The 208,376-nt window shown below is 64.4% G+C and overlaps 17 protein-coding genes across 23 annotated transcripts; 7 read left to right on the top strand and 10 right to left on the bottom strand.

Moving 5' to 3' along the window:
- Window positions 1-8,559: 8,559 nt before the first annotated feature.
- TRPM4 (transient receptor potential cation channel subfamily M member 4) lies at window positions 8,560-34,099 on the bottom strand. Of its 2 annotated transcripts, XM_054015049.1 has the most exons (25): window positions 33,945-34,099; window positions 33,490-33,557; window positions 32,913-33,090; window positions 32,608-32,788; window positions 31,801-31,967; window positions 31,401-31,578; window positions 25,154-25,218; window positions 24,793-24,975; window positions 24,359-24,458; window positions 23,823-23,938; window positions 23,261-23,590; window positions 22,233-22,361; window positions 21,964-22,093; window positions 21,355-21,500; window positions 21,125-21,237; window positions 16,678-16,776; window positions 13,216-13,575; window positions 12,464-12,596; window positions 12,092-12,266; window positions 11,680-11,848; window positions 10,919-11,097; window positions 10,117-10,249; window positions 9,815-9,887; window positions 9,473-9,569; window positions 8,560-9,047 (listed from the first exon to the last, which is right to left on the bottom strand). In XM_054015049.1, exons 1-25 carry the CDS (start codon window positions 33,969-33,971, stop codon window positions 9,043-9,045), a joined length of 3,534 nt encoding a protein of 1,177 aa, XP_053871024.1. In that variant the 5' UTR covers window positions 33,972-34,099; the 3' UTR covers window positions 8,560-9,042. The 2 variants fall into 2 exon arrangements, with proteins under 2 accessions (XP_053871024.1, XP_053871025.1); XM_054015050.1 differs by lacking the exons at window positions 31,401-31,578; window positions 31,801-31,967; window positions 32,608-32,788; ... (1 more) ...; window positions 33,490-33,557; window positions 33,945-34,099 and adding an exon at window positions 27,242-28,229.
- Window positions 34,100-35,365: 1,266 nt separating this feature from the next.
- HRC (histidine rich calcium binding protein) lies at window positions 35,366-42,369 on the top strand. Its single transcript, XM_054015036.1, has 6 exons — window positions 35,366-36,463; window positions 36,826-36,908; window positions 40,660-40,728; window positions 41,215-41,269; window positions 41,367-41,403; window positions 41,862-42,369. The coding sequence occupies exons 1-6, from the start codon at window positions 35,695-35,697 to the stop codon at window positions 41,896-41,898; spliced, it is 1,050 nt and encodes a 349-aa protein (XP_053871011.1). The 5' UTR covers window positions 35,366-35,694; the 3' UTR covers window positions 41,899-42,369.
- Window positions 42,370-43,586: 1,217 nt separating this feature from the next.
- PPFIA3 (PTPRF interacting protein alpha 3) lies at window positions 43,587-74,853 on the bottom strand. 3 transcript variants are annotated; one of them, XM_054015046.1, is made up of 30 exons: window positions 74,760-74,853; window positions 63,085-63,388; window positions 60,250-60,351; window positions 59,059-59,223; window positions 58,648-58,722; window positions 58,429-58,509; window positions 57,946-58,167; window positions 57,599-57,745; window positions 56,192-56,326; window positions 55,756-55,839; window positions 55,224-55,355; window positions 54,808-54,870; window positions 54,581-54,660; window positions 52,171-52,297; window positions 51,662-51,861; window positions 51,136-51,358; window positions 50,534-50,697; window positions 50,135-50,280; window positions 49,840-49,933; window positions 49,663-49,744; window positions 49,143-49,343; window positions 48,568-48,630; window positions 48,390-48,416; window positions 46,310-46,485; window positions 45,684-45,781; window positions 45,273-45,448; window positions 44,748-44,816; window positions 44,294-44,456; window positions 43,858-43,922; window positions 43,587-43,773 (listed from the first exon to the last, which is right to left on the bottom strand). In XM_054015046.1, exons 2-29 carry the CDS (start codon window positions 63,316-63,318, stop codon window positions 43,864-43,866), a joined length of 3,588 nt encoding a protein of 1,195 aa, XP_053871021.1. In that variant the 5' UTR covers window positions 63,319-63,388; window positions 74,760-74,853; the 3' UTR covers window positions 43,587-43,773; window positions 43,858-43,863. The 3 variants fall into 3 exon arrangements, with proteins under 3 accessions (XP_053871021.1, XP_053871022.1, XP_053871023.1); XM_054015047.1 differs by having other exon boundaries at window positions 51,662-51,852; XM_054015048.1 differs by lacking the exon at window positions 48,390-48,416.
- Window positions 74,854-77,293: 2,440 nt separating this feature from the next.
- On the bottom strand, window positions 77,294-89,198 carry LIN7B (lin-7 homolog B, crumbs cell polarity complex component). The gene is made up of 6 exons (XM_054015051.1): window positions 89,120-89,198; window positions 87,997-88,115; window positions 87,067-87,138; window positions 86,433-86,642; window positions 85,819-85,982; window positions 77,294-78,572 (listed from the first exon to the last, which is right to left on the bottom strand). Exons 1-6 carry the CDS (start codon window positions 89,157-89,159, stop codon window positions 78,551-78,553), a joined length of 627 nt encoding a protein of 208 aa, XP_053871026.1. The 5' UTR covers window positions 89,160-89,198; the 3' UTR covers window positions 77,294-78,550.
- Window positions 89,199-90,220: 1,022 nt separating this feature from the next.
- SNRNP70 (small nuclear ribonucleoprotein U1 subunit 70) lies at window positions 90,221-99,380 on the bottom strand. Its single transcript, XM_054015034.1, is given in 11 exon segments — window positions 90,221-91,058; window positions 91,443-91,530; window positions 93,111-93,212; window positions 96,685-96,726; window positions 96,729-96,765; window positions 97,297-97,378; window positions 97,478-97,529; window positions 97,680-97,734; window positions 98,238-98,300; window positions 98,481-98,637; window positions 99,300-99,380. Coding segments are annotated over 10 exon segments (1,314 nt in total). The 5' UTR covers window positions 98,628-98,637; window positions 99,300-99,380; the 3' UTR covers window positions 90,221-90,412.
- LOC128829569 (uncharacterized) lies at window positions 98,937-100,859 on the bottom strand. Its single transcript, XM_054015029.1, has 3 exons — window positions 100,049-100,859; window positions 99,300-99,981; window positions 98,937-98,968 (listed from the first exon to the last, which is right to left on the bottom strand). Exons 1-3 carry the CDS (start codon window positions 100,277-100,279, stop codon window positions 98,937-98,939), a joined length of 945 nt encoding a protein of 314 aa, XP_053871004.1. The 5' UTR covers window positions 100,280-100,859.
- Window positions 100,860-101,585: 726 nt separating this feature from the next.
- KCNA7 (potassium voltage-gated channel subfamily A member 7) lies at window positions 101,586-106,001 on the top strand. 2 transcript variants are annotated; one of them, XM_054015044.1, is made up of 2 exons: window positions 101,586-102,957; window positions 104,214-106,001. In XM_054015044.1, exons 1-2 carry the CDS (start codon window positions 102,382-102,384, stop codon window positions 105,102-105,104), a joined length of 1,467 nt encoding a protein of 488 aa, XP_053871019.1. In that variant the 5' UTR covers window positions 101,586-102,381; the 3' UTR covers window positions 105,105-106,001. The 2 variants fall into 2 exon arrangements, with proteins under 2 accessions (XP_053871019.1, XP_053871020.1); XM_054015045.1 differs by having other exon boundaries at window positions 101,586-103,006; window positions 104,230-106,001.
- A 10,171-nt stretch (window positions 106,002-116,172) lies between these two features.
- Window positions 116,173-121,130, top strand: NTF4 (neurotrophin 4). Of its 2 annotated transcripts, none has more exons than XM_054015040.1 (3): window positions 116,173-116,346; window positions 119,019-119,370; window positions 119,996-121,130. In XM_054015040.1, exon 3 carries the CDS (start codon window positions 120,008-120,010, stop codon window positions 120,629-120,631), a length of 624 nt encoding a protein of 207 aa, XP_053871015.1. In that variant the 5' UTR covers window positions 116,173-116,346; window positions 119,019-119,370; window positions 119,996-120,007; the 3' UTR covers window positions 120,632-121,130. The 2 variants fall into 2 exon arrangements, with proteins under 2 accessions (XP_053871015.1, XP_053871018.1); XM_054015043.1 differs by lacking the exon at window positions 116,173-116,346 and adding an exon at window positions 117,629-117,677.
- A 3,788-nt stretch (window positions 121,131-124,918) lies between these two features.
- LOC128829576 (uncharacterized) lies at window positions 124,919-128,455 on the top strand. The gene is made up of 5 exons (XM_054015037.1): window positions 124,919-125,074; window positions 125,595-125,783; window positions 126,148-126,309; window positions 126,497-126,624; window positions 127,011-128,455. Exons 1-5 carry the CDS (start codon window positions 124,919-124,921, stop codon window positions 127,408-127,410), a joined length of 1,035 nt encoding a protein of 344 aa, XP_053871012.1. The 3' UTR covers window positions 127,411-128,455.
- LOC128829579 (lutropin subunit beta-like) lies at window positions 128,236-129,003 on the top strand. Its single transcript, XM_054015039.1, has 3 exons — window positions 128,236-128,250; window positions 128,365-128,592; window positions 128,742-129,003. The coding sequence occupies exons 1-3, from the start codon at window positions 128,236-128,238 to the stop codon at window positions 128,970-128,972; spliced, it is 474 nt and encodes a 157-aa protein (XP_053871014.1). The 3' UTR covers window positions 128,973-129,003.
- Window positions 129,004-129,610: 607 nt separating this feature from the next.
- On the bottom strand, window positions 129,611-139,254 carry RUVBL2 (RuvB like AAA ATPase 2). The gene is made up of 15 exons (XM_054015035.1): window positions 139,148-139,254; window positions 138,960-139,008; window positions 138,124-138,179; window positions 137,585-137,726; window positions 137,116-137,245; window positions 136,725-136,791; window positions 136,287-136,393; window positions 135,162-135,255; window positions 134,623-134,746; window positions 132,510-132,604; window positions 131,828-131,946; window positions 130,880-130,999; window positions 130,170-130,299; window positions 129,872-129,986; window positions 129,611-129,683 (listed from the first exon to the last, which is right to left on the bottom strand). Exons 1-15 carry the CDS (start codon window positions 139,157-139,159, stop codon window positions 129,658-129,660), a joined length of 1,386 nt encoding a protein of 461 aa, XP_053871010.1. The 5' UTR covers window positions 139,160-139,254; the 3' UTR covers window positions 129,611-129,657.
- A 1,063-nt stretch (window positions 139,255-140,317) lies between these two features.
- GYS1 (glycogen synthase 1) lies at window positions 140,318-160,506 on the top strand. Its single transcript, XM_054015027.1, is given in 21 exon segments — window positions 140,318-140,404; window positions 141,434-141,605; window positions 142,609-142,790; window positions 143,963-144,154; window positions 144,565-144,750; window positions 145,125-145,269; window positions 145,484-145,601; window positions 146,535-146,586; window positions 146,588-146,656; window positions 147,001-147,090; window positions 147,092-147,108; window positions 147,455-147,514; window positions 147,742-147,820; window positions 148,206-148,319; window positions 148,404-148,434; window positions 148,437-148,487; window positions 148,490-148,528; window positions 148,968-149,063; window positions 153,349-153,512; window positions 153,808-153,888; window positions 158,135-160,506. Coding segments are annotated over 20 exon segments (2,202 nt in total). The 5' UTR covers window positions 140,318-140,404; window positions 141,434-141,487; the 3' UTR covers window positions 158,453-160,506.
- Window positions 160,507-161,278: 772 nt separating this feature from the next.
- FTL (ferritin light chain) lies at window positions 161,279-163,363 on the bottom strand. Its single transcript, XM_054015028.1, has 4 exons — window positions 163,112-163,363; window positions 162,288-162,434; window positions 162,030-162,155; window positions 161,279-161,567 (listed from the first exon to the last, which is right to left on the bottom strand). Exons 1-4 carry the CDS (start codon window positions 163,211-163,213, stop codon window positions 161,412-161,414), a joined length of 531 nt encoding a protein of 176 aa, XP_053871003.1. The 5' UTR covers window positions 163,214-163,363; the 3' UTR covers window positions 161,279-161,411.
- A 5,836-nt stretch (window positions 163,364-169,199) lies between these two features.
- Window positions 169,200-173,290, bottom strand: LOC128829572 (apoptosis regulator BAX-like). Of its 2 annotated transcripts, XM_054015032.1 has the most exons (6): window positions 173,081-173,268; window positions 172,798-172,849; window positions 171,347-171,517; window positions 171,117-171,249; window positions 170,818-170,916; window positions 169,200-170,565 (listed from the first exon to the last, which is right to left on the bottom strand). In XM_054015032.1, exons 1-6 carry the CDS (start codon window positions 173,136-173,138, stop codon window positions 170,530-170,532), a joined length of 549 nt encoding a protein of 182 aa, XP_053871007.1. In that variant the 5' UTR covers window positions 173,139-173,268; the 3' UTR covers window positions 169,200-170,529. The 2 variants fall into 2 exon arrangements, with proteins under 2 accessions (XP_053871007.1, XP_053871008.1); XM_054015033.1 differs by lacking the exon at window positions 172,798-172,849 and having other exon boundaries at window positions 173,081-173,290.
- A 2,275-nt stretch (window positions 173,291-175,565) lies between these two features.
- On the bottom strand, window positions 175,566-179,905 carry LOC128829571 (apoptosis regulator BAX-like). Its single transcript, XM_054015031.1, has 6 exons — window positions 179,822-179,905; window positions 179,492-179,540; window positions 178,970-179,137; window positions 178,401-178,536; window positions 178,065-178,169; window positions 175,566-176,986 (listed from the first exon to the last, which is right to left on the bottom strand). The coding sequence occupies exons 1-6, from the start codon at window positions 179,868-179,870 to the stop codon at window positions 176,885-176,887; spliced, it is 609 nt and encodes a 202-aa protein (XP_053871006.1). The 5' UTR covers window positions 179,871-179,905; the 3' UTR covers window positions 175,566-176,884.
- A 1,974-nt stretch (window positions 179,906-181,879) lies between these two features.
- SLC6A16 (solute carrier family 6 member 16) lies at window positions 181,880-198,399 on the bottom strand. The gene is made up of 12 exons (XM_054015030.1): window positions 198,315-198,399; window positions 195,029-195,457; window positions 194,193-194,350; window positions 193,659-193,785; window positions 193,197-193,372; window positions 192,188-192,298; window positions 191,434-191,675; window positions 191,163-191,352; window positions 187,856-188,057; window positions 185,482-185,641; window positions 184,899-185,082; window positions 181,880-183,981 (listed from the first exon to the last, which is right to left on the bottom strand). Exons 2-12 carry the CDS (start codon window positions 195,213-195,215, stop codon window positions 183,691-183,693), a joined length of 2,028 nt encoding a protein of 675 aa, XP_053871005.1. The 5' UTR covers window positions 195,216-195,457; window positions 198,315-198,399; the 3' UTR covers window positions 181,880-183,690.
- A 2,767-nt stretch (window positions 198,400-201,166) lies between these two features.
- Window positions 201,167-208,370, top strand: LOC128829578 (CD82 antigen-like). Its single transcript, XM_054015038.1, has 6 exons — window positions 201,167-201,254; window positions 203,116-203,189; window positions 203,478-203,552; window positions 205,169-205,291; window positions 205,939-206,013; window positions 206,146-208,370. The coding sequence occupies exons 2-6, from the start codon at window positions 203,124-203,126 to the stop codon at window positions 206,338-206,340; spliced, it is 534 nt and encodes a 177-aa protein (XP_053871013.1). The 5' UTR covers window positions 201,167-201,254; window positions 203,116-203,123; the 3' UTR covers window positions 206,341-208,370.
- Window positions 208,371-208,376: the final 6 nt, after the last annotated feature.

The raw sequence follows: 208,376 nt of genomic DNA, 5'->3' as shown, positions 1-208,376 counted from the left end.
TGCTCCGGCGCGGGGAGTGGGGGGGCCGGCAGGAAGCGCAGGGTGTAGGGGTAGCGCCCGTTCACCAGCCACAGCGTCTGCCCCTCCTGCAGCGTGCTGCTGTCGCCCGGCTGCAGCTGTAGCTCCTCCACCGACGTGGGGTTCACGCCCCGCTGCAAAACAGGGGGGCTGAGCACAGGAGAGGGGTCTCCCAAGAGCCACCCCGGCGCCCCACCCCAGGGGGCTGCATCTCCGCGCCGGGCGAAGGCTCCCCAGATACCCAGGCCCCGCACCCCACCCCAGGGGGGTGCATCTCCACACCAGGTTTGGGGCCCCCGTGTACCCAGCCCCCCACCCCAGAGGAGCCAGCATCTCCGCGCTGGGCGAGGGGTCCCCGGGTACCCAGCCCCAGCACAGCTTCCCGCTCACCTGCGTGACTCTCACCGCTCGGTGTTTGTAGTCAGCCAGTAACTCCACTGCAAGAAGGAGGGGGGAGAGGGGGAGATGAGTGAAGGGGAAACTGGAGCCCCCCCTTTGCCCCCCCCTCCACCCTCCCCTCCCCGAGCCCAGTGCCTGTCCTGGCAGCGCCCGTGGGGGTGGCCGGTCGGGGGAGCTGGTTTGGGGGGCACCGGTTCCCACCTTGCGTCCGGGAGCACCTCTTATCCGCCACGCGGGTGCGGGGGCCCCTGCCCAGCACCACGGGGACCCCGTCGGGCAGCGCCACGGGCTCGTGCCGCCCGTCCCCGCTCACCAGCGAGCACTGCATGGCGCCGGCACCTGGGCACGGGACAAGGGGGGAGGGAGTCAGGGTCGGCTGCCCCCCCCCGGCCCCGGGCTGCGCCCCCCCGCCCCCCATCGCCCCCCCCGGCCCCGGCCTGCGCCCCCCGCCCCCCATCGCCCCCCCGCGCTGCGCCCCCCGCCCCCCATCGCCCCCCGGGCTGCGCCCCCCGCCCCCCATCGCCCCCCCCCGGCCCCGGCCTGCGCCCCCCGCCCCCCATCGCCCCCCGGGCTGCGCCCCCCGCCCCCCATCGCCCCCCCCGGCCCCGGCCTGCGCCCCCCCCGGCCCCGGGCTGCGCCCCCCGCCCCCCATCGCCCCCCCCCGGCCCCGGCCTGCGCCCCCCCGCCCCCCATCGCCCCCCCCAGCCCCGCGCTGCGCCCCCCGCCCCCCATCGCCCCCCGGGCTGCGCCCCCCGCCCCCCATCGCCCCCCCCCGGCCCCGGCCTGCGCCCCCCGCCCCCCATCGCCCCCCGGGCTGCGCCCCCCGCCCCCCATCGCCCCCCCCGGCCCCGGCCTGCGCCCCCCCCGGCCCCGGGCTGCGCCCCCCAGCATCGCCCCCCCCGGAGGCCCCCCGGAAATGGCCCCGATCCGCACCCAGGGAGGGGGGCGGCCCCTGTTTCCAGGACAACCGCGGGGTGGGGGGGAGGGGCCAGCCCGGATCCCCGGCCCGGGACCGTCTCAAAAACCTCGGGAACTTCCGGCGCAAGCGGCACTTCCGGCGGGGGCAACCGCCACTGCCGCCCGGCGCCGCGCGAGGGGCCTCGCGCCGCGGGTTCCGGGGAACTTTGGTTCCTAGGCCGGGGAGGGGGCGGGGCTCCTCAGACGGGGGCGGGGCCTCCCCATCCAGCCTACGTGACCCGCCCCCAAAAGGGGTCCAGGCCCCAGGGAGTCCCGGGGGCAGGTTTTAGTGGGGTGGGGCGGTAGAGTTGCAGGGTTCAGGGGTGCACATTTTGGGGTGCAGGGTGGGGGATGCAGTTTGAAGGGGGTTCGGATCTGGGGGTGCAACTTCTGGTTACAGGTTGGGGGGGGCTGCCGTTCAGGGGGCTCTGATTGGGTGAGCAGGTTTTTTTGGGGGGGTGCAGCTTGAAGTGCCAGGTTATGGGGAGCAGTATGGGGGGGTCCCACATGCCCCCCCCCAGCTTATTGCCACCCGTAAGATCCCTTTGGGCAGCCGGACCCAGGCAGCAAGGGCAGGAGGCTGTCGAGTTTGGGGGGGGACAAGGGGTAAAGCCAGCAGGGTGCAGAGGGGGGACACCTAGAGCCCCCGCTGGCATCTGGCCACCCCAGCTGCAGAGTCACCCCTCTCCATGTCTCCCCCATTCCCCCATGCCGGGTTCCCCGATTCTCCCTCCCCACATCCGGGCCTCTCTGTGCCCCCCATTACCCCATGCCAGGTCCCCCCATTCTTTCCCCATGGGGTGATGGGCAGAGCTGAGGTGCTGTCACGGACTCACAGATCGGGCCCACTCTTGGCCCTGTGCGGTCCGTGGGGGGTGCCCCTTTCAGTGCGACACACCTCCAGGTCGGGGTCTCGGGTCACTGGTCGCTGGGGTATCCACCCTCCGAAAACAAGAAAAAAACAAGAAATTCCCCCACTTAGTCACAGGTGCTCAGCGGGGTGGGGGTTTAATGGTCTCACTCAGGTTCTTTGCTCTACAGACAATCTCAGAGGGGGGTGACACTGTGGCTGGGGTGGTGTGATGAAGTGGGGGATTTTCTTGTTTTCGGTGGAGTTTCAATGGTTTGCATGTGGAGGGGGTGGGACTCAGTTTCCCTGGGTGTTACTGGTTTAACGAGGTGAGGGGAGAGGGAGTGTGTTTTGCAGAGGACCGGAGAGAGGACTTGGGGACCCAGCCGATGGCCTTGAGGATGGATACCCCAGCGACCGGTGACCTGGCAACCTAGTGACCCGGAGGCCCAGCTGAGGAGATGCAGACGGTTCCAGCCAGAGGACAGAAGTGAGGAGAGGAGGCCCTGGTTTACAACCCTGTTTCCCTGGAGAGAAGACAATGGACAGAGGAGGGTTTGGGGCCGGGGGTCTCAGATGCCCAGCTGGGAGCAGGGGGGCTCGGGGCTGGAGAGGGGGAGCAGGCAGAGCCCACCTGGATGCAGGGAGACTGAGATGTGCTGGGCTGAGGGAGGCCAGGCCTGAGGCCGGAGACTTTCCTGTGCTGGGTTCAACGCTCAATAAACTCTCCTGTGTTACGCTGGCTGAGAGTCACTCCGGGCTAGAGAACAGGGTTGCATCAACCCCTTCGGGGGTGGAGGCCCCGGGGGTCCAGAGCGAGTGGACTCCCTGAGGGGGCCCGCAGCAGAGACAGACGTGCTAAGGCTCAGAGAGGTGCGGCTCCAGGAGGTGGAGGGGCCGGACCCCGAGACAGAGTGGACCCCCGAGAAGGGCTGTCTCACTGAAAGGGGCACCTCCCACGGACCGCATGGGGCCAAGAGTGGGCACAATCTGTGAGTCCGTGACAGGTGGCCAGATGCCTGGGCGGACTCCAGGTGTCCCCCCTCTGCCCCCTGTTGGTTTTACCCCTTGTCCCGCCCTCGCTGCCTGGGTCCGTTCCCTGGATGCGGCGGCCCAAAGCTGTCTCCTTACGGGCAGCAAAATGGTGAGGGGGGGGGGGCATGTGGGACCCCCCCCCCATACTGCACCCCATAACCCGCCACTCCAAGCTGGGATTAAGTGGGTTTTTTCCCTTTGTTCTATTATCCATGAGCCTCACTGTTTTGCATGAATACGCTGTGTGCCTCAGTTTCCCCGTGTATCGCACCAGTGCCTAGGCGGTGGGAGAAGGGTGTGGGACATTGGCTGAGACCCTGGGGGCAGGTGGGGCACCTCCATCTGCCTGCCCAGTAGGCGATGGCCCACCCCCTTCATAACCTGAGACCCAGGAGGGGGATGCGACCAGGAAGCGAGACGCAATCTCCTGTTTGGGACTCAGAGGGGGGGAGCACCAGGCCTGGGGTCCCCCCAAGATGGACTTTGCTGAATGATCCTGATCTCGGTGCTCACCAGCTCTGCCCTACGCTGCGTTCCTGTCGGCGAATAACCTTGCTGTGTTACCCGCTGGCTGGGAGTCCCGGCTGGCTGCAGAGTGGGGGGGGTAGGGCCCCTCTGGCTTCCCCAGGGGTCCCATCCAGGCAGCGCACAGTGAGGACAGGGGGGGCTGAATGCTCCCAGGTTAGACCCAGGAAGGCCCCAGCCGAGGAGGCTCCTTGCCCTGGACAGCGAGCCCTGAGGGGAGTCACGCTACCCCAGAGTCCTGGCTGGCTTCATACAGAGCAACTCCAGAGCACCGGCTGGGTGACCCCGTGACAGCTGGTGGGAGCGGTGGGATCCGCACCCTGTGGACGGTTAGTTGCTGAGGGCGTCGGGCAGGGCCGATGCTACCATTTAGGCAAACTAGGCGATTGCCTAGGGCGCGGAGATTTGGGGGCGCCAAAAAGCGGTGCCCCCAATTCTTTTTTACATCGTTCCTATGCCCCCTCCCCGAGCGCGCAGTCACCGCTCCACTTCTCCCGCCTCCCAGGCTTGCAGCGCCAATCAGCTGTTTGGCGCCGCAAGCCTGGGAAGGGAGGAGAATTAGAGCGGGGGCGGCGTGCTCGGGGAGGAGGCGGAGCGGAGGTGAGCTGGGGTGGGGAGCTGCTGCGGGGGGCGGGGGGCGCCTCAGGGCGGGGGGGGGGGCGCAAGGTGGAAGTTTCGCCTAGGGCGCAAAACCCTTGCACCGGCCCTGGTGCCGGGATGCTCAGCAGTAAGGGACCAAGGGGAATGAAAGGGAACAGCAGACAAATGGCCCATCACCAGCTCGGTAAGAAGCCCCTGGCAGACCTGTGCTGAGAGCGACGGCTCCTCCAGCAGTTGGAGGAAGACGATCGCTCCAAGCAGCCAGCTCCTGACCCAAGTGGGGCCGCGGGAGGGTCGGGGAGCAGCCGGGCAGCCCCGGGACCCAGCAGGGGGTTTCCAGCGGGTTCCTCGTCGGGGAAGCTGAGACGGATGGAATTGGAGCAGAGACTGAGCGAGCTGGAGAGACAGGGGAAGCACGAGGCGGAGCCGGGGAAGCACGAGGTGGAGAAATTAAACGGAAATGAAAAGGTACAGTGATTAAAGTGAAATCCCTGCAAGCTGCGTGGGCGCTTTTCAAAGGCACCATAATAGAGGCCCAACTTCAATGTATCCCCCAAATTAAGAAACACAGTAAAAGAACTAAAAAAGAGCCACCGTGGCTTAACAACCATGTAAAAGAAGCAGTGAGAGATAAAAAGACTTCCTTTAAAAAGTGGACGTCAAATCCTAGTGAGGTAAATAGAAAGGAGCATAAACGGCCAGATGTAGTGTAAAAATGTAATAAGAAAAGCCAGAGAGGAGTTTGAAGACCAGCTAGCCAAAAACTCCAAAGGTAATAACAAAATGTTTTTTAAGTACATCAGAAGCAGGAAGCTGCTAAACAACCCGCGGGGCCCCTGGCCGATCTGGATACAAACGGAGGCTTAACGACGATAAAGTCATTGCGGAGAAACGAAATGAATTCTTTGCTTCAGTCTTCGCGGCTGAGGATGTGAGGGAGATTCCCAAACCTGAGCCGTCCTTTGTAGGTGACAAATCTGAGGAACTGTCACGGATTGAAGTGTCACTACAGGAGGTTTTGGAATTAATTGATACACTTCACAGTAACAAGTCACCGGGCCCAGATGGCATTGACCCACGAGTTCTGAAAGAACTCCAATGTGAAATTGCGGAACTATTACCTACGGTTAGTAACCTGTCCTTTAAATCAGCTTCGGTACCCAACGACTGGAAGAGAGCGAATGTAACGCCAATATTTAAAAAGGGCTCTAGAGGTGATCCCGGCAATTACAGACCGGTAAGTCTAACGTCGGTACTGGGCAAATTAGTCGAAACGATAGTAAAGAATAAAATTGTCAGACACAGAAGAACATAAATTGTTGGGCAAAAATCAACATGGTTTCTGAAAAGAGAAATTGTGTCTATTAGAGTTCTTTGAAGGGGTCAACAAACATGTGGACAAGGGGGATCCAGTGGACATAGTGTACTTAGATTTCCAGTGTAGATCAATCTCTGATAATTTTCATATGACTTTACATTGTGCCTCTTCATATAACCTTGTGGTGGGTCTACCCACGTGTGACCTCTGTTTTCATGGGACTTTGTATCAAAGCCTCATTTAGAAACTTTGCATTGCCCTTGGTATAATATTATAGCCCCTAAGGATAGAATAAGATAGAAGAAAAATTTCTGTTTGCTAGCAGTAGAACAAGAGCTCTCCCCCCCCCCACTCTTAATCAATTGCCCTGTTGAATGAATGAGGTGTGGATGAGCAAGGCATGGAAGGCAGCACCTCCAGACAGCCTCAACTGTTGGAGAGGGGCTGGGAGCCAGACCCAAGAACAATAAAACGTGTCAAGTGGGCTCATTAAAGACAAGCAGACATACCGACGGCCTCGGGGGTTAGAAGCAAGCACCTTCTTTTGGAAACACCCTCTTTGCAGCATTGGGACAACACTCAAAAGAAAGCAGCACAAAGGGCCAATGGACACAGACACAGAGTTTGAATCTGGTCTAGATTTGCATAAGAGGGAAGCTGCTATAAAAGTGAGGTGTCTTGCAGAGGACCCCGGGTCTCGTCTTGTCGACATGGGAGCATCGATCCGGATCAGCAGAAGCCCGGCTCCACCCCCTCCCCCATCTAACTCACCTGGCCAGTGAAGTGAAGGGGAGCAACTAATTGGTAACAACAAGACGGAGTGTGTTTGTGTGTGTGTGTGAGCGTAAGTGTAATATATTATATGCATATGATACAGTGTTAATGAATACATGTATTACTAATAAATGTGGCGTTTTGTCTTATTCCCCCTGAAAAGATCCTGTGCAGGACTTTAAGTACAACAGTTTCCCCCTCCCAGCACTGAGTCCTTCCCTGCCCCCTTTTCGTAGAGGGCTGTGATCTGTGCCCTGTGGGCGAGGGGTGTTTATCCTTTGATCAGACGCACCTTTTCCCAGCACCTTTCCCATAACTGCTCCCTGTGTGTCAGGGGCCTGAGAGCTGGAGCCGGGCAGAGCCCCCAGCACGACCAGGCAGGAGAAGATGGAGTCCCGGGGGAACGGATGCGGGTTCGGGTCCAGGCATCGGAACACACTGGAACCCAGGTCGGGGTTTTTGTCGAGAAACCGCAAAGGTGGAAGGGAGAACACTAGATTGGTTTATGGGTAAACCGATGACTCCAGGGTTTTCTTTGGCTAGACAATAGGCGCTGATCACGCTTGGCTATGGGTGGGGCTTCTTCCAGGGGGCTCACAATGCTTCGGTGGTTTGGATCCCAAGCAAGGATTCGTTACTAGAATTGGGCTGAGAACTGCTGAGCGGGGAGGGGTGGGCAGGCCTGGGTCGTTAACATCTGGAGCAGAGATCCCCCACGATGCAGTGCTCCCCGGCTGCTCTGGTCCCAGAGATCAGTGCGGTTCTTGCCGTGGGATCTCTGGGCTCTGTTCTGTAGCTAACAGAGATGCCTCCTTGTCCCATCTTCAATGCAGATGAGGCCAGGGGAGTTGCCTTAACCCTGTGTCACGGACACACCCTGTCTCCCTTGTCAGGCGGGGTCTAGGTGTGTGTGTGTGTCCGTCCCCCTTCACTGCTCTCTGCGAGTCTTTTCTCTGATCGGTTTTGGTTCAAGCAGAAGCGGGGGGGGGGGCTTTCATGAGTCAGACAGGCTGGATACTGCACCCTGGTTCCCCAAAAACACAGAGCTGACTGGTATCAGGGGTCCCAGGGGGATGGGCCCACCCCATGGGTGCAAATGAGGAGTCCCCCAGGGCCCCCCCAAAAGGGGGAGTTGGAAAACCCCCTCCTGAGGGGGGCGGCTGACTGCCCGCCCCCAGGGGACTGGAGATGTAATTACTGCGTCCGGAGGGGCCACAGGCGGGCCTGGTGCGTGAGGCTCAGGGCCAGGCTGGACGAGCCGAACCCCCAGAGGGTGAGCTGGGTGGGAGCCCAGCCAGGGGGGGGACCCAGATGGGGGGCACAGAGCCCCAGGTGTGGGGGGAGGATGGGGGAACCCAGATGGGGGGCACAGAGCCCCAGGTGTGCGGGGAGGATGGGGGGACCCACATGGGGGGCACAGAGCCCCAGGTGTGGGGGAACCCGGCATCGGGGGCACATCTGGTCCCTGGCACGAGGGAGGGATTAAGGGGGTTTCAGGGAGTCCCTGGGATAGAGGAGGGTCGGGAGGGGGCACCCAGAGAGTTGCGGGGGGGGGGGGGATGAGCTCAGGGAACAGAAGTGCCGATGCACGTGGCCCTGCCCAGTTTAGGGGGCAGGTCTAGGGGTCCAGTATTTAGGTGGCAGCTTTGGGGGTGTTGATTTGGGGGGGCAGGTCTAGGGGTGCCTGTTGTGGGGAAAGGGGCAGACAACTCTTCCTACTCCTGGATGGAAATGTAGGGGGACGGGGAGTTGGTCCTGGAGAGGACCGCCCCCCCCCCCCCCCCCGCCCATCCATGCATATTCGGACTCCTGGGTTCCTGGCCCTGGGGGGGGGGAGGGACACACACACATTCCTCCTTAGTCCCTCTGCTGTGTGCAGGGGAGGGGCATGGAACCCTAGATGGGGAGGGGGGTCCCCATGTATCCCCCTGCAATGTCCCTGATACCCCACCCCACTCAACCTGAGCTGGCCCGTTCCCCACCTCCACCTCCCCTCCCTCCCTGCCCCCATTTCCCCCCAAATCCCCTCCATGCCCCCCCAGTTCTCCCCACAATCCCTCCCCACCCCGGCTCTCACTTTCCACAATGATCCATTTTTATTTAATAGAATAACAATAATTAATGTAACAAATTAACTAAGAGCAAACTTAAGATTTCTCTCCCGCACCCCCCAAGAGTCTGTGGCATCCGGACACCTGGGTACACAGCAGGGGTCTCCTGAACTCCAGCCCCCCAGGACAGTCCATGGTGCCCGGATGCCTGGGTTCACAGCAGTGGATGTCGTAGACTCCAGCCCCCCAGGACAGTCTGTGGTGCCCGGACGCCTGGGTTCACAGCGGGGTGTGGGGGGGAGTCTATGGTGCCCGGACGCCTGGGTTTGCAGCGGTGGGTGTCGTAGACTCCAGCCCCCCCGGAAAGTCTGTGGTGCCCGGACGCCTGGGTTCGCAGCGGTGGGTGTCGGAGACTCCAGCCCCCCAGGAAAGTCTGTGGTGACGGACGCCTGGGTTCACAGCTGGGTGTCCATTCTCCGCAGCCAATGTCCTCGCTCGCTGGGGTGTGGGGGGGGTCAGTCTGGGGGGGACAGACAGATCAGGACAGGCAGCTGTAATGCCAGGGCAAGCCGGGGGGGGCGCAGCCACCAGCCAGCCCCAGTGTAAGGGGGGGGGAATTAACTCCTTCATTACCCCCCGTCCCCAGTGGGCTCTGGCCTGTTTTTCGGGGAAGGGGGTGGAATCCTGGAGCTCCATGTGGGGGGAGGACAGCTGGGGGGGCTCCAGCATCGGGGGAGGGGCCCCATAAGGACTATTGGGGGGAGAGAAGGAGCGATTGGGGGTCAAGGGAAAGGGGTTCCCATGGGGAGAGTGGGGGCAGTGCAGGGGGGAGGGAGGGGGCACCCTATGGGGGGGAGCCCAGGGCAATGGGGGTGGTTAGTGGTGGGGAGCAGAGGGAACTAGGGGTGATACAAAGACAGGGGTGTGGATGGGGGGGTCACTCACCCTTTTTGAGCCTGGGGGGGGCGGGGCGGTTCTTCCCCAGGTCGCTCTGAGCCAGGGTGTCCATCATCCAGCAGAGGGCGCTGGTGCACTTCTCCATCTGAGGGGGGAGCGGGGCAGGCGCTGAGGACCCCGCAGCCCCTCCCCCCAGGTTTCCCCCCCCCCCCCGCCTCAGCCATCCCCTCCTTCCTTTGGACCCCTCAGCCCCCCTCTGGCACCCCCATTGGCTCTCCTGACCCCCCCACATGACCCCTCCTGATCCCCCACCCTGCCTCTGCCATCCCCCCAAGATACCCCCGTCTTTGTACCCCACATGTCCCCCCATCTCCTGCCCCCCCCTCATACCTGAGTCTCCAGGGTCTTCAGCCGTCGCTCCTGCTCCCGGACCTCGGCCAATTGCTTCAAGGCCTGGTCAACCCTGAGGGGGGAAGGAGCCAGGGGTTCACTTGGGGGGCCCCCAATTCACCCCCTGATCCCCAGGTGCCCCCCCAACTCCAATGCTCCCCCTCCCTGTGCCCCCACCTCTCCATACTCACCTCACCCCCCACAGACTCACTGCTCCCTCCCTGAACCCCCGACCCCCCTACTCACCCCACCTCCTCCCCCCTGCACCCCCATACACCCCTCTTCTCCAGGGCCCCCCTCACTTCTGAGACGTCCGCCGGAGCCGCTCGGTGTCGCTGTCGCGTTTCTGGCGGCCCAGGGCTACCAGGTGATTCTCCTTCTGCACGGCCTCCCAGGTGAGCAGCCGGGCGTCCTGCTCCGGGGGCAGGTCCCGAGCTGGGGACCCAGGCGTCCGGGGGAATGGGGAGGGGAAAGGAAGACACTTGAAAAGCAGGCGGGGGGGCACCAGGATTTGGGGGGCGGCAATTCTGCGGCGGGGGGTCCTTCCGCACTCCGGGTCTTCGGCACCAATTCTGCGGCGGGTCCTTCACTCGCTCCGGGACCCGCCGCCGAAGTGCCCTGAAGACCAGGAGCGCGGAAGGACACCCCCCCCCCGCCGCAGAATTGCCGACGACGACCAGGACCACGGCAGGACCCCCGCCTAGGGCGCCAAAAACCCTGGCGCCGCTCCTGGGTGGGGAGAGGGGCGGGGGCCAGGTCCAGCCCCACATCAACTTGGTGACCCCTGCCCAGCCCTGCTCCCCACCCCCCTGGATCTGCCCCCCGCACTACCGCTCTACTCCCTCCCCCACCCCTGAAAAGAGCAACCCTCAGATCTGCCTCCCCTTCCCCCCTCACCGCTCCCCAGCACTGCCCCTGGTCCTGCCCCACCCCTGCAAGGAGCGACCCCCAGATCTGCCCCCCCAGCCCTTGTCCCTGCCCCCAGAGCACTGCCCCTGGTCCTGCCCCACCCCTGCAAGGAGTGACCCCAAGATCTGCCCCCCCAGCCCTTGTCCCTGCCCCCCAGAGCACTGCCCCTGGTCGAGGCCCCCCCCAGCCACTCACCGAAGTGACGGCTCTTGGCAGAGCCCCCCCGGGCCCGGTAGCGCAGCAGCTGGCGCACGTGGCTGATGATGATGAAGGGGGGGGCCAGCGCTGGCCGGTTGTGGTACTCCAGGATCAGGCTGTAACGCTGCGACTTCCAGTAGGTGTCGCTGTTGCCCTGCACCTTGGCAAAGGTGTAACTGGGGGGGGGAGGGGGCTGTCAGACAGGCGGGGGGCAAAGGGACAGCCCCACCCCCACCAGGTCCTCGCACGCTCATCAGCTCGCCCCTCTGCACACGCTAGTGCACCGGGGTCTTGCACACTTAGTAGTGCATCCTCTGTGTGTGCTAATACACTGGGGCCTTGCACGCTCATCATCTGACCCTCTGCATGTGCTAGTGCACTGGGGCCTAGCACATTCATCAGCTCCCCCTCTGCATGCACTAGTGCACCAGGGCCTCACATGCAGGTCAGTTCTGCCTCTGCACATGTGCGTGCCTTGGAACCTTGCACGCTCGTCAGCTCACCCTCTGCACATGCTAGTGCACCAGGGCCTTGCACACTCCTCATCTCCCCCTCCACACTCACTTGTGCACTGGGGCCTTGCACACTCATCAACTCTCCATCCACCTGTTCTAGTGCACTGGCACATCAACTCACTATTCACTCATTCTTCTTGCACTAGTGCCCGGCGCTTCCCATGCTCGCCACACACACTCATGCACCCTGCCCCTTGCATGCTCACCGCTCACCGCTCACCATGGGGCCCTGCCGGGCGGTACCTGAACATGGCGATGAGCAGGTTGAGAAGCAGGATGTTGGCGACGAGGAGGAAGATGACGAGGAGAACCAGCACCAGCCAGTTGGCGTAGGTGTTCGTGCAGGGCTCGGCTTCCTCCATCAGGATCGCCACCGGGTCGTCCGTGCAGTTCGACGCCGCGATCAACGCCGCTGGGTGGGGGGGTGAGATCCGTCAGCCAGACCATCCCCTGCTGTGGGGCCAGATCGGAGCCAGCGCCCCCTAGAGGGGAAAAGCCCCGTGCCCCATTCCCGGCCCCCCTGAGCCAGCCAGTCCCTGCCCTGGGGCCGGGTGGCAGCAGGTGCCCCTTAGAGGGGACAGGCCCCTGCCCCCTTCCCCACCCCCCTGAGCCAGCCAGTCCCCGCCCCGGGGCCAGGGGGAGCCGCGCCCCACACCATCGATCTCGTTGAGCGGGATCTGGCCGAAGATCTGCAGGTAGGGCCGGTAGAAGACGCGGCGGAAGATCCAGGCCAGGCGCTGGTCACTGGGGTGCAGCAGCCCCTCGGTCGTCACCCCGTAGGCCACCAGCCAGACGGCCAGGAAGAAGAGGAAGAGGAAGACGTCCTTCATCTGTTGAGGGGGGGGGAGGATGAGCCCCTGGGATGGGACCCCCCAACCCCCGCCTGGTCAGAGCCCCTTCACTGCCCCCCATAACCCACATGATCACCCCATATCCCCCTCCTGGTCAGAGCCCTCCACTGTCCCCCTCAACACAAGAATCCCCTCAAACCCCACCCAGCCCCCCCCTTTTCCATCCCTCCGCTCACCATCTTGCCCACGATGATCATCTTGGGGCCCAGTTGCTTGTTGACGGCGAAGATGTGGATGAGACGCAGGGTGAAGACCATGAAGTCCAGGCAGAGCACGGTGCGCCCCGACGCGTAGGTCCTGGGGAACATCCTAGGGGGGGGGAGTGAGGTGAGGGGGGGTCCAATCCCCCAGCACAGCCGGGAGCTGCCCCCAATCCCCTCCCCAAAGCACAGCCAGGGACCCCGGCTCAGTCGGGGGGTGATTCTGGGCCGAGGAGGGGATGGGTCAGGGGGTCCCCAACCCGCTCCCCACTCACAGCTGGGGCCGTGAGATGTGACTCTGTGCTGGGGGGGGCAGGGAGCCATAGCTGGTGGGGTGGGGGCAAAGGAAGGGGGGCAGCGGCACCGGGCCCGGGCAGAGGGCATGGGGGGATGGGAGGCTGTGGGTGCCGTGCCCAGGCAGGGGGGACGGAGGGACGTGAAGTTGGGGCCACGCCCAGGCAGGGGGGATGGAGGGACGGGAAGCTGGGGGCATTGTGCCCAGGCAGGGGGGCCGTGAAGCTGGGGGCACCATGCCCAGGCAGGGGGGATAGAAGGATGGAGGCTGGGGGCACCATGCCCAGGCAGGGCAGACGGAGGGACGTGAGGCTGGGGGTGCCAGGGGCTGAGGGCACCGTACCCAGGCATGTGGGGACAGGAGGCTGGGGCCACGCCCAGGCATGCAGGGATGGGAGTCTGGGGGCCACGCCCAGGCGCGCCGGGGGTCTCACCGGCAGACGGCCCCCAGCAGGAAGAGCCCCAGGGCGGTCAGGTCGAACTGGTTCCAGGGGTCCTGCAGGTAGGCGCGGACGTGCTGGGCCAGCGCCCGGCGCCCGGTGAAGCAGCCCTGCCGCAGCTCCTCGCACAGCAGGGTGAAGACCCAGGCGTAGAGCAGCACCTCAGAGGCGCGGGGGCCGTCGGGCGGGGGGGGCGCGAAGTCCAGCAGCAGCACGTAGGAGAAGAGCAGAAGGAAGAGCAGGTACATCACCACGTTGCCCAGGAAGGCCGTTGCCGGAGCCCCCCAGAACCGGCGCCAGCGCCAGAGCCAAGCCCGGCCCGGCCGCGGGGGGGAGCTCAGCGAGGACACCGACCTGCGGGGAGCGGGGTCAGATCTCAGCACGCGGGGGGTGTCTGGCTTGTGGGGGGTCAGATCTCAGCACGCGGGGGGTCTCTGGCTTGGTGGGGGGGTCAGATCTCAGCACGCGGGGGGTGTCTGGCTTGTGGGGGGTCAGATCTCAGCACGCAGGGGGTGTCTGGCTTGTGGGGGGTCAGATCTCAGCACGCGGGGGGTCTCTGGCTTGGTGGGGGGGTCAGATCTCAGCACGCGGGGGGTGTCTGGCTTGTGGGGGGTCATATCTCAGCACGCGGGGGGTGTCTGGCTTGGTGGGGGGGTCATATCTCAGCACGCGGGGGGTGTCTGGCTTGTGGGGGGGTCAGATCTCAGCACGCGGGGGGTGTCTGGCTTGGTGGGGGGGTCAGATCTCAGCACGCGGGGGGTGTCTGGCTTGTGGGGGGTCAGATCTCAGCACGCGGGGGGTGTCTGGCTTGGTGGGGGGGTCAGATCTCAGCACGCGGGGGGTGTCTGGCTTGTGGGGGGGTCAGATCTCAGCACGCGGGGGGTGTCTGGCTTGTGGGGGGTCAGATCTCAGCACGCGGGGGGTGTCTGGCTTGTGGGGGGGTCAGATCTCAGCACGCGGGGGGTGTCTGGCTTGTGGGGGGGTCAGATCTCAGCACACGGGGGGTGTCTGGCTTGTGGAGGGTCAGATCTCAGCATGCGGGGGTGTCTGGCTTGGGGGGGGTCAGATCTCAGCATTGGGGCAGGCACAGCCATGGGGGTCTCTGACTGGTGCAGGGGAGGGGTTAGATCTCAGCATGGGGGGGGGGTTCAGCCGGGGGGGGGGTTCAGCCGGGGGGGGTGTCTCTGAGTTGCAAGGTGGGGAGGTCAGATCTTAGCATGAGGGGGGTGACACCCTGGCACCCCAATATTCACCACGGTCATAGAATGAGGATGTGTTTTGCGCCAAGTCGGCCGTGTGAGGTTGTGACGAAGTGGGGGATTTTCTTGTTTTTTCCTTGGGTTTCCAATGGTTTGCACGCCGAGGGGGTGGGACTCAGTGTCCCTGGGTGTTGCTGGTTTAACGAGGGGAGGGGAGAGGGAGTTTGTGGGTACACAGGACCGGAGAGGGAACTTGGGACCCCAGCCGATGGCCTGGAGAATGGACACCCCAGCGGCTGGTGACCCGGAGACCCAGCTCAGGAGTTGCAGCCGGTTCTGGCCAGTGGGGGGACAATGGGCTGCGGAGAGAGGACCCCGGTGACCGGACCAGCCGGTTCCAGCCAGAGGGGCCAGAGGACGGAAGAGGGGAGAGGAGGCCCAGGTGACCCTGTTTCCCTGGAGAGAAGACAATGGACAGAGGCGGGGCTGGGGCCGGGGATCTCAGATACCCAGCTGGGAGCAGGGGGGCTCTGGGCTGGAGAGGGGGAGCAGGCAGAGCCCACCTGGGTGCAGGGGAGACTGGGATGTGCTGGGCTGAGGGAGGCCAGGCCTGAGGCCCTGAGAGTTTCCTGTGCTGGGTTCAACTCTCAATAAACCCTCCTGTGTTACGCTGGCTGAGAGTCGCTCCGGGCTAGAGAACAGGTGTCATGGAGTTTGGGGGAGTCAGGGCCCTGCACCCCCGGCTTCCTGCGATTCACCGGGACTCTCAGGCAGCCAGTAACACAGAAGGTTTATTTAGCCGACAGAAACACAGTTCAAGGCAGGTCTTGCAGGTACAGACCACAGGACCCCCTCAGTCAGGTCCATCTTGGGGGGCCAGGGGAGGCCAGGAGATCTGTCTGGCCTCCCCTCCATTCCCCCAGCCAGCTCCAAACTGAAAACTCTCCAGCCCCTCCTCTGCCTTTGTCTCTTTCCCGGGGCCAGGAGCTCACCTGATCTCTTTGTTTTTTAACATCTTTGGTTGGCAACTTTGCAGGGGAGGGGCCCAGGCCATCAGTTGCCAGGAGACAGGCCATCACACTGGCCCCCCTAGGGCTCTGCAACAATCACACCCCCCCTCCAGACACTCGAGAAATGCATAGGGGAAACTGAGGCACCCACACAGTATTCAGAGAAAACATTAAGAACAGTCCCACTTCGTCACAACAGGGTGGCACTATTCCCTCTGGGAGTGGAGGCCCAGGGGGTCTGGAGCGAGTGGATTCCCCAGAGGGGCCCCACGGCAGAGACAGACGTGCTAAGGCTCAGAGAGGTGCGGCTCCAGGAGGTGGAGGGGCCTGACCCCTGAGAGAGAGTGGACCCCCAAGAAGGGCTGTCTCACTGAAGGGCGTTTCCCCTATGGACCGCACGGGGCCAAGAGTGGGCACAATCTGAGAGTCCATAACAACAGTATCATCTCGATCTGCTGGACACGAATATCTCGTTGGCTGGTAGGTGCTACAGTCGCATGGGAAGTTATGAAGTTTGCTAAGTGTGACGACGTGGGAATGTTCTTAGTGTTTTCTCTGAATACTGGGTGTGTGCCTCAGTTTCCCCTATGCAGTTCTCAAGTATCTAGGTGGGGGGAAAGGGGTGTGTGATTGTTGCAGAGCCCGAGAGGGCCAGTGTGATGCCCGACACCCTGTCTCCTGGCAACTGATGGCCTGGGCCCCTCCCCTGCAAGGTGCCAACTGAAGGTGTTGGAGAACAAAGAGATCAGGTGCCTCCTGGCCCGGGAAAAAGACAAAGGCCAGAGGAGGGGCTGGGGGTGGGTGGGTGTCAGTTTGGAACTGGCTGGGGAAATGGACCTACCCCCCAAGATGGACCAGACTGAGGGGTCCTGGTCTCTGTACCCACAAGCTCTGTTTTGGGCTGTTCCTGTCGGCTAATAAACCGTCTGTGTTCCCGGCTGGCTGAGAGTCACGTCTGACTGCGGAGTTGGGGGGCAGGACCCTCTGGCTTCCCAGAATCCCACCCCCTGGATGGACTCGCTGCGGGAGGCGCACGGGGGGACGGGGATGCTGAATGCTCCGGGCTCAGCCCCAGGACAGTGGATTCTGACTTGCAGGGGGGGCTAGATGTGGGGGGCAGGATGGAGGGGGGATGACCTTGCAGAGGGCTCTGATCTGGGAGGGGGCAGGTTCAGGGCCCCTTAGCACCATGGGATGCAATGTATGGGGCACGCTGCCCGCCCCCCCCCGCAGGCTGCCCCCCTTACCCCGTCAGGACCTCCTCCATGGGGCATTTCCCGTCAGTGTCCAGGTTCTCCAGCTCCAGGCTGTGGGGCTTCTCCTGCTCCAGATCCTCCTCCATCGCCCTGGGGGGTGGGAGAGGGGGAGAGGGAGACTGAGTTTGGGTCCCCGGTGCTGCGAGCTTTCCCCCAACAGTGCCCCAGCCGGGGTCACCGATGCTGCGAGCTTCCCCCCAGCAGTGCCCCCTGTCACGGAGTATTGGGGGACTCAGGGCCCTGCACCCCCGGCTTCCTGCGATTCACCATGACTCTCAGCCAACCAGTAAAGCAGAAGGTTTATTTGGATGACAGGAATACAGTCCAAGACAGGTCTTGCAGGCACAGACAACAGGGCCCCCCCTCAGTTAGGTCCAGCTTGGGGTCCCAGGGCATGCCAGCCCACCCCCCTTTGGGGGGTCAGAGCCATCCCTGCCTCCCAGCCATCTCTCCAGCCTCCTTCCAGCACTCTGCCTTCAGCGACCCCTCCCACAGCCTTTGTTCAGTTTCCCGGGCTAAGGAGTCGCCTCGCCTTCAACCCCTTCCTGGGTTCTCATGTTACACACTCAGGTATGCGCCCTCGGGCAGATCCCATCCTGCAATGCAGACTATCCCAGCACACTCCCCTGTCAGCATTCACAGACCACAGTGAGAACAGGCCCAGTTCGTCACATCTCTCCCCCCTTCGAGACCGAACTGAGCAGGGTCACTTTAGCCAGTGACCCGGGGAAGTTCGAACCTACCCCCGTTCCCATGGATGCCCCCGCATCCCTCCCATTCCTTGGTGAGAATTACACCAGGCCCCTCCAGTTTCACGCCCCCCCCTTAGGTCGGGGGTGCTTGATGGCATTCGCAGTTCGCATGTGGGAAGGTTTATGTGGCCTGCGCCCTTTTCCCACCCCCATACCTCTGGGGCTCCAACTGGGCTGTGGTCTTCTCCCAGCGCTCCAGTCTGGAGGTCTGTGCTTTGGGCTCTCTTGGTTTAGAGCCGCCCTTTTTACCTTGGCCACCCTCCGGAAAGGCTCCTCTATGCTGGGCAAGGGTCCTAAAGCTGTTTTCCCCTTGTCCCAGGCCTTCCTCCCCCTCTGACAGGGGTCACAGGATCCGCAGTACTGTCGGACAGTAACAAAGACCCCAGGCCAGTAAAAGCTCCGTAGCAGCCTCTGCTGGGTACGCCAGGTTCCCCGGTGCCCTGAGAGGGGAATGTCATGGGCCCGGCACAGCAGCTGGCGGCGATACTTCTGGGGTACCACCAGCTGCCTCCTGATCCCCCCTGACTCCATTTTCCCTGGGGGAGCCCATTCTCGGTACAGGAACCCCTTCTCCCACAGGAATCTTTTCCGGCCACCTCGTCCCATGGTCTGTACCGCATTGAGGTCGGCCAGGTCCCTTATCTTCCGCAAGGAGGGATCTCTCCGTAACTCGGGCTGGAACTCAGCAGCTGGGACGGGGATGGCCACCTGCTCTTTCTCGCCCGCTGGGTCCGAAGCTGCAGCCTCCCTGGGCGTTCCCTCCCCACCAGGTTAGGGTCCCGCGCCTCAGGCAAGGCACCCCCCCCAAGGCCAGGGCACAGTGCCCCTCGCCGGCTCTGACCGCGGGTCACAACTAAGGCGGTCTGGGAGCTGCTGGGCCAGTCCTCTAGGTCCCCCCCCATCAACACCTCAGTGGGCAAATGGTGGTGCACTCCCACGTCCTTGGGGCCCTCCTTGGCCCCCCATTTCAGGTGTACCCTCGCTACGGGAACCTTGAATGGGGTCCCGCCCACCCCGGTCAGGGTCAGGAAGGTGTTGGGCACCACCCGATCTGGGGCCACCACCTCGGGCCGGGCCAGTGTCACCTCTGCGCCCGTGTCCCAGTAACCATAAACTTCCTTCCCATCCACCTCCAGGGGAACAAGGCACTCGCTCCGCAGGGACAGCCCCGCGCCAACCCTGTAAACGGAGAACTTTGAATCCGGAGCATCTGGCCCCCCAGAGAAGCTAGCCTGGGGCTCTCCTCCCTCCTTAGCAGGTGGTACCCTGCCAGGCCCCCTTCCCTGGGAATGCTGCCTCTCGCCGGGCTGGGTCTCTACCCAGTCAACCCTCTGTGGGTTCGGCCTGCTCAGTCTGTCCCTGAGCCTGGGGCACTGGGCCCGTATGTGGCCCTTTTGGCCACAGTGGTAGCAGCCCATGTCCCATGGGTCCCCTTGAGTGGGTCGGATGGTCCTGATGCCGGATGTTCCCCTCTGATGGGGTTTTTCTGTATTTTCCCACGGGGAGGTCCCATGGTGACTCTCTCTCTGCGTTGTGGTGGGATTGCTCCTTTGGGACTCCTCCCTTTTATCTCCTGACCGGCTCTTTACAAACTCATCAGCCAGCTGCCCGGCGTGTCGCGGGTTCTCTGGCTTTCTGTCCACCAACCACAGCCTCAGGTCAGATGGGCACCGCTCATACAGTTGCTCCAGTACCAGCAGTTTGACCAGGTCCTCCTTCGTCTGGGCCCCATCAGCCCACTTGCTGGCGTATCCTTCCATGCGGGCGGCTAGTTGTAGATATGAGATCTCAGGGGTTTTATCCTGACTCCGGAACCTTTCCCGGTACATCTCAGGAGTCAGCCCAAACTCTCGTAGCAGGGCCTTTTTGAATAGTTCGTAGTCCCCTTTCTCTGCCTCTTCCAGTTGGCGGTACAATGCCACGGCTTTGGGGTCCAGTAAGGGGGTAAGGACCCGGAGTCTGTCCGCGGGATCAACCCGGTGCAGCTCGCAGGCTGTCTCAAAGGCCTCCAGGAAGTCATCCATGTCCTCCCCCTCCTTGTATGGGGCCATGATGCACTTATCAAAGCTCCGTGCAGTCCTGGGTCCCCCCTCACTCACCGCAGCCGGGGGTTCGCTGCCCCTCAGTCTCGCCAGTTCCAGTTCATGCTGACGCTGTCTCTCATTCTCCTGTCTCTGTCTCTCATTCTCCTCCCGTTCCTGCTGACGCTCTCTCTCTTCACGCTGATGCTGTCTCTCTTTCTCCTCCCGTTCACGCTGATGCTGTCTCTCTTTCTCCTCCCGTTCACGCTGATGCTGTCTCTCTTTCTCCTCCCGTTCATGCTGACGCTGTCTCTCTTCATGCTGTCTCTGTTGTTCACGATCCTCCAGCTCCCTCAGTTTTAGCTCTTTCTCCCATTCCAGCCAATTCCGCTCCCCGGATGCCGAACCTCGCCGGGAGGATCCTCTGCTGGCCGGCGAGCTTCGCCGGGGGGACCCCCTGCTGGCCGGGGGGGTCACGGCGCCTTTGGTATTTGCTGGGCTCCTCCCCACCCTTCCCCTAGGCATAGGAAGGAGGGGCCTCGGGAAGCCCTCAGCAGCCGGCTGACCACTCCCAGCTGGGACAGACACTGGTGCCTGCGCTGCATTTGCCAGGCTGCTTCCCTGAGACACAGGGATCAGTTCATTCGCGCGATCTTCCGCCTCCAGCTGGGCAATGAGCTGTTCTTTGGTGAGCCTCCCAATGCGCAGCCGCCTCTGCTTGCACAGCTCCACCAGGTCGCTCTTAAGCCGCTTGGCATACATCTTCCTGCTGGCCACTCACCGGCCTGTGTGCTCACAGCTCCCCACAGTTCCCAGGGGGACCCCTAGTGTGCCAGCCCTTCTCGAGGTCACCACCTCTCTGCCAGGGTCGAGCTGCAGACTCCTCCGCCCCTGGGACCACTCGCTGCGATCCCCCCGGGGGACCCTGTTACTGCAAAAGTCCTTCTCGCTGGTCACACACTCCCAGGGGTAATAACCGTCTCTCTCCCACTTTTCAGCAGGCCTGGTCCCCGTCAATCCCCCTTCGTTTTACTGCTCCCCAGTCACTTACTGCAGGAAGCGCCGTCCACGGGGTGCAGTAGATCCCACCGCTACCACCAGTTGTCACGGAGTATTGGGGGACTCAGGGCCCTGCACCCCCGGCTTCCTGCGATTCACCATGACTCTCAGCCAACCAGTAAAGCAGAAGGTTTATTTGGATGACAGGAATACAGTCCAAGACAGGTCTTGCAGGCACAGACAACAGGGCCCCCCTCAGTTAGGTCCAGCTTGGGGTCCCAGGGCATGCCAGCCCACCCCCCTTTGGGGGGTCAGAGCCATCCCTGCCTCCCAGCCATCTCTCCAGCCTCCTTCCAGCCTGCTTCCAGCACTCTCCTCCAGCGACCCCTCCCACCGCCTTTGTTCAGTTTCCCGGGCTAAGGAGTCGCCTCGCCTTCAACCCCTTCCTGGGTTCTCATGTTACACACTCAGGTATGCGCCCTCGGGCAGATCCCATCCTACAATGCAGACTATCCTAGTCACACTCCCCTGTCAGCATTCACAGACCACCGTGAGAACAGGCCCAGTTCGTCACACCCCCAAACTGGGGACCTCGGTGCTGTGAGCTTCCCCCCAGCAGTGCCCCCTTATGTAGTTGACCCCCTCCCCAGGGCCCCCGGCACCCACCTGAAGGTGATGAGGTGGGTGAAGATGAGGGGGGGGCAGAAGAAGGTGAGGAGGAGTTTCCAGACGGGCGTGGACCTTTCCATCTCGCCCCACCAGTTCTGGGTCAGCAGCGCCTGTGGGCACCGGGGGGGGAGGGGTCACTTCTCATCCCTCCCCCAGGTTCCCCCTCCAATTCTTCTTCCTCCCCCCGTACCCTCCCACACTCGCCCCCCCTCGTACCCCTCCCGTACCTGCACCCCGTCGTGGGCGAAGAAGCACCGGGCCTCGGCCAGCCAGGCGAGCTGCAGGCAGGTGGCGCCGCCCCAGAGGCGGGAGCGACGCACGAGGAGCTGGGAGGCCCGTGACTCGCAGTTCCCGTAGCACTCGCCGAACACGCCTGGGGGGCGGGGGGGGGGTTAATGCTGACGCCCCCGGGATCTCCCAGCCCCCCCGGCTACCCCCGGCACCCCCAGCCCCCCGGAACTCCCAGTACCGCCCCCTGCACCCCCAGTATTGCCCCCTGCACCCCATCCCCCAGTACCACTCCCTGCACCCCTGTACCACCCCCTGCACCCCCATCCCCCGTACTGCCCTCTGCACCTCCATCCCCCTGTACCACCGTACTGCCCCTTGCACCCCCAGTACCACCCCCTGCACCCACATCCCCCATGCCACTCCCTGCACCCCTGTACTGCCCCCTGCACCCCATCCCCTGTACTGCCCTCTGAACCCCCATCTCCCTGTACCACCATACTGCCCCCTGTACCCCCATCCCCCTGTATGGCCCCCTGAACTCCCATTCCCCCGTGCCACTCCCTGAACCCTCACCCTGCCCTGCCCTCCGTCTCTGCTCCCCTCACCGATGGCCAGGGTCTCGAACTTCATGGCCAGCTCCTTCATGTCCGCCGCCTCCTGCGCGTCCGACTCTAGGTGGGAGAGTTCCCGCAGGATCCGCGCCCCCACCAGCGCCCCTCCCACCGCGTCCGGGGCCTGTGGGGGACGAGGTTAGAGAGAGACACCCCCCGGAGACCCCCAGATCCATGCCCCCACCAGTGCCTCCCCCCCGCCCTGTTCCCCCTTCCCCCGGGGGTCTCCCCCACCAGCTCCTCGCCCCCCGGATCCCCCTCACCATCTCCCAGCAGTACGTGGCCATCTCGCCCCGGTTGAGCAGCACGGCCCAGATGAAGAGGTCGGCCCAGGGGTTTCGGGTGCGCTGGCCATGGTAGGGGGAGCCCCCGTCCGGCAGGGGACCCTTCTTCTGGAAGGGGGAGGAAAGGGGGGAGGGTCAGAGCCATGTGGATGGGGAGACCCCTGCTGGCAACCCCCCATCTTCCTCCACCTCCCCCTGAAACCCTCAGGGTCCCATCCTGGCCTCCTGCCCCTTATGGTTCCCCCCCCACATACCCCTGCCCCATTGTGCCCCCATCTCATTGCATCCACATACCCCAGCCCCCTGTGACGAAGTAGGGTTTTATTCGTCTCGTTATGTTGCATGTGAGTCTTACTGCCCTACACAAACACTGTGTGTGCCTCAGTTTCCCTGTGTGCTGCACCAATACCCAAAACCAGGGTCTCCCCCGCCCCAAGAGGGACCAGACTGAGGGGTCCTGGTCTCTGTACCCACAAGCTCTGGTTTGGGCTGTTCCTGTCAGCTAATAAACCTTCTGTGTTCCCGGCCGGCTGAGAGTCACGTCTGACTGCGGAGTTTGGGGGCAGGGCCCTCTGACTCCCCCAGGACCCCCCCCCGGGCGGACTCGCTGCGGGAGGCGCACGGGGGGACGGGGATGCTGAATGTTCCGGGCTCAGCCCCAGGAAGGTGAAGCCGTGTGAGCTCCTTGCCCGGGGACAGTCTGCTCCGAGAGACGAGGCTCCCCCCGAGTCCTGCCTGGCTTCGTAGGGAGCAGTTCAGAGCGTCACCCCGTGACTCTGGGACACCCCATCATACCTCAGCCCCCTTGGGTCCCTGACCCGCCCCCACCAAGTAAACCGGCCCCCGTGTACCCCCTCCTCCCATGTCCCTGGCCAGCCCCCCACATACCCCAGGCCCCCTGTACACCCCCTCCTCCCACTTCCCTGCCCCCTTGCCCCCTGGCCGGCCCCCCAGGCCCTCCATGCTCCTGTCCTCCCATGTCCCTGCCCCCCTTGGCCCCCACATACCCCAGCCCCCTTGGAGTCCAGGGGGCGCAGCCCGGCGTAGAAGGGGGCGCAGACGTCGCCCAGCAGTTCACGGAGCAGACGGGCCACCTGGGTCAGGGGGCAGTCAGGGGGGCGCTCCACGGGCTGGTAGTGGGGGGGCTCGGCCCCCCCCTGGCGCCGCTCCAGCAGCTGGTGCAGCAGCGAGGCCTCGGGGACCTCCCGGTACAGCTCCGCCAGGCGCCCCCAAGTCAGGAACTCGCCCAGGTCCAGCCCGTTCTCCACGAACAGACGCACCAGGGCCGGGCGGTCCCCCAGCAGCGCGTCCCGCATGGGCTCCTCCAGCTGTGGGGGCTGTGGGGCGGTGGGGAGAGAACCCAGGTTAGTACCTGCCCTGTGAGCACCAGCCCCCCCCAGGAGCCCCCCGAGTGTCCCCTCTGACTCTGTGCTGGCTCCCCACCTCCCCTTTCCACTCCCCATGGGGGTCCCTCCTCCCCCTGCCCCCCAGAGCTCCCCTCTGCTCCTCCCCTGGGGTCCCCCCTCCCCCTGCTCCTCCCTCCGGGGTCCCCTCCCTGCCCCCCCTCACCTCCCACTGGATGTCTCCACGGAAGAGCTCGGAGCTGGCGATGTCCACACGGTTCCAGGCCACAGCCAGACGCAGCTCATCCAGGTACTGGGTGGCCTCACCAGTCAGGTGACCGCCTGTGGAGGGGCAGGTGGTGGGGGATGGCTGTGATAGCTGTGTGACTCAGTTTCCCCACCCAGGCAGCTTGGGGAACCAGAGGGGGGATGGCTGGGGTAGCTGTGTGACTCGGTTTCCCGAGCCAGGCAGCCTGGGGGTGGTGGGGAGGGCTCAGCCCAAAGACAGGCCGTGTCAATGCGTATTGAATGCGTCTATATGGGCCGATCCACGCTGAATCCGGGCTGGGGTCTCTGGTGTGACGGGCCGACCCGGGGGGCTCCCCCTCCCCCAGACCAGGAGGACAGTTGCCGGGGGGGTGCAGACAGCCCCATAACTGTGATGACTCGGGGGGCGGGGCAGGAGGCCGGCAGCGGGGGAGGGGGGAGATCCCAGGGGAAAGAGCATGGGGGGACTCCATGGGGGGCTGGGGGGGGTCTCACCTCTGACCAGGGCTTTGAGCAGCACCGTCTCAAACTCCTCCAGCCCCTCCTCGTCTGAATAGACAGTGACCAGGTCCCGCAGCGCCAGGATCTGCTCCACCTGTGGGGGGCAGGTCCGACACCCCGTGACCCCCCTGAACCTCTGCACCCCTTCCCCGCAGCACGAGGATCCACTCCACCTAGGGGTACAGGTCTGACACCCCATGACCCCCCCAAAATCCTGCAGCCCCCTCCCCGCAGCACCAGGATCCCCTCCACCTTGGGGGGCAGGCCTAACACCCCATGACCCCCCCGAAATCCTGCACCCCCCCTCCCGCAGCACCATGCTCTGTTCCATCCTGAATGCCTGGGTCCCCTTGTAGGGGGCTGAGGGGTCAGTCCCTTGAGCTCCGCCCCCTCCCCGGACACCTGGGTCCCCGCGGGGGGTGTGGTACCTGCTTGGCCAGGCCTGGCACGTCGGCGGGCGGGAAGCGTCCCTGCAGCTTCTCCTGGATCAGCGCCTGGCTCACCTGGTCCGGCTGCGCGTCCTGCAGGATCTGGGCCAGGCAGTCGGCTGCCCCCCCGGAACCCCCCACCAGCAGGCAGGGGATGTTCGCCTCGGCGGCCTCCCGCACGCGCTGGAGTGGGGAGAGGGGGGTCAGTGGAGGGGCAGGGTGTTTCCCTCCCCCTCCACAGACATCAAACCCCCCATGTCCCTCTCCCACACCCTGACCCCCCATCCCCCGCGTCCCCCCTCCACCCCCCCATGCCCATCCCCTCCCCCGGACTCCCAGCCCCCCGCAGTCCCCCCCTTACCGTGACCATGGAGGCATCGCCCCCGATGACCATGACCAGCACGGGAATCTCGATGCTGCCGGTTCCTGCAAGACAAGGGCGGGGGGGGGGGGGTCAGTGCCGGGGTGGCCGGAGGAGTGGGGGGGTGACGATGCAGCCCCAGGGAATAGCCAAAAACTAGTGTGTCGGCAAAGGCTAGTCTAGTGGGTGGAGCCCCGGGCCTGGGACCAGGACACCTGGGTTCTCTCCCCACTGCTTGGCCCAGGACCAGGACGACTGGGTTCTCTCCCCATCCCTGGGACCAGGACACCTGGGTTCTCTCCCCACTGCTCGGCCCGGGACCAGGACGACTGGGTTCTCTCCCCACCCCTGGGACCAGGACACGGGTTCTCTCTGTGTGAAGGAGACCATGACCAGCTCAGGGGATCTTGCGCCGGGGAGGGAATGGGGCAGCCTGAGGGGGGACACTCAGAACTTAGGGGGCGAGAGGAAGGGGGAACCAGGAATAACGGGGGGTGGGGGGGAGGGCAGATGTGGTTAAGGGCACAGGAAAGGCTACTAACCCTGGTAACCATGGCTGTGGTGTGTATGTAACCGTGGTAGCCATGGTGGTGGTGGTGTGTGTGTGTGTGTGTGTGTGTGTGTGTGTGACGGAGCAGGGAGCAGGGCAGATTTGACCTGGGAATGTTGCAGGGGGGTTGCAGTGGGGATGTGGGACTTCCCTTGAAGGAAGCTACCTGAGCTGTAACCTGAGCCAGGAACGGGGGTGGGGAGAATTAACACCTTCTGCCCGGGAGACTGAACAAAGGAGAGGAGGAGCGGGAGGAGTTGGGAGTTAGTTTCGGTTGGGGCTGGGTGGTGCAACGCAGGGAACCCCAGGCTGGGGTCCAAGCTCCCTGAACCTCCCCGAGGGACCTAATTGAGGGGGTCTGGTCGTACCTACACGCTCTGCTTGAGACTGTGTTCCTGTCCTTAAATAAACCTTCTGCTTTACTGGCTGGCTGAGAGTCGCAGTGAATCTCGGGAAGAGGGGTGCAGGGCCCTAACTCCCCCACAATCCGCAACAGTGTGTGTGTGTAAAACCAGGGTAACCCTGGTGAGGGGGAGTAACCATGGTAACCTGGCCAGGGAGTAACCAGGATAACCTGGCCAGGGGGCTGGGGGGTAACCGTGTAACTGGGCCGGGGAATGTGGCCATGGTAACAGGGCCAGGGTGTGTTTGGCCGTGGCAACTAGGCCGGGGGATAACCGTGGTAAGCTGGCTCGGGGATAACCTGGCCGGGGTGTGTGACCATGATAACCAGCCGGGGGTGTGGTGGGGTAGCCACGCCGGGGACTAAACATGGTAACCAGGCTGGAGGATAACTCTGGTAACCTGGCCAGGGATGTGTGACCGTGGTGATCGGGACGGGGGTGTCACGGAGTATTGGGGAACTCAGGGCCCTGCACCCCCGACTTCCTGCGATTCACCATGACTCTCAGCCAGCCAGTAAAGCAGAAGGTTTATTTGGATGATAGGAATACAGTCCAAGACAGGTCTTGCAGGCACAGACAACAGGGCCCCCCCTCAGTTAGGTCCATCTTGGGGTCCCCGGGCATCCCAGCCCAGCCCCCCTTGGGAGGTCAGAGCCATCCCTGCCTCCCAGCCATCTCTCCAGCCTCCTTCCAGCACTCTGCCTTCAGCGACCCCTCCCACAGCCTTTGTTCAGTTTCCCGGGCTAAGGAGTCGCCTCCCCTTCAACCCCTTCCTGGGTTCTCATGTTACACACTCAGGTATGCGCCCTCGGGCAGATCCCATCCTGCAATGCAGACTATCCCAGCACACTCCCCTGTCAGCATTCACAGACCACCGTGAGAACAGGCCCAGTTCGTCACATCTCTCCCCCCTTCGAGACCGAACTGAGCAGGGTCACTTTAGCCAGTGACCTGGGGAAGTTCGAACCTACCCCCGTTCCCATGGATGCCCCCGCATCCCTCCCATTCCTTGGTGAGAATTACACCAGGCCCCTCCAGTTCCACGCCCCCCCTTAGGTCGGGGGTGCTTGATGGCACTCGCAGTTCGCATGTGGGAAGGTTTATGCGGCCTGCGCCCTTTTCCCACCCCCATACCTCTGGGGCTCCAACTGGGCTGTGGTCTTCTCCCAGCGCTCCAGTCTGGAGGTCTGTGCTTTGGGCTCTCTTGGTTTAGAGCCGCCCTTTTAACCTTGGCCACCCTCCGGAAAGGCTCCTCTATGCTGGGCAAGGGTCCTAAAGCTGTTTTCCCCTTGTCCCAGGCCTTCCTCCCCCTCTGACAGGGGTCACAGGATCCGCAGTACTGTCGGACAGTAGCAAAGACCCCAGGCCAGTAAAAGCTCCGTAGCAGCCTCTGCTGGGTACGCCAGGTTCCCTGGTGCCCTGCGAGGGGAATGTCATGGGCCCGGCACAGCAGCTGGCGGCGATACTTCTGGGGTACCACCAGCTGCCTCCTGATCCCCCCTGACTCCATTTTCCCTGGGGGAGCCCATTCTCGGTACAGGAACCCCTTCTCCCATAGGAATCCTTTCCGGCCACCTCGTCCCATGGTCTGTACCGCATTGAGGTCGGCCAGGTCCCTTATCTTCCGCAAGGAGGGATCTCTCTGCAACTCGGCCTGGAACTCAGCAGCTGGGACGGGGATGGCCACCTGCTCTTTCTCACCCGCTGGGTCCGAAGCTGCAGCCTCCCTGAGCCGCGTCCCTGGGCGTTCCCTCCCCACCAGGTTAGGGTCCCGCGCCTCAGGCAAGGCACCCCCCCCAAGGCCAGGGCACAGTGCCCCTCGCCGGCTCTGACCGCGGGTCACAACTAAGGCGGTCTGGGGGCTGCTGGGCCAGTCCTCTAGGTCCCCCCCCATCAACACCTCAGTGGGCAAATGGTGGTGCACTCCCACGTCCTTGGGGCCCTCCTTGGCCCCCCATTTCAGGTGTACCCTCGCTACGGGAACCTTGAATGGGGTCCCGCCCACCCCGGTCAGGGTCAGGAAGGTGTTGGGCACCACCCGATCTGGGGCCACCACCTCGGGCCGGGCCAGTGTCACCTCTGCGCCCGTGTCCCAGTAACCATAAACTTCCTTCCCATCCACCTCCAGGGGAACAAGGCACTCGCTCCGCAGGGACAGCCCCGCGCCAACCCTGTAAACGGAGAACTTTGAATCCGGAGCATCTGGCCCCCCAGAGAAGCTGGCCTGGGGCTCTCCTCCCTCCTTAGCAGGTGGTACTCTGCCAGCCCCCCTTCCCTGGGAATGCTGCCTCTCGCCGGGCTGGGTCTCTACCCAGTCAACCCTCTGTGGGTTCGGCCTGCTCAGTCTGTCCCTGAGCCTGGGGCACTGGGCCCGTATGTGGCCCTTTTGGCCACAGTGGTAGCAGCCCATGTCCCATGGGTCCCCTTGAGTGGGTCGGATGGTCCTGATGCCGGATGTTCCCCTCTGATGGGGTTTTTCTGTATTTTCCCACGGGGAGGTCCCATGGTGACTCTCTCTCTGCGTTGTGGTGGGATTGCTCCTTTGGGACTCCTCCCTGCCACCCCCTGACCGGCTCTTTACAAACTCATCAGCCAGCTGCCCGGCGTGTCGCGGGTTCTCTGGCTTTCTGTCCACCAACCACAGCCTCAGGTCAGATGGGCACCGCTCATACAGTTGCTCCAGTACCAGCAGTTTAATCAGGTCCTCCTTCGTCTGGGCCCCACCAGCCTACTTGCTGGCGTATCTTTCCATGCGGGCGGCTAGTTGCAGATATGAGATCTCAGGGGTTTTATCTTGACTCCGGAACCTTTCCCGGTACATCTCAGGAGTCAGCCCAAACTCTCGTAGCAGGGCCTTTTTGAATAGTTCGTAGTCCCCTTTCTCTGCCTCTCCCAGTTGGCGGTACAATGCCACGGATTTGGGGTCCAGTAAGGGGGTAAGGACCCGGAGTCTGTCCGCGGGCTCCACCCGGTGCAGCTCGCAGGCCGTCTCAAAGGCCTCCAGGAAGTCATCCATGTCCTCCCCCTCCTTGTATGGGGCCATGATGCACTTATCAAAGCTCCGTGCAGTCCTGGGTCCCCCCTCACTCACCGCAGCCAGGGGTTCGCTGCCCTTCAATCTCGCCAGTTCCAGGTCATGCTGACGCTGTCTCTCATTCTCCTGTCTCTGTCTCTCTTCATGCTGTCTCTGTCTCTCATTCTCCTCCCGTTCATGCTGTCTCTGTCTCTCTTCACGCTGATGCTGTCTCTCTTTCTCCTCCCGTTCACGCTGATGCTGTCTCTCTTTCTCCTCCCGTTCATGCTGACGCTGTCTCTCTTCATGCTGTCTCTGTTGTTCACGATCCTCCAGCTCCCTCAGTTTTAGCTCTTTCTCCCATTCCAGCCAATTCCGCTCCCCGGATGCCGAACGTCGCCGGGAGGATCCTCTGCTGGCCGGCGGGCTTCGCCGGGGGGACCCCCTGCTGGCCGGGGGGGTCACGGTGCCTTCGGTATTTGCTGGGCTCCTCCCCACCCTTCCCCTAGGCATAGGAAGGAGGGGTCTCGGGAAGCCCTCAGCAGCCGGCTGACCACTCCCAGCTGGGACAGACACTGGTGCCTGCGCTGCATTTGCCAGGCTGCTTCCCTGAGACACAGGGATCAGTTCATTCGCGCGATCTTCCGCCTCCAGCTGGGCAATGAGCTGTGCTTTGGTGAGCCTCCCAATGCGCAGCCGCCTCTGCTTGCACAGCTCCACCAGGTCGCTCTTAAGCCGCTTGGCATACATCTTCCTGCTGGCCACTCACCGGCCTGTGTGCTCACAGCTCCCCACAGTTCCCAGGGGGACCCCTAGTGTGCCAGCTCTTCTCGAGGTCACCGCCTCTCTGCCAGGGTCGAGCTGCAGACTCCTCCGCCCCTGGGACCACTCGCTGCGATCCCCCCGGGGGACCCTGTTACTGCAAAAGTCCTTCTCGCTGGTCACACACTCCCAGGGGTAATAACCGTCTCTCTCCCACTCTTCAGCCGGCCTGGTCCCCGTCAATCCCCCTTCGTTTTACTGCTCCCCAGTCACTTACTGCAGGAAGCGCCGTCCACGGGGTGCAGTAGATCCCACCGCTACCACCAGTTGTCACGGAGTATTGGGGAACTCAGGGCCCTGCACCCCCGACTTCCTGCGATTCACCATGACTCTCAGCCAGCCAGTAAAGCAGAAGGTTTATTTGGATGATAGGAATACAGTCCAAGACAGGTCTTGCAGGCACAGACAACAGGGCCCCCCTCAGTTAGGTCCAGCTTGGGGTCCCAGGGCATGCCAGCCCACCTCCCTTTGGGGGGTCAGAGCCATCTCTGCCCCCCAGCCATCTCTCCAGCCTCCTTCCAGCCTGCTTCCAGCACTCTCCTCCAGCGACCCCTCCCACAGCCTTTGTTCAGTTTCCTGGGCTAAGGAGTCGCCTCGCCTTCAACCCCTTCCTGGGTTCTCATGTTACACACTCAGGTATGTTCCCTCGGGCAGATCCCATCCTGCAATGCAGACTATCCCAGCACACTCCCCTGTCAGCATTCACAGACCACCGTGAGAACAGGCCCAGTTCGTCACAGGGGGTAACTGTGGTAACCGGGCCGTGGGTGTGTGACCGGGGTAACCGGGCTGGGGGTGTGTGACGGAGCAGGGCGTGGGGAGGAGTGGGGTGGATTGACCTGGGGATGTCGCAGGGGAGTTGTACTGGGACTGTCTGCCTGGGGGATGGGAGAGCAGGGGGTGACTTCACTTGAGGGGCGATACCTGAGCCTGGAGAGGGCTGGGGCCGGGTGACACCTTCTGCCCAGGAAAGTGGACAAAGGCTGGAGGAGGAGCCCGGGGGAGGCTGGGGGAGACGTCTGGAGGGGGTTTTAGTTTTGAGTGGGCTGGGGAAGAGGAGGGAGCCCCCAAGTTTGGGGTCTAAGCTCCCTGCCTCCCCCCCCAAGATGGACCTGACTGAGGGGTCCTGTTGTCTGTACCCACAAGCTCTGGTTTGGACTGTGTTCCTGTCGGCTAATAAACCTTCTGTTACCGGCCGGCTGAGAGTCCCGGTGAATCGCAGGAAACGGGGGGTGCAGGGCCCTGACTCCCCCACACTCCGTGACACGGGGTAACCATGGTAACCTGGCTAGGGGGTAACCTGGGGGTAAGCCAGGGATGTGGCAGGATAACCAGGCCAGGGGTGTTTGACCGGGGTAACCAGGCTGGGGGTGTGTGACTGTGGTAACTGGGCCCAGGGTAACCCGGCGAGGGTAACCCGGGTAACCAGGCTGGGGATAACCGGGCCGGGGTACTCACCGCCAGCGCCCACCCTCTGCTGGGCGATGTGTTTCTCCAGGTGGGCGCGGAAGCGGCTTTCGCCCCCCGGGCGCCCCCGGGAGCCGTCGTCCACCAGGAAGAAGAGCGAGTGGTTATTGTCCAGGGGGCGGGCGGTGCCCGCGGCGGGGACCCGGGCGTAGCGGGCAGGGAACGAGCCCTGGAGGGGGAGAGCGGGTGAGCCTGGTGACCGGCCAGACCCCCGCGAGACACACCCCAGCACCCAACCCAACCCCCCCAGAGCCCCCCCAGCCCCCAGCCCAGCCCAGCCCCCACAGAGACCCCTCCGTGGTACCCAGACTGGTGCCCCACCCAGGCCCCCCAGGAGAGCCCCCAGCGGCCCATGCGCTGCCTCCAGAGAGACGCCCCTCCCCGCCCGTACCTTGGGGTTGACGAGGGCCTCGCGGTTGGCGACGATTCCCCAGGGCGCGATGCCCATGGCCACCACGCGGGCACAGGGGCTGGTGCTGGCCGTGGCGTGGTCCCGGACGGCCTCCCCGACGTATCGCCCAATCCCGGCCTGCAGCCCCCCGGTCATGATCCATGCACCTGGGGGGTGGGGCAGGGACCGTGGCATAGGCTGAGAGTGTAACACGCCCCTCCCAGTGCCCCCCCAGCTCCCCCGTACTCCCATCTCCCCTCCCCCCGTGTCACACCCAGTTCCTGAATGAGACACGGGCACAGACTTAACCCAGCCCTCAGGCCTGGGGGCGTGTGTGTGCCGGCCCATGGCCACACCTGAGGGTGCAACGTCGCACTCGGCCACTGAGCGTGGTTGTGTGTGTGGGTGTCAGCGCCGAGTCCAGGCACCAGCGCATTCACCGGCGCAGCTGCCTCAGGACATGTGCACGGGGCAGGGCTTCCCCGCGAGTGGGCCAGGGCATGTCCTTTTGCACCCACACGTGTGAGAGCACAGAGCGCACCAGCATTTACACGGAGCACACCGGTGTTTGCTCGGAGCATGGCAGCGTTTGCACGAAGTGCAGCAGCATTTGCACGGAGCGTGCTGATGTTTGCACGGAGCATGGAGGCATTTGCACAGAGCGCGCCAGCGTTTGCATGGAGTATGGCAGTGTTTGCATGGTGCACACTGGCGTTTGCACAGAGCACACCAGCGTTTGCACACGTGAGTGCATTGCACACACAGCTTTCCATCGTTGCTCAGCCCAGGAGAGGGAGGGGGGCCCACCTGTGCTTTGTGCCGCCTTCACCAGCCCCTTACGCAGCAGGTCCCGGAGCCAGGCCCGGACGGGGGCCTCCCCGTCACCCCCGACGACCGACACCACCAGGTTGGGAGGGGAGATTTTCCAGTGTTCGGTCACCAGGTTGTAGGCGAGCTCAGGGTCCGAGGAGTCCGACAGGCGGATGAACTGGCCGGGGGCAGTGAGGAACAGGTCAGGTGGTGCCCCTCACTCCCGACACACAGCCCCTGGCCAGCCCCTCCCACCCCGCAGCTCCGCCGGTGCCCCTCACTCCCGACACGCAGCCCCTCACCTTGCTGGGTTTGCCACCAGCCCCCACGAACTCCAGCTCCCCAAAGGCGTCCGTGGGCCCCTCCGTGGTGTGCTGGGCCGAGTCCCATTTGCTGACGATGGCTGTGCCGAAGGCGTCTTCCACGGCCACAGAGACGTGCTCGGCCCGGGGGCTCCCGCACTGGCACTGAGGGGGGGCGCTGGGGAGGAGATGGGGGTCATGGGGGGGCTGAGGGTGGCACTGGAAGAGGGGGTGCAGGGGCAAGGTACAGGGTCACTGGGACACTGGGGGGAGCAGAGGGTCACTGTGGGGCAGAGGGGTCACAGGGGGCTGCACTGGAGGGACTGGGGAGGAGACAGGGTCATGGGGGTGCTGGGGGACACTGGGAGAAGAACCGGGGTACTGGGGGACAGGGTCACTGGGGGGAGGAAGGGGTCACTGTGGGGCAGAGGGGTCACAGGGGGGGCTGCTGCCTGTGATGAGACACCCCGGCCTGCACATGGCAATAATACCTGGGGTACGGGGGGGGGAGGGGCCCCTCGTGGGGCACTGGGGGAGCAGCCTCAGGGCATCCCCGATGGGGGGGGACCCCACTCACCCCGCGTCCCGTGGAGCCTCAATGTAGGTTGTGCAGGTTTTCTTCTTGAAGCGTTTGGGGATCCAGGCCTGGAGTGGGGGTGGTAGGAGCCAGGTCACGGTCTGAGAAAGGGGAACCCCCCCAAGTCCCTATCCCCAGAGCCCCCCCAATCCTGGAGAGGGGATCCTCAGAGTCCCCCCAGAGCCTGCCTAGAGAGGGACCACTCGGAGCCCCCCCACACCCCAGAGAGTGGACTCTCAGAGCCCCCCAACCTCCAGTGCTCCCCTAACCCCCAGAGCCCCCCCACCCTGAAGAGGGGACCCTCAGAACCCCCCACCCCTGGAGAAAGGGGACTGTCTCCTTCCCCCACAAGTGCACCCTACCCCCAGGAAGCTCGGTGTCTGGATGCCCCATGCTGCCCGCCCCGCCCCCTCCGGCTGGTGCCCGTCCCAGCCCTGGGGCAGAGGGCACCGTACCTGATCTCGCTGTTTGATGCTGCCCATGGTGCCAGGCTAGGCTGGGGCCGTCGGACCCGGTGCCCGCAGCGTCTGGCTGAGCAGGGCCCTGGAGCCCTGGGAACCCGGCGTCTCACCTGGCAAAGGTGAGTCCAACCCTCTCCGGCGCCGTGGCCCCACCCAGCCAGAAACCAGCCCGACCGGCTCCGAGACACCCACATGTGTGTGGAGCGGGTGGCCGGCTGCCAGGCCACCCCCAGTCAATCTGGAGTCACTGCTGACTCTGTAGTCAGCAGTGTCAGGGCGAGGTTCTGATCTCAGCTCCACCGGGGTCAATCCAGAATCACTCCTGTTTGCAATGGGGTCAGGACTGGATTCTGATCTCAGCACCTGGGGTCAATCCGGAGTCACGCCTCTTTGCAATGGGGTCAGGGCTGGATTCTGCTCTCCACATCCGGGGTCAATCTGGAGACACTCCTGTTTGCAATGGGGTCAGGGCCAGATTTTGCTCTCAGTGCCTGGGGTCAATCTGGAGTCACTCCTGTTTGCAATGGAGTCAGGACTGGATTCTGATCTCAGCTCCCTGAGGGAGGGGAGGGGGGGTTGTTCAATCTGGAGGGCCCCCTCCCCACCCTGCACTGGGGCAGGGCCGGCTCAGGCCACCTTGGAGGGGGGCCCCACCCTGGAGCAGAGTTCACAGCCAGGACGCCCTGAGCAAACAGCAGATGTATCCACACCACACCCTTTATCCTGGGAGGGGCAGAGAGGGAACCGGCCGGAGTGGGGGTGAAGTCTCTGAGCCAAGCCCCCCTGGGGGGGGGGAATCGGAAGCCCCCCTCCTGCCTCCCCCCACACTCTCCCAGGCACCAAACCCCTGTTTGCTTCCCCCCTAGTGTGAGGGTGGTTTGCATTAGTGTGTCCCCTCAAAGCTGGGCCCCTCCCCCGCAGGATATTGCATTTATGGGGGGGCTGCCTATGGGGGCCCCTAAAGTCTCCCCACCCCAGCAGCTGTGTCTCCTACATAGGAGCTTCATAACAGAGAGACTGGGAGCCCGGACTCCTGGGTTCTGCCCTGGCTCGGAAGGGGAGTGGGGTCTAGTGGCTAGAGCAGATTGGGGACTGGGGGGCTGGGAGCCAGGACTCCTGGGTTCTCTCCCTGGCTCTGGGAAGAGAGTGGGATCTAGTGGTTACAGCGGGAGGGGCTGGGAGCCAGGACTCCTGGGTTCTCTCCCTGGCTCTGGGAGGAGAGCGAGGGCTGGGAGAGAAGGTGGGGGTCATGCGTGGGGCATTCAGTGCCCGGCTGGCCCAGCCCCCTGGATGGATGCCCGTGGCTGGGAATGGGACACCCGACTTGGCCCCCCGCCCGGCAGCCGGGTATTTATAGACACGCTCTCCCCGCCCCCGCTCGCTGTCCTCCTCGGGTCCCATCAGCGCATTCCTGCCCCGAACGCTGCAGCCCCCTTTCTCCCCCGCCACGCTTCAGGTCACAGAGAGCGGGGAAGAGAACCCAGGCGTCCTGGCTCCCAGCCCTGCCCCCGCTACAGGACCCATAGCCCGAGCTAGGTGACCCAGCTGCCGTGGGGGGGCTATTTATAGCCTGTTCGGAGGGAGGGGGGCGTCTTGTATAAGGGCAGCGAGGGGCCCGCGGGGGCCGGGCCAGGCTGCCATTGGCTGGGGGGCCGGGGGGGGAAGCCGGGCAGCTGGGGCCGTCACTCAGAGGAGCCCGGGGCATCTGCGGCTCCACCGCTGCTCGGCTCTGTCCTGCGCCCCCATGGCCCCCCCCATGGCCTGGCTCCTGGTGGGCTTGCTCTGCGCCCTGCAGCCCCCCGGGGCCCACGGCGACCATCGCCACGGCGACGTGGAACCCCACCAGCCGGCCCAGGGGCAGCCGCATCACCACGACGACCCTAGCCCCGGCCACCATCGCCACGGCGATGTGGAACCCCACCAGCCGGCCCAGGGGCAGCCACATCGACCTGACGACCTTGGCCCCAGTGACGGGGAGCCCCGGGGGCACCCACATCACCACGGCGAGGAGGAGCCGCCCCACGGTCGCCACGGCGACATGGCGCTCCCCCAGCAGGCCGAGGGGCAGCCGCCTCCCGAGGACCCTGGCCACCACCATCGCCACGGTGACGTAGAGCCCCAGGGGCAGCCCCATTTCCACAGTGACGGCCACCATCACCACGGCGATAAGGAGGAGCAGCCCCATGAGGCAGAAGATGCCCCCAGGCCCCGTCGCCACGCCAACGAGGAAGAAGATGCCCCAGGGCCCCGTCGTCACGCCGACGAGGAAGAAGATGCCCCCAGGCACCATCGCCATGACGCTGAGGAGGATGAGGACAAGGCCCGTGGGCGCCCCCAGCCCGAGGAGGAAGACGAGGATGGCCGTCCCGGGCAGAGCGAGGAGTCGGACGAGTCCGAGGAGGAAGGGGACGAGTCCGAGGAGGATGGGGACAAGTCCGAGGAGAGGGTCCTGAGAAAGCCCCACAGGGAGGAGGAGAGACGGGGCAGGGCACGCCAGGGGGAGGAAGATGATGGTGAGCGCAGCCCCTGCACCTGGGGGAAGGGGGGCTGGGATCATCCAGGGGCAGCACAGAAGGGCATTGGGAGGGGAAGGAGAGACTTGGGGGGGGCATAGTAGGGGACCCAGGCAGTTGATCACCTCAAGGCTGTGGGCCTACCGGAGTGGGGGGGGTAAGGGGGTCGGTCCTGGGACACGCCTGCCAAGGCCAATGTGCCAGCCCCACGGCTGCTGTGCTGTGGGGAGAAAAAGAGGGGGAGAGAACCCAGGAGTCCTGGCTCCCAGCCCCCCCTGCTGTAATCCACCAGACCCCACTCCCCTCCCCGGGCCAGGGATGGAACCCAGGTGTCCGGGCAGTAGCTGTGTCTGTCCTTGCAGAGGGGGAGGAAGATGAAGAGGAGGAGGAGGAAGAGGATGGCTACCAGCCGGGCTCCGTGTGCCAATACTGCGCCTTCTGCAAGGTAACCCCCCATGCGAGGTTACAGTCTGTGTGCGTGGGGCAGGGGCTGGGAGTCAGGACTCCTGGGTTCTATCCCTGGCTCTGGGAGGGGAGTGGGTTGTCATGGAGTGTGAGGGAGTTGGGTCCCTGCACCCTCAACTCCTGCCATGCACCGGGACTCTAAGCCGGCCAGTAACACAGAAGGTTTATTAGCTGACAGGAACACAGTCTAAATAGAGCTTGTGGGTACAGAAATCAGGACCCCTCTGTCAGGTCCATCTTGGGGGGTGGGGAGCCCAGACCAAGGTTCTGGGCCTCCCTCTGTCTCCCCAGCCGGTTCCCCTCCTCCAGCCTTTGTTCAGTTTCCCTGGCAGAAGCTGTCACCTGGCCGCAGTATCACCCCTCAGTGAAGTCACCCCCTTATTTCCCATCCCCATCTAGTATCGGTGCAGTACCCCGGGGAAACTGAGGCACGCCCTGTGTTAGCAGAAGATAGTAAACTAGTAAAACTCCCCTGCACCATTCCCAGGTTAATACTCCCTACTGCGTCACATCTCTCCCCCCTTCGAGACTGAACGGAGCGGGGTCACCCTCCGGGACAACGCATCAGCTATCCTGCTAGCACTCCCCTTCCCATGGACCACCGCCATCTCGTAATCCTGCAGGAGCAGACTCCATCTCAGGAGCTTGGCGTTGGCTCCTTTCATCGGGTGTAGCCAGGTCAGGGGAGTGGTCGGTGTACACGGTGAAGTGTCGCCCAAAGAGATAGGGCTGGAGTTTCTTAAGGGCCCGCACCATGGCCAGGCATTCCTTCTCGATGGCCACGTGGTTCTGCTCCCGGGGTAACAACTTCTTGCTCAGGTACACAATGGGGTGTCTCTCCCCCTTTTCATCAGCCTGCATTAACATCGCCCCCAGCCTCGTGTCTGAGGCGTCGGTGAACACCATCAAGGGCTTGTCAAAGTCTGGGGTTACGAGAACTGGGCCACTGACCAGAGCCTCCTTCAATGCACAGGGAGCCCTTTGGCACAGCTCAGTCCAGACCACCTTGTCTGGCTTCCCCTTCTTGCACAGCCCAGTGATGGGGGCAGCTATGGCGCTAAAGTGGGGCACAAACCTTCGATAGTACCCCGCCATCCTAATAAAGGCCTGGCCCTGCTTTTTGGTCTGGGGAGCGGGCCAGTCTCTGATCACCTCCACTTTGGCTGGTTCCGGCTTTAGGCAGTCGCTCCCCACCTGGTGGCCTAGGTAAGATACTTCAGCCATCCCCACCTTGCACTTCTCCGGTTTTACGGTCAGCCCAGCCTCCTGGAGTCGGTCCAGCACTTGTCTAACCCGGGACACGTGGTCCTCCCAGGTCTGGCTAAAGACGCAGATGTCATCGATATACGCCATGGCAAAACTCTCCATCCCCCTGATCCACCAGGCGTTGGAAGGTGGCCGGTGCCCCCTTGAGGCCGAAAGGCAGGGCCAGGAACTTAGAGCCCCAGAGGGGTGATAAAGGCGGATTTCAGCCTGGCATCTGCATCCAGCGGCACTTGCAAGTAGCCCTTTGTAAGATCCATGGTGGTAAGGTACCGAGCGCCTCCCAGCTTGTCTAGGAGCTCGTCAGGCCTGGGCATGGGGTAGACTCAGACACGGTGATGGCATTGAGCTTCCGATAGTCCACACCGAACCGGATCGACCCGTCCTTTTTGGGGCCAGCAGCACTGGCAAGGCCCAAGGCCTGGAGGACAGCTGGATCACCCCCAAAGCCAGCGTGTCACTGACCTCTCTTTCCAGGTCCTGAGCAGTTTTCCCTGTGACTCGGAAGGGGGAGCATCTTATAGGCGGGTGCGATCCTGTCTGCCCCCGGTGGACAGTCAGATTAGAGAGTTCAGGCTGGATAGAGAACAGCTGTCGGTACAAATGCAGCACCCCTCTGATCTCAGCTTGCTGGGCGGGGGTCAGCCAATCCGAGAGGGGAATTGTTTCTGGGGGGAGCCACCTCTTGTCCCAGGGAATAGATCTACTAATGGGTCATCCCCCCGCTCCTCCCAATGCCCACACACGGATTCATCATATTGACATGGTATACGCGGTGGAGGTGTGCCCGGTTCGACAGCTCCACCACATAGTTTACCTCATTTAGTTGCTTGACAACCTTGAAAGGGCCTTCCCAGGCGGCCTGGAGTTTGTTCAGTTCCACATATGCGTCCTCAGGGGTTTTACGCAGACTCCGGAACTTTTTCCGGTACGCCGCGGGAGTCAGCCCCAACCCGTGGAGCAGGGCCTGTTTGAACAGTTCATAGTCCCCTGTCTCCGCCCCTTCCATTCGGCTGTACAGCCCCACAGCTTTGGGGTTCAGTAAGGGGGTGAGAAACCGGAACCTGCCAGCAGGGTCAATCCTGTGCAGCTCGCAGGCCTTCTCAGAGGCCGTCAGGAATTCACCTATGTGCTGCCCTTCCTCACACGGGGACAGGATGCGCTGATCAAAGCCCCAGGCAGTCCTGGGTCCCCCCTCGCTCACCGCAGCGGGGGGCTCTCTGTGCCTCAGCCTCGCCAGCTCCAGCTCATGCTGCCGCTGTTTCTCCTCATCCTCCCACTCTTCCAGTTTTCTCTCCCTCTCCCGTTCCAGCCGCCTCAGCTCCAGCGACGGGGAGCTTGGTCGTGAGGATCCCCTGCTGGCCGCGGGGGTCACGGTGCCCCCGGGGTTCGTGTCACTCCTTCCAGCCCCGCCCCAGCCATAGATCGGAGGGGCCTCGGGTGCCCTTGGCATCAGTCCAACCCCTCCCAGCCGGGACAGATGCCGGTGCCACGGGGCTGCTTCCCTCCGGGGCAGGGCTCAGCTCCTCCAAGAGATCCTCCTCCTCCTCCTCCCCCTTAAGGCGATGGAGATACATCTCCCTGCTGGCACTCGCAGGCCTGGGTGCTCTCAGCTCCCCATGGTTTCCAGGAAGACCCCGACTGTGCCACCCTTCTCCAGGTCACCCCCTCTCTGCCAGGGTCAAGCCGCAGACTCCTCTGCCCCTGGCACCGCTCGCCAGGGGACCCCGTTCCTGCAACAGCCCTTCTCGCTGGTCACCCAGCTAGGGGTTAAGCCTAGCTCCTCTCTGAGCCTTCAGCAGGCCTGGGCCTCGTCAATCCCCCTTCGTTTTACAGCTCCCCAGTCACTCACTGCAGGAAGCGCCATCCCCGGGGTGCAGCACATCCCACCGCTGCCACCAGTTGTCACGGAGTGTGGGGGAGTCACGGCCCTGCACCCCCACTTCCTGCGATGCACCGTGACTCTCAGCCAGCCAGTAACACAGTCCAAACCAGAGCTTGTAGGTACAGAAACCAGGACCCCTCAGTCCGGTCCTTCTTGGGGGGTTTCCCCAGCCAGCTCCAAACTGAAAACCTCTCCAGCCACCTCCCCCTGGCTCCTCCTCCAGCCTTTGTTCAATTTCCTGGGCAGGTGTCACCTGGCCCCAGCCCTCTCCTGCTGGCCATCAGGTATCATCCCTCAGTGAAGTCACTCCCGTTTCCCATCCCCATCTGGTATTGGTGCAGCACCCCAGGGAAACTGAGGCACACCCCGTGTTAGCAGAAGACAGTAAACTAGTAAAACTCCCCTGCACCATTCCCAGGTTAATACTCCCTACTCCATCACAGTGGGGTCTAGTGGTTAGAGCGGAGGTGGGGGGGCCTGGGAGCCAGGACTCCTGGGTTCTCTCCCCGGCTCATGGGGGGTGGGGGGGCTGGCTTGTGGTCCTAGCCCTGACATGCTCCCCCCCTCTGGTGGTTCGTTCCAGCACTGCGGGGAATGTGAGAAGTGCCCGTGCAAGGAGGGCGACACCAGCGAGCACTGCGAGTCCTGCCAGGTAGGGGCTGCGAGCTTCCCCGCAGCAGTGCCCCCAGACAGGGACACCAGTGCTGCTAGCTTCCCCCCAGCAGTGCTCCTGGCTGTAGAACCCAGCGCTGCGAGCTTCCCCATAGCAGTGCCCCAGCTAGGGAGCCTGGTGCTGCAAGCTTCCCCCCAGCAGTGCCCCTGACTGGAGAACCCAGCGCTGTGAGCTTCCCCCCAGCAGTGCCCCCAGCACTGTGAGCTTCCCCGCCAGCAGTGCCCCAGCTGGGGATCCTGGTGCTGTGAGCTTCGCCATAGCAGTGTCCCCACTGCTGCAAACTTCCCTGGAGCAGTGCCCCTGGCTGGAGAACCCAGCGCTGTGAGCTCCCCCACGGCAGTGCCACCAGCACTGTGAGCTTTCCCACAGCAGTGTCCCAGGGCAGGGAGTCTGGTGCTGTGAGCTTCCCCACAGCAGTGCCCTGGCAGTAATTAACTTCTCTCTCTCCTCCCCCCACACCGCCAGTACTGCCAGTTCTGCTACGTGTGCCCTCTCCTCTGTGAGACAGGCTGCCAGCCAGGTGAGTGCCCCCTGCGCCCAGCCCCTGGTGGGTGGGGGGTCCTGGGGAGGGCATGGGGGGGGCACTCACCTGACCCCTCTGTGCTTCTGATTTGCAGGGGGCATCATGGACCAGCTCTCTGGGGCCTTGGTCCAGTAAGTAATCCCCCCCCGGAGCCAGGGTGCCCCCTTCTGGGGGGGAGGGTACAAGCTGTTGGGCTTCAGCTTGGGAAGAGGTCTGGGCTGGGGGGGGACATGACCCCCCAGTTCTGGTGGAGTCACGAGTGTAACCCTTTGGGGGGCAGGACCCCAGTTCCAGGGGGAGGGGGCTGGGGGGTCACCAGGAGTTTATCCCTTTGGGGGGCAGGACCCCAGTTCCAGGGGGAGGGGGCTGGGGGGTCACCAGGAGTTTATCCCTTTGGGGGGCAGGACCCCAGTTCCAGGGGGAGGGGGGTCATGCACCAGTGTAACCCTTGGTGTGTGGGGAGTGGGACCCCAGTTCCAGGGGGAGGGGGCTGAGGGGTCACCAGGAGTTTATCCCTTTGGGGGGCCAGGACCCCACTTCCTGGGGGAGGGGGGTCACCAGGAGTTTAACCCTTCCCTCTCCTCCCCAGGTCTGTCTCATCCATCTTCGAACATCAGGAGCAGTGAAAGGCTCGTGGGGAGAATAAATTTTTTTGGGGGGTAGGGGAAGAACCTGGCTAACCTCTGACCCTTAGGGGTAAAAGGGGGCCAAGGAGCAGGTGGCCCCCCCAGGCGAGGGGATACACGAGCCCCACAACTCTCACTGCGCTGCCCCATCTCACCGCCCCAGTGCCGAGTTACAAGGCCCAGAGGGGAGGGGGTCACCCCCTTTAGGTGGGGGGGGTCCAGCCCCACTCAGAGGGCAACAGGGGGGGAGCCACTGAGCTGCTGCGCCCCCCCCCCCAGCCAGGCATCATGCAACTTCCCCCCACTTACCTCCTTTGATGCCCCCATCTCATTCCCCCTGACACTGCCCTGCTCCCCCCATAAGTGCCCCCCCAGCATGAGCTGTGGGACCCCCCCAGCGCCCCCCCCATTGTACATTTTGGTCTTTGGTGCTTGTTTCCCTGTGAATAAAACTGGCCCCCTTCCCCCCCACCTGAGATTTTTTTTTTTTCCAGGAGGGGGGAAGGAGTTATAGCACCCCCACCCGGTAGCGGGGTCTGGGCTCCCCACAGGCAGCCACCTCTGGGGTGGGGCGCAGGGCTGGGTATATGGATCCCTTGCACGGGCGGACACGTAGCCCCTCTCGGGGGGGGCTGGGTTTTGGGGGCCCCCTGCCCGGCGCTGGACAAATGAAGCCGTTTTGTTTTTTTCATAAACATTTTTCTTTTTTTAAACATTTTCCAGCCCCCGTGGGGGGGGGGGGGGGGACCGGCTGTCACGGCCCCCCCCCAGCATTTTTTTTTTTTTTTTTTTACATTTTTTTTTGTAAAGTTTTTCCTCCGTTTTTTCCCCTCATGCAACCCCCCCTGCCCCCCCAAATAAAAACAGGGCCCCCAAAATAAACTTAAATTAACCTGGGGGGGGGGCCTTAAACGAAGGTTCGTTAAACGGCAGCAAAAGTCATTTCCACCAGCAGCCACGCCACAGATATGCACAGAAAATACAACTCTTATGGTACAGCGCCCAGGCCAGCCCCCCCCCGGGCCAGGACCCCCCCAGGGCCGACCCTCCCCAGGCCAGAGCCCCCTGGGCCCGGCCCCCCAGGCTAGCACCCGCAGTGCCCCCCCTCCAGGGTTTGATTCCCCCCCCCGAGCCCAGCCCCCTCCGTGGCAGTCTGGGGGGGGGCGAGGATCCCCCCCAACAGAGCAGCCTTTGTTTCAAGCTGCTGCTCCCCCCGCTGTGGGGTGGGGTTGTCTGCCATTTAGGGAGGGAAGGGCAACCCCCAGCCTGGGGAAAGCAGGGGGTGGCCCAGCCCAGGGGGGCAGGAAGCAGCCCACAGGGTGATGGCATTTGGGGGGGGTCAAATGGGGCCCCCCACTTTTAGCAGCAGATTCCCAGCACAGAGTTACCCTTTGAGGGCCTGGGGTGAGGCGAGGACACAGGATGCCACCGGAGGGGGGAGGGGAGGGGGCAGATACCAGACTTGGGGGCTACAAATCCAGAGGGGAGGGGAGATGGGGGGGGCTCAGGCTGGGGGGCTCTAGGCCAGGTGTAGAGGGGGGCTACAAGGCTGGAGGGGGCCTTTAACCCCATTCACATTCTTGCCCCCCGCCCTTGACAGAACAACAACAAATAAACTCCAAACAGACAGGTGTATGGGGGGGGTCATGCCCCGGATTCCCCCTTCCCGGGGGGGGGCTCGGCCCCCCGGTCCCTCCTCAGTGTCCACAGGGCCGGGGGTGTCCCCCACCCACAGCAGCAGCAATGCCCCCTGCAGGCGGTGGCGGGAGTGGTTTTTGGGGGGAGGGGACAGACGCAGGCCCCTCCCCTCGTCGTGGGGAGGGGGGGCAGAACCCCCCCCTCCAGCAGCAGTGTCCGTCCATGGGTCCCTGGCGCCTGGGGTGGAAAGCAGAGAATGAGACTGGATCCCCCCCCAGACGCCCCCCCCAGGCTCCCAGCAGGCCCCCGCGCCGCACTCACCCAGCGCTAGCAGGAATAGGTTCGCACCGAGACGCCGTCGCCCCGTTGGCTGGCCAGGGAATTTCCTTGGGGGGGGACGGACAAGGAGAGGTCAGAGGTCACACAGCCCCCCCCCCACACACACATACCCCACCGCTGGGGCCATCAGGGCACAGGCACCGGAAATCCTACGGTGGAACTAAGCCCGCGCTGCGAGCTTCCCCACAGCAGTGTCCCCAGCCAGGACATGACCCCCTTCCCCCACAGTGCTGCGAGCTTCCCCACAGCAGTGCCAACAGCCATGACACGCCCCCCAGTGCTGCGAGCTTCCCCACAGCAGTGCCAACAGCCATGATATGCCCCCCATCCCCCACAATGCTGCGAGCTTCCCCACAGCAGTGCCCTCTGCCCCGTACCAGTGCTTCTCCCGCCCCCCAGGGCAGTGCCGTGCCCGTACCTTCGGGCTGCACCTTGCGGAGCTGCACGCTGGGTGGCGCCATGGCGGTGGCGCGGAAGGTGGGGGGCAGCATCTCGGCCGAGTCGGGGCTCACCCCCCGCAGGTCCTTCTCCCGGAACATTTTCCGCCACGACGGGGAGCGGCTGAAGGTCTTGGTGCTGTCCTGGGGGGTCAGAGGTCACAGAGCTGGGGGGGGGGGCTGGGCACCCCCCTCCTGCCCCTGAAACAGGGAACCCCAGCTCTGCGAACTTCCCCACAGCAGTGCCCCCAGCACTGGGCGGAGGGAGGGGATGATTCCTGGGGGGGCCATGGCCTGGCAGGGGGGTTGTGTGGAGCGCCAGTTCTGTGGGGTCAGGGATGGCGGGGAGGGGGGCTGCACATGGACAGGCGGGGGGTACACCCCGCCCCCCGGGAGGAACATTCCTGGGACTGGGGGAGAGGGGGGAGTTCTGACCTCATCCAGCCTCCGGTCTGTTCCCATAGCGATGAGATTCCCAAATTCCGTCTCCAGGATTTGCCGTGCCTGAGCCCAGAGAGAAAGGGGGGGGTGTCAGGTGTGATCGGGCCCCCCCCCCCCCAATATCCCTATCAGGCCTTGCACCCCCTCTGAGGCCCCAGATCAAAGCCTAGGCTCCCCTTGAACATGGGAACCCCCCAGCCCCCCTTCCTGCCCTGCCCCCAGCTCTCCCCACCCTCCTTCTCTTCCCCCCTGGCTCCCGCCCCCCTCTGCTCCCCAGCCCCCTTCCCCTCCCTTGCCCCCCAGCCCCCATCCCTCCTGGCCCTCCCCCCACCTCCCGCCTGCCCCCTCTCTGCTCCCCAGCCCCCTTCCCCTTCCTCGCCCCAGCCCTTCCCCCCACCTCCTGCCCACCCGATCTCTGCTCTCCTGCCCCCTCCCGTCTCCAGGTCCACCCAGCCCCCTGCCCCTCCCCCCCCCACTTCCTGCCCCACCCCAGCTCTGCTCCTCTGGCCCCCGGCCGACCTGGGTGTTCTGTGTGGGGATCTGTAGGAGCAGGGCCAGGTCGCTGCAGTCGAAGGCGTCGTCCAGGGCCAGCAGCGCCCCGTGCACCCCGCTCTCCGCCAGGTTGTTGGCAAATTCCTTCAGCCCGATCAGCTGCACCCAGCACATCACCCGCTCGTTGGACCAGACCATCACGTCTGGGGGGGGGGAGGGGGGAGGGTCACACGGGCCCCCTCACTCCCGACCCGCAGCCCCCTGCCCTCCCGCCAGCCCTGCCGGTGCCCCTCACTCCCGACCCGCAGCCCCCTGCCCTCCCGCCAGCCCTGCCGGTGCCCCTCACTCCCGACCCGCAGCCCCCTGCCCTCCCGCCAGCCCTGCCGGTGCCCCTCACTCCCGACCCGCAGCCCCTGCTGTCTGGGGGGGGCTCGGTACCTTTGATCTGGTTCTGACTGTCCTCCCGTCGCTGCTCCAGCTCCTTGCGGTCGTAGTTGAGGCGTTTCAAGCACATGATCCCGTAGTGAAGACTCACCCTGTGGGGGGAGGGGAGGGGGACAGGGGAGTTTGGAGGTGGGGAGCCCCCCCCTTCCCTGCAATCCCCATGCAGCCACTGACAGTCACACCCCTGGGGGTGATGGGACGGTTGCCCAATCCCCTCCCCCAGGCCTAAGGGAGCACCCCCGCCCTCCCGGGCTTTGCTCAGCAGGGCAGGGGGGGTCCCCCAAGGGTTCGGGGGGGGGAGGTGGGGTGGGGGGTGTCCGGGGGTGGGGTGTGGATCAGGAGTTTGGGGAACTGGAGCTGGGTTGGGGGCGGGGAGAACAGGGGCCCCGTCTCTCACCGATGGAGGCTGGGTGCTCTGGGCAGCAGGGGAGGGGCAGCGAGGGGGAAGTGGGGGGCCCCGTCTCTCCCTGGTGGAAGTGGGGGGTGGGGGAGCAGCAGGGGGAAGGGGCAGCGAGGGGGACATGGGGAAGAGGCCCGATCTCTCACCGGTAGAAGTGGGGGGAGGGGGAGCAGCAGGGGGGGAGCAGCAGGGGGGGGGCCTGGGGGACCCCGTCTCTCACCGGTGGAAACTGTCGACCATCTTGAGCTGGCCCCGCAGCTCCTTCTTGTTGAGGTGGTCGAGCATGCGGGCGTCCACCAGCGACTCCATGAAGTAGCTGCGATACTGGGGCAGGCCCAGGCTGGGCAGCCAGTCGTTCCCCACCCACTCGTGGTTCATGTCGCCGTAGGCCAGGATCTGCCGGGGGGGGAACACGTCAGCGACTGACCCCTCGCTCGCCCCGCTGCCCTTTGACCCGCTGCCCTTTGACCCGACCTGCGACCCCACTGTCCTTTGACCCGACCTGCGACCCCACTGCCCTTTGACCCCACGGCCCTTTGACCCAACCCGCGACCCCGCTGCCCTTTGACCTGGCCCATGACCTTTATCCATCCCGCTCTGCCCTGGTGACTCCACTGCCCTGACTACTGACCCATACTGGGACCGCCCTGCCTCATGACCCTACAACCTCCCGACCCTTCTGCCCGTTGACCCCTGACCCTGTGACCTCCCTGCCTGTCCCAATCTTTGACCCTCGCCTGCCCCATGACCTCCCTGCCCTTTGACTCCTGACCCACATCGTGACCTCCCTGTCCCATGACCCCACTGCCCGTTGATCTCTGACCCCACACTGTGACCTCCCTGCCCTGTCCCTCGCAACACCCAAACTCTCGCCCTGACCTCACTGCCCTTTAACCCCTGGCCCTGTGACCTCCCTGCCCCACCACCCCACTGTCCTTTGACCCCTGCCCCCAGTGTGACCTCCCTGCCCCACCTCTCACCCACCCCATGACCTCAGTGCCCTTTGACTCCTGACCCCATTTTGACCTCTCACCTGCCCTGCAACCCCTGACCTTTTGCCCACCCCGTGACCTCCCCATCCTATGACCTGCCCTATGACCTCTAACCTCTCACCCCTACGCTGTGACCCTGGCACAACCCCCACCTTTCCCCTCCACTCCCCCCAATCTCCGAACATCCCTGACTTCTGACCCCGCTGCCCAGTGACCCACAGCTGCCCCTGCCCCACGACCCCTGCCATGCACCCTCCGACCCCTGTGCCCCCTCCGACCCTCCCCCACCACCGCAGAGGGAATAAGCCAATACCCACAATGCACTGCAAAAATCACAGCTACCAACACAGATTGCAGGGAGGACCCATGTGCTGCCACAAAAAAACACCCCCGTGAAACAGGGCCAGTGGGACAGTCCATCCCTCCTTCCCCCCTCCCAAAACAGGGACAATGGCACAGTCCATCCCTCCTTCCTCCCCCCCAAATAGGGCCAATAGAACAGTCCATCCCTCCTCCCCCCTCCCAAAGAGGGCCAGTGGGACAGTCCATCCCTCCTCACTTCCCCCCCACCCCCCCAACAGGATCAGTGGGACAATTCATCCCTCCTTCCAACAGGGACAGAAGAACAATGCATCCCTCCTTCCCACCTCCCTGCAGTGGGATAATCCATCCCTTCTTCCCCCCCCCCAAAAAAAAATCAGGGACAATGGCACAGTCCATCCCTCCTTCCTACCCCCTCCAAACCAGGATAGTAGAACAGTTCACCCCCCCCCCCAAACAGGGACAGTCCATCCCACCTCCCCCCCAAAACAGGGAGAGTGGGACAGTCCATCCCGCCTCCTCTCCCCCTTCCCGAAACAGGGACAGTGGGATAGCTTGTGTGTGTGTGTGTGTGTGTGTGTGTCCGCCCACACGCCTAGCACTGGGCCCCGCCCTTGCCTCGGCCCCGCCCTGCCCCTGCCACGCCCCCGCCCAGGTCGAAAATACAGCACCTGTCCGCCCACCCCGTTCGTGCAAGAGGGGTGGTGGTGGTGGCGTTGTCGCACGAGAGCGAGCAGACGTGCGAGATGTATATAAAAGAACGGGAGGTCAGGGCAACGGGGCAAGCAATTGCACTACTCCCCCCGCCAAGGAAAACGTTCGCGCCAGAACCGGCCCGTTCCATGACAACGGGCTATAGGAAACGCAGGGCAGATTTAAAACGTGGTAAACCTACGGCCACGCCCACCCCTGCCTAGGCCACGCCCACCCCTGCCTAGGCCACGCCCTCACAGTCCATGCTCCTGCCCGGCAGTCCCGCCCCCCTACCTGCTCCCAGCTGATCTCCTTGCTCTCCTGGGCGGGCACAGCGGGAAGGAAGGTGGAGAGAGCGGTTAGTGCCCGGCCGCGCACCCCAGAGCTGGGCGCCTCCAGCCCCGGAGGGTCAGCAACGCCCCTCCCCCGCCTTCGTGTCTCCCCCGCCCCGCTGTGCACGACTCTCACTCACCAGCTTGGTTGTGGCCGTGAGCGACTCCACCTCCTCATGCGTCATCCACACGTTGCTCGTGGACTGGGGGGAGCACGAGGGCGCAGGACACGGGGGCGGGGGGAGAGAGACAGAGATTTCACCATTAAATCACTTTAGGAGGGGACCGGTCCCAGCCTCTCGGGGCAAGGACAGCGAGCAGGAGCCGGTGGGCACCAGGGCTGTGGGGCCGTGAGGGGGCCGTACCAGGGAGGCTGTGGGGACCTAAGGGGGATTGGGGAGCCAGGGGGACCCAAGAGGGGCTGGGGACGTACTGTGCGGCAGCAGGCGCCAGGGGGCAGCTGAGAGGGACCTGGGGCCGTATCGTCTGGGTGCTGGCGGGGGAACCGGGGAGAGGGGGGGAGGGCGTACCGTCCGGGTGCCGGCGGGGGAACCGGGGAGAGGGGGGGCGGGCGTACCGTCCGGGTGCCGGCGGGGGAACCGGGGAGAGGGGGGGCGGGCGTACCGTCCGGGTGCCGGCGGGGGGGACCGGGGAGAGGGGGGGCGGGCGTACCGTCCGGTGCCGGCGGGGGGGACCGGGGGGGGGGGGGGCGTACCGTCCGGGTGCTGGCGGGCGCCGAGGGGCTGGTGAGCGACACCATCTCCTGGATGGCCAGGCGTAGCTTCAGCCGGTGCAGCGGGTTGCTGATGCCGATCTCCCGCTGGATCTCCGTGTCCGACAGGTTGGCCATGATGGCCCCGCTCTTCACGTTGGCCCGGCAGGCGGCCACGTACCAGGCCGGCATCCCCACCCACAGCTGCCGGGGCAGGGGGGTTAGAGCGCCTGGGGCGTGCCCGGAGCCCCCCAATTCAGCCCCCCGGACGCCTGGGTTTCAACCTCGCAGCCCCCCTTCACTTCCCCCGGGACACCTGGGTTCCTACCCACGGTCTCTTTCTGGGGTCCAACCTCGTGTCCCCCCTCCCCATTTCTCCCGGACGCCTGGGTTCCATCCCTACCACCTCCATCTGGGTTCCAACCTTGCGCCCCCCCCACTTCTCCCCTGGACGCCTGGGCTCCAACCCCCTTCCCCGCCCCCAGGATGCCTGGGTCCCCCGGCCCCCTCGCGATGCCATCACCTCCAGCCAGGACACGACGGTGGGTCCGTCCCAGGCGGCGAAGGGCAGGCCCTGGCGACAGGCCTCCTCCAGCAGCTCGTGCCTAGGGAGCGGGAGTGGGGGGGTGAGACTGAGGGGACCCCCCCCGCCCCGCCCGCCATCCCCCGCCCATAGCCCCCTGCCCCTCGCCCCACTCACTTCTTCTTATTCCGTCGATCCTTGTCCACCGGCCCAGCCAGCTTCGAGAGACCCAGGGGGTCCGCGGGGGACGTCTCGTCCGACGGGGTCCCGGCTGGGGGGGGGGGGGGGAAACAGGTGAGAGTCTCCCCCCACACGCCCATTGCTGGCCAGCCCCCCACCCCCAGCCAGGGAGCCCAGATGCCTGGGTTCTCGCCGCGGCTCTGGGAGGAGCGAGTGGGTCGCAGCAAGGTGTGGGGTGGGGGAGGAGATCCTGGGGCCCCGGACACCTGGGTCCCACGGGGAGGACACCTACGCAGGGAGGGGGAGTCCCGGCCTGGGGGGCCCAGCCGTCCCTTCTCCTTCTTCCCGAAGAGGCGCCCGATGGACGACTTGATGCTTTTCTTCTTGGTGGATTTGTGCAGTGAGTCCTGACTGCTGTTGGCGCCGTCGGAGCCCAGCCTGGGGGGTGGGGGGAATAATACAGGCTAACGGTGCCCCCTTAACCCCCCTTCCCCAGGTCACTACCCTGCCCCGGGCCGCTGCCCCCAATCCCTCCTCTCCCCCCAGGGTCGCTGCTCCCTGACTTCCCCATCCCAGCTCCCCCCATATCCCCATCCCCCCCCGAGCCCAGTGCCCTCCAACCCCTTCCCCCACTGGGTCACTACCCACCCCCCCGCCTGCTGCCCCCCAAGCACCCCACCCCCTGGCTCACCCTGCCCTCAGGTCTCGGCCGTCCTCTAGGGCTCCGGCCTGCAGCACCAGGGCCTGGCTCACCCGCTCCAGCCGGGCGGTGCGGGGGGTGGCGGGGGGCGGTGTCTCACAGGGCACCAGGGCCTTCTCCTCCGCCCCACGCCCCTCCTCCTTGGGCACGTGGTTCTGGGGGGGAAGCACAGGGCACTGCCTTAGGGAAGCGCGCAGCATCGAGGTCCCGTCCGCGGTGGGAACGCTGCTGGGGAGGGAGAAGCTTGCAGCGTGGAGGTGGGGGGACCCTGCTGTAGGGAAGTTCACAGTGCTGGGGTGGGGACACACCCCGTTCTGGGGGGGGGGGGAGAGCTGGCGGTGCCTGGGGGGGCAGGACACCCCAACTGGGGAGGGGGAGCTGGCAGCGCCCGGGGTGGATGGGGACTGCTGGGGGGGGAGCAGGACACCCCGCTGGGGAGGGGGAGCTGGCAATGCCTGGGGGGGGCAGGACACCCCACTGGGGAGGGGGAGCTGGCGGTGCCTGGGGGGGATGGGGACTGCTGGGGGGGGAGCAGGACACCCCGCTGGGGAGGGGGAGCTGGCGGCGCCTGGGGGGGGGGAACCGATACTCACCATCCTGTCTCCCTCGCGGGCGGGGCTGTGGGGCGCCAGGCGGGGGGTGGAGTGCCCGCTGCTGGGGGGCGAGGGGCTGGCCAGGGTGGAGCTGGTGACGGACGGGGGGATGGAGGCGCCGGCCCGGTACCGGCCCAGGGACCCGTCCAGCGCCGAACTGCTGACCCGGCTCTCAATCTCCTCGGCCCGCAGCTCCGTGCACTCCTTCTCCTCCTGGATCAGCCTGGTGGGGGGACAGCCGTGAAGGGGGGGACAGCCACAGGGGCCCCAGGGGATCCCTCGGCTGTGGGATGGTTATGGGGGATGGAGAAGCTGCTGAGGGGTGCAGAGGGGGACCCTGGGGCATTAGGTGGGTCCTGGGGGGTTCAGAGGGGATCTCCAGGGTGCTGTGAGGGTCCTGGGGGGTCCCTGGGGCGGTCTGGGGGGTCCCCGGGGGTTCAGAGGGGGTCCCTGAGGTGGTGAGTCCCAGGGGCTGCAGGTTCAGGGGGGTCCCAGGGGCTTCGGGGGGTCCCAAGGGGGGTCTCACTTGATCTCCTTGTTGATGGCCTCGAGCTGTTCCTGTAGCATGATGGCCAGTGTCTGCACGTCCGTCTGCCCGCTGGGCGAGAGCAGGTCGGCCGAGCCGAAGAGGGGGTCGCGCTCCTCCTCGTCCGACCCGTCCAGCCCCCCCTCGAAGGGCTGGGCCAGCCCCCCTGCTTGCTGCGCCCGCTCCCACTCCTGGGGGGCCTGCGGGGGGGGGGAGGGTGAGATGGGGCAGACCCCCAAACTTCCCCCCATAGCACAGCCCCCCCCACCACTGCCCCGCCCCCCTGCAGCACAGGGCTCCCCCATTCCTGGGGGCCACCAGGGGTGGGGGTGATCTCAGCCCTGCCCCTAGCACCCCTCCAGCCCTGCCCCCCATCCCGATAGCAAGAGATGGCGGAGTACTCACCAGGGGTGGGGGCAGATCCGGGGCGGGGGAGATAAAGGACACAGTTAGTAGCAGCCAGAAACCTGCCCCCCGAGCCAGTCCCCCGCCCCACCCCGCCCCATCACCTTAGTGGCTTCATCCTTGACGGCCCAGCGCCCCTTCTTGTGCCTGCGGGGGGCGCCGGCGTAGGAGTCTGCGGGCAGGGTGGGGCCCTGGGAGTAGCGCAGCTCCAGGGCGCTGCCCGGCAGGGACCTGTGGGAACAGTACTGTGTTCGGGACACTGGCGCCTGCCTCGGTTTCCCCACCTGCTGCGTGAACTGCCCAGCTGGGGGCTGGGGGAGGGGACACAGTGGGGGCTGGGGAGCAGACGGGGGGAGGAGTTTGCTGCGAGGGGTAACATCAGGGTTCTTTTTTTTTTCCAATTTGGATCCATTCCAGTTTTCACGGCAATGGGAAAAGATGGGCGGATAAGTCAGACAATTAACGGCAGACAATTAAAACCGGTTTGGACGCCAGCCGTCCCCATCGCACGTCGGGGAAAGATCCTCCAGCCCAAGCAACATGTTGGCCGCCCGCCCTCCCCTTCTGTCTCTTCAGGGGTTAAGGAAAAATCCCAGGGTTTTCCCCAAGATCTATTATTCAAGGGAGATTTTAACGGATTTTCCCCTGAATTTTCGACTGCTCGAGCACGTGCGATAATGTTGATTCTGTTAGGAAAAGCCCGTTCTGTTTGGTAGCTGCCGTCATGTGAACAGTGACGTCGGTAACCACGAGATGCTCTGTTAGCGTACGGCACTGGAGCGGAAGACACAGATGGGTCGATGCGCATGTACAGCTAACGTACAGCGTAAAACTGCTTTTCACGGCTTTCGCTTTTCTCTTTACTCCTGGGGGAATTCTGTGCCACCGCACGTGTGCAGAATGAATGAATTGCGCATAGTTTTAATTTTTTTGCTCAAAAAAAAGCTTCGGCTGAAAAGTTGCTGCAGTTCCGCCTTTGGCCACCAGAGGACGCTGTGGCGATAGAACAAAGCCGCAGCTCCCGGCCAGCTAGGGAAGAGAAAGAGCCGGCCAAGCCTTCTTCGCAGTGCCTGTCGGGCCAGGTTAGGAGACAGACAACATGGGGCTGCTGGCGGGGGGTCAGACGGAGCTCATAAGGGCTAGTGGGAGAGGAGAGGACAGACTGGGGCAGGGGCTGAATGGGAGCGGAGGCGCAGGGCCACAGAGGGGAGGGAGACGCAGGGCCACATGGGGACGGGGGCAGTGGATGTGGAGGGACACGTGTCTGACTGAATGGGAGAGGCTAGGGGCCAGCCAGGGTCTGCTTGGGGGAAGCTCCCGAACAAACCCTCCCTGCCCCCCCAAAATAACCTGTTCTATACTGTTCACACCCAGGCCCCTTCACAGCCATTTACTCCCCTCTCCCTCAGCTCCTCCGTTACCCGACTCCCCCCAGCCCCCCACTGCTTCTCGGGGGTGCGGGAAATACGGTTCTGTATTGTAGTTTCAATGAATTATTGCTCAGAGTTTTGAATTAATACGCCTAGTAAGAAATCTATTTGTCAAAAAACATTTTCTGAATCTTTTTTGTCGTCTGTATTGTTATAGACATACTTGCTGACGGGGATTTTGAAATAAACGACCAAAAATAATTGAAACGGGTGTGATTCTATTGTGTTATTCTGACAAATAAAATGTGCAGAATTTTAAACTATTGTGCGCAGAATTTTTAATTTTTTGGCGCAGAATTCCCCCAGGAGTATCTCTTTGGGCTGCCTTCGCTCCCCCCTAATATCCCTGATATTTACCCAGAAAACTGCACCCGTATTTTTAATTTTTGTAGCAAACACAAATCAATTCCCAGAAAATCTTTAAACAAAACGGTCTGAGCTGCAGCTAGTGACAAATGCACCAAACCAGCATTTTTTTTTTTAAATTAGCAAAATAAAACCGTGCCGGACACATTAATAATAAAGTTTGCTGAGACCCGTTTTGCTTGTGAAACTAGCTGAATTGAACACTCATTAATTAGTCAGCCGTGACCCGTGAATTCAACGTCCCGCGTTTGGAGCGAGCGGATCTCATTCCCTCGCCGGGTTTTTGGGCAGAGATCAGAAGAGGAAAACCAGGTCTTCTGCTTTTCCAAACCCCCATCGGTTTCCTGACCTAGGCTGAGCTGGGCACTGAAGGGACCTAGCCAAATAAACTGAACCGAGGGGAATTTTCTCCCCTAGGCGGCAGCTTCCGGCCAAACTCGGCCGCAAACTTCCCGCTCTGCGGCTTTCGCTCGTCTCAATGGTTCCAACTGGCATCGATAAGCCTGGATTTGGTTTCTTTTCTAAATCATCCATTTTTGTCCACCCTGCCCTCCCCCACCCAGGAAACCAACGCCCCCTGAGGAGACACTCCCCCGCAGAACCCCTCCCTTCCCTCCCACCCCCCTCAGGTGCCCCCTCCTCCACTTTAACCCTGCCAGTAACCCCCCCGCCCGGGTCTGCCAGGGACCAGGAGCCGGGCACGGTATCAACCCAGTACCTGGAGTAGGAGGAGACGGGTCGGCCCCGCAGCTGGTCGATTTCCATCTGCATCCGTTCCATCTCCGCCAGCAGCTGATCCTGGGGGGATGTGTGTGTGGGGGGTCAGTGCAGCAGAGCCCCCCAGCCTGGGATCCCCACTCTGCCCACATGGCAAGCATCCCCCTGCCCCCCCCAGTACAGCCAGCTCCGCCCAGCCCCCGCCCCGAGCTCCCCCCATCCCCGTACCTTGTTCAAGAGCAGCTCGTCCTGCAGCTTCTTCATGTCGGCGATTTCCTCGCTCAGCGTGTTCTGGGGGGCAGATGGGGTGAGACCACAGACCCAAACGGAGCCCCCTCCACAGCCCCCAATCCCCCCCGCCCTGCCGGTGCCCCTCACTCCCGACCCGCAGCCCCCTGCCAGCCCAGCCCTGCCCCCCACAGCTCTGCCGGTGCCCCTCACTCCTGACCCGCAGCCCCTGCTAGCCCAGCCCTGACCCCCCGCGCTCTGCCAGTGCCCCTCACTCCCGACCCGCAGCCCCTGCCAACCCAGCCCTGCCCCCCCCAGCCCTGCCAGTGGCCTCACTCCCGACCCACAGCCCCTGCCAGCCCAGCCCTGGGCCCCCAGCCCTGCCGGTGCCCCTCACTCCCGACCCACAGCCCCACCTTCTCCTCCAGGGCTCCCATTCGCTCCTTGAGGTGCAGCTGCAGCCGCTCGTTGGACTCCGACAGCAGCTTGTCGACCGTCTCCGAGAGCCGCTTGTTGTGTTCGTCGTTCATCTTCTCCCGCTGCCGCGCCTGGGGGGGCGAGGGGGGGTCACGGGAGCCCCCCATCCCCCAGCGCCCCCACTACACCCCCGTGCAGCCCCCCTCCCTGTGCCCCTCCTGCCTCAGTGCCCTGCCCAGAGCTGGGGACAGTCTCCCCCCCACCCCCCGTGAACACCTGCCCCATTGTCAGACAGCCCCTGCCCCCCACGGACACAGAGCACCTCCCAGGGTACGTCTCCCCCACTTGGGGACCAACCCCCAGAGGTCCCCCCATCTTAACCCCCCCATGCCCCCACCCAAGACACTCAGGGAGGGGAACTCCTCCCCCCACCCCATCCACTCCAAACTCCCAGGGATAGGGGAGGCCCAGCAGAGCCAGGCCGAGAACCCAGGAGTCCGGAGACACCCCCCCCCCCGGCCCCCTCCTCACCCGCTGCAGCTCCTGGTTCTTCTCCTCCAGCTGTGCCTCCAGCTGGCGCAGACGCTCCTCGAAATTCCCGTGGCGCTCCTCGGCCTGGGGGGGGGGGGGGGCGGGGGGTGTGTGTCAGCCACGCAGCCCCCCCCCCTCCCGCCGGGATGAGCTGTCATCCGGGCCCCCACCCTACCCGACCACGGGGTGGGTTCATCCCCCCCCCGCCAGAGCCCCCCACCCTCCTGAACCCCCCAACACTGCCACGACCCCCCCCCCGGGCTGCGTGCCCCCTCCCCCGCCACAGCCCCCCAGCCTCCTGGCCCCCCCAACACTGCCACAACCCCCCAGGGCCGCGTGCCCCCTCCCCCGCCACAGCCCCCCACCCTTCTGGCCCCCCCAACACTGCCACAACCCCCCAGAGCCACATGCCCCTCCCCCACCACTGCCCCCCCACCTTGCTGAGGGCGGCCACGCGCTGGGCTAGTTGGGCTTCGATCTCGGGCAACGTCTCGGCCCTTTGCAGTGTCTGCTGGAGCTTGGCCTTGGCGTCCTCCAGCCACTCCTGCAGCTGGCGCCCCTTCTCCTCGCTCTGGGGGGGCACCGAGAGTCAGAGACCCCCCCTCGGCCCCTTCTCACTCGGGGGGGGCACCGAGAGTCAGAGACCCCCCCCACACCCCCACACCCCTTCTCCTCGCTCTGGGGGGGCACCGAGAGTCAGAGACCCCCCCCCAGCCCTCCCACCCCCTTCTCCTCGCTCTGGGGGGGCACCGAGAGTCAGAGACCCCCCCACAGCCCTCCCACCCACTTCTCCTCACTCTGGGGGGGCACCGAGAGTCAGAGACCCCCCACAGCCCTCCCACCCCCCTTCTCCTCGCTCTGGGGGGGCACCGAGAGTCAGAGACCCCCCCACAGCCCTCCCACGCCCTTCTCCTCGCTCTGGGGGGGCACCGAGAGTCAGAGACCCCCCCCAACCTCCCACCCCCCTTCTCCTCGCTCTGGGGGGGCACCGAGAGTCAGAGACCCCCCCACAGCCCTCCCACCCCATTCTCCTCGCTCTGGGGGGGCACCGAGAGTCAGAGACCCCCCCCTCGGCCCCTTCTCACTCGGGGGGGGGCACCGAGAGTCAGAGACCCCCCCACAGCCCTCCCACCCCCTTCTCCTCGTTCTGTGGGGCCACTGAGAGTCAGAGACCCCCCCCACAGCCCCCCCCTTTAGTCCAGCCCTAAGAACTTCTGCTCGTGGGGGGGGGGCAGGCATCTGGCAGTACAGCGACCCCTTCCAGAGCACATGGGGGGGAGTCCCGGGGGAGTCCCAGGGGGTTCTGGGGGCAGCAGGGGGCGCAGGGGGACAGCGACCCCTTGGGGGCACATTGGGGGGTTCCGGGGGGGCTCTGACCTGGCGGTACAGCGACCCCTTGGGGGCACACTGGGGGGTCCCGGGGGGGGCTCTGACCTGGCGGTACGGTGACCCCTTGGGGGCACACTGGGGGGGTCCCGGGGGGGCTCTGACCTGGCGGTACGGCGACCCCTTGGGGGCACACTGGGGGAGTCCCAGGAGGTTCTGGGGGCAGCAGGGTGCGCAGGGGGACGGCGACCCCTTGGGGGCACATTGGGGGGTTCCGGGGGGGCTCTGACCTGGCGGGACAGCGACCCCTTGGGGGCACATTGGGGGGGTCCCGGGGGGGGCTCTGACCTGGCGGTACGGCGACCCCTTGGGGGCACACTGGGGGGTCCCGGGGGGGCTCTGACCTGGCAGGACGGAGACCCCTTGGGGGCACATTGGGGGTTCCCGGGGGGGCTCTGACCTGGCGGGACAGCGACCCCTTGGGGGCACATTGGGGGGGTCCCGGGGGGGCTCTGACCTGGCGGTACAGCGACTCCTTGCAGGCCAGCTCGCTCTCCAGCTTGTCGTTGGCGTCGTGCAGGGACGTGGCCTCGCGCTGGGCGCTCAGGTACCGTTTCTCCAGCGTGGTGATTCGCTCCTCCATGTCCTCCCGCTGCGCCAGCGCCTGGGGGGGGGGGCAGGCCGGTGGGGGTGGGGTCTGACAGACGCCCCCCTCCCCCGCCGGGACCGGTCACAGCCCCCCTGCCCCCGAGCCAGGGCCGGCCCCGATGCCCCAGGGGGTCCAGTGGCTTAAGGGGACCCTGCCTTGGGGGGGAGGAACCTGGGGGGCTCTCGGGCCCAGAGAGGGCTTCGGGGGGGGCTCACCTCCTTGAGGTCGCGCTGCAGCTTGACGTTGCCCTCCTGGGCCTTGGCCAGGTCGCGCCGGGCGCCCGCCAGCTCCTCCTCCAGCTCCGCCAGCTGCCGGCACAGGAGCCGGAGCCGCTCACGCAGCTGCGCCAGCTCCTCCCGCTGGCGCTCGAGCAGCTCCTCCGGCTCCGGCGCCCGCCCCGCCCGCCCCTCGGGGGGCCCCGCTCCGTTCGCCGCCGCCTGGGGGGGGGAGAGATGTCAAGGACGCGGGGCCCCCCAAAGGACTCCAGAGCCCCCCCAACATGGCCCCAGAGCCCCCCAATATCTCCAGCCCCCCAAGGCCCCCCATTGAGCTCCAGTCCCCCCAGAGATCCCCCGTCCAGCCCCAGAGCCCCCCAATACTGCCCAATGAGCCCCAGCCCAGCCAGAGCCCCCCAGCCCCCCACCTTCCCCTTTTAGGCCCCAGAACGCGCCCCCCACCGTTCCCCCAGCCCCTCTCACACAGGTCAGCGTGTCCCCCTCCTTCGGCACGTCCTGGAGGCCGGACCGGCGCCGGGCGAGCTGCTCCCGCAAGGACAGGGACTGGGGGGGGGGAGATGTCAGAGCTGTGAGCTTCCCCGGCAGCAATGCCACACCCCTCCCCCCACCCCGGGGGACTCCTGTGAGCTTCCCCGCAGCAGTGCCCTGGGCTGGGAGTGGGCCCCCCCCAGGTGCCTGTACCTCTTGGTTGGACATTTCCAGCTCCTCCTCCAGCACCGCGACCCGCTCCAGGGCCACCCGCAGCCGCTCCCGGACCTGCAAAAGGCCGGGGGGGAGAGGGGGAGTGATCAGACCAGCCCCCCCCCCCCACCAAACCAACTCCCTACCCCCAACCAGGTCCCCCCACACCCCAGAGCCCAACCCCGCAGGTTCCTCCCCACACCCAGAGCCCCCCACTTCCAGAGACCAACTCCCCCCACACCCCCAGCTCCCCCCCCACACCCAGAGCCCCACCCCCTCCAACCAGGCCCCCCCACATACCCCAGAGGTCCCCCAGAGCCTGACCCCCCAAAAGCCAGTCCCCGCCCCCACCCCAGACCCTCCCCAGCCAGGCTCCGCCCTGGCCTGGGCCCCACCCCCCCCGCCCCCCACCTTTTCATCCAGCGCCTTGTGGTGCTCGAAGAGGGACTTCAGAGCCTTCAGCACCTCGACCTCGCTGGAGACGCCGGCCGGGGACTGGGCCTGGCGCTTCACCACCGTCATGCGGAGCGACCGCTCGTGCCGCGACACCAGGCACTCCAGGTGCTCCAGCAGCAACTGCGGGGGGAGGTGAGGGATGGACGGACAGACGGACACCCCCCCCATTGCCTCCCCCCGGCCGCAGCACGGACAGACAGACCCCATTTCTCCCCCCCAGCCGCAGCACGGACAGACAGACCCCCCCCATCGCCTCTCCCCCCCCCCGGCCACAGCACGGACAGACAGACCCCCCCCCATTCCTCCCTCCTGGCTGCAGCACGGACAGACTGACACCTCCACACACACGCCTCCCCCCCGGCCGCAGCACGGACAGACCAACCCCCCCCATTCCCGCCCCCCAGCCGCAGCATGGACAGACGGACACCCCCACACACACGCCTCCCCCCCCAACCACAGCACGGACAGACGGACACCCCCCCCATTCCTCCCCCCCCCGGCCACAGCACGGATAGACAGACACCCCCTCCACGCCTCCCCCCGTCCGCAGCACGGACAGACAGACCCCCCCATTCCTCTCCCCCAGCCGCAGCACAGACGGACACCCCCCCACACATGCCTCCCCCCCTGGCTGCAGCATGGACAGATGGGCACCTCCCCCCCCCTGGCCACAGCACAGACGGACACCCCCCCCATGCCTCCCCCCTGGCCGCAGCATGGACGGATGGACAGACTCCCTCCCAGCCACAGCACGGACAGACAGACCCCCCCCCATTCCTCGCCCCCCGGCCGCAGCACGGACAGACAGACCCCCCCCCATTCCTCCCCCCCGGCCACAGCATGGACAGACGGACACCCCCACACACACGCCTCCCCCCCGGCCACAGCACGGACAGACGGACACCCCCCCCATGCCTCCCCCCTGGCCGCAGCATGGACGGATGGACAGACTCCTCCCCAGCCACAGCACGGACGGACGCACAGACAGACACCCCAAAACGCCTCCCCCCCAGCAGCAGCAGCATGGACAGACACTCCCCCCCGTCCCCCGGAATCAGCCACAGAGGGACAGACACAGACCCCCCCCTCGCTCCAGAAAGGCACACGGGGACGGACAGACGGACCCCGGTCAGGGGGACCCCTCACCCGCGTGTTGTTGCGCTCGGCTTTCAGCTCCAAAATCTCCTCCTCCCGCTCCAGCAACTGCTCCCGGCAGGCGTTCAGCTCCTTGGTCAGTGCCGCAAACTCCTGGGGGGGGATGGGGGGGGACAGACACACACACCCCCACAGTTAAAAGCGGCTTGGCAAAATTCCAGCTGGACTTTATCCTGGGCCCACAGGGAGCCTCCCGCCCGCCCCGTCCCCACCGGGAATCCCCCCCAACCCCGCCTCTGTGCCCCCCACCCCCAGCACAGCCCCTGCCTCGCCCCCGGGCCCAGGAATCCGATCAGCCCCATAACTGTGGGGAACAGTTCAGGGACCGAGGCGGTTGGGGGGGGGATCCCGCAAGTGCGTGTGCGGGCGGGATCCCGCAGGTCTCGAACCCAGCTCCACCCCGACACGCCCATCCTCCTTCGACCGGCTCCCGGTCGTGGCCCCGCCAGAGACAACACACCAGCTTCCTTTAACGACCCGTCGCCTCATTTGCTACAGAACCAGATTGAAATGGGAGGTGCCACGGAGCTGGGACAAGCGACCGCACCCCTGGGATCAGGAGTCACCTGGAGGGTGCCGGCATGGGGGGCACACAGGACCAGCTACCGCCAGACCCTCCCCAGGCCGGCAAGGCAGACCCGGGCACCCAAGGGACCGTCGGAGGCTTGGCTGATGCGGCCGAGGAGTTTGCGAGTGGACGGGTCGAATCTAAAGCCAGGGGGAAAATGGACACTCGCCGCGTTCCCGCGGATCCTCGGCGTCCCGCCGGCAGAGACAGAACCAGCTGACGCCAAGCCAGGAGAATCAGAGGAAATGGAGCCGCCCCGGCAGGGACCCGCAGCGAATACTGCCCTGATATTCAACCAGCCAGGCCTGCGGGCGGATCAGAGCAGGTGACGGACGGAGAACGGCGCTGAGGACCCGCGGTGGCCGGCGTCAGTAGGTCCTGATGCCGTTTGGACGAGTGGCCGCCCCGGCCACTTCCCAACGTAGCCCCGGGGATGCATTACGGGATGGCTCGGCCCGGCCTGCTGCGGCCTAGCACAAGGCCACCCCTGTTTCTTCTGACTCCCACGAGCGGCTCGTTCCACGTCAGGACAGTCCGAGAGAGACCAAAATCAACTCGCCGGGGCCTTTACGCTGAATTCGAAAAATGCGCCTGCTTTCAAACCCTCCAAACCAACTCGTCACCGAAACAGCCTTCGACGGGGCCCAGGGTCTTACCGACCCCAAAGATTTAGAGAACCCGCCCAAGGCCAGAGCAGCAACCCCTTCGGCGCGCCGCGTTCTTCCCACGGGTCAGCTTTGTCAGCTCCGCCGTCCCGGAGTGAGATGTGCCCAAGCCGCCACCTGCTCGTGAACTTAGCGCCGCCGTCCGACGGGGTTTCTTCTCTTTAACCTGGTCTACGCCCGCCCCTGGGAGTGACCCCTTAGCGGGCCGGGCCCCACGGACCCACACAGTCCCACCGGGACAGGCCCGTCGGCACCAGCGCCCCCCCCCATCTCTTTCTGCGGCTCCCTGCAGTCCAGATAGACGCTGCGCCAGGCTCCCGGGGGAATTCACAGCAGCACCGGTGGCCTTTGCTGAACAAGGTGCCCGCGGATGAGTCCCCCGGGCACAGACTGCCTGGCCACGGGCTGGCACCGGGAGGCAGAGTTTGACCCGTGATCCAGCACCGTGATGGGCCAGGCCAAGCTGGGACGGCCTCCGGGTCCCTCTCTGTCCCCGCCTTTGTCTGCCAGGTCCGGGCGCCTCCGAAATGGGCGCCTCGCATCCAGTCCCTGAGCCCCGGTTCTCCAGCTCCGTTCCCAGGTCCTGCCCGCCGGGTGCATCTCTGTCTCGCTGGCCCCTGTTGGTTTGGATTTGAGCCACCCCGCCGGCCTGTGTTAACCCTTTTGCACCCCGCTTGGGGGGGGGGGGAATGGCAACGCAACACAACACATGGAGGGAAACTGAGGCACGCCTAGGTGTCACACAAACATTACAGGAAACTGCTGATTCGTCACAGTCTCTCCTCCATGGGCCGCCCTCAGCCCAGTGGCCAGCGGAGCGCGGGAGCAGCTCCACCGCCTGCCAGTCCTCACAACACGACACAGCTGCCGCCTCCCTGGCTGTCCCCCCACCAGCGTTACCCGCATCCTCCGCCAGCCCGGCGGTGTGGCACCGGGTCCCACCCATCCAGGGGCACAGGGGCCATCTCAAAAAACCAAAGCTGGGTGATAAAAAGCCAGGCAAGACCCGCGTCGCCCACCAGGTCCCCGTCCCCACAGGGGCGGACGTCCCCTCCAACCCGGGCACCAGCTCCCTAGAGAATCTGATGACAGATCAACCCCTTCCCCTCCCAGGGACCAACCCCCAGATGGGATGGGCACGTCGTCCGGGGGTGGTGGTGGTGTCCAGAACCGAGGAAGGCAAATGCCAGCCCGAGGGGGGGGGGTACGGGCGTGACCTCACAGGGCTCAAACTTGCTCTCATCCAACGGCTGTTTCTGGCTTCCAGGTTGCTAACCACTAGACCCTGCCGCTTACGTCCCGGCCCCGACAGCGGTGAAGGGGGGCGGAGCTGTGGAGTCGCTGGCACGGCTGGGGGGGACAGGGCGGCATTACCGCCCAAGGTCTGCCTGCATCTGCCCTAGTGCAGACACAATTCTGCCGCTGCGGGAGCTTGCCCAGCTGGTGGGCGGGGCTGGTCTATGCTGCGCCAGTCAACCTCTGCCGGTGCCCCTCACTCCCAACCTATAGCCCCCTGCCAGCCCAGCCCTGGGCTCCCCCCAGCCCTGCCGGTGCCCCTCACTCCCGACCCGCAGCCCCCCGCCGGGTGCTGACCTGGGGCAGGGCGATGCTCAGCTGTCTCTGCAGCGACTCCTTCTCGTGGGCCAACTCGCGGAGCCGGAGCTGGGCCGTGCCCAGGCTGTCCTGCGTGTCCCGCAGCGTCTCCAGCAGCCGCTCCCGTTCCGTCAGCATGTTGACCATCAGCTGCTCGAAGTTGGCGTCCTCCGGCCCGTAGGCCGAGCCCCGGCGGCTGTCCTCGCTGATGGTGGGCATCACTTCGCACATCATCCTGCCGGGGGGGCGGGGCAGGCCCCGGGGGGCGCCGCAGGGGGGTGGGCGGGGGGCTCAGTGCCCCGACCTACCGGGGTGGGAGCGATGGAGAGAGAAAGAATGAGACAGAACTTGGATGCCTGGGTTCTATCCCAGCGCTGGGAGGGGAGTGGGGCCTAGTGGTTAGAGCTGGAGGGGGGGGGGGGCGCTGGGAGCCAGGACACCTGGGTTCTCTCCCTGGCTCTGGGAGGGGAGGGGGGTGTGACGGAGCAGGGCAGATTTGACCTGGGAATGTTGCAGGGGGGTTGCAATGGGGATGTGGGACTTCCCTTGAAGGAAGCTACCTGAGCTGTAACCTGAGCCAGGAACGGGGGTGGGGAGAATTAACACCTTCTGCCCGGGAGACTGAACAAAGGAGAGGAGCAGCGGGAGGGGCTGGGAGTTTAGTTTCGGTTGGGGCTGGGTGGTGCAACGCAGGGAACCCCAAGCTGGGGTCTAAGCTCCCTGAACCCCCCAGAGGGACCTAATTGAGGGGGTCCGGTCGTACCTACACGCTCTGCTTGAGACTGTGTTCCTGTCCTTAAATAAACCTTCTGCTTTACTGGCTGGCTGAGAGTCACAGTGAATCTCGGGAAGAGGGGTGCAGGGCCCTAACTCCCCCACAATCCGCAACAACTGGTGGCAGCGGCGGGATCTACTGCACCCCGTGGACGGCGCTTCCTGCAGTAAGTGACTGGGGAGCAGTAAAACGAAGGGGGATTGACGGGGACCAGGCGTGCTGAAGAGTGAGAGAGAGACGGTTATTACCCCTGGGAGTGTGTGACCAGCGAGAAGGACTTTTGCAGTAACAGGGTCCCCCGGGGGGATCGCAGCGAGTGGTCCCAGGGGCGGAGGAGTCTGCAGCTCGACCCTGGCAGAGAGGTGGTGACCTCGAGAAGGGCTGGCACACTAGGGGGCCCCTGGGAACTGTGGGGAGCTGTGAGCACACAGGCCGGTGAGTGGCCAGCAGGAAGATGTATGCCAAGCGGCTTAAGAGCGACCTGGTGGAGCTGTGCAAGCAGAGGCGGCTGCGCATTGGGAGGCTCACCAAAGAACAGCTCATTGCCCAGCTGGAGGCGGAAGATCGCGCGAATGAACTGATCCCTGTGTCTCAGGGAAGCAGCCTGGCAAATGCAGCGCAGGCACCAGTGTCTGTCCCAGCTGGGAGTGGTCAGCCGGCTGCTGAGGGCTTCCCGAGACCCCTCCTTCCTATGCCTAGGGGAAGGGTGGGGAGGAGCCCAGCAAATACCGAGGGCGCCGTGACCCCCCCGGCCAGCAGGGGATCCCCCCGGCGAAGCCCGCCGGCCAGCAGAGGATCCTCCCGGCGACGTTCGGCATCCGGGGAGCGGAATTGGCTGGAATGGGAGAAAGAGCTAAAACTGAGAGAGCTGGAGGATCGTGAACAACAGAGACAGCATGAACGGGAGGAGAAAGAGAGACAGCATCAGCGTGAACGGGAGGAGAAAGAGAGACAGCGTCAGCATGAACGGGAGGAGAAAGAGAGACAGCATCAGCGTGAACGGGAGGAGAAAGAGAGACAGCATCAGCGTGAAGAGAGACAGAGACAGCATGAACGGGAGGAGAATGAGAGACAGCGTCAGCATGACCTGGAACTGGCGAGATTGAAGGGCAGCGAACCCCCGGCTGCGGTGAGTGAGGGGGGACCCAGGACTGCACGGAGCTTTGATAAGTGCATCATGGCCCCATACAAGGAGGGGGAGGACATGGATGACTTCCTGGAGGCCTTTGAGACGGCCTGCGAGCTGCACCGGGTGGATCCCGCGGACAGACTCCGGGTCCTTACCCCCTTACTGGACCCCAAATCCGTGGCATTGTACCGCCAACTGGGAGAGGCAGAGAAAGGGGACTACGAACTATTCAAAAAGGCCCTGCTACGTGAGTTTGGGCTGACTCCTGAGATGTACCGGGAAAGGTTCCGGAGTCAAGATAAAACCCCTGAGATCTCATATCTGCAACTAGCCGTCCGCATGGAAAGATACGCCAGCAAGTGGGCTGGTGGGGCCCAGACGAAGGAGGACCTGATTAAACTGCTGGTACTGGAGCAACTGTATGAGCGGTGCCCATCCGACCTGAGGCTGTGGTTGGTGGACAGAAAGCCAGAGAACCCGCGACACGCCGGGCAGCTGGCTGATGAGTTTGTAAAGAGCCGGTCAGGGGGTGGCAGGGAGGAGCCCCAAAGGAACAGGCCCGCCGCGATGCAGAGAGAGAGTCACCCTGGGACCTCCCAAAGGGGGAATATGGGGAATCCCCTCCCACGGGGAAGGCCCAGCATCAGGGACAACCGACCGGCTCGAGGGGACCCACGGGACCTGAGCTGCTATTACTGCGGCCGAAGAGGCCACGTTCGGGCCCAGTGCCCCAAGCTCAAGGACAGACTGAGCAGACCGAACCCGCACCGGGTTAACTTGGTAGAGGCCCAGACGGACGAGGGGCAGGCTTCCCACGCAAGAGGGGCTGGCAGCTTATCAACTGCTCAAGAGAGAGAAGGGCCCCCGGCCAGCTTCTCTGGGGGGCCAGATGCTCCGGACTCAAAGTTCTCCATTTACAGGGTTGGCGCGGGGCTGTCCCTGCGGAGCGAGTGCCTTGTTCCCCTGGAGGTGGATGGGAAGAAAGTTTATGGATACTGGGACACGGGCGCAGAGGTGACACTGGCCCGGCCCGAGGTGGTGGCCCCAGATCGGATGGTGCCCAACACCTTCCTGACCCTGACCGGGGTGGGCGGGACCCCATTCAAGGTTCCCGTAGCGAGGGTACACCTGAAATGGGGGGCCAAGGAGGGCCCCAAGGACGTGGGAGTGCACCACCATTTGCCCACTGAGGTGTTGATGGGGGGGGACCTAGAGGACTGGCCAAGCAGCCCCCAGACCGCCTTAGTCGTGACCCGTAGCCAGAGCCGGCGAGGGGCACTACGCCCTGACCTTGGGAAGGATGTCCCACCGGAGGCAGCGAACCCTTCCCGGGTGGGGAGGGAACACCCAAGGACAGGCCGCGGGGTGGCTGGGGCTTCCGACCCAGCCGACGAGAGGGAGCAGGTCCCCATCCCTTCCCCAGCCGCCGAGTTCCAGGCCGAGTTGCAGAAGGACCCCTCCCTGCGGAAGCTAAGGGGCCTGGCTGACCTCAGTGTGGTACAGACCATGAGGAGAGGATGCAAGGAGAGGTTCCTGTGGGAGAAGGGGTTCCTGTACCGAGAGTGGGCTCCCCCGGGGGAAGTGGAGTCGTGGGGGATCAGGAGGCAGCTGGTGGTTCCCCAGAAGTTTCGCCACAAGCTACTGTACCTGGCCCATGACATCCCTCTCGCAGGGCACCAGGGGATCCGGCGCACCAGGCAGAGGCTGCTACAGAACTTTTACTGGCCCGGGGTCTTCACCAACGTCCGGCAGTACTGCCGATCCTGTGACCCCTGCCAGAGGGTGGGGAAGGCCCGGGACAAGGGGAAGGCAGCATTGAGACCTTTGCCCATCATAGAGGAGCCTTTCCAGAAGGTGGCCATGGACATAGTGGGACCTCTCAGCAAGACGACCCGGTCTGGGAAGAAATACATCCTGGTGGTGGTCGATTTCGCCACCCGCTACCCCGAGGCAGTGCCCTTATCGGCCATTGAAGCAGACACTGTGGCGGATGCGCTGCTGACCATTTTCAGCCGAGTGGGGTTCCCCAAGGAAGTCTTGACGGACCAAGGGTCCAACTTCATGTCGGCCCTACTCCGGTGCTTGTGGGAGAGATGTGGGGTCCGGCACAACTGGGCCTCAGCATATCACCCCCAATCCAACGGGCTGGTGGAGAGGTTCAATGGGACGCTAAAAATGATGCTGAAAACATTTATGAATCAGCACCCGCAGGACTGGGACAAGTACTTACCTCACCTGCTGTTTGCGTACAGGGAGGTACCCCAGGAGTCTACCGGGTTTTCGCCTTTCGAACTGCTATATGGAAGGCGGGTAAGGGGGCCCCTGGACCTGATGAGAGACGAATGGGAGGGGAAGGCCACTCCTGACGGAGAGTCGGTGGTGGAGTATGTCCTGACCTTCCGGGAACGACTTGCCGAGCTCATGGGCCTGGCCAGGGAGAATCTGGCCAGAGCCCAGAGGAAGCAGAAGGTCTGGTATGACCGCACAGCACGGGCCCGCGCCTTCGCCACTGGGGATCAGGTGATGGTCCTCATCCCCGTGAGGAAAAACAAACTCCAGGCCGCCTGGGAAGGGCCCTTCAAGGTTGTCAAGCAACTAAACGAGGTAAACTATGTGGTGGAGCTGTCGAACCGGGCACACCACCACCGGGTGTACCATGTGAATATGATGAAGCCATATTATGACAGGGGGAATATGGTGTTGGCCGTGTGTGGACAGTGGGAGGGGCAGGGAGATGACCCTTTAGTAGATCTATTCCCTGGGACAAGAGTTGGCTTCCCCCTGGAAGCAATTCCTCTCTCTGATCGGCTAACCCCTGCCCAGCGAGCTGAGATCGGAGGGGTGCTGCATCTGTACCAGCAGCTGTTTTCCAACCAGCCTGGACGCACTAATCTGACTGTCCACCGGGTGCAGACAGGATCGCACCCGCCTATAAAATGCTCCCCCTTCCGAGCCACAGGGAAAACTGCTCAGGACCTGGAAAGAGAGGTCAATGACATGCTGGCTTTGGGGGTGATCCAGCCGTCTTCCAGCCCTTGGGCCTCGCCGGTGGTGCTGGTCCCCAAAAAGGACGGGTCGATCCGGTTCTGTGTGGACTATCGGAAGCTCAATGCCATCACTGTAGCCGATGCCTACCCCATGCCCAGGCCGGACGAGCTCCTAGACAAGCTGGGAGGTGCTCGGTACCTTACCACCATGGATCTTACAAAGGGCTATTGGCAAGTGCCGCTGGATGCAGATGCCAGGCTGAAATCGGCCTTTGTCACCCCTCTGGGGCTCTATGAGTTCCTGACCCTGCCCTTCGGCCTCAAGGGAGCGCCGGCCACCTTCCAGCGCCTGGTGGATCAGCTACTGAGGGGGATGGAGAGTTTTGCCGTGGCGTATATCGATGACATCTGTGTCTTTAGCCAGACCTGGGAGGACCACATATCCCAGGTTAGACAAGTGCTGGACCGACTCCAGAAGGCTGGGCTGACCGTAAAACCGGAGAAGTGCAAGGTGGGGATGGCTGAGGTATCCTACCTAGGCCACCGGGTGGGAAGCGGCTGCCTAAAGCCGGAACCAGCCAAAGTGGAGGTGATCAGAGACTGGCCCGCTCCTCAAACCAAAAAGCAGGTCCAAGCCTTTATTGGGATGGCAGGGTACTATCGGAGGTTCGTGCCCCACTTTAGCGCCATAGCCGCCCCCATCACTGAGCTGTGCAAGAAGGGGAAGCCAGACAAAGTGGTCTGGACCGAGGAGTGCCAGGAGGCTCTCCGGGCGCTGAAGGAGGCTCTGGTCAGTGGCCCAGTTCTGGCAAACCCAGACTTTGACAAGCCCTTTATGGTGTTCACCGACGCCTCAGACACAGGACTGGGGGCGGTGTTAATGCAGGAGGATGAAAAGGGGGAGAGACACCCCATCGTGTACCTGAGCAAGAAGTTGCTACCCCGGGAGCAGAACTACGCGGCCATCGAGAAGGAATGCCTGGCCATGGTGTGGGCCCTCAAGAAACTAGAGCCATATCTCTTTGGGCGTCACTTCACCGTGCACACCGACCACTCTCCCCTGACCTGGCTGCACCAGATGAAAGGAGCCAACGCCAAGCTCCTGAGATGGAGCCTGCTCCTGCAGGATTATGACATGGACGTGGTCCATGTGAAGGGACGTGACAACCTGATAGCGGACGCGTTGTCCCGGAGAGGGAGCCCTGAACTTCCCCAGGTCACTGGTCAGAGTGACCTCGCTCAGTTCAGTCTCGAAGGGGGGAGAGATGTGACGGAGCAGGGCAGATTTGACCTGGGAATGTTGCAGGGGGGTTGCAATGGGGATGTGGGACTTCCCTTGAAGGAAGCTACCTGAGCTGTAACCTGAGCCAGGAACGGGGGTGGGGAGAATTAACACCTTCTGCCCGGGAGACTGAACAAAGGAGAGGAGCAGCGGGAGGGGCTGGGAGTTTAGTTTCGGTTGGGGCTGGGTGGTGCAACGCAGGGAACCCCAAGCTGGGGTCTAAGCTCCCTGAACCCCCCAGAGGGACCTAATTGAGGGGGTCCGGTCGTACCTACACGCTCTGCTTGAGACTGTGTTCCTGTCCTTAAATAAACCTTCTGCTTTACTGGCTGGCTGAGAGTCACAGTGAATCTCGGGAAGAGGGGTGCAGGGCCCTAACTCCCCCACAATCCGCAACAGGGGGTCTGGCGGGTTAGAGCCGGGGCTGACAGCCAGGACGCCTGGGTTCTCTCCCCAGCTCTGAGAGGGGAGGGGGAGTCTAGTGGTTAGAGCAAGGGGGGCTGGGAGCCAGGACTCCTGGATTCACTCCCTAGGTTTGGGTGGGGCGGGGAGGGGGGGGGGTTTACTAAAAAAAAAACACATTAATTTAAAACTATCAGAAACTCCCATAACTCGCCCAACATCCCACTGTGGGTTTTTGTGCAGCAATGAGGCCGGCTCTGCCTCCCCCCCCCCCCCCCAAACACCTTGGGTGGGGAGAGGTTCATTACAGGGAGTAAAAGCTGGGCCCCTCCCCCAACAGCTGGTGACAACCCCCATGTGTGTGTGGGGGGGTTATAAACCCCTTCCTGCCCCAGCCCCCCAGGGCAGGAGCTGGGGACACCCTGGGCCCATCCTGCCCAGTATCTCCCCCCCCCCCCAAGACCTGGGGAACACGCACCAGGTGCAACCATGGCCCCCCCCCGCCCCCCCAGTGCAGCAGAACAGACACACACAGCGGCAGAGCTGTCAGCAAAGCCAGACGTCGGCTTCTGCCTGCCAGGAGCAGGACTCGCTTCCCCACGCAACACACACGGTGTCACCCGCTCCCAACGCAACGTGACACACAGCCACAGTGCAACACCCGTCCACAACGCAACACACACGGCGTCACCCGCTCCCGACACAACGTGACACACAGCCACAGTGCAACACCCGTCCACAACGCAACACACACGGCGTCACCCGCTCCCGACACAACTTGACACACAGCCACAGTGCAACACCCGTCCACAACGCAACACACACGGCATCACCCGCTCCCGACACAACGTGACACACAGCCATGGTGCAACACCCGTCCACAACGCAACACACACGGTGTCACCCGCTCCCGACACAACGCGACACTGGGCTGTGCACACAGCATCACACATTCCCAATGCAACGCAACACACAGCCACAGTGCAACACTCGTCCACAACGCAACACACACGGTGTCACCCGCTCCCGACACAACGCGACACTGGGCCATGCACACAGCATCACACATTCCCGGTGCAACGCAACACACAGCCACAGTGCAACACTCGTCCACAACGCAACAGTGCGACAACGCAACACACACAGCATCACCTGCTCCCGACACAACGACACACAGCCAGAGTGCAACACTTGTCCATAATGCAACAGTGCAACACACACAGTAGCAGACACAGTAGCAGACACAACACCACATGCTACACACACAATGCAACACCCACCCACAATGCAACAGTGCAAAGAAACACATACAGCACCACCCGCTCCTGACACAACATGACACACAGCCACAATGCAACACCCGTCCACAATGCAACAGTGTGACAGTGCAACACTGGGCCATGCACACAGCACCAGCCACTCCCGACACAACGTGACACACAGCGCTACACACGCACAACGCAACACTGGGCCATGCACACAGCCTCACATGCTTCCAAAACGCAACACACAGTCAGAGTGCAACACCCATCCATTATGCAACAGTGTGACACACACACACTGTAACAGACACCACCACAGGCTACAGACACAATTCAACACCCACCCACAATGCAACAGCGCAACGCAACACACACAGCATCACCTGCTCCCGACACAACCCGACACACAGCCACGATGCAACATCCCTGCCCGCAATGCAACAGCACAACACAGCCAGTGTCACACACACACACACACCTCAACTTACAGCACAATGCGCTACCGACACAATGCAAGACCCACCCCCAATGCAACAGTGCAACACAACACACACTATCGACAATGCAACACCCAGGCCCAGTGCAACTGGGGGTAGTGCTACACACACGGCAACACACAGCGCAACATGCTACCAACACAATGCAACAGTGCAACACACAAACAGGCTGCAACACCCGGGCAAAATGCAATAACCCAACACACATACACACACAGAGCCCCTGTGCCTGCAGAGACCTCGTCTGGGATATTTATAGACAGCGACAGGACTGGTGCCCCCCCGCTCCCACGCACAGACACACTCAGACGGTACCTGTGCACAGACACGCCAACACACGCCCCGACACGCCAACACACGCCCGCCTCTCACGGGCCCTCATGCCAACCCCCACGGCCCTGACCCAGGGAAACCGCATCAGCTTCCTCAGGGAGGGGGTCCAGATGCCCTCTCCCCACTGGCCTCAACACACGTGTGTTGGCATGTGCGGTCATGTGCTCGCAACACACCAGCTGGGCTCGCATGGAGCAGCCCGGCCCAGGTGGCACCGACGGCGCCCGGCCGGTCGCACGGCCGGAGCAGCTCGCACGGGCAGCGCACACACATGTTAGGGCCCAGCTGGGCCAGACCCTGCAGCCCCGTCATGCTCCCACCCAACTGGGCGGGTGTCAGCTGGTTTGTGCCCCACGGACTGGGGGACTGCTGCCCCCCCCACGGAGTCTTTCCCACTGAGTTCTGGGGATGGATTGGGAGGGGGGGGAGCTCTGACCCACCAGAGGGAAGAGAAAAAGTGGGGGGCTCTCCCTGCCCGCCAGGAAGACAACGTAGTTGGGGGAAGGGACGGAAGAGCTGTCCTGCCCCGCCCCCCCCCCTTATCCCCATGGTCCAGCTGCCCTGCCCCCCTGCCCATGGATTTTGGAGGACTCCTGGGAAGGGACAGAGGGGTTCCCCCAGGCACATGGGGAGATCCAGCTCCCCTATCCATGGGAGGGGGGGGAGATGCAGGGCCCCCAGGTGTGGTGTGGGGGTAGACTGAGGATGGAGGGTGGGGGTCAGAGAACAGGGGGAATGAAGCAGGGAGGGGGGCGGGGGTGTTGGCAGGGGGATGGAGGAGGTTGGGGAGGAAGAGTGGGGAGCTGAGGGGGCAGCTGGGCAGGGGATGGCGGGTGCAGGCAGATGGGGTGCAGGCAGGGGGGCTGCCCTGGGGGCTCCCCCAGCTGGCACCTGGGGCAGGGGCTGGGGGGTGGGCCAGGACAGGAAGATGTGGGGTGGGAGGGTCGCTGGAGGGGGGCTGGGCAGGGTCCCCGCTCACACCTGCGGCTGGATGCGGGCAGGGGGCTGGGGGGAGGAATGGGGGGCGCAGGTAGGGAGACAGTTGCCATGGGGGGCAGGGGAGTGGCTAGGTAGGGTGGTGTTGGGGAGTGGGGGGTCAGGGGCTGGGGGGGCGGGGCACTGCATGCACAGGTGTGGGGTAGTGCTGGGGAACGGGGGGCCAGGTGGGGAAATGGGGGGCCGGGGGGGTGCACACAGGGGCTGGAGAGCAGAGGGGACCAGGCTGGAGGAGCAGGAACTGGGAGAGTGGGGGGGCCACGCAGGGGGGCGCACAGAGCCGGGGGAGCAGGGGGGATGCACGCAGGGACTGGGAGAGCGGGGGGGCTGGGCAGGGGGCGCAGGCAGGAAGTGGGGGGACTGGACGGAGGGCGCATTCAGGGGCCAGGGGAGCAGAGGGCCGGGTAGGGGCTGGGGGAGTCAGGACTGGACAGGGGGGCACACGCAGGGACCAGGAGAACCGGGGGGGGCGGGCAGGGACTGGACAGGGGGACGCTAACAGGGACCGGGGAGCAGGGCTGGGGCTGGGGGAGCGGGGGGGGGCCAGGCACGGACTGGACAGGGGGGCACACGCAGGGGCCAGGGGAGGCCGGGCAGGGGCTGGGGGAGCAGGGACTGGACAGGGGTTGCCAGGCAGGGACTGGGGGAGCAGGGGGGCCAGGGGAGCCAGGCAGGGACCGGGGGCCAGGGGGACCAGGCAGGGACTGGGGGAGGGGGGGGCAGGGGAGACAGGCAGGGACCGGTGGAGCGGGGGGGGGGGCCAGGGGGGCCAGGCAGGGACCGGGGGAGCGGGGGGGGGCAGGGGGGCCAGGCAGGGACCGGGGGGGGCCAGGCAGGGACCGGGGGGGAGCAGGGGGGGGGCAGGGGGGCCGGACACAGGGAGCCCGCCCGGCTCCTACCTGCAGCGGCAGCGGCGGCTGGTCTGATGCTGCGGAGGCCGGAGCAGGGGGATGGGGGGGTCTGTCCCAGCTCCTACCTGCGGCAGGGAGAGGGGTGCATGCGGGAGGAGGGGGGGCCTGGGGGAATGTCGGGGAGTGCGGGGGGTGGGGAGGGGGCACTGGGGGGAGTGGCTGGGGGGGCAGCTGCATGTAGGGGTGGGGGGGTGGAGATGTACGCTGGGGGAGGGGGATAGGCTGGGGGGGGGTGTCCATGGCTGGATGCGGGAAGATGCAGGGGGATGGGGACATGTGCATCTGCAGGCTGGAGGTGCAGGCAGGGGGATGGGGCAAGATGCAGGGGGATGGGGTGGAGAGGGAGGGGAGATGGGCGGGGGGGTGCAAGGGGGGCATGTAGGGGGGATGGGTGGAGATGCGGGGTGGGGGGTACAGGGGGATGGGTGGAGATGCGGAGCGGAGGGGCGCATGGCTGGGGGGTGCATGCAGGGGGGAGGGGGAGTTGCGGGGCCAAGGGGTGCAGGGGGATGGGTGGAGATGCGGAGCGGGGGGGTGCAGGGGATGGGTGGAGATGCGGGGGGCGCATGCAGGGAGGAGGGGTGGAGACGCGGGGGGTGCATGCAGGGGGAGGGGTGGAGATGCGGTGCTGGGGGCACAGGGGGCGCATGGCTGAGGGGTGCGGGGGGGTGCATGCAGGGGGATGGGGGTAGGTGCGGTGCTGGGGGTACAGGGGGCGCATGGCTGAGGGGTGCGGGGGGGTGCATGCAGGGAGAGGGGGGAGGTGCGGGGGGTGCATGCAGGGGGAGGGGTGGAGGTGCGGTGCTGGGGGTACAGGGGGCGCATGGCTGAGGGGTGCGGGGGGGTGCATGCAGGGGGATGGGGGTAGGTGCGGTGCTGGGGGTACAGGGGGCGCATGGCTGAGGGGTGCGGGGGGGTGCATGCAGGGAGAGGGGGGAGGTGCGGGGGGTGCATGCAGGGGGATGGGGGGAGGTGCGGTGCTGGGGGTACAGGGGGCGCATGGCTGAGGGGTGCGGGGGGGTGCATGCAGGGAGAGGGGGGAGGCGCGGGGAGGGAGGTGCAGGGGGGCGCATGGATGGATGATGGGGGAGGCACGGGTACCTGCGGCGGCCGGTGCTGATGCTGCGGAGCCGGAGCCGGAGCCGGCGGACGCCCGGGGGTCGCGCCCCTCCCCCGCCGCCCCGCCGGACGCGGCACCCGGCCCCTCCGCGCCGCCCCCCACCCCGCCCCACCGGCGCCGGCCCCTTTAAGGGAGCCCTGAGTGACGGGCCGTCCAGCCAATGGGCGCTCGCCAGAGTCCGGGGCGGCCGCGAAGCCCCGCCCAGGCGCGGGGGTGGGAGGGGGCGGCTCCCAGCGGCCGGGCCCGACGGCCAATGGCGGAGGGGCTGCCGGGCGGGGGAGCCAATGAGGAACGGCGGGGGCGGGGCTCGCTTTCAGGATGATGTCATCCGGTGTGCGGCGGGCGGGAGGGGGGAAGGAGAAGCCCGGGCATCTCGGGGAGCGCACCCCCGAGACATGCACCAACCCCCCGTGAAATGCACCAACCCCTCCCTGCCCCCCCGAGACATGCACCAACCCCTCGTGAAATGCACCAACCCCTCCCTGCCCCCCCGAGACATGCACCAACCCCTCGTGAAATGCACCAACCCCTCCCTGCCCCCCCCGAGACATGCACCAACCCCCCGTGAAATGCACCAACCCCTCCCTGCCCCCCCGAGACATGCACCAACCCCTCGTGAAATGCACCAACCCCTCCCTGCCCCCCCGAGACATGCACCAACCCCTCGTGAAATGCACCAACCCCTCCCTGCCCCCCCCCGAGACATGCACCAACCCCCCGTGAAATGCACCAACCCCTCCCTGCCCCCCCGAGACATGCACCAACCCCTCGTGAAATGCACCAACCCCTCCCTGCCCCCCCCGAGACATGCACCAACCCCTCCCTGCCCCCCCGAGACATGCACCAACCCCTCGTGAAATGCACCAACCCCTCCCTGCCCCCCCCGAGACATGCACCAACCCCTCCCTGCCCCCCCCCGTGAAATGCACCAATCCTGCACCCCAGCGAAATACACCAACCCCCTGAGACATGCTCCAACCCCCAGAGAAATGCACCATCCCGGGGGGAAAGCACCAACCCTGCACCCCCAAGATAAGCACCAAGTTCTGGGAAATGCATCAAGCCCCAGAAAAATGCATCAACCGCCAGAGAAATGCACCAACCCTCAGGTAAATGCATGAACTCCTGGAGAAATGCACCAACCCCCAAGAAATACACCAACCCCTCCCTGCCCCCCCGGAGAAATGCACAAAACCCCTGGGGAAATGCACCAACCCTGAACCCCCAAGAAATGCACTAATCCCTTGGGAAATGCACCAACCCTGCACCACTGAGAAATGCACCAAACCCCTGGGGAAATGCACCAACCCCCGAGAAATGTACCAACCCTGCACCCCAGGGAAAGGCACCAACCCCAGAGAAATGCACCAAAACCAGGGAAATGCACCAAATCCTGCATCCTAGAGAAATGCACCAACCCCAGAGAAACGCACCGTCTTCAGCCATACAGAGAAATGCATTTGCCTGCCTCATACAAACACGCTCACTTCTCCACATTGCATGAATTGCTGCAAACCACCACGAGAAACGCAGCAGTGCCTGCAACCTGGGGACACGCCCCCGCCCACAGAAATGCAAGAAGCCATGCGGCCCAGAACAAGCCTGCTGGGCATCAAACTGCCCCACCCCAGAAAGATGCGACCCAGACACGCAACACATATCGGCAACACGGAGAAGCGCATTCGCCCATGCGCTGTCGCATTCACAGGGGCAGGAGAGCCCCGGGGAGAAAATGCAACAATCCATGCGACGCACCAACATGCAACTCGGCCAGCTGGGAAGTCCATGCGCCACCGGAGGACCTTGCATCCAACCGCACATGCATCATGTAGCCCCGTTGTGCCACCCTGAGATCTGCAATGGGCCAAAACACAGCCCCCCTGCCCCCACCGGGGTGGATGCAAAGGCAGCGTCTGGCCTGGGAGCTGCGTCCACGCGTCAGCCATCTATAAATGCAGGAGCAAACCTGCGTCCATCCGTGACAGTTGCTGCAGCATTACCAAGCCAGGCCGGGCATGCGAGGCAGGGACAGGCCACCGCGGTGCTGGGGGGGCTGAGACAACTCCAGGCCAGCCACACACCAGACTTGGACGCCGGATCGATCCGGGGGTTGGGGGGAAGGGAAGCCCATTCATTCAGAAGGAAGTAGGTCAATTGCCCCATGTCCCAGTTCCTGCCCCCGGAAATGCTGCCAAGCGGGGGCGCCGGCTTGTCTCCCCAGGATCAGGCCCCAGGCAGGTCGAGTTGGTGGGTCAATCCAGCTGGAACTGGCCCCCTCTCCGCCCTAACGTGGGGAGCAGGGAGGGTCACCTACAGTGAGTCCCGGGCCCCCCTACCCCAGGGAATTGTTCCCTGGCCAATCCCCCTGCCTGGGCAAAACGGACGCCTCATTGCCCAGCTGAATCCGTCCGGCATCCAGGCAGGTTTTCCGGCCCCTCTGCCATTTACCACCGTCCTCCTTGAGATGTGGACACCAGAGCCCGGGGCTGAGGCACAAAGGACACGGACACGGACGTCACAGACTCACTCGCATCGGTTTATTCACAGTCAGGAACCCCCTTTCCCCCAGCACAATCAGGAGCTGCGGCACAGGGCACGAACGTTCCCAGGCGTGGGCGGGGGGGGGGGGGGGGGGGGAGAGGGAGTCACCCACCAACCACTCCCCTCCCCTCCGAGGGCTGGGAAGAGAACCCAGGAGTCCTGGCTCCAGCCCCCCCCTGCTCTAACCACTAGACCCCACCCCCCTCCCAGAGCTGGGGAGAGAACCCAGCAATCCTGGTGCCCAGCCCCACCCTCTGACTCCCTCTCTGGGAATTTCACCCCCGTCTTTCCCTGGCAGACCCAGCGGCCAAACCAGAAAAACTGACTCCAGGGGGTGACTCACTCCTGGGGGACGGGCGTGTCCCTGATTCCCAAGCTCATTTCCCGCCCCCCGCACCCGATCTGGGAGGGGAGCCCAGCCCCCGGCCTCTGTTCCCCCTGCCTTGGAAAGAACAGGGCAAGGGAGATATGGGGGGTTCTTAGGGACCAGAAATGATGCGGTGGCTCAGGAGGGGCACAGGCAAACTTGGGGGGAGGGGGGCAGGGCAGGGCTAGGAGGGGGCTGCGGGTCAGGAGTGAGGGGCACCAATGCCCAACACACCCTGAAGCCCAGTGTCACCAAAGTGTCCCCCCCCCGCCCCCCCCAGTCAAGCAACAAAGTCGCCACCAGGTGGCCACTCTCTGAACTGCATCATAAACATGCTGGGACGCGGCCCCTCTGGGGTGGGGCGCTGGGGCTGGGTATACGGGGACCCCTCCCCCGGCGCTGGGATGCGGCTCCTCTGGGGTGGGGCACTGGGGCTGGGTATACAGGGATCCCTTGCCTGGCGCTGGGACGCAGCCCCTCTGGGGTGGAGCGCACAGGCAAAGACGCACAGGAAATGGGACAGGAAGTGAAGGAGAATCCTATAAGGTGGGTGGTTTGGGGGGATTGAATTTCTCCAGGAGCCCCCTCACCCTTCCCTGTCCATAAGGCAGAATCCCCCTCACACACACCCCTCCGACTCTCAGCGCTTGGGGGTTGTTCCCCAGAGTCTGGCCGGCAGGCGGATTCACACCGGCTCACGCACAGGGGTCAGATTTAAATAAGGGAATAAATACGGTTCACGGTGGGGCCGGCACAGGCCGGATAAATAGACCCAGCTACACACGAAAACTGGGGGGGGGGAGGAATCTTTGGGGGGCCGGGCCTGGAGGCCCCCGGCCTCTCCAGCACGGGACGAGATGGGCGCTATCCCCGCGACTCCAGAGACCTGGGGAGAGAACAGAGGGGACTTTTGTCAGAGCAGGGACCAGGGAAGCAAAGCCGATTTGGGGAGCATGGAGTGATTTTGGGGGTGCTGCTCATGACACCAGGGGGTTGGGGGGCCTTACGAGTAGCTGTGGTGCAGCTGGCACTAGCGGGGGGCGTGGGAAACTCTGGGGGACACAGGGGTTCTGGGGAGCTCTGGGAGGGCCCTTTTGAGTAGCTGGGGGCTGCTGGCACCAGTGGGGGGTTCTGGGGGGCATGGGGAGTACTGGGGGGCTCTGGGAGGGCCCTAACTTGTAGCTGTGGTGTTGGCAGAGGTTTCTGGGAGGTGTGGGGGGCTCTGGGGGGCACAGGGAGGCTTTCCGGGACACTGTAGATTTGTCCCACCTCCGGTCAGACAGTCCCTGCGCTGTTGAGGAGGATGAAAGGCCCAGGGAAGGAGAGCAGTCAATGGGAACAGAGGGAAACCTTCCCATAGTTGAGACCCTCCTTCCAGATGCTGTTGGGGTCTCCTCTCGCACTGAGGTTCCCTCTCCAGGGGAGGGAACTCCAGGCACTGGGAAAAGGCAGGTGTTAGTAATGGGGGATTCGATCATTAGAAACATAGAGAGCTGGGTTTGTGAACCGGATGGTGACTTGCCTGCCTGATGCAAAGGTTTTCATAGATTCAAGGACTGGAAGGGACCTCGAGAGGTCATCGAATCCAGTCCCCTCCTGCATGGCAGGACCAAATACTGTCTAGACCATCCCTGATAGACATTTATCTAACCTACTCTTAAATATCTCCAGAGACGGAGATTCCACAACCTCCCTAGGCAATTTATTCCAGTGTTTAACCACCCTCACAGTTAGGAACTTTTTCCTAACGTCCAACCTAGACCTCCCTTGCTGCAGTTTAAGCCCATTGCTTCTTGTTCTATCCTTAGAGGCTAAGGTGAACAAGTTCTCTCCCTCCTCCTTATGACACCCTTTTAGATACCTGAAAACTGCTATCATGTCCCCTCTCAGTCTTCTCTTTTCCAAACTAAACAAACCCAATTCTTTCAGCCTTCCTTCATAGGTCATGTTCTCAAGACCTTTAATCATTCTTGTTGCTCTTCTCCGGACCCTCTCCAATTTCTCCACATCTTTCTTGAAATGCGGTGCCCAGAACTGGACACAATACTCCAGCTGAGGCCTAACCAGCGCAGAATAGAGCAGAAGAATGACTTCTCGTGTCTTGCTCACAACACACCTGTTAATACATCCCAGAATCATGTTTGCTTTTTTTGCAACAGCATCACACTGTTGACTCATATTTAGCTTGTGGTCCACTATAACCCCTAGATCCCTTTCTGCCGTACTCCTTCCTAGACAGTCTTTTCCCATTCTGTATGTGTGAAACTGATTGTTCCTTCCTAAGTGGAGCACTTTGCATTTGCCTTTGTTAAACTTCATCCTGTTTACCTCAGCCCATTTCTCCAATTTGTCCAGATCATTTTGAATTATTACCGTCCTCCAAAGCAGTTGCAATCCCTCCCAGTTTGGTATCATCCGCAAACTTAATAAGCGTACTTTCTATGCCAATATCTAAGTCATTGATGAAGATATTGAACAGAGCCGGTCCCAAAACAGACCCCTGCGGAACCCCACTTGTTATGCCTTTCCAGCAGGATTGGGAACCATTAATAACTCCCTGAGTACGGTTATCCAGCCAGTTTTGCACCCACCTTATAGTAGCCCCATCTAAATTGTATTTGCCTAGTTTATCGATAAGAATATCATGCAAGACCGTATCAAATGCCTTACTAAAGTCTAGGTATACCACATCCACAGCTTCTCCCTTATCCACAAGGCTCGTTATCCTATCAAAGAAAGCTATCAAATTGGTTTGACACGATTTGTTCTTTACAAATCCATGCTGACTGTTCCCTATCACCTTCCAAGTGTTTGCAGATGATTTTCTTAATTAATTGCTCCATTACCTTCCCTGGCACAGAAGTTAAACTAACCGGTCTGTAGTTTCTTGGGTTGTTTTTATTTCCCTTTTTATAGATGGGCACTATATTTGCCCTTTTCCAGGCTTCTGGAATCTCTCCCGTCTCCCATGATTTTCCAAAGATAATAGCTAGAGGCTCAGATACCTTCTCTATTAGCTCCTTGAGTATTCTAGATGCATTTCATCAGGCCCTGGTGACTTGCAGGCATCTAACTTTTCTAAGTGATTTTTAACTTGTTCTTTTTTTATTTTCTCTTCTAAACCTACTCCCTTCCCATTAGCATTCACTATGTTAGGCATTGCTTCAGACTTCTCGGTGAAGACCGAAACAAAGAAGTCATTAAGCATCTCCGCCATTTTCAAGTTTCCTGTTACTGTTTCTCCCTCTTCACTGAGCAGTGGGCCTACCCTGTCCTTGGTCTTCCTCTTGCTTCTAATGTATTGATAAAAAGTCTTCTTGTTTCCCTTTATTCCTGTGGGTAGTTTGAGCTCATTTTGTGCCTTTGCCTTTCTAATCTTGCCCTGCATTCCTGTGCTGTTTGCCTATATTCATCCTTTGTAATCCGTCCTTGTTTCCATTTTTTATATGACTCCTTTTTAGTTTTTAGATCATGCAAGATCTTGTGGTTAAGCCAAGGTGGTCTTTTGCCACATTTTCTATCTTTTCTACCCAGCGGATCTCTCGAGGCATCTAGACAGACTTATGTGCAGTGCTGGGGAGAAGCCGGTGGTCGTGGTACATGTAGGTACCAATGACATAGGGAAGGGTAGGAGAGACGTCCTGGAGGCCAAATTTAGACTGTTAGGAAAGAGACTGAAATCCAGGAGTGGCATTCTCAGAAATGCTCCCAGTTCCACGCGCAGGGCCAGGCAGGCAGACACAGCTTCAGAGTCTCAATGCGTGGATGAGACGATGGTGTAGAGAGGAGGGGTTTAGATTAGGAACTGGGGACACTTTTGGGATGGGGGAGCCTATACAGAAGAGATGGGCTCCACCTAACCGAAAGTGGAACCAGACTGCTGGCACTAAACATTAAAAAGGTTGCAGAGCAGTTTTTAAACTAGGAGATGGGGGGAAGCCGACGGCTGCAGAGGAGCACGTGGATCGGACAGAGACTTCTCTTAGCGGAGAGTCTATTGATAGAGATTCTCTAGGTTCTGGTCAGGAGGAGAGGATGGAAGAGGATAAAGTAGGGGCCAGATCAGACGAGAAACATTCCCGTAAAAAAGAACCTGACACATCAGAAAAGGGCAGACAAACAGTGACAAGTTTTTAAAGTGCTTGTACACAAATGCCAGAAAGTCTAAATAATAAGATGGGTGAACTCATAGAAGATCAGGGTTGGAAGGGACCTCAGGAGGTATCTAGTCCACCCCCCTGCTCAAAGCAGGACCAATCCCCGGAGTGCTTCGTGTTAAAGGAGGATATTGCTATAATAGGCATCACAGAAACCTGGTGGACTGAGGACAATCAATGGGACACGATCATTCCGGGGTACAAAATATATTGGAAGGACAGAACAGGTGGGGCGGGGGCAGGGGGGGAGTGTCACTATATGTGAACGAAAATGTAGAATCAAATGGAGTAAAATTTTTAAATGAATCCACATATTCCATAGAATCTCTATGGACAGTAATTCCACGCTCTAATACGAATATAACGTTGGGGATCTATTATCGACCACCTGACCAGGACGGTGATAGTGACGATGAAATGCTAAGGGAAATTAGAGAGGCTATCAAAATTAAGAACTCAATAATAGTGGGGGATTTCAATTATCCCCATATTGACTGGGAACATGTCACCTCAGGACGAAATGCAGAGACAAAATATCTCGATACTAGTACGGGAACCCACAAGGGGAGAAGCAATTCTCGATTTAGTCCGGAGTGGAGCGCAGCAGCTGGTCCAAGAGGTAACTATAACAGGACCGCTTGGAAACAGTGACCATAATATAACAACATTTCACATTCCTGGGGTGGGAAGGACACCTCAGCAGCCCAACACTGTGGCATTTAATTTCAGAAAGGGGGAACTATGCAAAATTGAGGGGGTTAGTTAAACAGAAGTTAAAAGGTACAGTGACTAGAGTGAAATCCCTGCAAGCTGCATGGGCGCTTTTCAAAGACACCATAATAGAGGCCCAACTTCAATGTATCCCCCAAATGAAGAAACACAGTAAAAGGACTAAAAAAGAGCCACCGTGGCTTAACAACCACGTAAAAGAAGCAGTGAGAGATAAAAAAGACTTCCTTTAAAAAGTGGAAGTCAAATCCTAGTGAGGTAAATAGAAAGGAGCATAAACACGGCCAGATGTAGTGTAAAAATGTAATAAGAAAAGCCAAAGAGGAGTTTGAAGACCGGCTAGCCAAAAACTCCAAAGGTAATAACAAAATGTTTTTTAAGTACATCAGAAGCAGGAAGCTGCTAAACAACCCGCGGGGCCCCTGGCCGATCTGGATATAAACGGAGGCTTAACGACGATAAAGTCATTGCGGAGAAGCGAAATGAATTCTTTGCTTCAGTCTTCTCGGCTGAGGATGTGAGGGAGATTCCCAAATCTGAGCCGTCCTTTGTAGGTGACAAATCGGAGGAACTGTCACAGATTGAAGTGTCACGAGAGGAGGTTTTGGAATTAATTGATACACTTCACAGTAACAAGTGACCGGGCCCAGATGGCATTGACCCACGAGTTCTGAAAGAACTCCAATGTGAAATTGCGGCACTATTACCTACGGTTAGTAACCTGTCCTTTAAATCAGCTTCAGTACGCAATGACTGGAAGAGAGCGACTGTAACGCCAATATTTAAAAAGGGCTCTAGAGGTGATCCCGGCAATTACAGACCGGTAAGTCTAACGTCGGTACCGGGCAAATTAGTCGAAACAATAGTAAAGAATAAAATTGTCAGACACACAGAAGAATATAAATTGTTGGGCAAAAATCAACATGGTTTCTGTAAAGGGAAATTGTGTCTATTAGAGTTCTTTGAAGGGGTCAACAAACATGTGGACAAGGGGGATCCAGTGGACATAGTGTACTTAGATTTCCAGAAGGCCTTTGACAAGGTCCCTCACCAAAGGCTCTTACGTAAATTAAGTTGTCATGGGATAAGAGGGAAGATCCTTTCATGGATTGAGAACTGGTTAAAAGACAGGGAACAAAGGGTAGGAATAAATGGTAAATTCTCAGAATGGAGAGGGGTAACTAGTGGTGTTCCCCGAGGGTCAGTCCTAGGACCAATCCTATTCAACTTATTCATAAATGATCTGGAGAAAGGGGTAAACAGTGAGGCGGCAAAGTTTGCAGATGATACTAAACTGCTCAAGATAGTTAAGACCAAAGCTGACTGTGAAGATTTCAAAAAGATCTCACAAAACTAAGTGATTGGGCAACAAAATGGCAAATGAAATTTGTAATAAAGGATAAATGTAAAGTAATGCACCTTGGAAAAAAAATAACCCCAACTATACATACAATATGATGGGGGCTAATTTAGCTACAACTAATCAGGAAAGATCTTGGAGTCATCATGGATAGCTCTCTGAAGACGTCCACGCAGTGAGCAGAAGCGGTCAAAAAAGCAAACAGGATGTTAGGAATCATTAAAAAAGGGGATAGAGAAGAAGACAGAGAATATCTTATTGCCCTTATATAAATCCATGGTACACCCACTTCTTGAATACTGCATACAGATGTGGTCTCCTCATCTCCAAAAAGATATACTGGCGTTAGAAAAGGTTCAGAGAAGGGCACCTAGAATGATTAGGGGTTTGGAAGGGGTCCCATATGAGGAGAGATTAAAGAGGTTAGGACTTTTCAGCTTGGAAAAGAGGAGACTAAGGGGGGATATGATAGAAGTCTATAAAATCATGAGTGATGTGGAGAAAGTGAATAAGGAAAAGTTATTTACTTGTTCCCATAATATAAGAACTAGGGGTCACCAAATGAAATTAATGGGCAGCAGGTTTAAAACAAATAAAAGGAAGTTCTTCACACAGCGCCCAGTCAACCTGTGGAACTCCTTGCCTGAGGAGGTTGTGAAGGCTAGGACTATAACAGTGTTTAAAAGAGAACTGGATAAATTCATGGTGGTGAAGTCCATTAATGGTTATTAGCCAGGCTGGGTAAGGAATGGTGTCCCAAACCTCTGTTTGTCAGAGGGTGGAGATGGATGGCAGGAGAGAGATCACTTGATCATTGTCTGTTAGGTTCACTCCCTCTGGGGTGTGACGAAGTGGGGAATTTTCTTGTTTGTCTTCTTGTTTTCGGTGGGGTTTCAATGGTTTGCACACCGAGGGGGTGGGACTCAGTTTCCCTGGGGGTTACTGGTTTAACGAGGGGAGGGGAGAGGGAGTTTGTGGTTACAGAGGACCGTAGAGGGAACGTGGGACCCCAGCCAATGGCCTGGAGGATGGAGACCCCAGCGACCAGACCCGGAGACCCAGCTCAGGAGTTGCAGCCGGTTCTGGCCAGTGGGAGGACAATGGGCTGCAGAGTGAGGACCCAGTGACCTAACCAGCTGGTTCCAGCCAGAGGACAGATGTGAGAAGAGGAGGCCCCGGTTTACAACCCTGTTTCCCTGGAGAGAAGACAATGGACAGAGGCGGGCCTGGGGCCGGTGATCTCAGATACCCAGCTGGGAGCAGGGGGGCTCTGGGCTGGAGAGGGGGAGCAGGCAGAGCCCACCTGGGTTCAGGGAGACTGGGATGTGCTGGGCTGAGGGAGGCCAGGCCTGAGGGTCAGAGAGTTTCCTGTGCTGTGTTCAACACTCAATAAACCCTCCTGTGTGATGCTTGCTGAGAGTCGCTCCGGGCTAGAGAACGGGGCGGGGGGAGGGGATCAACCCCTTTGGGGGTGGAGGTCTGGGGGGTCCAGAGCGAGGGGACTCCCTGAGGGGGCCCACGGCAGAGACAGACGTGCTAAGGCTCAGAGGGGTGCGGCTCCAGGAGGTGGAGGGGCCTGACCCCAGGAGAGAGTGGACTCCCGAGAAGGGCTGTTGCACTGAAAGGGGCACCCCCCCACGGACCGCATGGGGCCAAGAGTGGGCACGATCTGTGAGTCTGTGACATGGGGCACCTGGCATTGGCCACTGTCGGAAGACAGGATACTGGGTGGGATGGACCTTTGGTCTGACCCAGTACGGCCGTTCTTACATTCTTATGGGGGGACCCTTACAAGTAGCTGTGGTGTTGCTGGCGCCGGCGGGGGGTTCTGGCGAGGTACGGGGGGTTCGGGGGGGGGCACAGGAGGTTTCTGGGGGGGCCCTTACGAGTAGCTGTGGTGCTGCTGGCGCCGGCGGGCCGTGCGCATCTTCTCGAACCGGGCCTCCATCTCCTCCAGCACCTTGGGCGTGTAGCGAACGACCAGCTTCACCGTCCCCTGGGCCGCCTTCAGCAGCTCCACGGCCTTCTCGTGCTGCTCCCCTTCCACACTCTGCCCCACGCACGGACAAACGGGGGTCAGGGGCACAGACACACACCCCCCCCCGGCGCTGCCCCCCCCACGCCCTGCTCGCTGCTGCCTCCGTCTCCCCACACGCTCAGCCCTCCCGGTCCCCAGGCCGGTCTCCCTGTGCTGCCCCATGTCCCTTCCCCAGTGCCTCCCCCATGGTCCCCGTCCCCATCACCCCCCACAGCATCCTCCCTACATCCCTTCCTGGTGCCCCCCATCGCCCCCCCATGTCTCCTCCCGGAGCCCTCCCCACGCCAGCCCCCCCCCCACGGCCACCCCTACGTCCCCTCCCGGTGTCCCCCCCCCATGCTGATCCCCTCCCAGTGCCCCCCCATGCTGGTCTCCCCCCTACCCCCCATTGCTCCCCTGCATCCCTCCCATGTCCCCTCCCGGTGCCCTCCCCACGCCACCCCCCCACGATCCCCCGCTCACCACGCCGTTGACGGACAGCAGCTGGTCCCCCCGCTTGAGACCGCCGTGCCGGTCGGCGACGCCGCCGGGGATGACGCGGGAGATGTAGATGGGCGAGTTCTGCTCCTTGCCCCCCATGATGTTAAAGCCAAGACCCTCGTCTGTCTTGGGCAGCTCCACCACCCGGGGGTGCGCATGGCCCTCGCTCGCTGCGAATGCCGCCACCGTGGCCTGCGGGCACAGACGCAGGGCGCTGGGGGGGGCGGGGCGCCCGAGGGAGGGGTCCCCGGGGAGGGGCGGTGCCTGGGCCCAGCTCTTGGGGGAGGGGGAGCGGGCGGGGCTAGGCCCAGCTCTCGGGGGTGGGGGGTCCTCGGGAGGGGCTGTGCCCAGGCCCGGCTCTCAGGGGTCCCCAGGGGGGGTGCAGTGGCCAAGCCCGGCTCTCAGGGGGGGGGGGGGGGGTTCTCTGGGGGGATGGTACACAGGCCCAGCTCTCGAGGGGGGGATCCCGGGGGGGGGGGGGAGGCGATACCTGGGCCCGGCTCTCGGGGGGGGAAGGCGGTACCTAGGCCCAGCTCTCGGGGGTGGAGGGATCCCGGGGGGGGCAGTGCCTAGGACCAGCTCTCGGGGGTGGGGGGTCCCCGGGGGGGGGCCGTACCTTGGCCGTGGCGTGGGCCCGGATCTCGGCGCTGCCCGCGATCTCCAGCGTGTCATAGAGCTGCTCATAGACCTGGGGGAGGAGAGCCGGGGAGGGGCTGTCAAGGAGAGGGCTGGGGGGAACCCAGGAGTCCGGGCGGGCTGGGGGAAATGGGGGCGGGGGCAGTGGGGGTTGAGCCAGGCCATGGGGCTCCCAGGTGATTCAGGGCTTGGGGGGTGGGGGGTGTCTGGGGGGGCCGCAGCAGGAGACCCATGGAGGGTCATTGTAGGGGATCCCCAGGGAGTCAGGGTGGGTGTGGTGGGGGGTGACCGGGGAGGGGGCTCGGGGGGATCTCGTCTCCCAGAGGGCCAAGCAGAAGTTGAACTGCAGAACCCTCTTTGGGGGGGCAGAGGGACTGGGGGTGCAGAGCAGGGGGGTCCCAGAGATGTTGGAGGTGGCCTGGAGGATTGTGGGGGTCTGGGGGTACAGGGAATGTACAGGGGGTGCATGCAGTACAGGGGGTTGGAGTGCAGGGGGTGAATGTGGGGGTGCAGGGGATGTGGGGGTGCAGTACACGGGTTGGGGTGCAGGGGTGGATGTGGAGGTGCAGGGGGATGTGGGGCGCAGTACAGAGGTTGGGGTGCAGGGGTGTATGTGGGGGTGCAGTACAGGGGTTGGGGTGCAGGGTGGATGTGGGGGTGGAAGCATGTCTGTGGGGGTGCAGTACAGGGGTGGGGGTGTGGGGTGGATGTGGGGGGCAGTACAGGGGTTGGGGTGCAGGGTGGATATGGGGGTACAGGGGTGTCTGTGGGGATGCAGTACAGGGGTTGGGATGTGGAGTGGATGTGGGAGTACAGTACAGGGGTTTGGGGTGCAGGACTGGATGTGGGGGGTGCTTGTGTGGGTGCCTGTGGGCACACAGGGGTTTTGGGGTCCGGGGGGGGGTCTCACCTCACGGATAGCTGAGCAGAACTTGCTCTGCAGAACCCGCTGCAAAGCCTGCAGTTTGTGGGGGGGCAGCTCCCCACTTCGCTGCAACCGCTCCAGCAGCTCCACGGCGCGCGCCACGTCTGCCACGGGATGGGGGGGGTCACATGAGGGGACAGGGAGAACCCCCCAAAACTCACTGCCTGCTGCTGCCCCACATCATCTAACTCCTGCCCTGCCCTCCCACAGCCACCACCTGCCCTGCCCTCCTGCCCCCCACATAGCTAACTCCCACATCACCCCCCAGCCACCACCTGTCCTGCCCCCCACATCACCCCCCCAGCCCCCCCAACTACCACCTGCCCCGCCCCCCCACATCACCCCCCCAGCCACCACCTGCCCCCCCAGCCACCACCTGTCCTGCCCCCCGACATCACCCCCCCAGCCACCACCTGCCCCCCGACATCACCCCCCCAGCCACCACCTGTCCTGCCCCCCATCACCCCCCAGCCACCACCTGTCCTGCCCCCCACATCACCCCCCCAGCCCCCCCAACTACCACCTGCCCTGCCCCCCCACATCACCCCCCCAGCCCCCCCAACTACCACCTGCCCCGCCCCCCCCACATCACCCCCCCAGCCACCACCTGCCCCCCCAGCCACCACCTGTCCTGCCCCCCGACATCACCCCCCCAGCCACCACCTGCCCCCCGACATCACCCCCCCAGCCACCACCTGTCCTGCCCCCCATCACCCCCCAGCCACCACCTGTCCTGCCCCCCACATCACCCCCCCAGCCCCCCCAACTACCACCTGCCCTGCCCCCCCACATCACCCCCCCAGCCCCCCCAACTACCACCTGCCCCGCCCCCCCACATCACCCCCCCAGCCACCACCTGCCCCCCCAGCCACCACCTGTCCTGCCCCCCATCACCCCCCCAGCCACCACCTGCCTCGCCCCCCCACATCACCCCCCCAGCCACCACCTGCCCCCCCAACTACCACCTGCCTCGCCCCCCCACATCACCCCCCCAGCCACCACCTGCCCCCCCAACTACCACCTGCCTCGCCCCCCTCTCACCCCCCCAGCCACCACCTGTCCTGCCCCCCACATCTGACTCCTGCCCCCCCGCCCCGAGCCCCCTTACCCCGCTCCAGCCCCAGCGGCTCGCTGCTCAGCGCTGCCATCTTCACGCACCGGCCCCGCCCCACGTTGCACGGGGGGGGTGATGGGGGGCTGGGGGGGGGCACGGCGCGGGGGGGGAATGTGCCTGCGCGCACGTGGGGCCGGGCGCGTGTGTAGACGCGCGTGCCCGGAGCTCCGGGCGGGTGCACGACGTCTGTGCACGCGGCCTCCCCCCACCCCGTGTGTTCCCGCCTGACAGAGCACGTCCCCCCCCCCGCCCCAGGCTCCTGCCCCCAACCCCTCCCAGCCGCCCCCCCCCGCACACATTGAGAGCGGGGGGGGGGAGGAGCAAAGCCCCCCTATTCCACTCCAGGCTGGGGGGGGTCCTTGCAGGACCTCCATGGTGCCCCTCTCTCTGGGGTCCCCCCCTCGTGCCCCCCCCCCAGTGCTCGGGCCCTTCCCCGCCGCGTCCAGGGGCAGCGAGTTCCCCAGGCCAACCCCAGCGTGGGGGATTTCTTGGGGCGAGCCTCAGACCTGCCTCCACAGGGCACCAAAGGGCTGGGGGGGGGGGGGGGGGAGATCCGCTCCGGGGGGCAGGCAGAGCCCCTGGCTGGTGAGGTTCAGGGTCAAACCCCTCAGCAGCTGGGGGGTGGAAAGGAGTCGCGCCCCCCCCCCCCCCCCCCGGGGGCTTGGCCAGACAGCAGTGGCCTGGCTGGAAACACCGTGGGCCCCGCGCCTGCCTGGGGGTGCCGGGAACACGGCAGAGGATGGGTCAGAGACTGGGGTGGGGGGCGCCGCCGGCTAAGGCTGCCTGAGAGCGTTAACGCCCGAGGGGGGGCAGAGCGCGGTGACCGTGGGGGGGACGGGGACGCTCCTCGGAGGCAGGGACCCTGGACGATGCCGCACGGAGGAATCCCGAGCCCGGCCAGAGGCGGTTTGGCCCTGGTGCGATGTGGCTGGACCCTGGGCCCATTTCTGGTGCCCACCATTCGAGGCTGCTCCTTGAGGGGAAAGTGTGGGGCCAGGAGGGACCTGCCAAGGCATAGGGCTGACCCCCGGGTCCCAGGGCCCGCTGCTCTGGCCAGTCCTAGCCCAGCCCCCCCATAACAGCACCTCACGGCAGAACCATTAAAACCCTTTTATTGTGGTTAAAGAAAAGCAGATGTAGCCGCGCGGGGCTTTATACAGACATGTGGCATGGGGGGGGCACACTACAGAAACTGGGGGGACAAAAACTTACCCACCTAAAAAAAAAAAGGGAGGTGGCCAGGCCGGGCTGGGGGCTGGCCCCCCGTCTGGGGGCAGGGGACGCCCCTCACTCCAGGGGCGGCTCCAGCAGGTACCCGTTCTCCGTGGACATGTAGCCGTCTCCGGACTGCATGGACTCCTGGTCCAGGAACATGTCCTGGCTGGTCTCCTCCAGCGGCTCGGCCATGCCGTTGTCCTGGCCGGCCCGTTCGTCCCGCTTCTCGGCCCCCCGCTCGCCGCGCTCGCCCCGCTCCCGTTTGTGCTCCCGGTCCCGGTCCCGCTCCCGCCGGCGCTCCCTGTCCCTCTCCCTGTCCCTGTCCTTGTCGCGGTCCCGGTGGCTGCGCCGGCGGTCCCGTTCCCTGTCCCTGTCCCTGTCCCTGCCCTTCTCCTCGCCCTCCAGCTTCAGCTCCAGCCTGTCCAGGCCCAGCTCGCCCAGCGCCACCTCCTCGGCCTGGGCATCCCCCCCCTCGGGCAGCTCCTCCTTCTTGTCACGTTCCCGGTCCCGGTCCCGCTTGCGCTCCCGGCTGCGGCTGTGCCGCTTCCGCTCCCGCTCCTTGTCCTTATCCTTGCTGCGCTCCCGGCTCCGCTTCCGCTCCTCCTTCTCCCGGCTGCGGGTGCGGCGCCGGCGCTCCCTGGACCGGCTGCGCCGGCGCTCCCGCTCCTTGTCCCGCTCCCGGCTCCGGTCCCGCCGGTCCCGCTCACGCTCCCGGTCCCTGCGGGGAGAGGGGCCCCGGGCGTCACACAGCTGGCCCAGCCCCTGGGCCATCCAGGCACCCCATCTCTGCAGGGCCAGGCAGCGGACAGGCCCATGGCCCACCACGCTCCCACAATGCACTGGGATAGGGGGCACTGCAGACACCCATAGCCCTCCACGCTCCCACAATGCACTGGGCCATCCCTGCCCCCTCCGGCCAGCAGGGGGCACTGCAGACACCCACAGCCCTCCATGCTCCCACATGCTCCATGCACTGGGTCATCACTGTCCTTCCCCCAAACTCTCCTCTAGGCCCCACCCCACCATGCCCCTTGGCAGGGGGTCTGGCCAACACGGGCTGGGGGCACGGGGTCCCCTGGGGCACAGTCTGCCCCCCACTCACCGCTCGTCGTATCTGGAGGTGTCGTCTCGGCCGGAGTGCCTGATGTTGACATCTGCACCACCCCTCCGGGTGCCCCCCAGGCCACCACCTACAAAGAAAGCGCAGCACTTCAACCCCTGCCCCCGGCAGGGATCTACGGGACCAACTCAACACCCCCAGCGGAGGGAAGGGGGGGTACTATACACCTCAAAACGGTACGCTGGCACCCCCATATTCACCACTGCCCTGTACTTATGCTCGGCTGGGTACTGCCTGGTGAGGTCTCGCTCTGCTGACCATTAAAATCCTATTGGACTGTAGGAAGTTGGCTAGGGGGGTGTTACTGAAATAGGTTGCGAGGTTGGGAACACCCACAACCAGCCGTTCAGGTACCACAGCGTGGCCGGCCCGGGAAGGGGAATCCACACGGCTTAGGACCGTCACGGGATCCGTGGCCAATGAAGACACAAGGGAGGCTGCTTGACTCACGTCCTAGCACAAGACCTTTCCAGCAAGCTGGAGGAACCTAGAACGGAGGGGAAGTGACATCATCAGTTGCCCTCACTCCTCGGGCTGGATTAATGCAGGGGCTGCAGCCCAGGGCCTCGGGCTAAGGGGGGCCCCCGCAGGCCTGGATGTGGCCTGCTGCTTCTTTTCATCCGGCCCAGCAAGTCCCCGAGCCTCGGCACCTCCCCGGGCTTGGAGCTGCGAGCGCCAGCTCGCCGACATACCCCTACGGCCCCTAGGCAAGGGGCGTTCAGGGAATCTGCGTGCTGCCCCCGCAGCTCCCATTGGCCAGGTACCATGGCCAATGGGAGCTGCAGGGGCGGTGCCTGTGCACAGCGGCGGGGCCTCTCTGCCTAGGGGCCAGACATGTTGGCCATTTCGGGGAGCAGCGCAGCGCAGAGCCAGGGATCCTGCCTTAACCCTGCTGTGCCGCCGCCTAAGAGCCGCCCAAGGTAAGTGCCTCCCAGCCACAGCCTGCACCCCAACCCCAGCCCTGAGCCCACTCCAAACCCCCAGGGGCCCCACAAAATCTAAGAGCCCCGGGCCCACAGGAGAGCTAATCTGGCCCTGCTCACACCTCAACACCTGGAAGAACATCTGGACAACAAAGACTTGGAATGGGGGAGGTGGTCCTAGGCTGGAAAGGAGAATCTACCATCAGGGTGAGATGATGCTCGATTCCAACCGTGTCTAATTTATGGAACTCAGATTGCGGTGGGAGGGCGGTGGCCCGGGGCAGCGCCCAGGACCAGCTGTCTGGGCCCACACCGGCCACTGCAGAAGCCACAGAGGGCCCAGAATCCGTGACATCTGTGAAAGACTTCTGACCAGGGCAGGACCGTAGAGCTCTGGGGTCCTAGGCTGGGGAGAACTGGCTGGTGTCCCCCCGCCTGCGGGTGGCTGTGTGAGTGCAGGACCTGGAGGGGTTCGCAGCTTGTCAAAGGGAGCCTGGGCTGGTTAGACAGAGGGCTCAGCGGTCCCCCTGGGGAACCCGTCACAGGGTGGGTGGGGAGCTCCCGGCAGGGGACGCCGAGGGGTGTGCCGATTCCCTCCAGGTTATGCCACGGCACCGCAGGCCTGACATGGGGTCGCTCTCCCTGCTCTGTGTTCCGGCAGGGCAGGTGCAGGAAGTGAGGTGCAGGGCGGCGGCGGGGGGGGGGGGGGGGGGATGTCCTTACTCACCCAGCCTGCGGGGACGCCAACCCTTGACTGTCCGGCCTCTCTCCACGTCCACCAGCACCCTCCTGCCGTCAATTTTCTTGCCGTCTGCGTGCTTGTATGCCGCTGTAACAGATTGGGGTGTCCACAAGGGCGGGGGGGAGGGCGCTTCTGTTAGGCACAGAGCTCACACACAAGCCCGCCCGCCCCCCACCGGACACACACAGCTCCCCCCACCTGCCCCGTGGCTCCCCAGAGCCGGCCGAGGGGCTGCCCCACCCTGCCGTGGGGTAGCTTGCCCCGAGATTCCCACCCCCCCGTGCTGCCTAGACTTCAGCAGCTGGGTCCACGCCAGAGCACAGGACGCCCCGACCCCGTCGAGGCCGGAGATCCGCAAGCCACGGCTGCTGGGTTGAATGGAGCAGCCCCTCGCCCCCCAGCCAGCCCCCCAAAGCTGCAAGGAAAGGAACGTTACCGACAAGTCAAATACCTGCATTTGCCCCCTGCCTCCTCCCCGATGCCACGCTCGCTGCGTGGGACCCGGGCAGCCCCGTGGGGGGTAAACCCCTACGAGATGGGGGTATACCGCCCACCGCTGCTGCCCACCCCCCGCCCCAGCCAGCCAGCTAGCTAACCCCGAATCCGCCATGCATCCCCCCCAAAGCAGGAGGTATTACACCTACAGGAAGGAGGGAGAGGAATCTGTGTACAACCAGGGGTGGTACGCGCAAACGTTTTCCAGTCTGGTACCCGGCTGGCACTCCCCCCGCCGCCCCCCGCCAGTCACGCCCCTGCCGCCCCCCCGCCTGTCGTCACCAGAGGAACAGAGTACAGATCCCTACGTGGCGGCTACAGATGGCACCGAGGCAACAGGGGGGGAGGAGGGGGCGCTAGACGGGCACCGCTCACGAGAAGGAAATAAAAGCGTTTACCTGGAGAAACTACTTACAAAACATTTCAACTTAGCGCCTCAACTCAACGCATCAGGCTGCTAGCGTGGGCGCGAGAGGCCGGGCTCCGCCCCCGTGCCCCCGGCCGGGGCACTGGCATTTTGGGGGGGGTGGCGTGGCTGCCAAGCGACACCTCGCTGCCTTACCTGTCTCGGCAGCGGCGTAGGTGCACCCCCCACGGGAGGTACGTTCCCCCTGGCCCCGCCCGCCCTCCTGCCCCCCGCAGGAGCTGGGGCACTACGGCATTGAGGGGACACTTACCAGCCCCACAATGGCTCAGCTGGAGCCCCTACCCGGCCTGGCCGGGGGGGCCAGGGCAGGATTCCTCCCCTGCCCCCTCGTTGCCAGCTGGCTGTCCACTCAGCCAGAACCCCGAGGGGGCAGGGCAGAGCACCCTAGCCACAGGGACAGGCCCCCCAGACCACCTCCGTCCAAGGCACTAGTGGGGAAACCTGGCCCCCCGAGAGCCCCCCATGCCAACAGAGCACACCCCCGGGGAGAGGCAGATCCTGCGCTGCCCTGGCTAGAACGGGGCCTAGATGCTGCTCGAGCGGGCCGGGCTCCCAGTTCCGTCCCAAGGGCCGTGTCTGTCCGTGGTGCTGGTCCCGGCCAGGAGAGGCCGTGGCTTACCTGAGACCAACCTATTGTCACCTTTCTACCAAGCCACCCTAGACAGAACCTCTCCCCCTAACTGCTGACCCCCATCAGGGAGAGTGACTGCTCCACCCCCAGCGCCTGGGCCAGGCTCAAAGAGACGCTCGATCCCTGAGATCAGCAGGGCTCTGTTCCCTTGACACCACCCGTCACAGATCCCGGCCTTCCGGTCGCTGGCCAACTGGGACCCAGTTCAGCCAGCCCTGCGCCCTCCCCCGGGTCCAGAGGTCGGCAGCGTGGCTGCTGGGGACAGGACTTCAGAGCTCACGCAGGGAGATATTGTAGGTCCTACACAAACGGGGGCAGACCCGTCCCCTTACACGGTCTGATGCAGAGGGCTCATTAGGGACTGGAGCCGGGCTGGGTTTAGGCTCTCGGCGACGCCGCTCGAGGCTGGTGGCCTGCGTGGCAGGGCGGCTCTGCCAGAGAGCTCAGCAAGCCAGCACCCCGGACCCCATCCCTGCATGGGGCAGGCGGGTTCGCCAAGCCCAGCCCGGCTCAGCGCCCACGGGCAGTTCTACGGGGCGGGCGCGGTTGAGAAGCCGGGAGTGTGATGTGACTAACGCTGCCCTGGGCTAGTGTCGCTGCGTGCCGACTGCCCGCGGGGTGGGAGACCTGTCTCTGCGAGCAGCGGGGCACCGGTGCGAGGCTCAGCCGAGACTGACGCCCCAACCGAGCCCCGGGCGTGGGCCACGGAGTGGCTGGCTGCACCGGGGGCACCAGAGGAGCTATTCTACCTCACCTCGGCAGCCTGGTGGGAAAGGCTAAAGGCAGGACTCGAATATTCCCTGCCCCGCTCAGACGTGACTGAAAGCTCAGAGCCCACCACGGCACGGCCCACCCCGGGCAGCGAGATGCCCGAAGGGAGATGGGGTAGCTCGAGCAGAGAGCGCCCCTGGCTGGAGAGGCGGAGCCACGATGGACGGACTGGAAGGGGATCAGGAAGTCGCCTGGGTTGCGGTTTCATTGGGGGGATTAAGAGTCGGACAGATGCAGCCGGCGCTGCGAGCTCCCCCTCAGCAGTGCCGGCACTGGCGCGCGGGCGGGACCGAAACCCAGCCCTGGGACATATTCGAGTCCTGCTTCATCCGCTGCGGGGAAGCGCCCTACACAGGGTGACGTCTGGCCTGCCCTCCCCTCGCTACCTCCGGCGGGAATTCGGAGCCTGCGCCCCCCCCCCCCCCCGTCCGGTCTCCGCCCGGCAAGAGAGCGGAAGCCGGACGAGAGAGCAAGCTTCTCCGGTCCCCACCCCCACCGGGAGCTGCTCTGACCACGCTGGGTGCCTACCGCTGCCGTGGCCTGGCTCGTGTATAGGTGTAGGGGTGCTGTGAAATCTTACCAACATACAAACCCTTATACCAATACACTGAGGTGTTGTATGGGGGGAGCATTAGCATCAGCTGCAAGCCAGCAGTGGCAATAGCCATCAGAAAGGTGGCTGCAGTGACAATAAGAACACAGAATTAATACACCCTCTCCCGCCAGCATCGTCACAACAGTCACTAGAGCCAAGACGCACCTGCCCCCCCCACACACTCGAGCCGAGCCGCTCCCGCAGCTTCGCCGCTTCTGGGCTCAGCCCTGGGGTGGGGGCAGCTCGTGAAGCTCAGTGGTTCGGGGGGGGGGGGGGGGGGGGGGGGGGACACACACAGCGCTGAGCCCGTCGGAGCACACGCACCCTCTCACACGCCACGACCAGCAGCACCCTGATTACATTAATCTGCAGTTATGGGAGGGAGGGGCACCCCACCTGTGGGGGTCACCTCGGCGTTACCCTCTGATGGCCAGCCCCCAGCCCCGCCTCCGGCGTTCACATCGAGCTCCGTGGGGGGAGAGAGCAGAATAATGGAACCTGGGTTTGCGCTGGCCCCGCGCCGGCCCTGCGCTCCGTTACTTACCTCCGGGAGCTCGAGGGCCGGGAGCGGGCCGGCACGGAGATGGAAAACATGCGCTTTAGGGAGAGGCAAAGAGGCCCGGGCTGAGGCGGTACTTACAGTGCATGTCTCGCTCGTGTTCATACTCGATGAAGGCGTAGCGCGCGGCTTTCCGGAACGCTTGCTGTACACCATGTAGATCTGGGGGGGTGGGGGGGCAGGTTAATGACCCAGACGCGGCCCCTCCCACACACGCGCACACTGCTTAGCCCCAGCTTCAGTCTGACACAAGCCACTGCCCACAGCACCTTTCGTTGTGCTGGTTAACTCGCCGCAGACCAGCAGGGGCGCTCATGCACCGATTGGGGTCTGACACACCAAGATGGCAGCCTCATCAGAGCCTTCCTGGCCAGGGGGTAGCCTGGTCCCAACAGGGCACCACCAGGATAGGGAGAGCCAGGAACACCCTTCACCGGTCTGAAACCCCACAAAGGCCCTGCCAAGCAGACCCAGGGGGAAACTTCCCAACCCAAAACCTGGGGGTCAGTTAGACCCTGAGCATATGAACAGGCCCCACCAGCTAGACAGCAAGGGGACTGGGGACCACCTCAGAGCAGTGTTCACCCCGGCCCGTGTCCCATCTCCAGCTGTAGTTGATCCTTCACAGGAAGGAAAACCCAGCCACATCTGGCCAGTTGTGCCGGGGGGAGGGGAGGGGGAAATGCCTCTTACCCGTTTGATGGGGCCATAGACCTCGAACTCTCTTCTGAGCTTGGATTCTGTCGTGTCGTAGTTCTGCGGGACAGAGGACAGGCTGGTGAACCAGCTGTTGCTGGCGGCAGGTCGGGGGTAGAAGCAGGTGCCCCGGGAAGGGGCTGCCAGGCAGCGGGAGGGAACTTACCACTCTAGCCACAAGAGGGTTTTGAAAGCGTCTCCCTGGGCGTTGGGGTCGTTGTGCGGGTCCCCTGGATGGGGAGAGAACAGGGCTAGGCACGCGGAACAGCAACGGCTGATGCCCCCCCAGCCCACGTTCACCTCCCAGACGTTCCCAGCAGGTGGGAGTTAGATCAATCCCCCCGCCCCCCATGGTGATGGGGTCCCCCCCCGACACTCACACATCTTCAGCTCGTTCTCCACCTCCTGCTGCCTCCGCTCAATCTTCTCTCGTCTCTGCAGGAAGGAAAGGAAGGGGTGACGGGCAGCGACTCTCCAGAGAGGGACCCCAGGACAGGATTCCAGGGGGGCTCAGTCACTAGCACCCCCTGAGGCTCTCAAGTGCCGTTGCACTTACTGCTTCGTCCTCACCCCCTTCCGCAGGGCCGTTACCTCCAGTTCACAGACGGGGACACCCAGGCACTCCCCGCAAAGTTCACACAGGGAGTTAGTGACAGAATTACCAGCGAGAGAACCCAGGAGTCCTGGCTGCCAAATCCCTCCCCGCTCCCCTCCCAGAGCCGGGGAGAGAACCCAGGAGTCCTGGCGCCCAGCCCCACGAGTCAATCTCTAGACTATATGGGAAAAGGGATTCTCTTCTGTTCTCCCTTGGGTATCTTGCAGCAGAGTGCCTCCCCAGCTCGCCCCTTCCCCACACAATCCAGAGCTGGTTATCTGGGGGGCGCACGCCCACATCCCTTGAAGGATGGGCTGACCCCCATGCTGGCAGAGAGCCGTACCTTCCGCTCCATGCGCTCCTCGCGGGTCTCAGCGCGGGTGGGCGGAGGGGCATCGCGTGGGTCCTGGGCGGGGGAGAGAAGCGCGTTAGCAGGGCATCAGGCGGGTGGGTGGCACAGAGATGGGCGGAAAGGGGGGGGGGGGGGGGAAGCCTGGCGGCTTTGGAGCAGAGAACAGAGGTGATGAGGCAAGCAGCTCTCCCCCCCCTCCAGCCAGCGCCGCCCTGCTGGGGAGGCCGAGCTCACCTCGAACTCCCGGATGTACGGCGCGATGCCGCAGTAGGGCTGGTTGTGGTGTTTCTCATGAGGCAGCTTCTCCAGAGGGGGCAGGTAAGGGATGGGGTCTCGGGGGGCGAAGAGCGCCAGCAGGTTGGGGGGCAGGAACTGCGTCATCTTGGGAAATCTGCTGGGGGGAGGAGATGCCAGATCGTTAGATCCCACAACAAGTGCATCCCTGCCCCCCCCCCCCCCCCAAGTGTGTGGGGTCACGCCCCCTCCAAACGCTGCCAACTTAGGGGGCAGCTAAGCCCCTCCCTCCTCCTTTTGTGGGGTTCTGCTTCCCAGCAGCCCCCCCCCCCATATCTCCCCCATGGAAGCAGCCAGTTCCTGGGCAACCCATGTTCTTCTTCTGCTCCCCCCACCATGGGGTTCCTCATGCCCCCCCCCGCTCCTGGGGTAACCCCCCTGGTCCACCCCCCACTGTTACTTCTGGGCCCCGCACTCCACACAGGACTCTGCCCCCCCCACATCCCCCACACCCCTTGGGGCACCCTCCAGCCCCTCCCCCCACTGCTCCCCCTGGGCCTCCCCCAGCCCGCGCACAGGCCCCCCTCCCCCTAGAGCCTCCTGCTGCCCCCCCCCGGGACCCCCCCGGCCCCACTGCCCCCCCACAGCCCCGCCCCCCACTGCCCCCCCACAGCCCCGCCCCCCACTGCCCCCCCACAGCCCCTGGGGCCATTGACTCCCGCCCCCCCCGTGCCCAGCTCCCCCCGCAGGCTGCCCCACGCCCCTCCCCCCGCTCGCTCCCCGCGGCGCCGCGTGACCCCCCCCCCGCCCTTCGCTCACCGGCCGCGCCGCGCTCGGCTCCTCCCGCTGCCGCCTGGTCGGGGCCTGCTCCCTGCCCGCTCTGCGCATGCGCAGCCCCGTCACCGCGTCCGGATCCCTGCGCCGCCGGGACTCGCTCGGGGGCGGGGGAAGGAGGCGCGAGGCCGCGCAGCCTCCCCACCATCGACGGGCTGATCCCTCCGCCGCCGGCAGGAAAAGTAGTGCCCGAGCGCGGGGCAGGGGCAGACCATAATACTCGCCGCCGGGGGCGCTCCTGGCGCCATGGTGGTGACCCCCGACCTGCGCTATGGCAACCGGGCCATGACCTCTGACCTACTCCTAAGCAACAGGCCCATGACCCCCCGACCTGCACCATAGCAACTGGGCCCATGACCCCTGACCTGCTCCATAGCAACCGGGCCCATGACCCCCAGCCTGCGCCATAGCAACCAGGCCATGACCTCTGACCTGTGCCATAGCAACTGGGGCATGACCCTCCGACCTGCGCCATAGCAACCGGGGCATGACCCTCCGACCTGCGCCATAGCAACCAGGCCATGACCTCTGACCTGCGCCATAGCAACTGGGGCATGACCCTCCGACCTGCGCCATAGCAACCAGGCCATGACCTCTGACCTGTGCCATAGCAACTGGGGCATGACCCTCCGACCTGCGCCATAGCAACCAGGCCATGACCTCTGACCTGCGCCATAGCAACTGGGCCCATGACCTTGACTTGCCCCATAGCAACCTGGCCCATGACCCCCAACCTGCGCCATAGCAACCGGGGCATGACCCTCCGACCTGCGCCATAGCAACCAGGAATATGGCCCCTGAGCTGCGCCATGGCAAACTGGGCCCATGAACTCGACCTTTGCCATAGCAACCGGGCTATGACCTCTGACCTGTGCCATAGCAGCCTGAACATGGGGAAGGCAGACCATAATACTCACCCTCAGTGGTAGGCCTGGAGCCATGCTGATGATCCAGACATGCTCCATAGCAACCAGGGATATGGCCCCTGACTCGCGCCATAGCAGCTGGGGTAACGACCCTGACCCCAGCTGGGCTTGGGATACAGCCTCCTCCGCCCCGAGAGCAGGGCCCCGTACGCCCCAGGCCTGGCACCGCAGGGTCACCGGGGGCCCCGTACGCCCCAGGCCTGGCACCGCAGGGTCACCGGGGGCCCCGTACGCCCCAGGCCTGGCACCGCAGGGTCACCGGGGGCCCCGTACGCCCCAGGCCTGGCACCGCAGGGTCGGGAGGGCCCATACGCCCCAGGCCTGGCACCGCAGGGTCACCGGGGGCCCGTACGCCCCAGGCCTGGCACCGCAGGGTCACCGGGGGGCCGTACGCCCCAGGCCTGGCACCGCAGATGGCTCTGGAGCAGAGATGCCCACAGAGGAGCAGCAGATGGCGCTGGTAGGCTGTGTGAGGGGCACAGACGCCCCTGGACAGAAACCCAACAGGACTAGGAGAAGGACCAGGGATGGGAGTGTGAGGTGGTGAGGGATGTCGGGCATGTTAGAGCAGGACTCCTGGGTTCTCTCCTCAGGGAGAGGACGGGCATCTAGTGGTTGGAGCAGGGGGACTCGGAGCCAGGACGCCTGGGTTCTCTCCCCGGCTCTGGGAGGGGAGTGGGGTCTAACGGTTAGAGCCTGGTGTATTGCATACACACAGGGAAGCTGACACAGTCCCTATAATTCAGGTAAGGGCAGAAGACATCCCACTAATTAATAAATTAATTAACTCTGTTGATCACACCCCCACTCTCTCCAGGCAGGTTAACACCAGCCATTCCTGGGCACTTATGTCATACCTATTAACAGATTATTTTCTTATTACACAGTTATCTCTTGATCCCTAACGCTTTGTTACTTGGGCGTGATTACCTCTCTCCTCCTGACACTAGATTAATTAACCCCATCTCGGTTAACGAGCTTCCATTCGAATCCAGGAACAGGAGGCCCAGAGGGAGACGCCCCAAAGGGAAGCGCTCATCCCCTTGGGCGTTGGCATCTCAGTTTTATGCTTGTTAATTATTCTCTGATTTTACAAATGGCGGGAATAGAACCCAGAAGTCCTAGTCCCAGCCCCCCTGCTCTAACCACTAGACCCCTCTCCCCTCTCAGAGCCAGGGAGAGAACCCAGGAGTCCTGGCTCCCAGCCCCCCCACTCTAACCACTAGACCCCTCTCCCCTCTCAGAGCCAGGGATAGAACCCAGGAGTCCTGGCTCCCAGCCCCCTGCTCTAACCACTAGACTCCCCTCCCCTCTCAGAACTGGGAATAGAACCCAGGAGCCCCGGCTCCCACCCCCTGCCTCCATATCATCCCTGGGAGCTGTCTGCCCCCTGTTATTTTTAGTGCCCTCGGAGCCGAAGGGGCAGCAGGGTAGGGGCGGGCACTGGGGTTTGGCACAGGGGCGCTGGAAGTTAGAGCTGTCCTGAGAACATGACACCTCCCCGGGCTGGGAACGTGTTTACAGCCAGAGATCCCGGCCCTTGGCCTCAGGGACGGACGGACAGACAGATCCTGGGCTCAGAAGGCAGGGTGGGCCGGGGGGGTGCAGAAGAGGGGTGCAGGGAATTGTCAGAGCAGAAAAGAAAGGGTGAGAATAGAAGAGAGTGTATGTGGGGGGAGATATGGTGTGAATGTGGGAACGAATCAGGGCGGGAGCAGGAGGGGGTACGGGCTGAGCGTGGGAAGGAGGGAGCGAATCGGGGCCAGAAGAGGGGGTACGGGCTGAGCGTGGGAAGGGGGGAGCGAATCGAGGCCAGAGGAGGGGGTACAGGCTGAGTGTGGGAAGGGGGGAGCGAATCGGGGCCGGAAGAGGGAGTACGGGCTGAGCGTGGGAAGGGGGGAGCGAATAGGGGCTGGAGGAGGGGGTACGGGCTGAGCGTGGGAAGGGGGGAGTGAATCAGGGCCGGAGGAGGGGGTACAGGCTGAGTGCAGGAAAGGGAAAGTGAATTGGGGCCAAGGGAGGTGGGAACACGGTGTGAGGGAGGGAACGAATCAGTGGAGAGCAAAGCAGGGGCACCCACGGTGGGGAACCCCCCCGTCCCGGCCCATGGCCACCGTCGCCGGGCCCTGACCTCCCCCGCCATGGAGAAGCCGGCACTGCCAGCGGGGGGACCCGCCGAGGCGCCCGGCCCCTACGTCCCGTGCCTGCGCCGGGACTGCTGCGAGCGGGTGGTGATCAACGTGGCGGGGCTGCGGTTCGAGACCCAGGCCAGGACCCTGCTCCGGTTCCCCAACACCCTGCTGGGCGACCCCCGGCGCCGGCTCCGCTACTACGACCCACTGCGGGGCGAGTTCTTCTTCGACCGCAGCCGGCCCTGCTTCGACTCCATCCTCTACTACTACCAGTCGGGCGGGCGGCTGCGGCGCCCCGCCAACGTCCCTCTCGACATCTTCCTGGAGGAGCTGAAGTTCTACCAGCTGGGCGAGGAGGCGCTCAGCAAGTTCCGGGAGGACGAGGGCTTCGTCAAGGAGGAGCAGCGCCCGCTGCCCGGGCCCGAGTTCCTCAAGCAGGTCTGGCTGCTCTTCGAGTACCCGGAGAGCTCGCAGGCCGCCCGCATCATCGCCATCATCTCCGTGCTGGTCATCCTCATCTCCATCGTCATCTTCTGCCTCGAGACGCTGCCCGAGTTCCGGGACGAGCGGGACATGTCGCTGCCGGTGAGCGAGGGGGGCCGCGGGCCCGGCCCTGTGGCTCCACCGCCCTGCTGTGTGCCTGCTGCCCCCCCCCGCGGCTCTGCCGCCCTGCTGTGTGCCCGCTGCCCCCCCGCAGCTCTGCTGCCCTGCTGTGTGCCCGCTGCCCCCCCCCGCGGCTCTGCCACCCTGCTGTGTGCCCGCTCCCCCCCCGCAGCTCTGCTGCCCTGCTGTGTGCCTGCTGCCCCCCCGCAGCTCTGCTGCCCTGCTGTGTGCCCGCTGCCCCCCCCCGCGGCTCTGCCACCCTGCTGTGTGCCCGCTGCCCCCCCCCGCGGCTCTGCCGCCCTGCTGTGTGCCCGCTGCCCCCCCGCGGCTCCACCGCCCTGCTGTGTGCCCACTGCCCCCCCCCCCCGTGGTTCCACCGCCCTGCTGTGTGCCCCCTGCCCGGCCCTGCGGCTCCACCGCCCTGCTGTGTGCCCCCTGCCCGGCCCTGCGGCTCCACCACACTGCTGTGTGCCCCCTGCCCGGCCCTGCGGCTCCACCGCCCTGCTGTGTGCCCCCTGCCTGGCCCTGCGGCTCCACCACACTGCTGTGAGCCGGCTGCCCCCGCCGCGGCTCCACCGCCCTGCTGTGTGCCCACTGCCCCCCCCCCGCGGCTCCCCTGCCCTGCTGTGCACCCGCTGCCCCCCCCGCTGCTCCCCTGCCCTGCTGTGCGCCCCCTTCCTGGCCCTGCGTTCCCTTCACCCCACCACCAACCCCATCCCAGCCTCCCCTCTGCCTGGAGATCCTGTTCGAGTTCTGGGACAAGACGGACATCTCGCTGCCGGTGGGTGGGAGGAAAGGGGGACCCCTAAAATGCCAGCACCCCCCGCAACTCCCCCCCCCAGAGCTGGGTGAGAGCCCCGGAGCGCTGCCTGCTTGCGGGGGGCCTGGTTCCTGGCAGACTGGGTCAGGGATGGTGCTGACTGGCCTGGCTGTGTGGGCCCTGTCCAGGAGCAGCCTGCAGATTATCAGCCCTGTGCGGTGCCAGCCACCCAGCCCCCTCTGCCCCCTCCCACCCCCTGGGCTGGGTGACCTCCCCCCACCTTGCTCCCAGGCTGCTGGCGCCTGGCGGGGGCGGATAATTCATGTAAATTTGCTGACGCTGCTGGGGGGGTGGCGGGGGATTCCCTGCCGGGAGGCGGGGATGACCTGGGCTGCATGCCACCTCCTCCCCGCAGGCCAGACTGCCTCCCCAGCTGGGTTTCCCCCTGACCCCTTCCTCCATCACATGTCCCCGCCAGGTCCCCCATCACCGAGCTAACAGCAGCCACATGCACACCCCCAAGAGTCAGCTGGACGACCCCTTCTTCATCGTCGAGACCATCTGCATCTGCTGGTTCTCCTTCGAGCTGGCGGTGCGGTTCCTGGCCAGCCCCAGCAAGCCGGCCTTCTTCAAGGACATCATGAACATGATCGACTTTGTGGCGATCATCCCCTACTTCGTGGCGCTGGGCACGGAGTTCGCCCGGCAGCGGGGGGTGGGCCAGCCGGCCATGTCGCTGGCCATCCTCCGCGTCATCCGGCTGGTCAGGGTCTTCCGTATCTTCAAGCTCTCGCGCCACTCCAAGGGGCTGCAGATTCTGGGCCAGACGCTGAAGGCCAGCATGCGGGAGCTGGGTTTGCTCATCTTCTTCCTCTTCATCGGCGTCATCCTCTTCTCCAGCGCCGTCTACTTCGCTGAGGCCGACCACGCAGAGACCAACTTCACCAGCATCCCCGAGGCCTTCTGGTGGGCCGTGGTCACCATGACCACGGTGGGCTATGGGGACATGTCCCCCGTGACGGTGGGCGGGAAGATCGTGGGCTCGCTGTGTGCCATCGCCGGGGTCCTCACCATCTCCCTCCCGGTGCCCGTCATCGTCTCCAACTTCTCCTACTTCTACCACCGGGAGACGGAAGGTGAGGAGCAGGGCCAGTACACCCACGTGGCCGGCTGCCCTGGCCGCCTGCCCTCCCCGTTGCTGACCGCCCGCCAGGAGAAGGCCTGCGGGAAGGAGGAGACATACTGTGGAGATGGGGCCCTGGCGCTGCCCAGCTCCCGGCTCCTGGACGGGATGGTGGCCTCGGCCAGCAGCCAGCCGGTCCTGCTGGAGCCCCAGCAACTGAACCGGGGTTTGGTGACCCAGGTGTGAACCTGCTGGCGCTTCTCCCCACCCAACTTCCAACCTGCTGCCCCCACCCCTCCTCGGCGCCTCTCTTGGGCGGTGGGAGACGAGATTGGGTCCTGGGTTTGGCCACTCTGTCTCTAACCAGAGTGGGGTGAGGGAATGGGGGGTGTCTCCTGGCACGGATACTGCCCCCCTCGCCTGGCCAGAAAGCTCCGGCTGCAGCCGGCCCGGTACCGAGGCCTCCCCCGCCCCCAGTCCCGTCTCCCGCTCCCTGACTGAGAGAGCAGCTGGCCCCCGGGGCACTTGCTGAGCTCACCTCAGCATGTTCTCGGGTTACATCTGCTGGAGAGCGCCCTGGAACATACCCCACGCCACCGAGCCCCAAATAGCAAGCGTGGGGATAAATAAGGGAAGGCGTCTTGCCAAGGTATCTGAGCGAGCTTTGCAGGGCAATACAATCTCAGCCGTTGGAGAGGTGGAGGGCCAGGGGCAGGGGCCGGGGAGGCGGCCAGAGCCCCGGGGACACTGTGACTATGTTTCATGTGCTGGACTGGGGTTGTCTCCCACCGCAGTGTCCCACTTCGGGAGCCATCCTTCCCATCAGCTCCAGATCTCAACTAGGGACATGCCCCGCCCACCCGGCCTCTCCCATGCTGGCAGATTCAAAGCTGGGGCCGGGACGGTTGTTTCTGCCGAGTGTGTCTCCTTCCTGCCCCCACCAGGTGCAGGGCGGATCTCCCCTGGAGACGTTTGCCTGGTAAGCTGGGCTCAAAGGCGTCAGCCCTTCCACAAAACCGGCCAAGCAAAGAGAAGAAAACTTGGCTCACGGCTTCCATAAGGGCGAGCTCCACACTGCTGCCCCGGCTCAGCCTCGACTTAACTCTGTCAGTGGGTCACTCAGCTTGTCCCCAACCCAACGCAGTCCAGGACCCTCCAGTCCCACAACCCTACGCAACTCAATCCCCTCCCAACCCAGCCCGTTCCCAACCCAACGCAGTCCAGTCCCCCGCAACCCTACACAGCTCAATCCAGCCCGTTCTCAACAAAACACAATGCAGTCCAGTCCCCTCAACCCTATGCAACTCAATCCCCTCCCAACTCAACCCAGAACATTCCCAACCCAACGCAGTCCAGTCCCCTCCTAACCCAACACAACTCAGTTCTACTCAATCCCCCAACCCAACTCAGTCCCCTTCTGGTCCTTTTCCAACCCACTCCAAACCCCTTCCAATCAAATGTTTTCCCCCAAACCCTGCAAAGCTGACACCTCCTGCAGAGTGCAGTTGCATCCACCAGGAGTTCGGGAGCCACCCAGGTGTCCCCGGCTTGCCGTACCCCCAGAATCAGATACCTCCAGCTTGTCCCAAGCTAATGGGTAACCTGAGGCGGGGAAAGAGAAGCTCAGGGGAGTCCCAAGTCTTAAACATTGGTGTTTGCCACACACAGAAACGCCCAGCGAGCTGGAGGGCAGCATAGAGTAGGAGAAGAGGGACATGGGATGGAGAGGGAGAAATCTCCGTCCCCCCCTTCCCCATTGTCCTCCTGGCTACAGGCCATCTCCCTCATTCGTTGTCTTAATTTTCGTTTCAATGGTCTTAAATGCTGGGTCGGAGAGGACAGTGGCACCAGGAACAGGCATGAATGTAAATGTGAGGAGACAGGCCTGTCGGGGGTGTGTGTGCGAGGGGCAGGTGGGGCCTACAGCACAATTACGGTGCAAGCGTGCAGGAACAACAGTGCATGTGGGCCCATGAGTAGTTACTGCTCTAACCATTGTATGACCACGCAGTCCCCCGTGGTGTCACGGCTGGTGTATTGCCCGGGCGAGCAGCACATCTGTTGGGCCACCTCGAAAGCAACGTGGACCACACAACCCAGACCCGCAATGCACCCAGGGGCAGCCACGGGTCTCTCGCTTGGTGCCCCCTTCCTGGAGGGACCCAGGGCCACCCCACCAGGGCCTCGCTCCGAGCGGCTACTCCGGAGGGACCCCAGCCAGCGCTTCCTGCCCAGCCCCGAACGTCCCGGGAACTGCTGCCCCCCCAGGACAGTGAAAGCAGACGCTGGACTCTGGACTGCAGGATGCAAGGTCCCCGGCGCTGGGTCTCCGCTTCCCAGGGGTTTGCAAAGAACGGCCGCTTCTTAAAAGGGGCTCCAGCCGCAGGGGCCTGCAGCCCGGCCGATCCGGGTCTTCTCCAGACGCGGGGGCTTTGCACAGAAAGGTCTCCCCCCGACGCCCGCAGTGCCTGCAGGACTTCGTACGTCGGCCCCTGAGCTTTGCGCTTTATTTATTTTTAACTGCAGATTATTTCTCGGAAAAGAGTTGTAGCCGAGATCGGGGCGCTGTGGTGCCATGTGCTGCTAGACCCTGACCAAAATCAGGGCCCCATCGCGCCAGGCGCTGCACAGACCCCAACTGAGATCAGGGCCCCGTCACGCCGGGCGCTCCCCAGACCCCAACCAAGATCAGGGCCCCGTCGCGCCGGGCGCTGCACAGACCCCAACGGAGATCAGGGTCCCCCATCATGCCGGGCGCTCCCCAGACCCCAACCAAGATCAGGGCCCCGTCGCGCCGGGTCCTGCCCAGACTCCAACCGAGATCAGGGCCCCATTGCGCCAGGCGCTGCACAGACCCCAACGGAGATCAGGGCCCCGTCGTGCCAGGTGCTGCCCAGATCCCAACCGAGATCAGGGCCCCGTCGCGCCAGGCGCTGCACAGACCCCGACCGAGATCGGGGCCTCGTCGCGCCGGGTCCTGCCCAGACCCCGACCGAGATCAGGGCCCCGTCGCGCCGGGCGCTGCCCAGACCCCAACCGAGATCAGGGCCCCGTCGCGCCAGGCGCTGCACAGACCCCGACCGAGATCAGGGCCCTGCCACGCCAGGTGCTGCACAGACCTCGACCGAGATCAGGGCCCTGTCGCGCCGGGCGCTGCACGGACCCCGACCGAGATCAGGGCCCTGTCGCGCCAGGCGCTGCACGGACCCCGACCGAGATCAGGGCCCTGTCGCGCCAGGTGCTGCATGGACCCCAGCCGAGATCAGGGCCCTGTTGTGCTGGGCGCTGCCCAGACCAACCACAAGAGACAACTACCGCCCTGAAGACCTCACGGTCTGAGCGGACTAAGGAGAAGGCTCATCCTCCCCACTTTACTGACGGGGAAACTGAGGCATAGAACGGTGCAGTGACTTCCCGACCCCATGGGGACTCATGCTTGGCCCTGAAGAGTTGGGGGGCAGGGATGGGGAGAGGGGCCAGATCCGGAGTTTGTATCTCTCCTCTGCGAGGCTCTGGATCTCACGGGGCCGGATTCTCCCCCGGCCGCCTCTGGACTTCAAGAGACTTCCTCCCGCGCGCCCCCCTTCCCCTGGACCCTCCCCCTCCACCCCCCGACTCTCCTGTCTCTTGGTGTGAAGACACTGGCCTGCCCTGATCGCCAATAAACCCGCCCGCCCCGTTATTTATTGCAAAGGAGGGATGGGAGTGTCTGCTGTCTCACTGCTCTGCCCCCCACCCGCCCCACGGCCTGAACGGAAACCAGGGGTGGGATCCAGCCCCACTCCCGCGGCCTGCCCCGGCCGGGATGGGGTGGAAATCAGGAGTAACCCCATGGCACCGCTCCATGTCCCCCAGCCTCCATCTCCGCGGCTGGCGTAACCCGGGAGGGACGCCCCCCACGCTGCCCCCTGCGGCCCCCCCCCGGCTGGGGTAAATCGGCCAAGCCAGGGCAAAGGGACCCGGGGAGTTCATGCGACGATTGCAGCCCGGCCTGGTGCCCGGGCGGGGAGGGGCGCAGAGGGCATCCAGGGTGACCGATTCCTCCCCTGCTCTTTGCTGGGGGGGGTGGGGGGTCCGTCCGTCTGTCCTGCTGAGGTGGCAGGGTTTAAATTTAGGCTGGCAAAATAGTAGGGATGCCGGAGGCCGGAGGGAGGGGGGTATTTAAAGGTACAGTAGCGTGGCCTGGCGGGGGGGGGGACAGTGGGTCGCCCCATGGGGCAGACGCAGGGGCCAATTTGTGCCCCTGCCCGGCACGGGTGGGGGGTGGGTGGCATTAAGAGGAGGAGCAGGGAGGGGGCGGCCGGAGGCAGGGAGAGACGGAGGGACAGGGAGGGAGGTGGGCCAAGCGATGAGGGGAAGGGCAGAAGGGCGTGAGCCCCCGCCAGTGGCCATGGCAGATCTGGGCCGCGCGAGCCCCCACCTGGCTGGGCCCCTCCCATCCCAACCCACCGGCCTCGGTGCCCCATGGGCGCGTCAGCCGAGATCTGCCCCCCAAACACTGCCCCCAAGGGTGTGAGGCCCTGGAGAGAGAGATAGATAAATGGGGTGGATAGATACATGGGGATAGATGGATAGATAGATAGGGTGGGGGGATGGGTAGATGGGGTGTGGGGAGCAGGGGGATATTGGGGTAACTGGATGGGGGTAGGGGGGTAACTGGATGGGGTGGGGGGAGCAGGGGGTATATGGGGGTAACTGGATGCGGGGTGGGGGGAGCAGGGGGATATGGGGTAACTGGATGGGGTGGGGGAGCAGGGGGGATATGGGGGTAACTGGATGGGGTGGGGGAGCAGGGGGGATATTGGGGTAACTGGATGCGGGGTGGGGGGAGCAGGGGGATATGGGGGTAACTGGGTGGGGCGGGGGAGCAGGGGGGATATGGGGGTAACTGGATGGGGTGGGGGAGCAGGGGGATATGGGGTAACTGGATGCGGGGTGGGGGGAGCAGGGGGTATATGGGGGTAACTGGATGCGGGGTGGGGGGAGCAGGGGGATATGGGGTAACTGGATGGGGTGGGGGAGCAGGGGGGATATGGGGGTAACTGGATGGGGTGGGGGGAGCAGGGGGGATTATGGGGGTAACTGGATGGGGTGTATGGGGATCACTAGGTAACAGGTGTTGATTGCTCCAGTCCCCATCGGGGGTAATTTACTGCTGTACCCGTTTCCCTGTGGTGCCCTCCCCCCCTGCCCTAACCACTAGACCCCCCTCCCCGAGCCGGGGAGAGAACCCAGGAGTCCTGGCTCCCAGGTCCCCTCAGCTGCCACTCCCCCTACCCCCCATTCCTGCGTCTGGTGCTTTTACGGGCCAGATTGGGATTTCCGGCCATAAAGACCCAACATTCACTCCTCCCGCCCCGGTCTGCCCGGCTGGGGGTCATTACCTGGGGGGAGGGTGTAACCAGCGGGGCTGGGGGGGGAAGAAGCCAGGAGCCCAGAACCCCAGCATCCCAGCAGTGTTCAGTCAGGGGGCCCAGTGCTGTGAGCTTCCCCACATCAGTGCCCCCTGGCGCCGTGAGCTCACCCACCCTTCCCTCCTCCAGCCCCACACCAGGGGATGGCAGCGGTGAAAGCCGCGACCCACAGCAGGTGGGGCCCGTCACTGCTCCCCCGGATAAGTGGATCCGGGTGGGGGCCTGGGGGTTACTCAAATCAAGATCAGCAATGGAACCCAGGAGTCCTGGCTCCCAGCCCCCCTCCCCCACTGTAACCCACGACTCCCCTCCCCCAGTCCCTAGTTGGGGGGGACGTGGCTGTGGGGCTGGCGGGGGAGGGGGAGGGAGCCCCTGAGACAATGAGCAGGTTTGGAAGCCAGCGGTTTCTCGCAGCATCTGCAGAACATCTGGGCGGCCCCTGAGGTGAGCGGGCCGGGGGAAGCACATCTGGCTGGGAGGTTCCTCAGCCGGCTGGGATCAGAACCGTGTGTCTGAGACCCTGCGCCGCTCCAGCCTTCAGGGGATTCCCTGTCACAGCCCCCTGCTGAGTCCTCGCCCCTCCCCGCAGCCCAGCGCCCCCTGCTGACCCCCGTCTCTCCCCACTCCCTGCAGCCCAGCGCCCCCTGCTGACCCCCCACCCTGCTCCCCGCAGCCCAGCGCCCCCTGCTGACCCCCGTCTCTCCCCACTCCCTGCAGCCCAGCGCCCCCTGCTGACCCCCCACCCTGCTCCCCACAGCCCAGCGCCCCCTGCTGACCCCCGCCCCACTCCCCGCAGCCGAGCACCCCCTGCTGACCTCCACCCTGCTCCCCACAGCCCAGCGCCCCCTGCTGACCTCCACCCTGCTCCCCACAGCCCTGCGCCCCCTACTGACCCCCCCGCCCTGCTCCCCGCAGCCGTGCGCCCCCTACTGATCCCTCGCCCTGCTCCCCGCAGCCCAGCGGTCCCCTACTGACCCCCGCCCCGCTCCCCGGAGCCCAGCGCCCCCTGCTGACCCCCGCCCCGCTCCCCGCAGCCCAGCGCTCCCCTACTGACCCCCACCCCTCCCCGCAGCCCAGCGCCCCCTGCTGACCTCCACCCTGCTCCCCACAGCCCCGCGCCCCCTACTGACCCCCCCGCCCCACTCCCCGCAGCCCTGCGCCCCCTACTGATCCCTTGCCCCGCTCCCCGCAGCCCAGCGCTCCCCTGCTGACCCCCGCCCCGCTCCCCGGAGCCCAGCGCTCCCCTGCTGACCCCCGCCCCGCTCCCCGGAGCCCAGCGCCCCCTGCTGACCCCCGCCCTGCTCCCCGCAGCCCAGCGCCCCCTGCTGACCCCCGTCCCTCCCCACTCCCCGCAGCCCAGCGCCCCCTGCTGATCCCCACCCTGCTCCCCGCAGCCCAGCACCCCCTGCTGACCCCCGCCCCGCTCCCCAATCCCTGCACCCCGGCGCCCCCCTACTGGCCCCCCCCTCCCCCCTCCCCGCAGCCCAGCGCCCCCTGCTGAGCCCCACCCTGCTCCCCACAGCCCAGCGCCCCCTGCTGAGCCCCACCCTGCTCCCCACAGCCCAGCGCCCCCTGCTGACCTCCACCCTGCTCCCCACAGCCCGGCGCCCCCTGCTGACCCCCGCCCCGCTCCCCACAGCCCAATGCCCCCTGCTCCCCACAGCCCGGCACCCCCTACTGACCCCCACCCTGCTCCCCACAGCCCAGCACCCCCACCCGCAGGGGGGACTGCTGCAGGGAAGCTGTGTAATGGGGACCCCTCACCCGGCACCGGGACGTGGCCCCTCTGGGGGTTGGGGGGACCCCTGCGGGCTGCCGGGATCCCTCGCCCACCTCTGCCTTCACCGTGCTCTGGGTTTGGAGGTCAGAGGTCAGGGCCCCCAGCTGGGGTCAGGGGGATGGGGCCCTGCAGGGAGGAAACTCCTGGATGGGGAAGGAAACGGACCTCATTCGTCATGGTAACGGGCGGGGGCGCTCCCTGGGGCGCCATGGAAACCGCCTCCCTGGATTCCCTAGGACGGTCTGGGTCCTTAGCTGGTGCCCCTCACTCCCGACTCGCACCCCTGCCAGCCCAGCCCTGACCCCCCGCTCTGCCGGTGCCCCTCACTCCCGCCCCGCAGCCCCTGCCAACCCAGCCCCCCCCCCCCGCCGCTCTGCCGGTGCCCCTCACTCCCGCCCCGCAGCCCCTGCCAGCCCAGCCCCCCCCCGCCGCTCTGCCGGTGCCCCTCACTCCTGAACCACAGCCCCTGCCAGCCCAGCCCTGCTCCCCCCCAGCCCTGCCGGTGCCCCTCACTCCCGCCCCGCAGCCCCTGCCAGCCCAGCCCCCCCCCCGCCGCTCTGCCGGTGCCCCTCACTCCCGACCTGCAGCCCCTGCCAGCCCAGCCCTGCCCCCCCAGCCCTGCCGGTGCCCCTCACTCCCGCCCCGCAGCCCCTGCTAGCCCGGCCCTGCCCCCCCCAGCCCTGCCGGTGCCCCTCACTCCCGACTCACAGCCCCTGCTCCCACCGGCCCAGTCTCCCCCCAGCCCTGCCGGTGGTTTAACGTGTGTGGGTGCAGGGGAGATGCTCCGCTGTGAATCTGTGAAAACCTCATTCCCAGAGGGCTATGAAATAATCCACGCGGATCCCAGCTCAGGCCCTGGCGGGCGGGGAGGGGGTGCTGCCAGGGGATGGGGTCAGGGGCAGTGCGAGTGGCTGGGCTGTGGGGCAGCCGGACGAGCTGGTCACAGCGACACCAGAGGCAGGGCCGGCTCCAGCATTTCTGTGATGGGCGGCGGCAGTTCGGCGGCAGGTCCTTCGCTCCTAGAGGGAGTGAGGGACCTGCCGCCCCCGAATTGCCGCAGGTGCCGCCCCTCTCCCTTGGCCGCCCCACGCACCTGCCCATTAAGCTGGTGCCTGGAGCCGGCCCTGGCCAGAGGGTTACCCAGAAACCAAAATCCGACCATGCTTCACAGAGACCCAACGGGCCGGGAGCCTGCCGGACGACGTCCCCAAATGGCCTTTTCTCCCCGCCCCTTATGGGACGATCGGGGTCCAGACTTGAGGGGCCTCAACCCCACGGATTCAGTAACTGAAGCAGCTGTTTGGAGCCAGTATCTCTGTTCTAGGCTGCCGGGCGAGGGTGGATTCCCAGAGGGACACGTCTCGCTTGCCTCCCCCCTGCAGAGACCTGTGTGGCCCCTTTGGTCAGCGCCTGGCTGCAAAAGGTTTTTCCCGTAACCTCTTGAACCAGGGAGTTAAGTGCGGCTAGTTTGTCAGGCCTCGGACAGGACGTCCTGCTACAGGACAGCTGCCATTGAGGGGTTCTCAGGGTCCCCCCCCAACTGAACACACGACAACACGCCCCACCCAACACACCACACCCACGCACCCCAACGGCTCACACACGTCCCAGCCAATCCAACCCACAACAGGGTCGCACACAAATATACCTAAACATCCCACCGCACCCACCAACGGAACACGCTGTGTTCACATCCCAGCCCCCCACCCACACAACCCCTCCCACAAGAGAAGCACTCACCCCCCCCCACCCTCATTGAAATGCACTGCTCCCCCGGCCCTGCCACACAAGGAGAGGGCAAAACACACATGATGAGAAACGCGGCTTGGTGAGACCAGTCTAGACCATGCCAAAGAGACCGGGAATTAATCTGCCCCCTCCACACTGGCATTTCCCGGCGTCTTGCTGCTTTGCAGCCTAAATCTCCTTATAACAAAGTGTGTGGCAGGGAACTTCCTACGGGTTTGGGGTTGGGTTTTTTTTTTTTAAGAAAAGAGGGGGGAAAAAAGACTAAAAACCAAAGAAACCAAGCAAGTAAATAAAAACCTGGCCAGACAAGAGCAGAATTGGCCCGCTCTGCCGCCCGCAAGTCAATCTGCCGTTTTCCTGCCTTCTCTTTGCAGCTCTGAGGTTTCTTTCACAATGTTTTGGCCTCAGGATTTCCTAGGTTTTTGTTGTTGTTGTTTTTTTTAAATGAAAAGCGGACGGCGAAAAAACTAATAGAAACCATCCAGCTGCTGCCAGTCCCCTTACTTCTGTGCCAATGGTCTTTTAAACACATTCCCGTTCGCCGGTGCCTAGGTTTGAGGTAAAACTGACAGCCGAAAGGGAACAACCAGCCAAACACCGGCAGAGCGTAGAAAACAGACGGGGTGTTAATTCGCAATCTCCGACTCTCAGGCTGCCAAGCGTTTTGCAAGCGTGGCTTTTTCTTTTTCTTTTTTTTAACGAAGTTTTTGGGCTGGTGATTTCCTAGGTTTTTCAAGCGGGAGATAAACACGCCGCTCGCAGAAGGCGAATTGTCGCCGTGCCGTGGGATCGTTCATTTGCGACCTCTCCGGATTTGCGAGCGCTCGGACGGTCTTTTCAACGGAGTCTTTAGCGTGGAAGGTCCCAGGCCTTTTGCCAATGACATATGCTGGTGCCGCGGCCTCAGCGGGTATTTGCAAAGGTCCCGCCTGCATTTCCCGGTTGCCGGGCGCTCTGAGGTTCTTTGAACCAACTTTTTGCTTGCACCGAGGTTCCTCGCTTGGCTTTTTGGAACTGCTGACGAGCCCGGCTCAGCGCTGCATTGTCTGCAAAGGGGGTTTTAGCCTGATTCGAGTCTCCCGGCCTCCCTTGAGTCATCGAAGACGCCCGGCCCCGCAAACAGCCGGTGTTCAGAGCACAAAAGGGAGGTGAAAAGCGGGAGCCGGGCAGGGTTGGGGCCTCCAGGCAGGTGGCTGGAACTGAAAGCAGGTGGTTGCTTTGTTGAGGCCTGGCTTGGGGGGGGGGGGGGGGGGAGAATGGGGCATGGGACTTGTCCCCTCTAGGGGGTGCTGGCTCCCATCTGGCCCCACAGCAGGGGGGAGCCTGGCTGTTGGGGGTAGGGGGAGGGGATAAGCCAGTTTCCTTCCTGCATTTTTGCAACCTGAGCTAATCCAGAGTCTTTGTATCTCCCCCTCCCGCCTCCCTGCACCCACCTGCCGCTCGCTGGGCCTGCCAGGCTGTGGGTCACAGATCAGCCGCGCCAGGGACCTGAGCGTAACCGGCTCCAGCGCCGTGCGGGGGGAGTCTGGGCTTGGGAGTGGGGGCCGGGTCACCGCCTGGCTGAGGGACGACACCCGGGCAGAGGGGGTGGGGAGGCTGAGATCAGAGCCCACCCTCGCTCCCAGTGCAGCCTGGGGTGGCTCTGGATTGACCCCAGGGGAGCTGAGATCAGAACCCGGCCCTGACCCCACTGTGACCAGGAGTGACTCCAGATTGACCCCAGGGGAGCTGAGATTAGAACCCGGCCCTGATCCCACTGTGAACAGGAGTGACTCTGGATTGACCCCAGGTGGAGCTGAGATCAGAACCTGGCCTTGACCCCACTGTGAACAGGAGTGACTCCGGATTGACCCCAGGGGAGCTGAGATCAGAACCCGGCCCTGACCCCACTGTGAAGAGGAGTAACTCCAGATTGACCCCAGGTGGAGCTGAGATCAGAACCCAACCCTGCCCTTGTGGCAGATGGCAGGGCTGACTCTGGATTGGGACTGGTATTGGGATCTGCCCCTTACAGACAGCCCCCCAGCCCAGGGCTGGGCTCACACACAAAGGAGCCGGTTACCCCCCGCCCCCACACGTGTCTAGGTGGCTGGGGGGGGTGGGGGGGATGCCTGCCTGTAATTGAAGCCAGACCTGGATCAGGTGAGGGGCGTGCGGGGAAAGGGGGGGGGCCTCTCCTGCCTCCTCCCCCCCCCGGCAGATTTCCACCCTCCTCCTCTCCGGCTGCAGGCTGCCTGTCTACCTGGCTCCAGCCCCCCTTCCCCCGGCTCCCCACCCAGCCCCTCGCCCTCCCTGCTGGCGGTCCCCACCCCACCCTGCTGGGCCCCAATAGCTCAGCGATGGAAGGGGGCGGTGTCGTCCCCCCCCCGCACATGCTCCCTCCCCCCCCCAGGCCTGCCATTCCCTGGCAGCCCGGAAACGCAAATTCCAGCCCCGCGCGCTGCGACGGCTGATTAACTTCTCATGTTGAAACCCGAAGGCGCATGGGGGAAGGATCGACGGCGCGGGGACCTCGTTTGTCTGCACAGGGGCCTTGCAACGTCAGGTGGGTGGAATAGCAGGGGCTGCGGGTCGGGAGTGAGGGGCACCGGCAGGGCTGGGCCATCGGGGGGCTGCAGGTCGGGAGTGAGGGGCACCGGCAGGGCTGGGCCATCGGGGGGCTGCAGGTCGGGAGTGAGGGGCACCGGCAGGGCTGTGGGGGCAGAGCTGGGCTAGCAGGGGGCTGCAAGTTGGGAGTGAGGGGCACCGGCAGAGGTGCTCTTTGCAGAGGTGGGGGCTGAGGGATGCCCCATGGAGGGGGGGCTGCTTGTGAACAAGGAGGGGGCAGGGAGCTCCCAGGGCAGGGGAACACCCCGCCCCCGCCCCCATCCCCCTAGATGCTGCGGAACCTGGATTCCATTAGCCAAGAGCCGGGGCACGGACCGGCCGCACTGCCCCCTCCCAGCCGCCGGCACAGCCTGCCACTGCCTCCCTCTGCGGGGGCGGGGGCCGGACGCCTGGGTCCTCTCCCTGGCTCTGGGAGGGGAGCGGGGTCTAGTGGTTAGAGCAGGGGGGGCTGGGAGCCAGGACGCCTGGGTTCTCTCCCTGGCTCTGAGAGGGGAGCAGGGGCTACTGGATTAGAACGAGTCCAACTCTCAGCCCCCTCCCCCCCGCGCTCTAACCACTAGACTCCCCTCCCCTCCAAGAGCCGGGGATGAGGTGCCCAGTGCTCCAGTGACAGGAGAAGGGGGGATCCAGACTGGGGGGACACAGATCACAGGCCCAGTTTTACTTGGTCCTCCAACCCCTAGGACCCCAACCTGCCCCTGGATAGAATTTTGTTGTTAGAACACCACAGGGGGCTGCGGGTCGGGAGTGAGGGGCACCAACGGGGGGGGGGAGGGGCTGCAGGTAGGGAGTGAGGGGCACCAACGGGGGGGGGGGAGGGGCTGCAGGTAGGGAGTGAGGGGCACCAGCAGGGTGAGGTGGGGAGCCCAGGGCCGAGCGAGCGGGGGCTGAGGGGCACCGGCAGGGCTAGGGGGAGCCCAGGGCTGGGCTGGCAGGGGCTGCGGGTCGGGAGTGAGGGGCACCAGTAGGGCTTGGGGTGGGGCAGGACCGGGTGAGCAGGGGGCTGCGGGTCGGGAGTGAGGGGCACCGGCAGGTTCGGGGGGAGCCCAGGGCCGGGCGAGCGGGGGCCGCGGGTCGGGAGTGAGGGGCACCGGCAGGGTCGGGGGGAGCCCGGGGCCGGGCGAGCGGGGGCTGCGGGTCGGGAGTGAGGGGCACCGCTGCGCTGGCTGTTCCCTGCACTGGCAGGTTGGCGCACGTCTGGCTCAGCTACACATACCTGTTCAGCAACAGGGGCTGGTTCCTGCACAGGAGGTCACGGCACCGGGGATTGTGGGTAACACTTTATGCAAATAGCCTCGGGGTCAGAATCTGATCCCTCTAAAAACTGGTTATATTCTGTTAGCCCCACCCCCCTCCCAGAGCCGGGAGAGAACCCAGGCGTCCGGCTCCCAGCCCCCCCTCGCTCTAACCACCAGCCCCCACTCCCCTCCCAGAGCCAGGAGAGAACCCAGGAGTCCTGGCTCCCAGCCCCCACTGCTCTAACCACCAGCCCCCACTCCCCTCCCAGAGCCAGGAGAGAACCCAGGAGTCCTGGCTCCCAGCCCCCACTGCTCTAACCACCAGCCCCCACTCCCCTCCCAGAGCCGGGGAGAGAACCCAGGCATCCTGGCTCCCAGCCAACCTGCTCTAACCACCAGACCCCACTCCCCTCCCAGAACCGGGGAGAGAACCCAGGCGTCCAGGCTCCTAGCCCCCCCCACCGCTCTGAACACTCAATCCCAGCCCGCCGCCCCCCAGGGTGATGAGAACGGGCAGTTCAGTGCCGGGATGTGGGAGGCTCTCTGTGGGGAAGGGGCGGGGGGGGGAAGGGCAGGTGGGTTTCAGGTTTCGGTTTCAAAGGCGAGCGCATTAGCCGCCCCCCTCCCCTTCCCAGATGTTCCTGCATCTGGATCCCATCCCCGCCCCCCTCCCCAGCCACCAGTTCCGGAATCTGCAGCTAGAACCCAGGGGCACCGCGCTCGAGAACCGGGAGGTGTCAATAGCCGGTGCTCGGCTCTAGAGGGTCACGTTGCGGGGGAGGGGGGGTTGGCCACGTTCTAGATCCCAGTTCCAGACCCTGGCATCAGCTTTTTAAATACCGAGGGTCTGGATCCCGTGGGTTCTAGAACCGGTGGCCAGCATCATGTTCTAGATCACACTGCCCTTTCGCTGGCTGCTCCAGACCCTGGTGCGATGCGGCACCGGAGGAATTCGGCGCCATTTGCGACCCCCCGCCCCCGGGGCTGTGATGCGGGTTCTTTCATTGCTGGGCATGATCTAGATCCCAGTGTTTGCCATGGGGCACGTTCTAGAGCCAAACGTGTCTGGGGCGAGTTCTAGGCCCGCCCACGTGTCGGCACCTTTTCTAGAGCACGTTGGCCCGACAGCTCGGGAGAGCGGTTCTAGGCTCCCCATGTCCTAGAACTCAGAACCTCCCTAAAATCTGCATATCTGGGGGGAGTGGGGTGTAGTGGTTAGAGCGGGGGGGGGCTGGGTGCCAGGACGCCTGGGTTCTCTCCCAGCTTTGGAGAGGAGTGGGGTCTAGTGGTTGGAGCGGGCGGGGCTGGGAGCCAGGACTCCTGGGTTCTCTTCCCAGTTAACATTAATCGATGTATTTCTCTTTCCCCTCAGGTCTTTTGAGCGACTCCCCCCTCCCCAGCTGCTGTGACCCAAACCTCCCACCCTTGTCCCAACCGGACGCCTGCAGCATGAGCGTCGCACCCCCCAGGGAGGGGGCGCCAGCCCTGCGCTTTCCCTGAGCCTCCCCACTGCGGAGCCATGGAGCAGCGGGGCCGGGAGCCCCCCAGGGGTGCGGGGCTCTGGGCTGGGATCGCGCCGAAGAGACCCTGCTCCTGGTAGGAGTCGCCCAGCGCCCGGTGGGGGCAGGAAGGGGCCTCGGCTGCAGGAGGGTCATGAATCGAGCCCAGGGCTGGCTCTGCGGGGAACTGGCCCCCCCACGCTGCAGGAGACGCTGACACTGCAGGTAACACCCAGGGTGTCCCTCACTCCTGACCCGCAGCCCCTGCTAGCCCGGCCCTGGGCCCCCCCAGCTCTGCCGGTGCCCCTCACTCCCGACCCGCAGCCCCCTGCTAGCACAGCCCTGGGCCACCCCAGCTCTGCCGGTGCCCCTCACTCCTGACCCGCAGCCCCCTGCTAGCCCGGCCCTGGGCCCCCCCAGCTCTGCCTGTGCCCCTCACTCCCGACCCACAGCCCCTGCTAGCCCGGCCCTGGGCCCCCCCAGCTCTGTCGATGCCCCTCACTCCCGACCCGCAGCCCCCTGCCCACCCAGCCCTGCCCCCCCAGATCTGCCGGTGCCTCTCACTCCCGACCTGCAGCCCTGCTCGCCCAGCCCTGCCCCCCAAGCTCTGCCAGTGCCCCTCACTCCCGACCCACAGCCCCCTGCTAGCCCAGCCCTGGGCTCCCCCCAGCTCTGCCAGTGCCCCTCACTCCCGACCCGCAGCCCCTGCCAGCCCAGCCCTGCCCCCCGCAGCCCTGCCAGTGCCCCTCACTCCCGACCTGCGGATGGGTCTCTGTGTCAGTGCTGTGGGGGTTTAATGGGGGGGGCAGGACCTGCCAGCTCTAACCCCCCCGCCCCGTTCTCCCCCCAGGTCCCCGTGGTGATGCTCTTTCGGCTCCAGGCTATGGTCACCTCGTTCCTTTGCGCCCTCCATGCCGTGCCGCTCCGTCTCCCCTCCCCCGCCGCCCCGGACGCCGGGGTCCCCTGGGCCGCACCGCCCTCCTCCCCGGGCGACTGGGAGCTGTCGTCCCCCCGCGTGGCCCTGGCCAGCCGAGCCCCCGCCGGGCCCCCCTTGCTGCTGCTCCTGGAGGAGGAGCCGGGCGTGCAGGCGGGGCCGGCCAACGGGACGCGCCGGGCGCGGCGGGCCGGGGGGCCGGAGGCGGCCCGCCGGGGCGAGATGTCCGTGTGTGACAGCGTCAGCCTGTGGGTGACGGACAAGCGCACGGCCGTGGACATCCGGGGCAAGGCGGTGTCGGTGCTGTCCGAGGTGCAGACGCTCACCGGGCCGCTCAAGCAGTATTTCTTCGAGACCAAGTGCAACCCGGCGGGCGGGACGGCGGGCGGGTGCCGGGGCGTGGACCGGCGCCACTGGCTCTCCGAGTGCAAGGCCAAGCAGTCGTACGTGCGGGCCCTGACCGCCGACGCCGACAAGCTGGTGGGCTGGCGCTGGATCCGCATCGACACGGCCTGCGTCTGCACCCTGCTGAGCCGCGCCGGGCGGACATAGCCGGGGGGGGGCTGGAGGGATGGAGCCCCCGGCCCCCGCCCCGCTGGGCTCTGCTTGGGAACCCGAGCGACTCAGACACTGGCACTCACATGGACGCTGTGGGTCAGCCTGGGGGCTGGGGGCCAGGCTCAGAGGCTGAGCTGTGGGGCTGGGGGCCGTGGGTCAGCCCTGGGGGCCAGGCTCAGAGGCTGAGCTGTGGAGCTGGAGGCTGTGGGCGCCGTGGGTCAGCCCAGGATCTGGGGGCCAGGCTTGGAGACTGAGCAGTGGGGCTGGGAGCCGTGGGTCAGCCCTGGCGGCTGGGGGCCAGGCTCGGAGACTGAGCTGTGGGGCTGGAGGCTGTGGGCACCATGGGTCAGCCCAGGGGCTGAGGACTGTGGCCTCCAGGGGGTTTCTGCCTTTTGTGACTGTTCGCTGTTTCTTCCCATATTTATTACCCCCCTCTCCCCGGTTCTGATCCAACTCCGCCCCCCCCTGAATTAAATTATTCCCTGACATCCCCCCCCCGTGACCCGCTTGACGGTTCCTTGTACCCGGAAAAGACCCGAAGAAAACAAACCCAGAGTCTCCACGTCGTTCATTGGGGTCACGGCCTGTTTCCCGGGGGAGGGGGGGGGGGGACACACGACCCTCGGGATCCACATGTGGGGCACCCACCCCACAGGAGTCTGGGAGCCCTGCGATTCCCATGAGTCCCACGGCCAGCCATCAAAGTGCCCCCCCAGCCCTGCCGGTGCCCCTCACTCCCGACCCGCAGCCCCCTCCCAGCTGAGGAAGGTACACCTCCTGACTGACCCCTCTCTGCTCCCCTGGGGGGGGGTGGTAGTTTGGCCCCCACTCGTGCCCCGGATTGAAGGGGGGAGCTGGGGGGCTTCCTGGGGTTTGACGCCACCTTGTGGCAGGGACAGGGATATTCAAGGGCTCCCTGATCTGTTAGCTGCCCCCAACCCTGGGGCAGAATCACACCCATGGACCCATCCAGCCCCGTTAACTGCCCACCACACACACACACTTCTCTGGGGTATGTGTGTGGGAGAGACTAATTGGCCCCCAAATTGACCCACACCCCTGCACTCCCAACTCTGAATGGGGCGTGTCCTGCAGCGGGGGGGTCCCACGGGTTAACAACGGAGCTGGGCCAGTGTGGAAACAGCCCCTGGCACCCCCCGAATGAAACCCAGACTGTTCACGGCCAAGACCCCCCCATGACATCCCCAAAGGGGACAAGCAACCTCAGCCGGGCGAGGGGCAGCCCGCACTGGGCGGGGGAAGGGGCACAGCAAGGGGTGAGTCCAAACACCCCCCCCCACCACCGGCTGAGCTGAAAATAGAACCAGGAGTCCTGGCTCCCGGCCCCCCCTGCTCTAACCACTAGACCCCACTCCCCTCCCAGAGCCAGGGAGAGAACCCAGGAGTCCTGGCTCCCAGCTCTCCCTGCTCTAACCACTAGACCCTACTCCCCTCCCAGAGCCAGGGAGAGAACCCAGGAGTCCTGTCTCCTGGCCCCCCCTGCTCTAACCACTAGACCCTACTCCCCTCCCGGAGCCAGGGAGAGAACCCAGGAGTCCTGGCTCCCAGCCCCCCCTGCTCTGACTGCTACACCCTGTGTCCCAGGCCCCGCGTTTGCTCGGCTCCCTACGGCCCCTGGGAGGAGCCCGTCCCTGCGACGCCTTCTCGGGGGGGCCGGTTGTTGAAAATAAAACCCCGTAGGATGTTACTCGGGGCTACGGCCAAATGCTGCGTTTATTGTGGCTACAGACAGACTTAGAGCCAGCGGCCGGTTAACACCCGTTCGCTCACACATTCACACACGCACGTTCGGCCGGGTCCTTATTCTAGTTCCCAGCCTAGGAGTTGCTCGCGCACCGGCCTGGACACGGGGACGGAGCTGGGCCTCGTCCGAGGCTCCTGGAAGTTGGTGGCAGAACCAGCCCCGAAGTCCACAGTCTTTAGGATCTGTCTTTATAGGGATCCGGCCTGGGACACGTCTCGGGGGGTTGTTCAGGCCGGTCTCGGGGTTGATGTGAGAATCAATCACAGCCATCGCGGCTGGTCGTTGGGTTCTCCGGCCCTCCCGGCCTCGGGGCGGTTGGGGGGTGTTTCCGGGGGTGCCCTCGGGGTTATCCCCCAGCCCATTCTGCGGCCAAACGGTCCTGCCGGAGGGTGGTGGTTTTTCTTCCTCCAGATGTGGGGTCGTTTATTATGATTCTCAGGCCGGCGCCGCAACCTTTTATTACCCATCCAAACATCAGCCACGCACCCGCACTCAGTCTATTCCACGTCACATTGTTCTCATCACATCTACGTAGGGTGAGCAGACGTAGGGTGAAAAATCGGGATGGGGATGCGGGGTAATAGGAGCCTATACAAGAAAAAAACCCAAACATCGGGACTGGCCCTATAAAATCAGGACATCTGGTCACCCTACGTCTCCATGTTATTACCTAGTCGTCCTTTAACAAAACCCTTCTAAATTCACTGGGGCACGGCCGGCTCCCATAGACCCAGTCATACCACTTGTTACATGGGAAAAGGAAACAAGCGAGGGGAAAATGCAGGCATGGGGGTTACCAGATCGCATTCCTGCGTTCGGGAAAACGGAGTCGTAGCAAGACCAGAGGTACTTGGGCAGGGCCGGCTTTAGGACCTGCGGGGCTAGGGTGCCCAGACGTAGTGTGAAAAAGCGGGACAGGGGGTGGGGGGTAATAGGAACCTATATAAGAAAAAGACCCCAAAATCAGGACTGTCCCTATAAAATCGGGACATCTGGTCACCCTATGCGGGGCCCGATTCGAATATCCGGCGGTGGTCCGGGTCTTCGGCGACACTTCAGCGGGGGGGGGGGAGTGTGTCCTTCACTTGGCTCCCGGTCTTCCGCGGCATTGAAGACCCCGAGCGGACCACCGCCGGGTGCGTAAAAAAAAATAAAAAATTAAAAAGGTGCCTATGGCGTGGGGCCCGATTCCGGGAAATCAGGGGAATCGGCCTAAAGCCGGCCCCATACTTGCGGCACCTTAGAGACTAACACATGTATTTGAGCATCAGCTTTCGTGGGCTACGGCCCCTTCATCGGCGGTAGCCCACGAAAGCTTCTGCCCAAGTAACTGTGGTGCCGCGAGGAGCCTGTTCTTGGGCGGATACCGACTCACTCATGGCTAAAAAGAGCCGGACCAGCCGCTGTCCTGCCCGGGACCCTCCTCGCTTTGGAACAGAGCTGTTGTCTCGGGACTTGCTCCCCCCACCTTGGAAACGCACCGGCCGGTGTCGATTGGCGCCGAGAGCCTGTTTCTGGCGAACGCTCGGGCCGAATCCGGGCTCCGTGCTGGGCCGTTCGTTGGCCCCGAACAGAAACGTGTCAGTGTCCCGTTAATCCAGCGGCATCGCTCTTGGGGGGCCAGCCCTGAGCCCCCAGTGCCTGGCTCTGCCCCGGGCCCCTCGGGGGTCCCCTAGCTCTGGCAGCCCCCCCGCCCCCCCCGGGCTCCAGCCCGCAGCAACCCTCAGCCAGTGCAAAGGGGGGGTTATCGTACGTCCCCCCCAGCCCAGGCAGCTCTCAGGGGCCCATCCTGGCCAGTCCCCGCCCCGTGGCCTGGCCCCATGGGCTCCACCTGCTCCTCGGCCCCCCAGTCCCCCCTTCCAGCCAGGCCCTGTATCCCCTCCCCACCAGCTCCCCCTTGCAGTCTGACTCCATATCCCCTCCCCACAGCCCTCCCCTTCCATCTGGGACCCCTATATCCCCTCCCCACAGGCCCCCCTTCCAGCTGGGCCCCACACCACCCCTTTGTCCTCCCTCCAGCCAGCAGGTCACCTGGGCCCCTCCCCTCAGCCCCTTGTTCCCCCAATGGCTGGAACCGGCTGCTCCCGAGCTGGGGGGGCCTCCCGGGCACCAGTCGCTGGGTCCCCCATCACCAGGCCGTCCTCGGGGTCCCGGCTGCTGGGCGAGGTCACACCTGGCCCCCTGCAGCAATGACCCCCCCCTCTGCCACCCCCAGTTACACCCCCAGCGCACAGGGAAACAGGCACACACCGTGTTCATGCACAACACTATGAAAAGCCCCCACTTTGTCACACCCCCCTCGCCAAGCTGGGAGAGAACCCAGGCGTCCTAGCTCTAAGCCCCTCCCCCACCACTCTACCCTACTACTCTCCCAGAGCCAGGAGAGAACCCAGGCATCCGGGCTGCCAGCTGCTCCCTGGGCTCTGTGCCAGGTCACATATGCTGGGTTCCAGCTCCATGGTAACAAGTCACAAACACCCTCCCTCCCCCGGGGCAGGGCCAGGGCAGAGGCTGGCATGGCTGGCACCGTCCTGCCCGCGCCCGCGGGCACCGACCTGGGTTGGGGCGTCGAGGGGGCCCAATGGCAACACAGCCAGGACTGGCCCCTCACCAGCAGTGGAGTGGGGCTGGAGAACTGGCCCCCACAGCCCTTCCCGCCCCCTGCTGCCCGCGTGAGTGCCAGCCGGCGGCCTGGACGCCTGGGTTCCCTCCTGGCTCGGGGAGTGGGGGACTGGTGGTTAGAGCTGGGGGGGGGAACAGGAGCCAGGATGCCTGGGTTCTATCCTGGCTCTGGGAGGCGGGTGGGGTCTCGTGGTTAGAGTGGGGGCAGGGGGCTAGGAGCTCGGACGCCTGGGTTCTATCTTGGCTCTGGGCAGGGAGTGGGGCCTAGAGATTGGAGGGGAGGGGACTGGCAGCCAGGACGCCTGGGTTCCCTCCTGGCTTGGGGAGAGGGGTCCGGTGGTTAGAGCTAGGGCTGGGAGAAACTGGAGCCAGGATACCTGCGTTTAATCCTGGCTCTGGGAGGGGAGTGGGGCCTAGTGGTTGGAGGGGAGGGGGCTGGCATCCAGGACGCCTGGGTTCCCTCCTGATTTGGGGTGAGAGGTCGGGGGGGGGGCAGCAGCCAGGACGCCCGGGTTCTCTCCCCAGCTGTGTGGGGCGGAGGGTTACAGGCTCTCTCTATCTCCCCTCCAGTCCACAGTCCATGAGCCCCTGCCCCCCGGCGCGGAGCGGCCCCCGCGGGAAGAGCTGATCCAGCGCCTGGCGACCACCACGGGGCTCTGCCATGACGTGAAAACCCACGGAGGGGTCCTGGGGCAGCCCGGCTACCTCCTGCCCGCCCCACTGTGGAGAGTCCACTGCAACAAGGACCTGCGGGACAAGGCACAAGGAGGGGGGGGGACTGGGAGCCAGGACGCCTGGGTTCTATCCCCGGCTCTGGGAGGGGAGTGGGGTCTAGTGGTTAGAGCGGGGTGCGGGGGCTGGGAGCCAGGATGCCTGGGTTCCATGGCTCAGCGCCTGCTCCCGGATGGGGGGGGCGGTGATGCTGTGGAGGCGTTTGAGGGTCACACGTTGTCTCTCGCCCCCCAGGGTGGCTTTTGGGATCTGCTCTAGTGTCCCCCACCGGCTGTTGGGGGCAGGGGGAGGAAGGTTATGGGGAGGGCTCCTTAGAACATGGGGGGGGCCTGTCTCCCTCCCCCCTGCACTGACCCCCACCTCCCCCCACCCCTGGTGCTCTGTCCCCCAGCTGCAGCTCCGCGCCTGGCGGGTCCCGCTGACCCCGGGGGGGCGGCCGAGCGAGACCCGGCACCGATTCTGCGGCTGGCCCAACCTGCCCCCCGAGCCCGCCCACCACGCCGGCCCCCAGCCCTTCGGCCTGGCCGCCCACCACAGCGACGGCGCCTCCAAGGTAGGGACCCCAGAGATGGGGGTGGGGGGGCTCTCTGGTTGGGGGGGAAGGGGCTGGGGTTCCCCAGGAGGCCGATGGGGTGGGGAGAGAGGTCAGATTCCCAGGGAGATGGCAGATGGGGTGGGGGGAGGGGCTGGGGTCCCCAGAATTGGGTGAACCCTAATTTCCATCTCCCCCGGCACTCCAGTCCATAGTGGGCAGCACGGAGAACAAGCCCCTGGCCGGATCCGTCTTCTACGTCCGCGACGGGGCGGTTCTGAGCCGTCTGGAGCCCTACGTCTCCGTCACCAGCCAGGACATCCACGCCTTCACCCCGTGAGAGACCCCACTGCTTCGGGGGCAGGGGCAGGGGCTGGGAGCCAGGACGCCTGGGTTCTCTCCCTGGCCCTGGGAGGGGAGTGGGGGCTGGTGGTTAGAGCCGGGGGGGCTGGGAGGCAGGACGCCTGGGTTCTCTCCCTGGCTCTGGGAGGGGAGTGGGGTCTAGTGGTTAGAGCCGGGGGGGTTGGGAGGCAGGACGCCTGGGTTCTCTCCCTGGCTCTGGGAGGGGAGTGGGGTCTAGTGGTTAGAGCTGGGGGGGGCTGGGAGGCAGGATGCCTGGGGCCCATTGGAAGAGGGAGGAGTTGGGGGATGCGGGCAGGGCTGACCGAGTCGGGGGGCAGAAGGATCCGTGGTTTCACACACCCCCCCCGTCTCTCCCCCAGGCAGGAGCTGCAGGGCTACGCCCGGAAAGACGCCCTCACCTACTGGCAGTTTGAGGGTTACCCGAAGGCCTGGGGGCACGGCCTGAGGGACCCCTCTCTGGGCAAGGACGCGGTGCCCCCCCTCCGGCCCCCCGGCCCCCCACGCGACCCCAGCCTCTTCCCGAGTCCCACCCACCCTCCCCGCCTGCCCATGCTGGCCCCTGCTGTCCCGCACCGGGGGGCGCTGAGCCTGGCACAGGAGTCCTATGGGTCCCCCCGCCGCACCCCCAGCATCCGGGGGCCCCCAGCCCGGCCCCCCACCGTCTGCCCCCCCGCAGCCGGGCCCCAGATCCTGGCAGTGCCCCTGATGTACCGCACGGAGAGCCAATGTTATGGGAGCAGCAAACCCAGGCCTGTCTGAGGGGGGGGGGCCCCCCCATACTGTGAACCCCAACATGCTACACTACGTCACCCCTGTGTTCTCTGGTCTGTCCTCCTTGGGGGGCAGGGGGCTCGCTGAGGCCTGGTCCTTTCTCTGCCCTCCCCCGCCCCCCAGCCGCCAGGACACCTGGGTTCTACTTGGGGGAGGGAGGGGCTGCCAGGTATGATGCTCAGAAGAGGACTCAGGTGTCCTGACTCCCAGCCCCCCTCCCTCGTGCCCTTGGGGGGGATTTGTCCGGGGGCGCCGCTGTTGTGGCCTGCAGGATGTGGGGATTTCTCACCTGGCAACGCAGCTGGCGCCAGCCCCCGGCTTCCGGGGGGAGCCCGGGTTGCCCTTGGCACAGGAGACGTGAGCCGAGAGGGTGAACTGCTCTGCCCCCTCCCTTCCCCGAGCCAGGAGAGAACCCAGGAGTCCTGCGCCCCAGCCCCTTCCCCTCCCAGAGCTGGGAGAAAACCCAGGAGTCCTGGCTCCCAGCCCCACCCCGCTTTCACCCCCAGCTCCCCTCCCCGAACTGGAGAGAGAACCCAGGAGTCCCCAGGGGCTGTGGCACGCGAAGGGGCTGGCTGCTCGGACCCCTGGGTTCAAGCCTGGGAAACAGGCCGCGTGGGCCGAGCGCCCTAGTGACGTTGGCCTTGAAGTCGCCCCCTCCCTGTGCCGGGGTGGGGGGGGTGGCCTTGGCTCCCCGCTGCCGCCAGCTGGAGTGGGGTGGGAGGGGGACGTGGGCACTGGGGGGGCAGGAGCTGCTGGTATAAGAGGGGCAGCGGGGAACGCCTGGTGCTGATTTCCTTGGGCACCAACGCCAGCATGGGACCCCCACAGGTGAGAGCAGCGGTGGGGGGCTGGAAATGGGGGGGCAGGGAGCCGTGCACTGGCCAGGGGGGGCGTGGGGGCACATGGGTCCCTGCTGGGGAGGGTCTGGGCCCCAGTTAACAGTGCCCCCTTCCCCGAGCCGGCCCCATCTGCCCCCCGCTCTGTCCTCTCCCCCAGCGCGGGCTGCAGGCTCTGGTGCTGGCGCTGCTGCTGGCCGGGGGGGCCCTGGGGGCCGCCCGCGGGCGCCGCTTCTGCCGCCCCATCAACGCCACCATCGCGGCCGAGAAGGACGACTGCCCCGTCTGCGTCACCGTGGCCACGGCCATCTGCAGCGGGTACTGCCAGACCAAGGTGAGGGCGGGGCCGGGGTGGGCGGCGGGGGCGGGCCCAGCGGGCAGGGACCCCGCACCCGGGGGTGGGCGGGCACCGGCGGGAGGGGGGCACAGGCCGCGGGAGTGGGGGTTGCCGCCTGCCCCCCTGCCCTACCCCTCTCTCCCCAGGAGCCGGTGTACAAGAGCGCGCTGGCGCCCGTCTCCCAGCACGTCTGCAGCTACCGGGCCGTGCGCTACGAGACGCTGGCGCTGCCCGGCTGCCCGCCCGGCGTGGACCCGGCCTTCACCTTCCCCGTGGCACTGAGCTGTCACTGCAGCCTGTGCCCCATGGACTCCAGCGACTGCACCGTGCACAGCCTCGGGCCCGACTTCTGCAGCGCCCGGGGGGGCTTCGCCTAGGGGCGGGGGGCAATAAACGCCATGGCCACGCCCTCGGCTCCGTGTGTGTGTGTGTGTGTGGGGGGGGGGCAGAGCAGGGCCTCCTCGTGACCACTGGCCCCCAGGGCCAGGCACCGAACCTGGGGGGCTCCGGGCTCCCAGCTCCTCCCCACAACCCACTAGACCTCAGCCCCCTCCCAGAGCCAGGCACACAACCAAGGAATCTAGCCCCCCCCAGCGCCAAGCACAGAACCCAGGCGTCCGGGCTCCCAGCCCCCGCCCCTCATTAGACCACCAGTCCCCTCCCAGAGCCCGGCACAGAACCCAGACGTCCGGGCTCCCAGCCATCTCCCACCCCCACACAAGACTCCCAGCCCCCTCCCAGAGCCAGCACAGAACCCAGGCGTCCGGGCTCCGAGGACCCCAGTCCCTCCCAGAGCCTAGCACAGAACCCAGGCATCCGGGCTCCGAGGACCCCAGTCCCTCCCAGAGCCTAGCACAGAACCCAGGCGTACGGGCTCCAAGGCCCCCAGCCCCCTCCCAGAGCCGAGCACAGAACCCAGGCGTCCGGGCTCCCAGGCCGTCAGACATTCAGCAGATTTTTCCATAACGTTTATTTTACAAAATCAGAAACCAATGAAACGGCTGGACGGGGAAGGGGGGGGGAAGAAGGGGTCTTGGGGGGGGGGGCAGCAGGGGGGCGGGATCACGATGTGTCCATGGTGTCTCCCTCTGTAAGAGATAAGGAAGGTTAGAAGGGGGGAGGGAGGGGGCAAGACCCCACTGCCTGTCCCGCTGAGCTGGGCAGCAGCCCCCTACCTGGGGGGAGCCCCCATTGGGCGGCTGGGGCAGAGGGGTGGAGCGGCTGCTCTCTATAGCCCTCCCACCTGCCCCCCCCCCCGACCCTCCCCAGCACTCACTGAGCTCGTTGAAGAGGAAGGCGTCCTGGTACTCCTTCATGTACTGGGTGGAGCGGGACTCGTCCAGGAACAGGGAGTACACGCGCTTGATGTCCTCCACCTGCACCTCCGTGCCCTGCGGGGGGGGGGAGAGGGGGGCACGTCAGAAGGGCCTGGTGCACCCTCAGAAACCCCACCCAGGGGCCCTGGCTCCCAGCCCCCCTTCTCCCCTCCCCCCCCCCCCCCCCCCGGAGCCAGGCTCGAACCCAGGCGTCCGGGCGCCCCGAGCCAGGCTCGAACCCAGGCGTCCGGGCCTCACCTTCCTCTTGCGGCACACCAGGCTGGCGGCGGTGATGAGCTGCATGGCGTAGCGCAGGGAGGTCTCCAGCCCGATGCGCGTCAGCACCGTGTAGGCGTCTTCGTTCATCTCCACGTCCTCCTCCTCGCACCTGGGGGGGGAGAGAGGGGGCAGGGCACTGCTGGGGGGAGCTCGCAGCACCGGAGGGCTCCTGGCTTGGGGGGAGCTCGCAGCTTTGGAAGATGTCCCTGACTATGCTCCGTGCCTCGGTTTCCCCACATGCTGCATGGTCATTGGGGGCAGGGAGCCGGCCGGGTGCGACCAGCTGCAGGACAAAGTGTTGGGAGGAGCCGGGGGGGGGGGGTTGCTCCGTGTGGGGCAGCTGGGGGCACCGGCACTAAGGGGTTGGGGGGGGGGGCCTTGGCTGTAATTTCTGTTCTCGGCGCTAACCCAGGACTCTCCGCTCTGCGCCCAGACCCCCAACTACCCCCCCAGGCCGAGTCACGCCCGAGCCTGGAGCTGGGGGGCCTGGCTCCCTCTGGGGCACTTGCTGTGGGGGGCTCCCGGCCTGACCCCTGCAGGCTGCAAGGGGGCGGGAAGCTGAGGGGCTCCCCCCAATGAGAGTTACTCCCAGGGGCTGCCGGCTGGGTGACAGCATCCGGCCTATGGGGCACTGCTGGGGGGGGGGGGGGGAACACACAACACACACACTCGCAGCAGCCCCCCCTCACCGGATCTTGAGGATCTGCTTGGTCTCCTTGTCGCTGTAGGGCGCGGTGGAGATGATCAGCAGCCGGTCCAGCAGGTCGAGGGGGATCCCGTGGGGGCTCTGGTAGCTGGTGCCGCGGATCCTGGGGGGAGCGGGGCCTGAGCAACGGGGGAGGGGCTCCAGCCCCCCCCCCCCAGCTAGGGTGAGAGCCGCCTATCACCCCCCCACCCCGTCAGAGCCACCTGTCACCATGCACCCCCCACCGGGAAAGCCCCCTGTGACGAAGTGGGGTTTTATTCATCTCGTTATGTTGCATGTGAGTCTTACGGCCCTACACGAACACTGTGTGTGCCTCAGTTTCCCTGTGCGCTGCACCAATACCCAAAACCAGGGTCTGCCCCCCCCGCCCCCCAAGAGGGACCAGACTGAGGGGTCCTGGTCTCTGTACCCACAAGCTCTGGTTTGGGCTGTTCCTGTCGGCTAATAAACCGTCTGTGTTCCCGGCCGGCTGAGAGTCACGTCTGACTGCGGAGTTGGGGGGCAGGGCCCTCTGACTCCCCCAGGACCCCCCCCTGGGCGGACTCGCTGCGGGAGGCGCACGGGGGGACGGGGATGCTGAATGCTCCGGGCTCAGCCCCAGGAAGGTGAAGCCGTGTGAGCTCCTTGGCCGGGGACAGTCTGCTCCGAGAGACGAGGCTCCTCCCCGAGTCCTGCCTGGCTTCGTAGGGAGCAGTTCAGAGCGTCGCCCCGTGACTGCCCTGCCCTGGGCCTGCCCCCACGCCAGCCCCCTGTGCATTCACTCAGCCCCCCCAGACCAGATCCTGTGGGGAGCAGGGCCTCCCAGCCAACCCCCCTCCACCAGCCCCCCCTTCAGAACCATCTGTCAACCCAGGCCCCCCACTCCACCCCTCACTGGGAAAGCCCCACCTGTGCCCCTTCCCAGGCCAGGCCCCGCCCGGCGGCTGCCCACCTGGTGATGCCGCGGTTGGTGGCCATGATGAGCACGGGGGCCATGTCGCTCTCCAGCGCCCGGTTGAGGAAGGAGAAACACTCGATGTCCAGCATGTGAACCTCATCAATGAACAGCACCTGGGGGGGAGAGGGGGCGGCGGCACGGCCATCACCCTCCTGCTGCCCCCTTCCCTTCCACATGGTCATCCCACCGCAATCCCCCTCCAGCCCCCCCACCATCCCCCTCCCTCCCCGGGGTCACCCTGCCACCCCATGCTATCCCCCCCAACCCCCTGTGCATACACTTAGTCCCCCCAAATCACTCGGTCCCCAGAACCATGCTGCCCCCCCAACACCCCACAGGCATCTTTCTACCTCAACTACACCCAGGCCCCAAACACCCCCACCCCCCGAGATCACCTAGCCAGCGCCCCCCCCACGCGCTCACCCCCCCGAGATCACCCAGCCAGCACCCCCCCCACGCGCTCACCCCCCCGAGATCACCCAGCCAGCACACCCCCCACGCGCTCACCCCCGAGATCACACGTCCAGCGCCCCCCCACGCGCTCACCCCCCCCGAGATCACCCAGCCAGCGCCCCCCCACGCGCTCACCCCCCCCCCCGAGATCACCCAGCCAGCGCCCCCCCACGCGCTCACCCCCAAGATCACTTGTCCAGCGCCCCCCCACACCCTCACTCACCCCCGGGATGACCTCGGCTTTTCCCTCCTCACGCCACTCGGCCACCTTGGCATTGATCTGCTCCCGCACCTCGGCCTTGATCTCCCCGGTGTCGCCTGGTGGTGCAGACACGAGATGGTGATCCCCGGCAGGGACACGCCTCGACCCCGATGCCTCCAGGGGACCCAACCTCCCCAGGGGGGGCCACCCTACCTCGCTGGGGGAGGGGAGAGGCTCTGATTCAGGGGGGTAGAGCTTGTGCCCCCCAGGGCCGTGGAAGAGGGCGAGGAGGCCCTGGGGCAGTGTTGATGGGGGCCATGGGGGGGGCTGCGGGGTGACAGTGGGGCTGCGGGGAGGTGGAGGGTGATGAGGGGGCTGAAGGGGGGAACCTGAGAAAAGGGCCAGGAAGCCCTGAGTGCGGCTGTGGGGAGGCCGTGCAGGGGGGAGAAGGGGGCTGTGGGGTGACCACGGAGAGGTGCAGAGTGATGGGGGGTACCTGAGAAGAGGGCCAGGAAGCCCTGTGTGCGGCTGTTGATGGGGGGCTGTGGGGAGGTGTGATCAAGGGGGGAGTTTCTGGTTTTCCTTGTTTCCTATGGGTGATTTTCTTGGGTTTCCAATGGTTTGCACGCCGAGGGGGTGGGACTCGGTGTCCCTGGGTGTTGCTGGTTTAACGAGGGGAGGGGAGAGGGAGTTTGTGGGTACACAGGACCGGAGAGGGAACTTGGGACCCCGTCCGATGGCCTGGAGAATGGACACCCCAGCTGCTGGTGACCCGGTGACCCAGCTCAGGAGTTGCAGCCGGTTCTGGCCAGTGGGAGGACAATGGGCTGTGGGGACAGGACCCCGGTGACCGGACCAGCCGGTTCCAGCCAGAGGGGCCAGAGGACGGAAGAGGGGAGAGGAGGCCCAGGTGACCCTGTTTCCCTGGAGAGAAGGCAATGGACAGAGGCAGGGCTGGGGGTATCAGATACCCAGCTGGGAGCAGGGGGGCTCTGGGCTGGAGAGGGGGAGCAGGCAGAGCCCACCTGGGTGCAGGGGAGACTGGGATGTGCTGGGCTGAGGGAGGCCAGAGAGTTTCCTGTGCTGGGTTCAACGCTCAATAAACCCTCCTGTGTGATGCTGGCTGAGAATCACTCCGGGCTAGAGATCAGGGTGGGGGGCGGAGGCATCGTCCCCTTCAGGGGTGGAGGCCCCAGGGGTCCAAAGCGAGGGGCCTTTTTGAGGGGGCCCACGGCAGAGACAGACGTGCTAAGGCTCAGAGAGGTGCGGCTCCAGGAGGTGGAGGGGCCCAATCCCAGGAGAGAGTGGACCCCCGAGAAGGGCTGTCGCACTGAAAGGGGCACCCCCCATGGACCGCATGGGGCCAAGAGTGGGTATGATCTGTGAGTCCGTGACAGGGGTGACGGGGGGAGGGGGAGCTGCAGGGGGGTACCTGAGAAGAGGGCCAGGAAGCCCTGCGTGCGGCTGTTGATGGGGGGCTGTGGGGAGATGGGGGGCTGCAGGAGGGTGTGACGAACTGGGACTGTTCTTAATGTGGCCTTTGAATGCTGAGTGGGAGGTTGGCTGGGACGCTCTGCATGGGGGGATGGGAGACTGGCCTTGAGGGAAGATACCTGAGCATGTAACGTGAGAACCCAGGAGGGGGCTGGGGCCAGGTGACACCTCTGCAGGGAAACTGGACAAAGGGGGGGGGGGGGAGCTGGGGAGAGGCTGGGTGAGAGACACTGGAGAGAGTTTCAGGAGCTGGCTGGGGTAATGGAGGGGAGCCCAGACGGGGCTCTGACCCCCCAGTGGGGCTGTGGTGCCCCTGGGACCCCAAGATGGACCTAACTGGGGGGGCGGGGTCCTGTTGTCTGTATCTGCAAGACCTGTCTTGGACTGTGTTCCTGTCGTCTAAATAAACCTTCTACTTTACTGGCTGGCTGAGAGTCCCGGTGAATCCCAGGAAGACGGGGGTGCAGGGCCTGGTGTCCCCCCACACTCTGCGACAGGGGGGACCTGAGAAGAGGGCCAGGAAGCCCTGAGTGCAGCTGTTGATGGGGGCTGTGGGGAGGTGACGGGGGGAGGCTGTGGGGTGACCGGGGCTGGGGCTGCGGGGGGGCCATGGGGTGACAGGGGGGCTGCAGGGGGGTACCTGAGAAGAGGGCCAGGAAGCCCTGCGTGCGGCTGTTGATGACGTCGATCTCATGCAGCGACACCGTGTGGACGACCTCCTTGCGCTTCTGCAGCTCCCCGTCCGGGCACTGCACAAACTTAGTCTGGGGGGAGGGGCAGCTCAGAGTCTGCCCTCAGGAGCCCCCCACTGCGCCCCCCCAGCAGCCACCAGCAACCCCCCCCCCCCCTCCCCCCCGCCGGGACAGCAGGAACCCGGGGGAATGGCCGCACAGGTCTTGGGGGGCAGGCAGCTCAGAGCCCCAGCCCGTACCTGGGCGCCCCCACTCCCCCCCAGCCCGGCACTGCCCGTACCTGGGCGCCCCCACTCCCCCCCCCAGCCCGGCACTGCCCGTACCTGGGCGCCCCCACTCCCCCCCAGCCCGGCACTGCCCGTACCTGGGCGCCATCACTCCCCCCAAACCCGGCACTGCCCGTACCTGGGCGCCATCACTCCCCCCAAACCCGGCACTGCCCGTACCTGGGCGCCACCACTCCCCCACAACCCGGCACTGCCCGTACCTGGGCGCCCATGGCGTCGTAGTCCCGCGCCCGGGTGAAGGAGCGCCCCAGTTTGCTGATCTTCCCGGTGGCTTTGTCGATGGTGATGACGTCCCTGCGGGGGAACAGAAGAGCGGCCAGACTGGGTCAGACCAAAGGTCTGTCCAGCTGTGTCTTGTTTGCCGGCAGCCGCCTCTGAGGGCATGAACAGCACAGGGGATCGTCGAGCGATCCAACCGTCGCCCATCCCCAGCTCCTGGCAAACAGAGGCCTGGGACCCCATCCCTGCCCAGCCTGGCTAATAGCCATCGATGGACCTGTCCTCCATGGACTTATCTTGGTATTTTCTGAACCCTGTTCTAGTCTTGGCCTTCACAACATCCTGTGGCAAGGAGTTCCACAGGTTGACTGTGCGCTGTCTTCAGAAATACTTCCTTTTGTTTGTTTTAAACCTGCTGTCTATTCATTTAATTGGGTGACCCCTAGTCCTTGTGTTATGAGGAGTAAATAACACTTCTTGATTCACTTTCTCCACACCAGGCATGATTTTATAGACCTTTATCGTATCCCCCTTTAGGTGTCTCTTCTCCAAGCTGAAAAGTCCCAGTCTAATTAATCACTCCTCCTATGGAAGCCATTCCAGGCCCCTAATCATTTTTGTTGCCCTTCTCTGAACCTTTTCCAATCTCAATATATCTTTTTGGAGATGAGGCGACCACATCTGCACGCAGTATTCCAGATGTGGTCGTGCCATGGATTTATAGAGAGGCAATATATTTTCTTAATGACTCCCAGCGTTCTGTTCTGCCGCTGCCCAGATAATTTCAGAGAACTCTCCACAATGACTCCACGATCTCTTTCTTGAGCGGTAACAGCTAATTTAGACACCATCGTTTTATAGGCATGGGGGGGATGGTCAGGCCTGGCCGGGGGTGTGTGCGCGAAGGCAGACAGGGGAGAGCCCAGGCCCTCTATACCGGGAGCCCCGATACGGACCCCTTGGGGGAGCCACTCCTTGCTGGATTCCTGCCCTCCCAGCAAGCAAGCTCTCCGCCCATGGCCCCCTGCCCCAGCCCCTCCCGTTCCACCCATCGCCCACTGTGGCCCTCCCCCACCCATCAGCACCCAACGCCCCCCCCGCCTCACCCGGCCTGCACTTTCTCCTTGGTCAGTGACTCGATCATCTTGGTGCCCAGGTCGTAGATGGTTTCCATCTCCGTGGTCTTCAGCGTCAGCTTCCCCACCTTGGCGCCCTGCGGCGGGGGGGTGGGGGGGTGTCAGCCACTGCGCACACACACCACCCGGCACATGTGGGGGGGAGGGGGAGAGAGCCCACAGCTGCGCCCCGCCCACTGGCCTAAGGAAGCCCTGCTTGGTGGGGGTGGGAGGGGCCTGCTCTTGGGTGGAGGGGAGGGGCCAGTTCCTGCAAGGGAGGGGGAGGTAGGAGGGGTATGGGAGACCAGGGCAGCACCAGCCAACCCAGGTCTGTCCTGCTCCTGCCAAGCTGGGCAGGTGAACCCGGGGCGGCATCGGCTGGCTCAGCCCCCAGGGGCTGCCCACCCCCCTGCCCCGCTCCCCACTCACGGTGCCGGTGGCCGGGCGGTCAATCTGGATCTCCACCACCTCCCCCTCGATGATCTCGGTCTCCTCCCTGCGGGGAAAGAGGAGGGGGGCTGAGGAGGGACAGCCCTCACCCCCACCCGCCACGCCACAGTCCCCAGAGACAGAAACCAGCTTCCCCCAGCACCCCCAGCAGGGGGCAGCTCTCTGCCCAGTGAGGCACTTACGCACAGCAGGGCAACCAACGCCCTCCTGGCTCCCAGCCCCCGTCTAACCACTCAACTCCACTCCCCTCCCAGAGCCGGGGAGAGAACCCAGGAGTCCTGGCTCCCAGCCCCCGTGCTCTAACCCACCAGACCCCACTCCCCTCCCAGAGCTGGAGCCAGAACCCCAGCGTCCGGGCCCCGCCCCTCACTTGATGCGCACGCCGATGGAGCGCCGGAAGGCCTGGGTCAGCGCCTCTGTCTTGCTCATCTCCAAGGAGAAGATCTCGCTGCCGGCGATGGCGGTGAAGGGCGTGTCCAGCCCCAGCGCCTGCGCCATGCCTGGGGGCAGGGGGGAGAGCTGGTTACACAGGGGAGTGGATGGCTGGGGACCCCCACTGCTCAGGGCACGGCAACTCCCTCGAGGGGCCCAGAGGAGAGTGCCAGGGTGGGAGGGCTTCCCAGGGTAGGGGGGATCCCAGGTCACGGGTGGGGGGACGGGACTCCTTGGGTGGGAGCAGGATTCCAGGATGGGGGAGGGGGATTCCTGTGGGGGAGGAGTCCAGAGGGCCCTATACTTGTCAAGAGGAGGAGCGGAGGAGGGGTCCCCAGGCCAAGGCTGTGATCGGCTCCCAACAGGGGCCCCCCAGGTGCCTTAGAGGGAGGCTCCCAGTGCTGTACCCATGGCGATGGCCGTCTTGCCGGTGCCCGGCTGGCCGGCGATGAGGACGGCCCGGCCCGCGATCTTCCCCTCCTTGATCATCTCCAGGATGACGCCAGCGGCCCGGCGGGCGGCCAGCTGGCCCACCATGCCCTGCGAGACCTGGGAAGAGCGAGGGGTGGGTGCCGGCGAGGGGGGAGCCCCAGCCAGCCCCCCAGCTCCTCCCTCACATGCAGCCCCTCCCCCCATTCACACACCCAGCCCCCTGCTGCAACCCCGAGGCAGCCCTTCCATCTCCCCCCATTCACATGCAGCCCTTCCCCCATACGCAACCCCCACTCCCGCCAGACCTCCCCCTCCCAATACCCAGTTCCTCCCCTCCACTGACCAAGGTGCCCTATGCCCCCCGCACAGCCCCCCAAGCTCCCTCAGACAGTGACGCTACCCCCAACAGCCCCCCATTTTCCCTCCCATGGAAGCCTCCTGGGTCTCTCTCCCAGTGGGCCCCTCTGCCCGGACTCCCCACGTGGCAGTGGCCAGCAGGAGGCGCCCCAGGTACCTGTCTGGGCTCCAGGGCATCGTCCAGGCCCAGGCCCCGGATGTGGGAGTGGGCGCCTGGGGACAGAAGAGAGACGCATCACCCGGCTGCCCGGGCTGGGGGGGGGCTTGGTGTGTGTCCCCCCCCCCGGTGGGCAGAGACCGGAGCTGATGAGGGCAAAGGGCCCAGGCAGCCTGGTATCGCCCACGGCTCCCTGGCACCCCGATCAGCCCCCCCCAGCCGGGATCAGCCCCCCCCGGCCCCCAATCAGCCCCCCCCGGCCCCCAATCAGCCCCCCCAGCCGGGATCAGCCCCCCCGGCCCCCAATCAGCCCCCCCCGGCCCCCAATCAGCCCCCCCAGCCGGGATCAGCCCCCCCGGCCCCCAATCAGCCCCCCCCAGCCGGGATCAGCCCCCCCCGGCCCCCAATCAGCCCCCCCCGGCCCCCAATCAGCCCCCCCAGCCGGGATCAGCCCCCCCGGCCCCCAATCAGCCCCCCCCGGCCGGGATCAGCCCCCCCCAGCCCCCGATCAGCCCCCCCCGGCCCCCGATCAGCCCCCCCGGCCCCCGATCAGCCCCCCCCGGCCCCCGATCAGCCCCCCCCGGCCCCCGATCAGCCCCCCCCGGCCCCCGATCAGCCCCCCCGGCCCCCGATCAGCCCCACGGGCCCGGCCAGACCCAGGCCCCCCCCGGCCCCCGATCAGCCCCCCCGGCCCAGAGCAGCGGGGGGGGGTGGGGGGGGCAGGTTGCGCCCAGCCCCGTTGCCGTGGAGACCGCGTGGCTCCCGGCTGGTTCCCATGGTGACAGGGCGCCGCTCCTCTGCTGGGGCGATCCCAGCCCCCCCCGCGCGGGACTCACCGATCCGCTCGATGCGCGTCACGTCCCGGACCTCGGGCACCTTCGTGGTCTGGGGGGGGAGAGCGGAGAGGGGGGGTGAGGGGGGCGGGGCCGCGCGCGCGGATCCCCCCCGCTTCCCCCAACCCCCCCGATCCCTCCCCCCTCCCCCGGGCAGGGCCGCGCTCAGGGGGCGGGGGGGCCCCTCTCACCGCCGTTGCCATGTTGCTCCGACTCCGCAACGAGCCCCCCGGCGCTGACCGGAAACCGGAAGTCTCTCCTCGCCACGCGCCGAGCAGGGGGAGCCGCTCCGGCCGCCGCTCTATGGTCCGCGGTCCTCCAGCCGCCCGGCCCGGCCCGGCCCGGCCCTCCTGACCCCGCCCCCTTCTCCTCTGACCCCGCCCCCTCCTCCTCCTCAACCCTCCTCTGACCCCTCCCTCATTCTACCCCCTTCTCTAACCCCACCCCCTCCTTGACCCCGCCCCTTCCCTCCTCTGACCCCGCCCCCTCCTCATAAACCCTCCTCTGACCCCTCCCTCATTGTACCCCCTCCCTGACCCCGCCCCTCCTCCTCCTCTGACCCCGCCCCCTCCTCCTCCTCAACCCTCCTCTGACCCCTTCCTCATTGTACCCCCTTCTCTAACCCCACCCCCTCCTTGACCCCGCCCCTCCCCTCCTCCTCCTCCTCCCTGACCCCGCCCTCTTCCTCCTCTGACTCCGCCCCTTCCCCTCTGACCCCGCCCCTCCTCCTCCTAAACCCTCCTCTGACTCCGCCCCCACCCCTCCCCCCGACCCCGCCCCTCTTCCTCCTCTAACCCACCACCTCCTTGACTCCGCCCCTCCCCCTCATCTAACCTCACTCCCTCCCTGACCCCGCCCCTCCCGCTCCTACCCTAGCCCTTCTCCTCCCCTGACCCCACCCCGTTCCTGACCCCGCCTCTCCTCCCTCCTCCCTCCTCCGCTGACCCCGCCCCTCCCCCTCTACGCTGACTCTCCCCCTGACCCCACCCCTCCCTTACGCTGCCCCTCCACATCCTTCATGTCCCCGCCCCTCCGCATCCTACCCCCGCCCGCCCTGACCTACCCCCTCCTCTGGCCCCGCCCTCTGATTCCATCCCCTCCCTCCCCTGACCCCCCCGTACCTCTCCTCTGACCCCTCCCTGCCACCCCCTCCTGCCCTGCTCCCCTCCCCCCTTTCCTGGAATTGGCGACACTTCCCCTTTAAGACCTTGGAGCACGTACCCAGCCCTCTCCCACGTGTCCCTCCCTGGCCGGTCACCGGCTACGTCAGCCAATCAGAACCCGGGGTCCTCTGAGCGCTCCACTCAGCGTCGCGGGAACGCACTGGGGCGTGGCGCCGCCCGGGCCACACCCTGTGTGGGCGGGGCTCCGCTGCAGCAGATGGGGGAGGGGCGGGGTCACTCTGAGACTAGCGCAGCGGAGGGGCTGGCTGGAGGCACTGCGGGGAGGTGAGTGGGGGGGGAGAGGGAGCCGTCGAGCCCCCCCCAGCATCCAGCCCCCCATGTCCCCCCTTCCCTTCCCCCATGTCCTCCTAGTCCCCTCTTCCCTTCTCTTCCCCCAGCCCCCCGTGATTCCCAACCCCTTTCCCCGCGTGCCCCCTGCATCCCCCCAGCCCCCCACTAGCCAAGGCTCTGACCCCCCCCTGCATCCCCCCCAGCCCCCCACTAGCCAAGGCTCTGACCCCCCTGCATCCCCCCAGCCCCCCACTAGCCAAGGCTCTGACCCCCCCCTGCATCCCCCCTAGCCTCCCACTAGCCAAGGCTCTGACCCCCCCCTGCATCCCCCCTAGCCTCCCACTAGCCAAGGCTCTGACCCCCCCTGCATCCCCCCCTAGCCTCCCACTAGCCAAGGCTCTGACCCCCCTGCATCCCCCCAGCCCCCCACTAGCCAAGGCTCTGACCCCCCTGCATCCCCCTAGCCTCCCACTAGCCAAGGCTCTGACCCCCCCCCTGCATCCCCCCTAGCCTCCCACTAGCCAAGGCTCTGACCCCCCCCTGCATCCCCCCAGCCCCCCACTAGCCAAGGCTCTGACCCCCCCCTGCATCCCCCCCAGCCCCCCAGTAGCCAAGGCTCTGACCCCCCTGCATCCCCCCCAGCCCCCCACTAGCCAAGGCTCTGACCCCCCTGCATCCCCCCAGCCCCCCAGTAGCCAAGGCTCTGACCCCCCTGCATCCCCCCCAGCCCCCCACTAGCCAAGGCTCTGATTCCTCCTTCCCTAGCCCCTTCCCCTCATGTCCCCCTAGCCCCCTCCCCTCCTCTTCCCCCAGCCCCCCGTGATCCCCCCCAACCCCTTTCCCCGTGTGCCCCAATCTCCCCTCCTAGTTCCCCACCAGCCACGGCTCTGATTCCCACCCCCCTTCCTGTGGGTCTGGGAGGTGGCGGGGAAGGGGTGTCCCGTGGCTCTGACTCCCCCCGCCCCCCCGTGGGCCTGCACTGGGGGGGGGTAACAGGGCTGATCGGTCTGTCTGTCTCCCCAGCCCGCCACGCAGACCCCCCCCTTGGCAAAGCGCTGCCCCCCAGCCTTAGCCGCCATGCCCCTGGCCCGCAGCGTCTCCGTCACCTCCCTGACGGGGCTGGAGGACTGGGAGGATGAGATCGACCTGGAGAACTCCGTCCTCTTCGAGGTGGCCTGGGAGGTGGCCAACAAAGGTGAGCCGGATGCTTGGGTTCTCTCCCTGGCTCGGAGGGAGGGGGGGGCTGGTAGCCAGGACTCCTGAGTTCTCTCCCCAGGTTTGGGAGGGGAGTGGGGGCTGGTGGTTAGAGCAGTGGGGGCTGGGAGCCCGGACACCTGGGTTCTCTCCCTGGCTCCGGGAGGCGGGTGGGGTCCAGTGGCTGGGAGCCCAGGAGGTTGCGTTGTGAGTCGCCGGGCCATGGCTCGCTGTGGGGTAGACCCAGGCATCCTCCTATGGGGTGAGGAGCAGGAACATGAGGTCGCGACTCCGCCCAGGCAAGGGGTCCCCCACAACCAGCTCATGCCCCACTCCAGAGGGGGCCGCATCCCGGCACTGGGCGAGGGGTCCCCGTATACCCAGCCCCCTTGCCCCACCCAGGGGACCGTGTCCCAGCGTGGGGGGGGTGCTGGCTGGAGCTGTCCTTTGCGCTGTGACCCCCCCAGGCCTTGGCTGTGAGGGAACAAGCGCAACCTTGTGATTCCCCCGATGCCTCCTGCCCCCCAGGTCCTCTTGCAGGGGGGTCTGGGGCCCAGGCCAGCGGGTGGAGATGCTGGTGCAGAGAAGGGACCAGTCTGAGCTGGGGCGGGGTAACTGCGCCGTGGGGCAGCCCCTGGCAGGGTCTCTGGGCGGGAGCTGGGGGAGCCAGGCCAGGCTTGGGGGGGGGGGGGGGCTTTGACCATGGGGGGCGCTAGAGTTGGGGAGGTGGGAGGGGTCTCCTGCTTTGGGGACCTGGGTGGCTGAGAGCCTGCTTGGGGGTATGGGGCATGGGGCAAGGGAGTCAATGGGGGGGGCCCTGCTGCTGGGGGTCCCACAATGCATTGCATCTTGCTGGGCCCCAGGGGACAGTGCAAGGGAGTCCCAGGTGTGGGGCAGGGGTGTGTATCAAGGGCCCCCCCTCAGATAAAGGGGCAGGGTGTATATCGGCCCCCTCCTCCAGGGGCGGGTGCATGGGGGGCTGTGTCTCTAACCCCCCCCCCCAGTGGGGGGTATCTACACGGTGCTGCAGACCAAGGCCAAGATCACGTCGGACGAGTGGGGGGAGAATTACTTCCTGCTGGGGCCCTACATGGAGCAGAACGTGCGCACCCAGGTGGAGCTGATCGACCCGCCCCACCCGGCCGTGCGACGCACCATCGACTCCATGAACGCCAAGGGGTGCAAGGTGAGAGCTGAGCCGGGGCACCAGCCACTGCAAGTGGAGAGCCCCCTCCTCCCCCCCCCCCCCCCGGCAAAGTGACAGCCAGGGGTGTTCGGGGGCCTCCTTGTGATTCGTGGGGGGGTGGGGACTGATGTGACCCTGCTGCTCCCCATGGTCCAAGGGGGGCCCCACCCACTTCCTCTACCTCTATGTTGGCGTCCCCCTCTTCTGACCAGAACGATTCCTGCACCTGTCTCCCAGAACCAGGCGAGAACCCAGGAGTCCTGGCTCCCAGCCCCCCCTGCTCTGACCACTAGACCCTGCTCCCCTCGCAGAGCCAGGAGAGAACCCAGGAGTCCTGGCACCCAGATCTCCCTCCCTCCCCTCTAACCACTAGTCCCCACACCTCTCCCAGAGCCAGGAGAGAACCCAGGAGTCCTGGCTCCCAGCCCCCCTGCTCTGACCACTAGACCCCACTCCCCTTCCAGAGCCAGGGAGAGAACCCAGGAGTCCTGGCTCCCAGCCCCCCCTGCTCTAACCACCAGCCCCCACTCCCCTTCCAGAGCCAGGGAGAGAACCCAGGAGTTCTGCCGCCACCTAACCAGGTTGAATAGAACCCCCACCCCCACCCCCAGAAATCCTGTCTCCTATTAGGACCATCACGCCCAATCCCTGGTGTTTTGGGAGTGTCTCATTCCCCCCACCCAGCACCTCTGGGACGCCCAGCCCCCCCCCCCATTGGCCGAGTCCCCAGAGGGGGACTATCTTTAGTAGCCAGGCTCAGGTTACCCCCCAGGAAAGGTCACCCCCCCCACACGTGATGTTTTTCTCTGGTGCTGAAAATATCTGCCCTGAAGTCCCCTCCTGGTGGGGGGGGGGGGGGAGGGAGGGCTGGGATCCGGTGCGGGGGGGGAGGGCTACATTGTGGGGGGTGTAGGGAAGTAGCTACTGCTATCTGGGCCCCAACCCCATTCTTGGGGTCTCCCCTGGGGGGGGTCCCTGCTGGGTGTGGAGGCTCTGGAGGGGTTGGTCCATGTGTCTGTGATGGGGAGAGGCCCTGGGCGGTTGGTTTGGGGGCTGGGGTTCTGCTGGGTGCTCGGTGGCAGGGGCCCAGGTGGTGGGCCCTGGGTGTGGTTTGGGGGTCCAAGTGGGGGGGGGCCCTGGGTGTCGGCTCCTCTCACCCCTGCCCTCCCCAGGTGTACTTTGGGCGCTGGCTCATCGAGGGGGGCCCCTACGTGGTGCTGCTGGACGTGGGGGCCACGGCCTGGAGCCTGGACCGCTGGAAGACGGAGCTGTGGGAAAGCTGCGCCATCGGGGTGCCCTGGTACGACCGGGAGGCCAACGACGCCGTCCTCTTCGGCTTCCTCACTGCCTGGTTCCTCGGCGAGGTGCGCAGGGGGGCGGGGGGGAATGCTGCCCGAGAGCCCCCAGCTCTGCCCACCGCGCCCGCTAGGCCAGCCCGCCACTGGCCCCCGATCGTCCCATTTCCTGGGGCGTCGCAAATAGAACCCAGGCGTCCTGGCTCCCAACCCCCCTCCCCTTTCAGAGCAAGGGAGAGAACCCAGGCGTCCTGGCTCCCAGCAGCACCCCCCTCCCCCGAGCCAAGGAGAGAACCCAGGTGTCCTGGCTCCCAATCCCCCTCTGACTCACCAGACCCCTCTCCCCTCCCAGCACAGGGAGAGAACCCAGGAGTCCTGGCTCTCAGCCCCCCCACACTCTATCGGTTAGTCCTCCATCCCTTCCCAGCACAGGGAGAGAACCCAGGCGTCCTGACCGGGCTCTCTCTCTCTCGCCCCAGTTCGTGGCTCAGTGCGAGGAGAAGCCGTTTGTCATCGGCCATTTCCACGAGTGGCTGGCGGGCGTTGGGCTCATCCTGTGTCGTACCCGCAAACTGCCGGTGGCCACCATCTTCACCACCCACGCCACGCTGCTGGGGCGCTACCTGTGCGCGGGCAGCGTCGACTTCTACAACAACCTGCATGCCGTGAGTCACCGGTGGGGGGCGCCCTGGGGTGCATGGTCCCCTCCCAGAGCTGGGGAGAGAACCCAGGAGTCCTGGCTCCCAGACTCGGAGCCGGGAAGAGAACCCAGGAGTCCTGGCTCCCAGTATTCGTCTCCGCCCCCCCCCCCCCCCCCCCCCGCTACACCCCACTCCCCTCCCAGAGCCATGGAGAGAACCCAGAAGTCCTGGCTCCCAGCCCCCCCTGCTCCGACCACTAGACCCCACTCCCCTCCCAGAGCCGGGGAGAGAACCCAGGAGTCCTGGCTTCCCCTTGCCCCCACCTCCCCATGGTCTACCCTACTCCAGGGCATTACCACTTTGTCCTGTCTCACTGCCCCCCTCCCTCCTGGCCCCAGTTTAACGTGGACAAGGAGGCCGGGGACCGGCAGATTTACCACCGGTACTGCATGGAGCGGGCCGCCGTGCACTGCACCCACGTCTTCACCACCGTGTCCCAGATCACGGCTGTGGAAGCCGAACACCTGCTCAAGAGAAAACCAGGTGAGGGGCTGGGAGTGTGGGGCCGGCTGGGTATGCAGGGACCCCTCGTCCAGCATTGGGATTCGTCCCCTCTGGGGTGGAGCGCGGGGGGTGTGGAGCAGCCACATAGAACAGCGTGGGGAAGAACAGGCAATCCCAGGCCTGGTTATTTCCCACTAATGGCTGCCCCGTGTCTGCTCTCCGGTGCCCCCCTTTTCCTGCCTCCCCCCCCCAGATATGGTGACCCCCAACGGCCTGAATGTCAAGAAATTCTCTGCCATGCACGAGTTCCAGAACCTCCACGCCCAGAGCAAGGCCCACATCCAGGAGTTCGTCCGGGGGCATTTCTATGGGTGAGTCCCTGACACCCCAGCTTCTGGGGCGCCCCAACCTGCTCGGTCCCACAGGCACAACCTTGGAACAGTATTTCCATCGCCACCGTGGTAGACCCCAGGAGTCCTGGGTCCCAGCCCCCCCCCACTCCCCCACCCCGGCCCACTCTGCCCCAAACTCACTGAACCCTGCTTCTTTCCTCCTGGAATTCCCCTCAGCGCCCCCTTCTGGCTGCTGGTAATACTGCACCTGCTGTCTCTGTACTACTCCCTTGAGGTGCTGTAGAGGATTAAGGGGGCATGTGAGGTCAGATTCCCCCCCCCTTTCAACCCAGTGCTAGGTGCAGTATGTCAATTGGACTCCTCCTGGGTGGGGATTCAGCTGGCTCTGGGGTGGGGCGCGGGGGCTGGGTATCTGGGGACCCCTCGCCCGGCACTGGGATGCAGCTGGCTCTGGGCTGGGGCGCGGGGGCTGCGTATACGGGGACCCCTCGCCCGGCGCTGGGATGCAGCTGGCTCTGGGCTGGGGCGTGGGAGCTGGGTATCCACGGACCCCTCACCCGGCGCTGGGATGCGGCTGGCTCTGGGGTGGGGCGCGGGGGCTGGGTATACGGGGACCCCTCGCCCGGCGCTGGGATGTGGCTGGATCTGGGGTGGGGCGCGGGAGCTGGGTATCCAGGGACCCCTCGCCCGGCGCTGGGATGCGGCTGGCTCTGGGGTGGGGCGCGGGGGCTGGGTATATGGGGACCCCTCGCTCGGCGCTGGGATGCCGCTGGCTCTGGGGTGGGGCGCGGGGCTGGGTATCTGGGGACCCTTGCCCGGCGCTGGGATGTGGCTGGCTCTGGGGTGGGGCGCGGGGGATGCGTATACGGGGACCCCTCGCCCGGAGCTGGGATGCGGCTGGCTCTGGGGTGGGGCACGGGGGCTGGACTTTCAGGGGTTTCTCTGCCCCAGGCACCTGGACTTTAACCTGGACAAGACCCTGTTCTTCTTCATCGCCGGGCGGCTACGAATTCTCCAACAAGGGGGCCGACATCTTCCTGGAGGCGCTGGCCCGACTCAACTACCTGCTCCGGGTAACGGGGGTTCCCTGCCCGCTGGGGGGGTCCCTTGCCCTGCTCCCCCCACTCTGGGGGTTCGGGTGAGAGGCCCCCCACTGCCTGCCATCTCGTTCGGGGCCCAGTCAGAAGGGGTCGGACAAACCCCTGGCGGCAGAGGGCAGTGGGGGAGGGTGGATGGGGCCTGTGGTGGGTTTCCTAGCTGGGCAGGGGGCAGTGTGTGTGTGTGGGGGGGTGTCTCTGGGGGAAAGATGGGGGGGGGCATCTCTGGGACGGGAGCTGAGCTGTTCCTGGAGTCCCCATCCCTGCTGGGGAATGGCCCCGGGCGCGCCCCCCCCCCCCTCATCCCTCTGCCCCCCCAGGTGAATGGCAGCCAGGTGACCGTGGTGACCTTCTTCATCATGCCGGCTCGGACCAACAACTTCAACGTGGAGAGCCTCAAGGGGCAGGCCCGTGCGCAAGCAGCTCTGGTGAGCCCCCCACGGGACCCAGGAGTCCTGGCTTCCCGCTGCCCTAACCACCAAACCCCATCCCCCACCCAGAGCTGGGAGAGAACCCAGGAGTCCTGGCTCCCAGCCCCCCTGCTCTAACCACTAGACCCCACTCCCCTCCCCGAGCCGGGGAAAGAACCCAGGAGTCCTGGCTCCCAGCCCCCCTGCTCTAACCACTAGACCCCACTCCCCTCCCTGAGCCGGAGAAAGAACCCAGGAGTCCTGGCTCGCCCGTGCCCTAACCCCTAGACCCCCATCCCGTGCTGGGGAAAGAACCCAGGAGTCCTGACTCCCAGGATCTCTCCCTCTCTCTCTGTCTCTGCAGGGACACAGCCAATGCCGTGAAGGAGAAGTTTGGGAAGAAGTTGTATGAATCGCTGCTGGTGTAAGTCCCGAGCTCAGCGGCCCGGGGGGGGGGGGGGGGGGGGGTTTGCGCCAGCCCTTCAGCTTCCCTGTAGCGGAAGGCCGGTGGGGAGCTGGGGAGCGAGGGGGAGGCAGGTGGGCTATATGGGGCAGGGGGCTCTGGGCTGTGAGGGGCACCTTGGGGTGCAGGGAGCTGGGGGGTGTCCAGTCCTGGGCTCTGCCCCCACTAACCCCCCTCCGTTCCCCCAGCGGGAACCTCCCCGACATGAACAAGATGCTGGACAAGGAGGATTTCACCATGATGAAGAGAGCGATATTCGCCACCCAGGTACCCGGACGCCTGGGTTCTCTCCCAGGTCAGGGTCGGGGGAGGGGGGAGTCTAGTGGTTAGAGCAGGGGGCGGCTGGGAGCCAGGACTCCTAGGTTCTCTCCCCAGCTCTGGGAAGGGAGTGGGGTCTAGTGGTTAGAGCGGGGGGGGCAGGGGGGAGCCAGGACTCCTGGGTTCTCTCCCAGCTCTGGGAAGGGCGTGGGGTCTAGTGGTGAGGGCGCGGGGAAGGGAGGGGCTGGGAGCCAGAACTCCTGGGTCCAATCCTGGCTCTGGGAGGGGAGTGGGATCTCATGGGATCGAGCTGTGGGACTGGGAGCCCGGACGCCTGGGTCCAGTCCTGCGACGGCAAAGCCTCCCCCGCCTGACAGGTGTCTGTCCGTCCTAGCGTCACTCCTTCCCCCCCGTCTGCACCCACAACATGCTGGACGACTCTACGGATCCCGTCCTCAATACCATCCGGCGTCTCGGGTTGTTTAACAGTAGTGCTGACCGCGTCAAGGTGAGCCGGGGGGCGGCCCCGCGGGGGAGGGACAAGGGGGGGTGCTGCCCGGCGGGGGTAACACCCCCCCCTCTCTGCCCCCAGGTCATCTTCCACCCCGAGTTCCTGTCCTCCACCAGCCCCTGCTGCCCGTGGACTACGAAGAGTTCGTCCGAGGCTGCCACCTAGGGTTTTCCCCTCCTACTACGAGCCGTGGGGCTACACACCAGGCAAGGAACTGGGGTGTCCAGCGCTTGGGTTCCCCCTGCGACAGGGAGGATAGTGGGGAGGGCTGGCAGCCAGGACTCCTGGGTTCTCCTCCCCGGCTCTGGGAGGGGAGTGGGGTCTAGTGATTAGACGGGGGTGGGGGGGGGGGGGAGCCAGGACCCCTGGGTTCTATCCCCAGCTCTGGATGAGGGGTCCCTGTATAACCAGCCCCCACCCCCGAGGGGCTGTGTCCCAGCGCCGGGTGAGGGGGGGGCCCCGTATATCCAGCCCCCGCGCTCCAGGTGGTGGGTGTCCATGGGGCCATCACGCTCTGTGGTTTCAGACATGGTTGTTCAGAAGCGGGCTACAAGGGCGGGGGAAGGGGGTATGTGTATCCAGTTGCCCCCCCCCCCCCCCCCCCCCCCCCGACCCCGGGTCTAACACTCCCTCTCCCCCCGCCAGCTGAATGCACTGTCATGGGGATTCCCAGCATCTCGACCAACCTCTCCGGATTCGGTTGCTTCATGGAAGAGCATATCGCCGACCCGTCGGCCTACGGTGAGTCCCGGGCCCCCCTACCCCACGACCTGGGGGAATTGTTCTCTGGCCAATCCCCCTGCCTGGGCAAAACGGATGCCTCATTTCCCGGCTGAATGCGTCCAGCATCCACGCCCGGCCCCAGGAGGGCGTGAGCCCTGCCTGTGCTAGACTGACGCGCCCGGGATCCCTTCCCCACGCAGGTCCCCCCCTTCTCTCTGCTCAGCTAAACGGCCAGAGCTCCTGGGGTCTCTCACTCGCAGGCAGGTTTTCCGGCCCTCACATTCTTCTCCGGCCCCTCTGCAATTTACCACCATCCTCCTTGAGATGTGGACACAGAGCTGGGTGCAGGATCCCAGCTGCCCCGGGGCCAGCTCCAGAGGCGATGCTCTGACTCGCCATCTCCCTGTTCACACGGCCCAGGACCCACGGGGTGCCGCTGATCGCCCACCACACTGCTCCCCAGGAGAGAGGCCCCCCTAGCCTGTACGTGCTGCCTGCGTTCTCTGGTCCTAGCCGGAGCTGTATTAACACGCAGCATTTGCTTGGGCCCGGCTTACAGGGCGACCAGCTCGCTGGGTATCACTGACCCATCCTTTGCATTGGTTCCCATGCCCCCAGCGTGTGGGTCGTCTGCAAACTTTATCAGTGAGGATTTGATGTTTTCCCTCAGGTCACTGATAAAAACATTCAGTAGCGAGGGGCCTTGCGAGACCCCACTAGAAACCCACCCGCTTGATAGCGGTGCCCCCTGCGAGATCTAGCAGCTAGCCAGTTTTTAATCCATTTAACGTGAGCCATGTCAATGTGTTATCTTCTCGTGTTTTGATCTTAATGTCGTGTAGCACCACACAAGTCTGAATAGGTCACATCAGCCCCATGACCTGTGTCTTTCAAATTTCTAATTTCACCAGAAGAGATGTGACAGTAGTTGGATGGGATCTATTTTCCATAGTCCCATATTGATTGGAGTTAATTACGTTGTCCCCTTTCAATTCTTTAAGTCCCACATCAGCCACGTCATCATCTTGCCTGGGATCGATGTCCGATCAACTGGTCTATAATTACCCAGGTCGCAGATTGGCTTTCTTCCAATCTTTTGGAAGTTCCCCAGGGTTTCAAGACTTACTGAAAATTAATGGTCCAGTGAGCTCCTCGGCCAGCTCTTTTAAAACTCTGGGTTGCAAGTTTTTGGGACATGCTGATTTTAAAATGTCTAGCTTTAGTTGCTGCTGTTTCACCTCTGTCACGGACTCACAGATCGTGCCCACTCTTGGCCCCAAGCGGTCCGTGGGGGGTGCCCCTGTTAGTGCGACAGCCCTTCTCGGGGGTCCACTCTCTCTCGGGGTCAGGCCCCTCCACCTCCTGGATCCGCACCTCTCAGAGCCCTAGAACACCTGTTTCTCGCCGTGGGCCCCCTCAGGGAGTCCACTCGCTCTGGACCCCCGGGACCTCCACCCCCGGAACGAGACGATCCCATCCTGTTCTCTAGACCAGAGGGACTCCTGCTCCCCCTTTCCAGCCCAGAGCCCCCCTGCTTCCCAGCTGGGCATCTGAGATCACCGGCCCCAAGCCCAGGCTCTGTCCATTGTCTTCTCTCCAGGGAAACAGGGTCGTAAACAGGATCGCCTGAGCCTTCTGTCCTCTGGCCGGAACCAGCTGGTCAGGTCACCGGGGTCCTGTCCCTGCAGCCCATTGTCCCCCCACTGGCCAGAACCGGCTGCGACTCCTGAGCTGGGTCTCCGGGTCACCGGTCACTGGGGTCTCCATTCTCCCCGCCAGTGGCTGGGGTCCCAAGTTCCCTCTCTGGTCTTCTGTAACCACAAACCCTCTCCGATCACCTCGTTAAACCAGTAGCACCCAGGGAAACTGAGTCCTACCCCCTCTGCATGCCAACCATTGGAAAACCAAGCAAATCCCCCATAGGAAACAAGAAAAACAAGAAACTCCCCCATATCGTCAAAACCTCCTCCAGAGATCCTGCTGGAATGGAAAGTGTTTTATCATCATATGATTTGGCTACGTGATCTGGCTTTTTCCCAAATACAGAACACAAATATTTACTGAACACTTCTGCTTTTCTGTGTTGTTGTTCACAATTCTATCCTGTCCATCTAGTAATGGATGAACTCCATTCATGGAATCATAGAAGATTAGGGTTGGAAGAGATCTCAGGAGGTATCTAGTCTAACCCCCTGCTCAAAGCAGGACCAACACCAACTAAATCATCCCAGCCAGGGCTTTGTCAAGCCGGGCCTTAAAAACCTCCAAGGATGGAGATTCCACCATCTCCCTAGGGAACCCATTCCAGTGCTTCACCACCCCCCTAGTGACATAGTGTTTCCTAATATCCAACCTAGACCTCCCCCACTGCAACTTGAGACCATTGCTCCTTGTTCTGTCATCTGCCACCACTGAGAACAGCCGAGCTCCATCCTCTTTGGAACCCCCCTTCAGGTAGTTGAAAGCAGCTATCAGATCCCCCCTCATTCTTCTCTTCTGCAGACTAAACAATCCCAGTTCCCTCAACCTCTCCTCGTAAGTCATGTGCTCCAGCCCCCTGATCATTTTCATTGCCCTCCGCTGGACTCTCTCCAATTTGTCCACGTCCTCCTTGTAGTGGGGGCCCCAAAACTGGATGGGTGCGGCCTCACCAGTGTCGAATAGAGGGAACTAATCGCTTCCCTCGATCTGCTGGCAATGTTCCTACTAATGCAGCCCAATGTGCCGTTGGCCTTCTTGGCAACAAGAGCACACTGTTGACTCATATCCAGCTTCCCGTCCACTGTAATCCCAGGTCCTTTTCTGCAGAACTGCTGCCTGGCCACTCGGTCCCTAGTCTGTAGCGCTGCATGATTCATAGATTCTAGGACTGGAAGGGACCTCGAGAGGTCATCGAGTCCAGTCCCCTGCCCGCATGGCAGGACCAAATACTGTCTAGACCATCCCTGATAGACGATTCTTGGGATTCTTCCATCCCAAGTGCAGGACTCTGCACTTGTCCTTGTTGAACCTCATCAGATTTCTTTTGGCCCAATCCTCCAATTTGTCTAGGTCACTCTGCACCCTAGCAGCGTCTCTACCTCTCCCCCCAGCTTAGTGTTGTCACGGAGTATTGGGGAACTCAGGGCCCTGCACCCTCGGCTTCCTGCGATTCACCATGACTCTCAGCCAGCCAGTAAAGCAGAAGGTTTATTTGGATGACAGGAATACAGTCCATGACAGGTCTTGCAGGCACAGACAACAGGGACCCCCTCAGTTAGGTCCATCTTGGGGTCCCAGGGCATCCCAGCCCCCCTTGGGAGGTCAGAGCAATCTCTGCCTCCCCACCATCTCACGACCCAGCTTCCCAGACTCTGCCTTCAGCGACCCCTCCCACAGCCTTTGTTCAGTTTCCCGGGCCAAGGAGTCACCTGGCCTCCAACCCCTTCCTGGGTTCTCATGTTACACGCTCAGGTATTTGCCTTCGGGCAGACTATCCTAGTCACACTCCCCTGTCAGCATTCACAGACCACAGTAAGAACAGTCCCAGTTCGTCACAAGTGTCATCTGCGAACTTGCTGAGGGTGCAATCCATCCCACCATCCAGCTCATTAATAAAGGTATTGAATAAAACTGGCCCCAGGACCGACCCTTGGAGGGCTCCACTTGATACCGGCTGCCAACTAGACATCGAGCCATTGATCATTACCCGTTGAACTCAATGATCTAGCCAGCTTTCTATCCATTTTATAGTCCATTCATCCAATCCATACTTATTCAACTTGCTGGCAAGAATACTGTGGGAGACCACATCAAAATCTTTGCGAAAGTCAAGATATAGGATTTATTTTGTTCCTAATACGCTAAAAAACAAACACATCCTTCTTATTGTCCTTAACTCTGCTGGTCATAGATTTCGCCTTGTGTCCTTCAGCTTCCCTTATCAATTTTCTACAACTTCCTGATTTCTGATTGAAATGCTTTGTCACCTTCTCCTTCATTCCACTTGTTGTATATTGTCTTTATTTTGTATAGTTGCTGTCAATTCCCCCATAAGCCTAGTTGGTTTTTTAACCTATCTTCGTGATTGTGGCTTTTCAGGCCTCTAATAGAACATTCTTGGGACTGTTCCCAATGATTGTTCACATTTTTCTGTTTAAATTCTCTCTCCCAGCGGACTTAGCTCAGAAATGGGTCGAGATTTAACATAGAGGCCGGGTTCTGCCCCAGCTCTGGGAGGGGACGGGGGGGCTAGTGAGTTAGAGCAGGGGGCCTGGGAGCCAGGACTCCTGGGTTCTCACTCCCTCCCCTCTCCCTCCCCCAGGGATCTACATCCTGGACCGACGGTTCCGGGCGCTGGATGATTCGTGCACCCAGCTGACGTCCTTCCTGTACAGTTTCTGTCAGCAGAGCCGGCGCCAGCGTATCATCCAGCGCAACCGGACCGAGCGCCTCTCCGACCTGCTGGACTGGAAGTACCTGGGCCGGGTGAGTAGGAGAGGGGCTGGGTGAGTGGGGTATCCCTGGGCCAGGCCATGTGGGGGAAGAGCTGGCAGGGGGGGAAGAATAGCTCATGGGGCGGTGGAGTTCCCCCCCCCCCGTGCCCGTCGCGCCCCCCCCCCCCGGCCTCCATGGGAACCGACCCCTTGGGGAGAACCTGCTGCTGTCAGAGGCAGACACGGAGGCTGGCTGAGGGGGGCAGAGGGGAGCTGTGGGGATGGCAGAAGGGGGCGGGTCCTGGCCCAGCCCCCCATAACCCCCCGTGTCTTCTCCCCCACCCCAGTATTACATGTCTGCCCGACACCTGGCGCTCGCCAAGGCCTTTCCCGACAACTTCACCTACGAGCCCCCGGAGGAGACAGCGGTGAGTGTGAGACCTCCGAGGGGCCCCGTATACCCAGCCCCCACAGCCTCCCCCAAGAGGCCCAGTGCCCCTCCCGAGGAGCCCCATATACCCAGCCCCCACGGTACCCCCGAGGGTATTGCGTTTCTGCGCTGGGTATGGGGTCCCTGTGTCCCTGGCCCCTACATTTCCCCCCCCCCCCCGAGGGATCCGTGTGTACCCAGCTCCTTTGTTTCCTCACCTCACCCCCAAGGGGTCCCTGCATCCTCTCCCCCAGAGGTTCCTGTGTATCCAGCCCCTGTGTGTGTGCCCCCTGTGATGGGTTCGGTCACAGAGACCCCCTTGGGACTGCCACCTGATGTGCCAAAACTACCTCTGAGCCCGTTTTCCCTGCCAGCTTGGGACGTCAGAACCCTGCCTGGTTGAGCCAGACCCGCCAGCCTGCTGCAGCCCAGACCCAGGGTCTGAACCACGTTCCCAAAGCTGCAGACTTAACTGAAAACAGCTTAGAAAGTGCTCCTGACTCCAGCACCCAGACACCCAGCTCCCAATAGGCTCCAAACCCCAAATAAATCCGTTTTACCCTCTATAAAGCTTATACAGGGTAAACTCATAAATTGTTCGCCCTCTATAACACTGATAGAGAGAGATGCACGGCTGTTTGCTCCCCCGGGCATTAATCACTTACTCTGGGTCAATTAGTAAACAAAAGTGATTTTATTGAGTATAAAAAGGAGGATTTAAGTGATTTCAAATAACAGACAAAACAAAGTAAGTCACCATGAAAAATAAAATAAAACACACAAGTCTAAGCCTAATGCATTAAGAAACTGAATACAGGTAAAATCTCACCCTTAGATGTTCCAAAAAGCTTCTTTCACAGACTAGACGCCTTCCTAGTCTGGGCACAATCCTTTCCCCGGGTACAGCCCTTGTTCCAGCTCGGGTGGTAGCTAGGGGGTTTCTCAGGACTGCCCTGCAGGTATGCAGTGGAGGCTTGCAGGTTAACAGAGCCATTCACAGTTCATTGAATCTGAAGCACCCTTAACAGCTTCCACTTAGTATGTTTACATCAGTGATACACGTTTGTATCTTCTTCTCCCAACTCCAGACCTAGAAATAACATGTGCAAACAAAGGGGATGATCATACTCAGTAGATCAGAAACTTTGTAATGATGCCTTACAAGAGACCTTTTGCATGAAGCATATCCCAGTTACATTATATTCACACTTACAAACATATTTTTATGAAGCATATGGAGTGCTACATCACCCCCTCCTCCTGAACTTACTGTCGGAGACTTGGACGTGGCGGAGGCAGTACGTGTAAAATCGCTGTTTGTCTCTGGTTACACACCCTCCCGGTACCTTTTAAACCCTATGATGTTATTTATAGGTGTTCTAGCAAAGTTCTGGGTTCCTGGTGCCTGGGGTGCAGTATTGATAACAGAATGCAGATAGCAATATCTGTTAAAGTGTAGGTGTCTTGGCATTTAGCCACCAATGCCATGAGGCGGCGTGCCTCAGTTTCCCCGGTCACACAGCAACATCGGCCTGTTATGCTTTTGCTGCTGGGCCGGGCTTCAAGCCTGTTTACAGGTGTCGCAGAGTGTGAGGGAGTCAGGGCCCTGCACCCCCTATTTCCTGCGATGCACCGGGACTCTCAGCTGGCCAGTAACACAGAAGGTTTATTAGATGACAGGAACACAGCCCAAAACGCAGCTTGTAAGTACAGAGAACAGTACCCCTCCGTCAGGTCCATCTTGGGGGGTGGGGAGCCCAGACCCTGGTTCTGGGCCTCCCTCTGTTTCCCCAGCCGGCTCAAAACTGACACCCCCTCCAGCCCCTCCTCTGGCCTTTGTCTCTTTCCCGGACCAGGGTCACCTGATCTCTTTGTTCTCCAACACCTTCAGTTGGCACCTTGCGGGGGGGGCCCAGGTCATCAATTGCCAGGAGGTCGGCCATTCTTTGGGCCGACCCCATCACACCTCCCTCTCGGGCTCTGCAACACTCACACCCCCTTATCCCCCCCACCTCGATACTTAAGAAAGGCATAGGGGAAACTGAGGCACCCACCCAGTATTCAGAGAAAACATTCAGAACATTCCCACGTCGTCACAACAGGTATAAACTGAAAAGCGACATGCTTGTGGGACTGTCTTGTCACCATCCTTAACATGTACAACAGTTTTTTCCCACAAATCAGGTATGTCCCACATGTTCAAAGGCTTTACCATTAAACATCAGCATTGGCAGATGTCCTAGAATCTCAGGAGGTTCTAGTCCAACCCCCTGCTCAAAGCAGGGCCAATCCCCCAATGGCCCCCTCAGGGATTGAACTCACAACCCTGGGTTTAGCAGGCTACTGCTCAACCCACTGAGTTATCCCTCCCCCCACGTTAACGCCTTTGTCTTGACCCCTAGATGAAGTAGCAAAAGAGGCACGATTAACAGCCAGTTTCTGACGGACAGACGTCATTCACACAGCCTGGCTTGGCCAGCGTCCACTGTATTTCCCAGTCCCTCCGGGCACCATGGTAGGAGACCGATTCTCCTGCCGCTTTGGGGAAGGCTCTCAATTCAGGCCTGTGTTTGGATTTTGGCAAGGAAAGGGTGCACTGCAGCCATGCCTGCCCTCGGCCCCTCCCTCTGGAATCTCTTCGGGCTGGGCCCCACCTGCTGCGAAGTTTCCCTAAGGCAAAGTTTTTCTTCCTCCTGCCTTACAAACCTGGCAGGAACATCTTTCCATGGGGCGCTTTGGATTGGTAAGATCCCCCCAGGTCACCCCACGCTCTGATCCCAACAGGTCAGCGGGGTGGACTCTCCCCTCAAAACCTGATCCGCAGGGGAGGGGTCTGGCATTTCTGGGAAAATGCCTTCCTACAAAAGGCGGGCAGACCCTCCTGTCCAGCCTCGCCTTCCGTCTGGACTTCCCCCTGTGTCCTCCAAAAGGGAAGGAGACCTTGATCCAGCTGTGGGCTCCCAGCTATGACAGACCCTTCACTGGCCAGCCCAATCCCCCCGCCCCCTCCCTTTCACTCGGGTTGGGTTTGCTTCCACCTGCAGAGTCTTTGGGGGCTGTTCCCACCGGAGCCGTCACCAGGACCCCAACGTCCACCTCCAGGATACGTGTCTCTGTGCACCGCTTCCGCTCCATTACAGCCAGCTCACGCTTCTGGGTCTCGATTTGGGCTTGTATTTGGGCCTCGATTTCTTTGTCTTTAACTCCAGGGCTTGCTGGCTCCCTCTTTCCCTCTTAGCAGTTTGCACCCTGTGCCATTCTAGCTTCTTCTGAGCTTCACTCTCACCTATTTTGCTGACTTTCCTGCCTCTATTTCCCTTACCCGAAATAAGCAAACGGAAAATAACAAACCAGTAACCGCTTCGTCTGTTCTCCGGCCACCCCACTTAACTCACTTAAAATCACTACCAGTGTTTCAAAGCACTCAGCTGTGCACAGATCCCGCTTGACTACGCCACTGTGACGGGTTCGGTCACAGAGACCCCCTTGGGACTGTCACCTGACGTGCTGAAGTTACCTCTGAGCCCGTTTTCCCTGCCAGCTTGGGACTTCAGAACCCTGCCCGGTTGAGCCAGACCCGCCAGCCTGCTGCAACCCAGAGCCAGGGTTTGAACCATGTTCCCAAAGCTGCAGACTTAACTGAAAACAGCTTAGCAGGTTACCTATCTCCAGCCCCCAGACACCCAGCTCCCAATGGGGTCCAAACCCCAAATAAACCTGTTTACTCTGTATAAAGCTTATACAGGGTAAACTCCTATATTGTCTGCCCTCTATAACACTGCTAGAGAGAGATGCACAGCTGTTTGCTCCCCTAGGTATTAATACATACTCTGGGTCAATTCATAAAATCACTTTTGTTTATTAAGTATAAAAAGTAGGATCTAAGTGGTTTCAAGGAATAACAGACAGAACAAAGTAAGTCACCAAGCAAAATAAAACAAAACACGCAAGTCTAATTACAGGTAATATCTCACCCTCAGCGATGTTCCAGTTAGCTTCTTTCACAGACTAGACTCCTTCCTTTGTAATGATGCCTTACAAGAGACCTTTTGCACGAAGCATATTCCAGTTACATCGTAGTCACGCTTACAAACATATTTGTATAAAGCATATGGAGTGCTACATCACCCCTCTACACACACACCCCGCCCCGGAGGGGTCTCTGTACACCCGGCCCCAGCCCTGTGCGGCCGCGTCTGGGCACTGGCGCTACCAGGCACGTCTGTGTCTCTCTCTCCACCCAGGCCCAAGGATTCCGCTACCCCCGCCCGGCCTCCGTGCCCCCTTCGCCCTCCATCTCCCGCCACTCCAGCCCCCACCACAGCGAGACAGAGGAAGACGACGAGCGGTACGACGAGGAGGAGGAGGCTGAGAAGGATCGGCGCAACATCAAGCCCCCGGCCATGACGGGCCCTGTCCCCGAGTGGCGCAAGCCACCCAAGAAGGGCTCCAGCGAGGCCAGCACCTCCTCCAATGCCTCCAACGCCTCCACCCCCACCATGCCCTCCAGCCCCAGCGACCCCAGCAGCCCCAACAACTCCATCATCGAGGAGAGGAACTAGGGGAGGGGGTTCTAGACTGGTCTAGAACGAGGGAGTGCCCCCACCCCAGGCACAACGGTTATAAGCAACCCCCTTGCCGTCCCCATCCTCTGCTTTTGGCTTGCCCTCTCAAGAACCCACCCTTCCCTTTTTGCTGGGTTCTAGATTGCTCGTGCTAGGTTCTAGATCATTCAAAACCAGCCCCCCCCATGAGATGGTATAAACATCCCCTTCTCACCAACTGTCCTCTAGAAACCCTCCTCCCCTTTGGTGGTGAGGGTTGCTGGGTTCTAGATCATTCAAAACCAGGGGTGATCCCTCCACGTGAGATAAACATCTCCCTCCTGCCTCCCATCCTTTGCTTCTGGCTCTCCCTCGGGACCCCCAAAGTGATGGGTTTGTTCCGTGTTCTAGATCAGTGGCATGGGTGTTCGAGAGTCCAGTCTCCAAGGTGCTCCAGGACCCTATGCACTATAGGCTCTGGCCTGCCCCTCCAAACTGTCTAGAACAACCTCCCTCTTGTCTGCAGCACTCTGGATTGTACTAGTGTTTGCAGCTGCCAATGTTCAGGAGAGATGGGGGGGCTCTCAAATGGTTTGGGCTAGGAGCAAGGTCAGGTGTGGTCTAGAGAGAGGCCTGGTCTGGAACAGGGCCTGGCTTCAAGGTGTGGGGTTGGTCTGGATCCTTCTATAAGACTTCTCACTCAAGAATGCAGGGCAGCCCTGGATTCTGTTTGGGGATCTAGATTGTTCTAGAATTCTGTGTATTAAAATGGGGGTCGAGGATGTAGGGTACCTGTATTGGATTCTGGAATGCAGCATCAGGTGATATTGGGGGTTCTGGACCAGTCTAGAATGGGACCTGCTGTAGGGTTTTGATTGGATTGTTCTGGAGTGATGTGACATAGCAGGATGCTGGAGCTGTTTAGAAGGAGGGGCAGTCTAGAATGACCCTGCTACTGAGTCTGAAGCGTTCTGGATCCCTCAGTGCAATGAAGGGGTTGGGGCCATATGTAGAAGTCCACATTGTCTTGGTCTAGACCAATCCAGAACATTGCATGGTCAAGAGATGTTGAAGGGTGTTGGGTGTTCTGGAGGGGACATCTCGAATGGCATCTCTGGGAAGGGGGAAGCACTGGCGGGCGCTGTGAACAAAGGGAAATGGGTTGGTTCCTGACTTCATGCAGCTCCACCTAGATCATTCTAGAACAGCGTGTGCTGGGAGTCCTGGCCTTCTCGCAGCGTTCTGCAGCACTCCTGTGGTCGGGCGAGCATAGCCTCGGAAAGAGGTGGTCTAGATCACATAGTAGATCATTCTAGAGCACTGCGTGTAGGATGGAAAGATGCTGCTGGGGGCAGGGTTCTAGATCATTCTAGCAATGTCAGGGGCAGATGCTAGAAACCCAAGCTGCCTGGCACATGTTCTAGGTTGTTTGAAGTCACTAGACAGCAGCGTGGCTGGGCTAGAATGACTTGCAGGGTTTCGATCATTCTCGGCTTGGGATTCGGTTGCTGGGTTCTAGATCACTCTGTGCTCAGTCTGAGGGGCTGCTCTAGAACATGGCCAATGACGGGGCTGCAGGAAGGCTCCAGGATTCTGTATGCGGGTGCAGTCTGGTCACGTCCCCTCCCCCTCCCAGACCTCCAACAACAGACCAGTCGAGAACCCGGCTGCTTGATATCTAGAACCCTGCTCCCGGCTGGCGCCATCTGCTGGGGAGCGGGCGGGAGGGGTCACACAGCTGGACCTGCTGCTGAGAGGGGGGAGGGGGAGGTGTCTAGACAGGGCTCCCCTTGCCTGCCAGTTTCCCAGCAACCCCAAGACAAGGAAAATCATGTTTCAAAAACGTTTGGGCTGCCATCCCCTGGGCTGTGTGCCTAGGCCCCCCGCTCTGTGCCTGGGCTGGGTGCTGCACCCACGGGTGCCATCGGGCCTCTGTGGGGTGAGGCCCCCTCCACCCCGGCTCGTGTTTTTTATTTATGGCTGTTGCAAATGTCGTCGCTTGGTTTCATTTTTGTCTCTCCCGGGCCACAGGGAGCCGGGCCGGGCCTAAGAATAAACGTGAGTTGAACTCAGTGGCGGCAGCTGTGTGTCCCATGGGGAGCGTCCCACAGCCTGCTTGGGGCGCGGGGGCTGAGTATACGGGGACCCCTCGCCCAATGCTGGGATGCGGCAGGCTATGGAGTGGGGCGGGGGCTGAGTATACGGGGACCCCTCACCCAATGCTGGGATGCGGCTCGCTCTGGGGTGGGGTGCAGGGGCTGGCTATACAGGGACCCCTCGCCCAATGATGGGATGCAGCTGACTCGGGTGGGGATTCCTCACCCAGTGCTGGGACGTGGCCCTGCTGGGGTGGGGTGTTGGGTGGGATTCCAGCCTTTTGCAACATCCCCCCCACCTGTGGGATTCAGGCTGGGGGTCAGACCATGGGCGGCGCCCCTGGTGCAATGGGGTGCTTGGTCCCTCCCAGGCAAGCACCCCGGTGCCCCCCTTCCAGCGCTGAGTTTGGGGTGCTGCCGGGATGCTGCTCGTAGGGTGTGGGGAGCAGGGACAGGGACCGCCTGGTCTCCGCCCCAGTTCAAGGGGGCAGGGACAGCAGCTGCCCCCCCCAGGGGTTAATGCCATCGGACACCCCATTAACCAGCTGGGGAGTGCCAAGCTGTGTGGGGAGGACTGGTGATGGGAGGGGATGTACCCCCCCCTTGGCAGGGGTTAGAGTGATGGTGGTGGGGGGATGGGGAGCCAGGACACCTGGGTTCTGTCATGGGCGTTGCGAGGGGAGGGGGTTGGAGCGGGGTCCCTGGAAGCCAGGACGCCTGGGTCCCCATCAGACACCTCACACAGCCGGAGTGCTAAGGCCAAGCCTTTATTCAATGTCAGTTACAGACTTTGGAGGGGGCAGGTCACCCCGTGATTGGGGGGGCTCCGGCCCGGCAGGGCAGCAGGATTTAAAGGGCCGGCGCCGCGGGCAGCTCGGGGCTCAGCTGCTGTCGTCCAGGGTGAGCCGGTCGAAGAGATACTCGCCCAGCCCCGCCTCTGGCGCCCCCACGCGCCGCAGGTTGGTCACGTGGTCGCCCAGTTTCTTCAGGAGCTTCACCTCCTCGTCCAGGTAGTGGGTCTCCAGGAAATCGCACATCTGGGGGGGGGGGTAGAGGAGAGTTAGAGACGGGGGTCCCCTTGGGCCTTCTCCCCCCCCAGGACTCCTGGGTTCTCTTCCCGACTCTGGGAGGGGAGGGTCTAGTGCTTAGAGCAGGGGGGCTGGCAGCCAGGACTCCTGGGTTCTCTCCCAGCTCTGGGAGGGAATGGGGGGGGTCTAGTGGTGAGGGGGGGGGTAGGGGGGTGCGTGTGTGGGTGCGCGCGTGCACCCGCATCCTGGGAGCCAGGTCTCCTGGGCATGGCCGGCTCCAGCATTTCTGCCGCCCCAAGCAAAAAAAAAAAAAAAAAAAAGGGGAAGGGGGTGGTCTAGTGGTGAGAGTGGGGGGCGGGGCTGGGAGCCAGGTCTCCTGGGTTCTCTCCTCAGGTCTGGGAAGGGAGTGGGGTCTAGTGGTTAAAGCAGGGGGGCCCGGACTCCTGGGTTCTCTCGGGGTGGGTCACTCACGTGGGGGTCCGTGTGGCTCATGGCCACCTTGTGCAGGTCCAGCAGCGCCTGGTTGACGGTTTTCTCCAGCTTCAGGGCGAAGTCCATGGCGGCCGCCCCATTCCCCCACTCGTCCTGCTCCGGTTTCTGGTGGTGGGGGGGAGGGAGGTTAGGGCTGTGCGGGCGGGGGGGCAGATGGGGTCCCCCTCAACCTTTCCCATAGACCCCAGCACCCCCCACCTGCATCTCTCCCTCCTGCCCCCAGCCCCCCCGGCTCACCTGGATGGCCTGCAGCAGGATGCGGCCCCCCCGGCGGTTCTGGAAGCCCAGCAGCCGCTCGGCCTGTTCCCGCTTCTCGCCCGACAGGTGCCGGAAGAACTCGGAGAAATGGGCCAGCGCCACATCGTCCCGGTCGAAGAAATAGCCCTGGTCGGGGGGAGAAGACATCAGTGAACCCCGAGTGAGGGGCTGCCCCCAGGCCCCCCAGATCCAGGGAGGGGGAGACACCCCCCTAGAGAGCCCCCACCCAGCCCCTAAGGCTAGAGAGTGGGGGGAGGCCAGGGACTGCCCCAGAGACCCCCCCCTGAAACTCCCCAATCCAGGGACCCCCCCCACAGCCAGGGGACAGCCCCACCCCTCCCCACGTCAGGGGTGGTTAATGGTTAACATCGCTGGGGACTGGCAGGGTCCTTGGAGGCTGGACTCTGCCCGAGGAGCGGCTGGTAAACAACAGAGGGTGGGGCTGGGGGGGGGTGTCAGGGACCCAGGCAGGCAGATCTGGCACCCAGCGGGGCTGGCGGGCGCGGGGGCTGGGGCTCAATGACATGGGGGGGGGGAGTCCCTGTGCTGGGGACATGCGGATGGGAAAAGCGGGGGTCTGGGAGCCAGGACTCCTGGGTTCTCTGCCCGGCGCTGGGAGGGGAGTGGGGAGCAGTGGTCGGAGCGGGGGGGGCTGGGAGCAGGACTCCTGGGTTCTCTCCCCGGCACTGGGAGGGGAGCGGGGAGCAGTGGTCGGAGCGGGGGGTCTGGGAGCCAGGACTCCTGGGTTCTCTGCCCGGCGCTGGGAGGGGAGTGGGGAGCAGTGGTGGGAGCGGGGCGCTCACCAGGGACTGGTAGCTGTAACTGGCTCGCAGCAGCTGGTTCACCAGGCGGTTGGTGCCGGCTTCGCTCTCGGGGTCGTAGTTCTGGCGGATCTGGGAGCTCATGGTGCCGGTGGGGGCTGGTGCGGGCCGGTCTCGGGGTGCAGAGGCTCCGGGGGTGCGGGCCGGTCTCGGGGTGCAGAGGCTCCGGGGGTGCGGGCCGGTCTCGGGGTGCAGAGGCTCCGTTCAAGCACTGTTGAAGCAAGAGCCTGTGGGGTCCGGGGGGCTGGCGGGGACCCTTTATACCCACGGCCCTTCCCGGCCCAGCCCGCCCCCCCGCCGCTAGCAGCTACTGGCACGCCCCATACAGTGCGGGAGGGGCTGGGAGCCCGGACGCCTGGGTTCTATCCTCGGCTCTGGGAGGCTGATTGGACAGAGAGAGAAGCGCCCCGCCCCCCCCGGACCCTGACTCAGCACAAACCTTCCCCGTGGCCCCTCAGCATGACTCAGCACCCCCCCCCCTTGGGCTGTTTCCTTCCTTAGCCACCCCCCCGCCGCGGGGCTGAGCGCATGTGACGCACCAAATATGCCCCAGCAGAAAGGGAGCGAACCCAGGCGTCCTGGCTCCCAGCTCCCCCTCCTCTAACCACTAGACCTCACTCCCCTCCCAGAGCCAGGGAGCGAACCCAGGTGTCCTGGCTCCCAGCCCCCCCGCCCCGGCTCTAACCACTAGACCCCACTCCCCTCCCAGACCTGGGGAGAGAATCCAGGAGTCCTGGCCCCCCCCGCCCCCCGCCTGTTTCCCAGGGTCAGGGTCTCTGGGTTCCTGTTTTCGGGGCTCAGCGGTGGATCCGGTCCAAGCCGGTTCCCTGGGGCCAGTCACGGGGCTGCGGGGTGGGGGGGGTTGGTTTATGAACTAGGGCTGCGAACAGGCTGGGGGTCAGCGGGTTCGGGGTGGGGAACGTCGTAAAGGGGCCGGTTGGAAGCTGGCTGGGCCCGGAGGGAGGGGCACTGGGAGCGGCTGGGCCCACAGGGAGATGGGGGGTGGGGCGGGCGTCCGTGGATCGGGCGGTTTCTGCTGAGTTCAGCTCTCACGGGTCGGGGCGCATGACGGGCGGGCGAGGAAATGGGGAAATGGGAGCAATTGGAAGGTCAAGTGGGTCAGAGGAGGGCGGGGGCTGGGAGCCTGGACGCCTGGGTTCTCTCGCAGGGGAGTGGGGTCTAGTGGTTAGAGTGGGGTAAGGGGGGCACTGGGACCCCGGATGCCTGGGTTTGCTCACTGGGAGGAGAGTGGGGTCTAGTGATTAGAGCAGGACAGGGGGCAGGGCTGGGAGCCCGGACGCCTGGGTTCTCTCACTGGGAGGGGAGTGGGGTCCAGTAGTTATAATGGGTGGGGGGCGTGGCTGGGAGCCCGGACGCCTGGGTTCTCTGTGTCTGGTTGCTGGAGGCATCTCCTTTGCCTGCAGACCGAGCGCTTCTCCCTCCACGGGGTAGAAAGTTCCCGAGGAGCTGGGCAGGGTCCCCCGCTGGCCTCCAAATCCAGGGCTCCTGCCTGCTCTCAGCCAGCCCCTGCTCCCCTCACCCGGCTCTTCCCCCAGCCCCTCCCCGTCTGTTCATGCACCCCCCAGACAGCCCCAGCCGCAGCCGCTGGGCAGGTGGCTCGGGGGATGGGGGGTTCCAGCGTCTCTGCGTCTGGGGTGCAGCCCCCCATCTTCTCAGCACGTCCCCCACCTCCCGGCGCTGGGCGCTGGAGGGAACCCGTGACGATGCCGAGCCCAGGACAGGTGAGACCATCTGGCTTGGCCCCGCGCCAGCGCCGACCCGAACCTGACGGGCTGGGCCCGGCCCACACAGCAGGGCTGGTGTTTCATTTAAAGCCCTGAGCTCTGGGAGTCCTGGGATTTATTTATCCTTTTAGGCAAAGACAAATGGCCTTTGTGGGGCACCAGGCCCGTCCCCCACCCCCTGAGAAAAAGAGGTAAGACCATTATTGTTTTTTAAAACTCAAAAGCCAGACGTCCCCCCTCCCAGAGCCAGGGTAGAACCCAGGAGTCCTGGCGGGGGTCGAGGGTGGGGTTACCAGGTGTCCGGTTTTCGGCCACTGACCAGGCCGCTAAAAGTCAGTCGGTGGCGCCATGGGGCTGAGGCGGCTCCTGGAAACGGCCGGCTCCTGTACTCTGAACCCCTCGGCTCCAGCCCAGAGACCCCTCCTGCACCCCAAACCCCTCATCCCTGGCCCCTCCCCGGAGCCCACAGCCCCAGCCAGAGCCCTCGCCCCTCCCCACACCCCAACCTCCAGCCCCAGCCCGGTGAAAGTGAGTGGGGGGGAGCAAGCAATAGAGGGAGGGGATGGAGTGAGTAGGGGGTGTGGCCTCGGAGAACCTAAGAGAAGGGGCGGGGCCTCGGAGAAGGGGCGGGGCAGGGGTGTTCGGTTTTGTGCCGTTAGAAAGTTGGCAACTGTAGTTGGGCGTCACAAGGTCTTATTCAGCCGCTGAGCCATGCGTCAGCACCAGGCGGGCTGTAAGGGTGTGTGTGTGTGGGGGGTCTGCGACGTTCTCCATAAGTGTGAATATGATGTAACTGGAATGTGCTTGGTGCACAAGGTCTCTTGTGGGATCATTACAAAGGTTATAAATCTGCTGACTGTGGTCATCCTATTTGTATAAACGTATCACTCTCGTATCTGAAACTAGGACTAGGAAGTTAACTCTGAGGGCCTACTGTCATGATGCTAAGTGTGGGCCGGTAATGGTGAGTTGGGATCTTGATGGCTCCCATTAACCAGGACAATTGGTTGTAAATGGCTCTGTTTACTTGTAAGTCTTCCTGTATACCTGGGTGCCAGCCAGTGGGTAATGAAGTCTCACGGGACATGTGATCATGTCACATGATACTGGAATCCATCTTTAACCTGGTGCTTTTCCATTTAGAAGGAGGGTTGGGGACCCAGAGAGGCAAAGGATTCCCGCCTTGTGCCGAAGCTATGAAATGGGGTGGAACAGAACAAAGGGGGCCAGTCTTGTGGAATCCCCTAGTTACCACCTAAGATGCCGGCTGGAACTAACAAGGGCTGTACCCGGGGAAGGGATGGGCCCAGACTAGGAAGGCGTCTAGTCTGTGAAAGAAGCTATTGGAACATCTCTGAGGGGGAGATTTACCTGTATTCAGTTTCTTAATGTATTAGGCTCAGACTTGCGTGTTTTGTTTTATTTTGCTGGGCGACTTACTTTGTTCTGTCTGTTATTACTTGAAACCACTTAAATCCTACTTTTCATACTCAATAAAATCACTTTTGTTTATTAATTGACCCAGAGTAAGTGATTAATACCTGGGGGGGGGGGGGGGCAAACAGCTGTGCATCTCTCTCTAGCAGTGTTATAGAGGGTGGACAATTCATGAGTTTTCCCTGAATAAGCTTATACAGAGTAAAACGGATTTATTTGGGGTTTGGACCCCATTGGGAGCTGGGTGTCTGGGGGCTGGAGATAGGTAACCCACTAAGCTGTTTTCGGTTAAGTCTGCAGCTTTGGGAACGTGGTTCAGCCCCTGGCTCTGGGTTGTAGCAGGCTGGCGTGTCCGGCTCAACCAGGCAGGGAAGACGGGCTCAGAGGTAATCTCAGCTCATCAGGTGACAGTCCCAAGTGGCGGGGGGCAGTGGGGGTCTCTTTGACCAAACCCGTTACAGGGTCATTGGGGCGACATGGGAAGTCGGTCACCAAGGAAACAGAATATCACCATGGGGCCAGCTGGAAAACCAACCCTGCAGGTGGGTGATAAGAACTGGTGGGACCCCCTGCTGCTTGGAATGGGGGTGGGGGAGGTCAGTAAATGGTCCCCAGGGCATAGGCAGTGGTGGATTAGCCACTGAGCAGACAGGGCCCTGAAGGCCAGAGCCCCGGCTAGGCAGGTTGGGGGGGCCTCGCGCCCCGACCCTGCTCCCCCACAGCAGTGCTGGGCAGGTGGGATGAGGGGGGCCATGGTGCGGGGACAGAGCATCCCCCGGCTTGGGGCCACAGTGGGGGGGGCAGAAAGGAGCAAACAGGTTGTGGGGCTGCACTGGGTGAGCAGAACAGGAGAGACCGTGGGTGGAACAGGGCGGGGCCCTGGGAAAGGGGTGGGGCTGTGGGAGGGGTAACAGGCACAAGGGGTGGAATGGGGGCGGGGCCGCAGGCAGAAGGGGCCGAATTGCGGGTGGGGCCACAGACAGTGCGGTGGAACGGGGGTGGGCCCTGGGAAACGGGCGTGGCTGTGGGCGGGGCCTCCGGCACAAGGGGGCGGGACCACTGGGAGAAGGGACGGAATGGGGGCGGGGCGGGGCCCCCTCCTGCTCTGGCCCAGGGTCTCACGAAACCTTAATCCGCCCCTGGGCTCAGGCACCAACTTTCATCTTTACAGGTGGGTGCCTCCATCCCTGTTCCGCCCCGAGGCCCCGCCCCCATTCTGCACCTTCCCCCCAAGACCCCGCCCCCCCACCTCTTCCCTCCCCCCCCCGCAGCACCTCCCGAACAGCCGGCGGGTGCTGAATGAGCACCCCCGGAGTCGGTGCCTTTGCCCCAAGGTCTGAACAGCCGCAGGGCAGAAGCTCCTGGGGGAGTCGGGGGGGGGGGCTCGGGGGCTATGGGGCTCTATGCCCGGGGTGCTGGGAAGGGCCACATTCAGGGCAGGCTGCAGGACCCAGGGCTGAACCCCTCGGCCTGGCACCCGATACGCGGGTTTGACAGATGAGGGAGATTTTGTCTGAAGCGCCAGGAGGAAAGGACAAGGGGAGGGCACAAACATCATGGAACGCGTCAGTTTCTTTATCCCAGGTTGTTTGTCTCCGCCTAGAAACGGGGGGATCCCGCTTTAACCCTTCGGACGGCCTGGGGGGGACAGTACGTCCTGCCCCTGCCGGAGCGGGTCCATTGTCACGGGGATACATGTGTTCGTTCAGTGGTTTGAAACCGTCGCTGGCGCTGCCCGGCTCAGGCAGGCTAGTCCCGACCTGTTCTGACACCGCGCTGCGCCCCCGAAGTGCCCAGCAGCAGGTCCAGCTCCTAGGCAGGGGGGCCACAGGGCTCCACGCGCTGCCCCTGCCCCGAGCACCGGCCTCGCACTCCCATTGGCCCAGAACCAGCCAATAGGAGCCGAAGGGGGCGGTGCCTGCGGGTGAGAGCCACGAGGATCCGTTTGCGAGCCTCTGCCTAGGAGCCGGACCTGCCGCTGGGCACTTCAGGGGTGCGGCGCGGTCCCTGGCGCCGGCACAGGTGGGAAGCCTCCCTTAGCACCCCGCTGACCGGGAGCCGCCCGAGATGAGCCAGCGCCCCGATCTCCTGCCCCAGCCCTGAGCCCCCCCAAACCTGGATCCCCTTCCTGCACCCCAAACCCCTCATCCCTGGCCCTGCTCCAGATCCCTGATCCCCTCCCACACCGCAACCCTCTGCCCCAGACCTGAGCCCCGCCTGCACCCCAAACTCCTCATCCCCAGTCCCACCCCAGAGCCTGCACCCCCAGCCCAGAGCCATGACCCCCTTCCACACCCCAACCCTCTGCCCTGGCCCTGAGCCCCCCAAACCTGGAGCCCCTTCCTGAAGGCTGGAGTCTGAGGTCACAGGGCCCCCGCGCCAGCCCCGAGGTACCGGTCGCCGCCTGGCCCTGATGGAAATCGATCTCTGGTGTCACCCAGGACCCAGCAGGGCCGATCCCAGGGCGGAGGAGAGTCGCCCTTGGGAGGTTGGAACCACCATCGACCCCTCACACCTGCCGCTTGGAGCAAGATTTGCTGCAGCTGCCTAAGGGGGGAAACCGACCTGGTCGTGTCTCCAGTCCTGCAGCAGCCGCTCCTCAGCTGACCGGGCGCCAGGCTCCATATCAGGGCACTTGTGAGCCCCCCAAATTTGCAGAGCTCAGCATGTGGCGGGGGGGGATCCTGGCAGCAGGGGAGGGGGCAGTATGGGGAGCACAGGCTGTGGGGGGGAGGGAGCAGCTTGAGAGAGGTCATGGTGCTGCGGGACCAGAACGGGGGGCAGCAGGGCACAGGGGGGGCAGCAGGGGGAAATCGGGGCACAAGAGGGCAGCGGGGGTGTGTGTGTTTTTCTCCACTGGCCTTTCAAAAAGTCACTAAAGTCTCGGCTGTTTTTCCCACTCGTTTATTTCTCTGTGGGGCTGTCAGCCGCGCTGAATCGCAGTTTTGGTCGCCTTTTGGAACCGACCCCATGGAGTTGGGCGAGCGATGGGTCTGGCCGGTTTTCTGCATTGCTTTCGGTTACGCCGCGGGACACCCCGCGCACCGGCCTCCCTGCCGGTTGTGATGTCGGATTATAGACATTGGCCCCCTAGAAACACATGAACCAACGCGAGTGCAATTGACAGGCCGGAGCGGGCCGGGGCAGACGAACGTTTCGCGGATCTGGCACGTAAATATCTTACAACGCCGGGTACAGCAGCACTGCGCGAACGCTGGCTCTCCGGTTCAGGGGACGTTGTCAATAATCTGGGCCCCACCAAATTCACCGTCCAGTCTGGTCAATTTCACGGCCAGAGGGTTTCAAAATTGGTCAATTTCATGTTTTCAGCTGTTTACCTCTGAAATTTCACACTGTTGTAACCATGGGGGCCCCGACCCAAAAGAGGATTGTTGGGGGGGGGTCACAAACCTGCTGTAGGGGGGTCATGAGATTGGCCCCCTCACTTCTGTGCTGCCTTCGGAGTTGGGGCTCCCAGCAGCATGGAGGGAATCAAATTTCAAGGAGAAGGGTCACGGTCCGTGACACGTTTTTCACGGCCGTGAAACTGGGAGGGGCCGATGGATAAGAAGCGGGCAGCATTTTCTGGTTTGTCGGGCGACTGGCCGAACAGGAAGTGGGCCCGAGTGGACTTGGAGGCGCTTTTGACGTTGTTCGGTTTTCGAGGGCAGCAATGTAACACAAAGATAATTCTACATTTGCACGTTGCACTTTCCCGCTCGCACGACAGCCCCCGTGCGAGTGTTTAGCTTTTCTCTAGGGCAAATCTTTGTCCCCGGGACTCAGCCCGGAACGCGAAGCCCGGTGCACCTCAGAGCCCGCGCTGCGGTTGGTTTCAATGTCTCGAGCTCCCGAAGTATCGATCCCCCGTTCGAATGGGCCCTGCTCCCCTTGAACAGCGACGGTAAAAGGACGATTCGACACGACTGGTTTTTTTAAATCGAGTTAATTTGTTGCGAGTTAATCGTGATTCATTGGCAGCCCTGATTATTTGTCCTTTTTCATTTGTGATTTTCTTTTTTTTTTTTTTTTTGCGGGGGGGGGGAAGATGCTCACACGTTCCCCCCCCCCAGTCCCCCCCAGTCTGCCTTCGCTTCTGCAGAGCTGGAGGCATTGGGTAATTTCCCGCCCCGTCCAGCCAGTGGGGTCTCTGCTGCAGAGGGGGGGCTGCTCTGTCCAGCTGCTGATGCCATCCCGGGGGGGGTGACTGTGCCCCCCCTAGGCGGAGGAAGTGAGGTAGCTGAAGATGGAGTCCTGGCAAATGGAGGGGGGAGGTTAGTGGCAGACGTATGCGACCCTCACCCACCCAGAGACACCCCCCCCGAACTCCCATGAGGGAGGGGGGCAGAAGGGGGAAGAACTGCTGGGGGGGCAGTGGGCTGCACCTGTGGGTGGAGGGAGGTGGGTCCCTTCAGGGTGGGGGAGGGGTCCCAGAATGGGGAGGGAGAATCTCTGGGGTGGGGGAGGGGTCCCAGGGAGGATGTGGGGAGGGGTCTCTGCACTCACCCATCCCCCCTGGCGCTGGATCCAGGGGGCGACTCGCTCCCACAGGAAGTTTAGGGCCCAGTCGACCAGGGACCGGAGACAGTCAGACCCGCCCAGAGCCTGGGGGAAGAGATTGCAGGGGGAGGGGGTGAGCGGCCAGCTGGGATCCCAGCCCCCCACCCCCATCTGGGGAGAGAACCCAGGAGTCCTGGCTCCCAGCCCCCCCCTGCTCTAATCAACAGACCCCCCACTCCCCTCCCAGAGCCAGGAGAGAACCCAGGCGTCCGGGCACCAGGCACAGCCACTCCCCCCCCCATTACCTGGGCGATGACCCTGTAGGTGAAGTAGAAGAAGACGACGACTCTGCCCCAGTTGATGCCGTCACGAAACACCTCCTCCGAGACTGCGGCCAGCGCCGGCAGGGGGGGCTGCCCCGCCATGCACTGCACCAGGCTGCAGGGAGAGGGGGCATCAGCGAGGGGCTGCGGGTCGGGAGTGAGGGGCACCAGCAGGTCTGAAGGGGGGGGGCTGCGGGTTGGGGTCTCCTCACCTGTCGATCTCGGGGTTCTGGCTCATGCTCTCCCATATCCGGTGCAGAGTCTCACGCAGGGACGCGACCCGGGGCCCATCGGGGGTGTCCTGGCCCCCCAGCTCCTCCATGGTGACCGACCGGGCCGGGGGGGACCTGGGGCCCTGCTGCTGGAGTAGGGACCAGACGAACCTGGAACGGAACCAGGGGGGGCGGGTTACCGGGCCGTGGTGGGGGGCAGAGGAGGGTGTTGGAGAGGGAGGGGCCTGTCGGATGGAGGGGCTCAGGGGGTGGGATCTGGGATGCACTGGGGGGAAGCTGGGGGTGCAGGAGAGAGACTCCAGGGGGAGGGGGCTTGGAAGCACTGGGGGGAAGGTGGGGGTGCAGGATACTCCAGGGGGAGGGGGAGGGGGCTGGGACGTTCTGAGTGTGAGATAATATCTCACGGAAAGGGGACAGGGCCGGAAGGAGGTTTCAGTCACTCCCAGCCGGGGTTGGAAGAACTGGGACTGACCAGAGGTTGGGGATGCAGCGGGCTTTGTTCAGAGCAAGGGGGGCTGTTTGCTCAGGGCTCGGGGTGTCAGCAAGCCAGGGTTGTCTATTGCTACAGCTTTGCGTCCAAGTTCAAAACAGGAGTCGGAGGATTTAGGAAGACACTTGAGGGAACTGGTATTATTGTCTCTCTGGCTCTTGGCAGGATGTGGTGACCCACAGCTGAGCTGTTCAGTGGGTAAATGACCCTGTGCTAATTCCAGGATGTTTGGGAGAAGGAAAGTGAAGCCGCTTGTATTCTCGGGCCGAAAGGCTGCAGGAAATGTATAAAAACCCGGGACACGATCCTGCTTCATCTCAGATCTGCTTTGGGTTTCCAGAGGGGGGAACCCTGAGCCAGAAGGCTCGAGATCCCAGTCGCTGACCGGAGTCGTCCCGAATACGGACATTGGACCGTAACCCATGGACTGTTTCTCCTCTCTGCCCTGTACCTGAACCTCAAGAATTGAATTCAATCTGTCTGTACAGTGAGCGTTGAACCAACGCGCCCTCGCTTTTCTTTTTAAATAAATGTTAGTTTAGTTAATAAGGTGGTGTCGGTGGGGGAGGGGCCGTGGGGGCTCTGGTGAGGGAGGGGGCGCTGATGTGGGAGGGGGCACAAGGGGGCACTGGTGAGGGAGGGGCCGTGGAGGGGGAGGATTTGGGGCGCAGGGCAAAGCCGGGGTGCAGGTGAGAGACTCTAGGGGGAGGGGGTGCTGGTGGGGGAGGGGCCTGTGGAGCGGGAGGATTTGGGGGCGCAGGCAAAACCGGGGTGCAGGTGAGAAGGTCTCAGGGTCTCTCCCTGGGAAGAGGGTGCAGGGCAGGGGATTGTAGTGGCTCGGGGGAAGGGGGCAGAAGAAAGGTGCCGGGGGAGGGGCACGCGGGAGGGGAGGGGGCGGAGCTCCAGGGACCCCCGTTCCCAGGGGGGGTCCCCCACTTACCCCCGGAGCAGGGACGCCCCGATTTGCTTGATGCAGGAAATGCTCTCGGCACCTCGAAAGGAGAGAAAATTCATGCGGCTCCCTGCACAGAACCCAGGCGTCCGGGCTCCCAGCCCCTCCCCCACTAGAGCACCCCCCTACTCCCCCCAGCCAGGGATAGAACTCAGGAGTCCGGGCTCCCAGCCCCTCCCCCCAAGCCGGGGAGAGAACCCAGGAGTCCGGGCCCCCCTCCAGTTTTCCCCGCGTGAATCGAAAGTGAAAGCTCCCCCCCGGGGGCTCCTACCAGTGGGGGATGGGCGAGCTGGGGCAAGCGGCAGCCCCCCGGCCTGGTGCGTCTCCATCCCGCTGCTGCCCCCGGACCCCGCTGGGCCTGACGCTGCAGGGCAGAATCCGCATCCCGCCCATTTGCACGTGTCCTGCCCCGGGCCAGGAGCCAGGACTCCTGGGTTCTCTGCCCTGCTCGGGGAAGGGAGTGGGGAGGGGTTAGTGGGTAGAACAGGGTGGGGCTGGAAGCCAGGACTCCTGGGTTCTCTCCTTGGCTCAGGGAGGGGAGTGGGGGTTAGTGGCTGGGGGCTGGGAGTCAGGACTCCTGGGTTCTCTCCTTGGCTCAGGGAGGGGAGTGGGGGTTAGTGGTTGGGGGCTGGGAGTCAGGACTCCTGGGTTCTCTCCCCAGTTCTAGGAGGGGAGGGGGATTTAGGGACAGGTGACAGCCTGGGCCGGGAGAAGGTTGTCGTGATCGATAGACGTGAAAACCGAGCGGCCGAAATCCCGTCTTTCCGGCATCCCATCCACCGATTTGTTTTTCACCAGCCCCCTGCACGGCCGGGGGTTGGAGGCAGACGTGGGGCCCAGAATGGCGGGGCCAGGCCCCGGCGGGTGATACACGGGGGCCGGGGCGTTGCCAGTCCGGCCAAGAGCCAGGATTGGCGTGAAGTGGGACCGTGCGAACCGTGTGCATCGTGCAGTTGTGAACGTGTCCTCGTGCTCTCGGTCACAACTACCCCAGGGTGCGTTCAGTGTGATCTCCATCCGCCCCGTCCACTAACAGCATGGCTGGGCCATGCCTGGATTGTGCTGGTTGGTTTGGGAAGTGAAGTGAAACTCGAATCCAAGGATGCGTTCACACCACACCCGGGAAACCAGTCTGAGCCCAGAAACCAATGAACCCAAATTGGGGTGTCACAGGTTAGGCCTGATTGGTGGACAAAGCACAGAGAGGATGGGGGGGGGGCTTCCACACATGGGATCCCCCCCCAATTTAGGCCCCTGGGGTGCCGGGTTTGACTGCAGAGTGAATCGCGCGTGCAAATCGTGCGGCGCTGTCGTGAAACAGGCTGCAATCACAAATAAGGTATTTGAAAGGTTAACTGGAGGGGGGGCTCCTTGCCTGGGAGCCATTGGGCCTAGGGCCGGCCCTGTCTAGTGGGTTAGAGCAGGGGGGGGCTGGGAGCCAGGACTCCTGGGTTCTCTCCCGGCACTGGGAGGGGGCTGAGTGATAGGGGCCCCAATCCGGGCAGGGCTGACTGGCACTAGTGTCATGCAGCAGCTGTGGGGTTAATCCTTTCTTTGCGCTGGGGGGCTGGGCTCCAGCTGTGAGCCAGCCCCTAGGGGGGCGGGTGGGGAACTTCCCCTGCCCCATTGCTGCCCTGAAGGGGGCTCCCTGCCCCACCTGCTGGAGCAGCACGAGCCAGGATGCCGAGGTTGATGGGCCCCTGAGTGTGACCCATGGGACTGAGAATAGAAACGGCGGGAGGTTCTGGCCCATGTCCCCCTCAGCTCCGCCAGCTGGGGGCACTGCCAGGGGGAAGCTCGCAGCACCTGTCCTGTTCCCCACCCCCCACATAAGACCTGACCAGCTCCATCCTTAGAGTTTATTTTATGTATTTTACACACAACCCCTCACCCTGGTATCAAAACAGTCATGGTAGAAAAAATTACAAAGGAAGAATCTTAAATACAGAGACCCCGGTTGGGGGCAAGATAGGGATTGGGGGGGGGGGACCACGACGGATGGGGGGCAGACGGATGGATGGGGGGTGACGATCACTGAGTAAATACAAAAGAGAGATAAAAAAATCAGAGTCCAGAGGCACCAACAGCCAAGGCGCTGTGGGTGGGGGGGGGAAGAGATCTCTGCCCACCGTGGACCCCTCCCCCTGGCTGACCCCACCCCGTTCTGATCCACGGGGCACAGCCACTAGCCGGGGTGAGGGACACCCCAGAGACAGTACATGGCTACCTCTGGGCAGAAAGTCAGTGCATGGGGGGGGGCAGCGTGGGGGCCCCCAGTGGGGGAGAGGGGTGAGGTATGCCGGGGGGGGGGCACAGAACAGGGATGGGAATGAGAAGAGGTTGAAATTGTTTCCCCCAAATTCATTACATCATCAGACCCTTCCCATTATCCCCGCCCCACCTGTGACATCATACACCCAACCCCCAACTCCATTACATCATCAGTCCCTTCCCATTAGCCCCGCCCCATCAGTGACATCATACACCCAACCCCCCATCCATTACATCATCAGTCCCTTCCCATTAGCCCCGCCCCACCTGTGACATCACATACTCCCCAATCATTTCAAGTCCCACCCCCCTCCCCCCAGTTCATCAGCACATGCGTCTGCCCCAAGCTCCCAGGGATGCCCCTGGCTGTGGGGCGCCTGCCCCCCGGGTTCAAAGGGCCAGTTGCAGTGGAGATCCCAGCCTAAGGGTGGGTGCCGAGGGGGGGGGGGGAAGCTCCAGATGTGCCAATAGCCCCCAGCAGCATGTGCGCGGGGGGGGGGGGGGGGGGGGGAGGAGGGGAGGGACAACTCACCAGCTGCTCCTCTCATCCTCCACACCCCAGACCAGCCTTTCTGGGGGGGGGAAGGGGGTGCTAACCCAGGAACAGTTACTCTGCCCCCACATCACAGCTGGGAACACCCCCCCCCCAAAGTTCCTGGCAACCCCCGGCCCCAACTGGTGGCTGCAGAGGGACATTCGGGGCAAATCTGGGAGCCGCCCACTGTCCCCCCCCCCCCCAAGAGTTTACCAGTGGGGTGAAGGGGGGCCACAGCTGCTAGGGAAGGGGGTCGGCCCCCACACCTGAGAACACACATCGCTTTACAAACAGTATTAGGTTAATTACAGTACAAAGGCATAGGGGCACCCGTCCCACCTGCCTCCCACTAGAAGCCGGGGTGGGGGGGGTAACGGTGAGGGAGGGGGGAAGATGGGGCCAGTCCCCTCCCCCACTACAGTACTGTTGTGAGTGCTCTGTACAAGGATTCCCCTGCTATGGGGGCATCCCCCAAACCAGCCCCCCAGCAGGGCTTTGAGGGGGCCCCCAAGGCCACGCTGGATGGAGGGGGCAACTGGCTTTTACACCTGGGGGAGGCGCTGTGCAGCACTGGGGGGGCGGGAGGACAGAGGCACCTGGCTCTGGGGTACCCCGGACAGAGGTGCCTCATGGGGGGACCCTGCCAGACTGGGCGGGCATTGGAAATCCCCAAGGAGGTGCTGAGGGGCAGGGGGAAGTCAAAAGAGGGGGGGGGCCCCTGACGGGTGTTTCGGGGAAGGAAACTGAGTCTGCCAGGTCACGGGCAGCCAGGCCTGAGCCGCCCCCCTCAGCTCCCCGCAGAACAGATCTCGCTGGGGGAATCAGCGCTGGACCTCGGCCCAAGTTCGGCCCCCAGAGCCGGCTTCAGCCCCTGCGACCTTGGCCCGAGTTCGGCCCCCCGAGCCGGCTGCGGCCCCCACGACCTCGGCCCGAGTTCGGCCCCCGGAGCCGGCTCCGGCCCCCGCGACCTCGGCCCAGGATTCCCCGCGGGCAGCCAGCCCGTCAGGGAGTTACACGCCGACCAGCCCCGGGTGGGGCTCAAGGCCTCTCAAGTCTCTGCCCCAGATGCAGGAGGGCGTCTGGCCCCACGGAGTGGCCATGTCCCGATCCAGGAGGCGCAGCGCGGGGTCACGTGAGGTTTGTTTCGAGTTGAGCACAAGGCACCGGGAATTGGGGAGGGAGCGAGGCTGGACAAGGGGAGCCGGCCCCGGGGAGCCCAGTGCAGTCCGGCCAGACGTGGGGTGCCGCGGAGCGCACCCCACCCCCGCCCTACGACATCTTCCAGATGGTGAGGGAGGCGGTGAGCACGCCAGCAGCGAAGATGGTGATGGTCTGCCAGGTGGGCGTGCCGAAGTAGGAGAGGAGGCCATCCTGGAGGGGGGTGGGGGGGGAGAGAGCAAAGGGCACCACTGAACCGTCATACGAATGAGGCTGACATGCGGCTGGCTCTGGGGTGGCGGCAGTGCCACACAACGGGGTTTGGGATCGCTGGGAGGCAGCAGAGTCTAGTGCGTTTGGAACTGGGCTGGCAGCCAGGACTCCTGGGTTCTCTCCCCAACTCTGGGAGGAGAATGGGGTCTAGTGGTTAGAGCAGGGGGGCTGGGAGCCAGGACTCCTGGGTTCTCTCCCTGGCCGTTGCTGGGGAGTGGGGTCTAGTGGTGGTGGGGTGGGAAGGAGTGGGGGGGCTGGGAGCCAGGACTTTAGACTCTGTCGCTGGACACATTGGCTCTGCATTGGTATCCCGGCTGGGTTTGTTTCGGGGGGGGGGGGGAGGGGCGACGCCCACAGGGCACTTTATACCCCCCCCCCCCCCCGCCCCCGTCAGCCCAGCACGAGTCAACTCTCCAGCAAGCCCTTCTCGGCCAACGGTCGCCCCCGGCCATCAGCAAAACACCTCGGGGCCCTGTGACCTCGGACTCCAGTCTGGCCGGTGACTTTCCACGCGCAGGGGCTGGGTTTGGGCCCGTGGCCGAGGAGATAAACGAGCCCGGAGACGTCTCCAGCGTGTCCCTGATTCTCCGGCTCGCCGATTTCCAAGCACGGGAGCGTTTTATGCTACGGTGCGAGGCCCTGCCCAGCCCGTGTGTCCCCAGAGAGACGCCGCGAGCCGGTAGCCTGTCCCGTCCCTGCCGGGAACCTGCCCGAAGCTTTGTGGTTCCTGAACCCCAGTTAGAAGTGGAGGTTCGGGGACGGCCCGGGACACAGGCTGACCTGATTCCTTGGGACGGGGAGAAGCTGACGCAGGGTGAATTTGGTTTTCAGTCGCTAGATGCCGTTTTGTTACCGGTTTGGTGAATCTAACTGTAGAATAACCCACCGGCTTTGGAGGTGGTCACGACTTAGGCACCTTCGCTAGCTATGCAAATTAGGACAGTGCCTCATTTGCATGCAGCCTGGGGGATAATGGGGGAGGGAGGGAGGGCGGCCGGCGGGCGCTGGCTGGACTCACCCATCCTCCCTGGGCCTGGATCCAGGCCAGCACATGATCCCGGAGGTACTCCAACGTCCAGCCCACGATGGTCCGCACCAGCTCGGGGACCTTGGTGCACAGAGCCTGGGGGAAGAGGGGGGCAGCAGGGTAAGGGCGGCTGGTGAACCAGTGGGGGAGCACATTCAGGAGGGGAGGGGAGGGGCAGCCGGGGGCTGTACAGGGGGGAGGGGTCTCACAGCCAGGGGGAGGGGTAGCAGAAGGGCTGTGGGGGATGGGAGGGAAAGCAGAGGGCCACAGGGCGGGGGGTTCACAGCTGGGGGAGAGGAAGGGGGGGGGGTCTCCCAGCCGCCCCACCTTGAGCACCAGCTTGCAGGCGAAGTAGAAAAGCGCCACGACCCGGCCCCAGTTGAAGGTCCCGTCGGAGAACATCTCGGCGGCCACGCGGAAGAAGACATCCTTAGGGGCGTGGGCCCCCACCCGGTCAATCATACTGCGGGGGACAGAGGGTTAGAGCCAGGCCCGGGGGGGGGGGTGTTACCCCTCCACCGGGTGGAAGGAACAGAACCCACTGATTGCCGGAGGAAGGGGGACAATCCTGCCACCCCAGAGGAAGAGGGGACAAAAAGGTGAGACCGCCTGCCTCAGTTTCCCCACTTTGGGAAGGATTAACGTGGACGAGGGGCCAGCTGGAGTCAGGGAGGGTCGAGATTCGTCTGGGGGTGGATGGAGCGGGGAGCCAAAGGAGCTGGGGGAGGCAGGCAGGCAGGTTGGGGGCTGCCCAGGGCAGAGAGACGGATCCAGGAGTCCGGAGGGGAGGGGGGCTCTGCTGGGGCTGACACAAGGCAGAGGGGGCTGCCCGAGGCCGTAGAGCCCCCGGAACCGGATGGGGCATACAGGGGACGAGATGGGGGGGTGGCCCCCACCTCTGCAGTTCGGTGTTGCTGTCGAGCTCGTCCCCGATCCGACGCAGGCACTCGCTGAGCCGCTTGGTGTTCTCGTCGCAGGGGGGGGGCTCTGGCCCCCCCAGCTCTGCCCGGCTCAGCTCCACGGCCTGGGAGTCCCCGCAGCGCTGGGCCCGGTCCCGGATGAACCTGCCGCGGGGGGGGACGGGGTCAGCCACGTGCCAGACACTGAGCAGCCCCCAACCCCCAGCCCCGTGACAGGGCTCTGTCCCCTCCCCTGACACAGCCCCGTACCTGAACCCCCAGCCCCAGGACATGGCCCCCAAAATTCCTGACACGGCCCAGTCCCCCCCCGACACAGCCCCGTACTTGAACCCCCATGACACGCCCCCACCGACAGCCCCATACCTGAACCCCCAGCCCTGTGATACAGCCCCATCCCCCCAAAAGCCCCGTACCTAATCCTCCAGGTCCCCAACACGGCCCCATCCCCCCCGACAGCCCCGTACCTGAACCCCCAGCCCCGCGACACCCCCCGCTCACCCGTGCAGCAGAACCGCTCCCGTCTGCAGGATTTGATCCGACGTGGCCCCTGCACAGAGAGAGACCCGGGCCCGGAGCCCCCGTCACAGGGGGACCGAGAGGCTCCCGGCCCCGACCCGGGAGGGGACCCAGGCGTCCGGGCTCCCGCCCCACCCCCACCCGGGAGGGGACCCAGGCGTCCGGGCTCCCTCCCCACCCCCACCCGGGAGGGGACCCAGGCGTCCGGGCTCCCTCCCCACCCCCACCCGGGAGGGGACCCAGGCGTCCGGGCTCCCGCCCCACCCCCACACGAGAGGGGACCCAGGCGTCCGAGCCCCGCCCCCCGCTCACCGCCGCCCCCCCGGCCGCTCTCCCTCGCCCCGCCCGGAGCCGCCGCCATCGCCGCCCCCACGTGACCGCAGCCCGCCGGGCTCACGTGACCCGCGCGGCCGGGAGGGGGAGGAGCCCGGGGGGTCACGTGAAGTGACGGGCGGGGCGGTGACGTGTCCCCTGCGTCACGCGGGCGGAAGGGAACCGGCGGGGGCACGTGACGGGGGGGGGAACCAGGAAGTGACGTCGCACGTCGGGGGACTTAAAGGGACAGAGAAACGAGGGGGGGCTGTGACCTATGACCCCTCTGTGACCTCTGACCCCTGTGGCCCAGCCCTGACCTTCCTATGACCCCTCTGTGACCTCTGACCCCTGTGGCCCAGCCCTGACCCCTCTGACTCCATGTGATCCTGTCCATGACCTCTGCCCCCCCGAACCCATGTGACCCTCCCTGTGCCCCCCTCCCATGTGACCTCTGACCCCGCCCCCCATTGCCTGACTCGAGTGACCTAGGGTTACCATATTTCAGCAAGCAAAAAAGAGGACGGGAGGAGCCCCGCCCCCATCCTGCCCTGGCCCCGCCCCATCCTGCCATAGCCCATCCCTGCCCCTCCCACTTCCCCCCCTCAGAACCCCCAACCCTCCCCTCGCTCCTTGTCCCCTGACTGCCCCCTCCTGAGACCCCCCCCCCACAAATGCCCCCCAGGACCGTACCCCCTACCTGTACCCTGACTGCCCCAACCCTTATCCACACCCCACCCCCAGACAGACCCCTGGGACTCCCACGCCCCATCCAACCACTCCCCCCCCCGACAGCCCCCCCAGAACTCCCAACCCATCTAAACCCCTCTGCTCCCTGTCCCCTGACTGCTCCGATCCCTCTCCCCACCCCTGCCCCCTGACAGCCCCGCCCCCAGAACTCCCAGCCCCCCACCCCCCCGCTCCTTGTCCCCTGACTGCCCCCTCCTGGGACCCCTGCTCCTAACTGCCCTCCAGAACCCCCCCCCTACCTAAGCCTCCCTGTGCCTTGTCCCCTAACTGCCCCCTTCTAAGACCCCCCCCAAATGCCCCCCAGGATCCTACCCCCTACCTGTATCCTGACTGCCCAAAACCTTATCCACACACCTCCCAGAAAGCCCCCCCCCGAACTCCCGACCCCCCCCCATCTCTTGACTGCCCCCTCCAGAACCTCCCTGCCCCTTCTCCGACCCCCTGGCTCCCTTGTTGTTGGCCTTCGGTTCGCCTAATGTCTCTGTGAGCCGTTCGTCCCGGCAGGCTGGGGAGCAGGGGACGATCTGTGAATGCAGGGAGTGATCTCTGCTGCAGAGAGGAGGAGGGAGAAGTGGAGGAGGGGTCTCTCTGGCTGTCGGAGCCCCCTGTAAGTGGCACCAGCCGGCCGGCTCGCTCTGCATGGGGGGGAAGTCCAGAAATTTACAGATTCCCCCCGGACGCTATTTTTAGCTCAAAAAGCCGGACATGTCCGGGGGAATCCGGACGAACGGTAACCCTAGAGTGACCTCCGACCCAGCTCTGACCTTTTGACCCCTTCGTGACCCTCCCTGTGACCCAATCCTGTCTGTACCCCTCCCACAGCCCAGACATGTCCCCTGCCCCATGAGCCCTGGGGACGAGGCGCGCCCGGCTGGGGGCCGCGCCGTGAGCCCGGGGACAAGACCCGCCCGGCTGGGGGCCATGCTGCCGGCATTACAGACAAGAGCCTCAACCACACGCCCGTGAACTGCAAGAGGCAGGTGTTGGCCCCACTCCATTGCCCTGCTGGCCCGACTGAGCAGTGCCAGTGTGGGGTGCCAGGGGCCGCACAGCTGGTGCCACCCACATGCCATGGCGTATCGCCAGGGAGCAGCCAGCACCTCGGCCCCACATGACCCTAGGGTACCAGGCAGGGCCGCTGCCCCCATATCTTCCCCCCACGGCCTAGCCAGAGCTCCTCGCCTGGCTCCACCGCCGTCACCTGTGGCTCCCTGGCTCCTGCCTAGGGTGTGGCCAGGCTGGCAGAGCAGGCCAGCGCCCGCCCTCTGGTCTCTGCCCGCGGGCCCGCAATCACCACCCTGCTCGGCGTGAACAAAACATCTTTATTGTTCAGGCAAGAATAGCACCGTGAAAACAATAGTGTCAGTAACACACCCTCCCGCGCCCACCTGCTGAGGGGCTGTGGTTCCCCGTCCCCCCGTGGAATCCAGCCCATCCCTGGCCCCCGCGGGCCAGCGAGAGCTCCCACAGCGGGCAAGAGATTTCCAGATACCACCCCCCCCCCCACTGCTTAGTACCCCAGCGAGATCGCCCTGATCTGAGAAATTTACAATCTAAACAGATCAAGGAAGCGCAACCCCCATTTTAAAGATGGGGAAAACTGAGGCCCAGCAAGGCAGGGGAGCCGGTGGCCAGGGCAAGAATTGAACCCAGGAGGCCGGAGGCCTGGCCCAGCCCCCTCCCCGCACGTACCGTTGTGGCTGTTGGGTGAGTCTGGTAGTGTCTGTCAGACAGAATCTTCTCCATCCAGGGCCGGTGGGTCAGACGCAGAGAGGGGCTGAGCCCAGGCGAGCTAACGAGGCACCTTGGGGCAGGGGGACGAGGGGAATGGAGCCATGGGGGGTGGATAGATGGCGATTGGATGGTGTGAGGGATGGAGGGGGAATGGCTAGATGACAATACATTAATGCTGTGGGGCTCAGCCCCTCTGTTCTTAGCCTTGGATCCTATGGGGTGACCCCTCCCCCCGTTAGCAGGAGGGGGAATAAGACCCACCAAAATACGCCAGGACCAGCAGCATTGTGGCAACTTTCCCTTTAAAAAGAGGCCCCAGGTGTCCGACTGCCGCCCCTCCCAGTCCAGAGCAGTGCAAGGCGGGAGCCAGATCCAGCAGGGCCAGCCAGCCCCCCAGCCCCGGCTCCCCCATGGCACCGTTGCTACCATTAGTGTAGACAACAGCTGCAGCCTGGGCTTTCCCCTCCGCAGTGTGGCAGCACCGGGTGTAAATAACAACTGCCTCACCAGGCCTCCCGTCCCACGACCCTAGACTCGCCCCCATTGTACACCGTTTCCACGCACACGCTATGGGGCAGACACCGCCCCCTCCCCCCCTTCCCGGCAGGATGAACCTGCCCCTCAACCCTCATTGGCGAGACGGGCGGCAGCAGGGGGGCCCTCGGGCTGTGGCTGTCAATGGCCTGGCCCCCGACAACGAAATCTGGCCCCATATCTTGGCAGTAGACGCCCCCGTCTGCCCCAGAGGCTTAGGCACTTGTGTGGGGCCCAGCTAGGCCAGGCTTGGCACGAGTGGGGGGCTGGTGGCTCCAGCCCGCCAGCAGAGGGGTTAGTTAGCACCATGTTTCTAGAAGGCCCCAATGGCCAGGCCCTCTGGGACAGAGGACGGGACGTACACCTCAGCGGGGCACGGGCGGCACTGGGAGGAAGACAACATGGCCGCCCGCGGCCAACGCCGCGGGAACAACATGGCCGCCCCAAGTGGAGAGTGGGGGGAGGGGAAGACCCTGCACTGCAGTTGGTCTCCCCCTCACTGCCTCCTCCACTGGAGGGCAGGGGGAGAAATCCTCCTCAGTCCACCAATCAGAGGCTGCCGTGCCACACAAGTCCACCAATCGGGGGTTGCTTTGTTCTTCCTTCGCCTTATTGGTCCTTTGGCTCCACGCGCCAAGTGATCAGCGCTTCCCCCTCCACCAATCAGAGAAGGCGCCTTCTTTCGACCCACCAATAGGAGTCCTTGGCTCTCTCCCAGCTCCACCAATCGAGCCCAGTGCCCGCCCTGGGCAGGGGGGCACATACCACGGGGAGCCAGCCCCACCTACGGGGAGGGGTCACAGATGCTCCCCTCCAATGACCTTTGACCTCTACCCCCTCGTATCCCCCCATTACTTTGCCCCCCCCAGTAGGAAGGCCCCAGCCTCTTCTCCCCCCTTGGGGAGCTCCTGGGTGCGGACGGGCAGGTACCCGTTGGCCGAGCACTCGGGGTCAGCCGGGCTCTCCGCCTCCTCCTCCTCCGGCTCCACTCTGGGGGGTGCCCCCTGCTGGCGGCGCCGCGCCTGCCACTCCCACGCCAGCTGCCGGATGTAGAGCGCGGGGATGGGCAGGGTGGCCAGGACGATGAGCAAGATCAGCATGGCCAGCGCCCAGGGTGGGTACGGCACCCGCGTCTCCTCCGCCTGCGAGAGAGGCCAAGGGTCAAACCTGCCAGGGCCTATGTGCCCATCTGCCCTGGCGTCCCGGCTCCCTCCCAGCCCCGCAGGTCCCTCCGCCCCGGCGTCCCAGCTCCCCACCCAGCCCCGACCCGCGGGCTCCTCCGCCCCGGCTCCTCGCCCAGCCCCGACCCGCGGGCTCCTCCGCCCCGGCTCCCCGCCCAGCCCCGATCCACGGGCCCCTCCGCCCCAGCTCTCCGCCCAGCCCCGCAGGCCTCTCCACCCCAGCATCCCAGCTCCCCGCCCGGCCCCGACCTGCGGTCTCCTCCGCCCCGGCTCCTCGCCCAGCCCCGATCCACGGGCCCCTCCGCCCCGGCTCTCCGCCCAGCCCCACAGGCCTCTCCACCCCAGCGTCCCGGCTCCCTGCCCAGCCTCGACCCACGGGCTCCTCCACCCTGGCTCCTCGCCCAGCCCCACAGGCCCCTCCGCCCCAGCTCTCCGCCCAGCCTTGACCTGCAGGCCCTTCCGCCCCGGCATCCCGGCTCCCTGCCCAGCCCCGCAGGCCCCTCCACCGCTCCCCACTCAGCCCCGTCCGGACCCGACCCGCAGGCCCCCCCACCGCTCCCCACTCAGCCCCGTCCGGACCCGACCCGCAGGCCCCTCCACCCCAGAGTCCCAGCTCCCCGCCTGGCCTGCAGGCTCCTCCGCCCTGGCTCCCCGCCCAGACCCACCCCACGGGCCCATCTCCTCCGGGGTCCCGGCTCCCCGCCCAGACCCACCCCACGGGCCCATCTCCTCCGGGGTCCCGGCTCCCCGCCCAGACCTAACCCACGGACCCCTCTGCCCCTGCATCCTGGCTCCCCGGCCAGACCAGCCCCATGGGCCCATCCACCCCAGCATCCCAGCTCCCTGCCCAGCCCCGACCCACCCGCGGGGGGTCTCACCTGCGCCCGGTCCCAGGCCTGGTAGGTGGGGGGGCTGCGGCAGATCTGCCCCAGGCTGGCCAGCAGCAGCCCCAGCATGGCCAGCAGGCTGCCGTAACGCCACATGTAGCCGTAGAGCCGCCAGGGCCGCCAGCCCCTCCACCAGGGCCGCCAGCCCAGCATGTCCTCCACCTCCGCCAGGAACCTGCGGGGGGGCAGGGGTCAGCCGTGGGGGAGGGGGGCGAGCCTGGGGCTCCCCAACCCCCCTATGGAGCCAGGCCACAGGGGGGAGGGCAGAGGTCGGGGGGCGGGTTCAGGGCTTGGGCCCAGTGGGGATGGGGGGGTCCAGGGGAAGGGCTCCTGGGGTGGGAGGCAGGGCCCGGGAGGGGGTACCTGTGCGCCCCATAGAGCTAGGCCCCAGGGGGGAGGGAGGCACTCCAAGGGGAAGGGGCGGAGGGGGAGGGAAAGGACCCCCGGGGAGATAGGGGGGCGGGTACCTGTCCGCCCCATAGACCCAGGCCCTGGGAGGGATTGACCCCGAGGGGGGATGGGGAGGGGTGGAGGGGGAGGGAAAAGACCCCCGGGGAGGAAGGGGGGCGGGTACCTGTCTGTCCCGTAGACCCAGGCCACGGAGATGGCCTCGCAGGACACGACGGCCACCAGGGGCAGGGTGGCCGAGTAGTCGTCGAACATGGCGACAAAGTAGCTGCCCGAGCGCTGCACGAACATCAGACCCAACAGGAACCCGCCGGCGCAGCACAGCACTGGGAGGGGGGGGGGGGGAGAGAGAGAGAGAGAGCATGGGACCCCCACGTCCCCCACAGCACAGAACTGGGGGGGGGGGGGAGAGCCTGGGACCCCCACAGCACAGCCCTGGGGGACAAAGAGAGCCTGGGACCCCCACGTACCTGCGGCAGGAGAGTAGGGAGGGCTCTGGCTGGGGGTGTTGGCTCTGGGGTGGGGCTGGAGATGAAGGGTTTGGGGTGAAGGAGGCGGCTCCGGGCTGGGGGTACAGGAGTGGGTGTGGGCTCCGGGAGGGGGGCTTGTAAATATGACATAACTGGAATATGCTTAATGCAAAAGGTCTCTTGTAAGGGATCATTACAAAGGTTATAATCTACTGAATATCTTCCTCCTATTTGTATGAATGTAACATTCTTGTATCTGAAGCTAGAAATATGAAGTATAACGCCGAGGACCTACTGTCATTATGCAAAGTGTGGGCCATTAATGGTGGTTTGGAATCTTGCTGGCTCCCGTTAACCAGGACAATTGACTGTGTCTGGCTCGGTTTACCGGCCTGTGTAGGTGTAGACCAGCCCGTGGGGAATGTAGAATGATGTGATCATGTCACCTAATAGTAGAATCCATCTTTAACCTGCTGCTTTTCCATTGAGAAGGAGGGGTGGGCAGGGCCAGCTCCAGGGTTTTGGCCGCCCCAAGCAGCCAAAAAAAAAAAAAGCCACGATCGCGACCTGCGGCAGCAATTTGGCGGAAGGTCCTTCGCTCCGAGCGGGAGTAAGGGGCCGTCCGCCGAATAGCTGGACCTGCCGCCCCTCTCTGGAGTGGCCGCCCCAAGCACCTGCTTGCCAAGCTGGTGCCTGGAGCCGGCCCTGGGGGTGGGAACCCAATGAGACAAAGGATTCCCGCCTTGTGCCAAAGCTATAAAAGGGGGTGGAACAGAACAAAGGGGGCCAGTCATGTGGAATCCCCTAGTTACCACCTAAGATGCCGGCTGGAACTAACAAGGGCTGTACCCGGGGAAGGGATGGGTCCAGTCTAGGAAGGAGTCTAGTCTGTGAAAGAAACTTATTGGAACATCTCTGAGGGGGAGATTTACCTGTATTCAGTTTCTTAATGTATTAGACTTAGACTTGTGTGTTTTGTTTTATTTTGCTGGGCGACTTACTTTGTTCTGGCTGTTATTAATTGGAAACACTTAAATCCTACTTTTTATACTTCATAAAATCACTTGTGTTTATTAATTGACCCAGAGTAAGTGATTAATACCTGGGGGAGCAAACAGCTGTGCATCTCTCTCTATCAGTGTTATAGAGGGCGGACAATTTAGGAGTTTACCCTGTATAAATTTTATACAGAGTAAACAGGTTTATTTGGGGTTTGGACCCCATTGGGAGCTGGGTGTCTGGGTGCTGGAGATAGGTAACCCGCTAAGCTGTTTTCGGTTAAGTCTGCAGCTTTGGGAACGTGGTTCAGACCCTGGGTCTGGGTTGCAGCAGGCTGGCGGGTCTGGCTCAACCAGGCAGGGTTCTGGAGTCCCAAGCTGGCAGGGAAAACGGGCTCAGAGGTAACTTCAGCACGTCAGGTGACAGTCCTAAGGGGGGGGTCTCTGTGACCGAACCTGTCACAGGGTTTGGAGTGAGGGAGGAGGCTCCGGGCTGGGGCAGGGGGTTGGGGTGAGGGCTCTGGCTAGAGATGTTGGCTCTGGGGTGGGGCCAGAGATGAGGGGTTTGGGGTGCAGGAGGCTCCAGGATGGGGCAGGGGGTTGGGGTCCCGTCAGCACTTACCACAGCTCCCAGAAGCGGCCATCAGGTCCCTGCAGTCCCTGGGCACTCGGGCGGCCAGGGAGGCTCCTTGTGCTGCCCCTGTGCCCACAGGCGTCGCCCCCGTAGCTCCCTGTTCCCATCGCGATTCCTGGCCAATGGGAGCTGCGGAGCCGGCACTGGCGATGGGGGCCACGCGCAGAGCCGCCCGGGCGCCTTGGGGCTGCAGGGATCTGGTGGCTGCTTCCAGGAGCCGCAGGGAGCGAGTCTTAGCCCCGCTGCCCGGATTATGAACGCCCCGATCGGCCGTGAACACCGGACCCCTAGCAGCTCTAGGGCAGAGACAGCCTGGGACCCCCACGTCCCTCCTGCAGCACTGGGGGGGCAGAGCCTGGCACCCCAGAAATCTTCCCCCATGTGCGCAGTCATGCAGGTCCCCCCGGGATCCCCTCGCAGGCCCCGCCCCCGCCGTACCGGTGAAGACGGTGGCACGGCGCTGCAGGGGGGGGTAGCGGTCCAGCAGGGGGGTGAGGATGCCCTGCATGTTGCCCAGCATGGTGCTCAATCCCAGGTTCAACAGCATGAGGAAGAAGAGGATGGACCAGAACAGGGAGGCCGGGAACAGGGTCATGGCCTCCGTGAAGGTGATGAAGGCCAGGCCGGTGCCCTCCACGCCCTGCGGGGGAGAGATGGAGACCGGGTCAGGCAGTGGCTACACGGGGACCCCTCACCCGCTGCTACGACGCAGCTCCTCTGGGGTGGGGTGCCAGAGCTGGGTATATGGGCCCCCCCTGGGTCCGGGTGCAAGGGCAGGGTACACGGGGACCCCTCACGCGGTGCAGGGATGTGGCCCCCATGGGGTGGGGCATGGGGCTGGGTATATAGAATCGTAGGACTGGAAGGGACCTCGAGAGGTCGTCTAGTCCACTCCCCTGCACTCACGGCAGGACTAAATATTATCTAGACCGTCCCTGACAAGGGTTTGTCCAACCTGCTCTTAACAATCCCCAACAGCGGGGATTTCACCACCTCCCTCGGCAATTTATTCCAGCGCTTCACCACCGACAGTCAGGACGTTTTTCCTAATGTCCAACCTAAACCACCCTGACTGCAATTTAAACCCATTGCTTCTTGTCCGATCCTCAGAGGTTAACGAGAACAATTTTCTCCCTCTTCCTTGTAACAACCTTTTCTGCACTTGCAAACTGTTCTCCCGTCCCCTCTCCGGCTTCTCTTCTCCACACTAAACAAACCCCGTTTTTGCAATCTTCCCCCATAGCTCATGTTCATCATTTTTGTTGCTCTTCTCTGGACTTTCTCCAGTTTGTCCACATCTTTCCTGAAACGTGGCGCCCAGAACCGGACACAATACGCCAGTTGAGGCTAATCAGAGCGGAAGAATGACTTCTCGTCTCTGGCTTACAACACTCCTCTGATTCACCCCAGAATGATGTTCGGTTTTTTGCGCGTTACCCTGTTGACTCCTATTTAGCTTGTGATCCAGGATGACCCCCAGATCCCTTTCCGCAGGACTCCTTCCTAGGCCATCACTTCCCATTGTGTGTGCGCGACTGATTGTTGCTTCCGAAGTGGGGTACTTTGCATTTGTCCTGATTGAATTTCATCCTATTTACTTCAGACCATTTCTCCAGTTCGTTCAGATCATTTTGAATTTTAATCCTATCCTCCAAAGCACTTGCAGCCCCTCCCAGTTTGGTATCGTCCGCAAACTTTACCAGTGTCCTCTCTGTGCCATTATCTAAATCATTGCTGAAGATATTGAACAGAACCAGACCCAGAACCAATCCCTGCGGGACCCCACTCGTTACATCCTTCCAGCAGGACTGTGAACCCGATAACCATCCTCTGGGAATGATTTTCCAATCAGTTTTGCACCCACTTTATAGTAGCTCCATCTAGGTTGTATTTCCCTAGTTTGTTTATGAGAAGGTCATGTGAGACAGTATCAAAAACCTTACTAAAGTCAAGATTTACCACGTCTACTGCTTCCCCCTATCCACAAGGCTTGTTACCCTGTCAAAGAAAGCTATCATGGTGGTTTGACACGATTTGTTCTTGACAAATCCATGCTGACTGTTACTTATCACCTCATTATCTTCTAGGTGTTTGCAAATGGATTGCTTAATTATTTGCTCTATTGTCTTTCCAGGGACAGAAGTTAAGCTGACTGGTCTGTAATTCCCCGGACTGTCCTTATACCCCTTTTTATAGATGGGCACTAGATTTGCCCTTTTCCAGTCTTCTGGAATGTCTCCCGTCTTCCATGACTTCTCAGAGATAATCGCTCCAATATCTCCTCAGATAGTTCCCTGAGAATTCTAGGATGCATTTCACCAGGCCTGGTGATTTGAAGACATCTAACTTGGCTGCACTTGCGAGTTACAGCGCAATAAAGCAGCCCCGGGCGCCCTAGCGCTCTCCCCAGCCACGCTGGCAAGGCACGTAGAGCGCTCTGACTCTACGGCTACAGCGCTGCTGGTACTCCACCTCGGCGAGTGGAATAACGTTTACTGCGCCCCCGCTGGAGCGCCGCAGTGCCAGTGTGAAAGGGGTGTTGCATTACTGCGCTGTGATCGGCCTCTGGAAACGTCCCATAATCCCCTTAAATCACGTGGCCGCTCGTGTCATTGTTGTGAAATGGGCTGCAGGAATGCGGAAATGCCCTTTCAAAGCGCCGTTTCGGAGAAGCCGGCTGCTTATCAGCCCCGAGAAAAAGCAACCGTTTCCGGTTTGCTTTGAGTGAGTGAGAGAGGGGTGTGAGGGGCATCTGAACTTACAAGACAGCCTGCTGACACACTCAGCATCCCCAAAACCCACTCTCTCTCCCCCCACATACACACAACACACTCCCTGTTGCACTCCACCCCACCCCCACCCCATTTGAAAAGCACATTGCAGTCACTTGCATGCTGGGATAGCTGCCCATAATGCACCGCTCCCAATGCCGCTGCAAGTGCCGCCAACGTGGCCACGCCAGCGCGCTTGCAGCTGTCCGTGTGGACAGATTGCAGTGCTTTCCCTACTGCGCTCTCCGAAGGCGGGTTTAACTCAAAGCGCTCGACATCTGCAAGTGTAGCCATGCCCTGAGTCATTTTTGACTTGTTCTTTCCCTATTTTAGAGTCTGATCCTACCTCATGCGCTACGTCAGACGTCCAATCGCCACCAACCTTCTTAGTGAAAACCGAAACATAGAAGTCATTAAGCACCTCTGCCATTTCCACGTTTTTGGTTATCGTCTTTCACCCCTCGTTGAGTAACGGGCCTACCCTGTCCTTGGGCTTCCTCTTGCTTCTAATGTATTTGTAAAATGTTCTCGTTACCCTTTATGTCTCTAGCTAGTCTGATCTCGGTTTGTGCCTCGGCCTTTCGAATTTTGTCCCTACACACTTATTTGTTTATATTCATCCTTTGTAATTTGACCGAGTTTCCACTTTTTGTAGGACTCTTTTTTGAGTTTTAGATCATGGACAATCTCCTGGTTAAGCCGGGGTGGTCTCTCGCCAGACTTTCTGTCTTTCTGACGCAGGGGGATAGTTTGCTCTTGTGCCCTTAATAACATCTCCTGGAAAAACTGCCAACTGTCTTCAATTGTTTTTCCCCTTCGACTTGCTTCCCATGGGATTTTACCTACCAATTCCCTGAGTTTGCTACAGTCTGCCTTCTTGAAATCCCAGGTCGGGGCACCGGGGCTGGGTACACGGGGCCCTCTCCCGGGTCGGGGCGCGGGGCACACGGGGACCCTCCCCAGTCCCTGGGCACCTTGTTCATCTCGTCCTCCAGCCGGCAGTCGGTGACACCGTGTCCCTGCAGCGCCGTGCCCAGCTCGGCGGGCAGCCTGTGGTACCAGGTGCTGTACTGCGGTGGGGATAGTGCCGCCGGGTCCAGGGTGGGCAGCTCCAGGGTGGGCAGAGCCCCGGTCCCCAGCAGCTGGGCCAGCAGCTCCATGTTCCTGGGGACGGACGGAGGGGAGAGGCCGGGTCAGCGTGTGCCGGGCGCAGGAGAGGGGTGATGGGCGCGGGAGACGGCTCACCTTGCCACGCAGGCCCTGGCGATGGTGGTGGCCCGGAAGCCCAGCACAGCGAAGACGACCAGCGTGGCCAGCAGCGAGGTGAGGAAGTTGATGCCGGCCACCAGCAGCCCGTCGGCGTGGCAGTCGTTGTGCCGTGGGTTGTAGCTGGAGTAGGCGATGACGCTCCCGAAGCCCAGCCCCAGCGAGAAGAAGACCTGGGTGGCCGCCTGGCGCCAGACCTGCATGTCGCCCCAGACTGCCAGCTGCGGGCAGCCGGGCGTGAGTCACGGGACGGGCACCTGCAGCCCCGGGTGGGGGGTCCCGGCGCTCCAGCCCCGGGGAGAGTGGGGGGCTGATCCTGGTGCTCCAGCCCCGGAGGGGAGTGGGGGGCCCCGATCTGGCTGCGGAGGGGGGGCTGGCACTCGTACCAGGGGATTCCAGCCAGGGGGACCTGATCCGGCCCGGGGAGGCTGGGGCTTGTGCCGGGGGGGACCTGTCTGGGGATGGGGGGCCTGGCGCTTATGCTGGGAGTGCCTGATCCGGCTGGGAGGGTGGGGCTGGCGCTTGTGCCAGGGATTCCAGCCGGGGGGGACCCGATCCAGCCGGGGGAGGCTGGCGCTCGTGCCAAGGAGATCTGGCAGGAGGTGGGGGGACTGGGGCTCGGGCCGGGGGATCCAGCCAGAGGTTGTAGGGGGGGGGGGGGGGGGAAACTGGGACCCAGCCGGGGCTGGGACGAGTACCCGATCCGGCCTGGGGGGCCCATCCCCGCTCTCACCTGGGGGGTGAACATGATGCGGACGCCGTCGGCCGCCCCGTCCAGCAGCAGCCCCTGCACCAGGAAGCACAGCAGCACCACGTAGGGGAAGAGGGAGCTGAAATACAGCACCTGGGGGGGCAGGGGGCAGTGAGGGGGGGCTCTCACCCTGCACCCCAACAGCCCCCCCAGCTCACCCCACCCCGAAACCTCCCACACCCGGAGGGGGAAGGTTATGTGTTAGCCCCTCCCAACCCGCCACAGCATCTGGGCCTGACCCCCTGCCCACCCCAGACAGACGGGGTGGGGGGTAATGAGGAGGGTGGGAGTGGGGTGGGGGAGGGATCGGTGGGAGGTGATGGGAGGAGGAGCAGTGGGGGTGGCAGTGGGCCAGTGGGGGCGGCAGCGGGCTGGAGGGGGCAGCGGGGGCAGTGGGCCGCGGGGGGGGGGGGGGGGGGCGCTGGGGACAGCAGTAGGCCGCGGGGGGGCAGCGGGCTGTGGGGGAGCTGGGGGCGGCAGCGGGCTGGGGGGGTGGCAGCGGGGGCAATAGGCCGCAGGGGAGCTGGGGGGCTGGGGACGGCAGTAGGCCGGGGGTGGCAGCAGGAGCAGTGGGCCGCGGGGGAGCTGGGGGCAGCAGTAGGCCGGGGGGGGCAGCGGGGGCAGTGGGCCGTGGGGGAGCTGGGGGGCTGGGGGCGGCAGTAGGCCAGTGGGGGAGCAGCGGGGGCAGTGGGCCGCGGGGGAGCTGGGGGCGGCAGTAGGCCGGGGAGGGGGCAGCGGGGGCAGTGGGCCGCGGGGGAGCTGGGGGGCTGGGGGTGGCAGTAGGCCGGGGGGTGGCAGCGGGGGCAGTGGGCCGCGGGGGGGTTGGGGAGCTGGGGGGCGGCAGTAGGCCGGGGGATGGCAGCGGGGGCAGTGGGCCGCGGGAGGGTTGGGGGGCTGGGGGCGGCAGTGGGCCAGGGGGGTGGCAGCGGGGGCAGTGGCCGCGGGGGGGCTGGGGGCGGCAGTGGGCACCGGCGGGGGGGGCCGAGCTCACCTTGCCCGAGGACTTGATGCCCCGGATGAGGGCGCCGCAGACCAGGACCCAGGCGCCCAGCAGGCAGCCGGCCAGGGCCCAGTTCACCCCCCCGCTGACACCGATCGACTCGCTCACGTCCAGCGCCTTCCGGTACCAGAAGTAGGTGGTGGGGGAGCTCTGGGCACATTCGGGTTCTGCCAACAGAGAGCCCAGCCGGGTCAGAACCGGGCAGCGCCCCCCCGCCCGTCCCCCCACGGCCCAGCCGGGTCAGAACCGGGCAGCGTCCCCCGCCCGTCCCCCCACGGCCCAGCCGGGTCAGAACCGGGCAGCGCCCCCCGCCCGTCCCCCCACGGCCCAGCCGGGTCAGAACCGGGCAGTGCCCCCCGCCCGTCCCCCCACGGCCCAGCCGGGTCAGAACCAGGCAGCAGAGGGAGGGTGGCGCCCCCCTGTGGCAGGCGGGGGCTGGGCTGTAGCACCTACCTGGCTGGCTGTGGTTGGCACCGAGGGGGCAGCTGGCCCAGGGCAGGGTGGCGCGGAAGGAGTTACCGAGGTAGAAGAGGCTCCAGGCGATGATCACGTTGTAATAGAGAGAAACGAACCCGCAGACCTGGCATGGAGACAGGGGTGAGCCTGGCTGGGGACCCCTCGCCCGGTGCCGGGACAGGACCCCTGGGGGGGGTGTCGGAGACACGGGGACCCCTCGCCCGGTGCTGAGATGGGCCCCCGGGTGGGTGTCAGAGACACAGGGGACCCCTCGCCTGGTGCAGGGATGGGCCCCTGGGGGCAGGGACACAGGGGCCCCTTGCCTGGTGCTGAGATTGGCCTGGGGGCTGGGCACACGGGGACCCCTCCCCTGGTGCGGGGACACCCTCCCCCCCCCAGAGTGGGACAAGGGATGGGGACATGGGGACTGGGCCAGGCCCCCCAGGGGCAGGAAAACGGGAACAATAGAAACCAGCAGGAATTCTCCCGTTGGTGCTGCGAGCTTCCCCGCAGCAGTGCCCCCGCACTCACCACGCAGCTGGCGAAGCCGATGCCGACCAGGCGGGGGCTGAAGTGCTGCCAGACCCCGATGCTGCCCTGACGGATGCTCTGCCCGGCCGCCAGCTCCAGGAAGAAGAGGGGGATCCCCACCACCAGGAGGATCAGGAGGTAGAGGAGGATGAAGGCTCCTGCGGGGCGGCGACGGGGGGTGGGGGGGGTTACAAGTCTGGAGCCGCCCACAGAGACCCCTGGCTGAGCCCCTCCAGGCAAGTGGGTCCCGAGGGAGCCCAGGCGGGGCAGGCCCTGGCCTGGCTGATCGATCTCGAATCTGACCCCGGGACGCTGCCGGCTGAGCCCGGCAGACAGAGTCGCCTCCCGGCAGGGCGTGGGGGAGGGCGTTGCTGGAGGGCCTGGGGCGGGTGCTGGGCTGTGAGGGGGGTGGGGCAGATCTCTGTGTGTTGGGGCACTAGGGAGTGGGGGGTGCTGGGCAGTTGTGGTGGGACTGTGGGCAGGAGGGCACTGGGCAGGGTGGTGGCGTGCAAGGCGCTGTGCATTTGTGGCAGGGTCTGGGGGAGCACTGGGCATAGCGGGTCCAGGGGTGCTCTGGCCATAGGGAATAGGGGTGGGGGGGATCCGGTGTTGAGCAGGGGGGCGTGTGGCACGGTATGGGCCCACCGCCAAGGGGAAGGGGCACGCTGGAAGTACAGGGCCAGCCAGGCCCACAAAAGGTTAATCCGGCCCTGTTCCTGCCCCCAATTCCCCAGGCCCCCCCCCAATCCTTCAGACCCTCTCCTCTTCCCTGCCCCCCCAATCCCTTGACCCCCCCCCCCATGTTCCCAAAGCCCCCTCCGCGGCCCCCCACTCACCTCCCCCGTTCTGGTGGCATAGGTAGGGGAAGCGCCAGACGTTGCCGAGCCCCACGGAGAAGCCGACCTGCGCCAGGATGTATTCAACCTTGCTGCTCCAGGCCGGGCGGGCGGGGGGCTCCTCCGGCAGACCCCCCAGGCAGAGCTCCCCAGGGCTCGTCCCCTCCTCTGGCTTCACTTTCTCCATGGCGGGCGGGAGGGGGCCGGGGCCACGCACACTGACACGGGAACGGCCCGCACCTGAGCACTCGCTCGCACACTCATTCACACCAGCTCCCTCCAGACCCCGGGAACCGCCCACCCGCACGCAATTCCAAACACAGCTCCCCGCATGGGCACCAGACACGCACGCGTGTGCTCCACGTGCAACACCCCGCTACCCCCCGCCAATCACACTCACTCACCGGCCCCCAGAGCCCAAATGAAAACCTGCGAGAAACAAAACCAACAGACTGATCAGGACAGACGGGGCTCTTCGCACAGGCCGTGCTGGGACGCGGGTGGATCTCTGGGGTGGGGCGCGGAGGCTGGGTACACAGGGACCCCACGCCCGGCGCTGAGATGCCCCTCTGGGGTGGGGCCTGGGACTGGGTATACGGGGTCAGCGCTGCCTGCGAGGGCAGGGTGCCCCCTACTGGCCCTCCTCCGGCCCTAGGTTAACATAACAGGGCCGAATGTGCCTTGGAGACACTGGTCTCGGCCCAGCCCCCCATAACTCCCCCCATAGGGTCCATACACCCAGCCATCCCATTACCACGATCTACAGGGCCCAAACTCCTCTGGGACCAAAATCTATAGGGTCCCCACAAAGAACCCCCTGGCTCTGAAAATCTATAGGGTTCATTGGCCCAGCCCCTACACCACAGCTCTGAAAATCTATAGGGACCATATACCCACCCCACCCCCTCCCCTACTTCAGACTATCCATAGGGTCCCTCCCGCCCCTCACTAGGGCACCAGGGACGAATTCTGTTCCCATCCGGGGGGCAGTGCCAGTCCCAGCAGGGGGTCGCGCCAAGCAGAGACGCCCGGTGCCCGACTCGCACGCCCCGGCTCTGCCAGGCCTCACAAAGGGCCTCAGTGCCTGGGGCGGGGCGCTCCAGCGTATAGGTTAGCCAGAGGGCAGTGCACAATTGGGGCCGGCCGGGGCGGGGGGGCTCTTTAAATGCACAGGGCATGACGCCAAGGCAGTCTAATTGCTTTGGGGCTGGATGGGGGGGCGGGGAGCCCGGCACTGTGAGCTTCCCCACAGCAGTGCCCCCAGCTGAGGAGTCCCAGGTTCCTGTAGGCCTCCCCCACCCCAGCAAACCCGGCACAGGAGAATGGGGTCTCTCCCCACCCCATGGAGATGCCACCCACTCCCGGGATCCCATGCCAGGATCTCCGTCAGGAGTCACACCCCCAGCTCGGCCCAACCTCCCCCCGAGGCGCTGAACTGCCCCCTCCCTGCTCCAAAAGGTGCAGCAGGCGCCTCTGTTGCGGAGTGTGGGGGAGTTAGGGCCCTGCACCCCTCTTCCCGAGATTCACTGCGACTCTCAGCCAGCCAGTAAAGCAGAAGGTTTATTTAAGGACAGGAACACAGTCTCAAGCAGAGCGTGTAGGTACGACCAGACCCCCTCAATTAGGTCCCTCTGGGAGGTTCAGGGAGCTTAGACCCCAGCTTGGGGTTCCCTGCGTTGCACCACCCAGCCCCAACCGAAACTAAACTCCAAGCCCCTCCCGCTGCTCCTCTCCTTTGTTCAGTCTCCCGGGCAGAAGGTGTTAATTCTCCCCACCCCCGTTCCTGGCTCAGGTTACAGCTCAGGTAGCTTCCTTCAAGGGAAGTCCCACATCCCCACTGCAACCCCCCTGCAACATTCCCAGGTCAAATCTGCCCTGCTCCGTCACAGCCTCCATCCCTGCCTGTCAGCGCCAGCCCCAAACAGCCCCGCGCCCCACCCCAGAGCCAGCCGCATCCCAGCGCCGGGCAAGGGGGTCCCCGTATATCCAGCCCCCGCGCCCCACCCCAGACCCAGCCGCATCCCAGCGCCAGGCCAGGGGTCCCCGTATATCCAGCCCCCGCGCCCCACCCCAGAGCCAGCCGCATCCCAGCGCCGGGCGAGGGGTCCCCGTATACCCAGCCCCCGCGCCCCACCCCAGAGCCAGCCGCATCCCAGTGCCAGGCGAGGGATCCCCGTATACACAGCCCCCTCGCCCCACCCCAGAGCCAGCCGCATCCCAGTGCCGGGCGAGGGGTCCCCCTATACCCAGCCCCCACCCCACCCCAGAGCCAGCCGCATCCCCGGGGGAGGGGTCCCCGTATACCCAGCCCCCCCCCCCGCCCCAGAGCCAGCCGCATCCCAGCGCTGGGCGACGGGTCCCCGTATACCCAGCCCCCACCCCACCCCAGAGCCAGCCGCATCCCAGCGCCGGGTGAGGGGTCCCCGTATACCCAGCCCCCGCGCCCCACCCCAGAGCCAGCCGCATCCCAGCGCCCGGCGAGGGGTCCCTGTATACCCAGCCCCCGCGCCCCACCCCAGAGCCAGCCGCATCCCAGCGCCGGGCGAGGGGTCCCCGTATATCCAGCCCCCGCGCCCCACCCCAGAGCCAGCCGCATCCCAGCGCCGGGTGAGGGGTCCCCGTATACCCAGTCCCTGCGCCCCACCCCAGAGCCAGCCGCATCCCAGTGCCAGGCGAGGGATCCCCGTATACCCAGCCCCCCGCGCCCCACCCCAGAGCCAGCCGCATCCCAGTGCCAGGCGAGGGGTCCCCGTATACCCAGCCCCCACCCCACCCCAGAGCCAGCCGCATCCCAGCGCCCGGCGAGGGGTCCCCGTATACCCAGCCCCCGCGCCCCACCCCAGAGCCAGCCGCATCCCCCGGGGGAGGGTCTCAGAGGAAGAATTCGGGAGAAACATACAATATTTAAACAAGGTAATTCCATCGCGCTCGCAACCCCCCCCCCCTCGAGCCGGGGAGAGAACCCAGGAGTCCGGAGTCCCAGCCCCTCCCCCCCCAACCGCTCCGAGCCGGGGAGAGAACCCAGGAGTCCGGGGTCCCAGCCCCTCCCCCCCCAACCGCTCCGAGCCGGGGAGAGAACCCAGGAGTCCGGGGTCCCAGCCCCTCCCCCCCCAACCCCCCTCGAGCCGGGGAGAGAACCCAGGAGTCCGGGGTCCCACGCACTAGTCACCCCCTGAGCGCAGGGGGGGCGCCGGGGGGGCCGATCGGGGGGCAGCGGGGGCGGGTGTACCCACGTGCCCCAACCCCTGGCAGCCCCCCCCCAACGGCCCCCCCGCGCGGGTCCCACCTGCCGCCGGGCGGGGGGCGCGGGGCCACCGTGGCCGGTCGGGCGCCTTGCATCAGCCGGGGGCGGGGCCGGGACAGGGACAGCGTCACCCCCCCCGCCCCCCGGCTCCGCCCCCCCCGCGTCACCCCCCCGCCCCCCGGCTCCGCCCCCCCCGCGTCACCCCCCCGCCCCCCCGGCTCCGCCCCCCCCCCCGCGTCACCCCCCCGCCCCCCGGCTCCGCCCCCCCCCCCCCGCGTCACCCCCCCCGCCCCCCGGCTCCGCCCCCCCCCCCGCGTCACCCCCCGCCCCCCGGCTCCGCCCCCCCCCGCGTCACCCCCCGCCCCCCGGCTCCGCCCCCCCCGCGTCACCCCCCCCCGCCCCCCGGCTCCGCCCCCCCCCGCGTCACCCCCGGGCTGCTCTGACCGGCACTGGGCGGGGCGGGTGTAGCCGGGCCCGGCTGCGGGAGCCGTTGGAGCTTCTCGGGGCTACGGGGTCTCCCGGCGGCCCCTCCCCCCTCACACCCCGCCCCTCCCTAGCCCCCCACTGCCCCCCAGCCCCTCCCCCACCCCCTTCCCTAGCCCCCCACTGCCCCCCAGCGCCTCCCCCACCCCCCTTCCCTAGCCCCCCACTGCCCCCCAGCGCCTCCCCCACCCCCTCCCTAGCCCCCCGCTGCCCCCCAGCCCCTCCCCCACCCCCTTCCCTAGCCCCCCACTGCCCCCCAGCCCCTCCCCCACCCCCTTCCCTAGCCCCCCGCTGCCCCCCAGCCCCTCACCCACCCCCTTCCCTAGCCCCCCACTGCCCCCCCAGCCCCTCCCCCACCCCCTTCCCTAGCCCCCCACTGCCCCCCAGCGCCTCCCCCACCCCCCTTCCCTAGCCCCCCACTGCCCCCCAGCGCCTCCCCCACCCCCCTTCCCTAGCCCCCCACTGCCCCCCCAGCGCCTCCCCCGCCCCCCTTCCCTAGCCCCCCACTGCCCCCCACTGCCCCCCAGCGCCTCCCCCACCCCCTTCCCTAGCCCCCCCACTGCCCCCCAGCGCCTCCCCCGCCCCCCTTCCCTAGCCCCCCACTGCCCCCCAGCGCCTCCCCCGCCCCCCTTCCCTAGCCCCCCACTGCCCCCCAGCGCCTCCCCCACCCCCCCTTCCCTAGCCCCCCACTGCCCCCCAGCGCCTCCCCCACCCCCTTCCCTAGCCCCCCACTGCCTCCCCCACCCCCTTCCCTAGCCCCCCCACTGCCCCCCAGCGCCTCCCCCACCCCCTTCCTGCCTCCTTCTGCCTCCCAGCGCCTCCGCCCCTCCCAGCCCCCCCGCCCCCTTCCCTAGCCCCCCACTGCCCCCCAGCGCCTCCCCCACCCCCTTCCCTAGCCCCCCACTGCCCCCCAGCGCTTCCCCCACCCCCTTCCCTAGCCCCCCACTGCCCCCCAGCGCCTCCCCCACCCCCTTCCCTAGCCCCCCACTGCCCCCCAGCGCCTCCCCCACCCCCCTTCCCTGCCTCCTTCTGCCTCCCAGCGCCTCCGCCCCTCCCAGCCCCTCCCCCGCCCCCCTTCCCTAGCCCCCCACTGCCTCCCAGCCCCTCCCCCAGCCCCTTCCCTAGCCCCCCCACTGCCTCCCAGCGCCTCCCCCACCCCCTTCCCTAGCCCCCCCACTGCCTCCCAGCGCCTCCCCCACCCCCTTCCCTAGCCCCCCCACTGCCTCCCAGCGCCTCCCCCACCCCCTTCCCTAGCCCCCCCACTGCCTCCCAGCCCCTCCCCCACCCCCTTCCCTAGCCCCCCACTGCCTCCCAGCCCCTCCCCCACACCCTTCCCTAGCCCCCCACTGCCTCCCAGCCCCTCCCCCCACACCCTTCCCTAGCCCCCACTGCCCCCCAGCGCCTCCCCCACCCCCCTTCCCTAGCCCCCCACTGCCTCCCAGCCCCTCCCCCACACCCTTCCCTAGCCCCCCACTGCCTCCCAGCCCCTCCCCCACACCCTTCCCTAGCCCCCACTGCCCCCCAGCGCCTCCCCCCCCTTCCCTAGCCCCCCACTGCCTCCCAGCCCCTTTCCTGCCCCCCACTGCCTCCCAGCCCCTCACGCCTCCTTCCCTGCCCCTTCTGCCTCCCAGCGCCTTCCCCTCCCCTCCCCAGCCCCCCCACTGCCTCCCAGCCCCTCCCCCCTCACGCCTCCTTCCCTGCCCCCTTCTGCCTCCCAGCCCCTCCCCCTAACGCCCCCTTCCCTGTCCCCTTCTGCCTCCCAGCACCCCTCTGCCCCTCCCTAGTCCCCCCATTGCCTCCCAGCGCCTCTCCCTCACGCCCCCTTCCCTGCCCCCTTCTGCCTCCCAGCACCCCGTCCCTCCCTAGCCCCCCACTGCCTCCCAGCCCCTCCCCCTCACGCCCCCCTTCCCTGCCTCCAGCCACGTTCCCTGCCCCCTTCTGCCTCCCAGACCCTCCCCTTCCTACTGCCCTCCCAGTACCCCGCTCCCCTGCCCCCTTACGTCCCCTCCCTAGCGCCCCGTACTGCTTCCCAGCGTCCCCAGTCTCTCCCTCTGCTCCCCAGCGCTCCCAGTCCCCCCTCCCTCTAACCCCTTCAAGTCCCCCAGCCCCTCCCACTGCCCCCTTCTGCCCCCCAGCGCTGCCCCGCCTCCCAGCGCCTTCCCCCCACTGCCTCCCCCGCGCCCTTCTCTGCCCCCTTCTGCCTCCCCACACAAGGCGACGCGAATCCACCTTAAGCGGATCCACCTTAAATCTAGGGGGGTGGGGGGGGGGCAAGGAAATTTCGGAGGGCGGGGGCGATTATTAATTTTTAACGCCCAGGCATCGCCTGGACCAATCAGCTGCGAGCGGGGGCGGCGGGGGGGCGGGGACGAGTCCAAGTTTTCAAACTTTGCTGGGGGGGGGAGAGCAGACAGAGCCCGAGCCTTTGCCCGCCCCCGACGCTGCTCCTCCTGGGGGGCTCGATCCCGACACTCCAGGGCCCCCCAGCCCCCCATTTCGGTGAGTGACCCCCCCCACACACACACGGGGGGGGTTAAGGGACTGGCGGGGGGGCAGATGGAGTTGGGGGCCTGCAAGTGGGTTGGGATTGGGGGGCGAATGATCAGGCAGGGATGGAGAATCGGGGGGTGCGTGGCCGGGGGGGCCCATGGCACTGGGGTGAGGGGCCCGGTGCCCACCCGTGCCAGGGGTGTGCGAAGAGCGGGGGGCCCTGGGGCAGGCAGGGGGGCCCTGGGGCGCAAGGGAGGGCGAGGGGGGGCCAGGCAGGAGGGCGAGGGGAGAAGCTGGGGGGAAGGGAGGGGGGAGCAGGCCAAATGAGTAAAGCATCATCTTCCCCTCCCCCAACAGAATCCCCCCCCCTAACCCCCAGCCGGGGGGACTGGGGGATCCCAGCAGACGGTGGGGGGAGCTGGCCCTGGCCCATATCAGGAGGGTTTGGGGGACTTCTGGCCATGGGGAGTTTGGGGAGGGGGGGCGGCACTAGCTCGCCCCCATCTGGCCCCCAGTTCAGGTGTTGCTGCTGCCTGGGGTGGCGGGGGGGGACGACACTGAGCCATGAAACCTGCGCCCTTGAGTCCTCCCCCTTCCCCCCGCCACGCCCGGACGCCTGGGTCCGCCTGGTGCTGCAGGGCTGGGCAGGGTCCAGAGAGACGGGAAACCAGAACCAGATCGTTCCTGGGAGCGTCAGGGGGTGAGGGGCACCACCAGGGCTGGGAGGGGGCAGGGGCTGTGGGTCGGGAGTGAGGGGCACCGGCAGGGCAGGGCTGGGCGATCGGGGGGCTGCGGGTAGGGAGTGAGGGGCACCGGCAGGGCTGGGGTGGGCAGGGCTGGGCGATTGGGGGGCTGCGGGTAGGGAGTGAGGACAGAGCAGGGCTGGGCGATCGGGGGGCTGTGGGTCGGGAGTGAGGGGCACCGGCAGGGCAGGGGTGGGCGATCGGGGGGCTGAGGGTCGGGAGTGAGGGGCACCCGGCAGGGCTGGGGTGGGCAGGGCTGGGCGATCGGGGGGCTGCGGGTTGGGAGTGAGGGGCACCGGCAGGGCAGGGGTGGGCGATCGGGGGGCCTGCGGGTCGGGAGTGAGGGGCACCGGCAGAGCAGGGGTGGGCGATCAGGGGCTGCGGGTCGGGAGTGAGGGGCACCGGCAGGGCAGGGCTGGGCGATCGGGGGGCTGCGGGTCGGGAGTGAGGGGCACCGGCAGGGCTGGGGTGGGCGATCGGGGGCTACGGGTCGGGAGTGAGGGGCACCGGCAGGGCTGGGCTGGGCGATCGGGGGCTACGGGTCGGGAGTGAGGGGCACCGGCAGGGCAGGGCTGGGCGATAGGGGGGCTGCGGGTAGGGAGTGAGGGGCACCGGCAGGGCTGGGGGGTCAGGGCTGGGCGATCGGGGGGCTGCGGGTCGGGAGTGAGGGGCACCGGCAGGGCAGGGCTGGGCGATTGGGGGCTGCGGGTCGGGAGTGAGGGGCACCTGCAGGGCAGCCCAGGGGAGTTAGGCGCACAGGGGTCCGGGCGGTTTCCTGTGTGGGGAGCGACAGAGGATGTGGGGATGGGGATGGGGATGGGGGATGGGGGATGGGGGGAGGGGAAGTTGCCTTATCAGCCTGAACCAGCAACTGCTGCGTATCAGCCCTTCCCCCCCCCACCCCCACCCCCAGCTGGATGGGCCCCGGGAACCCGGGGGCTGCCTGGGGGGAAGGCGCTGTGTCCCATCCCCCGCATTGTGACATCAGCCCCAGAATCCTGGGGTCTCCGTGGGGCTGGGCGGGCAGCAGCTGCCTCTGCCCCAAGGTACAGGGGGGGTCCATGTCTGGGGGGGCTGGGGTCCGTCCGACTGAGCAGTAACCCCCCCGCCTGCCCCCTCCCCCACAGGTCCAGCTATGTCTCCCCAGGGGTGTCTGAGCGTCACCAAATATTTCCTCTTCCTCTTCAACCTCCTCTTCTTTGTGAGTATGGGGGGGGCTGGGCCCGTACTTGGGGGGGGGGGGGCTGGGCCTGTGGGGCTGATGGGCGGCCGGGGCTGGGATTTGCTCTCACCTGCCCCTCCCTAGATGGGACCTGCACTAAGTGGGGGGAGCCTGCAGCTGGGGCCGGTGGGGGGGGGGAGACATCTGTGTCTTGGGGCAACCACCAACTAGCCCATTAACCCCTCGTGCCCCGGGCTGGGGGGGGCTGTGCCAGGGTGAACCCCCCCGCTCCAGTGTAACCCCCCCTTTACTCCCCTCCCCCCACAGATCCTGGGCGCCATCATCCTCGGCTTCGGCCTCTGGATCCTAATCGACCAGCAAAGCTTCGCCGCTGTCCTGGGTGAGCCCCCTCTCCCCCCCCCACGGCTCCCCTCGCTCCCGACCCGCGCCCCCCTCTCCCCCGCAGCACCCCCTCGCTCCCCGACCCGTGCCCCCCCCACGGCGCCCCTCGCTCCCGACCCGTGCCCCCCTCTCCTCCCGCGGCGCCCCTCGCTCCCAACCCGCCCCCCTCTCCCTGCGCGGCGCCCCTCGCTCCCGACCCGCGCCCCCCTCTCCCCCCGCGACCCCTTGCTCCCAACCCGCCCCCCCCCTCGCTCCCTGCGCGGCGCCCCCCTCGCTCCCGACCCGCAGCCCCTCGCTCCCCCCGCGGCGCCCCTCTCTCCCGACCCGCAGCCTAGCTCCTGACCCGCAGACCCACACTCCCCCCGCGGCGCCCCTCGCTCCGACCCCGCAGCCCCTCGCTCCCGACCCGCAGCCCCTCGCTCCCGACCCGCGCCCTCCCCCGCGGCGCCCCTCGCTCCCCGACCGCCAGCCTCGCTCCCGACCCGCAGACCACACTCCCCCCGCGGCGCCCCTCGCTCCCAACCCACAACCCCCTCTCCCGCGGTGCCCCTCGCTCCCGACCCGCAGCCCCTCGCTCCCGACCCGCCCCCCTCTCCCTGCGCGGCGCCCCCCTCTCCCTGCGCGGCGCCTCCCGACCCGCGGCGCCCCTCGCTCCCGACCCGCGCCCCCCTCTCCCCCCGCGGCGCCCCTCGCTCCCGGACCCGCGCCCCCCTCTCCCCCCCGCGGCGCCCCTCGCTCCCGACCCGCGCCCCCCTCTCCCCCCGCGGCGCCCCTCGCTCCCAACCCCGCCCCCCCCCTCGCTCCCCTGCGCGGCGCCCCCCCTTGCTCCCGACCCGCAGCCCCTCGCTCCCCCCCGCGGCGCCCCTCTCTCCCGACCCGCAGCCTAGCTCCTGACCCGCAGACCCACACTCCCCCCGCGGCGCCCCTCGCTCCAACCCACAACCCCCTCTCCCGCGGTGCCCTCGCTCCCGACCTGCAGCCCCTCGCTCCCGACCTGCAGCCCCCTCGCTCCCGACCCGCGCCCTCCCCCGCGGCGTCCATCGCTCCCGACCCGCAGCCTCGCTCCCGACCCGCAGACCCACACTCCCCCGCGGGCGCCCCTCGCTCCCAACCCACAACCCCTCTCCCGCGGTGCCCTCGCTCCCGACCCGCAGCCCCTCGCTCCCGACCCGCAGCCCCTCGCTCCCGACCCGCAGCCCCCCGCGGCGCCCCTCGCTCCCGACCCGCAACCCCCTCCCCCCCAGCGCCCCTCGCTCCCGACCCGCAGCCCCTCACTCCCGACCCGCAGCCCCCCGCGGCGCCCCTCGCTCCCGACCCGCAACCCCCTCCCCGCGGCGCCCCTCGCTCCCGACCCGCAACCCCCTCCCCCGCGGCGCCCCCTCGCTCCCAACCTGCAGCCCCCCGCTGCGCCCCTCGCTCCCGACCCGCAGCCCCCCGCGGCGCCCCTCGCTCCCGACCCGCAACCCCTCCCCGCGGCGCCCCTCGCTCCCGACCCGCAGCCCCCCGCGGCGCCCCTCGCTCCCAACCCGCAGCCCCCCGCGGCGCCCCTCGCATCCCGACCTGCAGCCCCCCGCCGGCCCAGCCCTGCTCTGAGCTTTGCCCGTGCCCCTTCCAGTTCCTCCCTGTTCGCCCTGAAGGTCTGGTCCTACATCCTGTCCGGAGTTGGTATCATCACCATGCTGCTGGGTTTCCTCGGATGCCTGGGTTCCCTCAAGGAGATCAAGTGTATGCTGGGATTTGTAAGTACACGGGAGAGCCCGGACTCCTGGGTTCTCTCCCTGGCTCCCGGAGGGGAGTGGGGTCTAGTGGTTAGACTGGGGGGGCGCTGGGAGCCCGGACTCCTGGGTTCTCTCGCTGGCTTCAGGAGGGGAGTGGGGTCCAGTGGTTACAGCGGGAGGGGCTGGGAACCTGGGGTCACCGGGGGGTTGATGCGGGAAGTTTCTCTCTCCCTCATGAGCTCAGGGCCTGGTGCAATTTCCCATCTCAGCTGGCACCACGTGACCCCCCCCCCCCCCAGCAGCCACATCCTGCCAGGCTCTGCCCCCCGCCCGCGGATGGTGCCCAGCCCAGGCTGCTGCGGGGAGGAAAAGTGCAAAAGGAAAACACGAAAAGCAGAAGTGCTGCAGCTGTTTCTGGTGGGGGAGGCCTTGGGGGGGGGGGTCCCAGCCTGGCTGGGGGGGTGAGGGGATGTTGATCTCCCCAGGGTTTGGGGGCAGAGCTGGGGGTCACCCCCATCAATTCTGGGGTGTCAGTGTCTGATGGTCTGTCTATGTGTGGCGAGGTGGGCGGGGGAGCAGGGGGTGGGGGTCAGAGAAGAGAGCTGGGGGGGCCCTGAGGCTGAGAAAATTCACTGACCCCCTTTCTCTCCCCCCCCCCGCCCCCCCAGTATTTCGGTTTCCTCTTTCTCCTCTTCGCCGCGCAGATCACCATTGGGGTCCTGCTGTACACGCAGCGTGTCACGGTGAGTGGGGCGTGCCGGGGGCACTGCCGGGGGGAAGCTCACAGTACCCGGGGAGGCTCGGCCGGGGGGAAGTGCGCGGTGCCAGGACCTTGGCTGGGGGAAGTCACCTCTCCTCTCCTCTCCCCCTCCCAGCTCAGTGGCAAGGTGGGGGTGTTCGTGGAAGACGCCATCCGGACCTATCCGCTGGCAGGACCCCCCAGCGAGAAGCACCAGAGCTGGGACTTCATTCAGGGGCAGGTGAGAGCCCTGGGACCCGGCCCAGCCCCCCTGCAACCGGCCCCGCCCCCCTGCAACCGGCCCCGAGTTCTGCCCTGCTCCTGGCAGTGACGCCTGGCTCCCGAGCCAAGCCCCGGCGTCGCTGGGCTCCCCCCAGGAGGGGCCGCGGCCCTTTTCCCCAGCGGGACGCCCCATTGACCGGCCTCCCCTGGTCCCTCCTCCCGGAGCCGTTAGCCGGGCCCTCAACCGGATCCATTTCTCGTCCCTCCCGGCCCTAGCCTGGGACCGACCCGGCTACGAGACACCAGCCTCCGGCCAGACCACGCTAGCAGGGCGGCCCCCAGGGACCCACACGCCGAGGGGCAGGCCCCTGGCCTCCCAGATGGGGCTGTTGGCACCAGAGACCCTGTCTCGTGGCCGGCGGCCCGGCCAGACCCCGCAGGCTGGTACCGGGGTGTTACCAGATTTGCCCTTAACTTTTGGGTGCGCTCATTGATTAGGGTTACTCTTCGGGGGAGGGGGTTGTCTGTACTTCTCTCAATGTGCTGCTTGTGTCACGTGTGTTTTCATATGGAGCTGTACTTCTCCCTGCTGCAAGTCCCCTCCCAATGGTGCGACGCTGCAGGACCTCGGTTCCACAGGGCTGGGTTCCTCCAGCCCCAGAACTGGGGACACACAGAGACACACACACACAGAGACACACACACATTAACAGAGCAGGTCTGAGCAGACCGGGACAATCAGCCCTTTCAAGCTGACCCCTTATCTGCCCCTGGGCCGAGCAGCACTGCCAAGCTGCCCCCCTCGTCTGTCCCAGGTTCACACGTCCCTGTCCCCGCGCTCCCATCACAGTGGGACTGGCTGAGCAAACCCCACAGGATTTGGGGCGCTGCCGGGATCTTTAGCTTAGGTAAGAGGAGCGTCACTGCAGAGCAAATGGGGGAAGCTAAAGCCACCAAAGAGTAAAGTTCAGAGAGAGAGAGAGGCAACCAGCTTCACCATACAAGTTATTTGCTAGTTCTAATACTAGTGCTACCCACACAAGGAGGCTAAGTCAACGTAACAGTCACACTATTAAAGGTTACAAAAGTCAGCTATAGAAAACTCTCCCCGATCGAACAAGTCAGGGTTAGAAAGTCGTCCCTGAGGTAGAAAAGAAAACGGAGGGAGGGCGGGAGGATCTCACCGCTCCCTGAGGCTTGAACTGGTCGCGGTTCCCAGGGGATGGTGGGAGCTCAGGGGCCTGAGAGCTGGAGCCGGGCAGAGCCCCCAGCACGACCAGGCAGGAGAAGATGGAGTCCCGGGGGAACGGATGCGGGGTTCGGGTCCAGGCATCGGAACACACTGGAACCCAGGTCGGGGTTTTTGTCGAGAAACCGCAATGGTGGAAGGGAGAACACTAGATTGGTTTATGGGTAAACCGATGACTCCAGGGTTTTCTTTAGGCTATGGGTGGTGTTAACCCTTTCTCCCCCGCAGGGTGGCAATGCACCGCATGGGGGGAAACTGAGGCTGCACAAAATCATTACCAACAATTCCCGCTTCGCCACTGACACAGGCCTGCTTAAATCTGGCCCCTGCGGCCACCTTGCGCTGTGGGGAGAGACCCCACAGGCCGCCCCTTGGTGCCCAGCTATGTAGACATCAGGCCCCGGGGACCCGGGAAACCAGGGTGGATTTGATTTAAATCTCGATTTAATCACGGTTTTCTACATAAAAGTGCATTCTTGTTGGCTGTTATAACCTTAATACGTATCCTTCACAACTCCGAGATAGATGTGGGTTTCATTTTTAGAAGGTGCACGCTATACATTTTTAAACAGTGATTAATTTTGAAAACTTTTCAGATGAGTTTTACAGCTGTATCAGAAAATGAATGAGTGTTCGGTTATTTCATTTACCAAAGGTAATTGAATCAGATATTTGTGAAGTCATTGGGAGGTGAAGTATCTCCAATTCAACAGGTTAATCATTAATATTTGGAGGATTTTCTTGCCAGGCTGTATTAGGAGGAGAACATCACCAGACAGACATTTCAGTTGTTTTATGTAACTAAAACAACAACATTAAGTGTTCTAGATTTTTTTTTTCTTCAACAGCAAACATATAATATTTGACCAAAACAAGCATATGTCCCTTGCTTCTCA

This window comes from Malaclemys terrapin (genome assembly GCF_027887155.1).
Source record: "Malaclemys terrapin pileata isolate rMalTer1 chromosome 20 unlocalized genomic scaffold, rMalTer1.hap1 SUPER_20_unloc_3, whole genome shotgun sequence".
In the NCBI taxonomy this organism is placed as follows: Eukaryota; Metazoa; Chordata; order Testudines; family Emydidae; genus Malaclemys; species Malaclemys terrapin.
The sequence above is the reverse complement of the archived record's forward strand: the minus strand, read 5'-3'. Positions and strand labels throughout refer to the sequence as shown.

Excerpts from the sequence above, each read along its gene's own strand:
- LOC128829571 (XM_054015031.1), bottom strand. The coding sequence starts at position 179,870 with ATGGCGGCGGCTCCGGGCGGGGCGAGGGAGAGCGGCCGGGGGGGCGGC. Across the intron at positions 178,537-178,969 it reads AGCAACACCGAACTGCAGAG|TATGATTGACCGGGTGGGGG; the intron begins GTGGGGGCCACC and ends TGTCCCCCGCAG. Across the intron at positions 176,987-178,064 it reads TCCAGGCCCAGGGAGGATGG|GATGGCCTCCTCTCCTACTT; the intron begins GTGAGTCCAGCC and ends ACCCCCCTCCAG.
- PPFIA3 (XM_054015046.1), bottom strand. The coding sequence starts at position 63,318 with ATGATGTGCGAAGTGATGCCCACCATCAGCGAGGACAGCCGCCGGGGC. Across the intron at positions 55,356-55,755 it reads AGAACCAGGAGCTGCAGCGG|GCGCGGCAGCGGGAGAAGAT; the intron begins GTGAGGAGGGGG and ends TCGCCCCCCCAG. Across the intron at positions 45,449-45,683 it reads CAGTCAGAACCAGATCAAAG|ACGTGATGGTCTGGTCCAAC; the intron begins GTACCGAGCCCC and ends CCCCCCCCCCAG.
- TRPM4 (XM_054015049.1), bottom strand. The coding sequence starts at position 33,971 with ATGGGCAGCATCAAACAGCGAGATCAG. Across the intron at positions 16,777-21,124 it reads ACCCACCTCATCACCTTCAG|GGCGATGGAGGAGGATCTGG; the intron begins GTGGGTGCCGGG and ends CCCACCCCCCAG. Across the intron at positions 13,576-16,677 it reads ATGGAGGAGGTCCTGACGGG|GTCGGTGTCCTCGCTGAGCT; the intron begins GTAAGGGGGGCA and ends CGCTCCCCGCAG.
- LOC128829578 (XM_054015038.1), top strand. The coding sequence starts at position 203,124 with ATGTCTCCCCAGGGGTGTCTGAGCGTCACCAAATATTTCCTCTTCCTC. Across the intron at positions 203,190-203,477 it reads TCTTCAACCTCCTCTTCTTT|ATCCTGGGCGCCATCATCCT; the intron begins GTGAGTATGGGG and ends CTCCCCCCACAG. Across the intron at positions 205,292-205,938 it reads TCAAGTGTATGCTGGGATTT|TATTTCGGTTTCCTCTTTCT; the intron begins GTAAGTACACGG and ends CCGCCCCCCCAG.
- KCNA7 (XM_054015045.1), top strand. The coding sequence starts at position 102,382 with ATGGAGAAGCCGGCACTGCCAGCGGGGGGACCCGCCGAGGCGCCCGGC. Across the intron at positions 103,007-104,229 it reads TGTGGCTCCACCGCCCTGCT|CTAACAGCAGCCACATGCAC; the intron begins GTGTGCCTGCTG and ends CCCATCACCGAG.
- RUVBL2 (XM_054015035.1), bottom strand. Across the intron at positions 131,000-131,827 it reads ACCAACCGCGGCATCACCAG|GATCCGCGGCACCAGCTACC; the intron begins GTGGGCAGCCGC and ends CGCTCCCCCCAG. Across the intron at positions 130,300-130,879 it reads AAGCAGATCCTCAAGATCCG|GTGCGAGGAGGAGGACGTGG; the intron begins GTGAGGGGGGGC and ends CTCCCCCCCCAG.
- LOC128829569 (XM_054015029.1), bottom strand. The coding sequence starts at position 100,279 with ATGGAGCATGTCTGGATCATCAGCATGGCTCCAGGCCTACCACTGAGG. Across the intron at positions 99,982-100,048 it reads CCCCGGTTGCTATGGCGCAG|GTCAGAGGTCATGGCCTGGT; the intron begins GTTGGGGGTCAT and ends GCTATGGCGCAG. Across the intron at positions 98,969-99,299 it reads AGCCGAGCGCGGCGCGGCCG|AGTCCTGTGTGGAGTGCGGG; the intron begins GTGAGCGAAGGG and ends TGGGGGGGGCAG.
- LOC128829579 (XM_054015039.1), top strand. Across the intron at positions 128,593-128,741 it reads GCGGGTACTGCCAGACCAAG|GAGCCGGTGTACAAGAGCGC; the intron begins GTGAGGGCGGGG and ends CTCTCTCCCCAG.
- LOC128829576 (XM_054015037.1), top strand. The coding sequence starts at position 124,919 with ATGGCTGGCACCGTCCTGCCCGCGCCCGCGGGCACCGACCTGGGTTGG. Across the intron at positions 126,310-126,496 it reads ACAGCGACGGCGCCTCCAAG|TCCATAGTGGGCAGCACGGA; the intron begins GTAGGGACCCCA and ends CCGGCACTCCAG. Across the intron at positions 126,625-127,010 it reads GACATCCACGCCTTCACCCC|GCAGGAGCTGCAGGGCTACG; the intron begins GTGAGAGACCCC and ends TCTCTCCCCCAG.
- LIN7B (XM_054015051.1), bottom strand. The coding sequence starts at position 89,159 with ATGGCAGCGCTGAGCAGCGAGCCGCTGGGGCTGGAGCGGG. Across the intron at positions 88,116-89,119 it reads GCCGCTGGGGCTGGAGCGGG|ACGTGGCGCGCGCCGTGGAG; the intron begins GTAAGGGGGCTC and ends ATCCCGTGGCAG. Across the intron at positions 86,643-87,066 it reads GGGCCCACGCCACGGCCAAG|GCCACGGTGGCGGCATTCGC; the intron begins GTACGGCCCCCC and ends CTGTGCCCGCAG.
- NTF4 (XM_054015040.1), top strand. The coding sequence starts at position 120,008 with ATGCTCTTTCGGCTCCAGGCTATGGTCACCTCGTTCCTTTGCGCCCTC.
- SLC6A16 (XM_054015030.1), bottom strand. The coding sequence starts at position 195,215 with ATGGAGAAAGTGAAGCCAGAGGAGGGGACGAGCCCTGGGGAGCTCTGC. Across the intron at positions 193,373-193,658 it reads TGCCAACCACAGCCAGCCAG|AACCCGAATGTGCCCAGAGC; the intron begins GTAGGTGCTACA and ends CTCTGTTGGCAG. Across the intron at positions 188,058-191,162 it reads TGGAGGACGAGATGAACAAG|GGCGTGGAGGGCACCGGCCT; the intron begins GTGCCCAGGGAC and ends TCTCCCCCGCAG.
- LOC128829572 (XM_054015033.1), bottom strand. The coding sequence starts at position 173,202 with ATGGGCGGGATGCGGATTCTGCCCTGCAGCGTCAGGCCCAGCGGGGTC. Across the intron at positions 171,518-173,080 it reads AGCTCGCCCATCCCCCACTG|GTTCGTCTGGTCCCTACTCC; the intron begins GTAGGAGCCCCC and ends GTTCCGTTCCAG. Across the intron at positions 170,566-170,817 it reads TCCAGCGCCAGGGGGGATGG|GACTCCATCTTCAGCTACCT; the intron begins GTGAGTGCAGAG and ends TCCATTTGCCAG.
- HRC (XM_054015036.1), top strand. The coding sequence starts at position 35,695 with ATGGCCCCCCCCATGGCCTGGCTCCTGGTGGGCTTGCTCTGCGCCCTG. Across the intron at positions 36,909-40,659 it reads AATACTGCGCCTTCTGCAAG|CACTGCGGGGAATGTGAGAA; the intron begins GTAACCCCCCAT and ends GGTTCGTTCCAG. Across the intron at positions 40,729-41,214 it reads AGCACTGCGAGTCCTGCCAG|TACTGCCAGTTCTGCTACGT; the intron begins GTAGGGGCTGCG and ends CCACACCGCCAG.
- FTL (XM_054015028.1), bottom strand. The coding sequence starts at position 163,213 with ATGAGCTCCCAGATCCGCCAGAACTACGACCCCGAGAGCGAAGCCGGC. Across the intron at positions 162,435-163,111 it reads GTTACAGCTACCAGTCCCTG|GGCTATTTCTTCGACCGGGA; the intron begins GTGAGCGCCCCG and ends CCCCCCGACCAG. Across the intron at positions 162,156-162,287 it reads TCCTGCTGCAGGCCATCCAG|AAACCGGAGCAGGACGAGTG; the intron begins GTGAGCCGGGGG and ends CCCCACCACCAG.